Source organism: Pinus tabuliformis, chromosome J (genome assembly GCF_031772625.1).
Source record: "Pinus tabuliformis cultivar Carrire ecotype Pingquan chromosome J, CPIR1, whole genome shotgun sequence".
Lineage (NCBI taxonomy): Eukaryota > Viridiplantae > Streptophyta > Pinopsida > Pinales > Pinaceae > Pinus > Pinus tabuliformis.
This window is the reverse complement of record NC_142295.1, coordinates 1001076581-1001364938: the sequence shown is the minus strand read 5'-3', so window position 1 is coordinate 1001364938 and position 288358 is coordinate 1001076581. Positions and strand designations below refer to the sequence as shown.

The 288358-nt window shown below is 36.6% G+C and overlaps 2 protein-coding genes and 1 pseudogene across 2 annotated transcripts; 1 reads left to right on the top strand and 2 right to left on the bottom strand.

Moving 5' to 3' along the window:
* Nucleotides 1-5567: 5567 nt before the first annotated feature.
* LOC149230227 (uncharacterized) lies at nt 5568-6077 on the top strand. Its single transcript, XM_089381236.1, has one exon. It carries the CDS (start codon nt 5568-5570, stop codon nt 6075-6077), a length of 510 nt encoding a protein of 169 aa, XP_089237362.1.
* Nucleotides 6078-85509: 79432 nt separating this feature from the next.
* Nucleotides 85510-202867, bottom strand: LOC149230226 (transcription factor bHLH118-like). The gene is made up of 4 exons (XM_089376015.1): nt 202211-202867; nt 201454-201837; nt 201235-201369; nt 85510-85907 (listed from the first exon to the last, which is right to left on the bottom strand). The coding sequence occupies exons 1-3, from the start codon at nt 202619-202621 to the stop codon at nt 201238-201240; spliced, it is 927 nt and encodes a 308-aa protein (XP_089232141.1). The 5' UTR covers nt 202622-202867; the 3' UTR covers nt 85510-85907; nt 201235-201237.
* Nucleotides 202868-255210: 52343 nt separating this feature from the next.
* Nucleotides 255211-256188, bottom strand: LOC149230225 (bifunctional 15-cis-phytoene synthase, chromoplastic pseudogene; annotated as a pseudogene).
* Between the last annotated feature and the right edge of the window lie 32170 nt (nt 256189-288358).

The window sequence follows — 288358 nt, the reverse complement described above, 5'->3', positions numbered from 1 at the left end:
GTTCTCCGTTATCTAAACTCCAATTCTAAAATAGTTTGCCATGCACTCTATCTGCAGGGATGATGGATGCAGGTTTGAGGACTTCCAACTATTGTTAGGAGCATCTCATGATTCCCCTAGTTGTCTCTGTCGCTCAAGGGTTTCCAGGTAAGCTTTTCAGCGGCCTTGGTGTTAGTCCGACTGTATGGGAAACTCGGGTTCGACTAGCAGCTCTATACCTCAGTTTACAGGAGTCTGCTAGATGTTTTGCTTTCAGTTCTGAAGCTAAACGGGGCTCTATTGTCAAGTTACATGTTAATCTCTTTCCAGGCATTAGCCTTCTATTGTTCTAGAGTAGAGTGCTTTTTGTTTTTCCTCATCTAGCCGAGGGCTCCTTGTGGACCTGATTCTCAGGCCGTACCGGCATAATTTCCTCATGTTTTTGGTTCTGCGAGAGTTTCTCAGCTCTTTGGACTGAAACTGTTAATATTGTATTGATAAACTAAATTGGGGTTGAGGCCATATAAGTCTTTCTAGTATGCTATTTCGTTATTGTTAAGCTTGGAATTTGAATATGGTTCGCTTCTGTTTATCTTGGAATATGAATATGGTCCATTAGTGTGAGAATGATGATGCTTGTTTTTTCCTTGTTAGAAAACTATCGATACCCCTTTGCTCCGATAGTTCTGTATAGTTGTATGTGGTTAAAATTTTTGTGTGAACATCATAACGGGGTTTCACTTATTTTAAATGTTTAATGCCTTTTCAACTATGCGGCTCTGAGTTAGTAATAAGTTGGGGTTTACTTCTACGGACAGGGTATCTGTCTCTCTCCTTTTCCATTTGTATAGCGTAATGCTTTAATCAACTAACTCGGGAATTTAACCCTGTTAGTGTTTAACACTATGGGGTTTCATCTCAGCTTAGGGTTACGAAAAGGATCCTACAAAGATTTTAGTCTTGTCTATTAGTTCTTTCCTTTATTTGTGCTAGTCCAGTTCGGTTTGTATAGATGCACTTATACTTCTCTGTTACAATGTTATATCAGTTTTCTGGCTTAGCACTGTACTTCCCATTCTATGGAATTAACTCTTTTCCTTCATTGCTTGGTGCTTAGTTTCTTCAGTGTTTCTCTAAAGAACTTGGGCATGCCATCTCTAGTCAAATTTTGATTCCTAGTTCTTAATTTTACACAGTTCAACCAGTTCAATACAGACAATAATCCCATAGTTGGTATTTTCCAGAGTATAATTTAACCAGTACTGAACAGATAATAACCTTACCACTTAATGCTTTCAAGTAACGAGTAATAAATCTAGTTCTGTACAGTAATAATCCTACGTTTCATGTTTTTATGTAATAAAGTAACTCTAATCCTAATGTTAACATTTCCAACTATCTTTTCGAAGTTAAGAGCTTCAACTCTATCTTTCCATATACAAATATAAACACATAAATGAGTTTGTTCAGTAGATTAGTTCCAGGAGGGTACCACTTACCTAAATTGTCCAAGAAAGAAAAACTCCAATGGTAGAGATCACCTTCGTTATTTGTTGCCTTTCAACAACCTGACTGTGAGATTCGTCTTTCAAGACCAAATCTCCTCCCAACCTTGCTTGCAAGACCTCTTTCTTTTGTAAGTTCATCGCACACGGTGCTTATGCTATCTGGTCATCACCAGACTTAGCAATTTCGCCTTACCACCTGACATTTTAGCACAGTTTTTCCTCCCCTCACTCCCTTTTCTTTGGAGCATTTCAAAGTTAGGGGAGGTAGTGAGGGTTTTTTCCGGCCACTGCCTTTTCCAACTTCTTTCCATGAGAAGTTACAAAATTTTCTAATACTCAAATCATTTCCTATCTTCATTAATTAACAATATTAATCAACTCAAACAAATAATAACAATAATTATCCATTTTGTTCTTACTGTGGTAAAATAAAAAATATTTACAATTTTCCGGGGAAATTACACAATCATTCTAGGTTGTTTTGTTTTTTTCGAATAAATTATAATAGTGATAATATTCATATACTTCCTTTTGCTAACACTTTCATAGAGTAAGAACCTTTCTCTTTAGAATAATATTTTGAGTGCTGCATCTTGGCCCTTGCTTGGCCTTCCCTTGAGTTCCGCTCCCTGTGCATCCTGCAGACAGCGCGTGAGCCCGTACTCCGCCGCCCAGATCCTTGCGGATGTGTCTACGTGGGACTCTTCTCCACCCTACAGTCGGCCTGGCCATGGTGGTTTGAGCTGCCCTTGCTCGCTTCTGGCAGGCTCCCTTTTGGACTTGCGCTCATGGAGGTGCTGGGCACCCACCAGGTGCCTATTTCCCCTCCCCCTCCGCCGATCTCTTCAGCTGAGGCTTTCAGTAGGCTTTTGGAAGGACTCCCAAAGAAGAAGAATGTTGAAGCGGTGAAATCCGTCAAGAAACTAGATAATATTCCAGAGATCTCTTTCCCTCCGGAAACCCCGATTAAGGTTTCTCTGTCTCTATCTGAGTGAGCTCTCATCAGCCAGTTCACTGGTCTATGGCCATCCCCCAAATCCACAGAGAGTTGGGTCAAAAGAAATTGGATGTCGCTAATCAAAGAAAGTGTGACCTCTTACTTTCTGGGGCAAGGATTCTTCCTCTTTGAATTCACCTCAAAGGACGACAAAGATCTGATCTTTCAAAATGGTCCCTACTTCATGGGCCCCCATGGTTTGTACTTGAATAAATGGACTCCGGACTTTGATCCAGTAGTAGATGTACCCAAAGCTGTCTCGGTGTGGGTTAGGCTTCCAAATCTCCTAGTCCATTGCTGGAACTGGGATTCTTTGATGCACATTGGAAATGCCTTGGGAAAATTCATAGATCGAGCAAATAACAAGGACCAGTATGATTGTGATAGGATCTGCATTGAGGTAGATCTGGAGGTGGGACTTCTAGAGGCCATCAAAATCAAGGTAGGAAGCTAGACGCATGTGTAGAAACTAGACTATGAACAGTTGCCCTTCAAATGCCGGAAATGTCATGTTTATGGACACTTCGCCAGAAACTGCCCATCTGCCAATGAAGCTGTGCAAGGGAAGGAGGACAGCTGGAATCAAGTTAAATGATCCAAAATTTCTTCCAAGACCCAGAAGTCGGGAGGCACTAGTGGCAAAGGTCCTCATCAGGACCCTGCTCAGCAGATCCCGCCCAAGTCCGCCCCAGAGAACAGGTTCGATCCTCTTAGCTCTCAGCCAGAGGACACCCATGAAGTCGTAGTCCAAAAGCCAGTGTCCCCAGATAAAGGTATCCTGCCTATCTTTTCCAAGGACACGGGTGTTGCAGAAAGCTCAAAAGGAACCCCCGTTGAAGTTGAGGAGGAGGATCAAGAATCGGAAGACTCGGAGGAGGAAGGAGAAATAGGAGATTCCCAAACCTCTGTAAGGAGATCTACAAGAGGGCACAAAACAGATCGGGAGAAAAGAGAGCACGAAACGTACAAGGACAAATTACAGGGCAGCCAACCAACTCTGGAGAAGTTGTTAGCAAAAAAGCCGAAGATGGCAAGAAACCAGCACCAAGGCTCCAAGGGAGTCCAACAAAGCAAAGGTAAATAATGAAAATAATCTCCTGGAATTGTAGGGGTATGGGGAGCAAAATCAAAGAAGAGGCTATAAGAAATTTAATAAGAATAGAGGCCCCAGATATACTCCTTCTCCAGGAGACTAAGATGGAGGATTCAGAATTCCTCCATTCAAGTAAAAAACTTTGGAATAAGAGTAAAGCAACAACTGTCTCAGCCTGAGGAGCCTCTGGAGGGTTGGGTACTCTTTGGAATGATAGCAGATTTTTGCTAGTGTCTGAGACTTCAAATACCCACTGGTTGATGTTAAAGATGTAGCATCTAATTACTAAAGAAACTTTTTGCCTCTTCAATGTTTATGTGCCGGTTAATGCTGGAGAAAAAAAGTCCTACCGGGATTCAATAAGACACCAAGAAAATTTGGGCATCCTGGAAAACGTCATCATTGCAGGAGACCTAAACATCACGCCACACTCTTCAGAAAAGCAAGGAGGTTGCATTGTGTGAGATCCGGCAAGGGAATGGACAGAGGATCTCCTCCAAGATTGGGATTTGTTAGATATCAAGCCTGTCTCAGGTAAGCTCACATGGTCAAATAAAAGAATAGGCCTGGGACACATTACAACAAGGCTGGATAGATTCTTTGTGCAAAGCTCCTTTCTGTTGCTTGATTTAGACGCTAGTATGCATATTCTATCAAGTAGCACCTCTGATCACAAACCTATCAAGCTTGATCTCCGGGCTCACACTGATCTTGGCCCCATCCCCTTCAAGTTTAGCCCTTTGTGGATCAAGGAACCCAGCTTCTTGCAGATAGTCAAGGAAAGCTGGTCCCAGCCAATCAACGGATCTCCATTCTACATATGGGAAGAAAAACTTAGAAGATTGAAATCTGCCCTAAAGTGTTGGGCCAAAACTCTTCCTAACCCAACAGCTGAAAGGAAAAAGCTCCAAAGTTAGCTAGACACCCATCATTTGCTCTCAGAAGAGGTAGATGTGTCTAAAGAAACTCTAGATAAAGAGGTCCAACTCCAACAGCAATACCATAAAGCCTGCCTGGCCGAAGAGGAAACATGGAGGATTAAATCTCGCTGCCTCTAGCTCAAAGCAAGAGACAGAAATTCTTCATTTTTCCACAAGCAAGATCAAGCTAGAAAATGTTTCAACTCCATAGCTGAAATCAAAGAAGAATCTACCATCCACAAAGACTTTGCAAGCATCAAACAAGCAGCTTTTCTTCATTTCAAACATTTGTACAGCGAAGAGGTGAATGCGTCTCAGAGCTCTTGTCTACTGGATGGGGTTCCCTCTTCAATCTCTACTGGGATGAATCACCACCTAAAAGCCAAAGTCACAATGGACGAGGTCAAAAGCACTCTCTTTTCCATGGACCCAGATAAAGCCCCAGGTCCTGATGGTTTCTCCGCCAGATTTCTCCAAACCTGCTGGCACATCGTGGGAAAAGATCTCTATAAAATGGTCCAAAAATCGCAAGCCTGTCAGAAAATAGGAGGAAGTACAAATTCCTCGTTTCTTGCTCTCATTCCCAAGGGAGAGGGCACCAACTCCTTTAATAAATTTTGTCCCATCTCCCTTTGCAACACTGGTTACAAACTGATCACCAAAATAATTACTAACAAGCTGAAGCATATTCTCCCTAAAATCATTCCAGAGAACCAAGGGGGCTTCATCCATGGAAGACAGCTGGTGGACAACTTCATTTTAGTTCAAGAGGCAATCCTTTCAAGCTAGCAGCGCAAGGAAAAAGGTATGGCCATCAAACTGGATTTAGCAAATGCTTTTGATCATGTTAGACATAGCTTTATCTTGAATGTTTTGCAAAAAATTGGATTTGGGGAGAGCTTCACAAATTGGATCCGGGCTTGCATCTCGGAACCATGGATTGATCCTCTAGTCAACAGTAGAGCTGCTGGTTTCTTTAAAGCTTCAAGAGGACTGAGATAGGGCTGCCCCTATCTCCTCTCTTGTTTATTGTTCAAGCTTCTATTCTCAGTTTCCACTTAAATAAAAAAATGCAAGATCAGGAGATTTCAGGGATTTCCATTGCGAGGGGGGTCCAAAACATCAACCACGCCCTGTTTGCAGACAATACCCTGCTTCTTGGGGCTGCTTCGATCCACTCTGCCATCAGATTCAAAGAGGCTCTTGATGAGTTTTGTATGGAGTCTGGAAGTAATCTTAACAAAGGAAAGTGCCACACTTTCTGCTGGAATACAAAGCCCACTCTGCTTAATTCCATCACCAGATGCTTAGGATTTGTTGCCTCCTCAGAATGGACCTCGTTCAAGTATCTGGGGCTCCCTATATTTCTCAAGCGTGCCTATAGCAGGGATTGGCTTCCTCAGGTAGAAAAATTCAAGATCAAACTCCAGGCATGGGGATTTAACTGGCTAAATATGGCGGGCAAGTCAGTCCTTATCAAAGCCGTTCTCAGCAGTCTCCCATTATTTCAGTTCTTAGTGCTTCTAGCTCCAATTGGCATTCTTCAGAAAATGGACCAGCATATTCGAAATTTCTTTTAGAAGGGAGGTAAACAAAATGAGAGGAAAATCCCCCTTGTTAACTAGGAGACTGTCCTCAAGCCTCAGATGGAGGGAGGGCTTAACTTCAAGAAACTTCCCCTGTAGAACATTGATATGGGAGCCAAGCTCCTTTGGAGAATTATCGCGCCCAAGCCTGGCTGGGCTCAGCTAGCGCTTTGGAGAAAATACTTCAAAGGCGAACAAACTAGATGTCTGGATGGGCCTCTCCCCAAGGCGTTTCTCCATTTGCTAGTCTCTGCTCCAAAGCTGCCCCTTTGATCCGATCCAAGGCTTACTGGATCCTTGGAAATGGGAAAAAAATTAATATTTGGACCGATCACATCATGGACCACGATCCAATTGGTGACTGTCCATCCGTGAAGGCGCTGAGAGATTGGCTGACGGCTTCAGGAAAAAACATGCTGTGGGATATATCCTCGTGGGATGGGACGCATTGGGCTGGCTGGAGCTTGATCGACCTGCCTTCGGATCTCCTCCAGGACTCCATCCACCTCCGTGATTTGCTGAATGGGATTGCCCCCTCGCACATCCGCAGAAAAGACAGGCGTGGTTGGGGCACTCTTTCGGCAGGTTTCACAGTTGCCCAAGGATATGCGAAACTCGCCTTAATTCCAAATGTTCCTCCTGATCCGGCTCCATGGAAGGCTATTTGGGGCATCCCCTCGCTGCCCAAAATCGACATTTTCTGTTGGCTCCTATGCCACAGAAAAATTCTAACCGATGACAATCTACAGAGGCGTGGATTCTATGGCCCGTCCAGGTGTTCCCTGTGCAAAGAGTATGTAGAAGGTGCCACACACCTTGTCTTAAAATGCAGCTTCATCGTGCAGGTCTGGAGAGAGCTGATGGACCGTTGGAACCCCAAATTTGAGCTCCCTGCCGCCATAACTGATCTGTTCACTAATTGGTAGAACAACTATCCCGGTTCCCCCCCAAAAACAAAGTTATTAAAGTGGCTTGGTCTTCTCTTCTCAAAATTTGTTGCTGGCAGATCTGGCTAGAGCGAAACAACATAATTTTCAGAAGCATCCAGCATGATACCAAGGTGGTTGCAGCCAAGGTAAAGCTCCAGTTAAAAGAATGCCTGGGAGATCAAAAAGATGACTCGAATCTCAGTCAGCTAGACACTGATTGGGGGACCTCCTTGAACCTACAATTTCATCAAGCCATTAGAAGCATGTTCTCTCCCAAGGAATGGCAAATAAGGGGAAAAAATAAGGAGGATTTTCAAGTCTGGATCTCCAATCAAAAGGTGCACTCTCTCTTCTTTGATGGGGCAGCAAAAGGAAATCCTGGCAAAGCTGGGGCAGGAGGAACTGTTAAAAACACTAAAGGCATATCGATCCTCAACTTTACCTGGGGTCTAGGGATCAACTCCGGCTTTCAAGCTGAAGCATTGGCCCTCTATGAAGGTCTCAAGTCACTCTTAAAGCTAGAAATCAAGGAGGCAAATACTTTTGGGGACTCCCAAGTGATTATAAAACTCATGGTGACCAATTCTACTCCTCGGGACTTAAGACTAGCAAGGCTGATACATAGAATCAGAAGTTTGGCAAAGTTGTTCCAAAAACTAAATTACTTTCATGTTTTGAGAGATAACAACAAAGAAGCAGATCTTGAAGCTAATAAAGCTGCTCTTCTCTCTGCCGGGGCAATGATAAGAGACGGGGACGAAACATGGGATCCAATTCCATAACTCAACTCAGCTGATATGTTTTATTGTTTGATTTTAAATCAGTTTGTTTGTATATTCAAGCTTGGGCAAATTGCAGAAATCAACTACATTGCTGAACCCAATAAGAGCTGGAAGGGGAATACAAGCCCCACAGTACCTCAGAAGGTCGATTCTTTTTGGATCGGGCTCACCCCCATTGTAATCAGAAGTCTGGTATTTAGGCCATTCAATTAATACAATCCATAACCGTTCTTGTGAAAAAAAAAAGACTTTCATAAAGTAAAAGGTTCATATTTTTACAAACGCTTTTTAAGATTATATATATATATATATATATATATATATATATATATATATATATATATATATATATAATAAATAAATTTTGAAAAAATAAATTATAATAGTGGTAATATTCACCTACTTGCTTTTGCTAACACTTTGATAGAGTAAGAGGTTCATATTTTTAGAAATGGGTTTTAAGATTATATATATATATATATGGTTTTTTAATTTCAAGTGTATTTATTTTATATAAAAAGTTATGCTTGGCTAACTAGTTTTGAGTAAAATTGTTCTAATGTTTTTTATTTAAGTTTACGCTTTCTAAATGGACAAATATAAATGTATGATATTCAATGCTGAAAATGTTTAAAAAAAATTAAAAACATAATTACTTTATATACTATTTTACATTTCTCCATAATATTTTTTTCCCAATTATACAAAATTATTTTTACAATTCATAGTGTGACCTTATGTTGATTGTGATGATAATGGTGAGATATATATGAATATTAATTTATTAAACCTTTAAAAATAAATTGAAAAATAATTTATTTATTTTAATATTTAATAATTATAATGAATAGATTGTAATAATCCAATCTATATAATAAAAGTATTTAGTTTTTTATTATATTTACCAAGATTGAATATATAATTTTTAGTTCCATATCGACATTGATTTGATATTTATAAACAATTAATTTTAGTTTTTATTTAGAAAATATTTAAAGATGGAGGGAGAAAAGGTTAAACATATATAGAAGCAATTTATAATTTACAACTTCAAAATTGAAGAAAGTATATGTTATTTTCTTCATTTAAGCAAAGTTTTGTGGCATTTGAGAGAATCACTATGTCTATGTATCTAATGTATAATAAGAGGTTAAACAACATGAAGTACAAGAGATTTTATAGAATTGCTTCAAACTCTAAAAAAAAAAAAAATCTTCAACTTATGTTGGGATGTTATAAGGATTCCCAAATTACCAATCTTTGACGAGAAATTAGGAATAAAAGAAGAAATCATTTTGAAAAATGAGAATGTTATTAAAAATATTATTACTTCAAATTTTATGGAAAATTTATGTAGTGATAGGGTGTTAGAGGAGAAATAAAATTAAGGTATTATAAGGTGGTGGTCAAACCAAATCTAAAAAATCAAAACTATCTCTATGTCTAGAATATTGTAAAGATGAAGATAAGCATTATTAAAAGAATCACAATTTATTATGAGCTCCAAAGTGAAACTAATACTTCGTCAATCCCCAAAACCACTTAGAAAGAAAGAGTCCCCTTTAACACTAAGAAAGTCGCAGATGGAAAACTCTTTATCTTAACTCGTCCATTGCAAACTCAGATTGGATCAAAATTGAAAAAAATTTGTCACACCATCAATATTCTCCACCCTTTAGACGTAATATTAAAGAACTCCAAATCCTTTTTTGTGTAAAAATAAATCCTTGGAAAATTGGAAATAACATCTTATTCTTATAATTTTTAATAAGTCATTTTTCAATTTCAATAAGATAATTATCATCATCATCATCATAACCATCATCATAATCATATTAAATCAAAACGAAATATTTTATACATATTGTGTATGTTAAATTAAATGAAATATAATTGAACTTTGGTATTCATAAAATAATTATGGAAAAACTATAATAATTAATTAAATTACTATATTATGTTTTAATAAAAATTAAATTTATTGTAAAGATATTTATTTTAAATTTGGTCAATTATTATTATTATTCTTCCTTAGTTTTGTTTAAGTTTTTATTGCTACTCTCTCTAGCTTCACGAGTTTCATCTCTCATTGTTTCACTATTCAACACATTCAATTCACTTATATTATAATTTCTCCTTCTCCCTAGATTAATGGACCTACTTAGCTTGAAAGGTTCCTAACTTAGTCCTCTTTGTAAGCTCCTCACTTGGATTCCTCTCACTATTTCTTTTCTTTAACTATGGTTGGGTGTTAATTATTATCCATAAAGCATTACAAGGATATAATCATTGTAGTTATTCAAAGGACCATTTTAGACATGGAATAATAGGCCTAATAAATAATTTTTCAAAGATCCATTTTAGACGTGCAATAATAGATCAGAAAATGTAGACATTTTATTCCAGACATGCATATATACCAAAAAACCATGAAATCAATTCTTGATGTAGATAATTCCACTAGGTCTAGGACTACCTCTTACATACAAACTACAAGTATTTTTTTTGTTGGTTGATACATATTTTATTATTTTTGACCCACTAAGGTTTGAAACTAGAACCTCCGGGAACCAAAGTCGTTGCTATCAAGGAAATCACCTATCAGGCTACCTCACCTAGGCTTACAAATTGTAAATATTTACTATCACATAAAATCCTTGATGGGGAGGGTCCTCATTGCACATCATTCTAAGAACCTCACAAAGCTTGACTTTTCATCTTGACATTTCGTAGAAGTTCTCTTCTCTTCCAATTAAATTTCCTTTTATTTTGTAAAAAGGATTAACATATGTATATACATAAATAAATAAATGAGACTCAAACCCTTAATCTTCGTTCCTCAATTACTTAAACATTATGTGAATATCCACTATGTCTTTGTCACACTGATGTAAAGTCTCTCTTGTGATTAAAAATATGTTTTGCGTACCATGAGAGCACCATATTGAAGTCATAAAATAGTGACTCAAACATGCATATTGAATTCATCTTCAATTTTCCTTCTCTCCTTAGACTTCCCCAAACTTACATTGACATCCATTCTCTGTAGCAGACTTCACACCTTTTCCCAGCTATAAGACAATTTCACACTTCTTCCCAGCTACAAGAGATTTTTGCACTTCTTCCCAGCTACAAGAGATTTTCACATTTCTTCCCAGCTACAAGAGATTTCAAACTTGTGTGAGAGAATGATGCTTCAAATGAATTTGATGAGCTTGCTTTTATAGCCTTCTTGTGGGGTCGAATAATTTCCTTAGTTCAACTTGATCTTCTCTTAGGTCTTCATGGTGTGGAGTTTACATAATTCATATTTGACTCAATACTTAACCTTTTTACATGATTCAAAAGCCCAAGAAGGATCTCTTTAAATTTAAAATGACTCTATAAACTCAAAATAAATCCTAGAAGTCCTCAATGGACTTTGACCTAAAACATGTTGACCCAAGCATGAAACCCATACTTTAATATGTCACAATAATATAATAAAAATTATTTTCTTTACTATTTTAACAAGTACATTACATGATGACTCAAGTACATTATTGAAGACTGAACATAGTTACAATTTCCAACATTCCCTCTTAACTAAGGAGGTATTCATAATGTAAAAATACAACAAAAGATCTCAAACTATATGAACCATGAAGAACTTTAGGTACAAGAATTCTATGGGCTAGAGTCCTGAATAGGGAAATCTATCCAAATAGTCACTCAGAAATTTAGGCATTGCAATTCCATGGACTAGATTCCTGACCGAGGCAATATATCCATGTGGGACTGAGATGGACTCAATATTTCAACCCCTTTAAGTACCCTCGGGCTTAGTTTCTAACGATCAACCAAAAAATCTAGGTGTGTATCCAAAATAGAGCTCAATAACTAACACCATTTTTCCAACTTCGGGACCCAGACATCAACAAAAAATGTCAGTTAGATGTCTTCCTAGGAAATGCTTCACTCACAAAGCCTCAACGCCCCTTGATCTAGCAGATCAAGAATGACCAATATCTCCCAATCAAACTGAATGGTAACTGACATGCTATCAAATAATTTGAGAGATTCACTTGTTCAAACACAACCGTAATCAATAATATAATTTCATATGTACAAAATCAAGTACAAACCTCTGGGGTCTTTCAAAGAACTTTATGTCACTTCTCAACTTTTCATGGTAGGACTACCAACAAAATCTTAGAAGATTCCTTAATCATACACTCTTCCTACTTCCCATGTATCAACATATCCCCCAAATTTTTTTATTTAATCAACACCAAGCTATGCCCTCCCTCTCAACTAGGAAGCATTTCTTCATCTAGAATCCCTCTTAAACGTAGGGAGATATCTTCTATTGAGGCTTCCTCTTAATTCAGGGAGATCAAATTATTCTTTTCGTCATCAAAGAATATTTCATGGCTTCCAACCATTTCATCAGAGTTATTATCATTCTTATCATGCTTGTCACACTGAGCATATTCACTAAGTTGAAGATTATATACCTACACAACTTAAATAACAAGTACATCCAAATATATAGAAACATGAATTTAGCCATATCAGAATCATAAAAGCATTTCAAATTTATACATATCAAATACCCATACTTAATTTACAAACAACAGACATCTATTCTTCATCATCTTGCTAGGGACTTTATCATATACCCTAGACTACTTCATAACAACTTTTCATTCCATATAGGGTTTCAATGTTTCTTCCAAAGATATGACATACCTTACTTAAATATATAACCAACCTTAGAAAAATTTCACATGAATATAGATCTACAAGGCATCTAACAACCTGTTGTGCTATACAACAACCCCCCATTTCATAAACTTTTTACTTTAAAAACTATAATATGAAATGGGTCCCTTTTAGATTAAATTGTTATCAACTTATCATTCCTCAAAAGGTCCGAAAAGAAATAAAACATTATAAACCTTTTGAGAAAACATATAATCGGTCTTATAATAAAAAATGAATAATCGTTTATTATTGCGATAAAGCGATCGCAAGATTGCATATCGCATTGACAAAGGATGCATGACAAAAGACCCATTAGTTTTCCCCGATGCGACAAGCGCGAATAACTATCGGATATCGAGAAGGCAAGTGATCATAACAAAGGGCCCCTCTCTTTTCTCCAATGCGATATCGCTATCGGTGATTGGGGAGTGTAACATGCATGCATCTAAAGGCCCTCGTTTAAAAACTCCCGATGCGAATTGGCGATATCGCTATCGGCGATCGGGGATTCCGAAAGGACACCAATATAACAACTTAAGCATTCTCCCGATCGCCGATTGCGCTAAAGCTAGGCGCAGCTTTCAAAAAGGATTGATAAAGTCGGGATATATTATGGTTAATTAGTATTAAAGGTCTTTCTCTTCCCGATAGTGATTCACTTACACCCAACCGCCAAAACATCAAAGCCACGCTTAAATGAATTATTTGGCCAATAAACGATATGATGAGCATTTAAAGGATTGACAGGTTTTAACGGCCATTTAATGGAACAGTAAGGCCAAAATCTCTTCAGAGATTGTATCTACAGCCACCTTAAGTTAATCCTCCATTATTCATTAATTAATATATCTCGTTCATATTTGGTTTGCACCACCTATTCTCCACATTACATTCATTTTATCTCGTGCGCAAAGCTCCTCCGAAACAACAAATTCAGGCCAAATGGGGAAGAAATCTAAGAAATCTGGAATAGCTTTAGCTTCCATAGTAACAGGCAAAACATTGCCGATCCAGGACCAAGAAAAAAGGGATTGATCTTGGACACCACATGTATAGGACTTGGTAAAACTACTTGGCTGAGCATCTATAATCTGATTGAGGCCGAAGAGCCTCAGGTAACAACAGTGCAAGCCACAGCAGACCCGACCCGAAAGTCTGATGCTACTCTAAAGGATTTGGCCGACTCTTACCTGCATCGGATAGCGGACTGAGAGAAAATTCTTCCATATACGGATGTGGTAACATGGGCCATTAAGGAAATCCTAATTACAAACAAAACATTTTGCACCATCGATGGGAGAGTGTTCAGCTCATTTCAACCTGATGATTTGAGACAAATGTATCATTTTCCTACACCGTAGAAGAAGTACAACAAAGCATTTCTGGAGAAGTTCAGAAATGAAAATGACATTGAATTAGAACCTATACGGGATTGGAGACAAAACCCAGCAAAACACAAGCATGAGTCTTCGGGTAATTACTCTGTCGATTCCTTGTGTTCTCCTTATTGTTATGCCGGAGTAATGATGTGTAGGATTTGGGGGTTGCATGATTCCTCAAATTTCACTATAGAGATGGTACCTTTAATGGAAGCAGCATGCAATAGCGAAATAATGGATTGGGGGAATATACTGTCTGATAAGTTAGCAACAGTTGTTCTTGAATTCAGAAATAAATCCCGCGTTACTGAAAGGTTCATTCCTCCATTTTACTATAGTGCCTACATCTTGGATACTCTCTGTTTTAATTCCGAATTTCCTGTGCTGGGGTGGAGATGGACTCCACAGGACTCCATGCCCATTCATATATACCACCAGAAGTTGTTGAAATCCCACTATAAACACCACCTATATCAAGTTTGCAATGGATTTATGTTACCCATTCATTATGCCATTTTTGACAAACCTGCTCCTAGGATTTCCTCACAAGCAGAGATTGACTTGATAGCCATAGGGAGATGGTTCAGAGAAGAAAAATTCACATATGTAAGAGTTTTCGGCAGTCATGCCAAGCCTCATGTCCTCCCCTTATATACACCCGACAAACTGTTGGCCCGAGAGATAGCATACCATCTTACATCCGAAGGAGTTACACAGACTCTAAGGAATAAAAAGAAGCAGGTTTTGCCTCCTTTTCCTCTAAGGTGTGGCGTTTGCACTCTACATGACTACAAACATGCAGAGAAAGAAGCAGAAAAGGTTAATACACTAAATCTCGCCACTCTTCCTAACAGTGGATTTGATCCAGACAAAGTCGCTTATAATGCACTTGAACAGGCAAAACTCACTAAATTTGAACATAAAGATGATGAGTTTGATGACCTGTTCTCCTCGGCCGAGTCATTATTTCAGGTTCAAACGCTAGCCATAATGAGATATCACGATGACGGGTTAGTCGAATTTAACAGACTTAGAGAGCAGAGGTTGCAAACTTTGCCTCTAGATTTGTTAGCAACGGCCGATGACACAGCCAAGCGAGCCTGAACAGCAACTTACCAATGAACCTCCTACTACATCAAAAATTGCTAGAGAAATACAAACATGAAAGCAGGAGGAACTCCAGAGGAAAGAACAGGAGGAATTGCAGAGGAAAGAGCAGGAAGAAGCGCAAAGGAAAGAGCAGGAAGAAGAGCAGAGGAAAGAGCAGGAAGAAGCACAGAGGAAAGAGCAGGAGTAGAGCAGCACAGACGTGAATGTAGATGCCCAGATTGACCCAAAGTTGCTCCAGGAATGGCAACAATTCGATTCAATCATAAGCAATCTAGAAAGCTCAAAGGAAGCTGATACATCCAAAGCGGCTGATATACAGGATTCAACATTAAAAGAGGTTCCAAGTGGAAGAAGCGGCCCACCCCCTACTACAGACATAGAAATAATTCCTAAAGATCCTTCGGATCAGATCATTTTTCAAGTGGAGGTTATACCTCCATTGGATGTCTTTTACAGCCCAAAGCACAGGGCTATAGTAAAGCGACAGCGGAAAAGGAGAAGGATTGATCAACCTTCCCTATTACCTGAACAAATAGTGACAACCAACGTGGTTTGGAAGGAGGAGTTTGATCCTTTTGATGACCTAACAAAATTGTCCCAGTTTGCTGGAGCCTATTCGGCGGCCACCATGGACAAGGCATCAGAAGTGAGTAATCTATTAAGAGAAAAGGACCAGGCAATCGCTTCGCTACAAGCACAGCTATCGGAGGCACAAGTAGCTAATTTGCCAAAAACCTTAGAATCCCATAAAGAGATCCTATTTATGGAATGGGAGTCCCAGTTAATGAAGGCAGAGAGAGCAGTTTCTAGATGCCAATTAACCACAAGTAATTTGGTTGAATTAATTAATGATACTCTCTATCTATCTAATATGATCTCTCAATGTACACTAGGTAAATTACTATCAGCTAAAACATTGGAGAAGTCATGATATCAAGAGCTGGAAAAGAATGGGAGGTTGATCGCAGGTATTAAAAGTTTAACTTGGGACACCTATTGGTTGTTCCTAGTAAAACCATACAGCCAGAGAGCCGCCATCAAGTGCCTAACAGATGCAATCAGGTGTATCATTCCCGATATACAAGATGCCACCTATGTTGCTCAACTCAATTCTCATCTCAGCCACCCTCAAGAAGTGAAACCAATGCTAGCAATATGCCAACTGAGGTCGAAAGGCAAACAACCAGAATGATGAATCATGCTTCCGACTACCAGATTGCTATGAGGAAGATATTCCAGATCAATTTGTACCAATTAAGTAGCATTTTAATTTTATTGTTAGTTAGTTTTAATCAAGTATTTATAGACCCTTTCAATGCATTGGAAAGGTTCATAAGTTTTTGTATATGACTTAAACCTGAAGTTGCACTACTGTACTTCAGGTATATTTTTTATAAAGACTGGGCCAATTATTCCAACTTTGATAACGAAGCTTTTATGTGGATGTGCACTACTGCCTTTATTTAAAAGTATTTCTGAGTCGGAAGAATGAATTCAAATAGCGATTGATGTTGGGAATGATTTGCAGCTCATATGGTACTACTATCTATGTTTGAGTTCATTCTTTTTATGTGAATTGTTCTTTGATCGCTCTTGCTATTATCGGATATATGCATGTCTTTTTTAACAACATTCTTTATACTTTCCACTACTGGATGTTTACAGCATGCTTTTCTTTTAATCATACATGTATCGGTAATATAAAAGGATAAATGTAACAATGTTTTACTAATTACTTTGTTCAACTATTTGAACAAATCAATTATTATGTGAATGAATGTCTATGTTTATTGAGTAGAGTCATCTATATGCCTATCAATGAACAGAGATCATCAAGCGTTGCACTTAAAAGAATAGAAGCTTCCTGGGATAGAATAGTCATTTGTATTTTCACTTTTAGATTAGGTTATCCACTCATTATCATTTATTAGAAAACAAATCACTCATCTATCCCCTTTTTATTCATTATCGGGAAACTGGTCCCATTATATCCAGTCGGAGCCACCATCCCAAATGGAAAAGGAGCTGTATTAAGGTCCGGACTGGGTGGTTATCCCCCCATGTTGGTGCAATGATTTTCGGGGCATCAATGTTTTTGGCACTAGAAGGAGGGATAAACTATGAATGGCGAGCAAATCCAAATCTATAGACCATTATGAGAGTAAATCTCCCTCCACATCACCTCGTACTTCCCAATTGCATGTTGGTTCTCCAGTATCCAAGCGAGAAGAAGAGGAATCAACTACCACTGCTCAAACCTACAATACTCCAGAACGATTAAGTCCTGAGTCCCCTAAAGTTAAGTTACTCATCCATAAACTTCAAGGCTTCTTGATATCACCATAGAAATCTGAAGTATCTCAAAGTAGTGAGACTTTGCAATTCAACCTACCTCATCCTCTCACTAGACTTCAGAGCGGAAAACTCGGTATTGAACCTACTGAGCTGCCCTTACCTAAAAGGAAAAGGGCAAAAGAAGAACACTGAAGGATCTGACAGTGAAGCATTTTCATCCACATCCTCCATCTCATCTTCCCCAGTGCGAAGTCAACCATCCACTCCCTCATTACACATTGTTGTTCATCAGGGATTAGGAACTTCAACATCCCAACCGGCTCAATCCTCAATACCAATTCCCTCCCAAATATCTGGAATTTCACCAGCAATCTCATCCACTATTGGTGTTTCAATGGAGAACCCATGGAATAGACCTGGTGTGGTCAATATGCCTGCACCATTACATGCATTTCCTGATGCTCCTGAAAAATGGCTACCCAAGTTTAACCCAGATGATGGAATACAAGCTGAGGAACATATTAATAACTTCATGTTATCAGTTAATTTGAAAGGAGTAATAGAGGAAGATTTTGTCGTTAGGCTTTTCCCTTATACTTTGCAAGGATCAGCGGGATCCTGGTATTTTTCCCTGCCCTTTGGATCCATTACCAGTTGGAACAATTTTCAAGAATAGTTTCTCACTAAGTATGGTGATGATAGATCTTTAGCCACATTAATTAATTATCTCTCCAATCTTAGGATAGAGCATAGAGAACCGATTAAATAATTCAATAATAAACTCTTGAATAAGATCCCAACAGCCTCTAAAACAAGTGAGCAAATCAGAAGCGAATGGTATGTAACTGCCCTACTTGCCAATATAGCTATCTTCGTAGACAGGGCCGGAAAACCAACTTTAGCTGAAAACATGAAAGAAGCACTTGTTGTGGAGAAACGCATTAATGCTATAGAAATGAAAGCTACTCTTGAGGATAGAAAAATCCAAAAAAATTTCTTTCAAAGATGATTCAAAGAAGAAAACCCCTAAAGATCCATATGATATGGAGGGTATGCAAAAGGTCCTCAAGACTTTGTTAAATGAAATGGTTGAAATCAAAAAATAGGTAGCGGAAACCTCAACAAAAAGGCCCTTTAGAAATTTCAAGAGAACCGAATCAAAACCACCAAATGTTATATCTGATGCAGATTCAGATCCTGAAGAAGAAGAAGAAGAAGAGGAAACAATTTCACCAACTAATGAAGAAGAGGAAGTTGTTGAATGCCATGGAATGTGGGAGTTCATATTGCCTAGCTCCGATACAGAAAATGAACAAGAAGCTTTTCCTGTCACTACTAGGAGTAAAGGTGCCCCTGAACCTGTCCAGGCAAGTTCAAAGAAAAGAAGTGCAGGTGCTACTACTACAAAGGAAAAGGTATCCACAAAGAAACCAGCTGCAACAGTACCACAAAACCAACCTTTATCCTTAAATGTACCTTCAACATCTAAAACGTTGGTAGTATCAGATTCAATGGATTACAATATCATTGATGATATGAAGAAGACTAAGGCAAACATTACCATGTTTGAACTTAGCAAACTAAAACATCAACAGAAATTGCTTCTCAAGGAATTGAATGCTGCTCCTTCTTCACCTCTTCCCAGTGCTAAAGCTACAAATGATTCAAGTCAACCATCTTCTGGCAGGGTTGAAGCTATTGATACGATTCTGATTGGAGACAGATCAAATTCCCATACTCCTCCTTTCCTCTTAACCTATGAGATTTATAATCAAAATCTACACAATTGTTTGATTGACTCAGGGGCATCCTCTAATATAATGCCAGCTTCGGTTTGTTCCAAACTGAACATTGAGCCCCAAAAGTCCGCAATTCATATTCTGTAGTTAGATAGAACCAAAGTCCCGGTTTTAGGGGAAATTAACACTGTAATTATCAGGTTATCGGCTAATCCACGAGTAGTTCAAAGAATTGATATCTTAATTGCTGATATACCTAAATTTTATGGTTTACTTTTGAGTAGGGATTGGTTTGAGAAGCTCCATGGGTATATTTCTATCGATTGGTCCCATATGTGGCTACCCTACAAGGGAAAGCCAAATCAAATAAAAATCAATCGGGAGAAACACATGAACCATACTGTTACAAAATATGAACAGGAAAATCAACCAGTAGCATTTAATAACAACATCTTGGGGAATTGTTCATCTGAGTCATTCTTTGGCAACTTCATTGCCCAACCATCTCCTTTCTTAGTAAACAATTTTACATCTCAAATCGAAAATTATTCACAAACAGATAGATCAAGATGTTTTAACAATACTGAGGAAACTGTAAATAAAATTGTTGATAATTCTTTATTTTGGTCACTATATTTTGATGGGTCTAAGTCTAGCGAAGGCTCAGGAGCATGATGTATTTTGGTTAGCCCTCAAGGAGAACAAAAGACGCTGTCCTATAGGTTGGAGTTTGAATGCACGAATAATACAGTTGAGTACGAAGCCTTAGTTCAAGGACTATACAAAGCGATTGGCCTCAAGGTTCAATATTTGAAAGTGTTTGGTGATTCAGAAATTATTATTAAACAGGTGAGAAATATGATTCATTCTCTTTCTAGCCATCTCAAACATTATCAGTCACTGGTACAAGAACTCACCTCTCAATTTTTAGCATTCAATATTTCTTCCATCCCTATGTCTCAAAATTCAGCAGCTGACTTGCTAGCCAATGTTGCTTCCAAACTCCTACCCTCCGAAGATTATAGCCCAGATAGATTTTTAGTAGAGTTACTTTTTAGACCATCGATTCCTGACAATGTCACTAATTGGCAAGTATTCAATCACGATGAAGACATCCTACATTTTTTGACTTCCAACAAGTCCTACGATGATCAGATCATTGAGGAAAGCGAGCATGATATTCAGATGAAAGAAAAGCATGAGGAAAACTCAATACGAAAGCCTGTGGTTAAGCTTGAGGATCTTTACGATATTAAAGACAGGTTTAAACCAGTGATCAATGCAAAGCTCCAAAGTTCCACCTTAAGATTCGAATTGATAAATCTTGGCACTGACCAGAATCCTCAAAACATTAATTTGGGATTAGGACTTTCTGTGGAAGAAAAGATATTCATTAGATTATTAAGGAAAAATAAACATGTCTTCGCTTGGAAATATGACGATTTAAAAACATACGATGCATCTATCATCCAGCATACCATTCCAATGCTTTCCGAACAAAATCAAGTTCAAAAAAAGTTGAGGAAAATACATCCGAACTTAGAGAGTCAAATAAAATCAGAACTCAATAAACTCTTGAAAGCTAAGATTATTTTTCTCGTTCGGCACTCAAACTAGGTCTCCAATATGGTGCCTGTTAGGAAGAAAAATGGCGACATCAGGATTTGTATAGATTTTAGAAATCTGAATAAGGCAAGCCAAAAAGATAATTTCCCATTACGTACTATGGAGCAGATACTCCATTTAGTAGCAGGTTCTGAGTTAATGTCCTTTTTAGATGGCTTTTCAGGATATAACCAAATTTTGGTCCATCCTGATGACAGACTCAAAACTATCTTCAGAACGAAATGGGGAACTTATGCTTATCAGAAAATGCCTTTTGGACTTATTGATGCAGGAGCCACGTTCCAAAGAGCGATGGATATAGTTTTCAAAGGATTGATCAAAAAAACAGTAGTTGTCCACTTAGATGATATTACTGTATTTTCTAAGAAGAGATCCAATCATTTGCATGATTTAAATCAAATCTTTGAACGTTGCAGAAGGTATGGTATTTCACTCAATCCTAAAAAATCCTTCTTTGCTCTTAATCAAGGAAAGCTCTTGGGCTTTATTGTTTCCAAAGCTGGTATTTATATTGATCCAGATAGGATTAAAGAAATCTCTGAAATTCCTTTTCCTCATAATAAAAATTCCATGCAATCATTTTTAGGCCAAATTAATTTTGTCAAGATATTTGTTCCTGACTTTTCTCACATCATTTTACCATTACAAACTATGATTAAGAAAAATTTAGTGTTTAGATGGGGATCTGTAGAAAAAGAAGCATTTGATTCAATCAAACAATCAATAATCAATGCCCCGCTTTGAACACTCCTAATTTTTCTAATCATTTCACATTGTATACTATCACATCCAATTCATCTTATGCAGCAGTACTCACTCAGATTAATGATCACAACTCGTAAGCACCGATTTCATTTTATAGTTAGAACCTGCAGGGTGCTGAATTGAATTATTCCAAAGTTGAAAAACAAGCCTTTGCTGTGTATAAAGCTGTCAAACATTACAGACCCTTCCTTTTAAAAGACCATACAAAAGTTATAGTTCCTTTTTCTGCAGTAAGGCAATTACTAATCCAAAGGGAATTAGGTGAAAAAAGGGAAAACTGGGTTACATCACTTCAAGAATATGACTTGGAAATCAAGCCAGCAAAGATTATTAGAGGCCAAGGTTTTTGCAGGTTATTAGTAGGAGCATCCAACATTGAAGAACCAGGTGATACAGAACATTTTAAGAAATCAACCAGATAAGTATTACTGATTCTGAATCACAATATGCAGACTTGATCTTTTACTTGAAAAATGGATATGCATCGCCTAACCTGTCTTATAAAAACAAACAGGCCATTATATTAAAAGCAAAAAACTTCACAATCATTGATGATGTAATTTTTAGGCAAAATTATGATTCAATTTTATTAAGATGCCTAGAAAAACCTGAAGCAGAAAAGGTTTTGCAGGAACTACATGATGGACCAGCAGGATGACATTTTCGAGCTGACACAACAGCCCACAAAATCATTCATGCTGGATACTATTGGCCCACCTTGTTAAGAGATGCTCATGAATATGTAAAGAAATGCCAAGGTTGTCAAACTTCCAGTGGAAGACAAAGAAAGCCAGCTTTCCCTTTGCAACCAGTCAACATTGAACAACCATTTGAGCAATGGGGGTTGGACATCATTAGGGAAATCACTCCACATTCATCCAAACAACATAAGTATATCCTTACTGCCACTGATTACTTTACTAAGTGGGTTGAAGCATTCCTTTAAAAACAAAATATTCTGAGGAAATTATGGAATTCATAGATCAATTCATCATTACCAAGTTTGGTGTCCCAAATGCTCTTGTTTTCGATAATGCATCTTATTTCTCTGGAAATGATATGTTTGAGTTCGCTATTAAAAGAGGGTTTAAATTGAAATATTCTGCAAATTACTAGGGTAATGGTTTAGCAGAATCTACCAATAAAAATCTAGTTAAAATTATTAAGCGAACTATTGAACAGAATCATAAAAACTGGCACAAATCTTTAATATTCGCACTATGGGCTGATAGGATAACATAGAAGGCTTCCATAGGTTCTTCTCCATTCAATCTTGTATATGGGAAAGAAGTAGTGCTACCAACAAATCTTGTGCTTCCTTCTCTAGCCTTAGTTCAGTTTATTGAAGAAAACCCCTCTTCTTCTATTCAACTTAGACATGACCAAATCTTAAAATTAGAGGAAGAAAGAGAAAAAGCCAAAATTACTCATGAAAAACATTAGCAAATTATCAAGTCATCCTTTGATTCAACTTCATCCAGTTCAAAACAGTTGCAAGTTGGTGATCTAGTTCTGAAATGGGACAAATCCCATGAGGATAAAGGAAAACACACCAAGTTCCAGAAAATGTGGCTTGGACCATTTCAGATCTGTAAGAAGATAGGCCACTCGACATTCATATTACAAGATTTATTAGGTAAGAGAGATTCTCTTCCTATTAATGGCCTCATCTTAAATAAATTCTTCAATTGAGAAGGTAACCCCTTCTCCCTTTTTAGTTCAGTAGAATTTGTAGTTTGTAGGACCATTAGGAAATAAAGTTGTAAGGTATCTTCCATTGCCCTTTGTTGTACCGAAAATTTTCTCAAAGAAGTAGTTTTGATATTTACTTTTAAATAATAGAAGCCTTAAACAAAAGGGACAATTTCTAGGAAATTAGGTATATTCACATTCTGAAACCCCATTTCATTTTTTGTGAAATCTTCTCAAGATTTAGAAGTATTGTAAATCATTTTATGGTTTTCAAATTGGTCACAAAAAGGTTATCAATATCAAAATAGAAACTAATTCAACCTTAGCATCTTCAACTCTTACCCTGTCATCCATTCACTCTTAAGGAGAAAATTGTCCATCCCATTCATCAAAGTTTATGATTACTCAGAGTGTAATTCTAAAATATTTGATATAAAAGATAAGAGGTCTTATTACAAGCCTTCTTACCATGATGATTGGGAAATAGTTTAACCGACATGACCAACACTGCATACCAAAATAGGGCAATGGCTTATAATCATAAGACAAGAGGTCTCATCACGAGCCAGCTTGTTCGGTTAGATTACTACCAATGAGTGGCATTGTCAAACAGCTGGCCACCAAACTAAGACAATGGCTTTTTATCTTACAAAATAATAGAAAAGCAAAAAGAGATACAAAATATGAAAGCATGTTTTGAATTCATTCTTTTAATGATACTCTGAAATGGATGGGATAATGGACAGTAAAATGGCTAAGAGGTATCTCTGTCGAAACTATGAAAGTTTGCTGGCAGCAGAGGCTCTACCTATGAAAAAGGAGTCAATTAAAAAGGTTGAGTTGGAAAGGTTTTCTGTTTTATCATTATCAACCAATAGAGGCCAATTTAAAACTTAGAATGTATCTAATTTTAACGAGAGAAGAAATTAGCAAAAAAAAAAAAAATAGCTCTTATTTTATTTAGAATGTATGTATACAAGGTTATATTAGAATTTTCCTCTTTGATAAGATTCCTATTCAAAGAAAGTCTAATTATTTCAATATTTCTCAGAGATAACTGTTTCTCCCAGCGAATCACCAATTGTTGTGCTGTACAACAACCCCCCATCTCATAAAATTTTTACTTTCAAAATTATAATATGAAATGGGTCCCTTTTAGATTAAATTGGTATCAAGTTATCATTCCTCAAAAGGTTCGAAAAGAAATAAAACATTATAAACCTTTTGAGAAAACATATAATCGGTCTTATAATGAAAAATGAATAACCCTTTATTATTGCAAAAAAGCAATCGCAAGATCGCATATCGCAATGAAAAAGGATGCATGACAAAAGACCCATTGGTTTTCCCCGATACGACAAGCGCGAATAACTATCGGATATCGGGAAGGCAAGCGATCATAACAAAGGGCCCCTCTCTTTGCTCTGATGCGATATCGCTATCGGCGATTGGGGAGTGTAGCATGCATGCATCTAAAAGCCCTCGTTTAAAAACTCCTGATGCGAATTGGAGATATCGCTATTGGCGATCCCGAAAGGACACCAATATAACAACTTAAGCATTCTCCCGATCACCGATTGCGATAAAGCTAGGCGCATCTTTCAAAAAGGATTGATAAAGCCGGGATATATTATGGTTAATTAGTATTAAAGGCCTTTCTCTTCCCAATAGTGATTCACTTACGTCCAACCACCAAAACATCAAAGCCGTGCTTAAATGAATTATTCGGCCAATAAACGATATGATGAGCATTTAAAGGATTGACAGGTTTTAACAGCCATTTAATGTAACAGTAAGGCCAAAATCTCTTCAGAGATTGTATCCGCAACCACCTTAAGTTAATCCTCCATTATTCATTGATTAATATATCTCGTTCATATTTGGTTTGTGCCACCTATTCTCCGCATTACGTTCATTTTATCTCCTGTGCAGAGCTCCTCTGAAGCAGCAAATTCAAGCCAAATGGGGAAGAAATCTAAGAAATCTGGAACAGCTTCAGCTTCCGCAATAACAGGACAACACATTGCCGATCCGGGACCAAGCAAAAAGGGATTAATCTCGGACACCACATGTCTAGGACTCGGTAAAACTACTTGGCTGAGCATCTATAATCTGATTGAGGCTGAAGAGCCTCAGGTAACAACAGTGCAAGCCACAGCAGACCCGACCCGAAAGTCTGATGCTACTCTAAAGGGTTTGGCCGACTCTTACCTGCATCGGATATTAGCCCGAGAGCAAATTCTTCCATATATGGATGTGGTAAGATGGGCCATTAAGGAAATCCCAATTACAAACAGAACATTTTGCACCATCGACGGGAGAGTGTTCGGCTCGTTTCAACCTGATGATTTGAGACAAATGTATCATTTGCCTGCACCGGAGAAGAAGTACAACAAAGAATTTCTGGAGAAGTTCAGAAATGAAAATGACATTGAATCAGAACCTATACGGGATTGGAGACAAAACCCAGCGAAACACAAGCATGAGTCTTCGGTTAAGTACTCTATTGATTCCTTGTGTTCTCCTTATTGTTATGCCGGAGTAATGATGTGTAGGATTTGGGGGTTGCATGATTCCTCAAATTTCACTATAGAGATGCAACCTTTAATGGAAGCAGCATGCAATAGCGAAATAATGGATTGGTGGAATATACTGTCTCATAAGTTAGCAACAGCTATTCTTGAATTCAGAAATAAATCCCGCGTTACTGAAAGGTTCATCCCTCCATTTTACTATAGTGCCTACATCTTGGATAGTCTCTGTTTTAATTCCGAATTTTCTATCCTGCTGTGGAGATGGACTCCACAGGACCACATGCCCATTCATATATACCACTAGAAGTTGTGGAAAGCCCACTATAAACACCACCTATATCAAGTTTGCAATGGATTTATGTTATCCTTTCACTATGCCATTTTTGACAAACCTGCTTCTAGGATTTCCTCACAAGCAGAGATTGACTTGACAGCCATAGGGAGATGGTTCAGAGAAGAAAAATTTACATATGTAATAGTTTTCGATAGCCATGCCAAGCCTCATGTCCTCCCCTTATATACATCCGACAAACTATTGGCCCGAGAGATAGCATACCAACTTACATCCAAAGGAGTTACACAGACTCTAAGGAATAAAAAGAAGTAGGTTTGGCCTCCTTTTCCTCCAAGGTGTGGCGTTTACGCTCTGCATGACTAGAAACACGCAGAGAAAGAAGCAAAAAAGATTAATACACTGAATCTCGCCACTCTTCATAACGAGTGATTCGATCCAAACAAAGTCGCCTATAATGCACTTGAATAGGCAAAACTCACTAAATTTGAACATAAAGATGATGAGTTTGATGACTTGTTCTCCTCAGTCGAGTCATTATTTCAGGTTCAAACACTAGCCAGAATGAGATATCACGACGACGCGTTAGTCGAATTTAACAGACTTAAAGAGAAAATGTTGCAAAATCTGCCTCTATATTTGTTAGCAACGGCCCCAATGACACAGCCAAGCGAGCCTGAACATCGACTTACCAATGAACCTCCTGCTACATCAGAAATTGCTGGAGAAATCCAAACAAGAAAGCAGGAGGAGCTCCAGAGGAAAGAACAAGAGGAAGTGCGGAGGAAAGAGCAGGAAGAAGCACAGAGGAAAGAGAAGGAAGAAGCGCAGAGGAAAGAGCAGGAGCCGAGCAACACGGATGTGAATGTAGATGCCCAGATTGACCCAAAGTTTCTCCAGGAATGGCAGCAATTCGATTGAATCATAAGAAATCTAGAGAGCTCAAAGGAAGCCGATACATCCAAAGAGGCTGATGTACAGGATACAGCATCAAAAGAGGTTCCAAGTGGAACCAGTGGCCTACCCCCTACTATAGACATAGAAATAATTCCTAAAGATCCTTCGGATTAGATCATTTTGCAAGTGGAGGATATTCCTCCATCGGATGTCTTTTACAGCCCAAAGCACAGGGTTGTAGTAAAGCGACAGTGGAAAAGGAGAAGGATTGATCAACCTTCCCTATTCCCTGAACAAATAGTGACAGCCAATGTGGTTTGGAAGGAGGAGTTTGATCCTTCTTGTTATCACAAAATCATGCCCCTGATAGGCTGCTGATCAGGAAGACTTTGAGTAACTGTTTCAAACCAAACTTTTGGCTGAGGCTTAGCCTCCTCAGCCTGAGAGGGCTCTCTCAAAGGGTTAAAGATTTTGATTAAAGAATAAGATAGATGGCTAACTCTATGGTTTGTGATTGTATATGTTTATAGGTTGAAAGATGAAGGTTGGCTACCATTGGGCTATGGAGTCAAAGTATGTTCAGTACCACAGCAAGACCAGCTTAACATGAAGTCAGGGCATAGAGAGTTTTTATACATCAACAAAACAAAGATACAATGCAAGGAAACACAGTTTATAAATACATGAAGGAAGTTAGAGCATCATTGATGAATTCTAAGTAACATGTATTCATACCACTGCAAGTAAGTGAAAGAGGAAAGCCATGAGACAATAGGACATTAAAAACCCTCTTTGAATCCTGAGTAGTGAAGCCAAAACATTCTACCTATCATGGAAGTCAAGGCATTATAGAGTTCAAGTGCAGAAATGCAAATATAAAACAGTGAAACACAGTTAGTTTATCTATGAAGGAAGTCAGAGCATCATTGATGAATTCTGAGTATCATAAGTAAACCTCACTGCAATGTAAGTATTGGAAGATGCCATCAAAACAAGAACACACAAGAACTCTTCATGAATCTTGAGTTGTCTAAGTAGAAATTCTGCATTAGGTTAAAAATATACACAGTCTGCACATAGAGCAGCAGTTGAGCCAAAAAGTCTCCAACCCTTTGCTAATTCGACCTCTTGCTCTATATAAAGCATTTACAATTAGGATTCCATCATCCCTCCTCAAGAGAATTCGAATTTGCCATCAGTGACACCTATTCTAACCATAAAACAAACCATTAAATGTATTTGACACCTAACTAGTAGTCCTAGAGACCTAATACAACTAGGAGTGTAACTCCTTATTATGATTACAACAAACTTATCTAAACATTTAAAGCATTCTTTGACACCTAATACTCCATGAGGTCGAATTTGATGAAGCCTCCCACGTGGTCACCCAACTGCTGATGAGAAACCTTAGAATTTAGGGAACATGTTTCCCTGTTTTTAGGGTTAGATCCTTGAAAATTTCAGAACCTTTATCTCTTCATCCATGACACATTTTACGAAACTGAAGGAGGTTTTTGTAGCCCATGATGTCTAGAACAAAAACCTCTCCTGGTTTTTTAAAATATTTCTCCAGCTGTCCATAACCTGTCCTTGAAAAACACGTGGCAAACAGGGAAAAATCCGTTTTCTGAAATTAGGGTCTCAATGAAAGCTTCTTATCTCCCAACTGAAAACACATACGAATAAAGTGAGATAGGTTATTGTAGCTGGAAATGTTATGAAGAGAAACCTCCTTCAGAATTCCAAGATAGCCTTTCATGTGACCATAAACTGATTTTGAAAAACACTACTAAAACCAGTAGACAAAGCTTGACTTTCTGCAGTTTCGTAGCGCAAGTTTAACCATAAATTACTCCCACCTCAGAACGAATTTGAAGAAACGGAAAGAGGTTTTGTAGTGCATCATTTTAGGAAGAAAAGCCTCTTTCAATTTGGAAAATTAAGTTCTCAGCTGCTGAGGAAAGCTTTTAGAAATTGACTAGTAAAAGCAGAAAACAGAGTTTCTTTAGCTGAAACAGGCTGCTACAGGGGTTTCGCAGCGCGCTGCGAAAACACTGATTTCGTAGCGCAAAATAGGATTTTTACACTGTCTGCGCTACGAAAACGTGGATTCGTAGCTAGTTTCAAAATTTCTCCTTATCCTCCTCAAAGCTCTGTCTTTCTTCTTGACTGCTGGCTGCCTTGTTTCTGTCATTCTTGTACATTGGTGATGGTTGTACTGATGATGATATTTTCCTTTCTTTTGACATTTTCTCCTTTGAAATTTCTTTAGACAAAACAACTTGGAAGAAAATACCTTGCTTAATTGAGGAGCTGCCTTGCTTGAATTTGATGAAGATTTCTGCTCTCCTTTTCCTTTGAAATATTTTCAGTGATAACACTTCTGATGACCTAACAAAATTGTCCCAGTATGCTGGAGCCTATCGGCGGCCACCATGGACAAGGCATCAGAAGTGAGTAATCTGTTAAGAGAAAAGGACCATGCAATCGCTTTGCTACAAGCACAACTATCGGAGGCACAGGCAGCTAATTTGCCAAAAATCTTAGAATCCCATAAAGAGATCCTATTTATGGAATGGGAGTCCCAGTTAATGAAGGTAGAGAGAGCAGCTTCTAGATGCAAATTAACCACAAGTAATTTGGTTGAATTAATTAATGATACTCTCTATTTATCTAATATGATCTCTCAATGTACACCAGGTAAATTACTATCGGCTAAAACATTGGAGCAGTCATGTTATCAAGAGCTGGAAAAGAATGGGAGGTTGATCACAGGTATTAACAGTTTAACTTGGAACACCTATTGGTTGTTCCTAGTAAAACCATACAATGAGAGAGCCGCCCTCAAGTGCCTAACAGATGCAATCGGGTGTATCATTCTCGATATACAAGATGCCACCTATGCTGCTCAACTCAATTCTCGTCTCAGCCACCCTCAAGAAGTGGAACCAATGCTAGCAATATGCCAACTTAGGTCAAAAGGAAAACATCCAGAATGATGAATCATGTTGCCGACTGCTAGATTGCTATGAGGAAGATATTACAGATCAAGTTGTACCAATTAAGTAGCATTTTAATTTTATAGTTAGTTAGTTTTAATCAAGTATTTATAAACCCTTTCAATGCGTTAGAAAGGGTTGTAAGTTTTTGTATATGACTTAAACCTGAACTTGCACTACTGTACTTTAGGTATATTTTTTATAAAGACTGGGCCAATTATTCCAACTTTGATATCGAAGCTTTTATGTGGATGTGCACTACTTCCTTTATTTAAAAATATTTCTGAGTTGGAAGAAGGAATTCAAATAGCGATTGATTTTGGGAATGATTTGCAGCTCATATGGTACTACTATCTATGTCTGAGTTCATTATTTTTATGTGAATTATTGTTTGATCGTTCTTGCTATTATCGGATATATGCATGTGTTTTTTAACAACATTCTTTATACTTTCCAGTACTGGATGTTTACAGCATGCTTCTCTTTTAATCATACATGTATCGGTAATATAAAAGGATAAGTGTAACAATGTTTTATTAATTACTTTGTTCAACTATTTGAACAAAGCAATTATTATGTGAATGAATGTCTATGTTTATTGAGTAGAGTCATCTATATGCCTATCGATGAACAGAGATCATCAAGCGTTGCACTTAAAAGAATAGAAGCTTCCCGGGATAGAATAGTCATTTGTATTTTCGCTTTTAGATTAAGTCATCCACTCATTATCATTTATTAGAAAACCAATCACTCATCCATCCCCTTTTTATTCATTATTGGGAAACTGGTCCCATTATATCCAGTCGGAGCCACCATCCCAAACGGAAAAGGAGTTGTATTAAGGTCCGGACCGGGTGGTTATCCCCCGATGTTGGTGCAACTATTTTCGGGGCATCAACAGAACCTTTCAAAATTCATATGTTAGACTTCTCACTAGGGATTCATAAAAATTATAGATTTCATAGAAAATAATGAATCAAAGTTAATCGCAACTTAGTCAATAACTTGACCAGCTTCTATTAGGGTTAGTTGCAAACCATGGATTTCCAATCAATCATCAAATCCATCGAAAACTGAAAGTTCAACAATCTCTCACAAATCTCAAATTCTCATATTGTCAACATTCACTAGATATTTCTACTTCGACTAAGGTTCAACTCCAAAACCCTAGGATTCCATTTTCACAATTTCAACATTCTTACAAAAATCTCAAATCATCATATTTTAGAGATTTTACATTGACTAAGGTTCAAATCCAAAACCCTAGAATTCCATTTTCATAGTTTCAACAATACATAGATCTCATATTGTTACATTTCACACTAGACAATGTTACTACTAGGATTTAACTGTAAAACCCTAGATTTTCATTTTCAACAATCATTCAAAAGATTTCAAAGTTTTATATCACACATACTATATAATTTAACTTCACTAGGGTTTAGCTACAAAACCCTAGATTTCCAAACATCATCATCCTAGATTCTCAGACAAGAATTTCCATTGAATCCTAAGACTTATGGCCATCAATAACTAGGTCAACACATATATCTAGGAATTCACAATCATTCATAAGAATATCATATGTCCAACAATATTAATACATATGAGCTAGACTAGGCTAGGGTTTTGACCAAAAGGACATATCTATACATGCCTAGATTTCATCATCATGCAAATATATTTCATATCATGTGTTAGTCAAACCCAACTTCACAATCATTAATAAGATTTAGACATATAACAATATTGATTACACTAGGGTTTGATCTACGAAACACACATTTACCAATGAAATAATTTCTAAGACAATATAAGGGTCTTACTTACACATTCCACCAAACCCTAATGGACTAGGGTTTTAAAGTAGAAACATCAACAATCACAAAGACTTTAAAGGTTTGGGATTTTAGACCTTATCATTCAACCGTAACAAATGAGGATATCCTTAATCAGCTTAGGGTTTTGAAAATTCACATAAGCATACCCTTTGGTTATGGTTTTCCAGAACCTAATTAGGGTTCTACAAAATCAGTTAAGAATATGAGTGGGGTGGATAGATTTATCAAGTGATGAATCACCCAAAGCAAGAATCACTATGATTCAATATAGCTTAGACATAACAGTGTTAGTAATATATCATCAAATGAAAAATGATTTCAATCATTGTATTTAAAGCATACCTTTGCTCCTTGACCAACCTTGCATTGAGATATCCTATTTTATGCTTCATGCAGATGTTTTTCCTAATAAAGACAATAGAGGGATAATGGTGATTAGTATTTAATATAATCAAAACTAAATGAGTCCAGGAAAACGAAAAATAAAATTACATGAGATAATTATCTTAGGTAGTTGTTGGGGGCTCCCTCCAAAGCTTGAGGGATACCTACAAACTCATAAAAAAATAATACAAAAATGTATTTTCCAAAATAAGTTAAAAACATGTAAACTCTAAAACATATAAAACAAAATATCTAAAGCTAGTGGCAAAGGACTCTTGTAGTGTAAGTAACTAATGTTGGGTTCTTCGGGCTTGACATTCTTTGAGTATCCTTCTTCAGCAAAGTTGGCTTGATCCCTTCCTCACTTCGTATTCTTTGGATTCTCAGGACAATCACTCTTGTAGTGACCCTTCTTATGACATTGATAACACTCTATCTTAGACATGCCAACTTTCTTTGTTGGTACCTTCAATAAATTTCCTTTATGATGAGAAATGTATGCATTTTATAATCCTTCAGTATTGTTAATGATTGATATGCTTAGTTATTCTTGATTGAAGTTGGTCCATAATTATTCAAAGGTTGGAGCTACCTTCCAACTATTGAGTCCTCCAGCAAATGCACCCCAAGAGGGTGGAAATCCTAATAGAGCAGTGATCACAAGTTATTTGTCTAGACCAACCTCAATGATGGCCATGAGACCATCCCTGATTCTATCTATCTTCACAAAGAAGGTTGCCACAGTATCTTCTTTAGTCATCTTCATAGTTCTTAGCTCATTATTCAAACTTGCTACTAGCCCAATGTTCTTAATAGTAAATAGCTTCGATAAGTCTTGATACATTTCTTGAGAATGATTGATGTTAGGTATGAATGGGACAAGGTTTTCATTTATTCCTTCTACCATCAGAGTCATGACCACCACTTCTAATTCCCTGTATTTTCCTTTCTCGGCATCACTAGATTGCTCTATAGGCTTTTTTACATTTCCTTTTACCAAGTCCAGTACCTTGTTTCTTTTCAAGGATTAGGTCAATCCTTTTCTTCCAGGCCTAAAGTTAGAGGCTACTTCAAGTTTTTTTTCTCCCTTGATTGAGTTAGAAATATTTCTTGAATATAATAGACTCCTTCCCTTAGATAGTCCCTTGGAATGGTTCTTTGATCAAGTGCTTGAGACTTCCCTTCACTTTCTTATTCACCAAAGTTTTGATACCATGTTAGACAATAGAAAAGGAAGAAATATTTTCATTTTCTTGATAATTACTTGTGATGTTTCTTATTATTATGATTCTTTATGTCTTCTTTCTTTATTTCATCAAGGAATTACCAAAAGAAACAACACATAAAACAATAGACACCAGATGTAGGGACATGGCAGGGAAAAACCCCCTTCGAGGGGAAAACCCAATCAAGATAATTATTCCTTATAATAGTATTATTTGAGACTCTTCACCCTATACCAAGACAATACCATTCCTCCACACCAAGTCAGCCTCCCATAATTTCAACCTCTTTCTAACAACTTTGACTGGGCAACAACTTACAACAACTGGAAGCTTCCAATAGTACACAAAATTGGAAGACTTCAATCTCCCAATATATAGCTAAAAATAGAGAAAGAGAAACACCAAAATTTAGTTTTTTCTTCTCTCCTTACAATTACCCAAAATCACATTTAGTTTGGTTCTCTGGTAGTAGACTTCACACCTTTTCCCCACTATAAGACAATTTCACAGTTCTTCTCGACTACAAGATATTTTTTCACTTCTTCCTAGCTACAAGAGAATTCGAGCTTGTGTGAGATAATGATGCTCAAAATGAATTCAATGAGCTTTCTTTTATAGGCTTCTTGTGGGGTTGAATAGGTTCCTTAGTTCGACTTGATCTTCTCTTAAACCAACATGGTGTGGAGGTTATAGAATTCATCTTTGACTCAATACTTAACCTTTTTACATGATTCAAAGGATGAAGAAGGGTCTCTTTAAATGTAAAATGACTCTATAGGCTTAGAATAAATCTTAGAAGACCTCAATGGGGATTTTTACCTAAAACATGTTGACCCAAGAATGAAACCCATGCTTTAGTAAGTCGCAATAATAATAACTATTATTATTTTTATTATTCTTTTGACAATTACATTACATGATGATGCAAGTACATTATTTAAGACCGAACATAGTTACATTTTCCAACACCTACCACTTAGTGTACTCATTCTTCATTTTATTAAATTTTCCTTCATACAAGATGGTATGGAAACTATGCCTGGTCCAAATATTTTACTATGTCCATGAATACATTTGATCAAATGGGTGGATCAAATATACAATTATTTATTTGTGAACTCAAACGTCAAAGAATAGGATCAACCACGTATTAAGTTATATCTTATGTTTCTTAAAATATAGTTGAATGTTTATGTCATACTACTTAACAAATATTCTCATCATGAATCGATCCAACACCCTTCTGGTTACAAGTCAAATTTGTTACTGCTTGATCCCCTCCCCCAATTACATTTTGAATTCTTGGGTGGGACTTGGTTACATGTCTCACATGCAGCTCAACACTCCTTCTTATCAATGTGACAGGGTCATAGATATATGAATAAGATTAATTATATTGTTTGTACAACTCATATAGTTAAAAATTATTCTTTTTTTTAATGACTACCCTTCCTATCCTAGCATTCAATGTTGTCTTGGATCTCCGTAGATATAGATCTTTCTTCCATTGGGATAAGGTTTTTTGAGCATTACCATTCACAAGGGGTATGGTTTGATTTCTACGTTGTGATAAAGGCTTGGTTGCAATGATAGCTAAGTATGATTCATAATCTACCTGTGTGTTTGTGCTACTTAGGGTTTTACAAATTTATAATTTTTTCTAGTTTGTTATCAGATATGGGGGAAGAAATTCGACTTCAGGGTTTTCAATTTCTTTATTGATTAAAATATTTAGACTTCCATTTATTTTGGTTTGCATAGGTATTTTAGATAACTCAACAATATTACCCTCATGTCTTCCATTACTCAGGTTGATTAACCATGACTTTAGAGTTATATGTATATTTTAACAATCACATTTGTTCCTTTATCTAATGAAAGAGGATTTTCATGTATATAAATCTCTCAAAGTTTTTTAATTAAATTTAGTACATGGGTTTTCTAGTAGGATTACCTTCCTAGGCTTTGATGGAGTATCAAGACAATTTCCTTACTTGATCATGTGTAAGGTTACGAGCAAAAGTGAACTAGTCGAAGAAAACCATGTTGACTCTATGTTAGATCTTCTCATTGAAAGGAATCATTTATATAAGATATTGTACCATTTATTTTTATTTTCATGGATCTTTGTACGTTGAGTTTTTAACTTTATCTCAGGTTCTGGTTATTTATTTTATTTACACCAGATGAAATGGTTTTTTTCTTGTAATCCATTATTTCCTCAAAGATGCCAGCTTAACATTGTTACATTGAACTTTAATTGTTAAGAGAATTTTATTTTCTTACATACTTCCTTCCATGGTTTTATATTGAATACACTCTCTTTCAAAGAAACCCATAATGTCATAGTGTCAAGCTTGCAGTGGATGCATAGTTCCAACTAGGTATCCAAGAAAACTTTATTACTCTTCTTGACATGTTGATGCTTAGTTTTAAAATATTTGGGTCATTCCTTAGAATTCTAGTATAATTCTTTCAATAAACAAATCTTCCATTTTATATTTATAGGATAATAAAAACCCTTGTATATTGGGTTGCAAAACTTGAATATATTATCTCAAGAAAAGGGGTTTCTAGATTTCGTAAAAACAAGGATTTACAATTGAAAATTATTCTTATTTTTCTATTTATTTAAGAACTTATTATAATCTTGAACATGTTCTTAGAATTCCTAATTTCATAAACTTCAAACATGCCTTCTAAGAACATGGTTGCTTAAAAACTCTGAAGGTAAGTTTTTCCTGACAATTCTCTATAGGTCATAAAAATTATATGAGGGTATTAATAATAATCATTTATGATGACATTCTTCATCTCCAAACTTTAGCTCAGAGTTATTTAATTGTAGAACATTATATTTCCTTCTCTAGGTAAGAACCCCTTTTAATGGCTCTTTTCTTTCATAAGTGTTGGAAATAATACTAAGAGGGGGGGTGAATTAGTATTATCAAATTAATAAGTTTATTTTCAAAATAGATTTGTATACGCTACTTCAACTAAGTGAACTAGCATGTACACGCGACTGTACTTAAATCAACCGGCGTATATGTAGAGAACTTTTGATTTACCCAATTTATCATGCATTGTACTTTAACCACTATACCCGAGATTTATTAGATAGTGTGGTAAAAGTAGAATAAAGCATCACACATAAGCAAAGCACATGAAAACCAAGATATAAGGTGGAAACCTAATGTGGGTGAAAACCACCTGTTGTTGTCATCTCTGTCCTCTTTTAATAATAATAAGAAAATCTGTTTACAACATTGTACTAGTGGAGACTCATACTAGTACGAAGGCTTCTACCCGCAAAAGGTTGCTACCTTATCTCATTCTCCAGCTTCTATTGGAAGGGAGCTACAACCCCCTAGCTCTTGTACTAGCCAATATGTTTACTAGTACATAGATGCTAGTCTACAGAAAACTCCACTCTTCTACCAAGAACCATGTTTCATGAATTTTTAGACTAGATGCTCCTGGAACACAACACCTCAATCTGAAGGCCACATTTCATTCAATTTTCATATACCTCTCTTTCTTCATTCTGTGTAGATTGATCTGTAATTCTTTGTTGTTGACCTCCTGTACTGTGATCTTTCATCTGAGTGAGTTGCCATCAAGGAAAAAACCTATATCATAATGCCAACAATCTCCCCCTTTGGACTTGATGGCAACAACAACACCAAGTCACTCTTCCCCTTTGACATCAAGGGCAAAGGGTCATGCTCCTCTTGAGTACATGCTGAATTCTCTGATATGCTGAAATGTTAATTTTAGATATGCAATTTATTTAATTTTTATAGTTAGCAATCACATCAGCATTAAAGTAAACTACAGATAGAACATAAACATAAATCCTAGAAGACAAGCCAAGACAAGAGGACACAAGATGTGGCACTAGCCAGGGACAAACCCCACAATGTGGGGAAACCCTTGATCAATTATTCTTTATGTTATTTAAAGTTCAGTAGAGAAAGTGAGAGAAATAGTACATTTACAATAGAACTCAACACTTTGACTTTTGATATCTGCATGAGATCAATTGAAGACATATTGCTTCAACTGATTCTCTAAGGTGACTCCTTCACCTATCATAGTGCTGCCTCTCGATCATTTGTTGCACTTAATCGTGTGACACCATGTTGTACTGTCACATGTGTTGAACCTTGATGACTGAGTTGCTCCTACTCTCATCATCATGTTGCTCATTATTTATCATGCCCACTGTTTCATTCATCATCATACATCACTGCTTTGATGAGAGGATTATACACCATAACTGTTCGTCCTTATCATTTTCATTATGTCGAGACAGATCCCTTTTACAGGTATACCAAGGATCTCTTGACCATCATCAAAATCTATTTTGTTATGCCAAGACTGACTTCTAGCATAATCTTCATTCCGTAGAGAGAATAGTTTTATCATTATTGTTTATTGTGATATGGTAGCTACAAGTATGCCACTGAGGTTTCAATACAATTTCTTGAAACCCTCGTCACTGCTTCTCCTTGTACCCAGACTTCCAGTAATACATTAATCCGATTTCTCCTCACTGTGACTACGTATGGAATGAGAGCATCAAGATACCTTATATGCTGAGGTTGTTGTTCCTCAAGCACCTGAGTTGATGGTTGTTCCTAAAGCAAGGTGCAGTCAAACCCTTTACTAATGTGGAGATGATTGTGGCTCCTCTTCATGACAACGGTTCTCTCTGTGGCCATATGTCTTTCTCTTTATACATGTGATAACTGTGGTGCATATAAGAGTCTTCATGATAGTGAGTGAGTATCTTTATTAACTGCGTATAGACTGCATTTAGATGTCTTCGTGACTGCGTGGAAAGTGTCTTCATGACAGTGTATGAGGTCTCCATGTTGTGCGCATATATTGCTGTGTATGTACAAGTGCTTCCATGAACGTCTTGTTATAGCATGTCTCCCATTATAGCGTATGAATGTCTTCCCTTAATGCGGCTGGGTGTCTCCATTACATCGTATGAATTCCTTCCCATACAACAGCTAGGTGTTTCCACTACAGCGTATAAGCTAGGGCATCATCTGCTTGGCCCAATGTATCTTCTTGTGTGTCTCTCCTTCACCAAAAACCCAAGACATGGAGAGGAGGAGATCATATGAAGAGTGTGTCTCAAAATGATTTCAAGTCCTCTTCTATTTATACTAAAACGTGGATGATGAATAGACACGTCTATTGGGCTTCTGAGCCTACTCAAGTTGTTGGCCGACTTGACAATTTGTTTTATAACATAAATAAATTCATAACTTCATAAATACTTATCGGAATCAGATGATCTTTAGATCAATCCTACACCTCTCAATGAGAGTGATCCTATAAAAATATCAGCGTCCATAAATAAGATGACCCACATGGAGTTTGGCCCTAGTTGCCAATTTTAACATGAAATGTACTAATTGAGCTCTCGTGATTGAGTTCATGCTCCCCCTTAGCACAAGCAAAGTTTGAAAAAAGATTTTCTAAAACAATAACATGACTCTTTACATACATCACCAATGACCTTCCTATCATGAATGACTCATACATACATCCATCTCCCAACCAAGTGGGGATATACCAAATTTGACTCATCCACCCAACCAAGTGGGGATATACCAATTGTTTATACGTGATAGAAACAAGAAATATTACATCATCCATCCCATTTATAGTGGGGTTACAAATTAGGTCCTTTCATGACCTTTACATTAAATGATAAACATGACATTTATAATAAGGACAATTGATCTAAACAAGAGCATAATAGTCATCAGCAACTATCATACACCATATATGAGCTGCACCATCAACAACATCAAGATCAATGGCCTACATATTTCCATCATCAAAAGAGTCACCTGAATCAAAACAACTATGTGGATCTGTACCAGGATCTTCTAAGATAATGCCAACAATGCATTATTAGAAGCATATGCTCCACCTAAACTTATTCCAGATGTTCATTGTTAGATCTGATCATTGCATATATCAGTAAGAAATATCAAGGCATCATTGTCAATCAGATATACATCAAGTTACCAACAACTTTATGAGGACCAACATATTTCCACATGTTATCAGTAGATTGTAACCAACATCAAATAGAGCAAAAAATTGACTGAACCATATCAGACCCTTTTTCCTGAGTCTACCCCACTGCTTTTACTCAAACCAACATATACACAACTGTGCCCATAGAAACCTGTGTATGTACAAAACTACGCTTCATGAAACTCGCGTATAACAACCTTTCTATGAAAAATTGGATTTAATGGCGGGATGATGCAGCAACTACTCCCAGCTTTTGTCTGAGATATTCAAATGTCTCTCTGTGCAGTGGTTTAGTGAATATATCAACAACTTGTTCTTTGGAGGGAACATACTCCAATTTGTCCTTTTGTTCAATCACTTATTCACGTAGAAAATGATATTTGATGGGTATGTGCTTGGTCATGGAGTGGATGACTAGATTCTTTAAAATACTGATGGCACTTGTATTATCACATAGAATGGAGATGGGTGGAGTACATGTGATTTGAATGTCTTGCAATGTTTGTATCATCCAAAGTAGTTGTGTGCAGCAAGATGCAACACCCACATATTCTTCTTCAGCTGTAGATAATGCAATTGAACTTTGTTTCTTGTTGAACCAAGACACTAACCTAGAACCCATATAGAATTCACCACCACTAGTGCTTTTTCTATCATCAACACTTCTTGCCCAATTTGCAGCTATATATGCATGAAGAGTAAGATCTGTATCTCTAGGATACCATAAACCAAAGTTCTGTGTTCCTTGAAGATATTTGAAAACCCTTTTAACTGCTTGAAGGTGTGATTCCTTTGGATTTTCTTGGAATCTTCCAACTATTTCTACTACATCAATGATGTCAGGTCGGGTACTTGTTAGATAAAGAAGACTGCCAATCATGGATCTGTAAGTTGGTTGATGTACTGCTACTGATTCATCATTTGAGCTAAGACTGCATCCTGTTACCATTGGGGTACATGCAGGTTTAGAATCTTCCATGTCGTACCTTTTCAATATCTGTTTGAGATATTTGGTTTGTGAAAGAAAAATACCATCTTTACTTTGTTGAGCTTGTGGACCAAGAAAATAGGTAAGTTCACCAAGCAAGGACATTTCAAATTCTTGCTACATTACTGAAGCAAAATATTAACTCATGGATTCTTCATTGCTACCAAAAATGATATCATCAATATAAACAACAATTAGTAGCAATTTATCGGTGTCAATCTTTGTATATAGATTGCTATTTGCTAACCCTTTTGAAAACCCCTGTTGGTGTAGATATTTGTCAATGTTGTAATACCAGGCCCTCAGAGCCTGTTTTAGACCATAAAGAGCCTTTCTGACCATAGAGAGCCTTTCAAAGTCTGCATACAAGTTTTGCATCATTTCCAAGAATGAATCCTTTTGTTTGTTCAATATAGACTTCTTCTTCTAAATATCCATTAAGTAAAGTAGATTTTACATCCATTTGGTATACTTTGGATTTCTGAAAACTAGAAAGAGTAAGAAACATCCTTTTGGCTTCAAGTCTAGCAAGAGGTGCAAATGTTTCTTCAAACTATATACCTTCTTGTTGAGCATACCCTTTACAAACAAGTCTGGCCTTGTTTCTAACGACTTCTCCATTTCCATTCAGCTTATTTTTGAATATCCATTTAGTTCCTATGATATTTTTTATCATTAGGTCTAGGAACTAATTCCCAAGTATTATTCTTTTCAATTTGCTTAAGTTCTTCATTCATGGCCTTGACCCAACATTCATCTTTGCATGCTTCATTTACATTTTGAGGTTTAGTGGAGGATAGTAATGCTAGATAGCTTGAGGTTTCTGTAATAATTCTTCTTGTCTGTACACCTGCCTCTTTTTCCCATAAAATTTGAGTTTCTGGATGATTTTTCTTAACATACTTGGACAAAGTCTTTTCTTCTACCGTTTTCTCTTCTTCTAGTGCTTCATTGGTTTCTTCTTCAGAATCATTGTGATTTGATGTGGGAAAATAAACCCCATCTTCTTCACTGTCATAATCTTCAATTTTTATCTGTTTTGGATTTTTGCATGCTTCATCAAGTACAACATCAATACTTTCAACAATTTTTCCAAGTCTTTTATTATAAAACTTATATCCTTTACTTCGGGAAGAGTAACTAAGAAGAATACCTTCATCTGCTCTGGGCTCAAACTTATCAAGTTTTTCATCAATCCTTTTGACATAACATTTGCTTCCAAAAACTTTAAAATATTTTACAGTAGGAGTCTTACCATACCAAAGTTCATGTGGAGTTTGAGTGTTGTTTACCCGAACATTTGCTTGGTTGAGAATAGTTACGGCGCAAATGCAGCTTCATCCTAGAAGGTTGCAGGAGTTCCAGATTCATCTAACATAGCTCGAGCCATTCGTTGAACAACTTTGTTCATTCTTTCTACCACTCCATTTTGTTGTGGAGTCCTTGCAATGTAGAACTGCCTTTTTATTCCATGTTGTTCACAAAAGTCAAAGAATTCATCTGAGGTAAATTCCCCTCCTCGATCAGATATGAGGCATTTGATTTTGCGATCTGATTCATTTTCAGCCAAAGCATTGAAGGCTTTGAACTTTTCAAATGCTTCATCTTTATGCTTCAGAAGACCTATCCAACACATTCTAGAAAAGTCATCAATGAAAAAAATAAAGTATTCTTCTCCACGAGGTGACTTTTTCCTTGATGGTCCACATAAATCAGTATGAACAAGTTCAAGAGGCTTACTAGCTGACCCTTATTTTTCAATGAAGTGAGATTTGGTTTGCTTACCGAATTGACATGGTTTGCATATTGTATTTTGAGGAATGCTAATATCTGGAAGATCATGAACAACCTAGAGTCTACATGATTTTATTATTTGACAAAAGCTTAGATGTCCCAATCTTCTATGCCATAGGCAGTTTTCATCATTTTTGCTTAGATAGCACTGTTGTTGTCCTCTCTTGAGTATGTATAAGTTTTTTTGGGTTCTTGTACCTTTGATCATGATTTCTCCTATATGAAGCTCATGAACAACGCATCCGTTTGATCGAAACACCACTTCATTTCCTTGGTCACACATTTTACTGACACTCAATAGGTTATGCTTTAGACCATCTACATACATAACATTCCCAACTTTATACTTTTCTTTCAATAAAACATAGCCTTTACCATTTATGACAGTAGGAGTGTCATTTCCAAATGAGACATTCTTTTCCTTTTCTAAGGCATTATATGAGTGACGTTTTTCTTTGTCACCTGTCATGTGCTTTGAGCATCCACTGTCGATGTACCACTGATTTTCTTGTCCTTGCGCATACAAGGCTATACCACATCTTTCTATTTGAGGTTCTTTCCTTCTCCATATCTTGGGATTTAATGGAGTTTTCTCCTTTTGAGATGTTTGCCAAAATTTTCTCCTGCATTTAGATTCTTCATGTCCAAAGTTGTTACAGATTAAGCATTCTATTTCATTTTCAAGAAGAGAAAAGTTATTATAGGAACTTTTCTTGATCCCTATCACATTCCTTTAATTTCATGCTTTTCTAGTCATGATGGTTTTGTAAGCAACACATTGAGCGGCATTGTGTCCAAAATTATGACATGAGAAATATTGACCATTAAATAAGTGCTTGCGATTATCAAATGTATTGACCTGGTGATTGTAGTTTCTATTGATATTCATCTTTGAAGAAAATTGAGTATGATTTACCTGAGGTTGGTTGTGGCTTTTGTTCATTCTTGAAGCAAATTGAGCCTGATTTACTTGGTGATCTGCTTTATGCTATTGCTGACGATTGTCATATTGTTCACTGTTCTTTGCTGCATCACGATAGCTTTTAGGGGAGGTTGACGACTTCTGTGATTGAGATGCTTCTTCAGTATATCCAAGACCTATTTTTATCAGAGGAGAACGCTGCACTCTAAAAATTTCATCTAAGGTTTCTAATCCCTTAGCAAATCTAAGATTGAGAGATTTTGTTTTCTCCATATCCTTTCTTAGACCCACAGTTTCACATTCTAGTTTTTCATTATGTTTTTCTTTTTCAACAAGTTGGTATGTCAAGGTATCTATAATCATATTGTTTTCTTCTAAATAGATTTTGAGTTTAGAGATTTCTTTATGAAGTTCATCTTCTTCTAAAGCATCCCAAAAATTATCATCGTCATAAGCCATTAGAAGTCTATAGTCATTACTATTTTCATCTTCATCACTATTTGATAAACCATCGCTATCTTCATGAGTATAGTAACTCCTTTTACTTACACTTTGTTTTCTATCCCATTTTGTAGATTCCTTCCCTTTATGATATTTATCTTTATGAGGACATTTGGTAGCATAATGACCAACTGTACCACGGGCAAAACATTTGAAGGGAAGTTTACCTCTAAATCTTTTGGAACCCCGTTGAAGCTTCTTGACAATGTTTACTTCATCTTCTTCTTCTGAAATATGTCCTGAATCATTGAGTTCTTCCTTTCCTTTTGCTGAAGCTTTAAATGCAGCTTCTCTCATATTTGATGGGCCTCCTTTCCTGATCTTAAACATAGTGAAGATTCCGTGAAGCTGTGTCATAGTGATAGTCTGCAGATCCTGTTTTTCTTCTATGGCAGATACTTTTGATTCAAATTTAGCAGACAAGGATCTTAAAACTTTCTCAACTAAAGTAACTTCCTTTATATATTCACCCAGATTCTTCATACAATTGACAACCTCATCTATACGTAAGAAGTAACTAGCTATACTTTCATCATTGTCCATCTTAAGAGTTTCATATTGAATTCTGAGAGTTTGAATTTTAGCTTGTTTTACCCGAGTCTCCTTTGTAGCTCAAAACGATTTTGTCCCATATTTCTTTGGATGATTTGAGCTACATAACATTGACAAACTCTGATTGTGATAGACTTCCCAATAATGTATTGAAAGCCTTGGCATTGGTTTCATATTTCTTTTCACTTGCCATATCTGTAGGAATTGCTGATGGAAATGTATATCCTCCTTCCATGATTTCCCAAACATCCATCCCAAGTGATTGTAGATAGGTTTTGGTTCTTATCTTCCAAAAAACAAAGTTTCTCCCATCAAAGACTGGCGGTCTGATGGATCCCACGTTTTCTTGATTACTCATGATGATGGATCTCTCTTCAATCAATAAAGCTTCTCCTGAAGGACCTGCTCTGATACCAATTGTTGGAAATAATATTGAGAGGGGGCGTGAATCAGTATTATCAGATTAATAAGTTTATTTCCAAAACAGATTTGTATATGCTACTTCGGTTAAGTGAACTAGCATGTGCACACGACTGTACTTAAAGCAACCAACGTATATGTAGAGAACTTTTGATTTACCTAATTTATCATGCATTGAACTTTAACCAGTGCACCTGAGATTTATTACACAGTGTAGTAAAAGTAGAATAAAGCATCACACATAGGAAACACACATGAACACCAAGATATAAGGTGGAAACCTAATGTGGGTGAAAACCACCTGCTACTGTCATCTCTGTCTTCTTTTAATAATAATAATAAAATTTATTTACAACATTGTACTGGTGCAGACTCATACCAGTACACAGGCTTCTACTTGCAAAAGGTTGCTACCTTCTCTCATTTTCCATCTTCTACTGGAAGGGAGCTATAGCCCCCTAGCTCTTGTACTAGAAATTATGTTTACTAGTACGTAGGTGCCAGCCTATAGAAAACTCCACTCTTCTACCAGGGACCATGTTTCATGAATTTTCAGACTAGATACTCCTCGAACACAACAACTCAATCTGAAGGCCACATTTCATTCAATTTTCATACTGGACCCATCATAACTGCCATACAATCATCAAGTACATCTGCATCACTGAATCTGATTATTCATAACATTGTCACCAGAACACAATAACCAGAATCCAAACCAAAGACCAGAACTCTGTAATAGAAAACATAAATGACTGAAACATACTTTATAAGGTATACGCTACTTCCATGTGTCGAACCTGCGTGTATATGCACTTTTCTCAAAGCCAACCAACGTATACATCTGCAAATATTAATTCATAATTTTGTAGCTGTTACAGACTTTACTTATACCGAGATCATAATATTTATAGGAAACAAATGCATTAGTATTTAGATCTAGACTATACATGATCAAACCACATAATGATAATTCATTTCAAGCCTTAATGATCCAAAATGGATCTAAGATAGACTTCTAAGTCTAAAGTGTTCCTCACAGAGAAAAACGAAAGTGCAAGGATGCTTTTGGAAACAGTCCCATTGCATAGACCTTTCCGTTTTGAATCTACTACAACTTGAATGGACCAAAATGGACTTCGGATGATGAAGTTATCACAGAAAGAAGGTTGCCTTTGTCCTTTGAAAAGGAGGAAAATTCTTATGAAAATGGCCTAAAAGGCTCATTGAAGAAATCACATCAGAAAAATCCAAGGGAAGGACTTAACGCAAGGGTGGAAGGAACCTTGATCAACGATCTTTGATATATCCAGTCGGAGATAATCTACACCCGTTATCAGAACCCCAGGCAGAGCGATATGTGATTGAATCGGCGATCGGGGCAATCGACGATTAGAGGAGAAGAGGCATAGACCCCGCCGATGCGATATGCGAGGTGTGACATTGACTATCGATGGATCAGCAGATCGATGGTCGGCATAACCAAAGGGAAGACCCCTGGGTCGTTACGACAGCGATATTGTGACATGTGATAAAGTGATGGGCCGATGTGCGATTGCTCGTGGACCATTAGATCAGGTGTGCATATCAACGATCAGGATTCGATCGCGGTGATCGGCGGATCATCGATACAAAGGGTCGTTACATGCACCATGTAACTTGCGATAGCGATATGCTGATAAGGGCTAGAATCGATGGGTTTATAGACTCGATTTCATAAGTTTTGAAATCTAGGAATGCGAGATTTCTTTATATTTCCTGTGTATTGGATTTTTTTTTACCATTTCGCTATGCGATTGCGATAAGAAATATTTGGACGGACCCAATAGGTTTTCAGGAGTGATTAAATAATATTTGAAGTCCGATTAAATGCTCCATGAGGCGTTTTCCTGTGTATTTCTGTTATTTGGCTGTCATGGCCAGAGGAAGGAAAAACAATCAGGTTTCCCCACGTCGACGATTCCTTTCCATTATAAATGGATACTTGTGGTGAATAGTTGGGTTCTCCATGATGGAGGATTGTAACCAACGTGTTACAAATGCACAGAGCACACAATTACAGAGGAGGGTTGAGAGAGCACAGAGATTTTTGGAGTCACTTGGAGGCCGAGTGAACCAGAGAGCTCAATTGACAGGAGCAAAAATTTGCCGAGGTCGCTAGAAGGTTGCTGAGAGTCACTTGGAGGTCAAGCAAACTACAGAGGCATGCAGAGGCCGAGAGAAGCTCAAAGAGCTCAAGATTCGAAGAGCTAGAGCCAGAGCCAAGAACAACAAAGAGATAGAAGAAGGCATTCCAGAGACTGTGAAATAATTATGAGGGAGTTGGTGCAAGCTAGAGCAAGATCACTCAGAGCACTGATTGAAGGAATCTAGTCTAGAGAAGCCTAGATATGTATGTAGAAGTATGGATAGCCAGCGAGATAAGATGGTATTCTAAGCCCATTGTTTCTATGTAAACCAATGGAGTTGATTGTGGAGCTTGTAAAAGAATTGATGCCATAATCCCAAAGAACCTAGTTGAGTTGACTAGAACTCAAGGAGACATAGCCCAAGAGGTTTGGGTGCACTCCATATTATATTGCTGTTATGTGTGTTTGTTTATTTGCTACTTTACTTACTGTCACATGTATTTAAATATCAGCATAAGCAAGAGAACCTCAAGCACTTAACAGTTAAAGGCAAACTAAAAGCATACACCTATTTCAATCACTTTTTAATTACGCAATTGGTTAATCATAAGGTCTTGGGAATATATAATCTTTGGAAGTGGGATAGGTTCTTATAAGCATGACAAGAAGCCTTTAGTGCCCCATTTTCCGATCACTTAAGATCTCAAACCATCATTATATATTATCCTTCATCAACCGCTAAGGTTCATCCTTGGTTCAGATCAAGCACAACACCCTAAGCCAATAACCTATATACTAGATCTCACACTTCATCAGATATTCAATACTTTCACTCCTTGGCCTAATGATTCTCCTCCTTATATAGGTTTAGACCTTTCTCAATACCATGGATCAAAACCACTTAGGACCAATACCTTGGACCAAACACCTAGGGTCAATACCTCGGACCAAATACCTTGGACCAATACCATGGATCAAAATACCTTGGACCAAATACCATGGACCAAAAGATTAGTTTTCCAACATATACCTGCTTTTCCTTCTGTGAAAGTGTGTGTTTACATATATGCAACTTGTGTATAGTGAACCTATGTGTATACAGAGCTTGGTCAAGGTGAACCTGCGTATACCTCTCTTTCTTGATTCTGTGTAGACTGATATGTAATTCTTTGTTGTTAACCTCCTATACTATGATCTTTCATTTGAGTGAGTTGCCATCAAGGAAAACACATGTATCATAATGCCAACAATAAGTATTTATTTGATATGGAGAAAGATATTGCCCAATGAAGGCCATGAATGCTTCTGTACAAGTGATCATATTGTATTTTCGCATGCTCATTCTTGAGGATGATGTAACTTTAGAGATTCATTTTTTATTATCTTCATACTTTGTGTTTTGCACAATTTGTTCATTTAAATTATAAAGTGTGTTGTTGCAACTTGTTTTGGAGATGTTAATACTTGAAGGTATGTTTTACCTTTTATAATTATGATTCTTGAAATCTCAATTTATGAATATACACATTATTTAAGTACACTTATGAATGTGTATGTGTGTTTATTTATATTTGGTCTCTCTAACTCTTTTAACTTTATGACTATTTATTTATGGCCATGAGTGATAATGTATATGATTATTTCTTTTTATTCGATTTAGAATATATATCTTTTTAAATATAGACACCTCTTCTATCCTAAAATATCTCAGTTTACAATAATATTATCTCCATTAAAACATTCAACAAAAGACAATATCAAAACTTATTTTGAGTAAACTTTTTGTACCAAGGGGTAGCTGAAGAATACCTATACTAAAAAGTTTTGTAACTACTCTTTAGAATATTTTACATAACAAGTAGGTATTGCATATGGTTGGAAATTACTATGAAATTTATCCTATTGTATCATGTTAAACCTACTGACATCTTTTCTATTTAACTTATATGATGACTTGTAATAAAATCCATCTACAAAGTTATTTCTTTTTCCAATGGTCATAATACTTACCCAAAGCATCAAATATGTCAAAAATTCATGCATGTATGAGAATTACTTTATTTTCCCAATACCTCATACTTAGATACTTATTTTCATTTCTCTATTTGTTAAATACTTTTTTATTTAATTCTTTGTGAAAAAAACCACATATTTTTAATCAATAGTTGACACATAGTTAAAACAATATTAAAGAAATAAAAAAATATATATTTATTTCTTTGAACAATTAAAAATATAATAGGAATACCGTGAATGCGGGTGCTTATCCTACTAATTAAGGCGATGGGACAGGGGTGCGGCAAGGATGGATGACACCTGCCCGCCCAACACCACCTGGTTAATGACCAGATGCGACTTCAACAGAGGCAGGGGAGTTCATTTGGTTTCACGTATTGGGGCGCTGATATGCACAACCTGTACTCGGATCTTTCCATCACTTCCACATGCTTCAGCCTGAGTTGGGCTTTGGCTCCATTCAATGCAAAAGTAATGGCGGGGGCAATCCAAGGAGAGGCGGTTGATGTTAAATTCAGGCACGGCAATGGAGTCGTTTGGAAGCTCCTGGTGCATAGCTGGTCTAGCAAAGTCATGTTACAAGAGGCTGCTTGGTTATGCTTGGAAAATTCTGTGTCGTGCCCTCTGCCTGCTCCCAATTGGCTCTTCTTTCCTCCTTCAGAGTACCCTGGTGCTCTCTTTGTTCCTCATCCCATCATGGTTCGACAACGTTTGATTATTAGAAGGGGCAGCTTGCGGGGTGGAAGCTCTCGGCATCAAGTCAGGAGGTGAAGCACCTCGGGCTCTCCTTCTTCCTCGATGGAAAACCCACGCTATCCCAACACTAGAAGCGGCCATGGTAGAGCAAGCCTTCACTCTGCTCCCTTCCCTTTGCCCCAGCATCACTGCCCCCATACCACGCTATTCCACTTCCGAAGCACTCTCAATCAACCGATCATCACTGCAACCATTTCCATCTCCTTTTCTAAGGAAGTGGAACAGAGCATCCCGATGACCTTCCCCGGGGACGATAAGCACAGAGCGGGACCAAGTCAAAACAGAGTTAAACAAAATAGAAACAGAGACAAGGAAGACGAGCCTGAAGGGCACGGTGGGTAGCCCAAACGGAAAGGGAAGGAGGTTGTTGGGGACCTGCAAGAGGATTCAGCGCCACAACTTGCCATGCTAGCCATGGAGAGGCGCAAGATGGACGAGTCGGACACGCAGCTGGACGATGGTAGCAGAGAAGGCGAGAAATAAGAAAGGGGCCAAACTAAGCCAGAAAACCAAGATGATTGGAGCTGCCCGATAGTGGAGGAACCTGCCACGGAGGAGTTCATCACCAAAATCACCAATCTCAGGTGGCACTTCATCTGACTTTTGGTTTTTCCTCCTCTTTTTTGCCCACGCAGGAGCTCCAAGGAGGATGAATTGCTAGTTGTATGTGGGTTTATTAGCACTTTTCCGAAAACTATGGGAAATGTTCAGTGACGTCTTCTTTTTTGTAACTCTCGCACTATCAGACTGGTTTCCCCTCTGTTGGGGCAGTCCTAGATCTAGTTCTTTGGCAAGTTGAGATAGGTTGTATTCCTTCACAGTGAGAACCCCTCTTTAAATATCTTTTTATTTTCATTTAATAGATTAAAATTACTTAGCAAAAAAATATAATAGGAATAATTACATTCCTCCCAACCAATGAATTGTAGCTAAGGAAATCCCTCAAAGCATCAAGATTCTATTCTAGTAGAAAATTATCATTATTTGATGATATTCTTCCTCCTTTCTTCATCCTCATACTTTAGAAACATCATAATATTTAAATTTCTAACCTTTCATTTATTGTACCTCAGATTTTTCACAGGAATTCATTTCTTTATTCCACTCAACATTTCCTCTCACCCCTGCAATTTGTTTCTTTTGTTTCCCCCACCCACCATAAAATATTTCTCCAATTACATTAGCTCTTGTGGTTGATCATTATTCCTGGAATATTTTGGAGTTATGGAGGTTACAATTTTGAAAACTATCACCTAAAATTATCCACTACTTGGGAATCCAAACAACTTAACCAATTTCTTGACAATAGAGCTACATGACTACTCATGTTCTAGTTCCTATTACATTTCCAAATAAATTAATATTCTTTTAAAATAACACATAAATATTAATATTTTCCATTCATAATATTTAAATTTAGTCCTAGACCGATGACGAGTGCTTCTAATTTAAATATTTACATGTAACATAAAATCATAAAGTGTGATGAAAGTAATTGTAATAGGGGTATTACATTTCCCCTCCCATTATCTTTAACATTGTCTTTAGTGTTTCCTCTACATTCATCAGTTCAAAAAAAGTGAAGAAAATTATTCTTGCATTTTCTCTTCCATATCCTAGGTGGCCTCCTAAGGGCTAAAGTGCTTCCACTACACTTTTACCTGGATGGTGTATTGATTTGAGAGTAATGTTTCCCTCCTGCCTAAAATTTGTAGAGGTCGAACTTGGAGCTTACCTTCCAGCTCGACCTATGCCACATTTCGATTAATGGTATGAGTTGGACCATGAATACATTTCTTTAAAATTTGTACATTAAATACATTACATGCATTTGTATGGCCTGGTAGTGCTAGCTAGTAGGACACTAGTCCAAATATGTCTAGTATTTCAAATGTCCCAAAGAACCTCGCTGCTAACTTAACATAGATTCTTATCCTCAATGTGCTTCTATTTGGTTTGAATTTGATATAAGCATGTTCTCCATCATTGTATTCCATGAGAATAATTTTATGATCCACATAACTTTTTCTTTCCTATCCTGGGTTGTTTTTAAATTATACATTACCTTTTTAAGAACTTACTCCATATCTCTTAAGAGATCGAGTCCTAAAATGAATCCATCCTCTAGTTGACTACAACTTAATGGAGTATGGAATTTCCATTTATAAAGGACTTTAAAAGGACTCATCTTAAGAGATGTTTGATAACTATTATTATATGAAAATTCAACTAGATGTAAGTAATCCTCCCATTTAGTGGGTTGATCCATTACATATATGTGAAGCATGTCTTCCAAAATTTGGTTAGTTCTCTTATTTTTTCCATAAATTTTGGGATGGCAAGAAATGTTAAAGTTCAGTTGTGTACCTAATATAGTGAAAAAAGACTTCCAAAAGTTTTATTTGAATTTTGCATGTCTATTAGAAATGATTGTTCTTGGTATTCTGTGACATTTGAACATCTACTCCATAAATATCTCAGCTATGTGAACAACTTTGAATGTTGAGTACACTAGTGTAAAATGTGTTACCTTAATTTATCAACTACAACTAGGATAAAATCATGTTGTATTATAGTTCTAGGTAATCGTGAAATAAAATATAGGCAAATAATTTGCCATTTCCACTCAAGAATACGTAAGGGATTCAATAACCTTATAGGATGTTGGTGTTCCACCTTAACCTTTTGGCACTCTAAATATTTTTGCAAATACTCAAATCATTCTTCTTTCATCCTTGACTAATCAAATCCTTTTTTGAGTTCTATGATAAGTTTTTGATATAGACACATATTCATTAAAATTGGAAATATTTTATTACAAGGACATCACTAGAATTGATTTTTTTGGTTATTTTGAAATTCTAGATCCATTGTTTAATTCCAAATTTAATGAAATATATGTCTGAAAATTGATTGTTGTGATGTTCATTTAGGATCAATTGTTTAATTCTACGCACATTTGGGATATAGATTTTTTTTTGAAAGTCAACACACCATCACTATTCAGAGCATAATTTGATCCTTTTATTGGGCCAGCTTTCCTTATTACTTTTTCTTATATTTTTTATATTCCTGACCTTGTAAGGTTGTAGTCTTGACTTGTTCATTAAGGTCTATTCTAACATTTCTAGCAGAGATCACACATTTTTAATTTAGACTTCTGGTTGCACTTATTGTTATCAAATTTTATGACAACAAGATGTCATTGATGTCAAATGGGATGTATGATAAAGTGACAACATTTGATGACCTAAGAAACAACAAGATTATTTATGAAGTGATATGACATCTCATTATTTCACAAGGTCTGATCATATGAAGTTATTTATGGTTTAATTTATTTGAGTTTTTTATGAATCTATGAATCTTAAAATATCCTACAAATGACATGATTTCATAGATATCATCGATACCTTTGTAATGGTATATCATGCTCAGAAAAATTACTCTCGGATCTGAAGTTATGGCCAATTCAAGTTCTAGTATTAATTTGAGGGAGTAAAATTTAGGGTCAAAACCCAAAAAATGTAATGTGTTAAAGAATGTGCAAGTTTAGAGTAGATCCACCATTTGATAAGGTAATCAATAGCCATGGTAACGTTAAGTTGTGTACTAGTTAACGCTACTTATTAATGTGCATGTCTTGGCACACTTAACAATGCCCCTATTAGGCCAACGGCCATATGAACATGAAGATACTGAGATTTAATTAGTCCCATCAGACCAAACATATGATGACATGTGGTAATATTTTGTTTATGATGATGTGGACCTATCAATGAACGAGAAGTGTCACTCTTATATAGTCCACATGGCACCTCATCTAGATGAAATCAACATGATGACATTGCAACACTAGAGGCTGCCACATGGAATGATGATTTGAGATAGTTTGGTTGGTGAAAAGTTTGAAATAGGGTGATGCATGACATCCCTCACGGACTACCACATGGCTTGATGACATCATGATGATGTCATCAAGGAAAGAACCTGTGACCTTTAGGTCACAGTAGTATGGGCATGGTCACATGGTCATGTAGTTTCAAATATTCATCGGCTCCGTTCATATGGAATGGCCACATTAAACCATGTCACAAACTTTAATAAGATTTCCGTCACAATCCATTGGTCAGATAAACTAAAACTAGTGTTTGGATAGGGTCCCTAGGGTCAGTTTTGGGGTTAGTTAACCCAAATTTTGTATAAGTTTTTGTAAAAGATGTAAATTCTCCACGAAATATGGATGCACAGTGCGCAGGTAGATAGGAGTTAAACGGGTCTTAGCCCCTTATTTGGGTAAGAAAATAAGTTAGTTTTGAGACTCACCCATGGTCTGCGGACCATGGTATTGTATTAAAGAAAGCTATATATAGTTGAGTCATCTAGCGATTCTAAGAGGTAACTAATAGTGGTGAAGGCAAGATAGAGACTGTTTTGAACAAGTGCTAAGGTAGGAAGGCTATACTTCTTGTACTTAGCCAAAAGGGGAAGGCTCCTGCAATTGGGTGTGCAAGAGGCCTTGGTAAGTCCGTAGCTGAGTTCGCGGACCCCTGCAACTGAGTGCATAAGGTGAAAGAGTCTATAATCTGAATGATGAAGATGAATAAAAACTGAGTTTGAACAATTATCTTGCAATCTGAGCATTAATGTTGATTCTATTTATGTTATGATCTCTCACTTTATAAAATGTTTTCTATGCAATAATGAATAAATGTTGCGCGAAACTACTGAATCTATCTTATGTGTGCACGAATTAAGTAATTAACTATTTTCGTGAAGATAAGGGTTATTTCTGTTATGATCTTTGATGAATTGGATAGATCTGTGTGAAGGCAAATCTAGGTTTATTGATTGATGCACAAAAGTGGATAATTTGTCTGTTTAGGGTCTGCAAAGATTAATCGTAGACCTTCGCGAAGGTCTAGAAGCAATTTTAGTCAAGTTACTATATGAGACCATAGAAGACTACCGATCTGAGTGAAGGAAAATCTGAGCTATAAAAGCTTAAGAACCACTTATCACATGTCCCTCGATGCAGAAACCTAGTTCTAGCATCCCCTAATACTGCTTTAGGTGAGACTGTAGCCTGCACTATGCAGGTTGTTGTCGAAAGGGCTAGTAGTTAGGGTTATGTTGGTTTGCACGAATAACTCTGAACCTGGGTTAGGCCCCCTTAAGCCAACAAATGGTTTCATTGTAGGGACCGGGGTCTATCTGAGATATGTGTGATAAATGGTTTCCTATGAAGAAAGAGTCGGATAAGTGGATTGATCGAAAATCGCACGCATTCACGACTCAGGAGAATAGGAGCCCTAAATTGTCCAAGGAGCAGTGGTTGCAGATATTTTTGTACACAGACGAGACCGGCACGTTCTTTAATTTCTTCCCAGAAGAATTATACGAGTCATTATCTAAATTAGTTGATAGTCAAGGGATGTGGAGGCTCAAAGTCCCTACAGTGTGGACTGCTAAACTGGTGCGACATCTGGAAGCATCAAAAAGCAATATTGTGTGGGCTGTGGACCACTGGATTGATCGCACATTGGGAATCTTTGTGAATTATTTTGTGATCGATAGAAATATCAGTTATAGTGAAGCACAACGAAGGATATTTAAAGGATCGCGAGGTAAGTATTTGAAATCACCGAAGACTTGGATTAAAATGTTGTTACGTGAAAAGAGGGTTATGAAATTACCTTGATGTTTGGGGCTACATGAAGAAGTAGATTCTTTAGACAAAATGGAGGATCCAAACCAGAATATAGTCTGCTCATTGGACCCCCCTCAAGCGACGACGAAGGGACAATGCTGACTAGGCTGCAAAGTGCAGTTCAGTTAATCACGTAGGGTATTCCGAGGATACCTCACCCATCTACTCCACCATCACCTCCACCTATACCTCATACACCTATGCCTTCATTCTCTCCACCTCCGTTTCCACCAATCAACATGGCGAATGTGATAAAGATGCTGATATTTAAAGGAACACGGAACGAAGATCTAGAACAATTTTGGTTTTTCACAAGAGTTGTTTAGACAACAGAACATATCACAGACGATAATATTAAGAAAGTGCAGCGAGTTACATCCTTACATGATCGTGCATTAGCATGGTATATCAAGTATTTCACTGATAACCCCAACACGACGTTGGAAGAGACCTAGCTAGCTTTTAACAAGGAGTTCAGTAAGCGTAAGTCATAGGTGCAGTTGGTAATTGAATTTAAGGAAATTCAACAGAAGATAAATGAGACACCTTGGGATTTTGATAAGAGGTTGAAGTGCCTGATCAGGTAGGCCAATATGATAATCTCATATTCATAGCATCGTGATTGGTTTATAGCATCATTCTTTCCACATTTAAGAATACTTTTGTCAGAACAGAATATAGCAATGCAAGCGGAAGCCTTAGAGATCACGATGATGCTAGATGCCTTGCCTATACAAGACACAAATCTTGGGGTTCAATAGATTCATTCACAACTGGAAATCCTGCACTTGGAGTTGCAGAGCTTGAAGAAAGGAAAGGAAGCTCAGTTGGAGGTGCGCAATGAGGTCTGGTGTCTAAAGTGTAAGAGCCATGGACATGATAAGGACCATTGTCTAGTCTATAAGAACTATATTATAGGGGTGGGGATTGTCCCCCTTAAACCAGAAACTAACAGTGCGAAGAGCACGGGAGCTGCGCTATGGTGTGCTATCTTTCAGGTTATAGGACATCATGCTACTGATAACTTCCACTTATTGCAGAAGTTTGTACAGAACCCAGAACAGTTGTTTTGGAATTTCTGTAAGTCTGTAGGACATGATGAACGCCATTGTAATGTTATGATATGATGATGGATAGAACCCGTATCTATAAGATCCAGGAAAAGAATCAGCCTTAGGATCAATGCACAAGAGCAACATGCGGAGGATTCCAAGGCTGAGGATGAGGAAGGGGCGATGGACTAGGTCAAGGGCGTGGGCATATAATCTGCTATAACTATGGCAAAGAAGGGAACTTCGCATTAGATTGTACAAATCCCACACATCCCTCATGTCAGTATTGTCAACAGTTTGACCATGTCATAGAGGAATGTTTGGTCCTTATGGAAAAGCTGCAAGAAAAGAAGGTGCAACCCCAGTAGCCTAAGCAAAACATTCAGATGATGAGTGTTGGGTTGTGTTATATTCTTTCCACGACTAGCCCACATAGTTAACCAGCGGGTTTGAGGGGGGCTGGTGCCCCCGTTCGTTGTGTCGTGGGGGGGCTCATAGGGGGGCAGGTGGCCCCCCTCTACGGGGTCTAGAGCAGTGCTCTGGGAAATTTTTTTTTTGGACCCTATATTAGGTTGGGCTGACCTACCTATGGTTTTGTGCATGGTTTTCACACATGGTTTTGGACGCGATGGTTTTCGGTCCATGGTTTTGGAAACGATGGTTTTAGGTCCATGGTATTGGATGATTCAACATGTATTGATATGTACTGTAACATTGAAAAGAACATAACGAAAAATCAAGCTAGTAGTCCCGATTTTTGGATCCAGAGGAAAATCTATGTGTATATGTGTTTTATGTGTTATGCTCTTGCATTGTTTATTTTCTATTGTTAGAATTCATATGTAGGTAATTTATGTACCGGGTTAAAACCTACATTTGGTATTAGAGATGTTTTGGCTTCAAGGCGACGCCTTTGTTGTTGAGGGGCTTCACTGGCGAGCAGTGGAAAGATAGAGATAGAGAAATTTAATGGTCAGAGTTTTGAGTTATGGATACTCAAGTTCGAGGATCTGTTGGTGGATAAAGATCAGTGGATCGCAGTACATCCATGTACTAAACCAACGAGAATGTCCGATGAAGAATGGAAGAAGTTGGATCGAAAGGCAAAGAGCACAATACGATTATGTGTCACAGATTTAGTATTGTTGAATGTATCAGGGGAAGCTACAACTAAGGCTTTGTGGGACAAGTTAGGGACTCTGTACCAATCTAAGCCTTTGGTGAATAAATTGTTCCTATGGAAAAAGCTATATAACCTAAGGATGAAAGATGGCGACTCAGTGACAGAGCATCTGAACGCATTTAATACCATGGTAAGTCAATTATTATCTGTTGATATTAAAATTTCAGATGAAGATAAGTGCATCAGTTTGTTGTGTTCTCTACCAGATTCGTAGGATAGTCTAGTTATTGCAATAGGTAACAATGCAATTGCCTTGTAGTTTGATGAAATAGTCTCATCCTTGCTCATAGAGGAGATGAGACGGAAAAATATGGAGAGCCAGAATGGTGATGCCTTGGTTGTACGAGGACGGTCCCAGAACAGAAACAAAAATAAGTCATCGAGTGAGAGATTTAAATCTAGAAGGAGATCTAAATCTCCAGGAAAGCCTGTAAAGGTGGTTTGCCGGAAATGTGAAAAGGAAGGACACCACAAAAGGGATTGTAAATCTAAAGCCCCTGACAAAGGAAAGGGATCTGATGATGCTCCTTCTGCAGAGGTGAAAACCACCTCCGATGAAGGTGGGGATGTGTACTTGGCTTTTTCAAGTACACATGTAGATAATGAGGCATGGTTGATTGACTCAGGTGCATCCTTTCACTTCAATCCCCAAAGAGAGTGGTTCTGTGAGTATGAGAAATATGATGGTAGTGATGTCTTCTTGGGGGATGATAGGAAGGCTAGAATTGCTGGTCGCAGAAAAGTAAAGTTGAAGTTGCAAGGTGGAAGGGTTAGAACACTTCCAGGTGTTCTGGATATTCCTACATTGGCCAGAAATTTGATTTACATAAGCAAGCTGGATGATGTAGGTGTAAAAATAGTGTTCGAGAAGGATACCTGCAAGATGGTTCAGGGAGCATTGGTATTGATGCGGGGACCTTGAATTGGAACTCTGTACAAGCTTCAAGGTAGCATTGATGTTGATGGGTGCAACCGTTCTCTGGTTCCTGAAAGTGGAGCAGAAAATCTAGTGGTCTTTGGAGAGAATAACATGTTGTGGCATCAAAGGCTTGTACATATTGGAGAGAAGGGCCTTTGAATACTTCATGGTAAAGGTATGGTAGAAGGTACGAGTAATAGCTCTCTGGATTTTTATTTCTGTGAAAATTGTGTATATGGGAAGCAGAATCGGGTGAGTTTCCCCTCTTGTGGTAAGAAGGTGAAAAAAATATTAGAACTTGTGCATAGTGATGTGTTTAGACCTGTGAAGGTTCCATCACTGGATAATTCTACGTGCTATGTATCATTTATAGATGATTCTCAAGGAATACATGGATATATTTCCTTAGGAAGAAATCTGAAGTCTTTGATAGGTTTAAAGAAATTAAGGCTATGGTGGAAAACCAGATAGAGAAGAAGATAAATGTGTTGAGGACATATAACAGTGGAGAGTTTTGCAGTAAGAAATTTGAAGAATTCTATAAGAAGTGTGGTATCGCATGGCAAAAGACTACTCCATACACACCTGAGTAAAATGGAGTTGTAGAAAGAATGAACAAGACTTTGATGGAAAGGGCAAGAAACATGCTTAGTAGTGCCAGGTTAGGATAGGAATTCTGGGCAGAGGCGGTGGAGAGAGCATGTTACCTGGTCAATAGATCACCTTCATCAACGTTGGAGGATAAGACTCCACAAGAGGTATGGACTGGTAAGAAACCCTAACTTTCACATCTGAGGGTATTTGGATGTGATGCATATGTACATGTTCCAAAGGAGAAAAGAACCAAGTTGGATAGTAAATCTCAGGGAAAATTTTAAGAACCCCCCCTAAATTTATAAATATAATAAATGGGCGAATCTCCATGGTATATAGGAAAAATGGAAGGCGATTTTATCAATAATATAATATGTATATATAATTTTTTGGCGATCAATAATATAATATGTATATATAATTTTTTGGCAAATCTCTCACCAGGCATGGTGAATATTTTACTCAATTATAAAATCTTGTAAGATCTTGGCGAGTCTTTCACTAAATAATAAAACTTTGTAAAGTCCTAGTGAATCTTAGCATAGGCTACATGATGGTTTAATTCCCCCATTTAAATAGGCTACATTCCAGGTGAATACCATGGGTCAATACCATGTGCCATTTTGGTGAATACCATGGGTCAATACCATGTTCCATTTTTATTTTTATTAATTATAATATTAGGGTTAATAATGGTTTTTTGCATGGTATTAATAACAATCTAGTCCATGGTATTTGTCCCATAGTATTTTGGCCATAGGTTTCACCTAAATATAACGCATTTTTTGAGTGTTCGTAAATATAAGGTGACTTATGGAGTAAATATAAAAAAATGTTTTATTTGTTTACCATACCTCTCGTTTATTTATATTTTTATTAATTTACCATACCTCTTTTACAAATATGGTATTTGGCCCATAGGATTCACTTAAATAAAACCTCTTTCTTGAGCCTTCATAAATAGAACGAGGGTTATGGACTAAATATAAAAAGAGGTTTTATTTATTTACGATACGTCTAGTTTATTTATATTTTTATTTATTTACCATACCTTTTGAGTAAGTATAAAAAGACGTTTTATTTATTTACCATACCTCCACTTTACTTATATTTTTATTTGTTTACACCCTTACATGTATATAAGGTGACTTATGGAGTAAATATAAAAAATGTTTTATTTATTTACCATACCTCTCATTTATTTATATTTTTATTAATTAACCATACCTCTTTTATAAATATGGTATTTGGCCCATAGGATTCACTTAAATAAAACGTATTCTTGAAAATGGGCGAATGGAAGGTTGTAAGTCTTAATTTCAAGGGCTAAATTTACCTTTTTTACCCTCTCCCTTAAAATAAGGTGGGCTATTTGAGGTGATTTGTAAAAATGTACTATGATACAAAATATTCGCCCACTAAAAATTTAAAACCCCTTAATTTCGCCAAAGGGCGAAGATTCGCCCCTAAAATTATCCTTGGTAAATCTGAAAAGTGCATTTTTTTGGGTGTAAGGATGGTTTAAAGGGTTATAAGCTTTGGAACACGGTAACAAGGAAGGTTGTGTACAGTTGAGATGTGGTGTTCATAGAGGTGAAAGATGTTATTAAACATGAATTCCAACCAAAGGAACCTGAGAAGATAGATTTTGATCTTAAGGAGGAAGAATCAAACTCTACAACAGAAGAGGAATCAAAAGATGAAGAGCCACAAACTCCGAGTGTGAGAAGATTAGTTTGAGAAAGAAGGTAGCCAAAAGGGTATAGTCCATCTTCTTTCCATTCAAATTTTGCTTTATCTATTACTGATGATGATCCCAGAACTGTGAAGGAAGCAGTAGATTCAGAGGATGGCAAACTTTGGAAAGAGGCCATGGTCGATGAAATGGAATATTTGAACAAAAATGAGGCTCAAAATCTGGTGGAGTTGCCAGCAGGAAGGAAACCCATTGGTAGCAAATGGATGTTCAAGAAGAAGACAAATGCAGAAGGAAAGGTGGAGAAATACAAAGCTGAGTTGGTAGCAAAAGGTTATTCCCAGGTGGCGGGAATTGATTTTGGTGATATGTTTTCTCCTGTTGCCAAGGTAGCTTCTATTAGATTACTTTTATCTGTTGCTGCTACTTTTGATTTTGAGGTAGAACAAATCGATGTGAAGACAACATCTCTTCACAGGGATCTGGAAGAGGAGATCTACATGAAGCAACCTAAAGGCTTTGTGGTGAAGGGTAAGAAAGAACTGGTATGCAAGTTAAAGAAGCCTCTGTATCGGTTAAAATAGTCACCAAGGATGTGGTATCAGAAATTTGATACATTTGTACGGGGACTTGGCTTCACCAGAAGCAAAGCAGATCACTGTGTGTATTTTAAATTAATTTGTGATCTGTTATTTATCTGGTCTTGTATGTGGATGATATGTTGTTGGTTGGAAATGACAAAGAAATTATCCAGGATTGAAGACCCAATTGTCCTCCAAATTCGACATGAAAGATCTTGGTCATGCAAACCATATTTTGGACATGCAAATTAAAAGAGATCGAACAAAGAGGAAGCTCTGGTTAAACCAAAGGAAGTATCTCAAGACAATACTGCATAGGTTTAATATGCAGGATAGTAAACAGGTGAAGGTTCTTATTCCTGTAGGTGTGAAGTTATTTGCTGAATAGTGTCCCAAGACACAAGAAGAGGAAGAGGACATGTCTCGTGTTCCATATGCAAATTTAGTCGGTAGCCTGATGTATGCAATGGTTTGTACTAGACTAGACATTGCACATGTAGTGGGAGTATTGAGCAAGTTTATTTCAAAACTAGGGAATGAGCACCGGACAGCAGTGAAGTCAGTTTTCAAGTATTTACATGGCACTAGTGATTATGGTTTGTGCTACCAAGGAAGATTGGGATTGGACAAATTTTTGGATATTTGTGGCTTTGTTGATGTAGATTGGGCTGGAGATCTGGATTAGAGAAGACCTATAAGTGGGTATGTGTTTAACCTATGTGGAGGTGTAGCCAGTTGGATGAATAAGAAATAATCTACAGTGGCACTATCAACAACAAAGGCAGAATACACGGTAGCCACTCATGCAAGCAAGGAAGCAGTTTGGTTGCAGAGATTGTGTTCAAGTATGGGGTTAGTATGGGGACCTATAAGGATAGACTGTGACAGCCAAAGTGCAATTTTCTTGGCAAAGAACCCTTTTTCCATTCAAAGACAAAGCACATTGATGTTTAGTATCACTTTATGAGGGATATGATAGAAAACAAAAGGGTGTTGCTGGTAAAGGTGGACACTTTGAAGAATACTGCAGATGCATTGACAAAATTTGTGAGCTTTGAGAAATTCTCTTGGTGTAGAGAAACAATGGGTGTTGCAGGGTTGGATAAATGACTAAGCTCTCTTGTGGCCTCTTGTGAAAAGAAAACAACAAGTGGGAGAATGCTGGGTTGTGTTGTATTCTTTCCATGACTGGCCCATATAGTTAACCAGGGGGTTAGAGGGGCGGCAGAGGCCCCCCTTTGTTATGTCAATTATGCAGCGGGGGGATCACAAGGGGGGTGGAAGCCCCCCATGTCAGGGGGTTTGAGGGGGGATGCGTAGCCCCCCTCTACGGGGTCTTGGGCAATGGCCCAACAAATTTTTTTTTGGACTCTATATTAGGTTGGCTGAGCCTACCTATGGTTTTGTGCATGGTTTTCACACATGGTTTTGGATGCTATGGTTTTTGGTCCATGGTTTTGGACACGTTGGTTTTCAGTCCATGGTATTGGATGCTTCGACATGTATAAATATGTATTGTAACATTGAAAGGAACATAATGAAAAATCAAGCTGGTAGTCCCAGTTTTGGGATCCAGGGGAAATCTCTATGTATATGTGTTTTATGTGTTATGCTCTCACATTGTTTATTTTTTGTTGTTGGAATTTGTACGCAAGTAATTATTGTACGGTGTTAAAACCTACAATGAGGGTTGAGCCCTGCAAAATATATCAGAGCATAAATATTGTGTTGAGAAGTGGTATGACAACTGGTTTAGATAAAGGTAAGAAACTTGAGGAAGACAAATGGGTGCGCAAGGATGCTTAGAAGGAAGTAGAATTTGATCTTAATCATGCTAAAGAAACCTTCATGGAAGAAAAGAAGAACTTCATTGAGGCCTCCACCTCAAGAAGTCAGGAGAAATTTCCAGAGACTAGTGCGACGCAAGAGGTAGATCCTTCAATACTAGCTACTTTCATGAAAACTTGTATGAAGTTACTGCATGACCAGAAAGTAGTAGAAGGGTTGCAAGAGATAATAGACAAGTACACTAATAAGGAAAATAATCCTACTAAATAATGCATAGTAAGAAAGATTGGTAAGGATAGAACGTGAACGAGGTGCGAGATGAGGCTTACTGCACAGATAGGTGAATATGAAATGGACCAGGTAATCTTAGATCTGGGGTCTAATGTGAATGTCCTACCTAAGAAGACGTGGGAAATGATGGGAATACATGTGCTATAGTGGTCTCCTATTTAGATGCATATGAAAAATCAACATAATATTATTCCAATGGGGTGCTTATATGGTCTAAGGGTGGACATTGAGGGTGCCAGTGCACTGGCTGATTTGGAGGTTATTGAAATCATGGATAATAGTAACCCTTACCCTGTGCTATTAGGAATTTACTCGGCTATTGATATGAATGGAGTAATTAAATTGAAGAAGCGCAAGATGTCGTTTGAGAAGAAGTTGCTCACGGTTGTGGTCCTTCTAGACCCTGCAGAAGGAGCACGATATACTGAACTAGTTTGCGACTATGTAGAAAGTGACGATGATATGAACCAAATATACAAGATAACAAAGCAAGATGAGGATTGGATCAATCCTATAGCAGATGGATGAATTTTGTGGGACAAGGATAGTTCCTGTGCCTCAAATTCAAATGAAGAACTTGAACACTCATAGAATCAACTACATGAAGTATCTATGCTCCATTATAATATGATGACCAAATCATTGAGGTGCGTCTCAGCTGAGGTAATAAACCTTCTGCATTATAATGGTTTGAATGATGTGGAGCTATTTTTGGATGAATTTGAAAGGGAAGTACTGGAAGGGGATTGAATCCATGCATTGGAATTGGCACTACATGCTACGCCTACCCGTTGGTGGGGTATGCACAAGGAGAACTTTGCTGGATGCAAAGAATACAGGAGAATGATGAAGTTAAGATTTGGGTATGTTAATACTAGAATGAAAGAAAAATACAGTGGGAAGGATGATCCGCGCGACCATTTGGCATGATGGACTAAGGCCTAGGGAACAAAACCACAACTAGAATGGGTGCATATTTTCTATCATACATTAGATACGATCCCAATGAACTCGTATCTGGAGACATAACTTCACCATGGAATGACCGAATGGGACATTTTAAGGGAGATTTTTCTATTAAATTTCAGCTTCAAGGATGGGTTTGAGAGCATTGATGAGGCGCTACAAGAAATAAAAGTAGCTATGTTCTGAATGCTAAAGGAACCGATAGAGTGGACTCAACCATATTTTAGTACATAGCTGTGCGATGCACTGGAATGGTATAATGTGACTACTGAAGAAGACGATGATCCACATAATATTACCATTCCTAAAAATGAAGGACAACACAAATTTGAAGGACCAAAGGTGGTGAACCCAAATATATCAGTGCCTCTGAAAACTAGACAGGTAAACATTGGATCCGAAGAAGAACCTATTGGGACAAAGATACAGTTCATAAGGTAGCTAAGCTGTTGCGCGAGTACTAAGATTTATTTCCAACAAGGTTTTCATATTTGAAAGGGATTATCAAAGATTTAGGTGTTATGAAGATTACATTGAAGCCAGATGTGAAGCCTGTTATGTAGAGGCCTTATCGACTGAATCAAAAATATAAAGAGAAGGTGCACCAAGAATTGGATAAGATGCTGGATGTCGGTATTATTGAGCTAGTAGAAGAATCAGATTGGGTAAGACCAATGGTGGTCCAAGAAAAGAAACAGAAAGGTGAAATCCGCATATGCGTAGACCTACAGAAGTTGAATGATGCTTGTGTGCATGATCCGTTTCCAACACCGTTTACTGATGAAGTGTTAGAGAATGTTGGCAGATAGGAGGCATATTCATTTACTGATGGGTTTTCGGGATATAACCAAATAAATATTGCACGAGAATATAGAAGGAATACAACCTCCATAACTAAGTGGGGTTGCTTCCAATATACAATTATTCCATTCAAATTGAGGAACGCACATGCAACCTTTTCCTAGGTGTTGTGGTGAAAACACAACCCCCCCCATTATTGACTTCCTCAACTTAAATAATGGGGACCCTTTCTATAAAAATTTTGGCTAAACACCTTTTTGGATTTTTATTTAGTTGATTGCCCTACGCTTTTGTTAATTTTTCATTTTCTTTGGATTCTTCTTTTGATTGCTTTGTTAAAATTGATTTTTTATAAACTTCCCATTGATGCTTGTTTCGCCTCATTTGGTCAACTAGTTCATAAATGTCACTCCTTTGAAGTCTCATCATTTATCTAGCTTGGGTTAAAAATGCATAAAATGTACAATATTGCATTTTGTAAATAAATTAGTTCAATAATGCATTCATTCTAAATATTAATCCCTAGTGAGTTTTTACTAACATTTTTTCATCTTTACTTATACAGCCAAATCATTAAGCGACGAGATTTTAGAAATTTACTTCAATTTCCAAATTTATTACTAATCTCGAAAATCTAGAACATCGAAGTGGTTGTAGTTTATTTTTAATTTTTTTTACTTTTATTAATAGTGACTGTAGTTTATAAAATAATCCTCATAAAATAAAATCAAAATAAAAATTGATTTTTAATATTAAATCTTAAATTAATTATTATTTAGAATATAATTAATTTAATTAAATTAAAATTTAACATATATAAAATATATATAAAATAAAAATTTCGCAATCGGAGGATCGCATGGAGACTTTTCAATCACATAGGAGCTTTTGCATTATAACAAGTTTTAAGAACCCCGATACACACCATACCCCAATGCCGATTACCAATTTGATTTACATTAGATCGGGGATTTTGCATTGTAATAAGTTTAAAACCCTGATAGCCATCTCCTGATCCGATTTGCCGATAAGCGTAAGGGGAAAGGAACATTAACTTAATATTCGTTTTAAGTTTCGACTCACTCATAAATAGAAGTCATGGAACATATATTAAAAAACACTAACAATATAAGTTTTGTTTTAAAATGTTTAAAGCAACACTCATTCATTCGTTGAAAGGTAAGTTAGTTAGGAATGAGTAAAGTAAAGTAGGTTGGTATATTTTAGTTTAGTTTAAATATTTAATATTTAATTAATAAATTTTAAATTAATCAGATTAATTAATTTATAACATTTAATTAATTTGATTATATTAAAATTTAAAATATCATTTAAATTAATATTAATTAGTTATTGATTAGATTAAATTTTTTTATAAATAGTTTATTATAGATTAATAAATAATTTATTAATTAAATAGTTTAATTCATAATTAATAATTAATTTAGAATTAATTATTAATTAGAATTCTAATTTAGGATTAGATTTTTAATTAAAAATTATGATTTTTAGCCTAGCAACAAAATTTCCAGATTTATGCCAGATATGACTCATCAACTTTGGAAGCTCATAGAATGAGTTTTACTCGGCCAAATGAGGCCCATGACAGCTCATTGGAAAGATAAAATCAAGGAGAACATTTCTGAGGAGGTTTCATTAACAGATTTGGTCATTTATTGGGTCAAAAATCAGGCAGAAGATCAAGCTCTTAATTTCTAAAAACAAAATCAATTTTCTGAGTTATTTTCTGCATTTTCATTTGTCTAAGCCTCTTCTATTTGTAGATCCATTCGTCAATAATATCCTTGGCCAATTAAATCATCTCAAGCATCAAAGAGAAAGCTTAGATTTTATTTTGAATTATTTATTTAAATAGAATTTGATTGGATTTGATTTAAATGACAGCAATGCCATTTTGATTTTATTGTTGCATTTTAATTTATTTTTGATTTCTTCTTGCAGGAAAACAATAGAAGAGATATGGAAAAAAGGATTTCAATCAATGAGAATGCTCCAACAATTAAAGATTGGAATTTTGAACAAATAAAATTGTATTTGGCATATTTCTCTTCAACAAATTCTCCTCTCCAAAATTCCTTTGCAAATAATATAAATAATAGATTGCAGAATGTAATTAGGGGCTGCTCTCCTCTGCAATTCTAGACTTCTAAAAGCACTATTGTAATAGGAATTTAGAGTTGTAGGAGAGAGGAGGGAAAATCTCAGATCTGGGGATTATTGAGGATTTTCCCTTTGCATCTTGAATTATACATATAGGGCAAAGTTTGCACTATTGTGGCTTTAGCTTTGAAAGTAGAAGTTCAAGCAATGTAAAGAGCTGTTGGAGACCAGGGACAGAGAAATGGATGCAATAAATTGGTATTTCTAATACTACTGTTTCAAATATCAGTTTTATTTTTAAGGTGACAGGGATGTGTCATTTTATTCATGTTTGTGCACTATTGTCAATATGGGTAATTTGTCTCAATCTTGTTATTATGTATCTCTTTTTTTATGGATTAATTTCTCATTTTTGAGTAACTACCTACTCAAAAATCTGTCTTATAAAATTGATTTATTGAATGGTAATGTGTTGTGAACTGTTTCCACATATCATTATTCAATTATTAGATTTACTGATTTGATAATTAATAGCATTTTTGTGAACTACTTCCTGAATGTTGTTGGTTCATTATTTTAGTTAAGAGGTCTCAATAGGATGTGTTTTGGTAACCATAATATTAGTTAATTGAACTACTTCATTAACTTGATATTCATTATAAACAAGACATATTTAAATCCCAATACTTTAATTATCTTGCTCTTAGTTGGGTTAGATCTATATCTGCCTAATTAAGATAGGATTTAGATTTGTTTCTTTTACTTGCATCATAGAATAAGCTTTCATTTAGAGTAAATTCTACATTCTTTTAAGTCCTCTTCTCGAAGAGGCAAAACTTTAGTTGTGGCTTGGCTGAACCCAAATCAGCTTAACGGTCATTCTCTTGCCTGATCAACAAGAAGAATTGATCTGATATCCCTGTCTATTGGTAGTTAAAGATATATAATAAACCAATAGCGATAGGGAGAAGGTAATTGGACCTAGTTAAACCAGTCGGAGCCACCACACCAAACGGAAAAGGAGCTGCTTTAAGGTCTGGATTGGGTGGTTATCCCCCATTGTTGTTGCAGCGATTTTCGAGGCATCAACATTGTTGGCGCTAGAAGGAGGGCCTGCGATTTTGTCTATTGGAGTCTTTTCAATTTTAATATTTTATTTATTGTGATGGCTCCTCTTAAACTTCCAATTTGGAGTTGTATCCATGGACGTGCATCTTCCAATACTCCACCCGAAGTGGTAAGACTCTTGTCTCAGGTAAAATTCAATGGTAAGAGAAATTCTTCTGCTTTTAATCATGTCTTCAATTTATTCAAAATGTTTCAAATTATGATTTTCAAGGAATTGATGAAGGCATCCTATGCAGAATATTTACTCTCACATTTGTGGAAAAAGCCAAAAACTGGTGTAAAACTCTTCCAGTTGCCTCAATCCATAGCTGGGATCAATTTGTTTCAATTTTCATTTGTAAATTTGACGGCTATGATTATGAACAGGTATGTGATGCAATTGAATATCTACGAAGGTTTGAAAATGAGTCTGTTAATGATTTTAATATTTGATTTCATTTCAATTGTTTAAAATTTAAAGTTGAAGATAAACCTACGGAAGAAGAATCACTAGATTGGTTTAAATATATTTGTTCTCTTCCCTCCATTCCCAATCCATATGAAATTATTTCAAGTTTTGTTTCATCCCCTTCTAATATAAATAAGAATTCCAACATGGATGTGCAAATAAATTGTGATGAAGTGGTTTCACAAAGCTTGGAAAATATTTCTATTCAAATGCAAGAAGACAACAACAACAATTTTGGAGAAAGAGCTGCCTTGGAATCTGAAAATTATTCTGCGGTCAATTCAGAAAATCAGATCACAAATCAACAAGTACAAGCAGAAATCAAAGTAAATAATAACACGCAACTTGCTGTACAAATTTCTGAATTTTTCCATGATGAGAAAATGCTGAAATCGGAGCAGCAAAGAAGCCTTCTTCAAGAAAGCATGAGTACACAAAGGAATGATTTAGAATCTGAAATTTACAATGAGCATAATGCACAAGAGTTCTCAAACAGAGATAGTTTTAAATGCATTGTTTCAGGTTCACATTTTTCCCTTTATCCTGATATTTTTAATGATGGTAATTTTTCCCCTCTTGGTATTAGTGATATTTCTGAAATTAAAGAGGATGATTTAAATGAATTACCAATAAAATTTTATCAAGATAAAGAAACAATTAATGATCATTATTTTGCCATTAATGAGAATGAAAGTTTTATTCTTCCTTATTTTAATGTATTGGATGAGATAGCAGGGAATTCTAGAGAATATTGTGAAATCATTTATGATAATGAGGATGTTGATTTCTATTCTTCTCAAGAGAATCCTCATGAGAAAATTCAAATAACATCTATGAATGAAGAACATTTCAATTTAGAAATTATTCCAACCTATCCTCATTTTAGAGTAGCAAATTATCTTCATGATTTCACCATTCAAGAAAACATTCCAATTTATGATTCATACCATGATCAAGCTCTCATTCCTACTCATAATCATAATTTATTTTCTAATTCACAAGCTGGAATTCAAAATTACTCAAATTCTATAATTCTGACCAATCCTTGTGAAAATGAAATTATTTCAAAACGATCCCAATTGTGCTGTAACATTAGTTGTACAAATAGTGATTTCATTTAATTTTTGTTTCCTCACTTATTTTTATAAAATCAGATTTATTTTTTGATTTTATTTTTCATATTTTTTATAATTTACGCTGCCATATTGAGCACTCTACTATCAGGCATTCAATTGATGCATTGCCCCGTTGGAAAATTGAAGTTTTATATTATAATCAAGAGCATGAAAATCCATTTCAATTTCAATTTCAATCAATGCTAATGTTTTATCAAAAGCTTCTATCTTCTCAAAGGCAATATCAACAAGAGAATGTATTTTTAGAAATCTGCCAGCAATCCAATTTAATTAATATTTTTCCATTTCATTTGAAAGATTTCCATCCATTTTTCATTAATTCATTTGGAAAATATTTGGAAATTTTTCCCTCAAAGAAGATTGTTAATAATTTAACATTTGTATATAACACTAACGATTTTTTCCAAGCCTTTCAATTTAAAACCTCATCTTCACAATCTGGCTTGTTATCTCTTCCTTTGATCATTTCCCAATCCTTAATAGAAATCCATCCAGATTTCTATGATCCAATTGATCTTCAATTGGAAAGGAAATTTCAAGAGAAAGAGATTTTAATTAAGTTTCTAACAATAACTGTACATTCTGATTTCATATTTATTTTCCTTAGTTTAGTTAGATTTGTATTTTTATTACTAACATTTGAACTGTACATACATGCAGGAATTAAAATGAGAAAATGGTTACACTGAAAATATGACTATACCTAGTCATTTTCATGTATATGGTTAGAATAGGAGCAAAATTAATTTAGTTAGTTTGTTTTATGTAGTTAATTTATTTTCAACAATTCTATAGATATAAATAAAAGAAAGCAATCAGCCCTTCTCATTCATGTTCAGTGAAAACATTTTCTTCCTATCAGAAAGTTTTTTTTTTTTTTCCTTTTTAAAATTTCTTACAACAATGCCTCTACCCATGAATACATCTCTGCGTATTTCGAATAATGTATTGACAGAATATACACCTGGCACACATTTAAATTTGTGTTGATATTTTTCTACAATTAGTGGCTTTATCCCATTCTAATCTTTAGTTTATTATTTGATGCTGCAATACACATCATATTCATTTAATAAGGCCTAATTCAACAGTCGCTATAACAATACAGATTCTTCTCAAAATTATTCATAATAAGCGGAGGTAATAAATTGTTGTTTCAATTCAAAAGGGAAGCCTATTTTTATATTTATTCTTGGTAAATTTTCTGTTTTATGAACATGAATAATTGATTTCATTCAGCATAATTGGCCACTCTAATTTAGGATAAATAATGAGATGATTTTGAACAAAGTTAAAATTTTAATCGAAGGAAGGATTTGAAGATTTATGAGGTAAAATCTGCAGACAATTTCCTTCTAGATACACATTTACAAGTTCGTTCTCATCTCTTATTAGTTTCTATTTTTCTCGGTTTATTTTTTATTCATGTTCTGTTTTATTTGCAGGTTTTTATTTCTTTTCAAAAACATAAAGTAAGCAGTAAACCCATTTCAAATTTGCAACAGGTTCAGGGAAATTTTACTTTTGATTCATTAAATTTAAGCATATTTTTTTAACGTTGCTTTTATTCACTTAGAAAACCCAATTGAAATTTCAAGGAACATCATAAGACCATTCTCATCATAAGATTTCATCGGAAGTAGTTCTTAGCATTTCTTTTGATAACAAATTGTTCATAAAAGACCTCCGATGTATTATCTTACTCATATGCCATATTGAATTTCACATATTGGAGCTTTGCAGTTGAAGTATACGTCCATTATCGTGAATCACTGATCTCTGATAATCGACTTTACCGATATTGCAATGACCACATAATTCCGGACCCGATATGAAATTCAAATCAAGTTTAAAAAAATATCGCGTTCGTTTAATCACAATAATGGAAGGAGCATAACTTTAAAAGGGCCGATGTCTTGGATCCAATATGTTATTAAAATCCCATCATAAAAAGTTATTGGGTCCACTCTTCATCGCATATCGGCATCACAAGAAATATATTGTGTTACACCGGATGCTTAAGTTTGCCAATCGCCGATTAGTTATGATATCCATCGCATCGCCCATATTGCAATTGCTTCATCACATTTTTATGGCCATATCACTATTCCAAATTTGCAATGCACAATGTGCAATGTGCAAAATACAAATCGCGAGATGTGATGTGCGATATAAGAATTACAACATGACTGTCTCTGATTCGCAATATAACAGCTCTTCAATAGTGTGATCACTACATCTCATCGCACATATTTTCTTCGCATGATCCCATATCTGCAATTTGATATTTCAACAACCGATGCAATAGCTGTCAATGCATTCCTTTGAGCCATTAACATTTAATCGATATATGGCATAGCAACAAAGGTGAAGTCTTGCAAATTAAACTTGAAGCATGGTGAAGAAACATGTTATGTGAATCATCCAATACGGCGATGTGTTATTTTAAAAGCGAGCTTGGGTAACCACTATGGGAAAGAATCAATTGATGACAAATTTGCAGCATACAAAAACCATTTCAATTTCTCATACATTTTAGTTTTAAATATATAATTCCATAATTAAAAATGGAATTCAAGGCCTCTCTATCTTCATATTTAAATTTTATTATCTTGGATTTGGTTTTGATTCTAGACAATTTATAAAATCATGGAGTTTATATGAAACTTATAATATTTTGAGAAACATTCGTTACTGCAAATTCTCATTCTCATTTCTAATGCATTTCTTTTAATTTCAATTCCCTTGAGCACTAAGCATTCCATTTTTACATTTTACTGCTTGCTTTAGTGTAAATAAAATAAATAATGATTTTGGGTTATAGGATTTTGGTTAGTTTGACTTCTTCATGTTTTTAATGATAATTAAAATAAGAAGTCAGCTAGTTTGGAGAAACTGATACATTTCAGGTAAGATCAAAAGAAATTATCCAATGGTAAGATTCATGTACCCACTTTCATTAATTTCCATTTTGTTACTTTAGTTTCAGTTTTATTTTTCTGATATATAAATTTGTTTTGCAGCTCTTCATAAAAGCTTCCAATTCTCTACCGGATCATATTTTCGAAGTCCACACTCTTCTCCTGGCTTAATTTCAAGAAGCAGTGATAATCCTCATTGAAACAGCCACACTAGGATGTTTCTGAACCTTTAGTTTGTTTCTTTAAGCATTCCTTTTATTAGAAAGTGATTAAGATGATGCTTTGAAACAAGAAGATTGATATCAGACAAAAAGTTTTCATTATGACTGAATTTTATCGTCACTGCTATCCAAAAAGCCTAAAATACTTACAACCCTGCAAGGTATGATTTTCATAAATCTCAACATAAGAAAGATTGATTACACGATTATTTTCTTTTTCTTCATATTGTTGAGACATTGGTATAAACATTCTTGTTTGAGTTTATCTTTTGAAACTTGGATTTTCCTTTCAACTTTTAAAAAATTTCTTCAATTTTGTTTTGTTTGCTGATTCCTTTTTCCACTTTAGCATAAGAATTCTTTTCTTTTGGTTTTCAATTTTTATTTTGGTGACTTTGCCGTGATTTATATGGAAGGCCTATTTGTTACCTAACAATGGTCAGCATACATAAAGAAAAATAGTTAATAGTCACCTATTAGCTTTCTCTTAATTCTCTTGGTAAAGTTTGATTTTCTTATTATAATGGTAGACATACTTAAGGAAGAGATTACCAATTTAGAGAAGTTGACAAAGTATTATAAAATCTGAAAAAATATTTTTTCATCGAATTGTAATCATCTTGAGATTTCAAGATTTAATTAAGATCTTTCAAAGTTTTATTATCATTCAAGAAAAATGATTTATAACCAAGTAAAGATACTTTACAGCAAAGCACCTTTAACTCTGAAATTGTCATTCTTAACTCTTAAGGAGTCAATGATTCTCCCTGTCCCAAAGAGTCTTATTTTTCTAGAGCATAATCCAGAAATATATTTAAACTTAAAAGATAAGAGGTCTCATCACGAGCCTGCTTACCATGATCATAGGGGAAAAATAGGCTGACATTACCAACACTGCTAAACAAACCAGGGTAATAGCTTATGATTGCAAACAATTATAAGACAAGGGGTCTCATCATGAGCCAACTTGTTTAGTCTAATTGTAACCAGTGAATGGCATTGTCAACTATCTGGCTACCAAACCAGGGCAATGGCTTTTAGGAACAAAACAATAAAAAATAAAATAAAAAAATAAACATATATAGATGGATTTATCTCTAGATCAATAATTCTTATATAGTTGGGATTCTGAATTAGTTATGATTAAAAGGTAACCCTGTCGAGACTATAGATGTTTGCTGGCAGCAGTGGCTCTACTTGTAACAAATGAGTATATTTTAAAGGCTAAGCTGTAAAGTGACCCCTGCTTTACATCTGCAACTAATTAAAGACTTATATGGAGTTTTGAAATATTTTAACTTATGAGAAATTTTAAGAAAATTTACAGTTAGATGATTCTGGCTTTTATTCAGATTAATGGACCTAGTCAAACATTTCAATCCTAATTCTCTCTTCTTTAATTATTTTTACTTTAATTTTAGGAAAATCCCATTCATATCAAAGAGAGATAACTGGTTCTTCTCCCGTGTGTCGCCATTTTTATGGTGAAAACACAACCCCCCCATTATTGACTTGCTCAACTTAAATAATGGGGACCTTTTCTATAAAAATTTTGGCTAAACATCTTTTTGGATTTTTATTTAGTTGATTGCCCTACGCTTTTGTTAATTTTTTCATTTTCTTTGGATTCTTGTTTTGATTGCTTTGTTAAACTCGATTTTTTATAAGCTTCCCATTGACACTTGTTTCACCTTATTTGGTCAACTGGTTCATAAATGGCACTCCTTTGAAGTCTCATCATTTATCTAGCTTGGGTTAAAAATGCATAAAATGTACAATATTGCATTTTGTAAATAAATTAGTTCAATAACGCATTAATCCCTAGTGATTTTTTACTAACATTTTTTCATCTTTACTTATATAGCCAAATCATTAAGCAACGAGATTATAGAAATTTACTTCAATTTCCAAATTTATTACTAATCTCGAAAATGCAGAACATATAAGTGGTTGTAGTTTATTTTTATTTTATTTTTACTTTTATTAAAAGTGGCTATAGTTTATAAAATAATCCTCATAAAATAAAATCAAAATAAAAATTGATTTTTAATATTAAATCTTAAATTAATTAAATTAATTATTATTTAAAATATAATTAATTTAATTAAATTAAAATTTAACATATAAATATATATATATATATAAAATCGCAATCGGAGGATCGCATCGGGACTTTTGAATCACATCGGAGCTTTTGCATTATAACAACTCTTAAGAACCATGATACACACCATACCCCGATGTCTATTGCCAATTTGCTTTACATCGAATTGGGGATTTTGCATTGTAATAAGTTTAAAACCCCGATAGCCATCTCCCGATCCGATTTGCCGATAAGCATAAGGGAAAAGGAGCATTAACTTAATATTCGTTTTAAGTTTCGACTCACTCATAAATAAAAGTCATGGAACATATATTAAAAAGCACTAACAATATAAGTTTTGTTTTAAAATGTTTAAAGCAACACTCATTCATTCGTTGAAAGGTAAGTTAGTTAGGAATGAGTAAAGTAAGGTAGGTTGGTATATTTTAGTTTAGCTTAAAATATTTAATATTTAATTAATAAATTTTAAATTAATCAAATTAATTAATTTATAACATTTAATTAATTTTATTAAATTAAAATTTAAAATATCATTTAAATTAATATTAATTAGTTTTTGATTAGATTAATTTTTTTATAAATAGTCTATTATATATTAATAAATAATTTATTAATTAAATAGTTTAATTTATAATTAATAATTAATTTAGAACTAATTATTAATTAGAATTCTAATTTAAGATTAGATTTTTAATTAAAAATTATGATTTTTAGCCCAGCAATAGAATTTCCACATTTATGCCAGATATGAGTCATCAACTTTGGAAGCTTATAGAATGAGTTTTACTCGGCCAAATGAGGTCGAGGACAGCTCACTGGAAAGATAAAATCAGGGAGAACATTTCTGAGGAGGTTTCATTAACAACTTTGGTCATTTATTGGGTCGAAAATCAGGCAGAAGATCAAGCTCCGAATTTCTGAAAACAAAATCAATTTTCTGAGTTATTTTCTGCATTTTTATTTGTCTAAGCCTCTTCTATTTGCAGAGCCATTCGTCAATAATATCCTTGGCCAATTAAATCATCTCAGGCATCAAAGAGAAAGCCTAGATTTTATTTTCGATTATTTATTTAAATAGAATTTGATTGGATTTGATTTAAATACTAGCAATGCCATTTTGATTTTGTTGTTGCATTTCAATTTATTTTGATTTCTTCTTACAGGAAAACAGTAGAAGAGATATGGAAAAAAGGATTTCAATCAATGAGAATGCTCCAACAATTAAAGATTGGAATTTTGAACAAATAAAATTGTATTTGGCAGATTTCTCTTCAACAAATTCTCTTCTCCAAAATTCCTTTGCAAATAATATAAATAATAGATTGCAGAATGTAATTAGGGGCTTCTCTCCTCTGCAATTCTAGACTTCTAAAAGCACTATTGTAATAGGAATTTAGAGTTGTAGGAGAGAGGAGAGAAAATCTCAGATTTGGGGATTATTAAGGATTTTCCCTTTGTATCTTGAATTATACATGAAGGGCAAAGTTTGCACTATTGTGGCTTTAGCTTTGAAAGTAGAAGTTCAAGAAATGTAAAGAGCTGTTGGAGACCAGGGACAGAGAAATGGATGCAATAAAGTGGTATTTCTAATACTACTGTTTCAAATATCAGTTTTATTTTTATGGTGATAGGGATGTGTCATTTTGTTCATGTTTGTGCACTATTGCCAATATGGGTAATTTGTCTCAATCTTATTATTATGTATCTCTGTTTTTATGGATTAATTTCTCATTTTTGAGTAACGACTTACTTAGAAATCTCTCTTATAAAACTGATTTATTGAATGGTAATGTGTTGTGAATTATTTCCACATATCATTATTCAATTATTGGATTTACTGATTTGATAATTAATATCATTTTTGTGAACTGATTCTTTAATGTTATTGGTTAATTATTTCAGTTAAGAGGTCTCAACAGGATGTGTTTTGGTAACCATAATATCAGTTAATTGAACTACTTCATTAACTTGATATTCATTATAAACAAGACATATTTAAATCTCAATACTTTAATTATCTTTCTCTTAGTTGGGTTAGATCTATATCTGTCTAATTAAGATAGGATTTAAGTTAGTTTCTTTTACTTGAATCATAAAATAAGATTGCATTTAGAGTAGATTCTACATTCTTTTAAGTCCTCTTCTCGAAGAGGCAAAACTTTAGTTGTGGCTTGGTTGAACCCAAATCAGCTTAAGGGTCATTCTCTTGCTTGATCAGCAAGAAGAATTGATCTGATATCCCTGTCTATTGGTAGTTAAAGATATATAATAAACCAATAGCAATAGGGAGAAGGTAATTGGACCTAGTTAAACCAGTCGGAGCCACCACACCAAACGGAAAAGGAGCTGCTTTAAGGTCTGGACCGGGTGGTTATCCCCCATTGTTGTTGCAGTGATTTTCGAGGCATCAACACTGGGTAGTGATCACGGTGTTCAAAGAGTTTATCCATAAGTTCTTGGTAGTATATTTTGATGATTGGAATGTGTTTGGGTTAGTGAAGTGCCATGTTGCGAGTCTGTACCTAATGTTGGATACATGTTGAAGGTATCAGATCGCGTTGAAATTAAAGAAACGCATATTCTGTGTGCCCTTTGGGATTTTTCTCGACCATGTTGTATGTAAGCAGGGATTAATGGTGGGCCCTCTGAATATCACTATCATTGTGAATTTGAAGGCTTCTCGGAAGGTAAAACAACTGTTCATGACATTGGGGCACAATGGGTATTACAAGAATTTTATCAAAGCATATGCTCAGATAATCGAGCCCATGGAGAAATTGTTAAAGAAAGATGCGATGTTTTGCTGGGATGAAGAATGTCTAGTCAATTTAACGTCTTAAATTGCTCTACATAAATTATCAATCTGGGTATTGTAAACTGATAAAGTGTGTTGTACCATATCTGCTTAGTTAACCTTTTTCTTACTTCGTTGTTTTATAGTTTACTTGGTTTTTGGGGTTTTGTTCTTGTTGGTTTCCTAAAGTGTTTAATGCAAATAGAAATCCTATTCTAAGGTCTTAAGAATACTTTTAAAGGTCAAGTATGGATGTAGATTTCAAGACAAGGTTTATGTCCCTTATAGTAACTTCCAAAACTTAGCACTTCAAAAGATCTCAAAACATGCTATTGATAAAATCAACACTTGAGCAAAAGTGTAAATATGCAGCTACTTAAATAAAAAAAAGATGAAATACTGATCATGAAATCATTGTCTCTACTGCCCATTTAATTACAGAAATAAAATATAAACTATTGCACTCGAACAAACCAAAAATTGGAGACTAATGAAAGTAAGATCAATTTACTTCACTTATAATCTGATAGCTCGCCAAGTAGCTTTTCTAGGTTAAGCCATGGCTCTGGAGATAACGTCAATAACATGAAGAACCTGGTATATAAATTACCTACTTGCAAATGAAAGTAAAATCAAGTCACTTCACTTATAATCCGATAGCTTGCCAGGTAGCTTTTCAGGGTTAAGCCATGGCTCTGCAGATAACGTCCAATAACATGAAGAACCTGATGTCCAATCGCAGAGATGAAAGTAAAATCAAATCACTTCACTCATAATCCGATAGCTCACCAAGTAGCTTTTCGAGGTTAAGCCATGGCTCTGGAGATAACGTCAAATGACATGAAGAATTTGATATCTAAACTAACTAACAACAGCAAATAAATAAAACTGAAATCAAAGCATAATTGAAATTGAAAAGCTTAAGAGAAAGTTCAGCAGAAAGGCAAATCTCATGTCACTATTTGATGCAAAAACATGTAAATAAAAACTAATCTACAATCTACCGGTTGAACATACTTGCATGAATTAAAATTGCATGAATGGAAAATCTAAACTATCAAACTTGAAAGAAATAAAATGACATACATGAATGAAATCAAAGCAAAATTACAAAATAAAATCTACTCTACCTTACATTCTAATATGCTCGATGACATCTACTTCACATCTCCTTCCATGTTGAGAACACCAAAGCTTTATTCAAATTCTTCAAAATTACAAACTACAACAAAGCTCTCCAAAGCTTTCCAAAGCCATCAAGGAAGAACTACAAACTCCAAGTTAAAGAACTATAAGCCAAGCTAAGCTAAGACTAACAAGCTAACAAACGAAGGAGAGAGATCTCCTATTTATACAAAAAGATGAGAAGCCATCTCATTAATGAGAGTCCATGAATCTCTCCCTCTACCTCTAGAGTCCTAATCAAAATAGGAACTGATAAGACACATGTCTTCTTAGAGTTTCAATACAATTAGGAGATGTGACACATATCTTCATGATCCCATGATTCTTTCCACTCAAATTCGAATTTGGCCTTAGAGTGCCACATAAAGGTCTTCTAGAAGCCTCCTTTTGACCTACACATATCAACAATCTTAACCCATTTGTTAGGTATATGCATATGCACATTATTTTCTAATTTTTAACCACAAATTCACTTAAAAAGGCTTAGAATTAATAAAGTTTGGAAAAACATAAATGTGGCCGAATGATAATGAAAGTGGGATGAATGTAGTGACATATTAGTGAAATGGAGGTGAAATGGAGGTGATATAATGGACATAATAGTGAAAGTGTAATGGAAATGAATGAAATTTTCAAGACTCAATATACCCCCCAACTGATGTTATTGCATGTCCTCATGCAATATATATTACATTAACTCTTTTGATCCTTGAGCTTTGGCTTAACTTTGCATGATATCATTTGAGAACTTCATATTTCTGCAAAGTGTTTTACTTGAATAACAACATGGTTGGTTCTTGTGTTACAACCATTTTTCTTTTTTTGCATTCTATTTTGATCTTTGAACTTTGCATAATGATATTTTGATTATTGTTACAAAGTATATCTTTATTGGATTGTATGATGGTTGGTTCTTGTGTGACAACCATGATTTTGTTTGTATCCAATTTATCCTTTAAGCACTTTTTGAAAAGCCATTGTATGCTCATAATAACAATGTAATAGTTAATATATGTTGGAAGTATGTGGGCTCCTGAGTATGATATAGACAATGGAAAGATATGAAGATGAATATATCCCCCCTCCACAACTGATGGTATTGGCAATTTTATGAAATGAGGAAGAGAAATGTTTTTCCAACAATTATTATTCTAGCTGTTTATGGAATTCCATGGTCAAAAGTTAGAAAATGACGTACCTTAAATTACCCTTTGGAATGGATGAGTTGTATGTGTGGTGGCTGCAAAATTCTGGTCATATTCTTCTTCAAATGGCTAAATAATAAGAGTCATGGATAAAGAGTCAAGATGACTTTATATTGCTTCTACTAAAACTTGTTGAATCTGTGCAAAAATGTTGAAAATAATAGTCTTCATGTCTTCCAAATTCATTGGCACAATTCCTACTATGTGAAAAAAAAAAAAAATTGATGCCAAACATAGCAGGAAATTGTTGACTTAGTGGCCATTAATGAATGCCACTAGTCAACACGAGAACTCTCACCATTGATGACAATGAGAGTCAAGATGCCTAAACATATCTTGCTAGGTACGAATAGTTTTGCTGATGTCGAGTCACCTAGAAGATCTGATGAAGAAGGGACATTAATATATTCCCATTGTTTGTTAGCATGAGAACTTGCCATTAAGGCATGCAAGCCTCAAGGTGTCTTTGCAAGGAACTTAGACTCAAAGGACTATGGACTCAATAATTTACATTGAAGTAGGGCTTATTTGCGAAATGAAAATGATAGAAAATGGAAGATGAAAATGGAAGATGGAAGTGGAGAGCAGAAATGGTAATGGGCAATAAGCATGTGAATGAGCCTCTTGCTTTTATTTGTGGGATATGAATGGACAAAAAGAAATGGAAAGTGTATGTGAATGTAAATAGAAAATATGAAGTGAAATGAGGTTAATGGTCTATTATGAGGTATGGATGTGATGGAGACAACAGTATCTGAAATTTTTTCAAGTGTTTGGATCTGGTTTTGCATCAACATATTTCCTCTTTGTTGTTGATCATCCTCTTATGAAACAAATTGGTCTCTCAGAGAGACACCATTCTCTTGTAGTCATTTGTCCTTCCTCCTGAAACTTGCAAAAAAAACTAATACTTCCTCTGCAATGAAATGTAAGATTATCAAAGGAGAGGGGTGATCAATCTCTTTAGTTATGATATTTACACACAAAACTAAGAATTTGTATTAATGAAACAAGTTCTCATAGGAAAAATCAAAAGAATTTATACATGCTTTGGAATTGGTACTCCAAGTTGAATGTTGCTTCTTTTCAGCAATTTATTTCATTATTTACCATTTCAAACTCTAATGATGGATTTCTCATTGTGTAGATCTTGTTGAGATCTTTCCAATGATACTAGAATCATCAAAATTTGATTTTGTATGAGAAAGTTAGGTTGATTTTAACAATGAGGCTTTTCAGCTGCAAATTGATGTTTAGCTGCAGAATTGGACTTTGGCTGCGGAATGTGCATAGTTTCTGTAGCTAAAAATCTTGAATAAAAATTTAGCCATTCATATTTCATCATCAATCCAAAATTAATCAATACCTCCAGAAAAGTGAGAAAATAACTTATTCATTTCATTGATTCCAATTTTTTTTCTTGACATGTGGCGACTTAGTGATAACACACACCCTGACTTCCCTTCGACCGGGGTCTTTTTCATCGACTTGGATGGAATGAATAGGACACCATCCATGTACTAACATTTTTCCATCTACCCATGTGGTTTTTTTCATCTCTTGACACCTATAACCTATAGAAGTATAAAAATGGCTGCGGAATTGCCAGTTAGCTACAGAATCAGGCTGCATTCCATAGCTAAAATATAGTCTCAAGACTACTGATTAAAGGAATTCTAGAAATTGGATTCAGCTGTATACTAACTGTTGATTTGTTCAAATTTCTTACAGTATACTACCACCAAACTGCAGCAAAGCTCCCCACATCCTTAAGGATATCTGAAGTATATTTTTGTCATTTATTATGATGTCAAATACTCGCTGCTCAGGAGCTTTAATGGTTGGAACAATCTCGGTGAGGTGAAACCAAAGCATATAATCCAACCTAGTTGTAAGTACAGTTTGATAAAGATGAAGTGGAAAATAGTCATGAGTTTGATTAGTGTTTTTCATGGGATTACGAGTTGACAGAGATCGTTTCATTGCAGAGTTTTGGCTGAAAGTATAGTTAGATTGTCAGGCACGTCACAATAAAATCAAACATGTACACAGAACTTGTCAATGAAGACAAGGTCCACGAGTACCAACTCCTGTGCCACTGTTTTAGTGAGTACAATTCCAGGTAACCTACAAGAACGAAAGAACATAGGAATAGTCATTAAATGGGTGCAATGGAGAAGCATCGTGTTCAATTGGGATACGTCTCTAAATAGGTGTGAGAGTCAAGTGCAAGCTTATTAAAGATGGGAGGAATTAAGGGCAGGAGATGTGGTGGAGTAAGGTTAGATGCTAGCACATAGTTGATTCCTAAATCAGAATTCCCTTGCCGAATTAAATCACAGCCTGTTCATTAATTAAAATCCGTTTTTCTTCACGCGACAGGCAAAAAGAGGCTTCAGAGAACCAAGAAATTCTCTCAAACTGCCACGAATTTCTTAAAATGATTTTTGGGTTATCTAACTGACCCTACTGTCGAAAAAAACCCAGTTTTCATTTTTCCAAATTCACCTCTGTTTGGCTAGATCATGTAGTTGAAGTTTGACATTTTTTAGTGTTTTGCGTTTTTCCTGAATTAACATTTTTACTGTTCTGCATTTTTATGAATTGTTGTATTCGGCCTTCTGGTTTGATTTTCTACGTAATTGCCTTAGTTGTGCTTGTCACTAATGGTGATCCACCTTCACGGAGAGGGCGTGAACGGTCCACAAATTGATTATACTGACGGTCAAAAAAAAAAAAAACGAATGCACAGAGATAAAAGAACAATACACACATCATGTTGTGTATTGAGGAGAAGATGGATGATAAGCACTACTGCTTCTCTATCTCATTTCAAATCATGTGATGTTCAACTATCGTTGATTATGATGCGCATGAGGCTGTTGGATTTGTTTTTCAATTTTTAGCACAGAGAAATAGCCTCTGTTGCTTCATCGATGACTGGATTAAGATCAGAATAAACAACAGAAACAATTGTTGCAGCATAAAGGTCCTGCATCTTCCCTAATATCAGTAGCAACTCCCTGCCTGGGCTGCTACTGCTGAGAGTCATGCAAACATCTAGAGGAGGCTATTGCAGGTTTTTTTTTTTAAATGTTTTTGCAGGTTTGTTTTAAGGCCAAAGCTTGAACAGGGATGCAGATTTCTATTAAGGTGACAATGAAAGCTAGGATTGAAGATAGCCATAGATTGTTTTCTCTTTTTTTATTCTTCGAAATTGTGAAATTTTATAAGAATGATTAATGATTTTCAATTTTAGGCAGCACAGAGTTTAAGGTAAAATATACTAAAGCAAGACTTTGATTGAGGTCTTAAGTTGATTTTTTATCAATCTGGGCTGGGTGACTAGGATAGGATCCATGTCGGGACAATTCCAGAGATGCTCATGTGGTTAGTTTCTTCATTGGATGCCTGTAACCTGCTAAACCTTGAAATTAGTTGTAGAATTCACCGTTAGCTGCGGAATCAGGCTGCATTCCGCAACTAAGTTGCAAAATCTTATTAAAACAGGACAGAGTGTTTTGAGGACCATAAGAAATTATAACCAGTCAATCTTGGACAGCTGAACCTATCAAAGAAGTTGGGTTTCATTATTATTATTATTATTATTATTATTTATTTATTTATTTATTTTTTATTGAATCAATTGAAATGATGAAGTTTTATTTTGTCTACTCCTTTTTTTTTTTTTTAACATAACAATTCTTTTTCTGATCTTCTAGATCACACAAAGTGCAGGAGGAGAGCATACTGAAGAATTATTCATTATTATTTTTCTTTTATAACAATTCTTCTTTTGATCCTCTAGATCACACAAACTGCAGGAGGAGAGCATACTCAAGAATTATTAAAAAAAAATTAGATGTAAGAGATAAGGTCTCCTAATTACACTTCCTCGGAAACGGTGCCAAAATGTCTAGTCAATTTAATGTCTTAACTTGCTCTACATAAATTATCAATCGGGGTATCGTAAACTGATGAAGTGTGGTGCACCATATGTGATTATTTAACCTTTTTCTTACTTCATTGTTTTATAGTTTATGTTGTTTTTGGGGTTTTGTTCTTGTTGGTTGCCTAAAGTGTTTAATGCAAATGGAAATCCTATTCTAAGGTCTTAAGAATACTTTTAAAGATCAAGTATGGATGTAGATTTCAAGACAAGGTTTATGTCCCTTATAATAACTTCCAAAACTTAGCACTTCAAAAGATCTCAAAACATGCTATTGATAAAATCAATACTTGAACAAAAGTGTAAATATGCAGCTATTTAAATCAAACAAAAGATGAAATATTGACCATGAAATCAATGTCTCTGCTGCCTATCTAATTACAGAAATAAAATCTAAACTATTGCACTCGAACAAACCAAAAATTGCAAACTAATGAAAGTAAGATCAATTTACTTCACTTATAATCCTATAGCTCGCCAGGTAGCTTTTCCGGGTTAAGCCATGGCTTCGGAGATAACGTCAATAACTTGAAGAATTGATATCTAAATTAGCTACTTGAAAATGAAAGTAAAATCAAGTCACTTCACTGATAATCCAATACCTTGCCAAGTAGCTTTTCGGGTTTAAGCCATGGCTCTAGAGATAACACCAATAACATGAAGAACCTAGTATCTAAATTACCTACTTGAAAATGAAAGTAAAATCAAGTCACTTCACTTATAATCTGATAGCTCGCCAAGTAGCATTTCGGGGTTATGCCATGGCTCTAGTGATAACATCAATAACATGAAGAACCTGATATCTAATTATAGAGATGAAAGTAAAATCAAATCACTTCACTCATAATCTGATAGCTCGCCAAGTAGCTTTTCGGGGTTAAGCCATGGCTCTGGAGATAACGTCAAATGACATGAAGAATTTTATATCTAAACTAACTAACAACAGCAAATAAATAACACTGAAATCAAAACATAATTGAAATTGAAAAGCTTAAGAAAAAGTTCAGCAGAGATGAAAATCTCATGTCACTATTTGATGCAAAAACATGTAAAGAAAAAGTAATCTACAATCAACCAGTTGAACACACTTGCACGAATTAAAATTGCATGAATGGAAAATCTAAACTATCAAACTTGAAAGAAATAAAATGACATACATGAATGAAATCAAAACAAAATTACAAAATAAAATCTACTCTACCTTACATTCTAATATGCTCCATGACATCTACTTCACATCTCCTTCCATGTTGAGAACATCAAAGCTTTATTCAAATTCTTCAAAATTACAAAGTACAACAAAGCACTCCAAAGCTTTCCAAAGCCATCAAGGAAGAACTACAAACTCCAAGTTAAAGAACTATAAGCTAAGCTAAGCTAAGACTAACAAGCTAAAAAATGAAGGAGGGAGATTTCCTATTTATACAAAAAGATGAGAAGCCATCTCATTAATGAGAGTCCATGAATCTCTCCCTCTACCTCTAGAGTCCTAATAAAAATAGGAACTGATAAGACACATGTCTTCTTAGATTTTCAATACAATTAGGAGATGTGACACATATCCTCATGATCCCATGATTCTTTCCACTCAAATTCGAATTTGGCCTTAGAGTGCCACATAAAGGTCTTCTAGAAGCCTCCTTTTGACCTACACATGTCAACAATATCAACCCATTTGTTAGGTATAAGCATATGCACATTATTTTCTAATTTTTAACCACAAATTCACTTAAAAAGGCTTAGAATTAATAAAGTTTGGAAAAACATAAATGTGGCCCAATGATAATGAAAGTGGGATGAATGTAGTGACATAGTAGTGAAATGGAGGTGAAATGGAGGTGATATAATGGAAATAATAGTGAAAGTGTAATGGAAATGAATGACATTTTCAAGACTCAACAAAGACTATCAGTGTCGTTTAGATGTCTTGAAGGAGAAAATGGTGACAATGCCTATTTTGGTATTTCTTGAATGGAAGAAGGAGTTCCATGTGCATGTAGATGTCTCTTGCATTGCGCTAGGAGCAGTATTAACACAGGTAGGTGAGGGAGAGATTGGTCATCAAATATCTACAGAGCACAAAGGGCTTGCGATGGTCTACGTGTTGTAGAATTTTAGGCATTAACTGTTGGGTGGACACTTTAAAATGTATACAAATCACTCCGCACTGAAGTACCTGGTCAATAAGCCTGTGTTGGGGGGGGAGATATGCCGATGGTTACTATTGTTCTAGGAATATGACTTTGAAGTAATTATGAAGCTTGGAAGGCTGAATGCAGGTCCAGACCATCTATGAAGGATTTGAATAGGTGAGGAACCAAGTAGTTTGGAGGAAGGACTATAGGACACACAACTCTTTGTGGTGCGCATTGCAGATGATCATTTTTCTAATATCATTCAATTTTTAACAACAAGCATACCTTCAAAAGGTTACTTTACCTAGAAAAGAAGGATTTAGTAGTTCGCATTACAGCTTTTTTAATGATTGCAGGTCATTTGTATAAGATGGAATGGATTAGATACTGTGAAGCTATGTTCAAGAGTTTGAATGTGCTAGGATCTTATATGAAGCCCATGGATCAATGGCAGGAGGTCACTATGCAGGGAAAGCAACTGCACAAAAGATTTTGCGCTTTGGGTTATGGTTGCCAACGTTACCCAAGGATTCTAAGGCATACTGCAAGGCATGCGATGCTTGCCAAAGGACGAGGAAGCATTCACGAAGGGATGTATTACCTCTAAATCCTCAAGTTTCATTGAAAGTATTTGATAAATAGGCTATTGACTTTATAGGTCCAATCAAAACACCAGGAAAGAAGACGGGTGCATGGTACATCATTACTGCAATAGAGTACTTAACCAGGTGGGTAGAAGTGTAGCTAATGAAGGATTGTACAGTGACCATTGCTACAAATTTTTTGTTTGAATATGTCTTAATGAGGTTTGGATGCCCTAATATTTTCATGAGTGATAGGGGTATACATTTTTTGAATGAAACGATCAGCGCGATGCTGGAAGAATTCCACATTTAGCATCAGAACAGCATGTCCTATTACCCATAGGCAAATGGTATGATGGAAGCTTTTAACAAGATTTTGGAGCATGCATTGATGAAGGTATGCAACGAGCAGAGGAATTACTGGGACATGTGTGTACCTACTGTGTTATGGGCTTATGGGACAACTACAAGAAGTTGATAGGCCAAACACCATTTAAGTTGGTCAATGGAATTGAAGCAGTAATGCCTATGGAATATATTGTGCCAAGTTTACATATTACAACATTGACAAAGATGGCAGATCACGAGACCTTGGAGGAACGACTTGCACAAATCGTGGAGAAGAAGACTATTTCCTCATGGGATTTCACCAACAAGTGCAAAAGGAGTGCGAGAAGGCATGACATAATTGACATATTAAGTTGTGCACATTCAAGGTGGATGATTTAGTGTTGTTGTATGACAACAAGTTCATGAAATTTCCAAGAAAGTTTCAAATGGTTGGGGCCATATGTTATTAAGGAGATCACGAATAGTGGCATAGTTCAGTGCGCAAAGGTGAATGGGGAACCATTCCCTGGAAAAGTGAACGGAAGTAGGCTGAAGCTATACACAGGGGATCCCACCCTTGCGCAATGACTATATGGAAGAGGGATAAACTTAGTAACCTACGTAACTACAAGGGATTATGAAACTATAAACTATGCTACTCGACTAAGTGAAGAATGTGGCAGTGGGGCTATGGGATGGATGACAGGAGTTGACAGGCGAAGCTACGCTGGATGAGCTATGCCATGCAGATGGGTCCAAAAGTAGTTGTTGGAGTTACTATTCATAATTTGATGGCCAAAAATTAGTTAAGAGGAATGGGTAAGCGCTATTTACGATGAATATCTTTGGAGATCTGCTGCCAAAGATGCATTTATGATCCGAATTTGGGGGGAATGGTCGGATTTGAATTCAAAACCTTCTATAAATTGAGCCTTTTGGTCCGCCGAAGAACACTTTCCATTCTAAGAGTTGTTTGAGCACTTTGCTGTTTGAAGCTATGAGTCATCAATTATAGGAGAAATTCATAACATGCCCCTCATTTGAAAATTATTCCACAAAAGCTTGAGAGATGTTCATAGAATTAATGACTGCTACAAACCCTACAGAATTCGTAAGCTCTAAAGCTGTCATTTTTTATGCATGGGGTCCTGAGACCTCAAGTATGGAAGCTACAACCCCTATGCCTACAATGACGAGGTCGGCTAGGCTAAAGAAACATGCTGCCAAAGAAGAATAGAAGAAGTTGATGCTAGTGAGACAGTCGTCGAGGAAGAACCTAGAGCCGTGACAGAAGGAGAAGAAAGATAAAAAGCCAGAGAAAGTGGTTGATTTGGAGAAGGAAGAATACCAAGGTGTAGACGAATTAGATGCCAAAGAAGTCAAGCCTATCTCACGACTCCATGCATATATCTTTTAGTGGAAGGGAAAAACCAAAGTTACCAAGGACTCAGATTCTAGGAAATTTACGGTTTCGACATCCCATGTTGCATGAATAGGTGGAATTTGAAGTCACAACACTAGCGTGCATTCGAGTGCTACAAATGGAGGATTGCGACCTCATGAACCACAAGAGGTTCCCACATTTGGTGACCAACAAATATATGACAGAGATATAATCTGAAGAGACTGGGGTTACACGGTTGGAACCTCTAAGACCAGGCAATAACTCCTCTTCAAATCAATTCATTTATTCATTCAAGTTGATCTTTATTATATACATGAGGGAGAGACTGTTCACTTCATCTCCCGGTGTCTATTCATAATTATTATTATTTATTTATATTAGTTACTTATTCACCCAATCCTGATGATTAGGTGTCAACATTCCTCCCTTTAATCTGAAGGGACGTTGGTGAGCCCAAGCATCATTCTGAATCGTTCAAGCTTTTCTCTTCCAAGCGCTTTGGTGAAGATGTCTGCAATTTTCTCATTAGTGGAACAATGGTGGAGATGGATTGTTTTGGCCTCAACATGATGTTGAATTAGATGATATTTAGTATTGATGTGCTTTGTTTGATCATGGAACTTTGGGTTCTTGGCCAACTTTATTGCCGAGGTATTGTCAATCATGAGTGGAGTCAATTGTTCTTATTTTACCTACAAATCTTCAAGAATTTTCCTGAGCCACACAATTTCTTTTGTTTCCTCAGCTGCTGCCACATATTCTTCTTCTGTTGTGAAGTCTGCTAGAACTGATTGTTTGCGTGATCTCTAGGAGATAGCTCCTGATCCAAGACTCATAGCATAACCTGAAGTAGATACCCAAGGTTCTTTTTCTCCATTGAAGTCTAAATCAGAGTATCCAATCAAGCTGAAGTCGTCCACCTATGTATACTTGATTCCAAAGTCTTGAGTTCCCTTCAAGTACCTTAGAACTCTTTTTGCAATAGACCAATGTCCCTCACAAGGCTTTTGCATAAACTTGGAGAGGATTCCAACAGCAAACGAAATGTCTAGTCTGGTAGTAGTTAGGTAGTTGAGACTTCCTACAAGCTGTCTATACTTTGTTGCATCCTCAAATTCCTTTCGTTCAATGGATGTGAGGTTTAATTTTTGTTCCATTGGAGTAGTAAGAGGATTTCATTTTGTCATGCCAAACTTGTTCAATAGATCTCCAATGTACTTCTTTTGGGAAAGGGATATGGACTTCGGATGTTGAGTTACTTCAATACCATGATAGTAATTAACATAGCCCAAATCAATCATTGCAAAACCTTTCTTCAATTCCTTCTTTATGGATGCAATGTAGCTTTCATTGTTCCCTGTCATCAAAAGATCATCTACATATACCACAAGATATAAAACTATTTTGCCAACTTTCTTGACAAATAAAGTTGCATCATCAAGATCATAATGTTTGAAATTGAGTTTCAGAAGATGCTCAGTTAGTTTTTCATACCAGGCTCGCGGTGCTTGTTTGAGGCCATACAAGGATTTCACAAGTTTGCATACTTTATGTTCATGTCTTTTCACAAAAAATCCTTGAGGGTGGGACATAAAAACATTCTCTTTTAGATCTCTATTCAAGAAAGCATTTTTTACATCCATTTGATGGACTTTCCAACCATTTTGAGCTGCTAGGGCAAAGAGTGTCCGAATGGTAGCCCATTTTGTTGTGGGGGAAAAAGTATCCTCATAATAAACCCCTTCCTTCTGTGAAAAACCTTTTGCCACAAGCCTGGCTTTGTGCTTGTCAAGTGAGCCATCATCTTTATGTTTGTTTTTGTAGACGGAGGATCAACCGGCTTCCAAGTGCCATTCTTTATCAGGGAATCATACTCTTTTTGCATCGCTTCTTTCCATTCATCATGAGAAGCAGCGTCTTTGAAGGAAGTTGGTTCGAAATCTATAGACAAATTCAATTCACAATCATAAGAAACATCCATATCAACAAGTGAATCAGAGTTAACTACATCACCTCCATTTTGCCAGTTTGAATTTCTAGTTCCTGTCTTTCCAACCTCATCAGGATGAACACATTCAAGTTTCTTTATCAACCACTTTGGGGGACCTTTCTCAGATGTTCTAGGCTGCTCCATTGATTGAATTGGGACTGAATGAAGATTAAGTCTCCCAATTCTATCAATCACATCACTTAAAGCATCATCCATTGTTGGAGTTTCATGCGGGGGAGAGAGTTATTTAGAAGAAGATTCCACATGTTGATCTAGTATGGGAATCCCCCCTTCAAGATGTGGAATCTGATTATCAAATTCTTGAAATGATTTTGCATTTGAAAATCTATCCAAGCGATCAAGTTGCCGCTCAACAACATTGTCAGTTTTGGATGATTCAAGAAAGATTACATCTCTTGATACAACAAACTTTCTATTGACTTCATCATAGAGACGGTAGGCTTTGGAGGTGTTTAAACACCCCAGGAAGATACACTTACAACTTCTTGCACCAAGTTTGTTTCTATGTACATTTGGTATCAAGGCATAACAGGTGAATCCAAAGACCCTGAGATGCTTTACCCAAGGAACCTACCCATACCACATTTCATATGGAGTCTTGTTTCTAATAGCATTAGATAGACATCTATTCTTTATATATACAACACATAGAACTGCATCAGCCAAAAACATCAACTTTACATTTTTGAAAAACATCATGGAGTGCACCATATTTAAGATTGTCCTATTCATTCTTTTAGCTACATCATTCTGTTGGGGATTATAAGGCACAGTTGTTTGATGTTTGATCCCATGTTGGCGAAGATAGTTTTCAAATTCATTTTAAGTGTATTCGTTTCCATTATCAGTGCGAATAGAGCCAATATGAGATTGTGCATCATTTTCAATCCATTTATGAAAGTTCTTGAATGTTTGAAAAGCATCAGATTTGTTCTTCAATAAGTAAACCCAACACATTCTAGTGTAGTCATCAATAAATGTCATCATATATTTATTTCCATTTGTTGAAGGAACAAGCATTGGACCACATAAATTTGAATGAATGAGTTCAATTTTTCTATGTTCTCTTGAATGTGAACCATGAAAAGACTATTTTCTATGCTTTCCTAGAATGCAAGCATCACATTACTTAAGTTTCCTAGGAATTGTAGGAAAACCAGTAACACCACTTTTCTTCAACAAGTGGAGGTTTTCATAGTTCAAATGTCCAAATCTAGCATGCCATAATAAACTTGATGGAAGTGTAACTTCTTCATAATGAGAATTGTATGAGAAATTTTGTGCACGAGCAGAGGTACCTTGTAGCTTGAGAAGCCTTTCTTCTTCTATTCCCCTCATGACAAGTGAGTGGTCAGATGATTTTCTCACCTCAAGCTTGGCATTAAACATATGAATGGAGTGACCTTGTTGGCAGATGTGGACCAAGAACAACAAGTTTTTCTTCAGCTGTGGGAGATATAGAACATGATGCAGAAGGAAGTCTGGAAAACCAGGCAATTTATCCTGATTATGCCAAGCCCTGATGGCTTGATTTTTGATTGGTCTGAAAAGTATACTACTCCATCAACATTTTCAGTAAATTCTTCAAAAAAAACTTTTCTATGAGTCATGTGGCAAGTTTCTCCTAAATCAAGCAACCAATCATTTTTCTAAGAAATAAGTGAAGCATTAAATAAATCTTCATTTACTCCGATATTACATTGTGCCACAACATAATGAGTGGATTCAGGTGCTTTACCTTTATCTGTGTCATTAGTTTTACCTTTGGGTTGGTTTCTTTGCTGCTCAGTTTTGTCCCAAGGTAATTTGCATGTAGAGGCATCATGTGATCCATTTCTTTTGCAGCGTATGCAATGCAAATCTCCCTTTTCTCCTTAAGAGTGTCTGACCCCCCTGCCTCTGAAATATCTTCCTCTTCCTCTTCGACCACCTCTTCCTCTGGAAGAATCTTGAGCAAGATTCTTTTCTTTATGAGAAAGGCACACAGCCTCTTCAGAAGATTCAGGGGCTGTCTTCTTTCCAGAAGCTTTCTCTTTTTCGGCAAATTTTTTCACAAGCGAGTCAAAGGTAATATCTTTGAGATTCCATTTGCTTGCAATGACTCAAGATAATTGGAGTAAGTAGGATAAAGTTCCTTGAGAAAAGCAATAAGAGGAATATCCAATTCAACCTTAGTGGCTTTGATATCATGCATTATAGATTTTAATTTAAATGCAAGAGCAAGAGGATCATTATTTTGTAATTCAAGAGTGAAGAGTTTAATCGTGAGTTGAAGAACTTCAAGTGCAGAATGTGAGTCATAGAGTTATTTCAGCTTTTGTAAGGCTTCGAAAGTAGTTGAAAACAGCGAAATATGGTGACTCACCTCTTCACTTATAGATGCTGCAATTAATGCATAGGCTCTATTGTTCTTGTTTTCCCAAATGGCGATCTCTTTGTCTGAGGTAGGTTGTTCTAGCTCTTTGTCTTCATCTCCAATACACACTCCTTTCCACAACTCATTGAAAATGAGGGTGTGTTTTATCATCTGCGACCACTCAGGATAGTTCTCCTTGCTAGTGAGAACTATTCCCACAATAGATATGATTGAATGCATACTGTGAAAAAAATACTTCTGCTTTTGATGGAAAAAAAATGCATTATAGTAGAAATATTCTGAATTCTTATGAAAACCAAGAAACAAGCTGCACGGATATTCTAATGCTTTTTTTGGAAAAAAATGAATAATATCATGTCAAACAACCAAGTTCCAATCCATTTGGAGCACAACCAACATTTAGGCAGACCAACACTACAACAAATAATGATCTATTTATCCTATCAACTTTCTGATTATCCTCTACCATTAACTGAATTCCATTTTATGTGCAGATTAGCAGTTCAATGTTTGGCACCATGTTTTTTTTTTGTTCTTTACAGTATAGAATTATACACTAACAACATTCTAATATGTATTAAAACATATTGCAAAAGCAGCGAGAGTCAATCGCTTGCGAAAAACAAAAGGTTGTCTACAAAGTAGATGGATGCATCAACATTGGGCTCAAATTTCCATGGAGCCACACCTCTACACTATGCTTCCGATGGTATACATTCAGCGTGGTGATGGACGAATTACTTGAGCGTGGCACTGACATTGATGCATGGACCAAGGGTGGCACATGTCGCTGGAAGTTCAAGCACCAAGAGATCAACTATGGGCAATAGTAGAGCCCTCAAGGATCAACAATCAGGTATGCCTCGTTCATTATCCCCAGTATCAAGTCCTTCCACACGAAATCAACAATATTCTAAAGAGATTCTTAATAGTATGAAGAATAGCCACCCAAGTTGTTCTACAACAAAAATTCACAGGAAGAAGCCTGAAATTGATGGAAATCAAGACAATCAAGGTCTTCAAAATCTTCAAGATAGGTAGCCAAGCGAATTGGATCAGAAACAGAAAGTCGATCACCCTGTATTCAGATAAGAGCTAAAGCAGGTCATCTTATGCAAATAGATACAATGAGTGAAAGTAGCAGAGATGTGGTTGTAGATCACTGCCCTGAAACACTAGCGTTTACAACAGATTAAGGTTCTGGTCCGATATGGTGTGGGTTGATATCCCACTCTCAACATAGCATATGTTGGAGGAACATCAAGATACCAGGAGAAACAACATATGGTGGGTGGGGAAAGAGTAGCAGCGTATGGAGGGAGGCCAAGGTCAATTCATATACCACTACAACGGAAACATCAACTGCACCAGATTTTAAAACGCATATGGCAGAGGGTGCAGATTTCAAAACATATATGACACTGCCTAGAGTAGGCTTTAGGAAACCAGGCAGAATATAGGCAGGAAACTTACACTAGGAGTTACACAAAAGCTAATTTCGGGAGCTAGCTCTGATAACATGTCAGACCAGGTAGTAACTCCTCTTCAAATAATTCATTTATTCATTCAGGTTGATCTTTATTATATATATGAGGGAGAGGCTGTTCACTTCATCTACAAGTGTCTTTTCATATTTCTTATTATTTATTTACATTAGTTACTTATTCACCCAATCCTAATGATTAGGTGTCCGAGGTGTTGAGGAGGCGGGGTTGTTGCACATGCTCTGTGTGTCGCATTTTCATAGGTCGACTATCAACACGGTGTGAGTGCGTTAGCTCCTCAAGATGGTACATGATGGGTGTCTATCGTTGGGGGAGCCCATCCTAATCACCAACATGTTAATCCATTAGATAATGAAGCTGCCTTACAAAGGAGTGGACCATGCCAAGGAGTTTGGAGGGAAAAGTGGCGAAAAAGAATTAGCAAATAAGATGAAGGCCGAATATGGGCGTGTTAAGAAGTTGCACAGATATTCTATCTGCTATATTCAAGACCAGGTCATGCATTCACCGCCCAGATTCTTACAGGAAAAATCATGAGGAAATGTCGCACGGACAAAGTTCCACTGTCAGTAGTATCACTAGTAGCCTAATGCACGAAGGGACTTCAATACAATTAGGCAAAGTATTTATGCAAGGAGTTCCTTGCAAACTACCGTGAAGCTTAGGAATAGAGAAATTCATTCCCCTATGGTGGATTTTGTTGTCTATTCTTTTAGTAGCTTGGATATTGCTGGAGGACAGTCAGTTTCCCTCGCAGACGTAAGATTTATCTGAGGAAGTGAGGTTCGCTTCACAGTGGGCAAAAAAGGATCAGGAAAGGATCAAGGAATTGAAATTTTTTTGGATCTTGAAGGAGATGGACCTTCGAATGGTTATCATTCAGAGGCCAAGGTTGTCCCCACACTTGTTCGATTGATAGCCTTCGAGTTCAAGTCTTCCATAATGTGTTAATTAGAGTGAGAAAGGACCGAAAGCACCTATGCCATAAGTTGCCATATTTGGTATCTGAGATGGACATGCAGGAGATCATGGGGAGTTAGCCAATAGAGTGGCATGAACCCATGGAGCTTTGTGTAGGTACAAGAGAAGATGTAGAGAGATCTGTTGCATAGTCGACTAGTGCGCATAAGCATAAGGAAGAAACTCAAAAGGCCGCATGAGCTTTGGCTAAGCAGAAGAAGAAGCAAGTTGTTGTTAAGATAGCTACGGAGTAGGAACACGCTAAGAGAGCGTGTTGCAAAGGAATAGGTTGAGAAAGAATGTCTGGACATAGAGGAAGTTGAAAGATTGGCTTCGCGGCACACAGATGAGTAGGAACTTTCAGGGTAGGAAGGAGGCGGTGGAGAGGAGCAGAGCACTCCCTTCCCCTTGAAGAGGCGCGAATAGGAGCAGACTGGTGGGAAACGAAAAAGCATAAGTATGATAAGCAGATGTGCATTGACTCAATGGTGCTTATAGAAGTCAATCTTGATGAGATCAATGAAAAGGTTGGAGACACAATAACTGAGTTGTTGTAGTAGTTTGAGTAACAATATTGTAGATGCTGGGGAACTTCCAAAAGGAACTGCATGAGTTGCAGATCTAGACTGGTAGGATCTAGGCGAGCGTCGGGCAAGTGAGTGGGGTGCAAGCGAGTCTGACACAAGGAAGTGGAACAATCATAGAGTTGGAACAGACTCTGGACCTTGGAGTCATACCATTGCCAGAAGGGTCCATTCACATAGAGTCAGATGAGGATTGTGCTATGGTTAATACAGTGAAGGACATGCGAGTGAATTTGGCCATGTTGCCACTTCGAAATCTCCACGCGTTGCATCAAGGGGTTTCAGATGAGATGAGGATCAAAGAGCAGCGCTCCCTCACAATCATAAGTGAGTTTAAAGTCAACAATGAACAGATGTTCGCAGAGAAAGCACAGGCACTGAAGGCAAAGGAGGAGATGTAGACATGAAGTTAGAGCTTGTAGACAGTGATAGAGTAGGCCTACAAGAGAGTGCTAGAATTAAACATCCAGGAGGATGCTGAAGCAGCGAAAAAAGAAAGGAAATTGGCTACTACGGTATGCACATCAAAGGATGAAGTTGGTAGGGTTACTTTTGATTTCCAAATGAAGATATCATAGCTGTAGTTGAAGTTGTAGCCAACAGCTCCGCTAGAGGTTCAGGAAAAACATGGAGGAGCAATCAAGGAGAATATGAGCACATTAGATATCGCAATCACAGAATGTGCAATGATGTTCGACCAAGCAATGGAATTATGGAAAAATTTGCAGGAGGATATGAATTTGCAGAGGTTGAACACTGATGTCAGAGAGACACAGTGGAAGTATGATGAGGTCCAAGTGAATGTGTACACTTTGGTTCTAGCACAACACCGCGCGAAGTTACAGGATGGAGCAACTGCAAGCACAAACAAAAGAATTGCAGAGGGAAGAGGTCCTTCTAAAACTAGGTTACAACCATGGCTAGAGGAAGCTTTCCAGCTTACTCTATCACTTCAGGAAAAGCTAAAAGTGCTATAGAAGACACAGAGGAAAATGCACCTAGTAGTGGAAGGCTCGACAATGGAGAAGTTAGTAGAATAAGAGTAGCAAGCCTCAGCATAGGGCGCTACTAAAGTTATAGTATTACAGGTCAAGTTAGGTGGTCTCCATAGTAAGATCGAGGAGCCAACTGAGTGACTCGAGGGTGAGTCATGATATTTATGTTGGGGTCCTATTGGGATAAGGTCCCTAGGGTTAGTTTTGGGGTTAGTTAACCCAAATTTTGTATAATTTTTTGTAAAAGATGTAAATTCTCCATGGAATGTGGATGTAGAGCGTGTAGGTAGATATGAGTCAAAGGGGTCTTAGCCCCTTGTTTGGGTAAGTAAATAGGTCAGTTTTGAGACTCACCCATGGTCCATGGACCATGGTATTGTATTGAAGAAAGCTATATATAGTTGAGTCATAGTGAGTCTAAGAGGTAACTAATAGTGGCGAAGGCAAGATAGAGATTGTTTTGGATAGGTGCTAAGGCAAGAAGGATCTACTTCCTGTACTTATACGAAAGGGGAAGGCTCCTACAGTTGGGTGCACAGGAGGCCTTGATAAGTCCGCAACTGAGTGCATGAACCCCTGCAGCTGAGTGCATAGGGAGAAAGAGTCTGTAATCTAAACGTTGAAGATGAATAAAGACTGATTTTGAAGAATTCTCTTGCAATCTGAGAATTAATGTTGATTCTGTTTACGTTATGTTCTGTCACTTTATAAAATGTTTTCTATGGAATAATGAATAAACGCTATGTGAAACTATTGATTCTATCTTATTTGTGCATGACTTAAGTAATTAACTATTTTCATGAAGATAAGGGTTATTTCTGTTATGATCTCTGATGAATTGGATAGATTTACGTGAAGGCGGATTTAGGTTTATTAATTAATGCACGAAAGTGGATAATTTTCCTATTTACGGTCCACAAAGATTGATCGTAGACCTTCGCAAAGGTCTAGAAGCCATTTTACTTGAGTTACTATATCAGACAATAGAAGACTACCGATCTGCACGAAGGATGATCTTAGCTGTAAGAGCTTAAGAACCACTTATCGCATGTCCCTGGATGCAAAAACCCTGTTATAGAGTCCCCCAATACTACTTCAGGTGAGACAACAACTTGCGCTGTGCAGGTTGTTGCTGAAAGGGCCGGCAGTTATGGTTTTGTTGGTTGGTGCAAACAACTCTGAACCTAGTTCAGGTCCCCCTTAAGCCAACAACTAGTTTCACTAGCACTCAGGGTTTTACCCATAGTGGATGATACCACCAAAAAAATGTATATATACAGACCACTCTCATCTCCCAGCACAATCATTCAAACAAAAAGTGTGAATCAACCAAGTCTATGAATAGAATTCGAATTGTTCTAAGGTGCGAAGTATTTGTATTGGTTCTTTTTCCAAAAAAAAAAAATTCTACAAAGTGTTTATTCACTGTAAGGTTTGTCATTCCAGATTATTGGTGGAATTATACTTGCTTCATTTTGGTGGTCTGATTTTGTTTGAACATTGATAATATAACTCATTGTTATGGCATAACTGGTGCCTATATTTGAAACCCTTTGGCAATAGTTGTTTCTAATGCTACAGTTGGTGGAAGTATTACAACAATCTCATTTGGAATCTCGATAGAGTTAGCCATATGATATGATCTATTGGAGCTAAATGGGAAGAGTAGTGGCTCATTGGTAGGAATTAATGGAATACAAGGGTGGTACACAACCTCGACTCCATTGGAGCAATAGTACTAAAATTAAAATAAAGGTGGGCAGAAAGCTTAACAAGCCCCAACATATAGTAGATCTAGTAAGTGACTAGGAATGTAAAGCTGAGGTCATGGGTTTGATCTCCTTTTTATTGGCAAGTCTAATTTTTTTATTTTATTTTATATTTACTATTATTTTGTCACTTCTTTAACAATTACTGGTGGTTGGTGGCAAGTCTAATTTTTTTATTTTATTTTATATTTACTATTATTTTGTCACTTCTTTAACAATTACTGGTGGTTGGTGGTAGAATCTATTATAATATTGAAAGGTTCCCATAAAAGGCCTTTATTTAGAAAATTTAAGTTAATATAATGTTTTATATCGTTATTATATATTTCTAGGGTCAATATTGGTCCAAATTTAATTATGAAAGAAGATTGGTGATAAGAATGAAAGATGAATACAAACATAATGGTTTGATTCTCTTTTGAATCTTATTTCATTATCAAAATCTCTTATATGTGATTTGAGGGTCTATGGGCATGTTTCATTTGTCTTGGATACATGATGAAAAAAATATCCAAAAAAGGATTTGAGAGACAAGATTAATGAACTTTTTGAAGTAGATTATTGGAAACAAGTTGAAATCCAATAGCAGTGATTGTTATAAATTTCATGGTAGTGTTATAGACATTTTTTTGCCTTACAGCATTGAGCATGAAATGTCCATAATCTAAGGGATCCAAAGTCCCTAAACATGTTGTTCCTACCCCTAGAGGAACAAGGCTAACAAACCACAGCAATTCACAAAAGTTCTCCACCTGAAACTGCTCAAAAAACAAGTCATTTCAGGATCATGTCAACTGCTCCATTGACCATCTGCGCTGAATGTCAGTGGCTCCACTGTCTACCTGCGTTGAATGTCAACTCCAACACTAGCTACCTGCACTGAGCAAGTTTGGACAAGTGGCAGACTCATTCCTCAAGGTGTCAATGCTCAGGAAGCTTCTAAAATGACACTTGCCTCAGGGAATTCGACTGGTGATGAGTAAGAGGTTCCAAATCTCCAAGTGGAAGCAAGAACCTCCAAGTGGACTCAAGAACTGAGAGAGGGAGAGGACACTAGTCAGATCTCAAGCTGACTCATCCTCTCTCCAAAATAACTATATATAGATCTCTCCTCCATGAGATCTAGAGGCTGGAATTTTATAATTGCAAAGAAATGTTGTTGGTTTGAGACTAGAGTCATTGGGTGCTTAATGCTTTGAAGGGGCTGAAGATAGGAATTCCATTTGCTGGGAAGGAGATGCTGGATTGGAGCCCTCTGGGTTGTAGCTCTTCCTGAACCTTGTTATTCATCAATAAAGCTATCTTGGTTTCTCCTATATGCTGATGTATTTTGATGTATAAATGTATTAGTGTATTTGGTTTATTTCTAATCCTAAACTAGTTATGAATGTGAACATCTATCTTTGTGTAGTGTTCTTCTCTTGCCTCAAGTAGTTGTTCTCTTGTCGCAAGTAGCTGTTCTCTTGTGATCTTGCAGGAAGTTGTGGCTGGATAAGCAAGAAGGCAAGTAGCTGTAAACACCCAAAGAGAAGGGAGATTGGATCGAGGGACAAACGGAAGACACCGGTAAGTCTATTGATCTCTCTTCTTTCCCATTTCATAAAGGAAGAAACCAGTGTAGCTGTACTCATTTGTTGCTAAGGCACTATCACACCTTAGGTGGATAGGATCGTCCTACATAGGCATTTTTCCCCACAACAAATTGGCGACTCCGCTGGGGAAAATTTGTATAGTCATTTTGTTTGTGTTTCTATCATTTGTTTACATCATAGACTTGACAGCAACAGTCGAACTGCATCTTTCCCGGATGCAAAGTAGAAAGTTGCTGCTTTGATCCAATTGCTAGACTTGTCTATGATATAAAAAATGGATCGACAAATGATTTGATGATCCTTGTGATAGATATTAGTAGCTTTCAAAGCATCCCTTTGATTATACCTTGCTTGTGTTTCTGATTTGGCCTGAAACTGTTGATTTTTGAGCAATTTGTGACCCAGAACCCAGGAGAAACGAGAGTTTCTCCTTCAGCACAACTGCTGTGAAGGAAGTCTGCATTTCAACGCAGGTCCCGTGAAGGCTACCTGCGCTGAATGTCAAGTCCTCAGTGTTGAGGTTGCGCTGAACCAGTTTGGCCTTGTGCAGCTGGGGTTCTCTGCTCTCTGTTGCCCTGTTTTGATCTCTGTTTTTTGCAGCCTTTAACCAGCATAGATACCAGTCAGATAACTCCTTTTCTTTGCTTAGATTCCGCCTCCTTTTGTACAAAAATACTGTGAGTGTTTTTATGTGTTTGTGGCATCATTTACAGTTTTCCTTTGCATGAGTAAAATAGTCATCATGTAGCCTTTGATTCAGATCTGATTGATTGTGATCTTAGAAGAGAGTTCATTGGCTGTTTGCAGATTGATTATATATTTACTTTTGCTTATTGGTTTGAATTTGTCTCTTTTAAGTGTCAAAACAAGTCTTTATTTCGAAAATCGTTAAGTGTTGTAATCTCTTCTATCTTCTCTGATTTCGAAAAAGCTGAACTTGTTTGTATTGATCATTTAAAAGCAAATTCAAAGTTGTACAAAAAGCTTTCTTTGTAGGCATCAATACTAAGAAAGCGGAAAAAAAACACCTGCATTGTGCATTTTGCATTTGATAGTTTGCATGTTGGATTTAGGAAAAGTGCATTAGAGTGTGCTGATTGCTCTTTGAGAAAAGATGGTGTCTTTCTTTTCCCTTAGTATCTAGGATTTTCAAAGTTGGAAAGATAAAAAGCTTGCTTATCATCTTTAGACTGCATTTAGGAATTTGTATCATACATCTCGTGGTGAACCTTGAAAGGCAAACTTTAAAAAGATGAAGCTAAAATAAATTGAATGAACTTAACAACGCTTTGTAACATAACGCACAACATAGAGGTCTAGGCTAGAGACGTGTTTTGGCATTGTTAAGCCTAGTGACTGTCGATCTCGTGGAAGGTGGGTGATTCCTCCTGAGGGACGATAGCGCTAGTACGGATTGTGCTCCCGCGTACCGTCGTGTATATATTGGGAGACCCCTATAGGCATATATCCTTTATCCTTAGGAAGCCATGTCGGCCGCCCTACTGATCGCAATGCAGTGAACACAGCATTCACGAAGATCGACTACCCGTACCCTAAAAAGTATTCTGCGGTTTTGCGAAAAGTTTGGCACACCCTCTGCCTAGAACTCCAGAGAAGTTCCTTTTGGCCTTTTTCAGACTCTATAATAGAAAAAGTCCATTCGAGCATTTGTCACTTCGGGCTCGTTAAAACATCGAAGGAGACTAGAATCATCTTTAGCTTTTTCTCGACTCTTTAAAAGTGAAAAAGCAAGTTGTGTCTAAAAGCGTCTAAAAAAGTTCATTTAATTCGGAAACACACTTTCCCCTTTTGTATTTTGGTTGATCGAGTAATCTGAAATCGTGGAAGAAAGTCAATTGAAACCCCATCGTTCACGGACGCTTACGAGTCAACCGTCTTTGTCTCCGGAATTGAAAACAGTACGGACAAAGCGAACTCGTTTAACCGGTTCAAAATCTCCTATCAAAGTTAGAACAAGTGTTCCAACCACATCTGAGATTCCGGTTACTCCAAACATTTCTGGAAACCCTACCTCTATAGAAGAAGTTCAACAGCCACAGAGGGACAGTAACACTGATCCTAGTCTGGGGGCAAATACTTGTGCTACTGAACCAGTTCCATTTGTAACCGGTTCAGAGAGTCTTGCTCCTCAAACAACTGTCGCTGTCGATTCAACCCCTTCTTCGGCACCAGAAATATTTTACGGACCTAACGCTCTTCCTCTTCCACCGGGTTTGATTGTGATAGAGGAAATTGCAGAGGATCCGCAAGCAAGTACTCCAACCCATTTTGGAGTCGGGGTCACTCTATTTCCTTCATCAGAAGTTAATCCACCACAAGTGGAAGTTCCTGTAGAATCGCTAGGAAATCTATTGGATAGACTCAAAATGTTTGAACAACCGTCAACATCTAGGACTGTGTCGAACGAAACAGCGACAGCAGAAGCCCCTGCCGTCACTCCGACAATGTTTGCCGGCATACCAGCTGTCCCGACTAGCTCACAACTGCTAGAAGGAGTCCACCAAGGGACTATTTCGACAGTGTGGTCTGTTCCAGTTTGTTCATCCGGAATAATATCCGGCAACTCTTATGTTGAGACTCGCCAGCTTGATCCATTTGGAGGTCAATTTGGGCAATCCAGTCCCCAAGGACAAACAATCCCCTTGAGTTCCGGATTGCTACCGTATGGGGGGCAGTATGCCCTTTCATTACCCCCTCCGGGAGGGTATCCATACGGGAGTTCACAACAGTATTCAGGTTATACTGGAATTACATCGAGTGGTTGGGTACCTATGCTACCTCAACAATCGAGGGTTGTATATTCTATGCAACAATGTGTACCTATGTCGAACATCCCGACCACACCGGCTATTGTAACAGTGTCGCAGGTTCAAGCGATGCCTGTTGTATGTCAACCTCAGATTTCTCAGGTTGTAATGCAACAGCCCCTTGACCCTGGGTCACAACCACAATCGCCAACTGGTGGGGCGACATAGGTCCAATCGGGTACAATTACCCCACACCTTGGTCCAACAGTTAGTGTAGCACAACAGAACATGGCTTCACAACCATGGCTTGTGCAATACCAACAACCACAATTCCAGCAAGTGTACCAAGGTTCTGAGCAACAGATCTTTGCGAAGAGTGGACAACCGTATATTCAAAACGGTCAAAACCAACCGCCTTACGGTGGTCAAGTCCACCAACCGTATCAATCATACCAGCACCGATTACATTATGCTGGTATGCAAAGGCCCACTGCTCAGGCGATTCCATCGTACCCTGGTTATGCTTCACCTAACCTGAATCAACAGTTACCATTCGTGGCAACTTTAGAGTTACTCGATTTACACCGGTTAACCAACGATCCAATTGCTTACGCCCCTTGGTGGCCAGCGATTCCTCACAAACTTCCATCTGACATTCCTAAATTCAATGGAAATTCAGGTGAAGACCCATCGAATCACGTGATGAATTTTCATCTGTGGTGTTCATCAAACACCCTAAATGATGATTCGATAAGGCTTCACCTTTTCCAGAGGATGTTAACGGGTCCGGCGGCAAAATGGTATATTGAGTTACCTAGAGCCTCGTTCGACAATTTTAGCTCCCTAGCCACGACTTTCTTAACCCATTTTCAATTACCGATAAGGTATGAAACGGGAACAGAAATATTAACCAAATTCAAGTAGACAACTGCCACTCATATATCCGATCATATACATGAATGGCGTCGTCGTCGTAGGATGGTGAAAACATATGTTCCCGATCAGCTGTTAGTTGAATGGTTTATAAAGTCGTTACTCCCTGCTATAACAGAAGATGTGGCAAAGGGGGGAGTCGTAACAGAGGAGCAAGTTATTGCTCGTGCACAATATCTAGACTTAGTTTATACTCAGTCTGGCATGTTCTACGACAAAATACCTGACGCCCCTAGACCGGAATTCTCAATTCCTCCTCCTCCTAAATCCAATAGTGACTCTCATGCCGGCGATGGCGTGATTGGCACGGCAAACGCAAAATCGACAAAGGCTTCGTCTAAGAAAGCCCGTAAGAATTCGGATCAAAATGCAAAATATGAAATTCTTGCTTCGGAAGTAAATGCCGTATCAGCAGATAAAGGCAAAGAAACCAATCAACCAGGAAGCAAGAAGAAGCAAAACAAAGGGAAGAAGAAGAAACAGGGTGAGTCATCTCCTGGAAAAACTTCTTCAAACCCTCCTAGGAAAGGGAAACCAAAAATTCCATGCATGATATGTGACGAGGATCATTGGACAGCCGATTGTCCATACAAAGCTGAGCTTAGAAGGTTCTTCAAAAGTTCGCAAACCTCAGCTGTGTTAACTGATCCGTTCCCAAACCCAGGTCAAAATCTGGTTGATAGTGGAAATGCTTCCCCGTCGCAAGTGCTTATGTTGTCGGTTTCAAAACAGCAGAATGATGCTTTGATTTCGACAAGGAACAAAGATTACGGGAATTCGCAGCTGTCGAACGACAAAGGTAAAGATCAACCAAGTAGTTCGACAACAACTTCGACAGAAGTTGTACCACCCATCATTGCTGAATTAACAATAAAACCGCCAAAGGGAGTAGTACACAAGTCGACATTTAATCCTTGCGCCAGAGCGGCACAGCATTATAACATAGTGGAAGATTTGGCCCAATCGCCATCCGCTATGTCGACTCTTGAAGTACTACAAAATTTCCCGTCCCAAAGGTAGGCTTTGTTATTGGCTATTGGTGGGGTTGATCCTAAGGATTCCAATCTTTTATCCTTTGACCACAAAGGATACGATCCTTAGTTACCAGCTCAACTAGCTTTCCTTATTCAAGTGAAAGCCCTCAACAAAACTGTTCACCGAACAATTATTGACGAGGGGGCATCTACATGTATTATGTTGATGAGTTGCTGGAAAACTTTAGGATCTCCAACCTTGTCGCGATCTTCGACGACATTAAAAGCTTTCGACGGAAGGACTTATACCCCGTACGGTATCCTTAATAACTTGAAGGTTGAACTGGGAGGAAAAACAGTAGAAATAGATGTTGAAGTTATCGATGGGAATCTTGACTACAACATCCTACTGGGAAGACCATGGATCTATGCCATGGTTGCTGTTGTGTCGACTTATTTTAGGAAGATCGCATTCTCGTTTGAAGGAGGGATTACGATCGTCGACCAACAAAAATTCCTCCCTAATGGTTCACAAGTTACAGGAAGCATTCCCATGATCCATGGAAGCAACCATTCGCTTCAAGACATCGGAGTAGGCCTACTAAAAGACCCCACATTAATGGGAACTTTCGCACTTCCACCTCCATTCTATATAGGGGAAGTAGCATTCGTAAGAGCCTGCAACATGATATCTTCCACGAAGATCTCAGAAGACGATGTCGAAATGGATCATGCAATGGTTATGCCCCCAAGCCCTATAGAAATATTGTAGCAATCAATGTTTCGAGCATGGGAGGCGAACCCAATTCAACGCTCATCAAGCGTTTGGGTAGATAGGTCTAGAGAATATGGTACCCCATTAGATCCTTGGTCAAAAGTACATGGGACTGACGAAGGAATTCTACAATCAATGTTGATTAAGGGAGCACCATGGAATGATTGCCACCATCGTTCCCTTCTTCCGGAATATGAAGAAAATACTCAACAAGACCTTTATCACCCCTTAGTTTTTGAATTCCTATCAAATATTGTAAATACGGTGGATTCCAAGCAAAACTTATCCAATATTGAAGAGACTATAGCCATAAATATCTCGACTAAAACAAATGTTGTAGAGAATATTTATGTCGGCAAAGGTTGTTCCCCTTCAGAACTGGAAATATATAACGCTCTTTTTCGCGAATTCAGAGATGTCTTTGCTTGGTCATATGATGAAATGCCAGGCATTGACTCGAGTATCGTTGAACATGAAATTAAAATGTATCCTGATGTCAAACTAGTAAGACAACGGCTTCGGCAGGTGCACCCCAAGAAAGCCGCTGCCATTAAAGCAGAAGTTGAAAAGATCCTCCATGCTGGTTTCATCTACCCGGTTCCTCTAACCGATTGGGTATCGAATATTGTCCCTGTTATGAAGAAACAAGGGACAATAAGAGTGTGTGTCGATTATAGGGATGTAAACCAAGCTTGTCCAAAGGACAACTACCCTACACCCTTCATCGACCAGATAATTGATGAATGCGCCGGATGTGAAATCTTTTCATTTATGGATGGATTTTCCGGGTATAATCAAATAAATATCCGCCCACAGGACCAGTCAAAGACTGCATTCATCTGTCCGTGGGGCACATTCGCTTATCGAAAATTACCCTTTGGTTTAAGGAACGCAGGGGCGACGTTTCAGAGGGCAATGAATTATGCCTTCCATGACATCAAGAACATCGTTCAACCTTATCTCGATGACCTTCCAGCTCATTCGCGAAAGCGGACTGATCATCCGCAGCATTTAAGAGCGATATTTCTACGTTGCCGACACTACAAGATAAGACTCAATCCGCACAAATGTGTGTTTTGCGTCGGTTCTGGTCGTTTACTTGGCTTTGTAGTCTCTAAGGATGGGATTCAGGTCGACCCTTGTAAGGTTCAGGCAATCATTAATTTGCCTCCACCGTCAAATTTGCTTCAGATTCAGAAACTCCAAGGGAAAGCAAACTTTCTGAGGAGGTTCATTCCGAATTACGCAGAACTTGCTAAAGGTTATACTCGTCTTCTGAAAAATGATGTACCTTTCGTCTGGGACCAGGTGGCGCAAGCTTCCTTTGATGCTCTGAAAGATTCTCTAGTAAAAGCATCATTAATGTATGCCCCGTACTATCAAAGAGATTTTAACCTGTATCTGGCTGCAGCGGATACAACCATTGCGATGGTTTTAGTTCAAGAAGTCGATGGAATTGAACATCCCATATATTATTTAAGTAAAAACTTGAATGATACAGAAATAAAATATTCTTATGTTGAAAAGCTAGCACTCGCTACTGTTCAAGCGATACAAAGATTTCGACATTATGTCCTCTTCCGGAAAACTACCAATTCCGTCAGATTGCAACCCCATGACTTATATATTGTCGCGACAGTTGCTGGGGGGAAAATATTCAAAATGGATAGCCATCCTTCAAGAGTTTGATCTGGAATTTGTAAAATCCAAATCAAAGAAAGCTTTAGTTTTCGCAGAATTATTGTGCGATCTCCCATCGTCGTCCACACGATGAAACATCAGAAGAGTCAATCGTGGACGAAAGTTTGTTTCTGATATCTGCAAGCGATGAGTGGTATGGGGATATAATAATTTATCTCCAAACCCAAAAATTCAGGCCTGACACCTCTCACTCAGAACAGAAACGTATACGATACCAAGTGAAAGACTACATGATCGTCGGTGATACACTTTACCGACGGGGTATCGATACAGTTCTGAGGAGGTGTCTCACCCATGTAGAGGCCGAAAAAGCCCTGAATGAGTGTCATTCAGGCGCGTGTGGGGGGCATCAATCTGGATATGCTACAGCATAGAAAATCTTACGAGCAGGATACTTCTGGCCAACCATGTTCAAAGATTGCATAACTGCGGTCAGAAGTTGCCATGCTTGTCAAATTTTCAATAGCAAAACCAGAAGACCACCCGTACCTTTACAGCCCATAGTTGCTGTTGGGCCTTTCACCAAGTGGGGCATCAATTTCATGCAATGTAACCCCACCTCGACCGGGGGGCATGGGTATATTATAGTCGCTGTTGACTATTTTACCAAATGGGCCGAGGCGATGCCTACATTAGACAACACTGGTGAAACAACTGCCCTTTTCTTTTTCAATCATGTAGTCGCCAGGTTCGGTGTACCACAGGCTATAGTTACAGATCATGGATTGCATTTTCGCAATCACATGATGGTCGAATTAGCTGCCAAGCTAGGGCTATCTCACGACAGCTCTACCCCATATTATCCGCAAGCCAACGGACAAGTTGAAGCAATCAACAAGGTCCTAAAGCGTATGTTGCAAAGGATGATCGAGGTTCACAAAAGAAGGTGGCACCTAATCCTGTACTCAGCCTTGTGGGCTTACCGAACATCGGTAAAGAACGCGACCGGGTTCACACCTTTCCAACTGGTGTATGGCCTGGAAACAGTCTTGCCAATCCAGTGTGAAATTTCGTCGCTTAAACTCGCAATTGATCTCCTCCCCGGAACGTCGGAAGAAGAGGCTCGTTCCTTGGAATTAATCCAATTGGATGAAACCCATCGTGATGACGCTTTGGCTAACGAAGCCCATAAGAAACGAGTCAAGGCGCAGTTCGACAAAAATGTCAAACCCCGTGTCTTCTCAGAAGGTGACTTAGTCTTGCTTTATGACCAAGAATCCGATAAATTGGGAGCAGGTAAATTTAACTCCTTATGGATGGGCCCCTATATTATTAAACGAGTGTTAGCAAAAGGAGCCTACGAGTTAATGGATTGTGACGGAATTCCACTGGTGCAGCCCCGTAATGGGTTGTACCTCAAGCGTTACTATGCTTAAATAGTAACCTGTATGCTTTTGTTGTATTTTGTTTTCGCTAAAGTGTTTGTTTTGGTTGAATGATCCACCTTTTTACATTTATTGCAGATGTCAAACCTTCTAGAGACATGTGTTGGATATGCCGACGGAGCGAGTCGTAGTTCGCGGAACCTATCCTCCGCAGCCTGGGCCATTTTTGATCCAAGCGGCGAGTTAGTAAGTTTCAGAGGTGTATGTATTGGGCAATCAACGAATAACATCGCTGAGTATAGCGCGTTGATAGAACTACTCTCTGATGCCATCACCCGTGGCATACGCCGACTAATTGTTAGGCGAGACTCACAGCTCGTAATACTACAACTCAATGGTATATATTCCGTTCGCAATCCAGCTATTTATCGCATGTTCCTAAGGGTTAAGATTTTGGAAAGACAATTTGATTCAATTCAATACCAGCATATTTCCAGAAACTCGAACACATTAACCAAATCATTAGCAAACTATGTGTTAGATAGACATTTGCGACATTTATAAAAAGAGACACATCATCAATGATTGTACATATGGACCATATAACTCAACCAGAATAAAACTCGAAAATCAAAATATATATAAGCTGTTTATCATTCATACATAATGTTCTGTAACCAAGACAAAATCGGTCATATGACCTGAAAACTCAAAAGTGCTAGGGGGCACCCTAGTCTAGTGACGCTCATGATAGCACGTCACGGCCTGTGCAATCATGCGCAAGAGACGAGTCCATCGTCTAGGCACACCAGTAGTATGCCGCTGCAACTGTAAAGGTAACTCATCAATCCTCACATCGGGAATGCCAAGAGTAAGGCTCTCAACCTGCTCCTGCACAGCTGTAAGGGTCTCGGCTACATCAAGGTCACGGAGAATAACTCTCCCAGCAGCCTCCCCTGCTGTGGCAGCAACTGGCGCTCTCGGGCGAACTGCTGGACGAACAGGACCAACATCTGCATGCACACATGAGTTTGATTAAAGTCTTGATAGAATAAAGCACAAGGACATTATGAATAAGAACAGTAAACAGTAATATGGTCGAAGATTTTACCAATAGCGCCCCACTGTTCGCCATCCGGCAGTACCAAGTCCGGATCACCTCGGAAATCCATACCAACATATGGATACTCAGAATAGACCATCTCTTGACGCTCGAACCACCTGAAGAAGGTATCAGTGAAAGAAATCTGAGATTGACCAGCATGCCTAGACATGTGATCAACCCATCTCTGCATGCGTGGCTCGGTAGGAGAAGGCAAGTCGAGTGCAATATACTGAGGCTGCATCAGTGGTATTTTCTCCAAGGCAAAGGCAGTCAGAATAGAACCAAATCCAAAGTTCTTCAGCTTCCCGTCCTTTACCTTGTTCAACTGACTTTTCATCTGAAGAAGTACTGCATCACACCAGTTGAATACTTTCGGTTGGAGACACTCCAAGGTGTGCTGCACATAAGATCTGTTGGCAACATGTAGAGATGCGCTACCGGCCATCCTACCAATAGTATACAGAATGGACCTGAGAGACCTGTCAGTAATCTCACGGATAACAACCTTGCCATCTCTGCTCGGCTGGGACCCCTCCCTGCAATACTGGCGGACATAATCTCTCACAGAATCATTCCCTCTGGCCGAACCTGACAAAGAAATGGGAGCACCCCGCCTCGACAAACCAGTCAAGAAGTAAATGTCTACCACGGTCAAAGGGATGGATTTGCTCCTGATCTGAAATACTTGGTTAATAGGATCCCAAGCATCAAGCATATAATGCAGTAAAGAGATCTGTGCTCTCATACTAGAGATACGGAAGAACTTCAGCAGGCCACAACTCCGCAGCGCGTTCACCGTGACAGGGTCATGGAGGGCAATCATATCCTCCTCTTAATGTTCTCGTTCTCACCATGTGAGGGTCATTTTGCTCAAAAATCCCTGCAAAACAAACAAGAGAAAGAGTAAGCTCCTCGATTTGATGAGAAACTAGCAAAATTTCATCAAAAACTGTGCAATAGAACTGCTTTTCTGTGATCAACGCAATTTGCAAGTGTCCTACCTGCGTTGAAGGTCAAACTGCCTTAAGGCAGCTTGACATTCAACGCAGGTTTCGAATGGACTGCCTGCGCTGATGGCAGAGCGCCCTAGCAAAACCCCAGGGGCTCATGGGAACAGGAAAACAGGCACAGAATGGAAAAAGAAACCATGAAAAGAAAGAGCTAGAGTTTAGCTCCTACCTGGTCCAGACGGCGCCGAAAATCGTCCGCAGAATCTCCCGGAATCAGCTGGTGAAAATCAAGGGGGAAGAGGCACCTCCAAAGCTCCAACAAACCAAGTTCAAATGAAATGGTAAAATGAGAGGTAAAAACACCTTTTAATTGCTTTTTACGTAGTTCAAAGCGAAATATTAGGGTTATATTCTCATTTCCATGCAAATGTTATTCATTTCTAACTAGTTTGATGCAGCAATTGAGGATACAGTACTATCTTTGAAAAGGGCAAAGCTAGTCATGGTAAAAATCAAAATTTGACCATACAATTATCGAGCAGTTTTAGCATAAAGTTCATGCTCGTTAAAAAATAAACGCAAGATCCGAGCAGTTTTAACGCGGACTTCATGCTCGTTAAAAAATAAACATAAGCAATGAGCAAGTGTTTCCACCAGCGTTTAAGCTCATTTTAAAATAAAAAATGAACCTATCCCGGTAAATAACTACTGTGAATGTAATATCATCAGCCATTAAACCCTTGGTCGTGTTTGCACCATCACCTCCACTTTTCATTTGGCCGATCGTTCACCTCCATATGATTGTTTACCCATTTTGAGGAATAGCTGCGAAGAGTGATTTCACCTAGCCATCCTTGTGACACTGCCGTGATTGGAAAATTCCAACCTATACCTGGAATCTGCTGCTATCCCTGTTTATCACTCGTTCCTCAGAAGACGAGTCTTCTTTAAGCTCTTTTCAACTGACTCGTAAAATATGAAAAGATTGCCGAGTTTTGGCCTTCCAGCTCGTTAAAGTGACCGGAAGAGCTATCCCTCCTCTAGATTTTAATCTTTTTGGACCTGAGGGATTATTACACAAAAAGATCGAGCGCTTGTTTTATTCGGCTCGTTAAAACTATCGAAAACTCATCCCTTCTGTATTGTTTTATACTTTTTCGGACTTAAGGGATTAGATGACGAAAAAGGAATTTTGGAGCTGACTTTATGTACCTTTTCAGACTCTCTAAAAATGAAAAGGACCGAGTTATCCTTGTCGTTAGACTCGTTAAAATCATTAATTAGAGACAAACTTGTCTTTAGACGAGAACGAGTTTCACTATCGCTAGGCTCATTAAAACATAGCGATGGGCTTGCCCGAAGGGCAGGTTATAGAACAAGCATATGTTATCCTCCTCAAGCTTGACAAAAATAAAGAGGTACGGGTCAGCAATGACTGGGGAAAAATTGGGAGAAAATAAAGGAAACTTTGATGGTAGCAAGTCGCTCTTGAACATGACACTTTTCCTCCGTACCACAATCGGGTTGGGTTGTCTCATTCACAGGTCACATCACCATGGTCTCGCCATACCATCCATATTTTGGGTAATGCTACCGATCCATCGCATCAGTGTCGCCATATGTTCAAGACAAGTCGTTCAGAAAGAGTCAACCGTGTCCCATCCACTGCCATACATTATCCTTCATCCATTCATGACCGCCACCCTGAATCATTTATCACAGATCGTTTTCACCTCCATTAAAATCATTAGCTCCGTTCCGTGTCACTGATGTGGGATTCATTAAGGCCCTCCTATGACCGATCGCTTCTTGTCGACGTCAGCTCATTATCCAAGAAGTTGATCTAGGAACACCCCCTTCAGTACTTTGAAGCTTGCATGCCACAATGGCAAGTTTCTCACTTCCGGCGACAGGTATACATCAATGACCTTCAACCGGAAGATTTTGCGTGGTGTTTGACGCCAAGTCCTTTATTCACACCACGTGAATTGTACTGCAGTACCTTGAGGGTCATTATCATTATCGGTGATTCCTCTCGCGCTTGTTAACGGTTTACATCATTGACCGGTAATCAAGCAATGTCTTTCCATGTTCGACTTCAGAACAATTCTCACATGGATCGACTTGTACTTAGAGTGAAGATCGAACGAGTTTGAAGACCCCGGATCTAGTTTCATCCATCCGGGCTGCGATATATATTCAGGAAAGATAAAGACATTGACATGTACATCATTGCAGCAGATAATCATCCTACTCAAAGGATGATAATTTCGATGAAATTATCAGTCTATCATCAGAGGATTGTCTGTTCTATGTACAAAAAAATGAATTTATAAAGCTGAGCATGGGAATGCCTGCCTCAGCTAGATCATGAAAGCAGTATCAAAAATAATGTATTGTATTGTATTGTATTACAGGTCTCCTCCTAGCATTGGATGAACTTCGGATCCCCCTGATAAAGCATTTCGCCCGATAAACAGCCTCATACTTTAAGGGGCAACTGTTATAGACATTTTTGTGCCTTACATCATTGAGCATGAAATGTCCATAATCTAAGGGATCCAAAGTCCCTAAACATGTTGTTCCTACCCCTAGAGGAACAAGGCTAACAAACCACAGCAATTCACAAAAGTTCTCCACCTGAAACTGCTCAAAAAACAAGTCAATTCAGGATCATGTCAACTGCTCCATTGACCATCTGCGCTGAATGCCAGTGGCTCCACTGTCTACCTGCGTTGAATGTCAACTCCAACACTAGCTACCTGCGTTGAGCGAGTTTGGACAAGTGGCAGACTCATTCCTCAAGGTGTCAATGCTCAGGAATCTTACAAAATGACACTTGCCTCAGGGAATTCTACTAGTGATGAGTAAGAGGTTCCAAATCTCCAAGTGGAAGCAAGAACCTCCAAGTGGACTCAAGAACTGAGAGAGGGAGAGGACACTAGTCAGATCTCAAGCTCACTCATCCTCTCTCCAAAATAACTATATATAGATCTCTCCTCCATGAGATCTAGAGGCTGGAATTTTATTATTGCAAAGAATTGTTGTTGGTTTGAGACTGGAGTCATTGGGTGCTTAATGCTTTGAAGGGGCTGAAGATAGGAATTCCATTTGCTGGGAAGGAGATGCTGGATTGGATCCCTCTGGGTTGTATCTCTTCCTGAACCTTGTTATTCATCAATAAAGCTATCTTGTTTTCTCCTATATGCTGATGTATTTTGATGTATAAATGTATTAGTGTATTTGGTTTATTTCTAATCCTAAACTAGTTATGAATGTGAACATCTGTCTTTGTGTAGTGTTCTTCTCTTGTCTCAAGTAGCTATTCTCTTGTCGCAAGTGGCTGTTCTCTTGTGATCTTGCAGGAAGTTTTGGCTGGATAAGCAAGAAGGCAAGTAGCTGTGAACACCCAAAGAGAAGGGAGATTGGATCGAGGGACAAACGGAAGACACCAGTAAGTCTATTGATCTCTCTTCTTTCACATTTCATAAACGAAGAAACCAGTGTAGCTGTACTCGTTTGTTGCTAAGGCACTGTCACACCTTAGGTGGATAGGATCGTCCTGCATAGGCATTTTTCCCCACAACAGGTAGCATATGGTTGTAGGTTGTGATTGTAGTGACAATGATTATGGCAATGAAAATGTTTGAAACTTTAGTGATAGTGATGGTGGTGGTGACAATTTTTTCATTTTGAGATGATGGTATAGGTTGTGATGATCAATGTATACTATAGATTATTATAGTCCTTTTAACTCAGTGATCTATGATGATAATGGATCTTAATTCAGAAATGAGATGAAATAGAGGTCCACACAAAAATTGAAGAATGAGGTGAATTCCTCCACTGAGGCTGGAGCCTACTCATTTTCAAGGTTAGAGCCTCAATCATGTTCTAGCGTACAATGAGTGGTTTCTTGCATCTTACGAGGTTAGTTCATTAATCAAGTTATATGTTACCATAAGTGGAATCTTGCATTTATTGGGGTTAGTTTGCATCCATGGGTCGGAGCCTACAAATTGATGTAATGAATTAAATATAAATAAGAAGAATATTGGTGGTTTTCTCCCATATGGGTTTCCACCTAGAAAAAATCATGTGCCTCTTTGTGATGTGATGGCTTATTATGTTGTTGATAGCTTCTTGATATGTTACTAGTATGATGCATTGTTATAATTGAGGATGTAATGATTATGGTTCATAGATTTATGATTGTATGGTTAAGAAAGGTTGTGAAATTGTAAATTTTACCTCACACTGATTCACCACCCCTTCTCAATGTGACCTTTGGGTCAATAAGTGTTATTAGATAAGGTTAACTTCATAACAACTAACTACTAGAACATTGAAGATCAAGGAGAAATGGACAAAAATAGAGCTATGGGGAAGACCCCTATGTTTGATGGAACTAATTATGCATTTTGGAAGATAAGGATGGAGAAATATATCATATCACTGGGAGAATAAAATTGGTAGATCGTAAACACCTATTATAATGTTCTAAATGTCATTCCAATAGATGCAACAGAGAAGGAAGTTCACACATATAATGTAAAAGCTATGAATGTTATCTTAAGTGACATGACTGAGTCAAAATTCATTAAATTAATGTAATGCGAGTCAAATCATGAGGTATGTAATAAACTCCAAACTTATTATGAAGGGGATACCAAAGTTAAAGAATTCATATTAAAATCTCTTGGGAGACAATTCTAAAGCTTGAAGATGGAAGAAGATGAAGACATTGCCTCATATTTCGTTTGAGTAGAAAATATAGTCAACTCGATTGCTTGTATCGATCAAGAAGTCTCGTATAGATATGTTTGTAAAAAAGTTATTGATATCACTTCAATCAAGATTCAATCCTAAAGTATCAACCCTTAACGAATTAGCAGAAGTAGAGAAGATGTTCATGGATCAAATACATAGAAATATCTCCGCATATGAGTTAAGAATCAAGGAAGAAGAATCAAGAGTCAAGGAAGAAAAATTCAAGGGAACAAAAGAATAGAGGAAATAAAAATATCAATAAGACTCTAATTCTAATGAATAAGAATCCAAGTTCTTATGAAAACTCAAGGGAGGAATTGAAAAGATCAAAGGTAAGATTCCTTTAAAAGAATTTGAATGTGGAAGAATTTGTCATTATGCATCCAAATGTCATAATTCTTAGATAAATGATAGTGATGATGGATCAATATTAAAACCCAAGTATGAAAAGAAGAAGCATGCAGGTAAGATAAATTACTTTTACACAAAGGAACAAAGTGATAGTAGAAGTAATGAAAGTGTAACTGATGAAGAAATGAGTGAAATATTGTTCATTGCAGAGGCTAAAAAACCTCAAGAAAAAGTTCATTAGGAGGGATAATTAAATGTGCATCGGAGGAAATAAGGATTCTAAGAAAGAAAGGAAGTCAATTGTTGCAACAACTTCAATATCCAAGTCTAAATGAAGACATCATTCTTGCTCTAAAAGTTGAATTAGAAGAAGAAAAAATATTACAGGAGCATCTAAATAGTTAAATGAGAAGGATAAAATATGTGAATTATTGGAAGAGGAAGTTATCCTATTAAGAGAAGTGTTGGATGAGTGTTGGCCCTCACAATTTTTATGACTCCCTTATCCTATTTCTTAGTTTTAATATTGTTTTCTTGTCTTTTTCTTGTATTTATGATATATTAACATGTATAACATAGGTTTTAGAAGGAATTAATTTACTCTTGCAATTTCACCTTTTTGATGAAATATTTTGATTGCAAAAGCATTATTTTCTTATGATTGAATTGTTATTATGAACGGGGGTTTGCAACAGTTAAAATGTGATGATATTTCCTTATTTGTTCATGCTAAAATTGGATAACATGATGCTCTCTTAGCCAACTATAGCAAAAAGCGAGCCTGATTCTTATTTGAGGAAAATTGTCTGGGAAAACACCCTTGATTATCTCATTTGGGAGATATTAGGATTCATTTGTAACTAAAAATGAGCATCCTCAGAAGCTTTCAATTCTCAAGATTTCTCTTTGTTAAAATATTAAAATATTCATAGGATTTCTCTTTGTTAAAAGATTTACTTTTTTTATATTTCATGACTATGGTATAGAGATGGGGATTTATGTCTTGAAAAAGAGATTTTTGGATGTAATATTTTTGTATACATTTGATAAACTCACTCAAGCAATGTAATCGATTTTTCAAAATATAATGCAAGCTTCTGTTTTCGAGAGTTAATTTGCTATTCTAATTTCTCCGTCAAGGTAGTCTGACTCTAGTAGTTCGAGCCTGCTCTTGGATGAGGTGTTGTCTTTATTTGTATCATTAGATTTTCATTTTATCTTTTTATTTCAACTATTTATCTATTATATTATTTACAAATTGAGTACTTTATTTTGAGTAGGTATAATATCGGTAGTTGTAATATTTATTTGAAGGGGTTTCTCTTTGGACAAGTCAATTTACAATTACTTTTGCTTTACTGTTCTTACTTGAAGGTTTTCTGTTAGGTCGCTGATGTTTTTGCACTATTTTAGTTTCTTTTCCTTTTATTTGTTCCTTTCTATTGCATAGAGTATAGTTTCCTAGTGTTGTTCCTTCAATTTTGTGATTGTTGTTTCTTAAGTAGAACCTTGGCATTCAATAGATTTCCTTACTATTTATTGTAAACAATAATTATAATTCATTTTTTCTGAATGATTTCTAGAAGATATAGTTTTGCTGAGAGATAGATTTTTTGAATGTGTTTTTTATGTTAGGAGTTGATTATTTCATCATAGTTGCTTTACTTGTTGTTAGATAATTAGTTACTGTTAGTTTTAGCACTATCTCTTGTATGTATGTTGTAGACAACCTTGAAATAACTAGACAAAACCTTGGGTTCGAAAATTAATATGTGGTATTTTGTTGCTTATTTAGAACAATTAATTGTCTCAACATTTTAGTGTTGTTTCCATGGATGTTGTCAAAAGAGAGTTCCATTATATTTAGTTCTATATATGAATCTCTAAAGGTTGGATATTGAAGGCGAAATCTAGGAACCTGTGCATGCACATTGGTAAACAGAAACTTATGGTGGTGTTTTCCCTAAGTTGTTAGATTTAAGCTATTTAGTATGCATGACTAGAAATAACATTAGGGGTGAGAACCAGGTAAGAATAGATCAAATATCCACTTCAAAAAGAACTAAAATCCGGGGTCAAGTTGGCCTTGGGTGAGTGACCTTTATAGAAAAATCATTTGAAGGGGAGAATCTCAAGCCTTGGTAGGTCCCCTGACTATATCGAAGAAGGGCTCTATTATTATTAACCCTCCAGTTGTAGAATCTTCTGTTGTAGTTAATGCTGAGTTTCATGACAAAATCATGGGATTTGGGCATAAATTTCAAGATTTACCTAGCATTCATCTCGATCCTTTTAGAAAGAGTGAGGGGAACTGTTGGAATTTAAAGGAGGGGAGAGACGAGGTGAGTGATGTGCATCCTCAACGTCCTAAGAAGGAACTTCCTATGACACACATTGTGAAAGTAGGAATCAAAATTAATGATTCGAGTAGTACTATAAGACATAGACTAGGTTTAGGATCTTGCCACTATACGAGTCTCTTTCAGTTAGTACCTCCTGATTTTGGCATTCTTGAAGGATACTGAAATATTTTTTACCAAATGGAAAGGTAGGTATCAGGCACACAAAATTTGACCATAGAATACCCTAAATCAATCCGTAAGCTAATGCACCTATGAAGGCTATTCCACTTCACTTCCAAATTTTCATGGGATGGTCTTTGAAGACCCAAATGCATTCCTATTTGAATTTGACATTCTATATTAAGGATATGATTATTCTACTGACCTCTAGAAACTAAATCTATTTACTTCCACTATAAGGGAGAAAAACTGCAGTTTTTCATGGGATTAGGTGGCGGTACTATTAACTCATGGGACCACATGAAACGAGCCTTCCTTACTAAATATCAAGATTATTGTTCATCATGAGACTTGAAGGAAGAAATACAAAAATGGTATTTAAGGAAGATGAAACCTTAGAGGAATATATTGATAGGTTCCAATATAAGTTGCAAATATCAACGTACAACACTCTACCTAAAGAAGTACTGAACACTTCCCTAATTAGAGAAATGAAGGACGAATGGATAGAAACACTTAACCTAATGGGGTAGGGTGATATTTCGAAATACGAATATGATGATATTGTGAAATTTTGTATGATGTGCTCATGTGGGAGTACACAGACTAAGTTTGGGATTCGTGATCCACTCAGTAGAACCAATAGAACTGCAGACACAGGAGTCACATTTGAAGAAATTTGTAATCTAATATAAAATTTTAAAATTGATATACTAAGCACACTGAATACACAATTGGATGTATTTTAGGTAAATGAAAAGTAGGTTGAAGAAGAACAAGCATTGGAAATATTCTGTCCTCATTGTCGATAAAAGCATGGCCATAATGAGTGCCTACTAGATACAATCAAAATTTATGCTATCTATACCAAAGATCACTCAAGCAATCATTGTATCTCTATCCCTAGGTTGAATAACTTATTTAAAGAAGTCTTGGAAGGGCTAGAACCTACATTTTTCATGGAACATCGATGACAGTGGAAAAATCACCCAATATCTATGGTTCAGGACCCGTCCATGCTTTTCTCTAGAAAATATAGTGAACAATAGTTTCCTGGATCAACTTGAAAGGGTCGATAACATTCCGATATTGCATGTCATCTCTAGCCATATCCCCCATGACCTTGGTAAAATTAGTTGTTTCCTATACCTTCTTAGTTGAGCCAAAAATATTTTGCATCCCCATGGAAAAATTCGCAGAGTAATATGTATCCTTTCCAATGGTCAAACAAACCCACTCAGGGGCTAATGTGGTCCCAAAAATGGAAGCGTCCCTATGGACACATAAATCCATCAGCAAGAATGTTGCCTCACAACCACTCTTATAGCCATTAAAACCACCACTTCAGTTACCCCTAAACACCCCAACTCCATTACGCCCTCAACTAGTTGCACAGCCAAATCCAAATCCAAACAATTGGTCTATGAAACTTTTAGAAATTATTGATACTTCTAGATGTTGTCCTCCATCCTTTCAATGTAATGAAATCCACTTAAGATTTGGGTGGACCATTTTTCCACGGGACCCCCCAAGGAACTTAGAGCAACCAGAAGATGAAAATTTTCTTAAAGAGTAGCATCAGTCTGAAAACCCCCCTTCTATTGTAATTATCATTGTTACAGAATCACCCAATAACTGACTAAGAATCAAGAATCCAATAAAATTTTAGATGTTTCTCCTTCGTTTCCATAAATATTGGCTATAGTAAGACCATCCACATATCCTAAATTTGATCTTGTAGGGGAGCTACAAAGTTTATGTATTAAAATTCCCCTTCTCCAAGGTATCAGAGATATACCTATCTATGTTAAGACCATCAAAGAACTATGTTTCATGAAACTTGGAAGAAAATCAATGGACCCTCCTATATATAGTCCATGTCCTTGGGAAACTTTCTAATCTCATTTTGGTAAAGAAGATACCCATCAAATATGATTATCCTGGAAACTCAGTGGTCACCATTCATATTTAGGGACTTAGATTTCCAAATACTTTAGTGGACTTAGGAGTTGCTATATAAATCATAACACTTGAACCTATTCCCTCCTTGGAATAACTACATTAAAACCAACACTAGCCATGATGGAGTTATCTAACGGATCTTTGGTAAATCTAGAAGGAACCCTCCATGATATTATCATCTCTATGGATTCGTGGGAGTATATAATATATTTTTTGGTTCTTAACCCTAGAAATAAGATAGAAGGACACCATCTCATATTGGGCAGGTCGTGGCTTGCCACTGTGAATGTGTACAATAGGTGTTGAAATGGATGTATGACTATTTCTAAAGGAACTACCATCAAGAAACTTATTCTATACCCACCTGCTAAACCCATCATGTCATCTGACAATCTTAAGTGGTTTCCTCCCTAGTACGAATAAGTAAGGCTACATTCTCCCTTATCATTGATAAAGCCCTTATTTTCAAGATATGGACTGAGGATGATACAATCAATGGTTTCATTAGCTAGCCCTCCAATGTAGGATATCCAACATGCCAAATGTTGAAATGCATGGTCGATAATGAAGCGTAGGGTGATCCACTGAAGGAGTTAAATAATGATCATATACCTATAATTGTACTCCATAACAATATCCTTATTGAGATTGAACCAGGAAAAATGTTGAATATTAATGCCGCTCTTGATGACCTCCAGTGTGAGAAACTAATCCAAATCCTTAAAAAATACAACTAAGATGCCCAAGCTATTCGTCAACTGCAAAGGAGATTGAATCCACATCTTAGAGACATAGTGAAGCAATAACTCCAGAAATTGCTTGATGTCAACTTTATATATCCTATATCTGAAAGCTAATGGGTTTCCCCATTGGAGGTAGTCCCTAAAAATAATTGAAAATCGATGATTTTGATATATTATAGAGAACTAAACAAAGCCACATAAAAAGATCATTTTCCTCTCTCATTTGTAGACCAAGTCCTTTATACGCTGATTGGGAGGAGATACATTTCCTTCCCATATGGTTTTAGTGGATAAAATCAAATTCAGATGGATCCTAAGGGTCAAGATAAAACTAAGTTCACCTTTCCATGGGGAAAATTTGCATACAAATTTTTACCATTTGAGCTGTGTAATGCACCAACCACTTTTTAGAGGGCAGTTTTGAGTATATTTTTTTATTTAACCAATGATGGAATTGAGATTTATATGGATGATTTTAATCCTTATGGTAATGAATTTGATGAAGCTTTAGATAATTTAGACAAGGTTCTTGTACGTTGTATAGCTATTAGACTATGGCTCAACAATGAGAAATTCCATATGTTGATGACAGAAGGTGTAGTCCTGGGACACTTTATTTCTACTGTAGGTATTCAAGTATATCTACATAAAATTGAGGTAATACTTAAACTACCTATTCTTCATACACTAATAGAGTTACATAGATTCCTTGGTTATGCTGGGTATTGTCGTTGTTTCATAGCACATTTTTCAAAAATTGCAACACTATTGTATGCATTAACTAGACATGTGGAATTCAAATGGACTAATAAGTGTGATATTTCTTTTGCAAAGTTGAAGAAAATAGTCTCAACAACACCTGTGCTATGGGGACCAGACTGGAGACTTCTATTTTTTATATATTTATACACATATATCACGATGATGGGGCAGTTCTGGGATAGAAAGAGGATAAGAAACCTTATGCAATTTATTATATCAGCAAAAACTTAACACCTACAAAATTAAACTACACTTTGACAGAAAACGAATTTCTGGTTGTTCTCTATGTTATAAACTAATTACATTATTATATAAAATTTTATCCAATTTCATTATACATTGATCATTCTTCTATTTTATATTTATCCAATAAACCTATTACCAATGGCACTGGTTATTGTTGTTAAATGAATTTTACATCACTATAAAAGACTGACCTTGAAAAGAGAACCATGTTGCAGATTTCCTATCAAGGATTCCACCTACAACCAATTCTTCACCAGTTGAAGATTGATTCCCAGATGAACATTTGTTCATTTTGAGTGTCAAAACATTGTTGTACATTGATGTTGCAAATTATTTGGCGGCTGGAAAACTGGCATCACATCTGTCACCCTAGGAAAAGAAGCACATTATTCAGTGTAGCACTTGATTGTCATGGATAAATAATTATATCTTGCATCAAAGTGTAGATATCCAAGTTCGTAGATGCATTAGAGAGGATGAGATCTATGATATCATTACGGCCTTCCATAATTAACCTTATGGAGGACATTTTTCTTACCGTAGGACTGGGCATAAAGTATTTCATATGGGTTATTTTTGGCCTTCGATATTCAAATATGCTAAGGAATATGTCCAGAGTTGTGATAACTATTAATGGTTGGGTCATCCCATTCAGATCGATGAAATGCCCCTCCAGCCACAACTTGCATTGGAACATTTCAAGAGATGGGCGATGGGACTTTATAGGTCCCATTAGTCCATCGCCAAACCAAAAATCATAAATTCTAGTCTACATAGATTATGTAACAAAATGGGTGGACGAAGTAGTCATTGCAAGAGCCACATAAGAGGTAGTAATCAAATTTCCATTTGAATTGTTTTTCTAATATGGGTTGCCTCTAGACCTTGTAAGTAATGAAGGATCATGGCCATAAAATCTCTACCACTTTGTAAAAGTATCATGTCAAACATAAAGTCACTTCTACTTACCATCCAAAATAAAATGGTCAAGTGGGAAGAACAAATAAAGTCTTGGAAGGGATCCTAACCAATATAATGTCAACAAATCACCAAGAATGGGCCTCTAAATGCTCTATATCCATGTGGGCTTATCGAATGACTTGGTGCAATATTACTGGATTTTAACCTTATCAACTTGTCTTTGTTAAGGAGACTATTTTTCCGATCGAATTTGAGGTTAAGACTCTTAGAAATTCTAAGGAAGTCATCCTTGACCTTTCAGAAGCACAAAAATAAATCCTCCAACAACTCAATGAAATAGATGAAATGTTCCTTGCTACTCTCCAATGCACAACTATAGTTCAACAACACAAAGCTAAGTGGAATTATCATTTGATTAAAAAGAAGAACTTTTGGAAAGGGTATTTGGTGATGTTATATGATTCTAGATTTCGAGACTTTCCAGGTAAGCTTCAAATGAGATGGTTGTGTCCTTATGAAGTCAACGAGGTTTATGATACTTGGACAATATTCCTTACTTCAATCGATGACTCTGGCATTTCTTTCCTCGTTAATGGTCATGGAGTTTGTTTGTACCACCAACCACATACAACGGAGTCCTTCCTTCATGAAATTGAAAATGATGCAAAACTGCAGGTTTTAAGACGATTGACAAAATATCCCCATGGCCATGATCAGGTCAAATTTCTCTGAAAGCCCATTATTTCTATGTACGTAATGTAAATAGTCTTTATTTTCTTATGATGTGTATATTTTATTTATTTTGAGAAACATCATGAACAGTTTTTTTAAAACATTACTACTATGATTATTAAAATTGTTGTGTCTAAGTCATAATGTTGTTTCTTCAGTTGTTGTTTCCTTAGTCACAACACCATAATCACATTTGTTTTTTCCTCAGTCACAAAATCGTGATCACAATTGTTGTTTTCTTAGTCACAACAATATCATGACAGTTGTTGTCTTGTTAGTCACATCATCACAATTGTTGTTTCCTTAGCCAGAACTGTCATTTCCTTAGATGTGGCTATTGTTTCCTTAGATACGGTTTTTGTTGATGGTTTGTTTGTCAATATCTTTTTTCTCTTGGGATAAGGAACACTTCAAATCATTTTCAATATGATGGTTGGATAGATGGTTTGTTTAGTACTTATCACATCAGAATTTACTTTTAAAAGGAGAACTTTTTTAAGGGTGATTTTATTAAATGGATTCTTGAATCTCCTAAAATCCTTAATTCCTAAATCCCTGTTCTTGTAAGAAATTCATAAAATTACCCATCATAAATTTCTTCTATCATCACTTAAGGAGCCATCTCTCACTCCAATTTTTAAAACAATTCTATGTTTCTTTTAAAGAAAATAATTTTTCAAAATAAGATTATCTAGTTAACAAGTATTTAGTCTAAGACTTTTAACGCCATCCCTAGCTCTTAAGGAGATGACGTTCCACCCCATATGTTAAGTAATCTTTTATGATTAACAAAAACCATAATAGAGAAAAATAATAAAAATAAAAACTCAATGGGGGATAGGAGGTCTCATCACGAGCCAACCTACCATGATCATAGGATCTAGTGAAGTGACATTACCACTTCTAGTCACCAAGTAGTGTAATGGCCTTTGGCCTTAGGGCCAAAGGACAAGAGGTCTCATGACGAGTTGACTTGTTCAATTTATTGGTTCATGTGAATGACATTGTTATTAACTGGTTATCATGCCAAAACAATGACCTTTTGCATACATTTAATAAAATCAAAATAAACTTATAAGTTATGAATTTATTTCTAGTAGATGGGATACTGACATCTCAAAGGGTTAAAAGGAATCCTCGTTGAGGCTATGGATGTTTGCTGGCAGTAGTAGACATGCATGTGGTATTGAAGCTGATTCAAATACTACAATCTAGTTATCTATATTGACTCCATAAAATCAATAATCAACAAATGAAAGTCATTATATTTGTTAAAACATGCTATGGAGTATTATTAAAATAACCCTTATAAACTGATGATTTGGATTGTTAATGAGAACTGATCATAATTCTAGAAATCAAGGATAGTGACTATAAGGACATTCAAAAACCAAACATTTATATCAACTTTATTTATTAACTCCTATATTTTTCCTCCATGTGATACTCCTTGATCAAACATAGTTTCCAACCATTCATTATTTCTAAATCTCCTCATGCATTTATTCCTTTTTACATTATTGTATTGGTTATCATAATGATTTTGGTCATTATTGGACCTTATGATTGATCATTAATCTAACACTTGCTTCGCATGTTACAAATATTTCTCATCCTCCACCACCATTTTTGATAGTTGTCCTCCCATTCTTAATTAATATGGATTTATCCTCTAATCATGATAAAATAATTTCAACTCATCAAAATTGGTCGACGCCATTGGATGACCCTAAAAATTTATTGGGGGTTGAGAAAGTATCATTTCAAGTTATGTTCATTGAACTCCCAAGAAGGCATTGTTACATGTTATGTTCACTAACTCCCATATTTTGTGCAACATTGCTATCTATGAACTCCATTGTTTACATTTGAAAATCATTCCCTGTGGAACAAATATTATGGAGGTCATTTTGTACGCCATGAACCAACCCAATTGCAATCTACAGAGGAGGCACATAGTATTCTTAATTGGGTAGGATGGATAGGTTATTATGAACGATTGCAAGGATTTGATAATGAAGTTGCACTCAAATTCATGCAGAATGTGAATGAAAACAAAACAATGGTAAGGAATGTGCAGATGGTAAGGAATGTGTAGATAGAGGTGAGAGAAGAAATAATAAAAGAGGTAGCAAACCTATCATTAGAAGGGGAGAAGTGGTACAAAGTGCACACCTCGCTACAAAATGCATCCTTTCAATTTTCAAACCCTAGAGAAGAATTAGTCAAGAATGGGAAAGGGAATAACCGCAGTTCGCTTCTAGGCCTTTAGAAAGAGTTAGCAGGAACTATTCAATTGTACATCACTTGTGATGAAAGGTATGATGTAGTGTGATTTCATTGTCCTAAGTTAATGGAATTTTTGAGACAAAAGGTAGTCTTGAAGCTTCGTTATTTTTTGCAATCCCCGTTGCATGAAAATGTTGGTAGATCAAGAAAGTATAAAGACAAAGTTTTATTTGTTAGCCATGATGGGCTCATGTAATTTCCAGCTATGAGGAGTTTGAATCAAATTCAACAGAGTTGGGATGGATTTATAGGAAACCTTACGGGTGAACAAAAAATTCCGTTAAAAGGTGAAGCAATTGTTGGGACATCCAAAAATATTTTAGTTGATAATGAGCATGCAGGAAGAGACAATGAGACTAACCAAAACAAAACCTTAATGACAGGAGATGCTTCATAAGAAGTAATGCAACTTAAAAATACAACTCCTCAGAAACTTAGTTGAGCAGAGAAGCAAGTAGAATCCTTTTTGGCCTCTTTGCCCAAAAAGAGGAGAAGATAAGCCAGACTAGTTAAAATTCAATAGGGACAAAGTTCCTCAAACCCCCCTGAGCAGTCAACAACAAAAAAATAACTTAAGAACTGTCTTATGAGGAATAGACACAACTAAGAACCCATGAAGAGAACCTAGCTCAAGATTCATCAGTCCTAATTCTCTAGATACAACTCCTTCTGTTGAGTCCATGGCCACCATTATTCTAAAGTTTTCTAATTATTCTGAAGTTGTTTCTACTCAAGAAAATTGTGAGGATTCCATTGCCACTCTATCAGAACCCTCTTCTCTAGAAGATAGAACTCCATAATTTCCTTCTGAAGAACTGATTGATGAGATCCAAAAACTTGATGTTGTGCCTTCAAGCAGACCTCAGATTGAACCTCTTGTCATCGATTTCTTGGAACCTATCCTTGACAGAGTTCCAATGGAAGTTGATAATTCACCCATCGAACCTCCAATGGGTGATTCTACCCAAAATACTAATGTTTAAAATTATGAAGTAACAACCTTTGTTTCCCCTCCTCTTTCTTGAACAATCCAAGCTAGACACTTTTCTTGAAGAACTATAGGTACCAAAGATGTGAAGGATAAAGTAAAAGGAAAACTTCTTAAGGAATTCATTATACTAAGGAGAGAAAATGACAAATTAGAGAGGAAAGGGTTGCAGACTGGTGGGTAGTTTAACGAGGGTCATGGAAAGAAAGTTGTAGAACAACTTGGAATTGATGATAGGAAGAAAGAAGCCCATAATGTTGAAACTCAAACTAATTTCATACTTGTCTCTATTGAAGCAGGTGTTCAAATTGATTTTGTCCTTATTTCTATTAAAGTAGGAACCCAAACTGATTTTGCATCTATTTTTATTGAAGAATAGGTTCATATTGATCCTCCACCTATTTTTACTGAAGTTGAGACTTAAATCGATCCTGTACCTATTTTTATTGAGAAAGGAGCACAAACATATGTGATACCTCCTTATACCCAGTTTATTGAAGATGCTACAATAAAATTACTAAATAAAACCATGGCATAAGATAAAGAGACCATAGCTAGATATTGAAGGGAAGTAGTGCCTTAGAGAGAATATTAGAAACTGCTCCAACATTTCTAGGCATTGCTAATGACAAAGGATAAATTACATCCAAAATTAAGAGCTGACAAAATGAAAATCCAGACCTTGAAGGATCATATTTGTAAGATCAAAGAACATAGAGATGAAATTTGTTATATTTATTCATATACCTTAACATGTAGATCTCCAACATGAAATTAAGATTTATTTCTACTTGAAAAATAGTGTTGCTCAAAGATAAGGCTATACAATGTGGCCAATTATATGAATTCAATAATGTGCTATATTTCATCACTATTTTTCATAAGAAAGATGAGAAAACAAAGTATCTCTTGTGTGAACTCTACATGCACAAATTTCTTTTGGAAGAACTTGTAAATTATAACATTGTCCCATTCAATGGAGATGTCCAATTCCAGGACTTTATATCGTTTTTATTAAATCAGATAAAGTGGGAGAAATCCTATCACACTTTTTAGCGAAGAGAACATAACATTGATCTTTGGGTTAGGGGTGAGCCATGAAATCCCTTTGCTACATTTCTCTGTCATAATTCCTTTATATAGAAGCACGATGTTTCTCCCTCACTTGGTAAAATTGATAACAAGGTATTACACTCAAGGTGGGAACAACTGAAGGAATATGAGATGAAGCTATTTGCGGAGCCAAGGTGAGATGACAAGTGTCATCTATAGAAATAAAAAAACAGGGGACCTTTTAGCTTATATAATATTTAGCAATATATTTCTAAAGTGAAAGATTATGTTAACATTGTGATGGAAGATAAGATCAAATGGATGGGGTGTAGGTACAAATTTCTAATGATTTGGTGTCCTCAGCCTTACTACAAGTCTAATTATGAATTTTCAGAGGAAATTAAGTATGTGGCTTTCAAGGAAATCAAAAGTAGGAGTGGATTCAGGCTTAGAGGATTAAAAATCTATTGTTGTAGATTTGACTTGTAATTATAATAAACTTGTGAATGTGCTATAATAATAACACAATAAATGATAAAATATTTTAGGTATTTATTAATATAAAAACCCTCGAGGTAGGGCAACACCATAAAACTACTGCTTTAAGGATGGATAACACTCCTCAAACCATATGCTTGACAATACAACAATACTTGACATGTCTCAATGGAGAGTCTCTAGCCTCTATATAGGCTTCATACATACAATACCACGGGTAATTATCATAGCTCTCTGAATACCATACATCCATTACAATGGGATTATCACATTATTCCCTAACTACTTGTGGCCCCTTTCATACTGTGGGTAAACCACTTTATTGATTAAATATGACCCATTTATTTATCATCCTTACCTTATTACATCATATTATTTCCCTGGGTACCTTCCTTTGTACCCCATATTGTTCCCCACACGTATACTACATTCCACCCCCCTTAAGCACGTTTCCTCCCTGAAACATGAGAAGAATAGAAATAATAAGATCTAATCATAATATTAGTTTATTGGTATCATGCACTTGCATCTAGCCATCCAAGACAAAGGTGAATACTTGATTTAGATATTTCCTTGCCCACTTGAGATGGAAACTAGTTCTTGTGGTGCCCATGTGGAGATGAGTTGTGGGTATCTTACCCTTCCTATTTGTGTGTCTTTGAGTTTCCCTTGTCCTAGATGCTGATTTTGTGCCATCTTATGGTTTATTGTATTGTTGAGTGGTGCAGGTTGTGATATGTTGAAACCTTGATTGTTGGTGTTGTTGTCTTCAATTCCTAACCTAATGGAGCATGAGTGGTATCAGGTTCCTTTTGTAGTACCTTCTTTGGTTTATTTTCTTCCATTATTACTTCCACCATAGAATCCTCATATGAGGTGTCAGTACCTGTAGAGTTTTCTACTTAGGCCTCCTTTGACTCTACCTATTTACTGATTGGAATATCCTATAATGTAATTTTATTGTTCTTATACTAGAGCTTGAGGAATTTCTTTTGCACATTAATATTAATAGTACCAACAGATTTCATCCAAGGGTATCCCAAAACAACATCTAAATCATCCACATATAAATCATAACAATCATAATCCCACACATACTTATCCATAGAAATCTTCAAATATTATAAATTTGAACATAATCATCATCAACTTGTGTGTGTTCAATATGCTTTATTGGGATTTGCAATTTTTTTTCCAAATGAACATTGATAAAAATATGCTTGCAACTAGGATTGATAGACACAATGATATTCTCTTTTTGAATATTTCCATGAATGTGTAATATGGAAATATTAGTACAAAAATAGCCTTTATGGCTCTTATTGTCCTTCTTCCTGGAATGCGACCACTTGTTCAAAAGGAACTTTTTAACCTTTTCATCGGAAAGTGTCCCTATTTGATCCTAGTTAAGTGACTTCCACCATATGGAAGCCGCATCCTTGAAATCCTCCCATGATCCATATACCAAAGTTATTAGGCATTGTGAATTCTTATATGTTAGGTATTCTTAAATCGTAGGACCATCCTCTTTTCCTGTAAAAAATAACCTTCTAGAATGCATAAAATAGAGTGAGGGTTTTAAATAAATCATTTACTTTGGGTGCAAAATTAAAATGGGAACAACTCAGTCAATATAGCTTAGAATCCTTATTATAGCCTATTTTTCAGTAATGAAATGAACACTATGTAATTTCCCATGTGTTTCGAATCGTGATCTGGGCACCCTAGGAACTCAGATTGACACTCCAACTATTCGATGTCACAAACATTTCTGAAAAAAATAGTTGATTCTAAATCAACAATATCTCCCTCTTTCAGACTTTGATTCGACCATTTTTTATTTTTAAATTGGGTGATTTTTTGAGAGAAGCTTATATATGCAAATATTTTCCTAAAACTATGTACAAGAATTTGCAAAAAAATTACTGGAGAGTAGCCGTCCATGAATTTTTGTCAGAACAATTTCTACAAAACAACTGATGTAAATCAGCGATATCTCCTCCATTTTGACTTTGATTTATATGATTTTTTTTACAATGGGGTTTTTTTTTCACAAGGAATTCAAATATATGATTTTGTTTCGAAAATGGTGACCCAAAAATTTGATATCTTATCTTCAAACTCACCGCCCACTATTTTCCCCAAATAATTTTTGCAAAAAAGGGAAAATAAAATTCTCCCCGCTTTGCCCAAGAGAGAGCTATGATACCCCTTATAGTAGATTTGACCTTCAATTATAACAAACTTGTGAATATGCCAAAAGGATAAAAAAATAAATGATAAAAAACTTTCAGCTCTTTATTAATATCAAAACCCTTGAGGTAGGGCAACACCATACAACTACTCCTTAAGGAAGGAGAACACTCCTCAAGCCATATGCTTGACAATAGAATAATACTTGACATGTTTCAATAAAGACTCTCTAGCCTCTATATAGGCTTCATACATACAATACCATTGGTCTCTCAATACCATACATCCATTACAATGGGCTTATCACATTATTCCCTAACTACTTGTGGTCCCTTGCATAATGTGGGTTAACCACATTATTTATAACTATGTCTCATTTATTTAAAATACTTATATTATTACATCATATTATTCCCTTGGGTACCTACCTCTAATTCCCTTGGGTACCTCCCTTTGTACCCCATATTATCCCCCTGAGGTATACTGCACCTATGAATCCTACTCCTTAACTACTTTACATGTTAATTATTTATTTGCATGAGGAAACACAAAAATGTTAGTTTGGGGGTGATGTTGAGAAATGGAAACAAGAAATTCTAGTTTAATTTGTCCTTGAATTAAACTGTGAATTAAATTCGAATTCTATTCTCATAGCAACATAAAATAGTTAAATTAAGTTTATTAAGCTTACTTAACATAGGAAATTCACGTTGGAAGTCTTTTGGAAGTCATGTATATGTTCTCCCTACTTTTTAGGAGTCTAGTGTGAGTTAATTGTGAGTTGTAAAATAGAAGACTTAGTTCCATGAGTCAATTAAGTTAAAATAGTTCTCAAACTGATTGAGAGAACTAATAGTGAGTTAACAGTCAGTGGTGACACTAATGAACTCCACCAATACTACTCTATTTAACTAAATATTTACTCATCAGAAACTCATGCATGTCGATCTAAGAAAGACCCAGTTGAGACTAGAGTGCAAGGATAAATTATTATTTCTTTTAGATTTTTCTAAGTTGCACCGATAGTGTGCATTCAGGAACTGATCCTTGAGGGATTGTGTTATTTTTAGAGGATTTATTTTCATTTAAATACAAGCTATCTTTCATAGGAATTACACATTTGGAATAGAGACTTGGAGAGCTTATGAAGATGTTAATCTTTGGCCTTGATCTTGCTTATGAGGTGGAGATTGAGTTTTTTGAGTGATGGGATTGTTCTAGAGAGAACAAGCATTTTAATTTCATCTCGATTTTCCGGATTAATACAAAACAGATAGTGGGGTTTTGAGCCGTGGCTTTCGTCAGATATTCATTGTGCTATGTGCCTTTGATTCCCTTCCTCTATTGATTATTGTTTGCTCGATGTTTGTGGGCTTCCACTGTAAAGAGTAGAAGTAGATTCTTGTCTCTTATTTTAGTAGATTACATGAGCTTATGAATCTACATGATTTTCTACATGGTATCAGAGCAAGATTGTTTTTTGGGACGAGAGTTTGCAGAGAAGTTCTGTGCAAAATTTTTAGAAAAAAAAATGCAGATTTGGATTCCATGGGAAAGGATACCCAAATTCAAAAAAACAATTGGCTGAATCAGAGTTCGGATGAGAGAGATATCGTTGATTTAAAATTAGCTCTCTAGAGGAGATTTCAAAATTTTGAGTTTTTGGGTTATAGGTGAAAGTCGAATTTGCATACATACTTCAGGATTGGTAGATGGCGTTCCATGGGTTGAAGCTTGAGTATGCCTTGGAAGGCAGCTCGAATTTTATAGCTTGGAGGGAAATGATGGAGGTCGTGCTAGAAGATAATGGCTTGAAGGAATTCGTTGATCAAGAAGTCCCCAATCTAGGAGCTATGGACGCATAGAACTTGGAAGAATGGAAGAAGTGGGTGGCAAAGGCAAGGCGGATAATCCTTGAGGGAGTTCAAGATCACATTGTCTCGAGTCTCCATGGCAAGGAAACTATCCATGCTATGTGGAAAACATTGACAAACTTGTATGAGAGTAGCAGTGATCAAAAGAATTTGGCATTGAAGGATAAACTTCGTAAAATCAAGATGGAGAAGGGCGAGAAGATTCTGTTATGAACCAACTCAAGAAAAAGATAGAAAAGATAGATCCACGCCTTAGAATTCAGCCTCTTCGAGGGGGCAACCTCCTTTACATTACATAAATGAACAATTCTTGGATGATTCAAATGACAAAACCTCCTTTCTATATATAGGAGTCTAAGGAGTCACAATATAACCCAGCCGACCTAACAATAATAATATAAAGCCACAAAAATAACAATAGAGGGATTCTATGGGGCACAGTAATAACAATATGGGGACAATAGGGGCACAACAATATAATAAGGGATACAACTACAATAGTAATGGGGTAATCACTAGTATTATAGGGACCCAACATGCCCCTCTCCTTCAAAAAAAATTTGTCCTCAATGCTTGAGTAGTTTTGGATGCTTCTGTATAAAATTCTCATCCTCCCATGTGGAATCTTCAACGGATAAGTTCTTCCACTTGATATGATACTCCGAAATTGATTGATTTCGTAGTTGTCGAGTTCTTGTTTCTGTGACTGCTTCTGGTTCCAATATAATTTTTCCTTCCACGTCAAGTTTTGGAAATATTGTTTGAACTGGGAGCTTGTTGCCTATAACCTTCTTTAAACATGAAACATGGAAAACTGGGTGCAATCGAGAAGCTGCAGGAAGCTCCAATTTGTATGCCATAGTACCAATCTTTTGCAACACCTTGTACGGATCATAATACTTTGGTGATAATTTATTATCCTTCTTAGCTTTCTTGAGGGACATTTGCTTATATGGTTGTAGCTGTAGGAATACCCAATCACCTACATCAAAAATTATTTCGTTGTGATGTTGATCTGCCTGTTGTTTCATTCTATTAAGTGCTAACAAGAGGTTATCCTTTAAGAGTTGGAGGACTTGTTGTTGATGTTCGATGTGATGTTCCACTGCTTGAACCTTATAATTTTCTCTTAAATATGATGTGATGGATGGTGGCTAATATCCATAAAGTGCCATAAATGGGGTCATTTTTGTTTATGTATGGAAGGAAGTGTTATACCACCATTCAGCCAGAGGCAACCATTTGACCCATTGTGTCTGTTTATCAGATACAAAGCATCGAAGATATCCTTCCAAACATTTGTTTACTATCTCAATTTTCCCATTAGATTGAGGATGATAAGATGAGCTATGAGCTAACTGAGTACCAAGACAAGAAAATAATTCTATCCAAAAATTTCCAGTGATAATGGGATCTCTGTCACTTACAATAATCTTTGGGTTTCCATGTAGCTTTTGAATTGTTTCCATAAATGCAGAACAAACTGTACTGGCTTTAAATGGATGTGATAATGCACAAAAGTGTGCATACTTGGTAAGTCTGTCAACTACCACCATGATGACACTCTTTCCCTCAGACTTGGGTAAACATGTGATAAAATCCATTGAAAACTCCTCCCAACGTTGGCTTGGAATGGATAAAGGTTGTAATAGACCCGGTGTCTTAATTGTTTCAACTTTATTTTGTTGGCAAACCAAACATTCCGCCACAAAATTTTGAATATCTTATTTAAGGCCATCCCAAAGAAATTCCTTCTTAACCATGTGGTAAGTTTTTAAAAATCCTGAGTGCCCTCCTAAGGGAGAAGTGTGCAATTCCATAAGAATATTTTATTTTAGTTGGGAATTATTACAGAGGTATAAGCGATCTTTGTACCATAACGAATCATTTTACCAGCTAAATGTATTAGACATACTGGAATCTTGTTGTAACTTTCGAATAAGTGCCCACACTTCTTCGTCATTCTTCCATTCCTCCCTTGCTTTGTTTATCCTATCTGGTTGGATAATAGAAATGGCGCACAACAATGCTTCCACATCCTCATCCTTTCTTGAGAGTGCATCTGCCTCCACATTTTTCTTCCCTTTTTTGTAGATGATTTCAAAGTCATAACCCAACATCTTTGTGACCCACTTTTTTTGCTCTTCAGAGGATAATCTTTGTTCTAAAAAGTATTTAAGGCTATCATGATCTGTTTTTACCTTGAAGTGTCTTCCCATTAGGTAGGGTCACCATTTCTTAAGTGCATGGAGTATTTCCAACATTTCCTTCTCATAAATAGCTTTGTGTAAAAACTTTCCCTTGATTGGATGACTTTCAAAAGAAATGGATCTTTCATCTTGCGTTAAAACAACAGCAATTCCATTTCTTGAAGCATCACATTCCACATAAAGGTTTTTGTGAAGTCTGGTGTAGCTAAGACCGGTGGTTGGCACATTTCCTCTTTAAGATTTTTGAAGGCCTTTGTTACTGCTGGAGTCCATGAAAATGCATCTTTCTTCAATAATGTTGTTAGAGGTGCTGCTATTCTCCCATAATTCTTAACAAACTTGCGATAATACCCTATCAACCTGAGAAATCCTCGTAGATGCTTTATGGATGTGGAGATTTTCCATTCCTTAATGGCTTTAATTTTGCTAGGGTCTACCTTAATGCCTTCATGAGATACAATATGACCCAGATATTCCACCTCTTGTACTCCAAAGAAACATTTGGATCTTTTTGCATATAATTGTTTCTCTTCTAATAGTTGTAGCACCTTGTCAAAATGTTCAACATGATCCTTCCAAGAGTTGTTGTAGATTAGTATATCATCAAAAAATACTAACATAAATTTTCTAAGGAATTGTTTGAAAATGGAATTCATCAAACCTTGAAATATTGGAGGTGCATTGGTAAGGCCAAAAGGCATGACCAAAAATTCATAATGACCCTCATGAGTTCTAAATGTTGTTTTCGGAATGTCTTCAGTCTTCATTCTGATTTGATGATATCCTGAACGAAGATCCAACTTGGTGAAGTAAATTGATCCATGCAATTCATCTAGTAATTCATCAATGACAGGAATGGGAAACTTATCTTTAATAGTGAGCTTGTTGAGCTCCCTATAATCCGGACACATGCGCGATGATCCATCCTTCTTGTGCACCAATACTACTGGAGCAGAGAAAGAACTTTGACTCGGTTGAATTATACTATCCTCTAGCATTTCTGCAACCATAAGTTCACTTTCACTCTTTTGGGCATAGGGATATCTGTATGGCCTGATGTTTGGAGGAACACTTCCCAGAATCAGATGGATAGCATGATCATGATCACAAATAGGTGGGAGACCTTTGGGAGTCTCAAATACCTTGGAATGATTGCCCAAGACTTTTTGGAGATCTAGAGAAATAGATGATTCCAATGTGGAAACATCTAGCGAACATAATTGTGCAATTACACCTCTTTGTTCCTTTTTTAGAAGCTTTGTCATACTGTTAGAGCTGATTATATTTCCCAGTTTCCCTACAATACCCCTTAATTCAACTTCCTTTCTTTCCACAAAAAATTTCATGAAAAGTTCTTGAAAATTAAAAGCTATTCTACCCAAGGATTGTAGCCATTGGACTCCTAGTACAACATTAGCACCTCCCATTGGAATGGAAAGCATTGGGCTAATCAATACATATTCTCCCATGGATAGCTTGATATTATGGCACTTTCCTGAGCAATTTATTGTTCCTCCATTTGCAACCATCACTTGACACTCTGGTGCTGGATATAAGAAGTATTTCAGTTCTTTTGCTACCTTACAATGAATAAAACTGTGGGTACTTCCTGAATCAATCAACACTATTACCTTTTTCTTCTTGATTTGTCCTTCTATCTTGATGGTTTGAGGAGTGGTAATTCCCACCAACGTATTACAAGATATGGTTGGATTCATTTCTTCTTTATCTAGGCTTTGTTCCTGGAGTATATCCTCTTATTTTGACCTTTCTTGCTCCTTTTCTTCTTCCTCTTCACAATCTATGTAGAATAATTTCTTCTCAGCACGCTTATGACCTTTAGTGTATTTGCTATCATAACTGTAACAAATCCCTTTTGCTCTTTTTTCTTCCAATTTTTGTGGTGTCAACCTTAGAGGTTGTGGAAGACTAGGGGCAACAACACTTCCATCTTTATAGTTGTGAGTGGTATGCTTCCTGGTTGCCATAATTTTGCTTTCCATTTTTCTTGCTAACCTGAATTCCTTCTCTAATGAATCAGGTTCCCAAAGGTGAACATCATGTTGGATATTATCCTCTAAATTCCCTATGAACACATCAATCATATGCTCCTATGGAATATTTTTTACCCTTATGTTCAATTTTTGGAACTCCTCAATGTGCTCCATTAGTGAACCCTTTTGTTTGAGACTTATCAATTGGCTAACAAAAGTGTTTCTTTTTCTATCCTCATAATGTGCTGTCAATTATTCTGTAAAAATTTCCCAAGTGATAATTTGTTTACAAGAGAAAAGCCATTGATACCATACAAAGTAATTTGGTTCCAAATATAAAGTTGCAACACATACCTTTTGTGTGTTTTGCACATTATTGAGATCAAAAAATTGCTCCATATGTAATATCCATGTTGCGGGATCCTTGCCATCAAACTTCCTCATATAAATTTTTGGAATATGGTGGGTCTTTGATCCCACATTAGAGTCTATGAAATCATGATTAAAATTTCTTTTGTTAGCATCATGAGTTTCCTTTACTACCTTTTCACCATTAGTAAGTATTTCTTGTAGAAAATTTGTCAAATCTGTCTTCTAATCTGCCATGTCTCTCTTTAGATCTATCTTCCAATCATCAACCTTAGCTTCCATGCCTTTTATATTAGATTCCACGCCATTTATCTTAGCTTTTGTTAGCTTTTGTGAGAGTGAAATTTGTTGCACTTGGTCTTGTAATTTTGATATATCATGTAGCATTTCTTCCTCTTCTTCATGAGTGATGCTAGGGCTTTCAAGTTCCTTACTAGGTGTTTGCATTTTCTTTCTTTAGGGCATCAGTTATAGATAAAAATGCTCTACTATGCCCTTTGAATTCCTTCAAAATAATTTTTCAAACCAAGTTTAAGCAAAAATTTAAAAAAATCTACACACCTTTTTTCACTTTGTAGGAGCTCGATATTGACTCTGATGTCTCTCGGTAATTTTGGATTATATAGTTTTGAAATTTCAACTTGTTGTATCCCTCTGTCTCCTCTTTCTAATGCCACTAGTCGGATCCCAATTGGATTCTCCAAGGAAGAGTTATGTGAAATCTCCCACAGTGACCTGATTATAGACTAGTTCAGTAGAGCGAAATTGTACGACATGCCACGTGTCCTTGTTTCGACCTTTGGCTCCGAAAAAGCTGTACAAGAAACTACAGTTTGTCCTCTTTCTATACCTTCTGATGAAATTTCAATCCGATGCTCAGAGAGAAAGTTATGATGATTTTCCCCGGGTCACCTGTTTGGAATGTAATTCAGGAGTCTGTAAAAAGACCAACTTCCTCGATCATATCTTCGCAAATATAGCACAAAAAGATCTGAAATTCGGACCTGAGATTCAGCGCGATGTCTTCTCAAATGGGTTATTTTTTTTATCTTCTGAAACATCATAGAAAAATGTTATAGCGAAAATGCCACAATGACCTGTTTGGAGCAGCGAAACCCTAGAATCCAAAGCTCTAATTCCAAATGTTATGAACCAGCTCAAGAAAAAGATAGAAAAGGTAGATCCACGCTTTAGAATTTAGCCCCTTTGAGGGGGAAAACTCCTTTACATTACATAAATGAACAATTCTTGGATGATTCAAATGACAAAACCTCCTTTCTATATATAGGAGTCTAAGGAGTCACAATATAACCTAGCCAACCTAACAATAATAATATAAAGCCACAAAAATAAGAATAGAGGGCTTCTATGGGACATAGTAATAAAAATATGGGGACAATAGGGGCACAAGAATATGAATAAGGGATACAACTATAATAGTAATGGGGTAATCACTAGTATTATAGGGACCCAATAGATTCCAAAGTACTTGACCAATTTCACTCAATGTTGGGATGAACTTGGAAGTGTTGGAATCATAGTTTCTGAGGAGGATATGGTGAGCCCTTCTCTCCTTGGACATTCAAAGAGTTGGCATAGTTATCAGGAATCTATCAATGGTTGAGAGAACCTGCCAGATTGGGAATGACTATGGTCGTATTTGATGCAGGATGAGATCAGGAAGAACACTAGGGATGGCTCTTCATCAAAGATTGATGATGAAGAGAAATGTGCCTTAGCGATTAAGGCAAGGAAGGGGAAAGGTAAAATTTATCATTCCAAATCAAATTCTTATCATGGAGGTAAGAAGAATGACATGATAAAAGTTAAATGCTTTCATTGTCACAAGATGGGTCACTTTGCTATAAATGTTCCACTGAAGAAGTCCAAGGAGAAGTCCTCAGGAGGAGCAGCGAGTGAGGCTTTGGCCTCCCAATTCGAATTGCACTTTTCCCTCATTGCATGCATGGTGTCTTCAATGATGGGAAGTGTCTAGTACTTAGATAGTGGAGCTTCTTTCCACATGACTAGTGACAAAGAGTTATTTAGTGAACTAGAGGAGAAAGATCTCAGGATGCATATCGAGATGGGTGATGATGGTAAATATAGTGTTACTTGTGTGGGCACTATTACTTTTCAGATGGAGCATGTGGCTCCACTCACCTTAAAGAATGTTATGCATGTACCTTGACTGACGAAGAACTTGGTATCCATTTCCCTGCTTGAGGATAGAGGCTATGATGTAATATTTTCGAAAGGAAAGGCATTCCTTTGACACATAGCCATGGGTCAAGTAAAGAAGATAGGTATTTGAGTTCAAAATCTCTATAAGATAGAGGTAGAGGATTGTGTTGCTTTGAGTTCAAAAGTGGAAAAGATGTTGAGCCAAGACATCAGCGAGTTGTGGCATAGGCGATTGGACCACTTGCATCATGGGGCTTTGAAGATATTGCAGCAATTCTCTATTGATCTTCCCAAAGGTACACTTGAGCAAGTTGATACATGCAAAGGTTGTACTTTGGGAAAATACACCAAGTCTTCCTTTGGAGATAGAGATAGTCGAGCATATTCTATTCTGGAGAGAGTCCATTCAGATGTGTGTGGACCATTCTCGATAGTATCCACCACCAAACACAGGTATTATGTTATATTTGTAGATTCCTATTGTCATAAATGATGGATATTTTTCATGCAGAGAAAGGATTAGACATTCACAAAGTTTTGTGAATTCAGAGCATTGGTCGAGAAAGAGTCAGGCAAGAAGGCTAAAGCTCTACAGAGTGATAACGTTGGAGAATATGTCTCCAATGAGTTTAAGAACTTCTTTGCAGTGGAAGGGATTAAATGAGAGTTGACGACACTTCATAACCCTCAATAGAATGGGGTTACCGAGAGGAAGAACAGGAGCATTGTAGGGGCATCAAGGGTGATGTTGCATGATCAGGGCCTACCACTACACTTGTCGACTAAGGCATGCATTAGAATGGTTTATGTTCATAATCATAGCCCACATCAGATACTTGAGAGTAAACCACAACAGGAAGCTTATTCATGTAAGAGGCCAGATGTTGGTCACTTCAGGATTTTTGGGTCATCTATTTATCGCCATGTGACCAAAGATGCACGGAAGAAGCTTGAGCCAACAATAGAGATGGGGATCTTTGTGGGGTACGCTGATAATCCCCACAACTATTGGGTGTACAGGTAAACCAGTCTGATGACAGTGGTTCTCAGGGATGTCAAGTTTGATGAGGAGAAGGCCATGCGAGTATCCCTTGAGAGGGAGCTTGCGCTACATGTGGATGAGGATATTTTAGCTCCTAAGGTTGAAGGGCCTCAGATTGATGTGGAGCAGCCACATGCAGAGGTTCAGAGAGTGAATACATCCACTCAAGTAGATTCTTCCAGAGAGGGAAGAAATCACACTAGAGAGGCTGAGAGATTGTTGGATGATGCACAGGAGAATGTGGGGGGCACCCTCTTATCAATGTAGATAGAGGAGGTCACTAGAGAGGTACAATGGATACATGGCACTTATGGGGTGCATGTGTTGTGATAGAGCCATCTTCCTTTCAGGAAGCAGTGCAACAAACAGTTTGGGTTGATGTGATGGTGGAGGAGTATGACTCCATAGCTTGAAACAGTGTTTGGGATGTGGTCTCGAGACCAGAGGACAAGTTAGTTGTGAGCTATCGTTGCCTTTACAAGGTAAAGTAAGCTGCAGATGGTAGTGTGGAGAAGCATAAGGCCATATTTTTGGCCCATGGCTTTTAACATGTAGAGGGGATTGATTATGATGAGACCTTTGCTCCTATTGCAACATAGTCATTTATCATATCTATTTTGGCACTATCTACACAGATGGATGTGAATACTGCCTTCCTCAATGGCATGATTGAGGAAGAGGTGTACATAGAGTAACCTGAACATTTCCAAACCTTGGACCATGAGTCGCATGTGTGCCAACTCAAGAGAGAGTTATATGGGCTGAAGCAAGCAGCCCATGCTTGGTACACTAGGATAGATAGCTACTTCACTAGGTTGGGTTTCATGAAGAGTAAAGTAGATGCAAACCTGTATCACATAGTGGTGGAAGGTAAGCAGTTGATCATTGTACTTTATGTAGATGATTTCATACTGACAGGTGATGAAAAGCTCATCAAATCTTGCAAGGAGGACCTTGCAAGGGAGTTTGAGATGAAGGACATGGGGCTCATGCATTACTTTCTTGGCATGGATGTATGGCAATTAGATGGGGAGTTTTTTTGTTTCTCAAGGCAAGTATGCCAATGAGAAACTCAGGAGATTCTGCATGGACAGCAATAAAGCCATGGAGACTCCTCTAGTTGGTAACTGGAGGAAGGAGGATGGTACTTCAGGAGAAGTAGTGGAAGCTACTATTTACAAGAAGCTTGTGAGTTCATTCATGTATTTGGTGAAGACATGACCATATATTTGTTATGCAGTTAACTAGCTTAGTCAAGTGATGGTTAGGCCTACCAAGATGTATTGGAAGGCGACAAAGCATGTAGTGAGATACCTGAGAGGCACTACTTAGTTTGGGTTGTGGTACAGACGGACAGAGGGAGTGAAGCTTCAAGGCTTCACCAATGCAGATTGGGCAAGGAGTCTATCTGAAGGGAAAATCACATTAGGAGAGATCTTTAATATTGGGTCAATGAAAATTTCTTGGTATAGGAGGAAACAGATATCGGTTGCACTCTGTTCAGCAGAGGCAGACTACATGGATGCAAGTCAGGCGACATGTGAGACTATCTCGATGAGGAAGCTATTGGTTGGTTTGTTTGGTCAGCAAATGGATTCGATAGTGATTTATTGTGATAATTAGAGTTGTATCAAACTCTCTGAAAATCCAGTATTTTATGATCGGTCGAAGCATATTGATATTCAGTATCATCATCTCAGAGATTGTGTATTGAGGCGGATCGTGTTGTTAGATTACATTCCCACAGAGGAGAAAGATGTTGACATCTTGACAAAGGCATTGTCAAGATGTAAATTCGAGTTTCAGAGAGACAGGATCAGGGTAATTGATAATCCATTTCTTGTTTAGAGGGAGTGTTGATAAATGGAAACAAGAAATTCTAGTTTAATTTGTCCTTGAATTAAACTATGAATTAAATTTGAATTCTATTCTCATAGCAAAATAAAATAGTTAAATTAAGTTTATTAAACTTTCTTAACATAGGAAAATTGAGTTCGAAGTCTTTTTGAAGTCATGTATATGTTCTCCCTACTTTGTAGGAGACCATTGTGAGTTGTAAAATAGAAGACTCGGTTTCATGAGTTAGTTCAGTTAAATTAGTTCTCAAACTGATTGAGAGAACTAATAGTGAGTTATCAGTCACTGGAAACACTAATGAACTCCACCAGTTCTACTCTAGTTGACTGAATATTTACTCATCAGAAACTCATGCATGTTGATCTAAGAAAGACCCAGTTGAGACTAGAGTGCAAGGACAGTGTACTATTTGTTTTATATTTTTTTGAGTTGCATTGATATTGCATGCATTTAGGAACTGATCCTTGAGGGATTGCGTTATTTTTAGGGGCTTTATTTTACTTTAAATACAAGCTATCCTTCATAGGAATTACACATTTGGAATATAGACTTGGAGAGCTTGTGAAGAGGCTAAGATTTGGCCTTGATCTTGCTTATGAGTTGAAGATTGAATTTGCTGAGTACTAGGATCTTTCTAGAGAGAACAAGCATTGTAATTTCATCTTGATTTTCCAAATTAATACAAAATATATATTGGGGTTTTGAGTTGTGGCTTTCCCCGGATATTTATTGTGTTATGTGCCTCTAATTCCCTTTCTCTATTGATTATTGTTTGCTCTACCTTTATGGGCTTCTACTGTAAGGAGTAGAAGTAGATTCTTGTATCTTGTTTTAGTAGATTACATGAGCTTGTGAATCTATAAGATTTTCTACATGTTGGGCCTCACAATTATCATGGTTCCCTTATCCTATTTCTTAGCTTTAATTATTTTTTCTTGTATTTATGATATATTAACCTGTATAACATAGGTATTAGAAGTAATTAATTTATTCTTACTATTTTTCCTTTCTAATGAACTATTTTGATTACAAAAGTGTTATTTTGTTATGATTGAATTGTTACTATGAATAGGGGTTTTGCGACAACTGAAACACAATATTGTTTCCTGATTTGTTTGTGGTAAAATAAGATAACGTGATGTTGTCTCAGCCAACTATATCAGAAAGCAAGCCCAATTCTTATATGAGAAAAATTGTTTGGGACAAAGCCCTTGATTCTCTCATCTAGGAAATATTAAGACTCTTTTGTAACTCAAAATGAGGGTCTTGAGAATCTTTAGATTCTAAGGATTTCTCATTGTTAGAATATTTAATTTTTTTTTTTTATCTTTCGGGACTGGGGTATAAAGATGGGGACTTATTTCCTCAAAGAGATATTTTTGGATGTAATATTTCTGTATACATTTGATAAACTCAATGAAGCGTTGTAATCGTTCTTTCAAAATATAATGAAAGTTTATGTTGTTGAGAAGTAATTTACTATTTTGATTTCTCCTACGAGGTAGTATGATTAAGTTTGTTTAGACCCACTTTTGGATGAGGTGTTGTGACTTCATTTGTATCATTAGCTTTTCATTTCATCTTTTTATGTCAACCATCTATCTATTAGGTTAATTACAAATCAAGTACTTTATTTCGATTAGGGATAATATTGGTAGTTGTAATATTGATTTGTAGGGCTTGCTCTTTACATAAGTCAATTTACAATTGTTTCTTCTTTACTGTTGTTCCCTGAAGATTATCTCTAGATTATTGATATTTACGCACAAGTTTAATTTATTTTCCTGCTACTTTTTATTTTCTATTCCACAAAGTATAGTTTGCTAGTGTTTTTCCTTCAATTCTATGATTGTTGTTTCTTAAGTAGCACACTAGCATTCGATAGATTTCCTTGTTGTTTCTTGTAAACATTAATTAGAATTTGATCTTTCTGAATGATTTCTAGAAGATATAGTTTTCCTGAGATATAGATATTTTGAATGTGTGTTTTATGTTAGGACTTGAATTTTTCATGATAGTTATTTTCCTTGTTGTTAAAGAATTAATCACTGTTAGTCTCACCACTATCTCATGCATATAATTTGCAGACAACCTTGAAATAACCAAACGGAACCTCGGGTTGAAAATTAATGTGGTAGTTAGTTGCTTCTTTAGAAGAATTAATTGTATCAACAATTATCTCAACTCAAAGTTCCAAAAAGAGACTAAATAATTATATTACATTCTTAGCATGTGGAGGTCCTCATAGATTAAGACAAGTCTTGACAAATTAATGTGGTAGTTAGTTGCTTCTCTAGAAGAATTAATTGTATCAGCAATTATCTCAACTCAAAGTTCGAAAAAGAGACTAAATCGTTATATTACATTCTCAGCATATGGAGGTCCTCATAGATTAAGACAAGTCTTGGGTATCAAGAATGTGAGGCATCGAAAAAAATGATCCCCCAATCTCATCAACTGAAAGTCATCCCAAGAAGATTGATTATACATCTATAAAATCTCATGGAAACTCACTTGAAAATCAAAAGCAACTAGTACACCAAGCCAAGTATGTTCACATTAATGAGATTCATGGAAAATATGGAAAGGAGAAGAATACAAGGAATCAAAATGAAGAGAAAGGATCCATAAGTAGAAATAATTTAGGGAAAATTATGAATATGGCTCATCACAAAGTATTCATAAGAAACATTGGAACACATGTTGGTAATGAAAAAAAGAGGAAGGCTCATGCAATAGTAGAACAATAAGGACACATGGCTCCTTCAAGAAGTAATTTCAAAATACAAAGATCTCAATTTATGCCTAGGTATCAAAGTAAGATCTTTTGTTATTATTTCTCATGTACAAAATTTGGACACAAAGCACATTATTGTAGATCCTATGATGTGGTATAATATAAAGAATATGATCAAGTACCTAGATGGAGAGATAAGGACCAAATCAAAAGAATGACTCAATCATTTCCACAAGTGTTGAATCCTGATGTTAAATGTCACATTTGTCACAATTAAGGTCATATAGCATGAGATTGCAAACTAAACTCTAGATGGAAAAATATCAACATTGGTATATGGGAAAGAGGTCATAGAGGACCTCGATTAGGTTTCATTCCTGATAAAGCTTATTCAAGATAACTATTTATCAAATCAAAGCTTAAAGAAGAATACATTTACAAGGGAAATATGTAGACTATGATTTGATGATGATATCTTATATGTAAAAGTAGAGTAAGCATATGCCAAGTACCTATAGATGAATTAAAGAGCATGATCTTAAGGGGAGTACAAGTCTAGTATGAACAACAATGGATGAATGGTCTCAAGGGTAGTACAAGTCTAGTATGAACAACAATGGATGAATAGTCTCAAGGGGAGTACAAGAACAAGAAAAAATGGAATAATGATATGAGAACAAGAATCATAACTATGGTCTTCGGGGGGGCTAGTATATCAATATGAAGGAAGCATGGCTCAGTCAGGTCCACGAGATCATCTAGGAACCGATACTCATGCAAGATCATCAACATGGCACTTTTCAATAAATATGTGTAACCCTTTTCTATTGATTTCAAAGGGGAATAAAATACATTAGACATTCATGTAAACATTAACATTGACATAAGAAGGTCATATTTGAATAGGGAGAGACTCCGAAAATTGTACTTGCAAAGAGAAATTTCATATAAAGAGTTTTTGACTTTTTTAGCATTAAATGCCCATCAATGTTTGATGGTGTTGCCATCAATGAAAAGGGGGGAGATTGTTGCACTTAGTGATTTCATTGATGACAAAAAGATGTCAATTATGTTAGAGGGGATGTATGAGGCAACAACAATAGTTGATGACCCAAGAATAAGCGAGATTCTTTATGAAGTGATATAACAACTAGATCCTTCACAAGGTCTCATCACATGAAGATATGGGTTCTTGAAGTTATTTGAGTTTTTGATGAGGTTATTATTCTCAAAAGGTGATACAAGTAACACTATTTGTAGATATTTTTGATATCTTTTCAATGGTATATAGGTCTTATAAAATCCCTTTCCATATGCGAAATTATGCCCAATTGAAGTTTCAATATTAATTAAGGGAATATGATTTAGGGCCGAAAACCACAAAATTTGATGTGTTAAACAATGCTAAAGTTAAGAGAAGATCCATTATTTGATAGATCAATTAACATCCATGGGCATACAATTTTTTTCACTACTTAACTTCAATAAATGACATTAATGTCATGGATCAATCAAAGATGCTTCTGATAGGTCAATGACCAAATGGACATGAAGATACACAATTTTAATTAGTCCCATTGAACCAACAAGATGATGACACATGGTAGTATCTTGATTTATTATAATGTGGACCTATCGGTGAATGACATGTGTCACTATCCCATAGTTAGCATGATACCTCAAGTAGATGAAATCAACATAATGACTTGGAAACACTAGAGGCTACCACATGGCATGGTGATTTGACACACTTTGGTTGGTGAAAAATATGAAATAGGGTGACAAATGGCACCCATGAAGGGATACCATGTGTCTTGATGATGTCATGATGACATCATCAAGGAAACAACCGGTGATCCTTGGGTCTTGGTCATATGGTAAAAATCACATCATCATGGACTTACAGATATTCATCAATCATGGTCATATGGAATGGCCACATGGAACCATGGAAACAAATTTAACAAGCTTTGCATCACGATATGTTGGTCAACCGGTTACAAAGAGAGGTTTCATGGGTGCTAAGGGTTAAGCCCATAAGGATTTGGATCACCAACCAAATATATATATATATATACACACCAATATAGGTCCTAACATAATAATTCAAACAAAAATTGCAAATATCCAACCAAGTATGTGGATAAAATTTGAATATTTCTTAGGTGCGAAGGATTTGTATTGGTTTTGGTCCCGAATGAAGTTTTTGCTATGATGTATTTATTCACCGAAAGTTTTACTATTCCAATTTCTTAGTGGAGGTATGGTTATATTATTTTTGTGTTTGATCTAGTTTCAATGTTGACAAAATAACTCGTTGTTATGGCTTAATTGGTTCCTATGCTTATAACCCTTTGGCAGTGGTCGAGTATAATGCTACAATTGAAGGAAGTATTATGGTGATCTTCTTTGGATAGAGATAGCCATAATATATTATCTATCAGAGTTGCATGGCCATGGTAGTGGCTAGTTGGTAGGGGTCAATGGAATACAATTGGTGTCATGTCAGATTGGCATAAGGATAGTCCATGGTGGTGGTGCACATCCTCAGCTCCATTGGAGCTGTAGTAATGAAAGTAAAAGAAAGGAAGGTGCATCACTTAATAGGACACAGTGTATAATAGATCTGGTAGGTGATGAGGATTGTAAAATCGAGGTTACGAGTTCAATCTCCTTTCATTGATAGGTCTGAATATTATTTATTTTATATTTACTATTATTTTGTCGCTTCTTTAACGATTAACAATGGCCAATGCCGAATTATGATAAAATATTGAAAGGAACCCAAAAAATGTCTTTATGTAGAATATTTAAGTTAATATAAAGTTTCATATGGTTATTTTGGATTTATGTGGTCAATATTTGTCCAAATTTGATTCCTGAAGAGGCTATACAATCAATGATCAAAGATGAATGCAACCAAAGGGGCTTGTTGTTTCTCTTCCTCTTGTTTGATGATCAAAATATCTTGTATGTGCTTTGAGGGTTTATGGACGTGTTTTACTTTTCTTGCATACATGATGGAAAAGAAATACAAGAAAGGGTTTGCATGACCAAATTAATGAACTAATTGAAGCAAAAGTATGGGAAACAATTTTACCACTGGTACTAGTTGTAGGTTTTGTTGCAGTGCCAAAGATAGTTTCTACAGGTTATAATTATAGTGATTATGGTTATCATAATGTCTGTAGGTTGTAGTGACACTGATGGTGGCAGTGATAGTTTGTGTAAGTTGGTATCATGGCATAGGTTGTGACGATGACATCATATTACATGTTATGATATTCATTTTAAATAATTGATATATAATTATAATGGTTCCAGTTTGAAAATGAGATGAAACAGCGGTCCACAAGGAAGTTGATCAAGGAGGTGAGTACCTCCATTGAGGTTGATACATCAATAAAGTTGGAGCCTAGAGTAGGTTGGACCTTTCTCATTCTTGAGGTTTGATCCTACTCATTATCGAGGTTGGAGTCTGAATCAAGTTGTATCATATAGTGAGTAGTTTCTTGCATCTTTTGAAGTTGGTGCCTCAATCAATTTGTAGCCTACCCCAAGTGGAAACTTGCATTTCTTGAGAGTAGTTTTCTCTAGTAGGTTAGATCCTATAAATTTATGTAATGAATTAAATATAAAGAAAAATAAGATTAGTGGATTTCTCCCATATGGGTTTCCATGTAAAAATAACATCTGTCTCTTTGTGATGTGATGGCTTCTTATGTTTCTGATAGCTTCTTGATATGTTATTAATATGATGATGCATTGGTATAGTTGATGATGTAAGGCTTATGATTAATAGCTTTATGGTTGTATGTTTAAGAAACGTTATGAAATTGTAAATTTGACCTCACATTGATGTACCCCACCCCCTCAAAGCGTGACCTTTGGGCCAACACTTCTACTCAATTCATTTGTAATTTTGTTTTCCTTTCCCTTGATGTGTTTGGTTTGAAAATCAAATTCACTAAGCAAATCCATCCAACTTATTTGTCTTGCATTTAAATCTAGTTTACTAAAGAAATACTTCAACCTGATATGATTAGTTACCTATGTGAATTTATTTCCAAAACACTAGTGCTGCCACATTTTCAAAGCATGAATTAATAACGTTAATTCTAGGTCATACACAGCATAATTATTTTCATGCTCCTTTATATTCTTAGATTCATAAGCTATAACATAGTTATCTTTCATTAATATTCCACCTAATCATAAACAAGCATCTATACACATTATTTAATATTTATTGGGATATAAAATCTTAGATATGGGAGCTATAACTAATAAATATTTTAGTAGTTTAAAAATTTCATGACACTTTTTGGTTTGGATAAATTTTACTTGTTTCATTTGTAAAGATGTTATAGGGTAGGCTAGCTTAGAAAATCCTTTAATGAGCCTATGGTACTATTATTTAATTCCCATAAATTTTCTGGTGTCAGCTACATATTTAGGAATAGGCCAATTAAGAATTTCTCTTATCTTTTCAAGGTCTACTAGAATTCCCTATTTTGATATTACATGCCCCAAATACTAAATCTGATATTGATAAAAATTACACTTACTAAATTTGGAACATAGATGATGCTTTTTGAGTGTTTGCAATAATATTATTAAGTGTTTTTCATTTCTTTCTAGTGTTTCAGAGTAAACCAGAATGTCATCAATGAATATCAACACAAATTTCTCTAAGTATTAGTTGAAAACACTACTCATTAGCAACATAAAAGTGGTTGGGGAATTTGTGAGTTCGAAAGGAAGAAAAAATAACTAATCAATAATTTCCATATATGGTTCTAAAATTAGTCTTATGTATATCCTCATCTTTTATTATTATTTGGTGGTAACTAGATCTCAAGTTTGTCTTAGGGAAAAATGTTTCTCCCCTTACCTAATCAAATACATCATTAATTCTATGTATTGGGTATTTATTTTTTATTATCAACTTATTTAACTGTCTATAATCAATACATAACCTAAGTGTCCCATACTACTTCCTTACAAAATGTGTCGGTGATCACCAAGGTGAGACACTTCATCTGATATATCCCTTATCCAACAATTTCTTAAGTTGCATCTTTAACTCAACTAACTATAGTACACTCATTATACAAGGTTCCCTTGACAGTAGTGTTACTCTAGGTACTAATTCAATGGTAAAATTAATATCTCTTTTTAGTGGTGTTAGGGTCCTATAATTTTTATAGGATTGCTTGATTATAGCTTATTCATTATTATGTTTGAGATGTTGTAAATAATATTTCATCCTACAAATTATTTCCAAAGCTACAACAAGTACTAAGATTTGAGGAGATTTGTTGCATGACAATATTTGGATTTGATCAAACTACAAGTATTTTCATCAGAAAGAGCTCAGAAGCATCTTTCCAATGGTATATCCTGCACTCAAATGCGACACTTGGATTGAAAGATAGGCCAAAATGAAGATTTTACTTCAAAAGCAGATAAAGGGTCAGGGACTATTTCTTCTACAGTTTTAAATTGTATTTGCATTTATCCTTGATTAAAAAATCATTCCCCCCCTTTTATGAACGTGCAATATGATTTTAAACCTAAGTTGGGACCCTCAAAGCGCCACCCCATTTTCACAGACTCCTATTCATTCATAACTTTACCCGTAATCCATTATCCCCCTATTATCATAATAATTCCCAAACTCTAGTTGTGTTCCCTTTTGTATATTTTAATATCATAGACCATGTCAAAAGTCCATTTTTGATATATAACTATTCCATATATTAAAAATTCCCAAACATAAAACCTGCACTACCCCCGATGCGATAAACCAGAATCCACTCCCAAATGCAAAATGGCATAAAACGCAATCTAATAAAATGTCAGGTCTTCCCTATTCAATCCCACATGTAATACATATCCCCCTCCCAATGTGATTGCGATATGGCGAAAGCCCCTGGATAGATGTGATATATTATATGGTGAATTTAAAAGGTTTTCGAGTCTGGCTCTACGGAGGATCCCATAAATATAAACAGAGCCTCTCCCATTGCAACTGTGACATGATACAAGCTCTTCTCAGATGCGATTCATTATATATTATCTTTAAAACAGCCTTCAGCTCTGCTCCCTTGGAAAAGAACTGCAAAATGTACTGTATAAGCCTCGCCCCTGCTACGATTGCAATAAGAAAAAGGGCCACATGTTAAAAAACCCTTCATCTCTCAATGGCCAGATCAAATCCACCCATATCAATGGTAGAGGAAGGCTTAATACCCTTCTGAGCTCCATTTCAAATTATTCAGGGGGCGTCCGAACTCTATGCTCTGTGTCATCCTCTCCATACTTCGGATTCCCCCTCTCATACATCATTGTAGTACCCCCCCCTTCGAAATGCAGATTCCTTTGAATTTTCAAACCCGACTCCACCTCCACTTCATCTCCCAACCTCCATCCACAATGCACCAACTTATCCATACATGTCAACTATCACAAAAGTATATATGTTTCCCCCAATCCCCAACTGCCATGTCACCCTTCATGATATCGATTTGTGATTCGAAAGAATCGGCCCCCCTTTGTTGTGGTTATATTATTATTAAATATCATTTCCCATTACTATTAATTCCCTAATTTCCAAATAATTTATAAACAACAAAAATTAAATTATTGTAAAACGGAAAATGGTTAAAATTGAAATAGTAGAAAAAACAAAAGCAAATGGATAGAGGACATCGAGGACACTTTTAACATCTTTTTAGCAGTAGAAAATGGGCAAAGGACGACGAGGACACTTTCAACACATTTTTAGTAGCACCAAAAGGATAGATGAAAGCAAGATAACCAACATCGCATATTCAACATAAAAATCATCAAAGAAAATGCAATGAAAAGGCAACAAAACACATATGCCAACATGACAAACAAGATCACTCATTTAAAGGCCTAGTCACTACCAAAACGCCCATAAACAACATCAACACTCAGTCGACTAATGTTTTTTAAACATTTTAGTCTATTTTTATACTTTTTGTAATAATATAGTGAATTCTGTTTGAAGATATTTGTATAGATATTCGTAACAAATCTTGATATTTCAAATCAAGATATTTTGTAATAGACTTATAAATGCTTCATCATTTGAATTAAGAGTGGTTGAGATTTTTACAGAAGAAAGCTATTGTATATTTTTCAAGCCTCAATGGGTTGATCAGTAATAAAAAGGACATTCTTCAATGGATTCATGTGTTGGATTATTTGGTGAAGTGCTTCTCTCACTGTTGATGTGTTTATTCCTTGGTTTCCATAATTATGTGTTCTTAAATCTAAATTATTTTACAGAAAGTTGGTGAACAAAATTTGTTGAAAAACACACTGATTTTGGCTGTAGATAATTTCAATGTTTTCTTCTGATATCATGTTAGATAATTCTTAACCACTCTTTAACTTCAATTGAACCTATATCTTTTCCTCTACTACACTTCACTTAAATCTAAGGGATCCAGTTAGTTCAGCTACCTTGCCCTGTGAAACTCCTTTGAAAATCTGAGATAGATCCCTGCTAAGTTTGTAGACTCCATTAACCAATGACTCTTCCCTTGTTATTCCAACAAAACCAATTCATAAATCAAACTCCCAACCCTCCTAGCTAGCTTAATATCTAAATACAACAAAGTTAAATCAAACAAATAGAGCCCTATCTAAAGTTGGTAGGGCTAGATCCCAACATCCAAAGTGGTTTGTGGTTACCTTGGTGATTTTCTTCTACAACCTTGGAAAATTACAGAGTGCTAACAAGTGGTAATCCAAAAATTTTATCTAGGAAAAACCTTTGAATTCCTACGCCACTTTAATGTCATCCAAAGTCTTTTCTTTTTTTTTCCCGAGTTAAAAATTCCACTTGTATTATAAAGAGTTAAAACCCCCCATATTGCACATAATTTTAACTGCAAGGATGATATCTATCTTGTAGAGATTGATTGGGTATGCCTCTAATATTTTGTTTCGCCCCTTCGTGATTGGTACAAGTAACAGTCTTTTTCAGGTAGTTAATACTTTCTTTATATGTTTTTATAAAAAAATTCTCCAAATTGATTTCTTAATTCCCAAGGATTTATTTTCTAAGTCATGCAACACTTGTACACTCAAACTAGTTTACAACTGCTATCACATTTCCTTCTCATTTCCACTTCAGCTGAGGAACTCAAATTCCTTACATGCACTAGATATTTTGGGCTTATTGATCAGTTAATTGATATATCTTCGAGTTAGACTATTACTCCACAACTGACCTTCAGCTGACTATTTCAATAGTTAGAGGTTAGTTAGCTGAATACAACTAAAAATAACTGAAGTGGATTACTAAAATTTAGCAATCACACATGCATAATTGAACTCCAAACCCTCCCAATCAAATTTACTAAGGTAAGTGAGTGACAAGATCCATGCCACACTAGTTAACTGCCTCCAAGTTGTCCTGCGGATGTGTGAATTCGATTTACTCAATTTGACTAAGGCTAAAGAAAAATTGAGCCTTTCTTGCTACATTTTTTTAAATACTCCCTCTTAGCTATAAAGGAGGTTTTCACCACCCCTATCTTGTACCTGTGCAATTAAAATTTACCACTTGATAATTCATTTTTCAATATTTCACCATCTTTCTCCTCAGTTGGAATGTATTGTAGCAACATAATTCGCCTCTTTACACAGTCCCGCAAATGATGATACCATATATCAATGTGCTTGGACATGTCATGAAATACTAGATTATCATAGGTCTTAATGAAACTTTGATTATCACAATATATCATTGTCAGATCCATATCCTAACTGAAAATCCCACAAGTATTTTCCTCATCCATATGGCCTCACATGTTTCTTGACTTGAAACCATGTATTCAGCCTTTGTTGACCTAAGTTCCATACAACTTTGCTTCCTGTTGTACTAGGAAATAGTTGCAGACCCAACACTGAAGATAACGCCTCTAAGGTACTTTTCTTGCCTGATGGATTCCCTGGCCAATCTGCATTGGTGAAGCCTTGGAGCATCACTCCCTTTGTCCTTTTATACCATAATCCATACTCTATAGTGCCTATGAGGTATCATAACACATGCTTTGTTTCCTTCCAATACAACATGGTAGCCCTCACCATAACTTGACTTAATTGGTTTACTACATAGAACATGTCAGGTATTGTGTTCACATGATACCTCAAAGACCCCAAAATCTTCCTGTAAATGGTAGCATCAACATCTTCAACTGAGGTGGCATTCTCCTTGCTCTAGTTTGTATCTAGAGGTGTGTCCATGAGCTTATAACTCTCCATGTGAAATATCTAAAGTATTTCAGATGCATACTTCCCGTAACACATAAAAAATTCACTATCACCTTGCCATACTTCTAGCCCAAGGGAATAATGCATGAGGCCCATTTTTTTCATCTCAAATTCCCTTGTAAGATCCTCTTTCCAAGAGTGGATCAATTTCTCATCACTTGTCAATATTAAATCATCAACATACAAAACAAGAATAAGCAGCTTACCACCTACCAAAACGTGATATAGGTTCGCATATACTTCACTTTTGGTGAAGCCTAATCCATTTAGATAGCTCTCAATCCAAGTGTACCACGCTCAGGTTTCCTGATTGAGACCATACAATTCTCTCTTGAGTCTACACACATGCGATTCTCAATCATATGTCTCAAATCCTTCTGGTTTCTCTATGTAAATTTCCTCCTCAACGACATCGTTGAGAAAGGTAGTCTTCACATCCATCTGGTGGATTTTCCACCCCATCTATGCAACCAAATATAGAAATGATCTGATTGAGTAATATCCTCCAACTAGTGCAAATGTTTTGTCATAGTCCACTCCCTCTATCTAAGAGAATCCTTCGTTTAGAAATATGGCCTTGTACTTCCTGATGCTATCGCCAGCTGCATGCTTCACTTTGTAGATCCATATTGAAATAACCACTAATTTCCATTCTAGTCTTGGCACCACCTCCCACACATTGTTCTTCATGATGGATTCATATTCTTCCACCATGGAGACAACCCAAACAAGTTGAGAAACTTCTTCCTAAATTGAGGAATACTTTGTTTCAATGAGCTTCATCATGAGAGCCATGTATCTAGTGTACCTATTAGGTGACCACCTCCTCCTAGGCCATGATGTGGGGGTTCCCACATTCTCCCTTGCATCCTACAGTAATTTATCAACTTATTTGGTTCTCTTTCTCCCCTCTCTGGAAGCTTTTGTTTAAGTGGGTGCCTCCACTTTGCCTCTTGTCTACTCCATTGCATGTGATTGTGCCACAATCTCTTGAATCTCATCTCGAGGCTCTTCCTCTGGAGCTAGAAGCTCCTTCTTAGGTGGGATACTTAGCTCTCATTCTAGAGAGCATCTCATAAGATTCTCCTCATCGAACTTGATATCTCTCCTCACAGCTGTTATCCTCGGTGAAGGAAGATACACCTGGTAATTGTGTGGAGTTTTGATGTATCCTACAAAAAATGCCAACTCTGTTATAGGCTCAAGTTTCTTCCTCAAAACCTTGGAGACATGGAAATAAACTAAAGCTCAAAAAATTCTGAAATGAAATACAATAGGAATTCTACGAGAGAAAGCCTCCTTCGGTGTGATCATGCCAAGTATTCTATGAGGACTCTGGTTCTATAGGTAGACTGTGGTGTTGAATACTTCTTCCTATAGATGCAATCACAACCCTTGATCATGAAACATAGCCCTTGTTTCTCCAACTATGCTCATGATCTGTTATGAAACCAGCTCACAAAAAGATAGAAAAGAGAGATCCACGCCTTAGAATTCAGCCTCTTCGAGGGGGCAACCTCCTTTACATTACATAAATGAACAATTCTTGGATGATACAAATGACAAAACCTCCTTTCTATATATAGGAGTCTAAGGAGTCACAATATAATCCAGCCGACCTAACAATAATAATATAAAGCCACAAAAATAATAATAGAGGGATTCTATGGGGCACAGAAATAACAATATGGGGTAATAGGGGCACAACAATATAAATAAGGGGTATAACTACAATAGTAATGGGGTAATCACTAGTATTATAGGGACCCAACATGCCCCTCCTTCAAAAAAGTGTTGTCCTCAACGCTTGAGCAGTTCTGGATACTTCTGCATAAAATTCTCATCCTCCCATGTGGAATCTTCAGCGGATAAGTTCTTCCACTTGATAAGATACTCTGAAATTGATCGATTTCGTAGCTGTCGAGTTCTTGTTTCTGTGACTGCTTCCGGTTCCAATATAATTTTTCCTTCCTCGTCAAGTTCTGGCAATATTGTTTGAACTGGGAGCTTGTCGCCTATAACCTTCTTTAAACATGAAACATGGAAAACTGGGTGCAATCGAGAAGCTGCAGGAAGCTCCAATTTGTATGCCATAGTACCAATCTTTTCCAACACCTTGTACGGACCATAATACTTTGGTGATAATTTATTATCCTTCTTAGCTTGCTTTAGGGACATTTGCTTATATGGTTGTAGCCGTAGGAATACCCAATCACCTACATCAAAACTTCTTTCACTGCGATGTTGATCTGCCTGTTGTTTCATTCTATTTTGTGCCAACACGAGGTTATCCTTTAAGAGTTGGAGGACTTGTTGTTGATGTTCGATGTGATGTTCCACTGCTTGAACCTTAGAATTTTCTCTTAAATATGATGTGATGGATGGTGGTTGATACCCATAAAGTGCCATAAATGGGGTCATTTTTGTTGCTGTATGGAAGGAAGTGTTATACCACCATTCAGCCAGAGGCAACCATTTGACCCATTGTGTCTGTTTATCAGATACAAAGCAACGAAGATATCCTTCCAAACATTTGTTTACTATCTCAGTTTGCCCATCAGATTGAGGATGATAAGATGAGCTATGAGCTAACTGAGTACCAAGACAAGAAAATAATTCTGTCCAAAAATTTCCAGTGAAAATGGGATCTCTGTCACTTACAATAATCTTTGGGTTTCCATGTAGCTTTTGAACTGTTTCCATAAATGCAGTAGAAACTGTACTGGCTTTAAATGGATGTGATAATGCACAAAAGTGTGCATACTTGGTAAGTCTGTCAACTACCACCATGATGACACTCTTTCCCTCAGACTTGGGTAAACCTGTGATAAAATCCATTGAAACCTCCTCCCAACGTTGGCTTGGAATGGATAAAGGTTGTAATAGACCCGGTGTCTTAATTGTTTCAACTTTATTTTGTTGGCAAACCAAACATTCCGCCACAAACTTTTGAATATCTGATTTAAGGCCATCCCAAAAAAATTCCTTCTTAACCCTGTGGTAAGTTTTTAAAAATCCTGAGTGCCCTCCTAAGGGAGAAGTGTGCAATTCCATAAGAATCTTTTGTTTTAGCTGGGAATTCTTACAGAGGTATAAGCGATCTTTGTACCATAACGAATCATTTTTCCAGCTAAATGTATCAGAAGTACTGGAATCTTGTTGTAGCTTTCGAATAAGTGCCCACACTTCTTCGTCATTCTTCCATTCCTCCTTTGCTTCGTTTATCCAATCTGGTTGGATAATAGAAATGGCACACAACAATGCTTCCACATCCTCATCCTTTCTTGAGAGTGCATCTGCCACCACATTTTGCTTCCCTTTTTTGTAGATGATTTCAAAGTCATAACCCAACATCTTTGTGACCCACTTTTGTTGCTCTTCAGAGGATAATCTTTGTTCTAAAAAGTATTTAAGGCTATCATGATCCGTTTTTACCTTGAAGTGTCTTCCCATTAGGTAGGGTCGCCATTTCTTAAGTGCATGGAGTATTGCCAACATTTCCTTCTCATAAATAGCTTTGCTTAAAAACTTTCCCTTGATTGGACGACTTTCAAAAGCAATGGGTCTTTCATCTTGCATTAGAACAGCACCAATTCCATTTCCTGAAGCATCACATTCCACAATAAAGGTTTTTGTGAAGTCCGGTGTAGCTAAGACCGGTGCTTGGCACATTGCCTCTTTAAGATGTTCAAAGGCCTTTGTTGCTTCCGGAGTCCATGAAAATGAATCTTTCTTCAATAATGTTGTTAGAGGTGCTGCTATTCTCCCATAATTCTTAACAAACTTGCGATAATACCCTGTCAACCCAAGAAATCCTCGCAGATGCTTTATGGATGTGGGGATTTTCCATTCCTTAATGGCTTTAATTTTGCTAGGGTCTACCTTAACTCCTTCATGAGATACAATATGACCCAAATATTCCACCTCCTGGACTCCAAAGAAACATTTGGATCTTTTTGCATATAATTGTTTCTCCTCCAATAGTTGTAGCACCTTGTCAACATGTTCAACATGATCCTTCCAAGACTTGCTGTAGATTAGTATATCATCAAAAAATACTAACACAAATTTTCTAAGGAATGGTTTGAAAATTGAATTCATCAAACCTTGAAATGTTGAAGGTGCATTGGTAAGGCCAAAAGGCATGACCAAAAATTCATAATGACCCTCATGAGTTCTAAATGCCGTTTTCGGAATGTCTTCAATCTTCATTCTGATTTGATGATATCCCGAACGAAGATCCAACTTGGTGAAGTAAATTGATCCATGCAATTCATCCAGTAATTCATCAATGACAGGAATGGGGAACTTATCTTTAATAGTGAGCTTGTTGAGCTCCCTATAATCTGGACACATGCGCCATGATCCATCCTTCTTGTGCACCAATACTACTGGAGCTGAGAAAGAACTTTGACTCGGTTGAATTATACCAGCCTCTAGCATTTCTGCAACCATACGTTCAATTTCACTTTTTTGGACATATGGATATCTGTACGGCCTGATGTTTGGAGGAACACTTCCTGGAATCAGATGAATAGCATGATCATGATCACGCATAGGTGGGAGACCTTTGGGAGTCTCAAATACCTTGGAATGATTGTCCAGGACTTTTTGGAGATCTGGAGAAATAGATGATTCCAATGTGGAAACATCTAGCGAACATAATTGTGCAATTACACCTCTTTGCTCCTTTTTTAGAAGCTTTGTCATGCCATTAGAGCTGATTATCTTTCCTGGTTTCCCTGCAATACCCCTTAATTCAACTTCCTTTCCTTCCACAGAAAATTTCATGAAAAGTTCTTGAAAATTAAAAGCTATTGTACCCAAGGATTGTAGCCATTGGACTCCTAGTACAACATCAGCACCTCCCATTGGAATGGAAAGCATTGGGCTAGTCAATACATATTCTCCCATGGATAGCTTGATATTATGGCACTTTCCAGAACAATTTATTGTTCCTCCATTTGCAATCATCACTTGACACTCTGGTGCTGGATATAGGAAGCAATTCAATTCTTTTGCTACCCTACAATGAATAAAATTGTGGGTGCTTCCTGAATCAATCAACACTATTACCTTTTTCTTCTTGATTTGTCCTTCTATCTTGATGGTTTGAGGAGTGGTAATTCCCGCCAATGCATTACAAGATATGGTCGGATTTATTTGTTCTTCATCTAGGCTTTGTTCCTGGAATATATCCTCTTCTTTTGACCTTTCTTGCTCCTTTTCTTCTTCCTCTTCACAATCTATGTAGAATAATTTCTTCTCAGCACACTTATGACCTTTTGTGTATTTGCTATCACAATTGTAACAAAGCCCTTTTGCTCTTTTTTCTTCCAATTGTTGTGGTGTCAACCTTGTAGGTTGTGGAAGACTATGGGCAACAACACTTCCGTCTTTATAGTTGTGAATGGTATGCTTCCTAGTTGCCATAATTTTGCTTTCCATTTTTCTTGCTAACCTGAATGCCTTCTCTAATGAATCAGGTTCCCAAAGGCGCACATCATGTTGGATATTATCCTTTAAAGACCCTATGAACACATCAATCCTATGCTCCTCTGGAATATCTTTTACCCTTATGTTCAATTTTTGGAACTCCTCAATGTGCTCCATTATTGAACCCTTTTGTTTGAGACTTATCAATTGGCTAAAAAAAGTGTTGCTTTTTGTATCCTCATAATGTGCTATCAATTCTTCCGTAAAAATTGCCCAAGTGATAAATTGTTTACGAGAACAAAGCCATTGATACCATACAAACTGATTTGGTTCCAAATATAAAGTTTCCATACGTACCTTTTGTGTGTTTTGCACATTATTGAGATCGAAGAATTGCTCCATCTGTAATATCCATGTGGCGGGATCCTTGCCATCAAACTTCCTCATATCGATTTTTGGAACATGGTGAGTCTTCGATCCAACATTAGAGTCTATGGAATCATGATTAACATTTCTTTTGTTCTCATCATGAGTTTCCTTTACTACTCTTTCACCCTTAGTGACCATTTCTTGTAGCAACTTATCCATCTTATCATCCATGCCATCAATTTTAGCGTCCATGCCATTCACCTTAGCTTCCATGCCATCCATATTAGCTTCTACACCTTTCTTTAAACCATCCATCTTAGCTTCTACATCTTTCCTTAAACCATCCATTTTAGATTCTGTTGCTTTTTGTGCAAGTGACACTTGTTGCACTTGTTCTTGTAATTTTGATATATCATGTAGCATTTCTTCCTCTTCTTCATGAGTCATGCTAGAGCTTTCAGGTTCCTTACTAGGTGTTTGCATTTTCTTTCCTCGGGGCATCAGTTACCGATAATAATTCTCTACTATGCCCTTTGAATTCCTTCAAAATAAATTTTCAAACCAAGCTTAAGAAAAAATTAAAGAAAATCTACACACCTTTTTTCACTTTGTAGGAGCTCGATATTGCCTCTGATGTATCTCTGTACTTTCTAATCATCTAGTTCTGAATTTGTGACCTGTAGTAGCCCTCTGTGTCCTCTTTCCAATGCCACAAGTCTGACCCAAATTGGATTCTCCAAGGAAGAGTTATGCGAAATCTCCCACAGTGACTTGATTATAGACTAGTTCAGTAGAGACAATTTGTACGATGTGCCAAGTGTCACTGTTTCAACCTTTGACTCTGAAAAATATATAAACGAAAACTACAGTCCGTCCTCTTTTTGTAACTTCTTACGAAATTTCAATCCGATGCTCAGAAAGAAAGTTATGATGATTTTTCCCAGGTCACCTGTTTTGAGTGTAATTCAGGAGTCTGCAAAAAGACCAACTTCCTCAGATCATATCTCCGAAAATATCGCGCGAAAAACTCTGAAATTCGGACCCAAGTTTCAGCGCGATTTCTTCTCAAATGGGTTTTTTTTTCGACTTCTGAAACGTCACAGAAAAAAATTTATAGCGAAAATTCCACGATGACCTGTTTGGAGCAGCGAAACCCTAGAATCCAAAGCTCTGATACCAAATGTTATGAAACCAGCTCACAAAAAGATAGAAAAGAGAGATCCACGCCTTAGAATTCAGCCTCTTCGAGGGGGCAACCTCCTTTACATTATATAAATGAACAATTCTTGGATGATACAAATGACAAAACCTCCTTTCTATATATAGGAGTCTAAGGAGTCACAATATAATCCAGCCGACCTAACAATAATAATATAAAGCCACAAAAATAATAATAGAGGGATTCTATGGGGCACAATAATATAAATAGGGGGTATAACTACAATAGTAATGGGGTAATCACTAGTATTATAGGGACCCAACATGATCTTCCTTTAGCTACCCCATTCTGATGTGGTTTATGGGGTGTTATATGTTCCCTTCGAATACCTTCTTTTGTACATAAATTCTTGAAGTCACGTGAAAAGAATTCACCTCCATTGTCGCTCTTGATAGCCATCACCTTCTTTTGGGTCTCCTTCTCAACCAATGTCTTGAATTCAACACATTTTGAGAAAAAATTATCTTTCTTACACATGAAGAAGATCCGTCATTTTCTAGAGAAATCATCAATAAAAATAACATAGTCTTTGTGTTTTGTAGTGGAAGCTATAGAAAAGGGTCCAAACATAAAAGTGTAATGACTCCAATATTTCATATGCTCTACTATCTAGGCCATTGAAAGTTGATTGGCATATTTCCCCAATGTGCATCCCCTGCAGATATCCTGCTGGTCAAGAGAGCCTTTAGGGAGACTGATGGTAATTTTTTGCATGATTTTTAAGATACCATGGTGTATATGACCCAATCTCTTATGCTAGAGTTCTCCAACATCTTGACTTGGCACTTTTTCTACCTTGTTTCTCAATGTAGTGAAATCCTCCAAACCCTAATTTGGTTCACTTATCTGGTAGTTGTGTGTCTCATAAAGACTTTCCCTTTATTTAAAATAACATCATAGCCACGATCATCCAATATTGCTACAAAGACCAGGTTCTTCTTCAACCTAGGTACAAACATAACATCTTTGAGGAGAAGAGGTGAGTTTTTCTTCCTCTAAAAGGTGATAATACCAATTCTTGTAGCATTGTACATACCATCATCCCAATTTTAATATGAATATGGAGATACTTGTCGTCCAAGCTATTGAAAGACTCCTTACACCTTGCCATATGGAACGAGCAACCAAAATCAAGGTATCACACACTCCCCATAACAATGTTGGTCATGCATGCTATTAAGGTGAAGTCTAACTCAAATTGTGAAGCCAACACTTAACCTCTTGCTCCTCCTAAATTCTTCTTAGTAGACTTCTTGTGGAGACATTTTTTTGCATAATGCTCAAATTCATGGCAGTGGAAGAATTTTATCTTGCTCCTTTTTTTCTTATTGCAATTATTTTTGCTAGATTTAGCTTTTCTCTCAATCTTCTTTCCTTTTCCCTTGTTCCCATTTCCAACCAAGGTGAAATTTTGTTCATCCTCATCTCTAGATGATATTTTGTCTCTGATTTTTCTCTTGAACTCTTCTTGAACTAAATGAGACCACAACCTTTCCCAATTTGGTAATTTCTCCCTTCCATTCAAAAAGTCCTGGTAGTTGTGCCAGGATTTTGGAAGGCCTAGAAGAGCTAAGCTCAAAGATTCATCTTTTGCAACATTCACCCCAACCTATCAAAGCTCATCATGAACTTGAGTAAACCTGGAGAGATATTGTGGAATAGTATCATTCTTCTACATTTTGATGTTTCAAATTTAGTCTTTCACGACCAATGTTCTATGGTCATTTTTATTTTCAAATAGTTTAGTAAGTTTCTTCCACATGGAAAATTGTGTCTCTTTTCCATGGATATTTGAGACCACATTGTGTCTCACACCTTCTAGAAGAATTCTCCTGGCCTTCAGAACATCCTTCTTCCATTCGGGCCAATTGTTGTGCATCAGACTGTTGGGGTTTTGCAATGTCAATTTTAACTTATTCTAACACACCATAATCATCAAGTGCTACTTCCATTCTATCCTTCTAGACTATGAAATTTGAGCTACCTTCCAGGGCATACTCCAATCTGAGGCCGTTGAAAGACATTTTTCTGATCCTGAAGAAAAATTTCCGCACTGAGGTTGCCAAATTAAAAATCCCAAGAGACAAGTTAGAAATAGTGGTTCTAATGTGATTTATGGCTCTGATACCATGTATATATTTGATACAAATTGCAACTTCTCAAAATTCAAACTGAAAAACAAGAGACATAATTCTACTATACTGATCTGCGGAATGGAAGCCATAATTTATAACAACATGCATAGACTTGAAATAATAAAAACAAAAAATACATAGTGATTTCTAAGGGGAACCAACTAGGAGAATCCACTCAAGCCTCTTTGCATAAATCAGTTGAATAGATAAACAATTACAATTTCTAGCTCCATCTCTGAGCTTAACCTGCAAAAGAATAATTATTCTCTCTGCTCAATGAGAAACTCTGGCCACCACTTAGTGAATTATTTTCTCACCAATCCTCCTATTTTCTTGTACAAATCCTAACAAAATTAGCCCCTAAAAATATGAATTTCCTCCAAATTGATTACGCAATTCCCAAGGATTTATCTTCTAACTCATGCAACCCCTGTACACTCAAACTAGTTTACAACTGTTCTTACACTTCTTTGTCATCTCTACTTCAACTAACTAAGTCGAATTCCTTGCATGCATTATCTATTTTGGGTTGATTGATCAGTTAACTGACAAATCTCTGAGTTAGAATATTTCCCCACAACACAATTGGCATTCAACTGACTCTATCATTACTTAGAGGTTAGTTAAATGAATACAACTGAAAATAATTGAAATGGATTACTAAAATTTAGCAATCACACATGCATAACTAAACTCCAAGACCTCTAACTAGAATTTATTGAGCTAAATCAGTGACAAGATCCATGTCACACTAGTTAATTTCCTCCAAGTTGTCCTGCAGATGTGGAAATTAGATCTACTCAATTTGCCTAAGGCTAAAGTCAAATTAAGCATTTCTTGCTACATTTTTCTCAACATGTTGTAACCTATAGTTGTGATACTACATGTAATGTACCTCTAAATTGCACACTAAAAACAAAATTCTTACCCTAACTAAATTCTAATTTTGGGATATGGTTAAAGGTTGTGTTCATAATTCACAATGAGTTAAAATTCCCAATAATACATTCTTAATTTTTTTTATCAATAAAATGGTCATAGAAGTTCTCTTTCCTTTTAGTTATTTCCTTTTATTTTCTAGTAAGGATTAAGATGTGCATATACAAAAAGAAAGGAATGAGACTCAAACCCTTAACCTTGGTTTGTCAATTACTTAAATACTCTGTGATTATCCACTATGTCTCTATCACTCTGATGTAAAGTATTTGTTGCAATTAAAAATATGTTATGGGTGCTAGGAGATCACCATATTTATGTCATCTTATGGCTACTCGAACTGAATACCTTACTACAACTTATCATACTCATTCTGTATGTTATCCATTGTTCCTTCATACAACATGGTATGGAAAATATGCCTGATTCACAGATTTTACAAATTCCTTGAATAAAATTTATTGAAGGGGTGGATTAAATATACATTGCTTTATTTGTGATGTCAAACATCAAACACTAGGATAAACCACATATTAAGTTATATCTTATGTTTCTTAGACTATAGTTGCAGGTTTATGTCATACTGCTTCTTAAAATTATTCCTGTCATGAATCAAACCAACACCCTTCTAGTTACAAGTAAAATGTGTGATCACTCTAACCCACTCACCCAATTACATTTGAATTCTTGGTAGGTGGGACCTAGTTATGTGTCTCGCATGAACCTCAAACCCTCGTCCTATCCATGTGATAGGGTCATAGATGGATGGCTTGGATTAATTGTAATGTTTGCACGACTCAAATGGTTCAAGCTTCTTCTTTGTTGAATGATTACCCTTCCCATCCTGGCATTTTATATTGCCTTGAATCTTCATAGATAAAGAGCTTTCTGGTGTATGACTAGGGTTTTCTAGAAATTGTCATTCATTGAGGATATGGTTTCTTTTCTACCTTCAAATAGATCCAGGGCTATAAAAATAGGTAACTGCGTTTTATAGACTATTGTGTGTTTATATTATTGAGAGTTTTACAGATTTGTAATTTTTTCCTTTTAATGAGATGTGGGGGTAAGAAATTCCACTAGAAGTTTTCCAATGTGTCTATTAATAAAAATATTATAATTGTTGTATTGTTTGGTTGTTGCAAGTATTTTAGATAACTCAATGTTACCCTGATGTTTTCCATTACTCAGGTTGATTAACCATGGCTTTAGGGTTATATGTATATTTTGATTGTTGCATTCACTCCTCTATTTGATGAAAGAGGGTTTTCTTATACATTATTCTCTTAGATTTTTTTTAAAATTAAATTAAATACAAGTGTTTTACTATACGATTACCTTCCACAGTTTTAATGGAAGGGTTTTATTACTCAATCACTTGTAGGGTTACGAGGAAAAGAGCACTAGTTGAAGCAAACCCTTGGATTCTCTATGTTAGATATTGTCATCGACAGAGACCATTTCTATCAAGTATTGTGCATTTTATTTTTTTTTTCGTGGATCTTTGTCCCTTGAGTTTTTAAATTTATCTTGGGTTTTAATTATTTATTTTATTTAGTCTAGATGAAAGGATTTATTTCCTGTAACCACTTCTTTCCTTGTGTTTGTCAAATTAACATTGCTACATTAAAATTTGATTGTTAAGATAATTTCATTTCCTTATATGTTTTACTTTCAGGGTTTTAGATTGAAGACACTCTCTTTAGGGTCATAGTGTAAATCTTGTGGTGGATGTAGAATTCCAACCACATATTAAACCAAACTTTACTACTCTTATTGATGCTTAGGTTTAGAATCTTCGGGTCATTCCTGAGTGTTCTAGCATAATTTATCTTATCAAAACAATATCCCTTTTTAGATTTTACAGGGTAATAAAAACCCATGTATATTGGTCTCATAACCCCAATATACTATCTCGAGAAAAGGAGTTTCTAGATTTCGTAAATGCAGGGATTTATAATTTAAAATTTCTTCTTCTTTTTTTACTTATGAAGTGATTACAACCTCGAGCATATTCTTAAAATTCCTAATTTCATAAATTTCCAAATGGTCTTTTGAGAATACGACTTCTCAAAAACCATGAACAACAAATCTCTTGTTATAGAATTTATTCATTGGCTATCAAAAGTATATGAGGATACTAATAGCAACCCTTTACTTTGAAAGGTTTGATCTCGATACTTCAACTCAAAATTATTTCAACGTAGACCATTATAATTCCTTCTCCAGGTAAGAACCCACTTTAATGATTCTTTTCTTTCATAGGTATTTAATTGATATGGAGAAATATATCGACCAATGATGGGCATGACTTCTTCTATACAACTTATTGCATAGGATTTTCACATGCTCATTCTTCAGTATGATATAAGTTCAAGGATTCAATTTCTCTTATCTTGATTCTTTGTGTTTTAAACAATCTGTTCATTTTCACTCTAGGGCATGTTGATGTAACTTGTTTTTGGACATCTTCATAATCCATAGTACTTTGTACCTTTTACAATTAGGATTCCTAAACCCTCGATTTATGAATATACATATTTTAAGTTAATTTATGAATGTGTTCCTCTGTTTATTTATATTTGGTCTTTGTAACTTGTTAACTTCATGAATATTTCTTTATGGTTTTCAATTAGAGTATATACGAATTTTCCCTTTAATTGATCCAATTTTTTATTTTTATTTTAAATATAGGTACTTCCTCTAACTTGAGATACCTCAGTTACCAATAATATTATCTCCATTATAAAAACACTCATCTAAAAAAAAAATCAGAATTTCTTCTAATTAAAATTTGTGCGGAAATGGGTAGTTGTAGAATACCTTTGCCAATAAGTTTTGCAACTACTCCTAAGAATATTTTACATAACATGTAGGTGTTACGTGCACTAGGAAATTACTACTGAAGCTATCCTTTCATAATATGTTAAACCTATACAATTTTTTTCTATTTAACATGAATGAAAACTTGTAATAAAATCCATATACAAAGTTATTTCTTTTTCCATTGTTCATAATACTTAAACAAAGTAGCAATATATGTGAAAAAATCAAGCATTTATCAGAATTACTTCATCTCCCCAATGTGGCATGCTTATCTACTTACTTTCATTACTCTATTCTCTAAATACTGAGTTATTTATTAAAGCTTTGTTCAAACTACAACATATTTTTAATCACTATCTAATACTTTCTTAAAACTGTCTTAAAGGGATTACAAAAATCTAAATAGTTATTTTACCACTTGAAACTATAATAGGAACAATCATGTTCATCCCATCCAACAAATTGCAACTAAGGCAATCCCCCTGTTCCTCAGGCTTCTCTACTACTAAAAAATTATCATTATTTGCTGATGTTCTTCCTCCTATTTTCAACTTCAAACTATTTCAATGCCTCACGTTTCATTTCCTATACCTAGGATTTTTCACATGAATTCATTTGTTTATTCCCATCATGATTTCCTTTATCTCTAGTAATATGATGCCTTTGTTTTCCCCACCCAATATAACATATTTCTCTGGTTACACTATCTCTTGCTGGCGATCACTCTTCCTAGAATCTTTTGGATTTATGTAGTTTAAAGTTTTGACAACTATCACCTCAACTTGTCCACTATTTGGGAATCCAACCAGCTTAACCAATTTCATGATAAGAGAGTAGCTTGACTACTCACATGTTGGTTCCCATTTTATTTACAAATAAAAAAATATTTTATTTATAATAAAAAATAAATATTTACACCTCTCATTCAGAATATTTAAATTTAATATTGGCCCCACAGTTAGTGTTTCTGACTTAAACTTTTACAAGTAACATAAAATCATAAAGTTTAGTAAATGTAATTTCAATAGTGGTATTACACTAGTAATTTGCAACAAAACTTTTACTTTAATGTTAATATAATAGGATATTCATAGTCTAAGGAATGAAGGTAATAAACACTTGTTAGGAGAGTTCAATGCTCAAATCAGAACTAACCAAGTTATTATTATAAGTAATGACTCTAACCCTAATCGTCTTTGGCTAGAAGAGGACTTTAGTTTAGCTAGTAAATTCAAAAGAAACTATGAAGACACGACCGATAATTTATTTGGTAGTGAACTAGTCAAGTTATGTATTTCCAAAGACCTTATAATTTGTAATTCCATTAAGAAGTTTCCAAACTCCAAGTAGATGAATTGCATTCATAGGATTGGTAGTGGTGTCACAAATTATGTGATATTTGATATCCCTATTTTCAACCGTATTGTAAAGTTCTACCTCTTAAATAACCATGAGCCTAATTCTAATCATATACCTTTAAACCTAAATTTAAACTTTAAAATACACACAAATACATGTAAGAGGAATGTGAGAGTGAAATGAACCTTTAAAAAAAAAAAAGTAAAATTCATCTCTTCTTCAAAGATTCAAATATGGATTTACAACTCTTAACTTATAATGATAACATTGAACACCTTTATTACAATTTGACTACAACCCTTTACACTACCATTAGAAATTTCTTTTTCAACGTGTCTTATAAAAATAATAGAAGAACTATTAACCCTTGATATAATAATGATTGTAAAATTGCTAGAAAAATAATTAGGGAGGTGTTGACGGGCTGGAAATCTGCTAATCAAGGGGATCTCCTTGATTTTAAGTCCTAGCTAGACCTCACAATGTTTGGTGTAGGAGTCCCATCCCATATGATGTCCTAGTTTCCATTTACCTAGAGATATTCCTTGGCTTTGGAGGTCAACACATGAGAGTGTTACAGTGGTATCCTTAAATAACAAGGTACATGTGCCTGGTGAGTACGTAATGTATCTCATGTCTCGGTTCTCTTACTACAAAGGGGGAGAGTAAAGTGAGACTCTAAGTGAGAGGTAGTGGTACCACCTAAGAAGAGATGCATGTGAACCAAAAAGGTATGTCTAGTAGCCAGCGGAATAGTTCACAATGGAAGTAGAAATCGTTAAAACCGAGGTGAAAGGGACAACACGTACACCACCCATTAGAGTAATCCACATGGATGTGGCGGTCGTATGGCCTCTCAAGTATCTCGTAGAGTATTCCATAAGGATGTGACAATGATGATAGATAATACACCAAGGTTGTCTGTCTAGTATCCTGCGGAGTAGTCCATAGGGATCAGACAATGGTGATAAGAATTATAACACATCTTCAACAATGTAAGTACTAAAACAACCAAAGTACAACTATCTTAGTACATGTTAATAAAACATGCACTAAAAATGTTTCAAGCGTATTCTTACGAACATCTGAATTAAGAAAAAGTCCCAAGACACATTTGTACACCATACATCACTAGTCCGAGTAGTGGGACATTGGAGCAAATCCTCTCTCGTCAAAGAACATACAAACTCTCGAAGCTGTGTGGGAGGAGCCAAGGTGAAAATTCATTTTCTCATATAATGAGGCGGTATATATAACCAAGGGTGATGCTTGACCATTCTGACTCTTGGACTACCCTCATGACCGTTCAACTTCCTATGACTTTTCAACTGACATGACTCTTCAACTTCTTGTGTGCATCCATTAGACTTTTACTTTACATTACATTTAGTTACAAAAAATATGGCCCATAGTGGTGACATGGCCTTGACAACTCATGACACAACTTTACATGACATTGCTGACATGTATTGGCTCTTTGTGGTGTGCATGTCAAGATGTTGCGCTGCTAAGTGATGGATGTACTCTTAGGTGTGTTTTGTCTTCTCCTCTGCATGGCTTGATGTTGCAGGGTCTTCAATGGTCTTGGTCTTGCAAGATGGTCTTGGTATTTCAAGATGATTGTTGGAATATACTAAGAGGGGGGGGTGTGGGTGAATCAATATTTCTTAGCAATTTGCACTTTTAAATATTTCCAAAGCATTAGTTAAAATTCAATTATCATTAATGTTTATGCAGTAACAACAATGAATAAAAGAACACAAGAGGCACAAAAATTTTAGGTGAAAAACCCCCTCTGGGTCAAAAACCATTGAATGCTTTTCTAATAATTCTTTAATCTTCAACTCCAATTGAAAAGAAAGCTCCAACTTCCTAGAATCTAGAAAAACATTTTTCTCGAGCTCCCACTGGATGGGCGCTCCAATGCCCGAGATTCTTCAGTAGTCAACTGAACAGATGCCCCAACACCCAATGAGCTATTACTCACCCTAGCACCACCCTACCACCCTAAATTATTCATAGGCTTGAACTTGTTGGTGACTTCATGCACCAGCCTAGCACCACCCTACCATCCTATAGAAGAATGGGCTCCCATACTAGGGAAAATGGTCCACTTTACAATGATATAGAATGGTGTAGAAGAAGAAGACACACTAGACCATAGCCCCAACTATGACACAACCACCTAATGATGATCCTAGACCTCCTGACACTTCCTCTTCAACTCTTGGTTGATAGACATTTGTACAGCTTTTACAATGATGCTTTTACAATGACTTTGTACAATGATACTTTTACAATGATTGTATGCAGTGCTTCCCACTTGAAAAATTCATGTGGTGAACTTCTTGTTGTTGTTTTGCACCTTGATTGCTACTCTTGTAATGCTACCATTTCTCACTCTTCAAAACACTAGATTATGCATTGAGTATTCTCTTGATGAATATATAATACCTACAAAATGTCTTCAAATAAATACCCATGACATGATAATGGCAAAACTTACCTCATCCTACAAAACATATGTCAATGCTAAACAAAAACAACAAATTATAATACAAAGAAACTAATGCAATTAAGTGATGAACAAGGATATACAGAAGATACTTACATGTAGCTTACCTTTGCTACATCATTTTGTTGTACCTTGCTCTTTGTTGCCCTAGAAAGTCTGGTCCTTTGCACCCCTTGATAACACTTGATCTAGCTTTTCTTACCTTCTAAGAGCATGATATTTAATCTGATGTATCTCTATGATTTTAGATCTCGAACATGTGATATTCGGTCCTGTAGAAGCCCTCTGAGTCTTATTTCCAATGCCATGGGTCTGACCCGATTTGGACTCTTTAAGGCAAAGTTATATCCAATCTCTCATAGTGACCTAATTATGGACTAGTTCAGTAGAGCGAACTTGTACGACGTACCACATGTCATTGTTTCCTCCTTCGGCTCTGAAATTGATACATTGAAAACTGCAGTCCATGCATTGTCTACCACGTTTTACAAAATTCCACTCCTATTCTCTTAGAGAGAGTTATGATGATTTTCCCAAGGTCACTTCTTTGAGATGAAATTCAGCAGCCTGCAAAAACCCTAACTTCCAAAGATCATATCTTTGAAAATATAGAGAACCAAGATCTGAAATTTGGTCATGACGTTAATCAGGGTTGTGAATCAAATGGGTTTTAATTTCAAAATCTAAGACTTCGTAGAAATGAAGTTATAGCGAAAATTCCACGATCACTACTTTTGGAGAATTTATGAGATTTATGTTTATAGAGTTCAGAGGGGCTTCTATAGAGAATGTTGGAGGGATTTTAGGAGCTTAAAAAATTATTAATTATTGACTATTCAATGACCACAACCAATTATGAGTGCATGCCACAATCCCATAGGGCTTTAGCCCACTAACTTGGGTTACTAACTTCAAACATGAATATCTCTCAAACCGTGAAGAATTACTTGGCATGCCATATATCAACGGAAACATCTCGACGAGTAGAATCTATCTAGAAGATCCTTGACTCAAAATAGAGTAAGCTTTCAAGTCAAAAATCACTTTCAAAATTAGGGTAGCCCCTGATGCTGCTTGGGTTGACATCAATGACAACCTCAGATCATCTTTAGATCAACAATCTCCCGCTTTGGCATTGATGGCAACACAAGTACTCCCCCTGTAATCAGGGAACCTCTTCCTACTACCTTCTATCCCCCTTTGAAATCAATGGCAAAGGGTAACTCCCCCTGACACACAACCATCGTGCGGACCTATACACACTTCCACTACCCCTTTATTTTTTGAATAAGGAAAATCTAATGAGAACTTGGGAGAATCCCAAGCTTCTGGCCAAGATATTCAAATGCTTCACGAGGTAAAGGTTTAGTGAATATATCAGTGATTTGTTCTTTTGTACCAACATATTCGAGTTTGATATTCTTTTCAGCAACTTCTTCTCTAACAAGATGATATTTTATCGGAATGTCTATTGTTTCTAAATGCATGACAGGATTTTTGGAGATGCTAATGGCACTGGTGTTATCACAGAAGATGGGAATAGGCTCACTGAATTGTACTTGTAGATATTGCAAAGTTTGTTTCATCTAAAGGACTTGAGTACAATAAGTTGTCAGTGCAACATATTTTGCTTCCACTGTAGATAATGAGATTGAGGTTTTCTTTTTGCTCAACCATAATACGGGACAACCACCTAGATAGAATGCTTCTCCACTAGTACTTTTACGATAATCAATGCTTCCTGCCCAATCTGCATCTGTAAAGGCTTGAATAATGAGATTGTTTCCCTTGGGATACCACAAGACATATTCTATTGTGCCCTTTATATATCGAATAATTCTTTTGACGACAATAATATGTGATTATTTTGGTGCTGCTTGGAATCTTGCTACTTGTCCAACTGCTTGCATAACATCTAGTCAGGAGGCTATTACATATAGAGGAATACCAATCATAGATCTATACAACCTCTGATCCACATCCTTAGATGAGTTGTGTATGCTTAATTTGCAACCTGTTACCATCAGAGTAAGGACGAGTTTTCAATCTTCCATTTTGAATTTCTTGAGAATTTCCTTAATGTACTTGGCTTGACATATAAATATTCCTTTCTCTTGCTGAGATATTTGGAGCCCTAAGAAGTATGTCAACTCACCAAGTAAATACATCTCGAACTCACTTTTCATCTTTGTAGCAAAGTTCTTACTTAGTCTGTCATCATTGCTACCAAAGATTATATCATCCACATATACCTCAATGATTGTTAAATTATCCTTACCTATCTGTATGTAAAGATTGCTATCAACAATACCTTTCTTGAACCCTTGTTGACGTAGATATCCATCAAGATGAGCATACCATGCTCTGGGAGCCTGCTTGAGACCATACAAAGCCTTTTTCAACATGCAAACATAGTCTTCTTTTTCTGATAGTAGAAAACCTTCAAGTTGTTTGATGTAAACTTCTTCTTCTAATTCTCCACTTAGAAATTCTAACTTAACATCCATTTGGTAGACTTTTATTTTTCTTCAGCATTTATAGGCGAGAAACATCCAGATGGCTTCCATTATGGCAACTGGTGCAAATGTTTCGTCCAAATCAATTCCTTCCACTTGTGCATAGCCTTTGCAAATCAATCTTTCTTTTTTTCTGGTAACCTATCCATCTTCATTCAATTTGTTCCAGAACACCCATTTAGTCCCAATGACATTTTTATCTTTTGGTCATGGAACTAATTCCCAGGTGTTATTCTTCTCGATTTGATCCATTTCTTCATTCATAGCTGCTACCCAATGGTCATTCTGGCTGGCTTCCTCAAAACTACTAGGCTCAAAGATTGGTAGAAAAGCAATGTGAGCCTGTTGTGATGAACAAATTTGTCAACCTTTTCTTGTTCCGATTCCTTCATTGATGTCACCAATGATTTTATTTGATGGATTGTTCTTTTGAATCCATTCTTTTGATCTCTTTGGAGGATCTTGTTGTTGTTGTTCATGTATATCTTGTTGATCATTATTTACTTCTTCCTGGTTGAGAGTTGCTCCTTGTTCTAGAATTTTCTCTGTGTGTTTTTCAACCTCTGTCTCAAGTTTCAAAGATTCTAGATCCTCATCATTATTCCTTAGAACACTATCTTCATCAAATGTAACATTTATGCTCTCCACTATATGTTTTCATCTTAGGTTATAGCATTTATAGGCCTTTCTTTTGCATGAGTAACCAACAAATATACCTTCATTAACACGCGATTCAAAAGTACCCAACTTTTGATCTTCTCTGTTGATATAACATTTTCTTCCCAAGATTTTGAAATATTTTACATTAGTTGGTTTTCCTATCCATAATTCATATGGGGTCTTATTGTAATCATTTTTGAGAAGACTTCTATCGATAATGAAGACTGCCATATCAATTGCTTGAACTCAGAATTTTTCATCCAATTTTGAGTCCTTCAACATTGTTCTACCCATTTCCTGTACGGTTTTTTTCTTTCTTTCAGAAACTCCATTTTGTTGAGGTGTTCGTGCTCTTGAAAATTGTATTTTTATTCCATTTTCATCACAGTATTGCTGAAATAATTTGGAAGTGAATTCTCCGCCATTATCTGATCTTAGACACTTTATTTTTAAATCAGTTTCATTTTTTACCAACTCCTTGTAGACCTTAAAGCGCTCAAATGCTTCAAATTTTTCTTTAGGAAACTGGCAGCTATCATCCTAGTATAGTCATCTATCATTAACATGAAATATAATTCTCCATCTAAGCCTTTTGTTCCCATAGGACCACATAGATAAGTATGTATCAATTCCAATGGATGTGATGCAAAGTGTTCTTTTGTTCTAAATCCACATTTTGTCTACTTTCCGTGCCAATAGGCCTCACATACTATGTTGGAAGGTTTTGAGATTTTCGGTATTTCTCATACTGCTTCCTTTAATCTTATCCTGACAAGATTGTCAAAGTTTATGTGACCCATTCATTTGCGCCATAACCAGCTTTCATCTTCTTTAGCTAGTATACATGCTTTAGTTTCTTCATCGAGAACATATATGTCACTTGGAGATCGACTTGTTGTAGTGAGCTATGGACACAATTTTACCATACCTGCCTTTCTTGATTTCACATTTTGTGGAGTTGAATAGCATTGTGTGTCCTTGATCACACATTTGTCCAACAATGAGTAGATTGTGATTCAGGTTTTCAACCAATAGAACATTCTTGGCTAGAGCATCTTTTCTTCCGAGACTGATGGTACCTGATCATATAACATTTGAAGATCCATCATTTCCAAAGGACACGGTTCCATCCTTCTTCTCTTTCCGAGATACAAATTTCTTTCTATCTCCGGTCATATGTGTTGAGAAACTGCTATCAACATACCACACATCTTTGTTGTTTTGAGCCTTGAGAGTGAGAGCACAATTATCAGTGTTCTTCTTCTTCCATGTTCATTCATTCTATGGCTTTGAAGATTCTTCTGAAGGATTTTCAAGTTTGCAATCTCTGGCTATGTGTCCAAAGTTTCGACATTTGTAACATTCAATATTACTATTAAATGTTCAAATGTATTGATGTTTCATTGAGCCCTAGGAGGTTCATATTTGATAGATCTCCTGGAATTGTATTGGTTCCTAGGGTACGTGCGACATTCTACAACTTTATGACCAAATTTTCAACATGAATAACAATAGCCATGAAAAATATGTTGGTACCTGGATGGAAATCTTCATCGGGGAATTGTCTTCCAAGGTTGTTCTTGCGAATCTTGTCAAATGAAATCTACATGCCTGTCAGATCTCATAGGTTCATTGTATTTTGTTGTAGAAGGTACGCCTTCTTCTTCTTTGTAACCGAGGCCAGTTTTGTCATTGTAAGATCGTTGATTGTTGATGAGTTCTCTCAATGCCCTTGAGCTGTTGGCACAATTTTGGACAATTTTTCCCTTCTTCGCTTCCTTACGCAGTGAGTCTACTTCAGCTTCTAATGATTCCCTTTCTTAGTTGCTTTCTTCCAACTTCTTTTAAAGTGACTCTTCAATACATTTGTGTTCTTCAACTTCAATTTTGAGACCTTAAACTTGTTCTTCAAGGGTGTTGGAATGGATCTTCTCAGCCTTGAGCTCTTTTAAAAGATTGATTTCCTCATAAAATTCTTCTATGGTCAAGCCTTATTCTTCATTGTTTGATGGAACTTGTTTATTATGCTTGGCCATAAACAATACTCTCTCATTGACTTCTTCTTCATTGTCATTGTCTTCATCGGATGATGAGCTATCTTCTTTAGAGAGAAAGTTCCTTTTGAATCCTTTCTTCTTGCCTGCTTGTTGAATTTCTTAAAGCCTTCCTCTCCTTTTGAGTTTCCAGCACTTCTGTTTGGACATTTTGCTGTGAAATTCCCAAGCTCACCACAACAGAAACATATCAATGGAAGTTTACCTTTGAATTTTCCCTTACCAATTTTTAGTTTTCTCGTAAAGTAAGCATATTCTCCATCTGAAAACCTTCTTCATCATCTTCCTTTTTTTCACACTTGCAGGTCCAAGTGTAGGTATTTTCCTTTGAAGGTTGTTTCTCCTTATTGGTTGTCTTAGATGCAGCAAATGTAGTTTCTAGATGTGAAGTATCCTCTTCTTCATCAAGTCTCATTTCATATGCTATGAGAACTCCATGTAATTCCTCTTTTCTGAGTTTTTCCAGATTTGGATTGTATTCTAAGACCGATAACTTTGGGTTGAATCTTACTGGTAGCGTTCTATGAATCTTGCATGTAATAGTCTTCTCGTCAATAGACTCTCCCAATCCTTCCAGAGTGTTGGTTATTTCATCAACTTGTTGGAAGTATGCAGCAATGTCGTCATATTCTTTCATTCTGAGTTGCTCAAATTTTTCTCTGTAGATTTGAAGCTTTGCTTTTTTGACATTTGAGTCACTTTCATATATATTCTCAAGCTTGTCCCATACATTTTTCACAGTTTTACAACCCAACACCTTATGATAAGTAGATTTAATAAGTCCACTGATAATAATATTCTTTTCTTTTGCATCATTTACCAAATTCTTCTTACCTTGTTCATCCGTGGTTGGTGTAAAGCCATTTTGAACAGTGTCCAATACTTCCTAAGCTTATGCCAAGAGATAGACCTCCATTCTTCCTTTCTAGAGTGCATAATTAATTTCATTGAATAGAGGTACACCATTCTTGGTATGCTCCATGATCTCCTTCCTCTTGCTAAACTTCTATTGAAAGAACCAAGCTCTGATACCAATTGTTGGAAAATACTGGGGGCGGGTGGTGAATCAGTATTCCTTATCAATTAGCACTTTTAAATATTTTCAGAGCATTAGTTTATCTTCAATTATCATTAATGTTTATGCAATAACAACAATGAATAGAAGAACACAAGTGGCACACAAATTTTAGGTGGAAAACCCCCTCTGGGTCAAAAGCCAACGAATGCTTTTCTAATAATTCTTTAATCTTCAACTCCAATTGAAAAGAAAGCTGCAACTTTGTAGAATATAGAAAATAATTCTTCTCGAACTCCCACTGGATGGACGCTCTAATGCCCGAGATTCTTCACTAGTCAACTGAATGGATGCCCCAACACCCAATGAGCTACAACTCACCCTAGCACCACACTACCACCCTAAAGTTTTCAAAGGCTTGAACCTATTGGTGACTTCATGCACCAGCCTAGCACCACCTTACCATCCTATAGAAGAATAAAATAAGAATGCATTCTCATACCAGGGAAAATGGTCCACTTTACAATGATATAGAATGATGTAGAAGAAGAAGACACACTAGACCATAACCCCAACTAGGACACAACCACCTAGTGATGATCCTAGACCTCTCGACACTTCCCCTTCAACTCTTGGTAGATAAACACTTGTACAACTTTTACAATGATGCTTTTACAATGAATCTGTACAATGATACTTTTACAATGATTGTATGCAGTGCTTCCCACTTGAAGACTTCATGTTGTGAACTTCTTGTTGTTGTTATCCACCTTGATCACTGCACTTGTCATGCTACCCTTTCTCACTCTTCAGAAAATTATATTATTCATTAAGTATTCTCTTCATGAATATATAATACCTGCAAAAAGTCTTCAAATAAATACCCATGACATGATAATAGCAAAACTTACCTCATCCTGTAGAACATATGTCAGTGCTAAACAAAAACAACAAATTAGAATACAAAGAAACTAATGAAATTAAGAGATGAACATGCATATACAAAATATACTTACCTATAGCTTACCTCTGCTGCATCATTTTGCTGCACCTTGCTCTTTGCTACCCTAGAAAGTCTGGTCCTTTGCACCCCTTGAAAACACTTGATCTAGTTTTTCTTGCCTTCTAGGAGCACGATATTTAATCTGATGTATCTCTACGATTTCAGATCCCCAACATGTGATATTCTATCTTGTAGAATCCCTCCGAGTCTTCTTTCCAATGCCAAAGGTCTGGCCCAATTTGGACTTTTCAAGACAAAGTTATGCCCAATCTCTCACAATGACCTAATTATGGACTAGTTTAGTAGAGCGAACTTGTACGACGTACCATGTGTCACTGTTTCCTCCTTCGGCTTTGAAATTGATATACAGAACACTACAATCCCTACACTTTCTGCCAAGGTTTACAGAATTCCGATCCTCTTCTCTGAGAGAGAGTTACGACGCTTTTCCCAAGGTCACTTCTTTGAGATGAAATTCGGCAACCTGCAAAAACCCTAACTTCCAAAGATCATATCTCTACAAATATAGTGAACCAAGATCTGAAATTTGGTCACAACATTCATCAAGATTGCAAATCAAAGGGGTTTTAATTTTAGAATCTAAGACTTCGCAGAAATGAAGTTATAGTGAAAATTCCATGATCACTACTTTTGGAGGATATATTAGATTTCTTTTTATAAAGTTGAGAGGGGCTTCTATAGAGAATGTTGGAGGGATTTTAGGAACTTAAAAAATTATTAATTATTGACTATTCAATGAGAAAAGCCAATTATGAGTGCCATGCCACAACCCCATATGGTTTTAGCCACTAACTAGGGTTACTAACTTCAAACATGAATAGCTCTCAAACCGTGAAGAATTACTTGGCATGCCATATATCAACAGAAACATCTCAATGAGTAGAATCTATTTGGAAGATCACTGACTCAAAATAGAGTAAGTTTTCAAGTCAAAATTCCCTTGAAAGATTAGGGTAGCCCTTGGTGCTATTTGGGTTGACATCAATGAAAACCTCAGATCATCTTTAGATCAACATACATCACTAGTCCCAATAGTGGGACATTGGAGCCACTCCTCGCTCCTCAAAGAACATACAAACTCTCAAAGCTATGTGGGAGGAGCCAAGGTGAAAATTCATTTGCTCATATAATGAGGTGGTATATATAACCAAGGATGATGCTTGACCATTGTTACTCTTCGACTACCCTCATGACCGTTCTACTTCCTATGACTTTTCAACTGACATGACTCTCCAACTTCTTGTGTGCATCCATTAGACTTTAACTTTACATTACATTCAGTTACAACAAATATGGCCCATAGTGGTGATGTGGCCTTGACAACTCATGATACAACTTTACATGACATTGCTGACATGTATTAGCTCTTTGTGGTGTGCATGTCAATCTGTTGTGTTGCTAAGTGATGGATGTACTCTGAGGTGTGCTTTGTCTTCTCCTCTACATGGCTTGATGTTGTGGGGTCTTCAATGGTCTTGGCCTTGCGAGATGGTTCAATGAATGTGTTCCTTTCAATTACTTCTTGATGTGATTTTTATGTCTGTCCAGTTGCAAGCAAGTCTTCAAGCATGTGTGCTCCTTCTTCATCCCGTTCATTGTCTGACCATGATCTATCAGTGTAGTTATTCCTGAAATTCACTCATTATGGGACGACATAAAATCCTAAACATCCTAGCCTACAATCTTAAATTATTTTCCATGCTCAGGAGACAGGGAGGGAGAATAAGTCACTGAGATTGCTTAGAGCATAGCTTAGGCTGGGATGAGGAACTTTGGGGCAATGTCTTCAATGTCGGAGAAAACTGCGACGTGGCCACTAGGAGGTAGAATTACGTAGTGAAGGACACCAGTGGTAGCTACAAGGTGGGACCTTAAGGGGCACTTCTATGCAATTTCTGGAGGGAAGAAAAGATAGGGATGGAGAGGACCAGCTCATCAGTTCTGTGCAATTTTGAGAGGGAAGATAGGACAAGGAAACAGGGTTCTAGTTGGGAAGCTCTACGTAATTTCCTGGGTGAAGACAAGGCAGAGCAACAGAGGAATAGTTGGGAAATTTTGTGCAATTTCCAGATGGAAGACAGGACAAGGAAACAGGGGATCCTTTGGGCAGCTCTATGCAATTTCCTGGGGGAAGACAAATCATAGTAGTAGAGGAACAACTGGGAAGTTCTCTACAGTTTTAGAGATCATCGAGTCCTGATTGTGGGAGGTCACTGGGAGGAATCTCTATGCAATTTATGAGAGAAGTGCAAGCCAAGGTCTTTGTGCAATGTGGCATTCCAGTAGGTAGGAAGGAGGCTTGATAAATGTGCTTGGTAAATCCATAGTTTAGATGGGCTATGAGACAATTTTTGCACAGTTCTGGGAATGAAGACAACTTCTCATTGTTGGGATTGCACAGTGCAACAAGCCCAGAGGAAAAACTCAAGAATTGTGCAGTTCCAGGACATAGAGCAGCACCACTGAGGGCTGAGACTATGCATTGCAGCTCAGTCAGGGTTCGATGAAGTGGAGTTGGTCCATTGAGATATTTTCAAGAAATTGGCTAAGTGTTAAATGTGAGTGAACTCATGAAGAGTTGACATTGTGATCACACACATAGCATACTTCAATAACATGACACCAATGACCATCGGGACAACATAGCAAAGTATGACCCTCTGTGGGACTATCTAAAGGTGAAAGTGATAAGTGTGACACTTAGGATGGACCTTCGAATGACAGTAACAACACTCAGATGATAGTGCTTAAAACTTTATGTGTGAGCACGACCGGTGTTCACATAGCTAGGAAAACCCAAACACATAAAGAAAAACCTTCGAAATCATGAGAAAAAGATCCTAAGCATGGCAAAGAAATGAACATGTCAAAAGATGACAGTTGGTTAAGCAAGAAAAAAAGGAAGGAAGAAACATAGAGGAAACACATGGGATGACCTTTAGTTCTTGCAACTATGCATGTCATTAAAGAAAAAATGATATGACCATGATAAGCAGTCCTTCAAACTACACTAAGAGATGTGTTTCAAAATATGTTCTTTGTTTTCCATACCTACCCTCCAAAGGGTTATGAATCTGGTAGAGTCTTGATGCAGTTGTGATTTTCTATCATAACTTGAGTTCCTTGGTTTGCTTATATTTATCCTTGGGAGTCATCTAACATGTCATACTTCTTTGTGATCACTGAAAGACACATATTTGCAATTTCATTAGGCAGTGACTACTGTTGGGATGATACCTTGGGAGGATACCTCAACACAGTTTCAAGATGGAAGGCATACTGGGCAACTGAGGGATAACACTGCATATTTTTGAGATGCAAGACACCGCTACGGGATGAGGTCGTTTTCAGATATCTCTGTGCATTTTTTAGATGCAAGGTAGACTGGGAAGCTAGGGGATGACACTACATAGTTTCTAAATAGAGTGGCTTCCGGATGAGAGAAGGACACTAGAGGAAACCACTATGCAATTTTGGATGCTAAGGGAGGTTGGGGCCTCTACGCATTATGCAGTTACAGCAGGTAAGCCGAAAATATTGAGGGTTGCATATGTGAAGTGTGTTGTTTTGGAAAGCTGGATGAGGCTATGTTGTTAGGGAAACTCTAGAATTTGGCTATGTATGGGATCAGTGGAACTGATGTGAACAGTGGTATAACTCAACTACAATCACACACTTGGACACTTAGTGATGAAACACAGACAACCAAAAGGTGTAAAAACATACTTCTCTTGATGGAACAAACTTTGTGATAACAATGCATGAAGTGAGTGCGAGATGTGTCTATGTGATGAGAACAACTTATTTCACATAGATTCCCCTTTGAAGAAAAACACACTTCCCTTTGCATGACAAATGATAAACCCCATGCCCAAAGATGACACATACTCTATAAGATAAGTGTGAATGACTCTTAAGATCAAGGAGGGGAGCTTGAGATCATCAGGTTATCAAATAAGTGACTCATGAATGATTTATTGCAGGATCCATAGTTTCCTCCCAAACTTGAGTACATGCCAAAATTTTGGAGGGTGTTGTAGCCACTACAACACTTGGCAAAAAACTGGTTGAATTCCAACTTCGTTGTCTTGGTTTGTTCGATGTAGGGCTTTCATCCATCATTGAGTATTGATTCATCATGTAGATTACTTCGTCTTCCCCAATAACCCCATGGACAAACATGGTTTTCCTTGTACCAACTTAGTTGAACACAACACAAGATTCAACGAGATCATAGTGTTTTGAATGGGGAAGGGTATTTTAGCTCGCAAGCTTAAGATTTTGTTGAGGCCTCGAAAATCGCTGCCACAACAAAGGGGAAACCACCCGGTCCGGACCTTAGTGCAGCTCCTTTTCCGTTTGGAATAGTGGTTCCGACTGGGGATAATGGGACCAGTTTCCCAAGAATTATAAGTGAACGGGATGGATGAGTGACTTATGACATAAGATGGTAATAAGCGGACAGCTAAACTATAAACAAAATGTAATAACTATAATCGGATCCCGGGATTTATCACTTCGCAAAGCGTAGCGTTTGATGATCTGTGCTTTAAGGCAGGCATGTAGATGACTCTAACACTTTAAGCATAGATGTTTAAAACCATTTAAACATTGCTCTGCATAATTAGTTATGCAGAGCGATTAGAGCGAATTACTACACTTAATCATTCATATCATTGATACATACATGGGTGAAAGAGATAACAAATCATCAAAACATTCAATAGTGAAACGAAATGAAGATTTGTCGTTATATCGCATACATGCATTCAACAATAGCAAAGATAATAACACAGTAATTCATATAATAAGAAAGAACACAGATACAGATAATAGTACCATGTAAGCTGCTCGATCAATCCAGTATATTAATCACTATGTCGCAGTCCTTCCTTCAAATCAGAAAGCATTCCAAACAACAGACAGTCGTGCGCAATTGTGTAAAACAGCCTTCTAATCAAAATTCAGAACCGTTGGTCAAGTTTCACAAAATAATATAGACTGAAGCACAATAGTGCAAACTTCAGCCTTTTAAGTCTATTACAAAATTTTACGACCCCTTCCAAAACAATGAAAGGGTCTATAAATACTATACTAATCTAAATATCTAAACAACTGAAAAGCTATTAAATTGGCATCAATAAATGTTTGTTCCATCTTTCTTGGCAATCTGGCAGTTGGCGGCAATGCTTCATTCGGTGGGTTCTTTGTCTTTACTCCTTAGCTGACATATCGCCAGCATTGGCTCTACTTCTGGTGGAGTGCTGAGACGCGAAGTTAGCTGGGCATCATATGTAGCATCTTGAATGTCGGGGATCAAGCATCCGAGGGCATCTGTTAAACACTTGAGAGCAGACCTTTGAGTATGTGGCTTGATTAGAAAGAGCCAATATGCATCAGAGGTTAAAGTATTTACTCCGGTAATTAACTTCCTCTGTTCCTCCAAGTCATGATAACTTGATTCTTCAAGCATACCTGCTGTTGTTATGCTTCCAGGTGTGCACTTGGAGATCATGTTTGCCAAATAAAGTGTATCATTGACTAGGTCGATCATATTGCTGGCAATTATTTTACACCTGGAAGCCGCCCTTTCTGCTTTCATTACCTGAGTGTTCCATTCCGTGAAGAGGATGTCTTTGTACGCTTCATGGATTCGGGACAAATTCGCCGCTTTCCCTTCGTCAGTGTCTTGCCACTCAGTATAATCGGATATGGCTTCTTCGGCCTGATCTAGCTCATTCCTGGCCTTCTCTATTTGCTCACACACTGTTGTAGATATTTCGCATAATGGCTCAGCCTTAGCAAGTTGTTGACATAGAAGTCTGATCTGAGACAGTAATGCGCCATTTATTTGGGTTGCTTCTGCTCTGAAAACTTTCACATTCTGTGTGCTCTTGATACCTTCGAGCTGTGCTGATAGTTGAGCTATTCGCTCATCTTTCGATTTCATCATCAGCTCATTTGATGCTTTCAACTGTGACAATGCCTCCGACAATTCTTTTGCCTTCTGAGTTTCACTTTGGTCTATCCTTTGTCTTTCAATTTGCAGTTGCTGGGTTAACAAATTGTTTTCTTGCTGTTGCGCCAGCAACTGCTCTTCCACCTGTGCTGCTTTGTTTTTCGCTTCAATTACCTCTGCCTGTAATGCATATATTTCATGGTCCTTAGTCTTCAACAGAAGACTTACCTCCGATGCTTTGTCGATAGTTGCTGCAGAATAAGCTCCCGCGAATTGCGACAGCTTTGTTAGATCATCGGAGGGATCCAAATCCTCCTTCCAGACCATATTGCCCGTGACTGTTTGCTCAGGAAAGATAGAAGGTTGATCAAGCCTTCGTCTTTTCTTAGAGCGCTTGATAACGGCTCTATGCTTTGGGCTGTAGAAAACATCCAGGGGAGGAATTTCTTCCACCTGGAGAACAATTTGATCGGAAGGGTCCTTATTGATTATCTCGACATCCTGTGAAATGGGTGGGTCGCTGGTTCCTCCTAGAACCTGAGAAGAAGTGGTATCAGGCGCATCGCTTGTTTTAGAGGAGCCTTTGTCTTTGGAGCCTTCGTTACCACTGATAATGGAATCGAATTGGTTCCATTGTTTAATCAATTCAGGATCGATGGAGGTTTGCTTATGTTGCTCTGTATGGGCTTTGCTTCGTTCTTTTTCTTGTTCTAACTTCTGCTGCTCTTCAAGTGCTTTTCGCTGTTGCTCCTCTTGCGTTTTTCGCTGCTGCTCCTCCAATTCCTTTTTCTGCCTATCTGCTAGTTCTTTCTTCAGTTTTTCTTCTTCCTTCTTCTTCCTCTGCTCTTCTTCCTTCTTTGCCTTTTGCTGCCTTTCTATCTGCTCCTTTTTCTGCCTCTCTGCTTGCTCTTTTCTTTGCTTCTCAGCCTGCAGCTTCTTCTGCCGTTCCTCCTGTTGTTTATCCTGTTCTTTAGTTGTGACAGGAGGTGGATGTATCTGTTGCCGACCAGGCTCGCTTGAGGAAGACGCTGGAGTTGTGGATAATAAATCTAGAGGCAGAGTTTGCAACCTCTCCTCCCTAAGTTTATTAAACTCAGTCAACGCCTCGTCATTGTATTTCATTTTGGCAAGCTGTTTGGCTTGGCTTATTGACTCGGTACCTGCGAACAGGTCATCAAACATATCCTCTTGATGATCAATTTTTGTTAATTTTGCTTGTTCAAGGGCAAAGTAGGCATTTTGCTTTGGATCATAGAGTCTGTTTGGGATAGTGGCCAGGGATAAAGTTTGGATTTTTGTCGCTTCTTTTTCCGCATGCTTGTAATTAAGCAAAGTAAAAACCCCAATTCTTAAAGGAAAAGGGGGCCAACCTTTCTTCTTCTCCTCTTTGAGAGTTTGTGTGACACTCTCAGCCATAATCTGGTAGCAGATTTCCCGGGCTAACAGCTTGTCTGGGATATACAAAGGGAGGACATGTGGCCTAGCCTTACTCCCAAAAACTCTGATATAGGTGAAATACTCTTCCCCGAACCAACTCGCTATGGCTGGTAAGTCAAAAGAAGCTTCATAGGAAATTCTGGGAATGGGTTTGTCATAGATAGAATAGTAAATGGGCACCATGAAACCATTACAAATTTGGTACAAATGATCCTTGTAATAGGACTTCCACAATTTCTGATGGTATAAATGAATGGGTGTTGGATCTTGGGTGGTCCATCTCCAACCGAGGACAGGAAACTCAGAATTAAAACACAGGGTATCCATAATGTAAGCAGTATAATAAAATGGCGGGATTTTCCTTTCGGTGACTTTAGTTTTGTGTCTAAATTCACGAACAGCTACGACCAACTTATCAGAAAGAATAGTGGCCCAATCCATAATTATACTATTGATAGCCGCTTCCATTAAGGGAACCATGTCAATCTCAATATTAACGGAGTCATGTAATCCCCACAATCTACACATCATAATCCCCGCATAGCAATAGGGAGAAGCCAAAGAAACGTTGGAGTACTTACCCGAACTTTCATGCTTGTGTTTGGCTGGGTTCTGCCTCCAATCTCGGAGGGGTTCAGATGGTGATTCATTTTCTTTTGCGAATCTCTCCACGAAGGCTCTGTTATAGACTAGCTCCGGTTCAGGCAGATGATACATTCGCCTCAGGTCATCAGGCTTGAATGACCCGAAAATCCTTCCATCCATTGTATGAAAAGTTCTATCAGTGATGGGGATTTCTTCAATTGCCCAGCGCACCACATCTGTGTAAGGGAGCACCTGCTCTCTGGCCGCTATTCTGTGTAAAAAGGAGTCGGCCAAGTCTTTGAGCGTTGCATCAGACTTCCTTAGTACATCTACACTAGCCGTTCTCACTGTCACTTGTGGTTGCTCGGCCTCCAACAGATTATATGTGCCCTGCCATGTGGTCCTAGCAAGACCAGCGCACGTAGTGTCCGAGATTAGGCCTTTCTTCGAAATTGTAGCAGCTTGACCTGCAACAGGTGTTGTAGTGGAACCAGAACTCCTCTTATTTTTCTTCCCCATCATATTCAGGCTTTTCTCCACAAACGAACTCTACACAAATGCAAGAGAAATCGTAACACGAGAAATAATGAAGACAAAGCATAATGTGAAAGATATATATCACTTGAAGTGTGGCGATATTAATTTTCAAGAAGTGGCTTCGGATCCAATCACTGGTATGAGATCGCATATGCATTAATGGTGTTTTTAGGGCCTGCTACTCATTAAATGACCATTACACTGTTATTCGGTTGAATGACCTCCTAACGCGTGCAACAGATATGATAATGCCTTAGACGCAAGTATTCATTTAAACGAAGGGGCAAAGTTATTAAATATGCATGCATTACCTTATCCCTGCTTTAACGGCATCTTGAAATCTGCGCTTTATCAACCGGATTTAAATATAACTTTAAGGCTTAAAGCAATCACTTTTTGAAAATGTCGATTACCGATGAACAATGTCGCATCGCATCGGGGAAAGAGTTACATTATCGCTTGAAAGTAGTCCCAGCGAACGCCGATAGCGATATCGCATCGGGCTAGCATGTGAACACATTACCAGATGCATATTAAGAGATTTGCCGACTTCCGATAGCGATATCGCATCGCATCAGGGAAAGACGTGAGTGCCTTATGAGAGTGCATGGGATACTGCCGACGGCCGATAGCGATATCGCATCGGGATGCAAGATATGTGCTCTTTTGTGTATGCATGGGATACCGCCGATCGCCGATAGCGATATTGCATCGGCAAAGACCAAAGTGCCATTTAAATGCGTCTCTTTTGGTATTTCGATATGCGATCTTGCGATCGCTTTATCGCAATAACCAAAGATTGTTTTATTTTGGAAACATTGTTATTCGAAAAAAAAGGCTTTAATTCACAAAGACATTTGATTATCATACCTTTTTCGAACAAATTCCTTGATACCAATTAATTTTTTAAAAGGGACCCATTTCATATAATTGATTGTTATGAATAGAGATGATACGAAATGGGGGGTTGTTGTAGGGCACAACAGATTTTTAGAGTATAGCTTTTCATCTCTGGTGTTGCTCCTCTCCCATCAGGTCTAAAGAATACCCCAATAGAGTCATGTAGGAACACAAGCGTTTCTCCACTACTAGCGAGCCTGGACAGTACCCCGGTGGAGTTTCCTACTTCACCTCTCTATCCAGGAAGCCTTTCTCTTCTTTTTCCTTTGTTATTTTTAAAAGAGAAATGTGCATGAGCACTTATTTAGTTTTGGGGTGGAAGAGGGATCCCAACATATTCAGAGCATGAGAGGTTGTTCCTTCATAGAAGCATGTAAATTCTTCTAATTCAAGTTTTCTTGTTTAGATTCCCCCCCTCTCCATTTCTACTAGTTGGATAAGCTTGAACACACGAAAGCAGAAAACTGAGTTCATGCATGAGGTTTTCCAGACTGGACATAGGTTCATGGTTGAACCGAATCTCTCCTCATAGCTAGATCATATTTTCCCTCAAGAATTCATCAGCCAAAAATTACAACCAAACACAAGGAAGATGGACACGGGCCTGGCCAAGGGCTAGAGTGTCATAGGACTCTTTGAACATCAACCACATACAGATTCAGAAGCTAGAAGGTAGGTCCAGGTACAATACTTATTCGCATAGTGAAAAAAAAGGAAAACTCAACATGGAAGGGAAAAATAAGACGAGAGGAAAGGAGTACACAAAAAGTAAACAAAACTAGAAGACAAGAATGAAAAATGGCCAAAGAAAATAGGATGTAAAACCAAAATAAGAAAACCTTGATAGACTAGGAGTGAAAGATGAGTGCAAGGAAGGGAAAACTGAGATGCAACTAATCCTACTCCTATCCTAATAGCTAAACAGTTAGGGTTAAGTGAAATGAAATTTCCAGTGAAGCCACCATTGCCGCTCCCAACCTACATCCACAAAGATACGAAGAATTAAAACACATAAAAAGTAGTGTGCAATAAAAAATATAAAAACATGAAACAATTTCACATGGGAAGGAAGGTCTTGCCTGTGGGAACAAAGACATGTCAAAACCACCCAAAACACATGCTTACCTCTCTAATGGATACCAATTTCTAGCAAACCTCAAAATATTCTTATGGGTGCATCCTCATCTGCATCGAGCTTCTCAGCAAGCGCGAGGAAGGATTGAAGCTTGTTTCCTACAACATGGATTTCTAAGTAATATTTTTCTAGCCATTCAATGACATAATTGTTGTTTGGACAACCTCGTGATTTATGAAAGGGTGAATTTTTTATTTCACATAAGGATCACGATGGGAATCTCGTAAGAAAAAATTAATATGATCATTCTCAATAGTCATGCCAAGACAATGAGGACCTGCCATCAACGCAGGCTAAAGTGCCTCACCTGCTTGACATAAATCTAAGGAGGAAGATACTAAACAATGAATATTAGAGTGCATGAAGCAATTTTCATCAGACATGCTAATGGAAAAATGATAGGCCAAGTGACAGTCACCCAAGAAACAGGAATGATGAGATGAGCTAGTTAAGACGTTAGATTCCTAGTTTGAAATGAACAAAAAAAAAATCATTCGAACAATATTACAAATGCTCTGAACAATGGAACCAAGTTCACCGTGAGCTAGACATGATAGCCCACCTTTCTGTAATTGGTGAAGAATTGCGCAGACATCATAGTCATCAGAAGAATTTAAAAGAGATGCTAGCACTGTGAATGCATGATACCAGTTGGGGTGGGGTGAATAGAGAGGAACTTGATTCATGTGATAGCTTGTGCATTCATCATCACCCAGGGAGATTTCTGGTGTGATGAGCAAACATTTTTGTAGTAGAAGATTCTTAAGAAGATCGAGGAGCTGATTAGGAAAGGTGAAATTCGATAAGTATGATTGCGGGTAAAGATAGTCTTTGAGATGATCAACTTCACAATTCCATGATTTCATGAGAGATAAACATTCCCAAATCAAGTTTGACATGAGAGATTTCCATGAAGCCAGATGTGCTATAATAGATTCACGGATTCACCCATAAGTGAAATTTCGAAAATTTTAAAGATCACACCCGGAATACACACTTTTTTTTACATAGGAATCCACATCGACTAAAACCATGTAGATAGATGAGTTGTGCATGAGAAACAATATTTGATTTGGTTTGAGGGGCCTACTAGAGTCACGAAGTCCTGACATAACCATCAATGGAATTTGAAGTGCCTCGATTCCCTGGTACATCCCAAAACTTTCTAGAATTGCATAATCATATTTTGAAGCTTGAAACATATCATGCAAGGATTGAGGATGGTTGTTGTTGTTGATTTCAACACTTCTCTTCAAATGGTATCCATCTCTGTCATGAGTTTCAACAACAATCATATTTCTCAATTGAAGAGGCTCTTTTAATGGTACATCCCAAGATAAATGAATTGGTGAGCTCGCATGAGGAAGATCATTTGACAAGTTGTCTTCATGCAACATAAGATATGATGAGGGGTGGGAAGGGTCCTATTTGATTAGAATGTTTTGTCACAGATAGCTCATTGCCTTGTGTCAATTGAGGAGATAGCTCATCAGATGAAGAAGCAAGAGAACATGGAGTATCTCTTCCGCATGTGGATGTATTACGAATGGTAGGACACAAGGAAGAGTGAGGTGAAGAGGATGTTTCGATATGGACGTCTTCTTTGATCGGAGCACATTCTAGACCTGCGTCAGAGTCTTCATGAGAAAATGAAAGATCACATGATGTGCTTGGGCATTTTTCAGAGCATATGGAAGCATGGGAATGACGACTTCCCAAGACTAGGGGTTGATAAAAAAAAAATGTACAGGATGTTCCACCAAGATAAGAAGATTGAGAATCATTCAAGAATGGAAGCTCACTGTTTTGATGCTCATAATTTTGAAACAGAGAGGGAAGATTGATAGTGTCCTCACCTTCTTTCTCCTCTGCCTGTGTAATGTCACTACCTTGTGCCTGATCGCAATTTGAGACAACAACTTGAGAATCAAGAGAATGTGAACAACTGGATGGTGGAGCAGATTGATCAAGTAAGTCATGGTACATGGAGTCATGGCTTGTAGATGATGGAGGATGACAGATATGAAGATTAGATTCGAGACTTGAGTTATGAATGGTAGCATCCTCTTGCAAAATGGAGGAGTGAGTCTTTCCTATAGGCTTTCTGAGCCAATCCATAACTTCCTCCATAGAAGCAGGTGACAGATGAGAAGATGGGTTGGGGACATGTTGCGTAGATTTCTCAACTTCATAATCACCACAAGGGGGCACCCACATCGGGACCAGAAAAGGAGGAGGACAAGGAAAAAATGGGGTGGTGGGTTCCTCCTCTGTAACTTGAGGTGCCTCATAATCCGCAAAAGTTGGGGAAGCAGAAACATCAGGAGGTTCAGGTTCAACGTATGAAGAGACAAGAACGAAGCACTCAAACTCTTGTTTCAATAAATCCCAGTTAAAATCTTCTTCCAGAATTTCATAGAAAAGGTAAAGGAATCGTTCATAAATTCTCAATTGATTCGTTAGGATCCATTCTTAAGAGATTGATACTTCCACAAACATATTTGTAGTTATACTTACCAAAGGCTTGATGGAGCTCCCTGAGGAAAGGGTGAATGGAATAAATGGAAGTAGGTGGCAAGGTATGACACCACTAATTAGCATGACCTTTAAGGGTGAGGAAGAAAAGCATGCATGCAAACTCTTCATTATCGATTTTGTAAGGTTCGCAAAATTGAAGAAAATCATAAATGTCTTTGGTTATGGACATTTTTTCCTCACCATCAAACCTTAACTTTGACAAGTGATCGAGAAGCTCATCGGGGGGAATTAATCAAGGGAAAAATTAGAGAAACACCCCAGGAGTATGATTTGTGTATGATACATTTTAGATCAGAGACTCAAACCATATGCGATGATCTCAACTTGTGTCTACAAGGATGTGACAATGGTGATATCCAATACACAAACATGGTTTATCTAGTATCCCACGGAGTAGTCCAGAGGGATGAGACAATGGCAATAAGCAATACAACACATCTTCAACAATGTAAGTACTAAAACAACCAAAGTAATTCAAATATCTTAGTACAAGTTAAGTAGACGTGGATTACAAATGTTTAAATAGTACTCTTACAAAAATCTACAAAACATGCCTGAAAACGTGTTAACCCTAACATGCTTCTGAATTAAGGGAAATTCGCAAGACACATATGTACACCATACATCATTAGTCCTAGTAGTGGGACAGTGGAGCCACTCCTCTCTCCTCAAAGAACAAGCTACATACTCTTAATGTTATGTGGGAGGAGCCAAGTTGAAATGACGTTTTCTCATACAACAAGGGAGTATATATAACCAAGGGTGATGCTTGACCCTTGTGACCCTTGGACTACTCTAATGATCGTTCAACTTCATAAGAATTTTCCACTGACATGACTCTTCAAATTATTGTGTGCATCCATTGGACTTTCACTTTACATTACATTCATTTACAACAGATATATTCCATAGTGGTGATGTGGCCTTGATAACTCATGACACAACTTGACATGACATTGTTGACATGTACTAGATGGTCGTGGTGTCCATGTCAAGTTGTTGTGCTGCTAAGTGATGTATGTACTCTTGGGTGTGCTTTGTCTTCTCCTCCACATGGCTTGATGTTGTGGGGTCTTCAATGGTGTTGGCCTTACAATATGGTTCAATGCATGTGTTCCTTTCACTTGCTACTTGATTTTCTTTGTACATCCATCCAACTGCAAGCAAGTCTTCAAGCATGTGCACTCCTTCTTCACCCTGTTCATCATCTCACCATGATCTATGAGTGTACCCGTTCCTGCAATTCACTCATGATAGAATGACATCAAATCTAAAACCTCCTAGCCTAGCATGATGCACTATTTTTCATGTTCAAGTGATAGGGAGGGAGGACAAGTCACTGAGACTACAGAGATCACAACTCAGGCTGGGATGAGGAACTCTAGGGAGCGGTCTTCGCTATCGGAAAAAATGTGCAGTGACCATTAGGAGGCATAATTGAATAGTGAAGGAAATCAATGGAAGCTATAAGTTGGGACGCTAAGGGCCACTTCTACACAATTTCTGGAGGGAAGAAAAGATAGGGCTATAGAGGACCAGCTGGGCAGTTTTGCACAATTTACAGAGGGAAGAGAGGACAAGGTAGCAGGGGACCACTTGAGTAGCTCTACGCAATTTCTATATGGAAGACATGAAAAGGAAGAAGGGAAACAATTAGGTAGCTCTGTGTAGTTTCCCAGGGGAAGACAAGGCAGAGCAGCAAAAGAACAACTGTGCAGTTTCTCGCAGTATAGAGAGAGCTGAGTTCCAAATGAGGGAGGTCACTGGGAGGACATATTTATGTAGTTTCTGAGAGAAGTGTAGGCCCAGGTATCTATGAAATGTGATGTTCTAGTAGGAAATAAGGAGGCTTGATGATTGTGCTTTGGAAATGCGTAGTTCAGATAGGTTGTGAGGTAGTTTCTCTGCAGTTCTAGGAAGGAAGACAACCTCTCATTCATGGGATTACACAGTGCAATTGGCCTAGTGGAAAACCTCAAGCACTGCATAGTTCTAGGAGATAGAGCAACACCAATGAGGGTTAAGGTTGTGCAGTGCAGCTCAAGCAGGGTCCGGTGAACTGGAGTTGATCCATCGAGATATTTTCAAGAAATTGGCTAAGTGTGAAAGGTCAGTGAACTCATGAAGTCTCAACATTGCAATCACACACTTAGCATACTTCGAAAACATGATGTTGTTGACCACCGAGACAACATAGCAAAGCATGACCCTCTGTGGGATTGTCTAGAGGTGATGGTGAGAAGTGCGACACTATGGACCTTTGGATAACCATGATGACACTTGCACGATAGTGCTTACAACTTTTTGTGTGAGTACGACTAGTGTTCACATAGCTAGGACAACCCAAACACAGAAATACAAACCTTAAAAATCAAGAAAACAAGATCACAATCAAGGACAAGAAATCAACATGTCAAAAGACGACATTAGGTTAAGCAAGCAAGAAAGGAAGAAAGACACATATAGGAAATACAGGGAATTACTTTCAGTTCTTGCAACTATGCATGTCATTGAAGACATAATGATATGACCATGATAAGTAGTCCTTCAAGCTACACTAAGAGACGTGTTTAATAAGATGTGCTTTGTTTTCTTACCTACCCTCTAAAGGGTTATGCATCTGACGAAGTCTTCATGCGGTCCCAATCTTCTATCATAACTTGAGTTCCTTGGTCTTCTTATCTTTCTCCTCAGCTCCTTGAGAGTCATCTAACATGTCATCTTTCTTTGTGCTCACTGAGAGACACATGTTCATAGTTTCATCGGGCAATCACTGATGCTGGGATGAGACCCTGGGAGGATACCTCTGCGCAGTTTCAGGATGGAAGGCAGACTAGACAGTGAGGAATAACACTGAGCAGTTTTGGGATGTAAGACACTGTTGCGGGATGAGGTCTTGGGAGGACACCTCTCCACATTTTCTCCACAGTTTCTGGATGCAAGGCAAACTGGGAAGTTGGGGGACAACATTGCGCAGTTTCTGAAGACAGTGGCTTTCTACTGAGGGAAGGACACTGGAGGAAACCACTGTGTAGTTCCAACAGGCAAGGGGAAAATCTTGAGGGTTGCAGATGTGAAGTGTGCAGTTCGGGAAAGCTAGATGAGGCTAAGATGCTAGGGAAACTCTAGAATTTGGCTAAGTATGGGATCCATGGAACTGATGTGAAAAGTGATAGAACTCAACTATGATCACACACTTGAACAGTTTGTGATGCAACATATACCATCTAGAATGTGTAAAAACATACTTCACTTGATGTAACAATATTTGTGACAATAGTGTGTAGAATGAGTGCGAGAGATGTCTATGTGATGAGAACAACTCATTTCACAAAGATTCCCCTTTGAAGAACAACACACTTCCCTTTGCATGACAAACGATAATCCCATGCCCAAAGATGACAAATATTGTATAATATAAGCGTGAACGACTCTTAAGATCAAGGAGGGGAGCTTGAGATCATATTATTACCAAATAAGTGACTCAGGAATGATTCATTACAATATCCACATTAGACTCTGAAATTTGAGTACATGCAAAAATTTTGGAGGGTGTTGCAGCTGCTACAACAGGAGGCTCCCAATGAAATCACAAAACTTGATCAAATAAATATGTAAAAAGATCTTATTAAAAGGAAGAAAAGGTACTATATAAATAGGAACCAAGATCATCTAATACACCTTTCTAAAGTTTATCACATAAAGTTTTGGCGAAGAATTATAATTCGTAAAAAAAAAATAAAGTGCTTTGATTCCCTTAAAGAACCAAGATATATACCTTCAAAAACCTTTATGGATCCCATGATTCCATGGGAACCATTTTGAACACTCCTATAGAGGAGGATATATTGTCTTTGGAAGATGTTGACTTTGGATGTTAAGCATCTCATTAAAGAGAAATCTAGGGATATTTAAGGTTTCCAAGTTCAAATTTTTAAAATGGGAGGGTTTTTCATCATCACTCACATACACGAACTCTTCAATTTTGTAGTAAATCAAGGCTTCCCTTAGCCTTGGACACAAAGCCTTATTATGCATATATTTAAAAGTGGGGATAAAAACATTCACTCTAATTATATGACTATTATGATTAGCTACATTTTATCCAAGATATATGGAATTATTTTGGAAAAGAATACTATCCTTTGGTGTGAAATCCATGGTAAATGTGCTAAAAGGAAACATGGGTTTACGAGAAATCAGTCAAATATTGACCATATTGTTACACATGGGATCATTGCAAAGGAATTCCATAATAATAAAATTCATATATTTTGTTATTTTGTTGAATTTAAAGAAACTTTTGACACCATTCCTAAGGAAAAGGTATCGAAGAGGCTAGAAGAGATAATGGTTCCTCTTGAATTGAGGGTTGTTGTGATTAGGCTATACAATAATTTTATTTCCAAGATTAGGAACACCAAGGGTTGGTCGGAGGAAATCAAATGCAATATCAGAGTCAAGCAAGGGTGCCCCTTATCCCCTAATATTTTTGGCATATACATTGATATGTTAGAAGAGTGTTTGGAAGATGTAGTGTGTGATGGCCCCACACTTATTGTTATGGTCATAACCCTTCTCCATTACGCTAACAATATTTTTCTTTTGGCAAGAATCCAAGACGATCTCAACAAGAAACTAAGAATATTGCAATAATTCTACTTCAAGATGGGTATGAATGTCAATACTCATAAGATAAAAGTCATGATAATTAAATCCAAATAGATCACCTATGATAATTTCATTTATGACGATATCTACTTGGATAAAGCTCCTTTAGAAAAATATCTAGGAATCAACATCCATCATCAACTCAATTGGAATTATAGCATTAATAAAGAATAAATGGAGGATGGAAAACATACTATGGTCTTAAAAACAAATGTAAGTATGTAGATCTTTGGATTTAGAATTAAGAAAAACTCCTCTTTGAGACTCTTCTGACCAATGGATGTGTGTTTTGGGGTTGGAGTATATCTAGGGAGTCGTGGAGGAAGATTGAGTAGATCCAAAAACAATTTATAAACTACAACCTCAAGATTAAAGCAAATACTCCCTATCTTGACCTATTGATTGGAGCTATATTTTTGCCCATTCAAAGCATGGCTATGACTATGTGTCTCATGTATAAGAAGAAGTAATTCAACATGTAAGCCAAGAGGTTTCCTAAAATTTCTTCTAATTCTAGCCAAAACCCCCTAATTTATCTCAAGTAGTGATGACTAGTGTTGGATAAACCATTGGGGGATTAAGGAGGAGATCATATTGCCGAATACAGATAATATTAAACACATTATTACTTCCAAATTTAAGGATAAGTTGTGGGTCATAAAGAGCTAGAGGGGAAAAGGAAACTAGGATATTATAAGGAGGTGATCAATCTCAAACTTGAAAAATAGAATTATCTATCTTTCTTTGTTAGTGTCAAGAAGAAAATGAACACTACAAAGCTAAGAAATCATTCTCATGTGCTTCAAACTAAAACTGGTCCTCGAAATGCCATGGGATGAAATGGCCTATCACATAGGAAGTACTAAGGGGGTTGAAAATGAAAATAACTTTTTCTTGGATTTTTGAGCTTTTACTCACATCATTTCTAAATTTTGAAGTATTTTTTATAGTAACAACCTTCTTGAATTGTTAAGTCAACATAACTATGGTGATTTGGGACACTTCTCTCACTTATTTTTTAGCATATCTCATTTAATATCTTACCTTCTTAAGGTCTGATAGACAATATTGTTCTTAGTTGACATTAGTCTTCATCATCATCATCATCATCATCAATATGTTTATGAATAGAGGAGTTACATTCCAAGTTAGTAATAGTTTTTGTTTATCGTACTCTCAAATAGTGAATATTATTTAGAATCTAACCATTTGTACTCACAATCTAAAAATTTACTGGTCTAATTTCCCAAGTGACAAAACGAATAGCTAGTATTATAGTATTATTTGTGTATATCAAATATTTTGAATGTAATATGAATGGCCTAATCTTACAAAAGAAACTATTATTTCAAACTAAGAATTTGGAAATCAATATAATCTGAAAAAAAATATGAGATCTACCTATATATGTCTAGTGATTGATTTTGATAGGAAAACACTAAGAATTAGTTTTACATACACTGTTTTTTACGTCGAATTTTACCTATCGAATTGACAAAATAAATGTTAAATTACTTATCCCACTTTATGACTTGACAATAAGAAGAGATGGGGTGTTTAATACTTCCTTAGTGCCCTTTGATCTGATTTTATATTTAGACAATGCATACACAGTGAGTTGGAGGTGTATGTTCTAATGGATGAGTCCACCTAGTTTTTGGTTGGGCTGCAATGATGACCTGCGTGCCACCAGAATGTTTGGTATTATATTTGGTGCCTTTTTAATCTCTAGGCGAGGGGAGTATGATTTTTGTTTAGCCATTTGTGATGAAAATGGAGGACTTTGACATTTCTTTGTGGATATGTCATTATTTTTTTTAAACAAACGGTCAAAGGGGTTCATATCCAATGGTATTTTCGAGCAATTGAAATATTTATTTCAATAGGCTTGCTCAAAACTGGGTCCTGGATATAAATACGCCCAATGGAGAAGCATAATAATTTTTAATTGAGCACCCTTCTTCCCAACGTGAGTGAAAAAATAAAACACTTCAAGTGAAACATAATACTCTTACTCGGCCTTTGAATATTTTCATTTGTGCTATATTTTTTAATGGAGAAGCCATGCTCTTTTAGAACCTATGATAATGGGGTGTATTCTAAATCCATTTCTTTTCTGTCTATTCATTCTTCCCTCTAGTGGTGTTGCTCCAATTTTGCAGGCAAAGTTGGGACATTATGATACGTTTCAAATTTTTATTAAAATATTCACTGGAAAATCTTCGTCTTTCTAAATGAGTAACACAAATTTGATTTCTTCTCTAAAATAGTCGATTGATACAAAATCGAGAATATCAATAGTATCACAATTTCTGCAACTTAGTGGGAAGATAATACAAAACTCTATTCAATTTAAAGACTACACAATTACAAATCCATGATTCCAAACTTAAGGTTATGTGGGGGTGCTCTTAGTACCAGAACAACAAATGAGAATCCATTGTCATTTAAGAAAGCAGTAAAAGGAAATCCCTCATCCCTAACAGATCTGATTAAAAAGATTCTAGATCCTTATATAGTGGACAAAATGGAACAAGCTCCCTAATGGAGTTCAATGTCTTTGAGGTATCTTCCTTTTTATTTTCTCTTAAGTCTAAGGAAATTATCTACAGATTTAATGGCTATTGGCCTAAAAAAGAAGCATTATTTCATTAGTTTTTCACTACTTGGACACCTAATTGTGACATTTATCTTTGTTCTAAAATATTATTCAAAATTTAATTTGAAACTCAGAAGGATTTTAATTTTGTGCAAAATGAAGGACCATGGTTTTGAGGTAGAGCTATTTTATTTATCACCTCATTGTTCTCGGGTTTTGATGCCACAACTATGGTGGTAACAACCATGCCAGTATGGGTAAGGCTTCCAAACATTCCTCTTCCTTTCTCACATCATAAATTTCTTGAAGACTCTGGAAACACACTTGGTAAATTTTTAAAAAATGGATCTCGAAAGAATAGAGAATGACCTCTTCACCTTCCTTCGCCATATTTTGTGTGGAAATAAACCTCCAAAAGGGTTTACCATATCACATAACTTTGAAACATAAATATTTTCAATGGAACCAAGTTCTAGATTATGAGAATACGATATTCTATAGCCTAGTATGTTGTGAAATGGTTCATCTACAAAACACATGTCCAATGGCTAAGAAGACTCCAAAAAGAAAAAAAGGATAGTCAAATAGGCCAAAAGGATAGAATTTTTCTAAGTCACCACCTTCAAATGATTAAGAGGAAGGAAAAAAAGATACTCAGCAGGTTCAATCAAATGAAAAAATGGATTGGGGCATACAGGGATAGATAGGGACTATTACCTTTCATTAGAAGGATTCCACACAGGTTTTGTCAAATCACTAGATAAACATGACATAAAAAGAAGATGGCATGAAAGGCACTAAATGTGTCCACATTTTACAGAGCTCAAGTTGAGACAAAGCACCAAAGGCATTTATGGGTGGCTTAGCTTTGGTTCTAGTGGATCTCAAAGCTGGGCATTTGCAATGGGTCCAAAAAAATAAAGAGGAGCCGAAGACAAGTGATCTCTATTCTACTTGATCTTCCCCTTGTATTTGTACTTTCACTTCTTGTAGGTTTTCTATCTTTTTGTTTTCTTTTCATGGCTTTTGGAAATTTTTATTCTAAATGCTTTAAGCATATGTAATGACAATTTTTAGCATGTAAGGATCTTGACATAACGTTGATGAATGCACATGTTTCTGCACATGTTTCTAGTGTGTATATACAAAATGTATTTTCGCTTCAAATATATGCATGAAAATAAAATAAATATAAATTTATGTATAAGATTTTTTTTTATAATTTTATAATAATAATGTTTATATATGAATATTTGTAATATTATTTTTCAAAATATTTATATTATAATTAATTAGAAACACTATGATTAAGAAAATGTCTTTCCTCTTATAAAATCCTAGAATCAAATTTAGAAAGATATAAAATATAAAATATTTTTATCTTTATAGACAAAAAAATCCTTATTACATAAATAAAATATAATATAAAATTATATTACTATTATTATTAATTAATATGTTAAAGAAGTACATGGATAGTTCAACTAGTGATTGCTTGTTGATATTAATATAATTTAAATATTGGTGACAGGGCTTTGGATTGACGGTGAATGGGTGTACTTTTAAGGCACTCCTTGGGATAGGTCCCGGTGATGGTGAATGGGTGTACTTTTAAAGCACTCCTTGGGATAAGTCACCGGTTCCAATTCCCCGTGGGTGCTTAGGTAGTATTATATACAAATATATATATATATATAAATAAATATTAATTGTAAGTTATTTATTTAGTTCAAGGATAAATTGAAAAATAAATTCTGTACTTCTTTATTAATAAAATATCAAATATCCTAATTTTCACATTTTCCTTTGAAATTTGAATTAATAAAAACTGGTTGTACCTACCTATATCATTTATTCTATAATATTAATTACTAAATTGATAAAAACTAGTACCTACATAAATTATCTCTTCTATAATATTAATTATAGAAATATTTAATGAAAATAACACAAATTTACAATGCTATACCTGCTACACTCAATACTGAAGGCAGTTCAATTTCTTAGGTGAGCTACTTTATGCAATTCTATTCATAAAAATCAATGCAATCATCGATAGAGCACTCACTAAAATCATGAATATCTAACTTCCATGGAAGAAAATGATGTATTTATAACAGATAAACAGTTGAGTTTATTGTTGGTATAAGCTGGTCAAACCTTTCAGTCCCCATTTGTGCGCAATAAACATTTGTCTCGAGCTTCAAGAGATCCGAGGTTGGCCTGGTTGTCCGATACCAAATGCCAAAGCTTCTCAGAGAGGTCGTCCACGTTAAAGCAGTCAATATCAGACACCTGCAGCAGCGTAGAAATATCAATGTTTAGATTCGGGTAAAGCAGAAAGGGAATCATAGTGTTCCAGTGAGAATGGAAAAATACCTTGTTATGTATGGTATGAAACACTGCGTTATCTATGGAAGAAGACGTAGCGTTCAAAACTTCAACCCCACATTCTTCCAACGTCCTTAGAAGATCGGGGTAGACAATCTGATCATGGAACACGTTAACGGCGACCTTAACACTGGAGTGGGATGAATCTATTTTCATAGAAGGGACTTTCCCGTCCGATCCTTGAAACCGCGGCTGTCTACTGCGAAATTTCTGGTTAGATGAGGATTGAATGCCCGCGAAGGGAGCTTCTTCTTTTCTATTTAAAGAGACCTTCATTCGGTCTCTTTTTCTTGAGAGATCTTCGATTTTTTGCTTTAGATGACGAATATAATTAACAGCTCCAAGCAATTGGTCTGACTCTGCACGTTTCCCCTGCACAACAAGATGCGAAGTTGCCGACTCATAAAACTGAAGCAAATAAGATTGAAAAAGAGAGGAAAAAAAAAACAAAAACAAAAACCCTAATAGGTACTTCGAAATTTGATGCCTCTAAAGCAGAAAAACCTAAATACAAAGTGAAAAAAAACGTACCCTAAGATTTTCTTGTGATGTTGACACTCATAAAACTGAAGCAAAGAAGATGAAAGAGGAGAAAAGAACCCTAATAAATACTTTGAAAGCTGATGCCTCTAAAGCAGAAAACCTAAATACAAAGTGAAGAAAACGATGAAAAAGGAGACAAAAACCCTAATAAATACTTTGAAAGTTGACAGAAAACCCTAAATACAAATTGAAGAAAACGTACCCTAAGATTTTCTTCTGGAAGTAACGCTCTCAGCCTCGAATAGAGCGTTTTCATCTCCTTCCGCCTCTGTTTTTCAATCAAACTGTGGTTCCACCTTTTATCTGTCTGAGCGGTGTGTGATAATGTATCCCGAGAAGGACCATGAATTGCGGGATCGGAATTGCAGAATGCCCTCATTAGAGAAGGATTAATATCCGAATGGTCATGATAGTTGACTGGGGTTTCAAATATGCAGCTGTTGATGAAATTGGAACTTTGGGCATGGAGGTTATTATAAGATGGGGGATCTGCAAGCGGTTCGGTCGATTGTAGCAGACTAGAACGAGATACACCCTCTGTAACATCGAACAACATGTTTATGCCATCGTTACAGGAGTGGTATATTGGCTGGAACCCTGAAGGAATACTCATATTTATGGTTAGAACTCAGATGGATGTTGCAATTTACAAAGCGTGGGAGTTGTTGTAAAGCTAAGAAATCTTTGTCAACGATTTAGAGACAGAGTGGGTCTGTTATCTTCTGTAACAAGATTAGGGTTTGATTGCTTCGATCTTACGAACGTAGGAACAAGATCTCGAATCCTCATAAACAACTCGGGAACCCCCTACCAGACTTGCAGTTCGCCGAAATTCTTGTCAGATATCGGATACCAAATCTTCAAACCAAGCAACTTTTTCTAAGCTGTAGACGACCCCACAAATAACAATAATTGGCGATACTGTATCTTAAGCGGATTAATAAAATACAACTAGTGTACACTTTAATTTTAAAGTTTAAAGTTAGAATGGTTTAAAAAAATAATCAACCATATTTGTTGGTTCCAACAGTTTTTGTCAAAAAAATTTCTCATGTGATTTTTATTTAAAAAATTTGTTTAATTCATTATGGATCACAGAAGCTTGAATACAGAAAATATAAAGATATAATACTCTATTTTAAATATCCATCTATCTATTATGAGTTTAGAAAGATTTAATTTTTCTATTAGTAAACCTTATAAGTTGATATTATTTAATTGTTTTGTATAATTATTTAATTCTTATTTTTATTTTCAAATTTTTTTATTTTAATTAAAATAAATAAAAATTTAAATTTAATAACAAAATGTACAACCTTAAACATCATATTAAACGGTAAAATAGACCTATAAACTTAATAAATATATTGTGACATATACCAAAATATTAGTATTCTGGTAATAATATAGCGTAGCTCAGTTGTTATAACTTACAATCATTGGTAAAACAGCCATCTGCAAGGAAAAAAAATCCCAGGCTTCCTGGAAAACAGTCGCGGTTAACCTTTTACATTTTCTTAAAGTTGTTCCTTATATCAAGGATAAATAAGGGACATGTATGGTGTAAATCATTCCCATTATAATTATTAAAAAATAATTTAGGTAAACAATTCAACACTATAATTATTATTTAAATATATAAAGATTAGACAGGATAAAATAGAGAAAAATCTAAAGCTAAATTGAAGGTTTTGTGATACATGATGAATTAAAGCTATCAAATTTATTATATTAACATTTTTTTAAGTATAATTAATGATAATTTAATTAAAATTTAATGAAAATTATTTAAATTATTAAATTTTGAAACGTAAAATTGTTTAGATATTGTGTTTTCATATATATATATATATATATATATATATAATTATTATTTTAAACAAATTCTTTTTAATATAATTAATAATAATTTAATCAAAATTTAATGATAATTATTTAAATTATTAATTAGAAATTTTTACAAAATATTCTTTATTTTGACATTAAAATTTAAATATATATTAAAATATAAAAGTATAGCAAATAAAATTAAAGAAAAAATGTTGATTAGAACATAATTCTATATTTATTATGAAGAAGATGTTGAGGACGTTTTTAAATGATATTTTATTTTCTTTAACAGTTGGATAGGCTAGGTGACATCATCTAAATATCAATATCAAGTCACAGAAACTATGAATGAATAATTATTTAGCATACATTAATTAAATGCTAAGTGAAAATCTTCTTATGTAGAGTAGAAATTAGCTAATAACTAATATCTATGCATGATATATTTAGAAATGAATTAGTATAAAATCAAAATGTTAAAAAAAATTATTAACAAAATTTCAATAAAAATTTATATGTTTATTATTGCTTTATATAGTTTTTTATTTATTATAATCTGGACCATAATGTTTATAATTTAAAATTTAAAATTCTTAATTATCTCTAATTTGAATATCTCTCAACATAGATTGATATGCTGAAAAATACCACATTAAAATTACTCAAATTATTTTAATACATATATATAGTTTCCTTAATATATACGAATTCAAAAAAAAATTCTATAAATCATTTATCATGATTTTCTAGTGTTTCAATAACATGCAATATTGATTCTTAATAAAGTGTTATTATGCTTTTAATTTATGCATTGAATATAAGCTATGATATTTGAAAAAAATCATATAGAGATAAGAAATTATTAATTCCATTAAATATTAGTTTTTTTCTTAAGTTTTTAATATATCACTTTCAAAAGCTTCTATCTCGAAAATTTGACACCACATAACAATAGATGGTAAAATACTCAAACTTAAAATTTTCCAAAAAATAACTTGTTTATATCACTAAGCATAAAATACAAATAATTCCTACACAAAATGTTACTAAATTCATATAAGTGTACTTTATTAATGTCATCCTGTCTTTAAAAGATTAAGAGGTAACAAAATCAATTCTTAAAAGATAAGCAAATCAAGAGTGCACTACATTTAAAAACAATTTTCTCCCAACTTTGTGATCATTGTAATTAATAAATCACATGTTATTAAGAAGAAAAGCCTTTTTTCACACATATATGATCACTGTAATTAATAAACAATGAAAAACAAACATATATTTTAGCTTTACCCCACATTATTGAGGAAAAAGAATGTTTTTGGTAAATTTCCTTACCTATATACCAACCATTATAACAAGCTAAATTATTAAAATAAGACTTTCATAACAAAACTACATGTATTAAAAATAGTAGCAAAAGATACTAATTTGGAAGACAACAAAGGTTAATATCTCTTGAAGTCCACAATGAATATGTAACAACTTCTAGTTGATTTTCCATGTAAATAAAATAAAACCAAGATAATGGGACACGTATTTCAAGCTGAATGATGTTGGGCAAAACATTATAGTGGACATTACTTGTGGATTAATAATGGCTATGGAAATTGACAAAGGAATTTGCAAAGGTAAAGAGGAAATAACTGACACTTTAATTATAAAAATAAAGGAAAATAGGAGAAAAAGAAGGTGAAGAGGTACAAATTTAAATGCAAGGGAAATTAGAGGAAAATGAAGGAAGATGAAGAAAAAAAGAGACCTTAATGATAAAAAGGCATTAGAGAATTAGTTCATAGCTTTTGCTCAGCTTTTGGTCATTAAAACTTTTCTTACTTCAGTTTTCATCTCTCTCATTTCATTCTCTCATTCTCTCATAATCTTGCACACTTAGAGCATTCTTGGAGCATGCCTAGATAATTATAGTATTCACTTGGATTAGAGAAAGAAAGAAAATGAAAGTAAGGGAGCACAAGGAGACAATTGGATCAATAGCTACAACAGGCCTACCTTGTAGGTAATGGGTTGCAAGTGTGATTTCCTTCTTGATTTTTGGATGCATGGTATATGCATGTGGTTCCTTGGTTATGTGTTGTCGGTGGCATAGATATTTGCCTCGATTGATAGTGGTTTTAGCCTTGCCTTTCCATTTCCAGGATAGCCAAGGTGTTGTGGGTTTCCCACTTATTTTCCTCATTGGTGCTTAGGTTCCCTATGGATATGTGTTGGGACAAACACTTTGGAATCCTTGGAATAGTTTGGGTTGAGATACTGGTTCCTAGAGTCGTAGGATGGGACAAACGATCTAGAGCCCATGGTGGGCTGAGTTACTGGTTCCTAGAGCCACGACTAGAAAAACTCTCTAGAGCCCTTGAAAGTTGTGGGTCGAGTTAATAGTTCCTAGAGCCCTTAATATCTTGGGTAAATACTGATCTTAATGTTAGTGATTTATGGACCGTATAGGTGAGATCACTGTGGTTCAGGGTTAAGGAGGTTTGGCCTTTAGAAGTCCGGGTATGGTTTTGTTTTGGTTTAACCCATGATATCCCACATTCATTCTTGAAATATGGCATGAGGGTGATTGGATGAAAGATAAATTTGGTTTAACCCAATTTATGGTCGAGTGGTACGTGGAAGTCCCTGACTTGGTTGGCATTTTCATATGTTAATATGACATATTTTCCTAATATGATGAATGAGCATTTGTGGTGATTATTTTGGTCATTTTATGGTTGATTTTCCATGGTTTACATTATGTTAATATATTGTTTATATGTTGGTTATGTGATGTACTCTAGGGAAAATTTTAAGGATGGAAAATTATCTTGAAGTTTAGAAACATTAACGAATCTTGTTAGTCCCTAATATGAAAACTATAAAATGTTTATTGATACATTTATAAAATTATTCAAATTTATAATGATTCTATACATACTTTCTATATAATGTTGGAGATTTTAAAGGTAAAATAATCTTATATTGTAAATTTTAGGTGAATAATTTTTTATAAAAAATGGAAATTGACGAATATTTTTTTTTGGAAAAATATTGGAAAACTAGCCCACTTGAGAATATTAGCCCCTAAAATTTTCCATGTTGTGCTATATCTATGGCTGTTGACATGTTTTGATAATTTATTGAATGGTTGATGAATCCATGGGCTAACAAGTGTTATTGCAACTAGCTAGAGAGGGCTTGGAGCCTTCTTGATGATTCTTAGATGAAATTCAAAAGTTTATGATCATATATGCATTCATGACTTGTATCTCACACTTTTACCATATGTTTGAAGAAATGTCTGATGTGTACTAGGAAGTCTAGGGAAAGTTCCTGCTTCAAGTTTGAATTTTTGGTATTGTTGTCATGTTAGTTATGATTCTCGAAGGTTACAGGGAGTTCTGGATAGTGCTCTGGAGGCTAGTTTGTAAAATTGGCTTAGAGCAAAAAACTAGATTTTTTAGGTCATACCACATGGAGACTCGCTTATGAGTGTGGTTGGAGGCTCATAAACACATATGTGTTGTGTTTTGCATGTAATTGGGGGTTAATATTGTGAAAATGTTGTTCCAACTCACGATCTAGTCATCAGGGGTTATGGATTCACTCCTTCGTGATCTAGTGTTCCTGGGAGATGTTTGTAAGTTATCAATGTGTCTGTCCCACTTACATAACTATAACATGAAGGTTAGGTCATGTCATGGTAACACTCATCTCATATTTATAGTGGTGAGCTTGTGAATTTGGGTAAATGTGGGAGGGAACATTACAGGGTGGTATCAGAGCTTCTAGGTTCAAACACTCGCACTCGATGGGATATATGTGAATATTATGCATGCATGACAGTCCTACACATGAAGTGTAGTAGCTATGGTTGTCATGTATATAGTCAGTGTTATAGTTTGTGTTATCATGCATGATGTGAGATGTTGATTGACTAACTGAGCAGCAAGGAGATGATTGTTCTCATGATTTAGCAGACATGTTGAGAACTCTGAAGGCAAAGATCAGAAGTTGCAAGACAAACAGATAACGGGCTAATTGAGTCACAGGAAAGGATTTCCATAGCTTATAAAAACCAAACAAAGGTTAATTCAGTGATCCTTCATAGCTTATCAAATTTGCAGATATTGGGACAACCAAGAATCAGTCATGGACATGAAGAAAGGACTATTGGGGCATATGTTAGTAGGTGTGATAGAAGTTGGACAAGGATGACACAGTCAGAGGCAACAGGTGGTTGGATACACCTGACCTAAGAGGTAGTGCTTATGGGTTGTATTCTAGTTATCATTTAGAGAGACATCATGGTCATCACCACCATCATCATTATAGGAGGACTGAGAAGCAATACTTTCCAGATGAGTTCAAGAAATTAAAACCTCATACATTTAATGGAGTGATGAAGAAACCAAAAGATGCAAAAATCATGCCTACTTGGGATGACGAAGTTCTTCAAATTCCATGATTATACAGAGAATATGAAATCCAAGATAGTTATTTTGATTCTCAAGGGAAAAGAAAATATCTGGTGGGAATATGTGAAGCATGTCAAAGGCACCAGGACAGAGGAGTTGAGTTGGCATAAGTTTAAAAGGGTTGTCAAAAAGAAGAGGTTTTCAGAGGGATATTATGATGGAAAGGCTAAATATTTATATGAGCTTAAGACGAGTTATATGATAGATTAATAGTATATGACCAAGTTTCTAGAATTGGTGAGGTATGTGCCATATATTAAGGATGAGAACACAAATGTGTAAAGGTTCATCAGCGGGTTTCCCTTAGCATTTAAAGATCAGATTGAGTATGATGAGCCTCGGCCATTGGAGGAATTCATTGGGAAGTTGAAGAATTGTTATGAGAAGTCTAAGAGTAAGTCTGAGCCTAAGAAAGATTGGAAAGGTAATGATAAGACTAAAGGAAAGTGGGGTAAGAAAAGAGGAATACCTCAGGATGAAAGTGATAAGGAGAATTTAGCACCTTATAAGAAGTTCAACGTAATTGAGAGAGGACATGGGTTTCAACATGAATAACAAACTAAGGGAGATGGAAGGAAGCCTACGTAGTGTTGGACTTGTGGTGGAGAGCATTGTAGGAGAGATTTCCCATTCTACAACGGTGGCATACCTCATATTTATAGTGCTCATAAGGCACAAATAATTGGAGATGTTGGGCAGAGTATTCCTCGGATTTATGCAACAATGGATAATAGACGGACTGATAATGAGCCATCAATTATAAAGATGGAAGGTAAGCTTTATGATCAAGTTGATGCCATTTTCATTGAGCCTTGATCTAACTATAGCAATATCAGTTCTGATTTGGTGGATAAGTGTTTCTTGAATAAAGAAGTGCACGCATAATCTTGGTTGGTGCAGTTGGCTACAGGGACCATGAGAAGAGCTCATCATTGCGGAGGTATTGTGCATTTGAGTTGAATGGTGTGCCTACATAAACACATCTAAATGTGCTTCCTTTGGGATCATAAAATATGATTTTGGGTATGGACTAGTTGTTCATTTAGAGGACTGAGCTAAATTTCTATGACAAGGCTATTGAATGCCTAGATGATGATGGACAAAAGAGAATCCTATAGGGAAAGAAGAATCCCACATCAATAAGAATGGTTACAACCATGCAAGCTAACCACAGTTGCAGAAAAGGGTCTATATTATTTGGAAGACATGTTTCCAGTGATAAGGGGAAGGATGTTGAGGATGATGAAGTCTTGAAGAAGTATCATGTTTTGTAGCAGTTTCAGGATGTGTTTCGAGCAGAGAATTCATAGTTGCCACCTCATAGAAAAGTGGACTTCTCTATTGAGTTGGTACTAGGAGAAACACTAGTATCAAAGGCACCTTACATGATGAACACTCCAGAGTTGGCGGAATTCAAGTCATAGCTTAAGGAAATGCTTGATAAGGGATATATAAGGCCAAGTGTGTCACCTTGTGGTGCACTAGTGTTTTTTGTGAAGAACAAAGATGTTACTCTGAGATTGTGCATTAATTAAAGGAAATTGAAAAAGGTGTCTATCAAGAATAGATATTCATTGTTGCAGATTGAAGGTTTATGTAACAACCCTGGTGAAAATTCCATGTAATAAAAGCTAAAAATAATAAAGGTTTATGTAACAACCCTGGTGAAAATTCCATGTAATAAAAGCTAAAAATAATAACCATGGTTGATAGGAAACTTATTCCAAGATGAATGTTGGGCAAAGACATCCTAGGGGGTGTTAATTTGGTTTATTATGGCTAAGGAAATTGGCAATGATAATGGCTAAGGCTTTGGAAAGGAAAAATGACATTTTTGGCACATTTATTTATGAAAATAATGGAAATTAGGAGAAAATTAAGGTGGAAGGTCAAGGCTGCATGTGAGGAGGAAAATGAAGGAAAATAATGGAAAACAAAGAAAATAGAGGCATCATTAATAAAAAGGCTTATGAGGATTAGTTGGTAACCTTTTGTCAACTCAGTTTTGGAGCTCTCTCATTATTCTCTCTCTTGATCTCTCACTCTTGGACACTTAGAGGTTTATTGGAGCACTTTGACATTGGAGAAAGAAAGGCAATGAAGGCAAGTGGAAGCAAAGATCAAGCAGGGAAATATAGGATCAAGTAGCTACAACATGATTCTTTGTAGGTATTGATTTGCATGTGTATTTTACTTGCTAGATTTGGCATGCATGGTGTTGCATGTGGTAGTTTTCTATCATGTCATGGGTTTTTCCAAGTGTGACAGCGTTTTCAGCATATCCTTTCCATTTCCTGATAGCCTTCATGAGATGGGTTCTCATACTTTAGCTGAGCCAGATTGTCAGATGGATTCGAAGCTGAGTATGGTGGATTTCTAAAAGCATAAACACATGGCCTAGTGGTCCTTGAACCAGACTGTGGATCACGATAAAGCCACTAGCCTATTGACCCCTGAGCCAGACTGTGGGTTGTGATACAATGAGGATTATGTGCTTCCGTGGGCCTAGTAATCCTTACTGGTGAAGGTTGGGACACACGGTAAAGCCAAGAGGTGGATAGCTCTCCGTGAGGCCTAGTATTCCTGGGATGGGATGTATTGGAAATATTATAGAGTGGGTCTCAGTGTAGGGCCTAGAGATCTCTAGATCAGATTTGTTGGGTGTGTGTTATATTCTTTCCATGACTAGCCCTAGTAGCGAAGTTGGGGGCTTAGAGGGGGGGCATCCAACCCGCTTTTGTTGTGTTGGGTGTAGTGGGCGGGCAGTAGTCCCCCTCTACGGTGTCTAGGGCAACACCCCAGGGAAATTTTTTTTGGACCCTATATTAGGTGGGCGAAGCTACCTATGGTTTTGTGCATGGTTTTCAAACATGGTTTTGGGCATGATGGTTTTATTCCCATGGTATTTTGTAGATCCAGTGAAGGGAACTATAGTTATGTTCTAATCCAGGGTTAGTGGAGTGGGATTTATGGATGCTTCAACATGTATATATATGTATTTTTACATTGAAAGAAATATAATGAAAAATCAATTTGATAGTCACAGTTTTGGGATCCATAGGAAAATATTTGTGTATATATGTTTTATGTTTTATTCTCTTGCCATTGTTTATTTTCTGTTTCTAGAATTCATATGCAGGTAATTTCTTTACAGGGTTAAAACCTACATTTGCTATCAGATTTTTTTCGGCTTCAAGGGGATAACTTTTCTACTGAGTGGTTTTTCTTAGGCCTATGGTAGACCCCATTCAGTGGGAGATCTATGGGATCAATTCTTGTGGTGAAAGAAGGTCACTAGCAGTGGGAAGATAGAGATCAAGAAATTTAATGGTTAGAGTTTTGAGTTATGGAAACTAATGATGGAGGATCTGCTAGTGGATAAAGATTACTGGATTACGGTAGATCTGGGTATTAAACCAGCAACAATGCCAGTTGAAGACTGGCCAAAGTTCGATCAGAAGGCAAAGAGCACAATATGGTTGTGTATCTCAAGTTTAGTATCTCTACCTGTGTAATGTCACTACCTGGTGGCTAATCGAAATTTGAGGTAGTAGCTTGAGAATCAAGAGAATGTGAACAACTCGCTGGTGGAGCAAATTGATCAAGCAAGTCATGGTACATGGAGTCATGGCTTGTAGATGATGGAGGATGGCAGATATGAAGATTAGATTCGAGACTTGAGTTATGAATGGTGACGTCCTCTTGCGGAATGGAGGAGTGAGTCTTTTCTATAGCCTTTCTAAGCCATTCCGGAACTTCGTCCATAGAAGTGGGTCACAAATGAGAAGATGGGTTGGGGACATGTTGTGTAGATTTCTCAACTTCGTAATCACCATAAGGGGGCACCCACATCGGGACAAGTAAAGGAGGAGGGCAAGGAATAAATGGGGTGGTGGGTTCCTCCTCTGCAATCTGAGGTGCCTCATGATCCATAGAAGTTGGGGAAGCGAAAACATCAGGAGGTTCAGGTTCACCATATGAAGAGACAAGAACCAAGCACTCAAACTCTTGTTTCAATAAATCCCAGTTAAAATCTTCTTCTGGAATTTCATAGAAAAGGTGAAGGAATAGATGGAAGTAGGTGGCAAGGTATGACACCATTGATTAGCATGACCTTCAAAGGTGAGGAAGAAAAGCATGCATGCAAACTCTTCATTATCGATTTCGTAAGGTTTGCAAAATTGACGAAAATCATAAATGTGTTTGGTTATGTACATTCTGTCCTCACCATCAAACCTTAACTTTGACAAGTGATCGAGAAGCTCATCGGGGGGAATTGATCAAGGGAAAAATTAGAGAAACACCTCGGGAGTATGATTTGTGTATGAGATATTTTAGATAAGAGACTCAAATGAGATGCAATGAACTCAACTTGTGTCCACAAGGATGTCACAATGGTGATAGCCAATACACAAACATAGTTTATCTAGCATCCTGCGGAGTAGTCCACAGAGATGATACAATGGTGATAAGCAATAAAACAAATCTTCAACAATGTAAGTACTAATACAACCAAATTATTTCAACTATCTTGGTATAGGTTAAGTAGACGTGGATTACAAATGTTTAAAGAGTACTCTTACAAAAATCTACAAAACATGCTTGAAAACGTGTTGACCTTAACAGGCTTCTGAATTAAGCAAAAGTTCCAAGACACATATGTACACCATACATCACTAGTCCTAGTAGTGGGACAGTGGAGCCACTCCTTACTCCTCAAATATCAAACTATATACTCTCAATGTTATGTGGGAGGAGCCAAGTTGAAAAGACATTTGCTGATACAACGAGGGAGTATATATAACCAAGGGCGATGCTTGACCCTTGTGACTCTTGTACTACTCCCATGACCATTCAACTTCATATGAATTTTCCACTGACATGACTCTTCAAATTATTGTGTTCATCCATTGGACTTTCACTTTACATTACATTCATTTACAACAGATATGGCCCATAGTGGTGATGTGGCCTTGATAACTCATGAAAAACTTGACATGACACTGTTGACATGTACTAGCTGGTCGTGGTGTCCATGTCAAGTTGTTGTGCTGCTAAGTGATGTATGTACTCCTGGGTGTGCTTTGTCTTCTCCACATGACTTGATGTTGTGGGGTCTTCAATGGTGTTGGCATTACAAGATGGTTTAATGCATGTGTTCCTTTCGCTTGCTGCTTGATTTTCTTTATAAGTCCATCGAGCTGCAAGCAATTCTTCAAGCATGTGCACTCCTTCACCCCATTCATCATCTCACCATGATCTATGAGTGTACCTATTCCTGCAATTCACTCATGACAGGACGACATCAAATCTAAAACCTCCTAGCCTAGCATGATGCACTATTTTCCATATTTAGGTGACAGGTAGGGAGGACAAGTCACTGAGACTGCAGAGAGCACAACTCAGGCTGGGATGAGGAACTCTAGGGAACAGTCTTCACTATTCGGGAAAACTATGTAGTGACCACTAGGAGGCATAATTGCGTAGTGAAGGAAATCAATGGCAGTTGTAAGGTGGGACCTTAAGGGCCACTTCTGCACAGTTTCTGGAGGGAAGACAAACAGGTCTATAGAGGACTAGCTAGGCAGTTTTTCACAATTTATAGAGGGAAGAGAGGACAAGGTAGCAAGGAACCACTTGAGTAGCTCTACGTAATTTCCCAGGGGAAGACAACGTAGAGCAGTATAGGAAGACTTGGGTAGTTCTACACAATTTCTAGATGGAAGACACGACAAGGAAGAAGGGGACCAATTAGGCATCTTTGTGTAATTTCCTAGGGGAAGAAAAGGCAAAGCAGCAAAAGAACAACTGGGCAGTTCTGTGCAGTGTAGAGAGAACTGAGTCCCACATGAGGGAGGTCATTAGGAGGACATATTTACGTAGTTTCTGAGAGAAGTGTAGGCCCAAGTCTCTATGAAATACGATGTTATAGTAGGAAATAAGGAGGCTTGATGATTGTGATTTGGAAATGCGTAGTTCAGATAGGTTGTGAGGAAGTTTCTATGTAGTTCTAGGAAGGAAGACAACCTCTCATTCATGGGATTACACAGTGAAACTGGCCCAGAGGACAGCCTTAAGCAACACCACTGAGGGCTAAGACTGTGCAGTGCAGCTCAATCGGGATTTGGTGAAGTCGAGTTGATCCATCAAGATATTTTCAAGAAATTGGCTAAGTGTGAAAGGTGACTGAAATCATGAAGTCTTGACACTACGATCACACACTTAGCATACTTCGACAACATGATGCCACTGACCACTAAGACAACATAGAAAATCATGACACTCTATGGGATTGTTTAGAGTTGAAAGTGACAAGTGCGACACTTGGGATGGACCTTTGGATAACCATGACGACACTTGCACGATAGTGCTTACAACTTTGTGTGTGAGTACGACCAGTGTTCACATAGCTAGGACAACGCAAACACACAAGGACAAACCTTCAAAATCACATCAACAAGATCACAAGAAAGGAAAAGAAATCAACATGTCGAAAGATGACATTTGGTTAAGAAAGCAGAAAAGGAAGCAAGACACATATGGGAAATACATGGAATTACTTTCAGTTCTTGCAACTATGCATGTCATTGAAGACATAATGATATGATCATGATAAGTAGTCCTTCAAGCTACACTAAGAGACGTGTTTCATAAGATGTGCTTTGTTTTCCTTACCTACCTTCTAAAGGGTTATCCATCAGATGGAGTCTTCATGTGGTCCCAATATTCTATCATAAGTTGAGTTCCATGGTCTTATTATCTTTCTCCTCAATTCCTTGAGAGTCATCTAACATGTCATCCTTCTTTGCGCTCACTGAGAGACACATGTTCATAGTTTCATCAGGCAATGATTGCTGCTAGGATGAGACCCTGGGAGGATACCTCTATACAGTTTCAGGATGGAAGGAACACTAGACAGTGAGGGATAACAATGAGCAGTTTTGGGATGCAAGAGACTGTTGCGGGATGAGGTCTTCGGAGGACACCTCTCCACCATTTCTGGATGCAAGGAAGACTAGGAAGTTGGGGTACAACACTGCGTAGTTTCTGAAGACAGTGGCTTTTGGCTGAGGGAAGGACATTAGAGGAAACCACTATGCAGTTCCAGTAGGTAAGGGGAAAATCTTGAGGGTTGTATATGTGAATTGTGCAGTTCGGGAAAGCTAGATGAGGCTACGTTGCTAGGGAAACTCCAGAATTTGGCTAAGTATGGGATTCGTGGAACTGATGTGAAAAGTGATAAAACTCGACTATGATCACACACTTGAATGCTTCGTGACGCAACATAGACCATATAGAATATGTAAAAACATACTTCACTTGATGTAACAATATTTGTGACAACAGTGTGTGCAATGAGTGCAAGAGATGTCTATGTGATGAGAACAACTCATTTCACAAAGATTCCCCTTTGAAGAAACACACACTTCCCTTTGCATGACAAACGATAATCCCCATGCCCAAAGATGAAAAATATTGTATAATATAAGCGTGAACGACTCTTAAGATGAAGGAGAGGAGCTTGAGATCATATTCTTACCAAATAAGTGACTCAAGAATGATTGGTTACAGTATCCACAGTAGGCTCCGAAATTTGAGTACATGCCAAAATTTTGGAGGGTGTTGCAACGGCTACAATAGGAGGCTCCCAATGAAATCAAAAAACTTGATCAAATAAATATGTAAACATAACTTATTAAAAGGAAGAAAAGGTATTATATAAATAGGAATCAAGATCATCTAATACACCTTTCTAAAGTTGATGCCACAAAGTTTTGGTGAAGAATTATAATTCGTAAAAAAAAAAAAATGCTTCAATTCCCTTAAAGAACCAAGATATATATCTTCAAAAACCTTTATGGATCCCATCATTCCATGGGAACCATTTTGAACACTCCTATAGAGGAGGATATATTGTCTTTGGAAGATGTTGATTTTGGATGTTAAGCATCTCATTAAAGAGAGAACTAGGGATATTTAAGGTTTCCAAGTTCAAACTTTTAAAATGGGAGGGTTTGTCATCATCACTCACATACACGAACTCTTCAATTTTGTAGTGAATCAAGACTTCCTTTAGCCTTGGACACAAAGCCTTATTATGCATATATTTAAAAGTGGGGATAAAAACATTCCCTGTAATTATAGGACTATTATGATTAGCTACATTTTATCCAAGCTATATGGAATTATTTTGGAAAAGAATACTATCCTTTGGTGTGAAATCCATGCTAAAAGTGCTAAAAGGAAACATGGGTTTACGAGAAATCAGTCAAATGTCGACCATATTGTTACACATAAGATCATTGCAAAGGAATTCCATAATAATAAAATTCATATATTTTGTTATTTTGTTGAATTTAAAAAAAGAATTGACACCATTCCTAAGGAAAAGGTATCGAAGAGGCTAGAAGAGATAATGGTTCCTCTTGAATTGAGGGTTGTTGTGACTAGGCTATACAATAATTTTATCTCCAAGATTACGACCACCAAGGGTTGGTTAGAGGAAATTAAATGCAATATCAGAGTCAAGCAAGGGTGTCCCTTATCCCCTACTATTTTTTGCATATACATTGATATGTTAGAAGAGTGTTTGGAAGATGTAGTGTGTGATGGCCCCACACTTATTGGTATGGTCACAACCCTTCTCCGTTATGCTAACAACATTTTTCTTTTGGCAAGAATTCATCACGATCTCAACAAGAAACTAAGAATATTGCAATAATTCTACTTCAATATGGCTATGAATGTCAATACTGATAAGATAAAAGTCATGATAATTAAATCCTAATAGATCACCTATGATAATTTCATTATGACAATATCTACTTGGATAAAGCTCCTTTAGAAAAATATCCAAGAATCAACATATATCATCAACTCAATTGGAATTATAGCATTAAGAAAGAATAAATGGAGTATGGAAAACATACTATGGTCTTAAAAACAATTGTAAGTATATAGATCTTTGGATTTAGAATTTAAAAAAATCCTCTTTGAGACTCTTCTCACCAATGGATGTGAGTTTTGGGGTTAGAGTATATCTAGAGAGTCGTGGAGGAAGATTGAGTAGATCCAAAAACAATTTATAAACTACAACCTCAAGGGAAATACTCCCTATCCTGACCTATTGGTTGAAGCTATATTTTCACCCATTCAAAGCATGGCTATGACTATGTGTCTCAAGTATAAGAAGAAGTAATTCAACATGTAAGCCAAGAGGTTTCCTAAAATTTCTTCTAATTCTAGACAAAACCCCCTCCTTTATCTCAAGTATTGATGACTAGTGTTGGATAAACTATTGGGGGATTAAGGAGGAGATCATATTGCTGAATAAGGATAATATTAAACACATTATTACTTCCAAATTTAAGGATAAGTTGTGGGTGATAAAGAGCTAGAGGGGAAAGGAAACTAGGATATTATAAGGAGGTGATCAATCCCAAACTTGAAAACTAGAATTATCTATCTTTATTTGTTAGTTTCAAGAAGAAAATGAACATTACTAAGCTAAGAAATAATTCTCATGTGCTTCAAACTAAAACTGGGCCTTGAAATCCCATGGGATGAAATAGCCTATCACATATGAAGTACCAAGAGGGTTGAAAATGAAAAGAATTTTTTCTTGGATTTTTGAGCTTTTACTCACATCATTTCTAAAATTTGAAATATTTTTTATAATAAGAACCTTCTTGAATTGTTAAGTCAACAGAACTATGGTGATTTGGGACACTTCTCTCACTTATTTTTTAGCATAGAAATAAAATGTTAAAGAATCTCATTTAATATCTTACCTTCTTAAGGTCTGATAAACAATATTGTTCTTAGTTGACATTAGTCTTCATCGTCATCATCATCAATATGTTTATGAATAGATACACTACTTTCTAAGTTAGTAATAGTTTTTGTTTATCATACTCTCAAATAGTGAATATTATTTGGAATCTAACCATTTGTACTCACAATCTAAAACTTTACTGTTTTAATTTCCCAAGTGACAAAACTAATAGTTAGTATTATAGTATTATTTGTGTATATCAATTATTTTGAATGTAATATGAATGGCCTAATCTTACAAAAGAAACTATTATTTCAAACTAAGAATTTGGAAATCAGTATAATCTGAATCAAATATGAGATCTACCTATATATGTCTAGTGATTGATTTTGATAGGAAATCACTAAGAATCAGTTTTACATACACTGTGTTTTACCTCGAATTTTACCTACGTAGATTTACAAAATAAATGTTAAATTACTTATCCCACTTTATGACTTGACAATAAGAAGAGATGGGGTGTTTAATACTTCCTTAGTCCCCTTTGATCTGATTGTATATTTAGACAATGCATACACAATGAGTTGGAGGTGTATGTTCCAATGGATGAGTCCACCTAGTTTTTTGTTGGGCTGATGACCCGCGCGCCACGAAAATGTTTGGTATTATATTTGCTGCCTTTTTAATCTCTAGGAAAGGGGAGCATGATTTCGTTTTAGCCATTTGTGATGAAAATGGAGGACTTTGACATTTCTTTGTGGATATGTCATTATTTTTTTAAGACAAAGGGTCAAAGGGTTTCATATCCAATGGTCCTTTTGAGCAATTGGAATATTTATCTAAATAGGCTCGCTCAAAACTAGGTCCTGGATATAAATACGCCCAATGCAGAAGTATAATAATTTTTAATGGAGCACCCTTCTTCCCAACGTGAGTGAAAAAATAAAACACTTTAGGTAAAACATAATACTCTTACTCTGCCTTTGAATATTTTCGTTTGTGCTATCTTTTTTAATGCAGAAGCCATGCTCCTTTAGAACCTATGATAATGGGGTGTATTCTAAATCCATTTCCTTTTTGTCTATTCATTCCTCCCACTAGTGGTGTTGCTCCGATTTTGCAGGCAAAGTTGGGACATTATGATACATTTTGGATTTTTATTAAGATCTTCACTGGAAAATCTTCGTCTTTCTAGATGAGTAACACAAATTTTATTTTTTCTCTAAAATAGTCAGTTGATATGAAATTGGGAATATCAATAGTATCACAATGTTTGCAACTTAGTGGGAAGATAATACAAGACTCTATTTAGTTTAAAGACTACACAATTACAAATCCATGATTCTGAACTTAAGGTTATGTGGGGGTGCTCTTGGTACCATAACAACAAATGAGAATCCATTGTCATTTAAGAAAGTAGTGAAAGGAAATCCCTCATCCCCAACCGATTTGATTCAAAAGATTCTGGGTCCTTATATAGTGGACAAAATGGAACGAGCTCCCTCAATGGAGTTCAATGTCTTTGAGATGTCTTCTTTTTTATTTTCTCTTAAGTCTAAGGAAATTATCCATAGATTTAATGGCTATTGGCCTAAAACTAAAGCATTATTTCATTAGGTTTTCATTACTTGGACATTTGATTGTGATGTTTATCATTGTTCTAAAAGATTATTCATAATTTAATTTGAAACTCGAAAGGATTTTTATTTTGTACAAAATGAAGGACCATGGTTTTCATGTAGAGCTATTTTATCTATCACCCTATGGTTTTCGAGTTCTGATGCCACAACTATGTTGGTCACAACCATGCAAGTATGGGTAAGGCTTCCAAAACTTCCTCTTCCTTTCTCACATCACAAATTTCTTGAAGACTTTGGAAACACACTTGGTAAATTTAAAAAAAAATGGATCTAGAAAGAATAGAGAGCAACGTCTTCACCTTCCTTTGCCATATTTTGTGTGGAAATAGACCTCCAAAAGGAGTTACCATATCACATAACTTTGAAACATAAATATTTTCAATGGGACCAAGTTCTATCTTATGAGAATACGATATTATATTGCCTAGTATGTTGTCAAATGGTTCATCTACAAAACACATGTCCAATGGCTAAGAAGACTCCAAAAAGAGAAAAAGGATAGTCAAATAAGCCAAAAGGATAGAATTTTTCTAAGTCTCCACCTTCAAATGATTAAGAGGAAGGAAACAAAGATACTCAACAGGTTCAATCAAATGAAAAAATGGATGGGGTCAAAAAGGGATAGATAGGGACCATTACCTTTCATTAGAAGGATTCCATACCGGGTTGTCCTCAGGCTTTGTCAGATCACTAGATAAACATGACATACAAAGAGGATGGCATGAAAGGCACTAAATGTGTCCACATTTTAGAGAGCTTAGATTGAGACAAAGCACCAAAGGCATTTATGGGTGGCTTGGCTTTGGTTCTAGTGGCTTTGGTTCTAGTGGATCTCAAAGTTGGGGATTAGCAACTGGTCCAAAAAAATAAAGAGGAGACAAAGAGAAGTGATCTCTATTCTACTTGATCTTCCCCTTGTATTTGTACTTTCACTTCTTGTAGGTTTTCTAGTTTTTTTGTTTTCTTTTCATGGCTTTTGGAAACTTTTATTCTGAATGCTTTAAAGTATATGTAATGACAATTTTTGCCATATAAGGATTTTGACATATCTTGAATGCACATGTTTCTAGTGTGTATATACAAAATGTATTTTGGCTTCAATATATCAATGAAAATACAAATTTCTTTTATCACAAAAAATTATTTAAAATATAAATAATTTATTAAAATTTCATAATAATATTTAAAACAAAGTAAATAAAAATTTATGGATAGGAAAAGTTTTGATAATTTTATAATAATAATGTTTATATATATATAACATTATTTTTCAAAATATTTATATTATAATTAGTTAAAAACACTATGGTTAAGAACATATCCTTTTTTCTATAAAATCATAAATTAAATTTAAAAAAAAATATAAAATATATATATTTAAATTATTTCTATCATTATAAACAAAAAAATCTTTATTCATAAATAAAATATAATATTAAATTATATTACTATTATTATTAATTAATATGTTCACCAAGTACAAGGTTATTATAAGATGGGGATCTGCAAGCGGTTCGGTCGATTGTAGCAGACTAGAACGAGATACACCCTCTGTAACATCGAAAAACATGTTTATGCCGTCGTTACAGGAGTGGTATATTGGCTGGAACCCTGAAGGAATACTCATATTTATGGTTAAAACTCAGATGGATGTTGCAATTTACAAAGCGTGGGAGTTGTTGTAAAGCTAAGAAATCTTTGCCAGCGATTTAGAGACAGAGTGGGACCGTTATCTTCTGTAACAAGATTAGGGTTTTGATTGCTTCGATCTTACGTTATGAACGTAGGAACAAGATCTCGAATCCTCATAAACAACTCGGGAACGGACTACCAGACTTGCAGTTCGCCGAAATTCTTGTCATATACCTACCGTATACCAAATCTTCAAACCATGCCACTTTATCTAACCTGTAAACGACCCCACAAATAACAATAATTGGCGATACTGTATCTTAAGCGCATTAATAAAATACAACTAGGTGTACACTTTAATGATTTAATGGAATAAAGTTTAAAGTTATGATGGGTTAGAAAGAATAATGAATTACATTTGTTGGTTTGAAGAGTTTTATCAAAAAAATTTCGATGTGATTTTTACTTAAAGAATTTGTTTAATTCATTATGGATCACAGAAACTTGAATACAGAAAATATAAAAATATAATATTCTATTTTAAATATTCATCTAATATACATTTAGAAAGATTTAATTTTTTTATTAGTAAATTTTTTTATAAATTAATATTATTTAATTTTTTTTTATAATTATTTATTTTTATTTTTATTTTTAGATATTTTTTTTATTTTGATTAAAATAAATAAAAATTTAAACTTAATAAAAAAATGTACCACCTTAAACATCATATTAAACTGTAAAATAGACCTATAAACTTAATAAATATATGGTGACATATACCAAAATATTATTATTCAATAATCATATAGCGTAGCTCAGTTGTTATAACTTACAATCATTGGTAAAACAGCCATCTGTAAGTAAAAAAATACCAGGCTTCCTGGAAAACAGTCGCGGTTAACCTTTTCCATTTTCTTAAAGTTGTTCCTTATATCAAGGATAAATAAGGGACATGTATGGTGTAAATCATTCTCATTATAATTATTAAAAAATACATTAGGTAAATAATTCAACACTATAATTATTATTTAAATATATAAAGATTAGACAGGATAAAATAGAGAAAAATGTAAAGGTAAATTCAAGATTCTGTGATGCAGGATGAATTAAAGCTCTCAAAATTATTATATTAAACAAATTTTTTTTAAGTATAATTATGATAATTTAATGAAAATTATTTAAATTATTAAATTTTAAAATGTAAAACTGTCTAGATATCGTGTTGTCCAGATATTGTGTTTTCATATATATATGAAAAATTTATTATTTTAAGCAAATTTTTTTAATATAATTAATGATAATTTAATTAAAATTTAATCATAATTATTTAAATTATTAATTTTGAAATTTTTACAAAATATTCTTTATTTTGACATTAAAATTTATTTTAAAATATAAAAGTATAGCAAATAAAATTAAAGAAAAAATGTTCATTAGAACATATTTTTATATTTATTATGAAAAAGGTGTTGAGAACGTTTTTAAATGATATTTATTTTCTTTAACAATTGGATAGACTAGGTGACATCATATAAATATCAATATCAAGTCAGAGAAACCATGAATAAATAGTTATTTAGCATAATAATTTAAATCTTAAGTGAAAATCTTCTTATGTAGAGTAAAAATTAGCTAATAACTAATATCTATGGACGGTGTATTTAGAAATGAATTAGTATAAAATCAAAATGTTAAAAAATTTTATTAACAAAATTTCAATAAAAATTTATATGTTTATTATTGCTTTATATAGTTTTTTATTTACTATAATCTCGACCATAATGTTTATAATTTAAAATTCTTAAATTCTTAATTATCTTTAATTTGAATATCTGTGAACATAGATTGATATGCTAAAAAATACCACATTAAAATGACTCAAATTATTTTAATACATATATATAGTTTCCTTAATATATAAGAATTCAAAGAAATTTCTATAATTTTTTCTATCATGATTTTCCAGTATTTCAATAACATGCAATATCTATTCTTAATAAAGTGTTATTATGCTTTTAATTTGTAAATTGAATATAAGATATGATATTTGAAAAAAATCATATAGAAATAAAATATTATTAATTCCATTAAATATTAGTTTTTCTTAATTTTTTAATATATTACTTTCAAAAGCTTCTATCCCAACAATTTGACATCACATAACAATAAATGGTAAAATACTCAAACTTCAAAAAGTCCAAAAAATAACTTGTTTATATCACTAAAGCATAAAATACAAATAATTCCTACACAAAATATTACTAAATTCATATAAGTGTACTTTATTAATGCCTCCCTGATTTTAAAAGATTAAGAAGTAACAAAATCAATTCTTAAAAAATAAGAAAATCAAGAGTGCACTACATTTAAAAACAATTTTCTCCCAACTTTGTGATCATTGTAATTAATAAATCACATGTTATTAAGAAGAAAATCGTTTTTTCACACATATATGATCACCGTAATTAATAAATCAATGAAAAACAAACATATTTTTTAGCTTTACTCCACATTATTGAGGAAAAAAGAATGTTCTTGGTAAATTTCCTTACCTATATACCGACCATTATAACAAGCTAAATTATTAAAATAAGACTTTCATAACAAAATTACATGTTTTAAAAATATTAGCAAAAGATATTAATTTGCAAGACAACAAACGTTAATATCTCTTGAAGTCCACAATGAATATGTAACAACTTCTGGTTGATTTTCCATGTAAATAAAATAAAACCAAGGTAATGGGACACATATTTCAAGCTGAATGATGTTGGGTAAAACATTATAGTAGACATTACTTGTGGATTAATAATGGCTATGGAAATTGAAAAAGGCATTTGCAAAGGTAAAGAGGAAATAATTGTCATTTTAATTATAAAAATAAAGAAAAATAGGAGAAAAGGAAGGTGAAGAGGCACAAATTTGCATGCAAGGGAAATTATTGGAAAATGAAGGAAGATGAGGAAAAAATGAGACCTTAATGATAAAAAGGCATCAGAGAATGAGTTCACAGCTTTTGCTCAGCTTTTGGTCATTAAAACTTTTCTTACTTCAGTTTTTAGCTGTCTCATTTCATTCTCTCATTCTCTCATAATCTTGCACACTTAGAGCATTCTTGGAGCATGCCTAGATAATTATAGTATTCGCTTGGATTAGAGAAAGAATGAAAATAAAAGTAAGGGAGCACGAGGAGACAATTGGATCAACAGCTACAATAGGCCTACCTTGTACGTAATGGGTTGCATGCATGATTTCCTTGTTGATTTTTGGATGCATGGTATATGCATGTGGTTACTTGGTTATGTGTTGTCGTTGGCATAGATATTTACCTCAATTGATATTGGTTTCAGCCTTGCCTTTCCATTTCCAAGATAGCCATGGTGTTGTGGGTTTCCCACTTGTTTTCCTCCTTGGTGCTTAGGTTCCCTATGGATATGTGTTGGAACAAAAACTCTGGAATCCTTGGAGCAGTTTGGGTTGAGATACTACTTCCTAGGGTCGTAGGATGGGGCAAACAATCTAGAGCCCATGGTGGGTTGAGTTACTAGTTCCTAGAGCCACGACTAGAAAAAACACTCTAGAGCCCTTGAAGTTTGTGGGATGAGTTACTAGTTCCTAGAGCCCTTAATATCTTGGGTAAAGAATGATCTTAATGTTAGTGATTTATGGACTGTATAGGTGAGATAACTATGGTTCAGGGTTAAGGAGGTTTGGCCTTTAGAAGTCCTGGTATGGTTTTGTTTTCGTTTAACCCAGGATATCCCACATTCATGCTTGAAATATGGCATGATGGTGATTGGATGAAAGATAAATTTGGTTTAACCCAATTTATGGTTAGGTGGTACGTGGAAATCCCTGACTTGGTTGGCATTTTCATATGTTAATATGACATATTTTCCTAATATGATGAATGAGAATTTGTGGTGAATATTTTGGTCATATTGTGGTTGATTTTCCATGGTTTACATTATGTTAATATATTGTTTATATGTTGGTTATATGATGTACTCTATGGAAAATTTTAAGGATGCAAAATTATCTTGAAGTTTACAAACATTATCGAATCTTGCTAGTCCCTAATATGAAAACTATAAAATGTTTATTGATACGTTTATAGAATTATTCAAATTTATAATGATTTTATACATACTTTCTATATAATGTTGGCAATTTTAAAGGTAAAATAATTCTATATTGTAAATTTTAGGTGAATACATTTTTATAAAAAATGGAAATTGACGAATCTTCCTTTCTTGGAAAAATCATGGAAAATTAGACCACTTGTGAATATTAGCCCCTAAAATTTTCCATGATGTGCTCTATCTATGGCTATTGACATGTTTTGATAATTTATTGAATGGTTGATGAATCCATGGGCTAACAAGTGTTATTGCAACTAGCTAGAGAGGGCTTCGAGCCTTATTGATGATTCTTAGATGAAATTCAAAAGTTTATGATCATATATGCATTCATGACTTGTATCTCACACGTTCACCATATGTTTGAAGAAATGTCTCATGTGTACCAGGAAGTCTAGGGAAAGTTCTTGCTTCAAGTTTGAATTTTTGGTATTGTTGTCATGTTAGTTATGATTCTCGAAAGTTATAAGGAGTTCTAGATAGTGTTCTGGAGGTTAGTTTGTAAAATTGGCTTAGAGCACAAAACTAGATTTTTTAGGTCATACCGCATGGAGACTCACTTATGAGTGTGGTTGCAGGCTCATAAATGCATATGTGTTGTGTTTTTCATGTAATTGGGGGTTAATATTGTGAAAATGCAGTTCCAACTCAGGATCTAGTCATCAGGGGTTGTGGATTCACTCCTTCGTGATCTACTGTTCCTGGGAGATGTTTGTAAGTTATCGGTGCGTTGGTCCCACTTACATAACTAGAACATGAAGGTAACACACATCTCATATTTAAAGTGGTGACCTTGTGAATTTGGCTAAATGTGGAAGGGGACATTACAGGGTGGTATCAGAGCTTCTAGGTTCAAACACTTGCACTTGATGAGATATATGTGAATATTATGCATGCATGTCAATCCTACACATGAATTGTAGTAGATATGGTTATCATGTATATAGTGAGTGTTATAGTTTGTGTTATCATGCATGATGTGAGATGTTGATTGATTGATGGAATTATGTATATATGTTTTGTTAATCTGGATTGATTTGTGTAGATGAGATAACCTCGCCTAAAATTCATAGAGGTATGATTTTTCTTGTTTATATTTGGTTTGTCTAACATGGCATGTTTGCAGGAAGATAGAAGATCAGAGATGATGAGAAAAATGGTGGACTACAGTTCACGTGACTCTCCTTACTAATCAACTGAGGAGCAAGGATATGAGTATTCTCATGATTTAGCAAACCTGTTGAGAATTCTAAAGGAAAATATTAGAAGTTGCAAGACAGACAGATAACAGGCTAATTGAGTCACAGGAAAGGATTTCCATAGCTTAGAAAAACCAAGCAAAGGTTAATGCAGTGATCCTTTAGAGCTTATCAAATTTGCAGAGATTAGGACAACCAAGAATCAGTCATGGACGTGAAGAAAGGACTAATGGGGCATATGTTAGTAGGTCTCAATCAGGATACAGGTTGGACAAGGATGACACAGTCAGAGGCAACAGGTGCTTGGATACACCTAACATAAGAGGTAGTTATGGGTTGTATTCTAGTTATCATTCAAAGAGACATCATGGTCATAAACCATCATCATTATAGGAGGAGTGAGAAGCAATACTTTCCAGATGAGTTCAAGAAATTGAAGCCTCATACATTTAATGGAGAGATGAAGAAACCAGAAGATGCAAAAGCATGTCTACTTGGGATGACGATGTTCTTCAAATTCCATGATTATTCAGAGAATATGAAAGCCAGGATAACTATTTTGAGTCTCAAGGGAAAAGAAAATATCTGGTGGGAATATGTGAAGCATTTCAAAGGCACCAAGATAGAGGATTTGAGTTGGCATAAGTTTAAAAGGCTTGTCAGAAAGAAGAGATTTTTGGAGGGATATTATGATGGAAAGGCTAAAGATTTATATGAGCTTAAGACGGGTTATATGATAGGTGAAAAGTATATGACTAAGTCTCTAGAATTGGTGAGGTATGTGCCATATATTAAGGATGAGAACACAAATGTGTAAAGGTTTATCAGTGGGTTTCCCTAAGCATTTAAAGATTAGACTGAGTATGATGAGCCTCAGTCATTGGAGGAATTCATTGGGAAGTTGAAGCATTGTTATGAGAAGTCTAAGAGTAAGTTTGAGCCTAAGCAAGATTGGAAACGTAGTGATAAGACTAAAGGAAAGTTGGGCAAGAAAAGAGAATACCTCAAGACGAAGGTGATAAGGAGAATATAGCACCTTATAAGAAGTTCAATGTAATTGAGAGAGGACATGGGTCTCAACCTGAATAACAAATTAAGGGAGATGGAAGGAAGCCTATGCAGTGTTGGACTTGTGGGGGAGAGCATCATAGGAGAGATTTATCATTGTACAATTGTGGCATACCTCATATTTATAATGCTCATAAGGCACAAATAATTAGAGATGTTGAGCAGAGTATTCCTCGGATTTATGCAGCAATGGATAACAGACAGGCTAATAATGACCCATCAATTATAAAGATGGAAGGTAAGCTTTATGATCAAGTTGTTGCCATTTTCATTGAGCCTCGATCTAGCTATATTAATATCAGTTCTAATTTGGTGGATAAGTGTTTCTTGAACAAAGAAGTGCATGCATAATCTTGGTTAGTGTAGTTGGCTACAGGGACCAAGAGAAGAGTTCATCATTTGTGAGCTATTGTGCATTTGAGTTGAATGGTGTGACTACATAAACACATCTAAATGTGCTTCCTTTGGGATCATAAAATATGATTTTGGGTATGGACTAGTTGTCCATTTAGAGGACTAAGCTAAATTTCTATGACAAGGCTATTGAGTGCTTAGATGACGATGGAGAGAAGAGAATCCTATAGGGAAAGAAGAATCCCACATCAATAAGAATGGTTACAACCATGCAAGCTAACCACAATTGTAGAAAGGGATCTATATTATTTGCAACACATGTTTCTAGTGATAAGGGGAAGGATGTTCAGGATGAGGAAGTCTTGAAAAAGTATCATGTTTTGTAGCAGTTTCAGGATGTGTTTCGAGCAGAGATTTCATAGTTTCCACCTCATAGAGAAGTGGAATTTTCTATTCAATTGGTACTAGGAGAAACACTAGTACCAAAGGAACCTTACATGATGAACACTCCAGAGTTAGTGGAATTCAAGTCATAGCTTAAAGAAATGATTGATAAGGGATATATAAGGCCAAGTGTGTCACGTTGTGGTGCACTAGTGTTTCTTGTGAAGAATAAAGATGTTAATCTAAGATTGTGCATTAATTAAAGGAAATTGAAAAAAGGTGTCTATCAAGAATAGATATTCATTGTTGTAGATTGAAGGTTTATGTAACAACCCTGGTGAAAATTCCATGTAATAAAAGTTAAAAATAATAACCATGGTTGATAGGAAACTTATACCAAGATGAATGTTGGGCAAGACATCCTAGGGGGTGTTAATTTGGTTTATTATGACTAAGGAAATTGGCAATGACAATGGCTAAGGCTTTGGAAAGGAAAAATGACATTTTCGGCACATTTATTTATGAAAATAATGGAAATTAGGAGAAAATTAAGGTGAAAGGTCACAAGCTACATGTAAGGAGGAAAATGAAGGAAAATAATGGAAAAAAAAAAAAATAGAGGCATCATTCATAAAAAGGCTTATGAACATTAGTTGGTAGCCTTTTGTCAGCTCAGTTTTGGAGCTCTATCATTATTCTCTCTGTCTCTCTCTCTCACTCTTGGACACTTAGAGGTTTTTTGGAGCAATTTGGCATTGGAGAAAGAAAGGAAAAGAAGGCAAGCGGAAGCAAAGATCAAGTAGGGAAATACAGGATCAAGCATCTACAACATGATTCTTTGTAGGTATTGATTTGCACGCATATTTTACTTACTAGATTTGGCATGCATGGTGTTGCATGTGGTAGTTTTCTATCATGGCATTAGTTGTTCTAGGTGTGATAGTGTTTTCAACCTAGCCTTTCCATTTCCTGATAGCCTTGATGAGATGGGTTCTCATACTTCAGTTGAGCTAGATTGTCAAATGGATTCGAAGCTAAGTAGGGTGGATTTTTGAAATGATAAATGCATGGCCTAGTGGTCCTTGAACCAGACTGTGGATCACGATAAAGCCACTGGCCTATTGACCCCTGAGCTAGATTGTGGGTTACGATACAATCAAGATTATTTGCTTCGGTGGGCCTAGTAATCATTACTGGTGAATATTGGGATATATGGTAAAGCCAAGAGGTGGATTGCTCTCTGTCAAGCCTAGTAGTCCATGGATGGGATGTACTATAAATCCTATAGAGTGGGTCACTATAGGGCCTAGTGATCCCTAGATCAGACCTTTTGGGTGTGTGTTATATTCTTTCCATGACTAGCCCTAGTAGTGAAGTCGGGGGCTTAGAGGGGGGCCATCGAGCCCCCCTTTCATTGTGTTGGGTGCAGTGGGGGGGTGGTAGTCCCCCTCTACGGGGTTTGGGGAAACACCCCAGGGAAATTTGTTTTGGACCCTACATTAGGTGGGCGAACCTACCCATGGTTTTTTGCATGGTTTTCAAACATGGTTTTAGGCATGATGGTTTTATTCCCATGGTATTTTATAGATCTAGTGAAGGGAACTATAGTTATGTTCTAATCCAGGGTTAATGGAGTGGGGTTTATGGATGCTTCAACATGTATATATATGTATTTTTACATTGAAAGAAATACAATGAAAAATCAATTTGATAGTCCCAGTTTTGGGATCCACAGGAAAATCTTTGTGTATATCTATTTTATGTTTTATTCTCTCGCCATTGTTTATTTTCTGTTTCTAGAATTCGCATGCAGGTAATTTCTTTATGGGGTTAAAACCTACATTTGCTATCAGAGTCTCTTCAGCTTCAAGGGGATGCCTTTGCTACTGAGTGGTTTTTATTAGGCCTATGGTAGACCCCGTTCAGTGGGAGATCTATGGGATCGATTCTTGTGATGAAAGAAGATGACGAGAAGTGGAAAGATAGAGATCGAGAAATTTAATGGTTAGAGTTTTGAGTTATGGAAACTCATGATGGAGGATCTGCTGGTGGATAAATATCAATGGATTGCGGTAGATCTGGGTACTAAACCAATGACAATGTCAGCTGAAGACTGGCCAAAGTTCGATCGGAATACAAAGAGAACAATATGGTTGTTTATCTCAGATTTAGTATTGTTGAATGTATTAGGGGAAGCTTCAATGAAGGCTTTATGGGACAAGTTAGTGACTTTCTACCAATCTAAGTCTTTGGTGAATAAACTGTTCTTATGGAAAAAACCTATATAACTAGAGGATGAATGATGGAGACTCTATGACAAAGCATCTGAACGTATTTAATATTGTTTTAAGCCAGTTATTATCTGTTGATATAATAATTTTAGATGAATATAAGTGCATCATTTTGTTGTGTTCACTGTGATATTCGTGGGATAGTCTAGTTGTTGCAATAGGTAGCAATGTGACTGCCTTGCAGTTTGATGAAATAGTTTCATCCTTACTATTAGAGGAGATGAAACGGAAAAATATGGAGGGCTAGAATGGTGATTCCTTCTTTTTACGAGGACAGTCCTAGGACATTAAAAAAAATTCTCTAGTGGGAGATCTAAATCTTCAAGAAAGCATGTAAATGTGTGCTGGAAATGCAGAAAGGAAGGGCACTTCAAAAAGGAATGTAGATCTAAAGCTCCTAAGAAAGAAAAGGGATATGGTGGTTCTCCTTCTGCATAGGTGAAAACCAACTTGGCTGAAGGTGGGGATGTGTACTTGGCTTCTTCTACAATTACACATGTAGATCATGAGGAATGGTTGATTGACTCAGGTGCATCCTTTCACTTCACTCCCCACAAGGAGTGGTTCTACGAGTATGATAAATATGATGGTGGTGATATCTTCTTAGGGGATGACATGAATCCTAGAATCATTGGTCATGGAAAAGTAAAGTTGAAATTACAAGGTGAAAGGATTAGAACACTTTCGGTTGTTTTGCATATTCCTGCATTGGCCAGAAATCTGTTTTCTATATGCAAGCTAGATGATGCAGGTGTAAAAATAGTGTTTGATAAAGATACCTACAAGATGGTTTGAGGAGCACTAGTATTGATGCAGGTGTTCAGATTGGAACTCTGCCCAAGCTTCAGGGTAGCATTTTTATTCATGGGTGCAATAGTGCTATGGTTCTTGAAAGTGGAGTAGATAATCTACTGGTCTCTGGAGAAAAGTCCATGTTATGGCATCAAAGGCTTGGACATATTGGAGATAAGGTCCTTCAAATACTTCATGGTAATGGTATGGTAGAAGGTATGTCAAATTCCTCTCTAGATTTTGATTTCTATGAAAATTGTGTATATGAGAAGCGGAATCAAGTGATTTTTCCCTCTAGTGCTAAGAGGGTGAAACAAATATTAGAGCTTGTGCACAATGATGTGTTTGGACCTATGTTGGTTCCATCACTAGGTAATTCTATGTACTATGTATCATTTATAGATGACTTCTCAAGGAATACATGGATATATTTCCTTAAGAAGAAATCTGAATTCTTTAACAAGTTTAAAGAATTTAAGGCTCTATTGGAAAAATAGACAATGAAGAAGATAAAGGTGCTAAGGACAGATAATGGTGGAGAATTTTGCAAGAAGGAATTTTAGGAGTTCTATAGGAAGTATGGTATAGCATGGAAAAATACTACTCCATACACACCTCAGCAAAATGGAATTACTGAAAGAACAAACAGGACGTTGATGGAAAAGGAAAGAAGGATGCTCACGTTGAAGGAAAAAGCAAGAAGCATGTTCAATGGTGCTGGGTTAGGACAAGAATTGTGGGTAGAGGCAATGGAAATTGCATGTTACTTGGTTAAAAAATCACCTTAATTAGTGTTGGAGGATAAGACTCCACAAGAGGTGTGGACTGGTAAGAAAACCTCTCTTTCAAATATGAGGGTATTTAGCTATGATGCATATGTACATGTTCTAAAGGAGAAAAAAACCAAGTTGGATGGCAAATATGAAAGGTGCATCTTTATTAGGTATAAGGACGGTTTGAAAGGTTATAAGATTTGAAACCTAGAAAAAAGGAAGGTTGTGTACAATCGAGATGTGGTGTTTAGAGAGGTGAAATATGTTATTAAACATGAGGTCCTACCAAAGGAACTTGAGAAGATAGAGTTTGAGCTAAAGGAGGAAGAATCAAAATCTACACCAAAAGAGGAATCAGAATATGAAAAGCCACAAACTCTAGCCATGAGAAGATCAGTTTGAGAAAGAAGGCACCCAAAAAGGTATAGTCCATCTGTTTTCTATTCAGATTTTTCTTTATCTATTACTGATGATGATCTGAGAACTGTCTGGGAGGCAGTAGATTCAAAGGATGGAAAACGTCGGAAAGAGACCATGGTTGATGAAATGGCTTCTTTGCACAAAAATGAGGCTTGGGATCTAGTGGAGTTTCAGCCGGAAGGAAACCCATTGGCAGCAAATGGGTGTTTAAGAAGAAGATGAATGCATAAGGAAAGGTGGAGAAACATAAAGCTTGGTTGGTAGCACAAGGTTTTTCCGAGATGTTGAGAATCAATTTTGGTGATATTTTTTCTCATGTTGACAAGGTAGCTTCTATTATATTACTTTTATTTGTTGTTGTTTCTTTTGATTTTGAGATAGAATAGATGGATGTGAAGACAACATTCCTTCATGGGGTTCTGAAAGAAGAGATCTACATGAAGCAACTTGAAGGATTTGTGGTGAAGGGTAAGAAAGATTTGGTATGCAGGTTAAAAAAGTCTTTGTATGGGTTAAAAGAATCACTAAGGATGTGATATAGAAAATTTGACACATTTATATGGGGACTTGGATTTAGCAGAAGAAAAGTAGATCACTATGTGTATTTTAAATTAATTGGTGACCATGTTATTTATTTGGTCTTGTATGTGGATGATATGTTGCTGATTAGAAATAGCAAATAAATTATCTAGGAAATGAAGACCCATTCTCCTCCAAATTCGACCTCAAATATCTTCGTGCTGCAAACTATATGTTGGGCATGGAAATTAAATGACATCGGGCAAAGAGGAAGCTCTGGCTAAACCAGAGGAAGTAAGTCGATACAATATTGGAGAGGTTTAATATGAAATATAGTAAACTAGTGAAGGTTCCTATTCATGTAGGTGTAAAGTTATCTGCTGAACATTGTCCCAAGACATAAAAAGAGGAAGAGGACATGTCCCGCATTCCATTCGCAAGTGCAGTCAATAGCCTGATGTATGCAATGGTTTGTACTAGACCATACAATGCACATGTAGTGGGAGTATTGATCAGGTTTATGTCAAAACCAGGGAAGGAGCATTGGACAACAGTGAAGTAGGTTTTTAGGTATTTGTGTGGCACTATTGATTATGGTTTTTGCTACCAAGGAAGGCTAGGATTGGAGAAAGTTTTGGACATATGTGGATTTGTTGGTGTAGACCAGGCTAGAGATTTGGATCATAGAATATCTACAAGTGTGTATGTGTCTAACCTATTTGGAGGTGCAGTTAGTTGGATGAGTAAGAGACAGTCTATAGTGGGACTTTCAACAACAGAGGCATAATACATGGCAGCCACTCATGCAAGCAAGGAAGTAATTTGGTTGCAAAGATTATGTACAAGTATGGGGTTAGTACAAGTTTCTATAAGGATAGACTGTGACAACCAAAGTGTAATTTTCTTGGCAAAGAACCCTTCTTATCATTCAAAGACAAGGCACATTGATGTTGAATATCACTTTGTGAGGGATATGGTTGAGGGAAAAAAGGTGTTAATGGTAAAGGTGGACACTTTTAACAATACTACATATGCTTTGAAAAAGTTTGTGAGCACTGATAAGTTCTACTGGTGTAGAGAAAAAATGGGCATTGCAGGGTTGGATTAGTGGCTAAGCTCTATTGTGGCCCTCTGTGGAAAGGAAACAACAAGTGGGAGAATGTTTGGTATGTGCTATATTCTTTCCATGACTAGCCCCACTAGTAAAGCCAGGAGGTTAGAGGGGGGGTGACCAAAGCCCCCTATGTTGCACCGGGCACAGCAGTGGGTGAAATCACCCCTCTATGGGGTCTAGGGCAATGCCTTGGGGAAATTTTTTTGGACCCTATATTAGGTGGGAGAACCTACCTATGGTTTTGTGCATGGTTTTCACACATGGTTTTGGGCATGATGGTTTTCTGCCCATGGTATTTTGTAGATACAGTCAAGGGAAATATGATTATGTTCTAACCCGGGGTTAATGGATTTGGGTTTATGGATGCTTCGACATGTATATATATGTATTGTAATATTGAAAGGAATATAATAAAAAATTAATCTGGTAGTCCCAATTTTTGGATCCAGGGGAAAATATCTTATGTTTTATGCTCTCACTATTGTTTATTTTATTTTTTTAGAACTCGTATGCAGGTAATTTATTTATGGGGTTAAAACCTACAGGAGTGGATTACAGTAGAAACTGAGAGACTAGGAGGTACTCAAATTCCTCACGGTGTAGATGGAGAAATTCAGTGGCATCCATGATTATTTGGTTCTTTTATGTTGGTTATGAGTCCCACATTCATGCCTGGAATATGGCATAGGGGTGGTTGGATGAAGAGAGATTTGGCTCAGACAATATATGGTTGGGTGGAATGTTGTAGTCCCATCTCCAGTTGGTTTTTCCATTCGTTAATGAGAAATTAATTCCCTTGCTTTTCATGTGTAAATATATTGGTTTATATGTGGATTTTATGGCTGACATATTTGTGTTATTTATGTTGTTATTATGTTGGTTATATGTATGTTTGGGACAACAACTATGTATGGCTCTCAATATGTTTTTTACTTGTAAATGAATGGATAATGTATCTATGATCTAATAGATGATAATGCAGTGAATGAAATGAGGGAATAGATTCTCAGATAAGTATGAGATCCCTATGCTTAATTATGTTGTTTACAACTATAGATTACATGTTTGTGATATGTTTGATGAAATACCTATCATGGCTATTAGGGGTTTGGTTAAGGGCTTGTTTAAATAATTGCTTCTACTTCATTGTTTCCTGGTTATTTTACTTCTCTTAAGATATCATTCCATTTTGGGCAGTGACTTGGGCTTTGGGCTGAGAAAAGTGGCTCAAATCCTGGGGAGACTTGCATAGAACTAGAAAAATTGGTCCTTGCATGCTGGCCTGTAGGCCTGTGAGAGCGTCTAGAGACCCCTAGACGTTGGCATGTGAAGAACGTGAGAACATTGAGATGAAAAGTGATCCGAAGTTTTAGTGGGACCCAAGGGAAATTTTCTTGAAGTGTTGGCATGATTCTCAAGGGCCCTATAGCTGATGTGGAAGGTTTGTTTGTTTTGTTTCCATTGATTCGATTCCCTTAAGGTCACATAGGAGTTGAATCCAACCATAGTATCCTCTCATCAGATGTTTACCCCGGTTGTCCAGTTACTTAGGTAGATGTGGGTGGAGGGTGTTATAGAGTGTTATCAGAGCATGGTTCACCCCTCAGACTAGACATGCTATGTGTTAGTCATGTATGCATGTTAGTTGCATTTGTGTCTCTTACACTTTGATTCCATGTGCTTGTTGCATTTGCATAAGGTTGATCATGGTTCTAGTAATGTCACCATCTAGAAGTTCATGTTTTTATTGTGGAGTGCATCGTCATGAGTGTATGACTGGTTACATGTTGTTATATGTCACTTACATGTATCATTTGGTATGCTTGGTTTCTTTCTTGTATGTTTGGTTACATTCTTGTATGATTGCTTACATGTATCATTGTTGTAGGTTTGGTTACAATTATTGTTCACTTATGCTTGATTACATGCATTCATGCATATCTGTGGTTGATTATGCATTGCGTATGCATGTACAATGGTGTAATGGTTGTTGTTGTCATGCATGAGTTCATGGTAGGTGTAGTCGATATGATCATGCATTGATGATTGGACTATAACTAGAATGATATTTATGTATTGATGCATTTATTTGTATATGTATATACGCTCTTATGATTATGTTATACATGTATGACACTGATTTGGATTATCTCGTAGATGAGGTAACCTCCCCAAACTATAGTAAGTTACATTGGTTGTTTGATTTTCTTTATCTAACATATTATGCCTTTCAGGAAAAGGTTAAAATGAATAGCAAGATGGTAGACTAAAAAGACTCTCCCTATGAATCAGATGAGTAGCATGGTATTGGGAACTCTTCTGATTTGGCAGTTACACTAAGAATCTTAAAGGAAGAAATAAGGAGTTGTAAGGAAGATAATGGCATAATCATGCAGGCACAAGAGAAACAAGTAGAGTAAATGCACTGATACTTTAGAGTCTATCATATTTGTAATGACAAGGGCCACTTTGGATCATACATGGACAAGAGGACATAACTGATGGGGCATATGGAAGTAGGTATTCTAGTAGACATAGGTTAGATATATCTAACACGGTGAGAGATGGCATGTTGTTGGACACATCGAATAGGAGGGGTGATGAGTACAATTACTATTCTAGTTTTGGTTCTGACAGACATTTTGATCATCATCGTTTTCATCCTTATAGGAGGAGTGATAGGGAATACTTTCCAGATGATTTTAGGAAATCAAATCCACCTACTTTGGATGTATATGTGAAGAAGGTGAAAGATGAAGAGGCTTCGATGAAAAAATTCTTTGAGTTGCATGAGTACATAGATAACATGAAGGCCAAAATCGATATCTTCAGCTTGAAAGGTAAAGTAGACATATGTTGGGAAGACATGAAGTGGGTCAGAGACATCAAGATGGATGATTTGAGTTGGCGTGAGTTTAAGAGGCTTTTTAGGAAGAAGTACCTCTTGTAAAGGTACTATGACAGTAAGGCCAAAGAATTCTATGAGCTAAAGATGGGGCCAATGACAGATGATATTGTCCAGAGAATCATGGTGGTAGGCCTAATATATATAGTGCATAGGAGGCGCAGACTGTTGGGGATGTGGGGCAAAATATTTCTCATATTTATGCACTCGTGGACAATAGGCACGCAGAGCACCAAACATCTATCATTGAGATAGATGGTAAGCTTTTTGATCAAGTTATTTCTATTTTGATTGACCCTAGATGTAATTATAGCTATGTTAGTCCTTGCTTGGGGGATAAGTGTGGTTTGAGTAAGGAATTTCATGAAAAACATTGTTTAGTGCAGTTGGCTATAGGTACAAAGAAGTGAGTTCACAATTGGGTAAGAGCTTGTGCATTTGATTTAAATGGTATGCCTATCGCATCACATTTGAATGTATTACCATTGGGATCATACAATATGTTGCTGGGCGTGGATTGGTTGTACATTCATAGAACCAAGGTAGACTATTATGACAAAGGCATTGAGTGTGTTGATGACAATGGGGAACCAAGAGTCTTATAGGGTAAGAAGAAAGCCACATCAGTTAGGATGGTGACGACTATGCATGCAAATCATAGTCGTAGGAAATGGTGTATGTTATTTGTAATGCACATTTCTAATGACAAGGGTAAGGAAGTTTAGGAGCATATGTGTTGAGCAGGTACCCAGTTCTACAGCAGTTTCAGGATGTATTTCCTGAGTACATTACATAGTTTCCACCACACAGGGAGATAGAATTTTCTATTGAGTTAGTGCCATGGGAAACTTCAACATCAAAAGAACCTTATAGGATGAGTACACCTAAGTTGGTAGAGTTGAAGCTACATTTGAAGGAAAGGTTGGGCAAAGGATACATTAGGCCAAGTATATTTCCATGGGGTGAACTAGTATTGTTTGTGAAGAAGAAAGATGGAAATATCAGATTATGCATTGACTACACGTAGTTGAACAAAGTGAATATTAAGAATAAGTACCCATTACCAAGGATTGATCTTGTTCGATTAGCTGAAGGGAGTGGCAGTGTTCTCGAAGATTGAACTGAGATCTAGATATCATCAGGTATGGATCAAAGAGGAGGACATTTACAAGATAACTTTCCAAACTAGGTATGGGCATTATGAGTTTATTGTAGTTCCATTTGATTTGAAAAATGCTCCTGCTACATTTATGTGCTTGATGAATAGTGTGTTGCATTTGTATTTCGATAAGTTTTTTATTGTGTTCATTGATGACATATTGGTATATTATAAAAATGAGGAAGAGCACATCGAGCATTTAGTAGCAGTATTGAGGTTGTTTAGAGAGCATCAGTTGTATGCTAAGCTCAACAAGTGCAGTTTCTTGTAGACTGAGGTACATTATTTGGGGCATGTTGTCTCCAAGGATGGAATTGTAGTAGACCCAGAGAAGATAAGGGCCATCCTGGAGTGGGTAGCTCCTAAGAGTGTGGATGAGGTGAGATCTTTCATGGGGCTGACATGTTATTACAGGAGGTTCATTAGGAACTTCTCATAGATTTCTTATCCTATCACATCATTGCAAAGGAAAAGTAAGAAGTTATAATGGAAAAAGGAGTGTGAGGCTATTTTTTAGCAGCTTGAGTTGTTGACACATGCACTAGTGATACAAATTGCAGATACAGAAAAGGAGTTTGTAGTATGCATAGATGATTGAAAGAGAGGACTTGGTGGAGTCCTTATGTATGATGGATAGGCGGTGTGTTATGAGTCATGAAAAATGAATGAGCACGAGAAGAACTACCTGACACATGATCTTGAGTTAGTAGTGGTCATACATGTATTAAAGATGTGGAGGCACTATCTTCTTGGTAGGAGGTTTGTACTGATGAGTGATCATATTGGGTTGAGGTATTGATTTGACTAACAAAATTTGAATGTTCGATAGGCTAGATAGTTGGCCACAATTAGTGAGTTTGACTTCGAGACCAGGTACATCAAAGGAAAAGAGAACAATGTGGCAGATGCTCTTAGTAGGCGAGTATAAGTAGATCACTTAGAAACTATGAGCTCCAGTAGGACAAACTTACAGGATAGGATCTCACAAGTAGGTTGGTAGGATGTCAAATATATGGAGATTGTACACAGGTTGCAACATATTAAAGATATAGGTTATAGTATAGGTACAGGCATAGGTGACAATATAGGTACATGTATAGGTACATGTGCAGGTGCATAGGATATGGACTATCGTCTCATGATAGATGGATTGGTCATATTTAGGAACATGATATTTGTGCGAGATCGTAGTGAGATCAAGAAGGTTATCTTGAGAGAGTTTCATGCAAAACCATATTCAGGTCACATAGGTTATGAGAAGACACTGACATTAGTGAAGAGATTTTACTATTGGTTGAACCTGAAGAGGGGTGTAGCAGAGTTTATGGCTAGGTGTTTTGATTGTCAGCATGTGAAGGTAGAGTGTGGGCACCCAGGTGGACTGCTACAACTGATTTCGATTCCAGAGTGGAAATGGGAGGTCATTTCCAGGGATTTCAGCATAGGTTTGCTAAGAATAGTGAGACAACATGATTCCATCATGGTTGTTTTTTACAGGTTAACAAAGGTTGCACACTTAATTCTAGTGAAGTCTAAATTTTCAACTAGTGATGTAGCATAGGTATTCATCAAAGATGTCATCATATCACATGGTGTTTTGAAGGATATTGTGTCAGACAGGGATGTGAAGTTCTCTTCCAAGTTTTGGAAGGAGTTATTTGTAAGCTTGGGCACAAAGTTGGCCTTCAGTACAACTTATCATCCAAAGATATATGGACAGACAAAGAGGGTCAATAGGATATTGGAGGACATGTTTAGGATGTATGTGATGCATCAACAATGGAACTGGGAGGAGTATCTTCTCTTGGTTTAATTCACATACAACAACTGTTATCAGGAATCATTGAGGATGATACATTTTGAGGCATTGTATGGATAAAGTTTTAAAACTCCCATCAGCTAGATTGATCCAGTTAACAGAGTGTTGATTGGAACAGATCTATTGGAAAACATGGAGCAGGAAATGCAAGTCATAACGAAGAATCTAAAGGCAACAAAAGATAGGAAGAAGAGATATGCATATCAGAATAGGTTGGTCAAGGAGTTCCAGGTTGAGTAACAGGTGTACTTTTGCATCAAACTGAAGAAGAGTTCCTTACAGATTGGATCATGTGCCAAGATGGCACCATGGTTCTGTGGACCCTTCAATATCATTGAGAGGATTGGGCCAATTTCCTATCAACTTGCACTGCCTCTAATAGTGAAAGTCCATGATGTTTTTCATGTGTCATTTCTTATGAAGTATGTTAAAGATGTCGATCATGTGAATGACTAGTCTGTATTGCAAAAGGAACTAGTTGGATAATTCTAGTTGAAGCCTCAGTGTATATTGCAGAAAAAGGTGCTCATGCTCCTGAACCTAGCAATCAAGAAATTTAAGGTCCAATGGAAGAACTTTGGGGCCGATGAAGCTACATGGGAGATGGCAGATTAGATGCAGGCTATGTATCCTTCTTTTTTTTCCAGTTGACACAAAGAAGTTTTGGTATGCTATTTTGGTATGTTTTGTTGATTTTGGTATATTTTCATATGTATATGGGTGTAAATACTACCATGAGATATGTTATAAAGCTCTAATAAGTGGTATGGGTGTCATGTCATGATGGTGTTATGTTGTTATGTTTTCATGCTAGTTTACTTCTTAGCAGGTTCATCATTGTAAATAATGCATCGAGCAAAGTTATAAAGATCCATTAGTAGTATATTTTTCTTATAGTAGTTTTGTGGTTATAGGTGTTGTTGAACGCCGAGGATGGTGTTTCCCTGAAGGGTAGGGTTTTGTAACGTCCCTGGTGAAAATTCGATGTAATAAAAGTTAATAAAAGTTAAAAATAATAACCATGTTTATGGGACACTTATTCCAAGCTGAATGTTGGGCAAAACATCCTACGGGGTGTTCATTTGGTTTATTATGGATAAGGAAATTGGCAAAGGAAATGGCTAAGGCTTTGGAAATGAAAAATGGCATTTTTGGGACATTTATTTATGAAAATAAAGGAAATTATGAGAAAAATAAGGTGAAATGTCACATGTTTCATGTGAGGAGGAAAATGAAGGAAATAATGGAAAACGATGAAAATAGAGGTCTCATTCATAAAAAGGCTTCTGAGGATCAGTTGGTAACCTTTTGTCATCTTAGTTTTGGAGCTCTCTCAATATTCTCTCTCTCTCTCTCTCTCTCTCTCTCTCTCTCTCTCTCTTGGGCACTTAACGTTTTCTTGGAGCACTTTGGCATTGGAGAAAGAAAGGGAAATAAGGCAAAGAAGGCAAGAAGAAGCAAGGATCAAGCAGGGAAAGCCAGGATCAGATAGCTACAGTAGGATTCTTTGTAGGTATCAATTTACATGTGTATTTTCCTTGCTATATTTGGCATGCATGATGTTTCATCTGTTTGTTTTTTTTCATGGCATGGGTTTTCCTAGGCTTGATAGTGTTTTCATCCTATCCTTGTCATTTCCTGATAACCTTGATGAGATGGGCTATCATACTTCGGTTGACCTGGATTGCTGGATGGATTCGAAGCTGAGTGGGGTGGATATCCAAAATGATAAACACATGGCCTAATGGTCACTGAACTAGATTGTGGATCATGGTAAAGCTACTGGCCTAATGACCCCTGAGTGAGACTGTGGATTGCAGTAAATCCAAGATTGTGTGCCTCAGTGGGCTTAGGAATCCTTGCCAGTGAATGACGGGATAGGTAAAGCTAAGAGGTCGATTTCTCTCCATTGGACCTATTATTCCTATGATGGGATGTATGTTAAATTTTGGAGAGTGGGTCTCAGGGTAGGGCCTAGTGATCCCTGGATTGGACTGTGGATTACAATAAAGCATGAGAGACTAGGAGGCACTCAAATTCCTCACAGTGTAGGTGGAGAACTCTAGTAACATCCATGCTTGTTTGGTTCTTTTATATTGGTTATGATTCCAACATTCATAATTGGAATATGGAACCAGGGTGATTTGGTGAAGAGAGATTTGGCAAAGCCAATATATGGTCGAGTGGAACATGGTAGTCCCACCTCTGGTTGGTTTTTGCATTCATTAATGAGAAATTCATTCCCTTGGTTTTAATCTGAAAATGTACTGGTTTATATGTGGATTTTATGGCTACTATATTTATGGTATCTATATTGTTACTATGTTGGTTATATGTATGTTTTGGGGAAACGTCTATTCTCAGTATGTTTTTTACGTGTAAATGAATGGACAATGTATCTATGACTTAACATACAATAATGCTACAAATGACATGAGGGAACAATGGTTCCCAAGAATTCTCAGATAAGTATGAGATCCATATGCTTAATTCTATTGTTTACACTTGTATATTACATGTTTACGATATGTTTGACGAAATACATGTCATGGCTAGTAGGGGTCTGGTTAAGGGCTTGTTTAAATAATTACTTCTACTTCATTGTTTCCTTATTATTTTAATGCTCTTAAGATATCATTCCAATCTCGGAAGCGACCTGGGCTCTGGGCCAGGAAAAGTGGCTCAAATCCTGGGGATGCTGGCACATAACTAGATAAATTAGTCCCTGAACACTCGCATGTAGGCATATGAGAGCGTCAAGAGGATAAGTGATCAAAATTTTAAGTGGGACCTAGGGGAAAGCTGCTTGAGGTGTTGGCATGGTTCTCAGGGGTCCTATAGCTATTGTGGAAGGTTTTTGTGTTGGGTTTCCATCAATTCCATTTCCTTAAGGTCACATCGGTCAAATCAAACCACAGTAGCCTCTTGTCACATGTTTACCTTGGTTGGTCTGTTACTTGGGTATATGTGGGAGGAGGGTGTTACATTTTATTTAATAATTTTAAGGGGGCACGATTGTTCTCAAATATTGAATTGAAATTAGGATATTGTAATGCCCCACTTAAATCTTATCCTACAAATTTTGTTAATTTTTACATTATCTGAAAATATTGAGAAATATTGGTCTAATATAAAATTTATGATTTCCATTATTGAAATTCCCCACTTACCTTCTCAAATTGAATATTAGGTAGAATATGGTCTTCTTCCATTATTTCAAATAGTATATGTATTCATCTCACATTCCCTAATGTACCTTCACATTTACTAAGGAGAAGACATGGTCCTCTCCATGTAATTACATCTCACATTCCCCAATGTACCCTCACATTTACTTGGGAGAAGGCATGGTCCTCTCCAACTCATTATCAATATATATATTCATTTCACATTCCCCAATGTACTCTCACATTTACGAAGGAGAATACATGGTCCTCTCCATGTAATTACATCTCACATTTCCCAATGTACCCTCACATTTACTTGGGAGAAGACATAATCCTCTCCATTTAACTATCAATATATATATTCATCTCACATTCCCAAATGTACTTTTCAGAATTATTTGGGAAAAGACATGGTCCTTTCCCATTAAATTCCCAATTTTATATTCATGTCACATTTCCAAATGTACTCCCAACTTTACTAGGGAGAAGAGAAGTCAACTGTAAGGATGGATGAGAAGTTAATGACATTAATGAGAGGTGGTTGAGAGGGAGAAGGGAAGGAGGCTATAAAAAGGGAATGGGGAAGGGGGAAAGGGGGATGTTGGGTCTTGCACATGATTGTGGTAGTTGGTTGTGATTGTTTGGACTTGTGTTTTTGGAGACTTTAGGAACATGTGGAGGTTTCTTGGGTTGTTGAGAGGAGGGAAGTATTGTTATCTTGGTCTGGATCATTCATCTTGGACACACACACTACATCTGGTTGGACTTGGGCTCAGAGGACTAGGGAACCTGTGGAGGTTTCTTGGGCTATGGATTGTTTCCTAGTCAGCTGGGAGGTAAATCTAGTTGGGTCCGTCAAGAGGAACGTTCAACAGGAGTAGCAGGACAAAGGTATCTCCATCAGCCACCGGTACATTTATTCCTCCGTAGACTACTCTTGTAAATTTTATCAGAATGAAATATTAACCTTAGTTTATGCTGATTAGAATGGAATGATAAAATTGTATTTGTTCAAAAGCCATGTAAGTAAGTAAGTTATTGCCTCTGAACGCATTTAATTTCAGAAGAAAGTAGATTTGCTAGCAGACCCTAGGGTAGGCCTCTTACACATGGTATCAGAGCTTTGGTTCAAAATCTGGACCCAAAACCCACTAAACCCAAATTCCGCTAGAAAGAACTTGTAACCCTCATAAGGATTTGTAATGCTAATATATATATAAAAATTTGGTTTTAGATTGAAAATGATACATTAACTTTTACCTCTGTTAAAGAAACCAAAGACTAAAATGGTTTCGCTTAATAGCCATTTGATCATTCTTATGCCATCGGTACAACACTATCTTTAATGCAAAACCACTGCAAAAGAGAGCAAGATCACAAACACAAATCCATGCTTCAAACATGAGATTGCTTTGGTCTTTTAGGAATGCTAAAGTCGATTACAATTTTTATGACTCAATGTCAGAGGAAGAAGCTGATCTAGTTCCATCATAGAGTCAAGGCCATTAACATTTATTCTAACACCAAGATAACTGATATTATGCCTGAATTCGGTTATAGAAAGAGTTCTTATGGAAGCGACACTGGGCAACGCAACGAAACACTGGAGTCTGCTTTGTATACCTAGTTGGTTGCTTGAATTTGAGGCTAGGGTGGATGCAGCCCTAGCCAGAAAGAAGACTGACATCCAGGAAGCCCTCAGAAAAAAAAATTTCCCTCCCTTCAACGTCGCCTTTTCTGCAACGCCGGACAGAGCGAGGTCCTGCCTTCGAATCCCGCTAAATCTCTGATTCTGTCCCTGTCGTTGTCATTGGGGCAATGAAACGAAGCTTCTCATCTGTTGTATTATTGTTGATTTCACACTTCGAATGCCTCTGAGTGAATGAAGTAAGCGAAGTTGTTAATTAATTAAGCCCGCTAGCAATGGACCATGACCCTTCCAATTGCAGTGGTAAGCGTGTCTGAAATTTGTTTTGCATGTTTTCTTTGTTTTTCAGTCTTAATAATATATTTCTATCTTTGATGCTCTTAACGTAGCATTTTTTCTTTCATATTTTTAGTTTAACGACAGTAATCCCCTCCCCGGGCATGTTATGTTAAGGCAATCTCTGTTAATCTTGTGAAATAACAGTATACTGACTAAAATTTGCCCTGGAATCATGTTAGAAATGGAACGGCTGTCTGTATCTTGGAATTAAGCTTCCTGTACTGGACTAGGGTTTCAGAAAGGAGAGCTGGAGAATTTTATTTCCAGAAATCTGTATTTCTCGCAATTCCTTTGAAACAATAGCTCCCGTGTGAAGTTTATGATGCTATTTTATTTTTATTTTTTCTAATTAATTAAATTAATTAATTTTATATGGAAAAGAATTTGATGGTTAGAGACCATGGCGGACAATCTCCTTTGGCGTTTATTACCGGTTTTCTGCACGTGAAATTTTACGAACCCTGGATTGAAGCCTTGCGTAGAATTATGTTTGGAAGTTGTGTAACTTAGGGCGATAAGATATCAAGAGGCTTCTCACTGATTCCCGCTATAAATTCTGTTAAAATGGTTTTTATCTTTATTTTTACATATTTGTAGAAAGTATGAACTTCTTAGGGTGTATCACAACTTTGCACTTACTGGTGCAATGCAAAAGCACTATAACTTATCTTGATTGTTAAATTATAATGTAAATTTTACAGCTATCTAACGAACTTATGTGCAAAACAACACTTTATTCATCATATTCTGTCGGATAAGCGATTCTTCTAATTAATTTGCAGCAAAGGGGCATCTGCCAGTATGTTTTTGTTTTGACGAAATGTTTCTGATTGTCACTGCAGCAAGCATGCCCTTCCCCATTCTAGTAGTATTACAATGCAATGTAGTTCGCTTACAACACTTGAAAGAATCCCTTCTACTGAGATGCCACAAGTGTGGGTAACTATTATGCCATTGTCATCCATGACTTGCACTGGTCCATCTGCATGAAAATGCCCTCTTGCACGGGCAAGACAGCTTGTGAAGAGGGAAGCATGTCTTTTGGGGGGTTTTTGAACTTTGGTGAGGGTAAATACCCTTGCTCTACCATTGAATCAGGGCATTTTTAGTAAACCATTATACTATAACTTGCAAGTATTTTGATTTTTAACATTGTTGAACTTACTAAACTATATATAACAGCATGCAACTAGCCCCCAGCTGAATATGCTTCTAGTAATCAACAACAAAATGTTTGCCATGCTGGCAAATGGCCCAACTTTCATGATTCAGGGTACATTTTAGTACCTATGAGCAGCAGTATTACCGCCCCCCACGTTAAATATAGAGATGCTTCTTTTTAAGTACAGCGTACATTTTTCTCTTGATATGAAAATCAACTTTGGGTTGGCTATCTTGAAAATTAACTTGGATAAGAGAAGAGGCTTCCTTGAAAAAAAAAATTATCTGCTCGTACTCAGGAAGGATGAAAAGCATATGATTTGAGGAAATAATTGTTATAGTTATGATCTTTTATATCCCAGAAGCTTTCTCAGCATCTCTATCCTCCGCAGTCCAACCACTTAGAGCACAAGATAAGATTGTCAGGAAATAGTCATGTTGGCCATGTTTGCTATGAGGTTTTAGTGGATGTTCCTTTCCCAAGGAAATGAGTGCATTTTGGCTAATATTGAGAAGCACAAGGACATTGATGCATGCGATGAAGCAAATTGTGGTGCAACTAAAAGATTCATGAGCATCGTCACAAAAGATCATGTTATCTAGGCTTTAGTCAATCTCCTGTGGAGTTTATAAATGCTTAGATAGCCTCACAGAGCAGGGATTTAAAGCTTGTTGCTGGGGAAGCAAGCCAGAATGCTAAGAAGGATGGCAGGCCTGACTTCTACAATCAACCATGGGTTGAAGATGCAATCATTCATATCTCAACCACAAGCCAGCAACAGGGAATGAACCTCCTGGAACTATGTATGAGCTTGATTCTTGAGATTTGGAAGGGAAGAGCTTATAGAACTTGGAGCCAACAATATGTTTCTTTTCCAGTGTGTCAAATGAGCATAGTGACTTTTAATAGTAGTTATATGCATTCCAATCATCAGTGAAATCGATGAGGTAAGAAGTCTACAGGAGTTTAGATAGTTAAGAAAATATCAATTAAATAATATTTGTTTTATTTCTCCTCTAGAAATAAGAAAAATTTTTAAATAATGAGTATGTCGGGAGATATAAATAGTAACATAACTTGAGTACAGCCACTACTGCGAAAGTAGGAATTTCACGTGTCTACAGTCTTCTTCAAAAGGAGCCGTAAATCTAGAAACAAATTTCTTTTATTATTGACACATAAGTATGATTCTGGGAGCTTGGAGAATTCATCGCTTCCATTCCTTATTTAGTGCACAGAGGATACCAATTATTAATTATTTAATAAAGGAAAATCATGGGAATGGGTATTAGATTCCAATTTCATTTATTTATTTTTTAAATATATACCATGTAAGATTTGAAAATTTTATTTTTCTATTGCCACTAAATATGCACTGTACAGTCACCAATATCACCAGTTCCCTCATCCTTCTATCCTAATTTTCCTATTTTTTCATCATGTGCAAAGAAAAGGGATATGTCTTCAAATTTTTCAGCCTTAACATTCAATTTACAATTTTCAAGACCAACATTTTCTGACCTGGACATCAATTCAAGTTGATGTAATTTTGATGAGACCATGTATTACCATACATCTGTTTTGTAGGGCTGTGAGTCACACATTTTGTTTCTAATGTTGTCCCTCCAACAGGTTGCAAACCTGCCTGCTCAACTAGGTTTGTTCCTCTGAAATTGACCAGATCATGATGAAAATCATCCTCTACGTGTCCAATTTGTTGTAACTTTATTTCTTTAGAGAAAGTTTCATCCCAGTGATCAATATTATCACCTTGTTTAAATTATGTGCATGAATTTTGGACTTTAAGAAATGCCATCAACTTCATTACATTCACTTCCATTTTCAGGTATAAAGGAAATTTATCACCATATTGTATATTGATGACACCTCCGGGTGAAAAATGTAGTTGTGCATCACATATAATCTATTCACATGTAATCTATTAATAAGATCTGACTTTGGAGCACACAGCTCATTTTCAAAGCTAATATTCTTGGTAGAATATTCACTTTTGGTGGCAGCACCATCTTGCTCAAATCCTGTATACAAATGTTCCTTGGACTAATTTTCATGGATGCTATCATTACTAGAACATAGGTGTATGTATATTTTACAATCTTCATAGATGGGACTGCCCTCGAAGTACACCATATATAACCTTGGATTCAGCTAGAAAATATTTTCAAACCCTTCAAATCTTTTATCAAATTCTAGATCTCTTTCAATGGTAGTTTCATTCATTTGGTCATCAACATTGTCCTTATCAAACTCTAATAACAAACCTTGCTTGCAAGTAACAAGTAAATCAAGCCAAATCATTGTGGCTCTATCGTGGACTGACATTATCATCTAAGGTTGTCAAGAATATACTAGCAAACAAAATTGTCAATTTCAAGGCTTAAAACAGTAACAAAATAATGCAAAAATCCCTTGAGAACAATGTCTACCCTATTGCTTATCCTAGTCCTCTACAAGGTGAAATTCGAGAGTAATCTGCACCATTTACTTCTATTACAATATCTGAAAAGGCTATGATCATATGCTGGTTTGAAATTTAGGTTACTTATTGATTTTGAAACCTTGAAATTAATACTTCAAGTGACCAAAACAAATGCCTCCATATATGTAAGTGTTAAATTTTGGTATGTTCTATGCTAAGAGCAATTTACTTCAAATTTCTTATAAGCCCAATATCAATATCCATATTAACAATCACATTAGCATGATAATAAAATGCAGATAGAACATAAACATAAACAGCAATGTAGTAAATGTCCTCAAGACAGTTACACAAACATCACCAATGCATTATTATGTGACTACAAGAACTCGTCTTAATGCTAGCACCCAATCTGCATATGAAATTAGCCCTACGTAGATCCAATTTAAGTTTGAGGGCATACTTCTTCGACACACAACCTCACCTTATGATTGTGGTTCTTATTCCTTGCAGTCAGTCTTTAACTCAAACCTGGAACAATCTCTATCACTGTGCTGTCACCTACAACAATCTGATCATTATTCTTTGATGCTTTTTTGTTGTGCTAAGGTCCCTCTGGCTGTAGCTAGGGTCTCTCCTTTTATGGCTGTGGAATAGTGACTACCTTTTGCTGCATGTCTGGCTTCTCTTGACAGCATCTAAGCTTCCTTTTGACTGTGGCTAGGGCTGCCTTTTGGCTGCATTTTAGGGTCTCCTTTAGCTGCGTTTTAGGGCTCTCTTGACAGCAGAATAGGCCCTCCCTTTAAGTGTGGATTAAGGCTCTTCTTAGCCTGCGGCTAGGGCACATTTGGACTGTGTATAAAAGCCTCTCTTCACCATGGCTTAATCTCCTTTAGGATAGCGTATAGAAGCTCCTCTTGACTGCTGATTAAATCCTACCCTTGTTGCATATAACAGCCTCCTCTTGCTGCATGTAAAAGCCTCCTCTTGCTGCATACAAAACCACCTTAGATCTGTGGCTGGTCATTTGGAATTAGGATGCCAAGTAGTTGGGTTGTCAATTTGTGATTGGTAAAAGATGCTATCATTATAAACTTGAGCAGGGATGAAGTTATTTAGGAGAAAATTCATCTCCCTAGGTAGCCCTTGTTTGATATGTTTAAAACTTTATTGATTCATTTGCCTTACAAATTCGAAATGTTCATGTTTGTTTTTTTATTTTTTATTTTTATTTCTCCCTAAATGAATGAAAAGTTTATAATGAAACTAATAGAGAAACACCTTTTGATCTGTAATGAAACTTTGGATGTGAATCGTTTGCTGGTAAACATCTATAAATTAATTTTACTATTATAAAAAGTTTTCATTGTATTATTTCAACTATCACTGGGAGGTTTGCCAAAAAGTCTAGAAGAACTTGTGGTTCAACTTCAATTTTTTATTTTTGTACTAAATTGTTTTGGATTAAGTGCAATTAATTAGATATTTTGAAGGGATGTTGATGTTTTATGATTTTTGCAGCTAAAGGGAGAAGAATACACAAAATTCTTGGTTAAAGTTTTATTTTCTTGTCAATTGGATAGCACTAACTTTAATTTTGTAGTATTTTTCACTGCGGCATTGAAAGTTTTGTCATATTTGCCACTACCCTATTCAATTCTCAGTAGTTTCCAACTTATTCCAACTCCATTAAGGGATGTTGTTTATGACTATGTTTCCAATCGTTGTTATGATTAGTTTGGAAAATCTACAGAGTGCATTATACCAGATAATGAGGTGCTGGACCGATTCATAGATAGATATGAAATGTTAGAGAGGCAAAGAACCAAGTTGTAAGATAGTTCAAGGAACAAGGACTACAATATGGAAATACACAACTAATCAATATGAGCCAAATCTATCATGAGTTCCGTTAAGGCTTGTGATTTTGGATTTGTATTTTTGAAAATTTAACTACTCTATTTCTTTTCTCTTATAAATGTAGCTTTTTGTTTCTTTTTGCAACTAAACATTACAACATAAATAAACATTGAATTCATTTAAGACTTCTACGTGGAGACTTACTGAACAAAATTTTAAGGTATGGTTTGTTTGAGTTTTTCTTGAAATTAGAGTCAGAGTGGTTAGGATCATTATTATTGGCATCAAACAGAAATTAGTTTCTTAGCTTTCGTTTATAACTTTTATGTCTTGCCCAAAGGCATCTGCATTGTATTTTTCAATTCTTGGGTTGGTTCCACGTCAGTGCAAGAAAACGTGCACGTTAACTGCATTCGTGTTGCCAATGCAAGTATGTCTTATGAACCTTTAAAGTGGGCCAATATTTTGCTTGCTTTTAACATAATATTTTTTATAAATTTCTTACGAGAATAGAATGAGAGCCTCTTTATAAATGTTTCAGATCTCTCACTTTTCAATTTTCTTTCATAAATATCCTCATTTTGAATTTTCCATTAAATTTGTATGTTCTAGGATTCTTCTTTATTTTTGTGACTCAGTAATAATTTTGACTCACACTAGTGGTCCCTTGGTTATCAGAAGTCATGGCAACATGAGTATTTACACAATACAAATGCTTTTGGACTGGGTTGTACCTGGAATTTTTTTTTTAACATCTTAGTTTTGTTAGAAAGTTAGCTGGTCACCTCTTCAGTCTTGAATCAAGCTGACTGCATATTTGGATCTCTTCAAAAATTACATGTGAAGGTAGCGAGAATTTATATTATCCTACCTATTTTTTAGGCTAATTTGTATGAATAACTGGTCATCCTCAAAACTGTTTGCAAGAGCATAGCCTAAGACCACATAATCTTGCTTGGGATTACCTACATAGTCCCTTTTATCATCCTTTATAAAAAGGGAGAAAGTTATCCATAACAGTACTTGGGTTAACATAACATCTGGATCTCATAGGCACATCCACCTCCAAACCCTCAACGACATTCTTTACTATTTTTCAAAAGCATTTCTCTTTTGCGTAGAGTTAGAAGCAATCAAACTAAGAAAGGAATAAGGTAGTAGGTGACCGAGTCAAGATATTGCCTAGCATCCATAGACTTGAGATTGAGCTATTCATATTCACTAAGGTATTAAATAAATTACATGCATGAAACTTATACTAGCACCTTCTAGTGGAATTGATAGTGCGCTAATCTGTTGCTTTCCATTATTTCGGTTTTGGTACCAACTTATAGCATATTTAGGTTCAAATGCTATTTTCCATGACAGATAGTTGAATCTATTTCAACTCTAATTGATTTGAAGAGTTCCACAAGGATGTCACATGAGCATATATGATGCCTATTTTGACATAGATAGCTACCTATGTTAAGGTTTTATTTTGCAGTTCCATGTTATATATTTATGAACATTGTGTAATATAGATGCATTTGGTTGAACATGTGAAACTACTTAGGCTGGATTTTGACGATGGAAATATTTGATGTGTGACTTACTTGGTGATGACTTATCTAGTACATGACTTATCATAGCTATTGTTTTTCATGTATGGCTTAAGTGGATATGAACTATCTAATGAATGACGTATTGAGATTATGATTGTTTCCAGTACGAACTACAAAATTGACATGTGGATACTAGACTTAATAGTGTGATGATTATATGTCTTGTTGTTATATAAATGCATGAATGAGAGCTAACCTAGAGGGGGAAAGAACTATATCATAGCCGAGAGCTACACTTCCATTGAGGGAAGGTCGAGACATCTCATGGGGAAGGTATAATGCACATTTTTCTATTACATTTTGTATCTACTTGATATGCACTCTTATGACATGAGTAAAATGCAAATGACAGGTGGCAAAACGACCTGATTGGATTATTCGATGACAAGTCCAACTAGCTCTGTAGTGTGGTCCGTATTAGGGTATTGACCCTAGCTCTACAGGAGCGGTGGAGGGATTTCCCACTGTGTATCCTCCGAAACCTGGAATCGTGGGAGGACAGTGGTGGACACACTCCCCTAGACATATGATGACAATTGTCAGTTGCCTGCTAGGGAAGTTAGGTCGATGTATTCGACGCTTCCACCATCTCGGTTTTATCAGTGGTTAGTATGGCTGTTGCCACTGATAAAGCAGCAAAGGATGGATAGGGTGGGAACGGAAGTAGGCCAGGATGGATAGCAGGATATAGATCAGTTGGAGACTCTTGATGGGAAGTAATGTCATTGTCGAACTTATCAGATTTTATTTCTATGACTCTCTTTGGTTGCTATGCTTTCAAACTCCTTGCATCTTTTCATTCTAACTTCGGGACGAAGTTTTCTGAAGGAGGGGTGTATGTAATGCCCCACTTAAATCTTATCCTGCAAATCTTGTTAATCTTTACATTATCTGAAAATATTGAGAAATATTGGTCTAATATAAAATTCATGAATCCATTATTCAAATTCCCCACTTACCTTCTCAAATTGAATATTAGGTAGAATATGTTCTTCTTCCATTATTTCAAATAATATATGTATTCATCTCACATTCCCCAATATATGTATTCATCTCACATTCCCCAATGTACCTTCACATTTACTAAGGAGAAGACATTGTCCTCTCCACGTAATTACATATCACATTCCCCAATGTACCCTCACATTTTCTAAGGAGAAGACATGGTCCTCTCCATGTAATTACATCTCACATTTCCCAATGTACCCTCACATTTACTTGGGAGAAGACATAGTCCTCTCCATTTAATTATCAATATATATATATATTCATCTCACATTCCCAAACATACTTTTCAAATTTACTTGGGAGAAGACATGGTCCTTTCCCATTAAATTCCCAATTTTATATTCATGTCACATTTCCAAATGTACTCCTAGCTTTACTAGGGAGAAGAGAAGTCAACTGTAAGGATGGATGAGAAGTTAATGACATTAATGAGAGGTGGTTGAGAGGGAGAAGGGAAGGAGGGTATAAAAAGGGAAGGGCGAAGGGAGAAAGGGGGATGTTGGGTCTTGCATATGATTGTGGTAGTTGGCTGTGATTGTTTGGACTTGTTGTGTTTTTGGAGACTTTAGGAACCTATGGACGTTTCTTGGGTTGTTGAGAGGAGGGAAGTATTGATATCTTGGTCTGTATCATTCATCTTGGACACACACAGTACATCTGGTTGGACTTGGGCTCTGAGGGCTAGGGAGCCCGTGGAGGTTTCCTGGGCTAGGGATTATTTCCTAGTTGGCTGGGAGGTAAATCCAGTTGGGTCTGTCAAGAGGAACGTTCAACAGGAGTAGTAGGACAAAGGTATCTCCATCAGCCACCGGTACAAGTATTTCTCCATAGACTACTCTTGTAAATTTTATCAGAATGAAATATTCACCTTAGTTTATGTTGATTAAAATGGAATGATAAAATTGTATTTGTCTAAAAGCCATGTAAGTAAGTAAGTTATCGCCTCTGAACGCATTTAATTTCAGAAGAAAGTAGATCTGCTAGTAGACCCTAGGTTAGGTCTCTTACAGATATCATTAGGTGCACATAAAAGAAGAAGGTATTTACAAGACCACATTCCATACCAAGTATGGGCATTATGAGTTTGTGGTGATTCATTTGATCTTATTAATCCTCCAACCACTTTCATGTGTTTGATAAATAGTGTGTTTCACCCTTATCTGGACAAGTTTTTGATGGTGTTATTTGATGATATATTGATATATTTTAAGAATGAGGAAGAGCATGTAGAGAACTTGGAAATAGTGTTGATATTGTTGAGAGAGCATCAATTATATACCAAGATTATAAAGTGCAGTTTCTTTTAGACTCAGATTCATTACTTAGGACATGTTGTTTCCAAGGAAGGTATACCAGTGGATCTAGAAAATATTAAAGCTATCATATAGTGGCTAACTCCTAGAAATATGGATGAGGTGAGATCATTCATGCGACTAACATGTTATTATAGGAGGTTCATCAAGAACTTCTCACGAACTGCATATCCTCTTACATCTTTATAGAGAAAAGGATAGAATTTTGAATGGAATGAGGAGTGCACAACTTGTTGGAAAAAATGATGAACGGATTAAGACCCTAGGTTCAAGTGCAGGGTTCATCAAAATATCCACCATAGTCTAGCTTAGCACGAACATTTTCACCCTATTTAGGATGAATAAGGCATCTCACCTGAGGTGCACTGTGACCTTACTTGGTTAAGAGCTCATCTTGAGGAAGGTATATCCTGCAATGATGAGAATATTCTCCAACATCTCGCACTATGTTTGCATGTTGATTTTCAATTCTGAAAGCTAATGCAACACTATAAACATCTTTTGTTGTCGCATGTGAGTCTTGTGAAATACCCATTGTAGGAACACTCATCAACCCAATTTTTCTAGCCACATAATAGCAATAAAGATAAAGCTCATCAAAGTTCTTGTAATGTGACTTCCTCAAGTCCATCCTCACCCCTAAATCATATCTCTAAATGGCTTGATATCAAGAGGAAACTTTGAAACTATATCTAATAAAGTTGTGTCTAGGATATCATAAGGATGACCATTAAAGAGGTCCTCTGGCCTCTATTCTCATCGATCTAGATCCATTGGTGGCATGTGCGAAGCATTAGGACCGTCAACAAGTTCATCAGTCCTCCTACACCACACATAAATTTCCCAAATAGCCCTTCGCCTCTCTGGTGTCATAAGTAGTGTTCCCAAGTAAAAAGTTTTTGCATATACCACACAGACTTCACCACAACATTCATAGGCATCCTCAAGTACTTGAAAAAGTCCCAGGAGGAACCAAATCTGATTTCACATCTAACAACCCATTATCACCAACCTTTGCTTCTTTGCTCACCATGGTAGCTTGCTTCAGCACAACCTCATAGACCTTTTGCTCTGATGATAACATCAGTTTCTATGAATTCCCATCTATTCTTAAACTACATAGTTCTTGAAAACCATTAAGCCCACTAACTTTATCTGATGTGGGCTTTGAACTGGATACCTCCAAGGCAGCTTTAGCACAAAATCTCTCAGTGGGTTTCCTTGCTAAACTGAATTTTTTGTTTATGTTTATTCCTACAATTCTAGATGCCAAATGCCCACCATGGTTATGAAGTTCACAGGAGCTCAAGTCCTTCGCACTGACACTCACCCAGACCAATGAAACTGGCATTTTTCAAGACTTGGACTGGAAATTTCTATAAAACACAGGAAACACAATGTTGCTTTGCAATTATTCAAAGTTAAGTAATGATCCACATAAAATTTTCCTCAGCCCACATCTAAATACTTATACTCTGACACAACGAACATGAATTCAAAAATAGTAGAATGATGTGAAGTCTGCCATTCTTCCTCCAATTGCCTATGGGTGGCACACTTTGTATACTTTTTCTGCATGTACATTGAACGTAGACTTGGTACAACATAGCCCTCAGAATAAATAGGCTAACACAACAAATTTTCTTAACCATTTTCCATGTTTCTTGTTGGATTTTAAATTTTCAGCTCGGGATCAATCTTCTACATTTGGGTGACGTATCATGGATAATTTTGTTGCTTAAGTGGCCACTGTGGAAGGAAATTTAATTATTCAGTGTTGGAAGTTTCAATCTCTTAATATCTTCAAATCTTTCTTCTTTAGCCTTTACAAGATCATGAATAAACAACTACTCTTTAAAAATTGTATCTAGATTTATAGGTATTCCTACATGCCTGCCATATTAATCATTTGCCTTTCAAATACAACCATTAATTGTCTTTTTTTATTAAGAAGCTAGAAACAAGGCTTTTGTTTAGTTGTTGTTCCCATGAATGAGAGATGGTGTTTTTCCCATCTATCTTGGGGAGTTAGAAGCTAGAACTAGAATATTGTGTCGTGGCTGGAACAGTTCTATGGTACGAGATTCTTCATAAGGAGTTTTAATTTCCAGTTAAATAGCCAACAAGGAAAAAAAACATAGCATGTCCCTATTGCTATTTAAATATAAAGAACTTTGAGATCTGAAATATTGCTCTTGTGACAAACTCCTGGTCCAAAAGCTTTTTGGTTTGGCATTTTGTCCTAGTTGCAGAAGTTTGACATTTCTTGTTAGACACATAGTCAGGGCACGCTTCCCAAGTCATTGAGAAAATGAGGGCACATAATAATGACAGAGTTAAGATTAAGCACTAGCAATGAGTTTCATGGACTCAAAATGGTAAACAAAAGATCAATGACCAGTACAAAGTTTAAAGAGAAATAGATCGCTCAAAAGTATTTTTAACTACAGAACTTCTTTAAAATTTGTCCAAGACCAACTAATTACCCATTGGCGAAGGACATAAGGGAAGATTCACCAAATGATAACCAAGTCTCAAAAAATGATCCAAGCCTAATGAAGCATTCATAACATGAGATTTCTTGAACAACACTTGCAGTACCTTTAATACAAAATAAGGGGGACATTCCATAGGTCTCATGATTTGTTTCCCTCATTTCTTTATTGTTTACAACTGTAGACCTAAAATAACAGCAAAAACAATTATCCCCCATCAAAACTAAGAAAAAAGAAGAACACTCCACCTACAAATGTCAAGCAAAAGATCTGGCATCCGTTTAAGAATGATTCAGGCCAGCAGGTTACACCTTCCTTTTGGCAAGACTTCTGACCTAATCAAGAATTTAGAAAAAAAAACCTTGCACCATCCATACAGTTCAAAATCTATGCTCCTTGTGAATTAATTGGGGACATTCATACCCTACTCATCCACCTATTGTACGCCCATACCATTGCTGGAACTTTCCATCGTGTTCCAATATTTTTGCAAAAAGGGATTATTGCCAAGAAGAGAAGAGAATTTCAAGACATTCCAACAAATTTCCAAGACAAGTGAATGCAGCGACGAGGAAATTCGTCTAGGGAATGTGTGGAGACACCCCCAAAATTTTAGGAAATGTCGTGGTCCCTGACATAGGGGATCCTATCCAAAATCCTATATATATATATATATATATATATATATATATATATATATATGAAACAATGACAAGTCACACCCATGAGCGTTTCTTCCATTGAATTCCTCATCCCATAAATGTAGGAAACATGGGGGCACATGCCCCTCATCTGAGGAAGCACATCCCTGTGTAACACTAGATATCGGAACCTCATGGTTGAGCATGAACAAAGAGACTAGGCAATTTAGGAATATATAATTCCTATTCCTTTGCCAGAATTAACCATATATAGCCAAGGTCTACTACTCCAAACATCTCATAGGAGAATTGAAACATAGACTCCCTTGAATGCACTGGAGCATGAGAGGGTGGACTTCCCAAGAGACTGCACAACAAAGAAGGTGAGCTCCTTATCTTAAATCATGTTAGCTTAAGAGGGAGGAATTCATGGATGAATGGAGGTTGGGTAAGATGGCTAGAGTTTCACTGAAAGCAATTGTGGTAGCTCTCTGATCCTGTCTTCATTATGAGTGCTGTGAGTTGCATTAAGTGAGAGTTGGAGCACAATTGATCCATCTTCCCCTTGCACTCTCATAGCCCAGCTTGCAAGTGGCCTTTAAAATGGATGCCTGTGATGGCAGGTGAATTTCTCATTTGTAGCTAGTTTGGTGGTCAACTTCTAAGAAAATATTAGTGTCTATCCCTGTTACAGTGTCCACATTTTTGTTTTTATTTTTTAATTTTATAAAAATATGAATGTAAAGTTAATAGAGATTGGTAGTCTAAGGCAAATCGTTTCATATGCATTTGGGTAAATATAGGGTATGAAAATGAAGGAATGGATGCATGAGAATCAATAGTAATGTCATTCTCTATTTAATTTATTTCAATTTTATAATCCTCTCCATTCAATTCCATGAATGTTGTTGTTTGTGTTAAAAAAGGATGAATAGATAAAAACCTCTGTAAGTTGCATATGTACATGAATTCTAGTTGGTTACCATCTAGAATTTGTTTACGCATTGGTAAACTTCATTTTACTTTGCATCTAAACTCTAATTTGTATAAAAGCCAAATGGTTTTTGTGCGTTCATTTTTGTGAAATACTTCTATTTGTATTGGAGATTTATAATTCTACAATTATGTTTAGTAATCAAAATTATGTTTGCCCATACCTTTTTTTAAGAGAATTTCCCTCTATAACTGAAATGTAATGAGAGTAGTCATGTAGAGGTATTCAAGGGCAAGGATAGGTTGTATCATTTTTCCCTTGATGTCTCTATGAATTCCTAAAAAAAAAAACAAAACCCTCTCAGCAACTGTGGTGAATAAAGTGATGAAAAATTGTCAATTTGGAGGAACTAATAACTCTCACATAACAGAGGCATTGGTGTGTCCACAGATGATTTCCTCAGAGTAGCCTATGACAGTCTAGGATCTTGGGGATGAGAACAATATTGGAACATAGAAGAGACAACCACCTAAGAGTCGATGAAATGTTATCCAGCTATGTTCTTCTCATCGTATCACTGTTTTGGAGGATTGAATAAATGGAATTTGGTTCTGTGCATGTTTACAAATGATAAAATTACATGAAATGAATTATATAAAGAAAATCCCCAACTTGTAAATTTTAGTTAAATAGGTCATTTACTATAAGTTTTTTTTATATAAAAGTATTGGAATGGAATTAAGATAATTTTCATTAATTACCCAGCAATTATGTCCCCTTTTCTCTAGGCAACAAGTACAACTTGGTAATCTTTTCAAAACAAACTGTCATATTTATAGCCATTATGGCAATGGTCCAGGAAAGAACAACTTCAAATACTAATTTATAGATTCCAATTTTCATTCCTTTGTTAGTTGGAGGTTGTACATTGAAATAATTATCATATTCATACATGTCCTAAATTTACAATTAGTGCTCTGAAATTTCCAACTAGATCTTGACACCTACCTTGACTCATCACAAGGAATCCATTTCTAGTACTGATGATCATCTATTCCTGTGATGGCCATTGCTCTTGCTGAAATTGACAGACAGACTCCTCCAGTAGCCTTGTCCAGCCAAACTTCCTTGGTACCATTGTTGAGTGAAATGGGTATGCACAGAAGAGCATATATCTCTTTCTTCGATAGACAAAGGATCTTTGAAATGGGAAATTCAGAGAGAAGCTCTTGATAACACACAGGTATTTTTTTTGCATATCTTGTTACCAAAGGTGCTTATATAAGTGACTATCAATTAACATCTTCTTTATACTAAGCTTTCAATTGAAGGATTATTTTATGGAGCTTAATGCTTTTATTGAGGGAAGTCATGGTTTGTGCTTACATTCTCCTTGACACTTCCCTCATGACATTGTTGATCACCTCTGGTGAGTGTTGAGGTGTCTTAAGGAAAGTTGCTCTTATGCGCACTTACCCAGTGTCATTGCCCTCGAAATCACATAACCATGGGGGTTGTTACTATGATTTATTATTGACATGGAAAATTTTAGGGGCTAATATTAGCAGATGGGCTAATTTTTCATGTTTTTTCCAAAAAAAATATTATATATATTTTTCTTGAAACTAATTTGCCCAAATTTTATAGGATAAATTATTTTGCATTAAAAATTGCCAAAATTTTATAGAGACTATCACCAAAACTTTATAAAGCCTATATAAAATCATTGTAAAATTGAATGTTTTCAAAAAAATATCACCAAACATTTTACAATTTTCATATTAGGGATTATTAGGATTCACCAAGGTTTTTAAACTTTAAAAGAAATTTCCATCCTTAAAATTTTCCCTGATTATTGATATCCCATGTTAGATAATGCACATTATATCCTTGGTTGGCATCATGATTTGTTGTTTGGAGGCTTGCATCTAGCACATATGGTGTTTGAAATGTGATTGAGAGCCTTACATAACATTGCTCAAACATTTTATTTACCCTTAGCACATTTATGATGAGGGATATCCATCAGCTAAGAGTTTCCTTAAATATTGTTGGTTAATTATTGCACCTTGACATAGTGAATTAATTGTTGGGAATTTTTGCATGTGTTCATAGGGTTTCACTTGGATTATTATTTCATGATTTTGATTGGTGAACCTTGAAGTAGTACACCCACCCTTTGTTGTATAATTGATGTCCGTTTTTGTGGATGTCTTGATGACATGGAAAAGTGGTTGTGGTTTGTTAGAAGAATGCCAATGGATATTTATAGTTTGGATATGATGTCGCATGTTGTGAGTAGTTATTTTCTTGATAGAGGAAATCACTCCCCTTATTTGGTATCTTCTCATACATTTGGAGGCATTCAAACCTTGCTTGGGTGGTCTTCTACATTGACACCCGTGGTTTTGGTCACTTGGTATGTAATTTTCAAATTGTTTCATATAGTTTCTTTTGGTTTGGGAATATCATTTATTACTATATTGGAGAGTGTCCTAGCCTCATTACACAATCTCTTAGGGTGAACTATTTATCATATTCCTTGTAGGAGAGGTGTTGGTAAATGTGCATTTAACCACTTTGGCACATTGATTAAGGACACCCCACTTATTTGAGGAGGTTATAACAACTTTATGGACAATTGTGGCACATGCTTCTATGGGATTACTATTTATGTCCAATTTGGTTGATCCTGGGAGATAATTCTCTAACATTTTTATACTATTTCCATTTGGAGGAGTTACGTTGTTTGTCTACAAGACTCTAATTACCTTGGCATATTCTTTGAATTCACTCCACTTGAAAAGGTGGTCATGACAATTATTTGCAAATATTTTTTTTTATGGGCTACTCTTGAAGGATGAGTTTCTCTCTTCTTGGAGAAACAACCTTAACATCTTCTATTTTGGCCATATATTTGGTATCCCTAGGTGACTAAATACCTTGTCTAAGAGACTGGTCTCACTTTGGCATGAGTATTTATAGGATAAGTTATCTAGCTACATGGGTTACCCCCAAAGATAATTTTGATAGGGGCTCTCGCTTTACATATACATTTTGGACAAGTATGTGGTTAGTGTTGGGGACTTAGTTAGACATTAGCACTACATATTGTCTATCAATAAATGGAAAGACTAAAAGAGAAAAGTAGGTTATAGAAGATATTCTTATAATGTATGTCATGGATAATTAGACTCAGTGGGAAGAGTACTTACCATTGGTAGAGTTTTCCTATAATAACAATTACCACAATTCAATTAGGATGCCTCCTTATCAAGCTCTCTATGGGAGGCCATGCAAGACACCATTGAGTCGACGAAAGGATGGAAGACATAGTAATAGTCATGATAAGATTGTTTGAAAACTGGAGGAATAGGTAAGATCAATTCAATGAAGTTTAAAGGAAGCACCAGACAGGAAAAAGAGTTATGTTGATGCACACAGTACCAATCGAAGTTTTAATGTGGGGGACCGAGTTTTTATTTTTAGTTTTTAGTTATTCCTAACACTATTCAGTTTGAGAAAGGTATGAAGTTACCACCTCGATTTATAGGACCTTTTAGAATCAAAGAGAAAATTGGACCAGTGTCCTATTGTCTTGTGCTATAACCCCACTTGCATAAAACTCATGATGTTTTTATGTATTTGTCCTACAACATTACGTTTTTTATGAATCCCACAAACTTGACTGGAGGGAATTATAGGTCTCAAAAGTAGGAACCATAATGATCAAACCAATATGCATATTATACCATAGGGATCGATAGCTCAGGCATCACTTGATGGACCAAGTTAAGATATAATGGGACAAGTAAAACCCAAGATCTGCTACCCAGGAGGACGCAAATACTATATGTCGCAATTACGCCTCACTTTTGACCATTTATGATGTCCATTTTGACTTAAATACCTACCTATGCTAAGGCTCTATTTGCAGTTCCATGTTATTTATTTATGAACGCTGTGTAATATTGATGCATTTAGTTGGACAAGTGAAACTACTTATATAAATCATTAGAAAGATTAGGTATTGATGATTCAAATATTTGACATATGACCTAATGTATGACTTAATTGGTTATGATTTGTCTAGTGCGTGACTTATCAAAGTTATTTTTGTTTCATGTATGGCTTAAGTGGATATGGTTTATCTAATGAATGACTTGGTGAGATTATGATTTATCTAATGAAAGATTTATTTCCAGTATGAACTACAAAATTGACACGTGGATAATAGACTTAATAATATGATGTTTAAGATCATGTATCTATATCTATTTTGTTGTTATATATATGCATGGATGAGAACTAACCTGCAAACTGGAAAGAACTATATGATAAGCAATATCTACTTTTTCATTGGGGAAGGTCGAGACATCTAATGAGGAATGGTATGATGTACATTTTTCTATTACATTTAGTATCTACTTTATATGCACTCTTATGACATGGGTAAAATGTAAATGGTATGTGACAAGACTAACTGAATGGATTATTCGATGACAAGTATCCAACCAGCGCTATAGTGTGGTCCATATTAGGGTGTTGACCCTAGTTGTAAGGAGGGGTGGAGGTATTTCCCATCGTGTAACCTCCAAACCTAGAATCGTGGGAGGGCAGTGAGGGACATGCTTCCCTAGACATGTGATGATGATTGCCAGTTGCCTTCTGGGGAATTTAGGTCAATATAGTCGACGCTTCTACCATATTGGTTTTATCAGTGGTTAGATTGGTATAGCCAATGCCATAGTATATAATAGCAGAGGATGGATAGGGTGGGAATTTAAGAAGGTTAGGAAGGATAGGAGGATATATATTAGTTGGAGACTCTTGATGGGAAGTGGTATCATTGCCTGACTTATGAAATTTTACTACCATAACTCTCTCTATTTTGTTATGCCTTATTGTCAATCTACTTTCGAACTCCTTGTATCTTTTTCACTCTAACTTCGAGATGAAGTTTTTTGAAGGAGGGGTGTATGTAATGCCCTACATAATCTTATCATGCAAATTTTATTAGTGTTTAAATTAACTGAAAATATTGACATATAATTATCATGAAATATTGGTATATACCTACATTTGTGAAATTTTAATTTTATTTACTGATATAAATTTTATTATTGTTATTATTCAATTCCGAACTTGTCTTCTAAAAATTAATTTTGGATAGGATATGGTCTCCTTCCATTTATTCCAAATTAAATATCCATATCCCAAGGTGTCTTCTCAAAATATACTTGGGAGAAGATATGGTCTTCTCCAATTAATTTCCAAATTAAATATTCATATCTTATCCCCGAAATGTCATCTCAAATCTACTTGAACAAGATTTGTTAAGAAAAGTCAAGGATACTAAATGAAAGGATGAGGGGGTAGTCATGACATTAATGATAGGTGGTTGAGGTGGATGGGAGGAAGAGACATAAAAGGGGAAGGATAAGGAGAGGAGAGGGGGATCCTTGGTCTTGGTTTTGGTTTTGTTTTGGTTTTGGAGGATTTTGATTTGTAGGAGGGATGTGGAGAAAGAGGAGGGATATCAAACTTGGATCTGGAGAGTTCTTGTTAAACTTGGACACACTACATCTGGTTGGACTTGGGCTCGGAGGGCTAGCGAACCTGTGGAGGTTCCTTGGGCTAGGAAATACTTCCTAGTTTGCTGGGAGGTAAATTCAATCAGCTAGTCAAGAGGAGCATCCCAACAGAGTCAAGAGCTCAGGAGCATCTCAACTAAGCTATTGGAATAGGTATTCCTCCATTTATTGATTACTTATGTAAATTCTTGCAATGAAATTATCACTTATATAGTTTGTGGTAAATAAATTTTAATGGTACATTATCATCAAATAAATGTTTAGATAGAAATAAGTTATTTACCATCTTATTGTGTTTAAAATTAGAGAAATTTGGTGTTTAGTTAGATGACCCTAGGAGGGGACCTCACAAAATTTCTCAATGAATCTCCTATAATAGCCCGCATGTCCCAGGAATCCTCTTACTTCCCTTTGTGTTTTTGGTGCAGGAAGACGCAAGATAACTTCTATTTTGGCCGAGTCTACCTGGATACCTTTTTCGGAAACCAAATGTCTAAGGACTACTCGTGCTTTGCACATTAATATACACTTTTTATCACTTAAAGCAAGGTGAGCCTCTTGACAATGTAAAATCACTTTTTCTAAGTTTTTGAGGGCTTCCTGGAATGAGTTACCAAACACTGAAAAATCATCCATATAGATCTCAACACAATCGAGATCAGAAAAATGGCCAGCAAAACCCTTTGAAAGGTGGTTGGGGCATTACATAGCCCAAAGAGAAGAACTCGGTAAGAAAATGTGCCCCATGGACATGTAAAGGTGGTCTTATCTTGATCTACAGGTGTGATCTAAATTTGGTTGTATTTACTGAAGCCATCTAAAAATGAAAAGTACTTTTTACGAGCAAGGTTATCTAGCACGTAATCAAAAAAAGGAAGGGGAAACTGAACCTTGAGAGTGACTTTATTAAGTTCTCGATAATCAATCCAGATGCACCATCTCCCATCCTTTTTCAAGACTATTACCAGTGGGGAGACCCACTAGCTATCAGATATAGGATATATAAAGTTAGCATCTAATAGTTTCTGTAATTCTTCTTTCACAACATCTCTTAGTGCATGATTCATGCACCTTTGGGGTTCACGAACAAGTCAGGCTCCCTTCTGAATATAAATATGGTGAGTACAGGTTTCAGTAGGTATGCCTTTCATGTCCTCATAACTCCATGCAAAGGCATCAAGGTGATCACACAACAAATCAACAAGCTGCTCTCGTTGGGATGAGTCCAGGTCTGAACTATTATGTAAGGATTTTCCTGGACTAATTTCAACAAAAGTAGTCTCGGGCTCAACAATGCAGGAAGATGCTACTAAGACTGGAAATGAGGAGGGTTGAGAATCAAAAAAATTTTAAAATCTAGACTAAAGATTTGACGAAACATGTCAGAATTGGGCATTTTGTCCAAATTATTGAAGAAATCTTGTAATTCACCTTCCTGAGTAGACTCTGTATAATGGTGGATCAAAGAAACAGGTTGAGTCTCCTCATCAATGTTGTCATAATCTAACCACAAAGTGTCCTTGATCTCCTGAATAGATCTAGCAGGCGGGTATAAGGTGAATTTTTTCCTAGAGTCTCCATGTGAAATATACATATCACTAGAGTGGCATCCAATGTAAGCATCGACATTGGCAAGCCATGGTCTCCACAGAATCAAGGGATGTCCACCCACAGGTTTTTTGGCTAAAGGATAATAAAGTCTGCTGGGTTTTCCCAAGATTCTATGGAGACAACCACATCATCCACTACACCTTTTGGCTTGATTTTTGATCTATTTGCAAGTTCAAGCACAGTAGGGGTATGACAAATATGGACCAACACAAGTTGATCCATGGTTTGCCTCGTCATGACATTGATGGCCACACCCAAGTCTATTAACACATTGGGGACAAGGATACCACCTATTTGAATAGAGACAACTGGGTTTCCAAGATCGGTATACTTTTCCATTTGTGCACATCCTGTCATTAAATCGGCTGCTCGACCAAAAAATTGAATGTTCTGAGGTTCTTCTCTTTTCCTCCCTGGATTTTTAAGATAGAGTTCGCTAAAGATCATTGTGTAGATGGGGGTCTCTCTAATATCTTGAAGCAAAGGTACCCTTACACAAATATTCCTCAACTCAGAAGCTAGACTGGACTTAGGGTCACTCCTCTACGTAACTACCCTCTCTGGGTAGGGAGGCCGGTTCGAAGAAGATGGTAACTCTGATGGTGCAGGAATGGGCTAAATGGTGTCATTATTCTTTGAATGATTAGGAGTTTCTTCCTCATTTTTCTCCTCAATGATCACCATGGGTTGTTTTTGTTTCTCTTGTTTATTTACCCTTCTCGATCTCAATTAAAGCTCATGTATCCCAACTAGCAAGTTTTGTTGAATAGGAGAAGGGGGTGGTTGAATAGAACAAATCAATTACACTACCTTATTATTAGGATTTGGTACTGGTTGAGCAGGCAGTTGTGGTGGTCGAAAAGATTGTGGTAAAGGTAATGGTGGCATTGGTTAACTTTGTTTAGATAGGGGAGGAAAGGATGGTTGTGACATATGGTGAGGTGCATATGTAGGAGGATACGATGACATCTGTGCAGGCTAGGACTATTGTGAATGGTTTGACCCTCTCCATCCTTGTTGCCAAGATTGAGGGGGTTTCTCATACTAATAATGGTTCCCATGTTACCAAGGTTGAGAGTGTTGATTGTTATGATAGGAATATAGATGTGAATTATGACCAAAAAGATGTGGTGGAGGTTCGGGAACCATACCTGCACCTACCCAAGGCTAATTTCTTCGTTCTCCCATAGCATGTAATGGTTCAGGTTCAGAATGCTCCCCTATAAATACATATTTTAAACTTGGTATTGAGGGGCATTTCTCCATGGCATGGTTCTCTACACAAATTACACATTTTAAATCAGCAGGACATTCTCTTAAAAGGTGATTTTCCCTACATTTAGGACAAAAAGTACACAAATACTCTTATTCATCTAAAAATTTATGTTGAATTTTTAAAGAGTCTATTTGCTTGCTAACAGTATTAATTATATCAATTTTCATGTTGTTCATTTTGTTCTCCAAACCAATAATCATAACATTTGTAGATCCAAGTTTACTAGTTTTATTTTGATTTCCTCTATTGGATCTAGATTGATTCCTTGAAAATTTCCTGCACAAGTCACAAATTTGATCAAAATATTTCTGAGAAATATCCCCTTGTCCTAAAAAATTAAAATTATGTCTAGAATCTTCAATAAATCCACGTAAGAACAAGTTCCTAATATTACTTAAGTCAAACTTTTGTTTCGACCTATGGAGGATGTATAAAAATCTTTCTAAGTAATTTACCAAGCTCTCATCATCACCTTGCACAATGGTAAAGATCTCATCCTACATTTCTCTAATTTTACAATGTTCTTGGTTTTTAGTCAAAAATACCCTCTTCATTTGGTCCCAAGAAGTTATAGTTCTCTCTCTGAGTCCCATGAACCAACGCAAGGCTCAGTCCTTGAGAGTGGCAAGGAATAACTTTAATTTATGGGCATCTGAAGAGTAATCATAGCTTCTACATAGGATGTCAAACTCAAAAAGAAAAGAATCAGGATCTTTGTGCACCTTACCATAGAAATGAGGGAGAGACGATAGCGGAATGTACTTCATATGAGTAATTGTTTCAGGACCCATTATTGGAAATCCAAAGGTGGATTCTTCATCAATTACCTAATTCTCACCAGTCCCCTCAGCATGATCCTTATGCCCTACCATTGTTGTTCCCTTGATCAAACCACTATCGTTAAAGTGATAAGGTTGACTATGGTTCAAATCGGTCCCTGGAGCACCACTAGTTTCATTCTTTCCTCTCTTGGGTTGTGTCACACCTGAACCACTATTTCCAGAATCCAAGTTGACAACTCCTGCGTGATGAGTTTGTTTTTGTTTGAACTTTGTTCCTGCAAAAGAAGGTCCAATATGAGAAAACGTTTCAGATTTATCAGTGTTCCCTTGACCCTTATTGGGCTTCGGTCCTCTACCCCTTTTAGGCATTCATCTTAAAATAAAAAATAAAAAACCAAAAAATGACAAAACTTTTAAATTTACAAAAAATGAATCTTAAATCAAATGCTACAAATGAATGAATACTTCGGCACTATGAAATCCTTCAACAATAGAAGCACACTATAGGAAAAATAAAAGCAGACTCACCCCTACTACAAAAGAAAGAAAACAAGAAATTTCTTACGAATCTTTAGAAATGCCTCCCTAGAAACGGCGCCAAAATGTTGGGCGCAAGAATTGCAATTAAGCAAGCTCCTTTCAACACTTAATTTGTCAACCCAGGGTTTCATACACTTTGAGGCGTAGCACAGGAAATGCCAATAAATGATATGAACCTTCTCTAACTATATTCCTACTTAAATCACAAATTTACATAATCAAAAAGAATGATGAGCAAGCAACATGTGATACTCAAAGAATTTCTGGTGCAGGAATAAATGAAAAGTACTTTCGTAGAAATTGAAATGGATTCCTAATTCATTGTGAAAAATATTAACTAATGAAATGACCCTTTATATTTATCTTCAGTGAGACAATGTGATAAATAAGTTATTCAGTGTATTTGTCTTATTTAAAGATATTCTTTCCTGCACTAAACTGTTATTATTGTACTACAACAATGTTCTTGTACCAAAACGTTGTGCCTGCATTGGAATGAGGTTTATATATTAGAAATATGTTTTGTGCTTGTATTGAAGTTCTAACTTTCATGCAGGAGTTCTAAGTCTCTGAGCTAGAACACTCTGATCCTGTACTGTATCTAAGGTTCGTGCACCAGATAATCAATATTTCTTCACTCAGTTTCTAGATTACTTTCAAAAAATAAAATGCGCATTAAGTGAAATAGAGTGAAAATCAAGCATTATTTTGAAAGTAAATTCTCACAAGCATAAACATGCTTCAACCAAACTTAGATTCTAGATAGGAAATGATTTTCGAGAGTTAAAGTAGACCTTTCATTAAAACAGAAAACTCTTCTATATAATTACGAAAATCATCTAGTTGTGTGGATCAGGCTATTCCGAAGATAGTTGTGCATGTAATTTAGATATTCCTTTTAATGTTTTAACTCAGAGGGTTCATTCAATAATTAATCATGAAATTCAATCCTTTCTTCGAAAGTGTTCAATGCAAGCACAAATATGTAAGTTATTATAGCATTTATTCCATATTCATCACAGCATAATTAAATCTTAAGTGAAACCTCAGATATTAATAATTCCCTTATTTTAGAAACAAACATTAATCTTGTAGGAAGGAATAAAGGACTCTTGCGGAAAAAAGGAGTAAAAGACTTTCGAAACTGAACCAATGAAATCAACTTGCAGAATCAGAAATGAACTAGTATAGGTAGCATGCTTGGACAGGCAGCGTCCTTGTACTAATCTTGCAGAAATGAAATCAATCATTAAAAGGAAATCTTATGTAAATTGAAATCAAATACTTCTAATCCTGCACACCACGGCTCTGTAACATAATAACTATAAATGAAATCAAACGTGTAACTTGTGAGAAACATCAAAGTAATAATGAATTCACGCCTACACTCTAAAATAAATTAACATACCTTTAAATAAAGTGAGATAGAGATGGGTTGGATGGGCCCTGGCTAACCAGCTCGTTTCCCTTTTAAGAAATCGAGAAATGCATTCAGTTAAATATTCATCCATAGAAAATTTTAGGGGCGAATGTTCGCCCTTTGGCAAAATTAAGGGGTTTTAAATTTTTAGTGGGCGAATATTTTGTATCATAGTACATTTTTACAAATCACCTCAAATAGCCCACCTTATTTTAAGGGAGAGGGTAAAAAAGGTAAATTTAGCCCTTGAAATTATGAGTTACAACCTTCGATTCGCCCATTTTCAAGAATAGGTTTTATTTAAGTGAATCCTATGGGCCAAAGGCCCAAATACCATATTTATAAAAGAGGTATGGTAAATTAATAAAAATATAAATAAATGAGAGGTATGGTAAATAAATAAAACATTTTTTATATTTACTCCATAAGTTACCTTATATACATGCAAGGGTGTAAACAAATAAAAATGTAAGTAAAGTGGAGGTATGGTAAATAAATAAAACGTCTTTTTATACTTACTCAAAAGGTATGGTAAATAAATAAAAATATAAATAAACTAGACACGTGGTAAATAAATAAAACCTCTTTTTATATTTAGTCCATAACCCTCCTTCTATTTATGAAGGCTCAAGAAAGAGGCTTTATTTAAGTGAATCCAATGGGCCAAATACCATATTTATAAAAGAGGTATGGTAAATTAATAAAAATATAAATAAACGAGAGGTATGGTAAACAAATAAAACATTTTTTTATATTTACTCCATAAGTCACCTTATATTTACGAACACTCAAAAAATGCGTTATATTTAAGTGAAACCTATGGGCAAAATACTATGGGACAAATACCATGGAATAGATTGTTATTAATACCGTGCAAAAAAACATTATTAACCCCAATATTAGTATTAATAAAAATAAAAATGGCACATCTTATTGACCCATGGTATTCACCTGGAATGTAGCCTATTTAAATGGGGGAATTAAACCAGCATAGATCCATCTTTACTCTAGATCTATGAGGTATCAAATATCGTGATATGAAAACTAGCATGGAGTGAAAAAATATTTGATCCGATAAAGAGTAAAAATGGATGTTGTAATTTAATGTATGTTAAACATTTTAGCTTGGTTAAAATAAAAAATAAAATTAAAATCAACTATTAATTTTATTAATTTTTATAAATTACTAATAGTAATTTTTAAGCTCCAGGTTTATGATAACCCATGGTATTGACCCATGGTAATACCATGGTATTCATGTGAGCATAGACTATTTAAAGGGGAAATTCTATCATGTTAGATCCATCTTAATTCTGGGTCTACCAAGTGCTTAGAGGGATAAATAGATTTCATCCCCCTAAGAGTGGTAGATGTGGAGTTAAGATAGATATAGGTTGGTTTTTCTGATAATGAAGATATTAAATAGACTTAGGAAATTATATTGTAAAAACATCTTAATGTGAATGGTTAAAGCATAGACATTGGACAAGTATATTTATATACTTCTGTTTTAAACTGAAACAAATCTAGAGCTAAAAGGAATGGATTGATTGCACTAGTCATCCTTCTATAACTTTCCAACATATGTTGGAGTAAACAAATTGTAATTTGGGTAATTTTTCTAATTGCAAATAGGAACATACTTGTGTATTGGCAGGGTGGTTACGAGGTCCACAGAAGTGATAAATTTGAATTTTTCTTGGTTTTATATATAGTATTAGGTTTTTTCTCATGCTTTCTGTGAATGGAATAGGTGAATTTTATCCTACACCCACTAGGTTATCGATATGTAATTTCGAAAATTTTGATTTCAAAAGATATTTTAAAGAAATGCAATGATTTCATTTGTGTATTCAATAAACACAAGATTTTATAATTGAGTAAAATATTCGCCATGCCTGGTGAGAGATTCGCCAAAAAATTATATATACATATCATATTATTGATAAAATTGCCTTCCATTTTTCCTATATACCATGGAGATTCGCCCATTTATTATACATGTAAATTTGGGGGGGGTTCTTAAAATTTTCCCTGAATTCATCACAATGCAAACAGAAAATGAAACTGCATACTGGCGCATTCCTTTATATTAGTTTCAAAAGCAAAAACACATCTTGGATCTGCAATCCAGCCCAGAGAGGTGATAGTCCAAAATAACTACAGTCTCTTAACAAAATTTCACAATAACATCTCTCCATAATTCCTATCATAATTTTACATTATATACAAGCCTTTATGTTATAGACATTTTTGTGCCTTACAGCTATAAGCATGAAATGTCCATAATCCAAGGGATCCAAAGTCCCTAAAGATGTTGTTACAGCTCCTAAAGGAACAAGGTCAACCAATGACAGCTTCTCCCAGAAGTTCTCCACCAAAAACCACTCAGAAACAGTCAATTCAGGATCAATTCGGATGCTCTACTAGCTGCCTGCGTTACAAAGCACCCAAATGCACTGGCTAGGTGCGTTGCAACGCACTTGGATGCACTACCAGGGTGCGCTGAGCGGGAAATGACAAATGGCAAGCTCATTCAACGAGGTGGAAAGACCATGGAAGCTTCCAGAATCTTCTCCAATGACACTTGCCTCAATGAATTCGACTAGTGATGAGTAAGAGGCTCTCAACCTCCAAGTGGAAGCAAGAACTGACAGAGAGAAGCCACAAGTCAAAACATAAGCTGACTCATCCTCTCTGCTTACATCTATATATGGATCCCTCATCCCAGAGATCCGGAGGCTGGAATTTTGTACTTTGCAGAGAATTGTTGTTGGTTTGAGATTGAGATTAGTACATTGGGTGATTTATGCTTTGTTGGAGGAGAGGAAGGGATTCCTTTGCTGGGAGGTAGATGCTGGATCGGAACTCACTTGGTTGTATCTCCTCTTGGACTTTCTTATTCTATCAATAAACTATTTGAGTTTCTCCTACATGTTGTGTATCAATGATGTTTTGTTATACTTACATGTTTAGCTTAATCTGATCTTGAGCTTTTTATGAATGTATATCTGTATCTTTGTGTAGTTTCTCTCTCTTGTGATCTTGCAGGAATTCGGTGAAGCTGGGCCGGTGAGGGAGCAGGGAGCTGGGAGCTACTGAAGAGAGGAGTAATTTGGATCAACAAACTAGCGGAAGACACAGGTTAGTTACATCCTTTCTCCTCATTTACATTCCATAAAGAAGAATACTCAATTAGTTTTCCTTGTTTGTTGCTAAGGCACTATCACACCTTAGAGTGGGATAGGGGCATTCCGAATAGATACTTTTCCCAACAACAAATTGGCGACTCCGCTGGGGATCGTATCTAGTTAGTCTATTTGTGTTTCTATTGTTGTTCTTCTCATAAACTTAGGAGTGTTGAATCGAACTGCATTTGCCATTTACAAATGCAAAGTAGAGATCTGCTACTCTAGTCCATTCAATGGGCCTGTTTTTATGATCTGAACAGCTGATCCACAAGTGCTCTAACAGCCCTTTGTGATAGATCTTAGTCCTCCTTTAAATCATCCTCCTAATTGTACCTAATTGATAGCTTTTATCCGGCCAAAAAATGTAGATTAAACTGCAAAACCGTGACCCAAAACCCAGAGACAATTCTCGTTTCTGCTTCAGCGCAGGCTCTGTGAAGAGGTTCTGCATTTCAACGCAGGTCCCAAGAGGGCTACCTGCGCTGAAGTTCAGTTTCTCTGTGCTGGGGGTGCGCTGATCAGCCTTTGCCTTGTGCAGCTGTGGTTCCCTGCTTCCTTTTGCTCAGTTTTCCCTTTGTTTTTGCAGCCTGTTATCAGTGTGTGTACCTATCTGAAACCCCTTTTCTTTGCCTCAATTCCACCTCAGTTGTATAAAGAAACTATATTTGTTCTTTGTGTATTTGTTACATCATTTGCAGTTTCCCAATACAAAAGTAAACTATTCATACTGTCGCCCTTAGATCTAGACCTGTCGTAAGTGTCGTTTTGATCTTAGGAGTGAGTTTGTTTGCTGTTCACAGTTGATTAGGCATTTAGTTTTGTCTTTTGGTTTGAATTTATGTATTTCTAGTGTTGAAACAAGTGTTTACTTCAAAATCATAAAGTGTCGTAATCGTCTTTTTGAGTTCAAAAAGAAACTTGTTTGTGTTTTCACTTGAAATCGAATTCAAATTTGTACAACAACTTTCTTTTTAGGCATCAATATTAAGAAAGAGAAAACAAATACATGCATATGTGCATTTGCATTTTGACAGTTTGCATGCTTTGATTTAGGAAAAGTGCATTTACAGTGTGCTCTATGCTCTTTGAGAAAAGATTGTGTCTTTCTTTTCCCCTTGTAGCTAGGATTTTCATTGTTGAAAAGAGATAAATGCTTGCTTATCATCTTTAGACTGCATTTAGGAATTGTATCATACATCTCGTGGTGATCCAAAATGGCAAACTTCTAAGAAAGATCAACCTAAAATAAATTGAATGAACTTAACAACGCTTTGTAACTTAACGCACAACATAGAGGTCTAGGCTAGAGACGTGTTCCGGCGTCATAAAACCTGGTGACTGTCGATCTCGCTGATGGTTGGGTGGTTCCTCCTGAGAGACGATAAGCGCCAGTACGGATTGTGCTCCCACGTACCGTTGAGTATATATTGGGAGACCCCTATAGGCATAAAACCTTTATCCATAGGAAGCCGTGTCAGCCGCCCTACTGATTGCAATGCACTGAACACAGCATTCAGGAAGATTGACCTCCCGTACCTTAAAAAGTATTCTGCGGTTTTGCGAAAAGTTTGGCACACCCTCTACCTGGAACTCCATAGCAGTTCCTTTTGGCCTTTTTCAGACTCTATAATGCAAAAATTCCATCCGAGCATTTGTGACTTCGGGCTCATTAAAACATCGAAGGAGACTAGAGTCATCTTTTTCTTTTTCTCGACTCTTTAAAATTGAAAAAGCAAGTTGTGTCCAAGCGTCGTTAAAATTTATTTTAAACGGAATATGCATACCCTTTTTCCTGCCTTGATCTTTAGGTTGAGAAAATGGAGCCCACCAACCAAGGAATTCCCCTTGGTGGAAATCCTAGTCCCTTCTCCTCTTGGGGAGATGTTGGTGCGCCCCATATGGCCACATTGTCGCTTCCAGGACTGACAATTGGCTTGCCGGTCTAGCTCTTCTCAACCAATGTCGTTCAGAACACCACTATTCTTGAATAGTCGAATCAGCAGTTAGACCAGTACAGAGTTACCCACCAGCCTTCTACTTCCTCTAATTCTTCCTCTCCTCCTTCCTCTTCGCTTGACGGGACTAGTAAAGATAAAAACCAAGTTCCTAAGGAGAAGAAGGAAAAGAAGAAGAAAGAGAAGAAGAAGAAGGAGCCAAAAGCGACTGGGGGCAAACGAGTGGTGTCTAATGAAAATCCACACACAGCACTGACTAGGCCTAAATCGCCATGTGTCATATGCAAGGGAGACCACTTTCACAGAGATTGTCCCTGCATCCCTCAGATACTAAGGGACTGGTCTCCCCGTTTGCACAATCCGGTGGCATCAACCTCTGATAGCCATGTTGAATGCACACCGTCAACTAGCGAAAGTGAAGTCCCTGGACAAAAAGGGAGAGCTAGATCTCCTTGTAGACTGTGCGAAGGCAACCACACCATCCACCGTTGTCCCTTCTTAGACGAAGCAAAAAGAGTTTTGGATGATCGTCCGGTTTCACCGTTACGACTTCCTCCTGGATATAAAAAACTCTTGCCGAGTCCTTCGTTAGTTGAAAATCCAGCTGGCCCGCTCAAGTGGTCAGCTGAAGCGCTAGTCATTGAAGATGAACCAGCTGAATCCATACCTGACGAAAGTCAAAAGGTCGAGGCGGCAGTTGACCCGGTCTTGCCTTCAGAGGTTTTATCTTCGAATGATATAGTCACTGAGGAGAACAAGGATGACACCATCCAAATTCTCTTCATCAACACAGACTCCGACGAGCATGGGGGCAATTCCCCCATTCCTTTATCGCAGGAAGGAAGTTCGTCAGAGCGATACCCGGCCGTCTACTCGGTCCCACCACCAAGCAACCTAGTTGTTTCCTTTGACTGGAACCAACTAGGCAGACCCCATTTTCCAGCAAGCATACCATTTAGAATTATCGTCCAAATATACAGAAGGGTCATGGCTGGCACCATCATTGATGAGGGGGCATCTGTGAGTATCCTTTCCTCTATTGCTTGGAAAGCGCTTGGTTCGCCAGCGCTTTTTCCTGAAATGAGAAACCTGACAGGCTTTGATAAAGGAACCAGTCGACCTTTAGGGATCCTCCCCAATGTGCCCATAACATTGAAAGGGAAGACCGTTCAAATGAACGTGATGGTCGTTCAAGGACCCTTGGATTATAACCTACTCCTTGGACGAGACTATATATATTGCATGGGAGCCATCGTCTCCTCACTCTTTAGAGTAATGTGTTTTCCGCACGAAGGAAGAGTGGTCAAGCTCGTGGACCAGCTTTCATTTCCCGGATCATGCATCGCAAATAGTCATATACCATCCCTAAATGGTCTCTTCATGCAAGAAATGTCTCAACCCACGGTCCGTCCTCCCGATGAGCGCGAGTAATTCGGAGGGATATGACTGGAACCCAGGGGGCATGCGTCCTGGTCTGCTTCGGCAGGAAAACTTTGGGTATAGGGTAGGTTTCCGTGGGAGAATATGACTAGTCCGTACCCCATCCGTGATTGGAAGAGGGGTTGTTCTAGAATAAGATTCTTTTGTCAAAGTTATGTGTTTGGCGCTCATTGTCACTCACCTTTGTTTATCTCGGTAGACATCACCAAAGAAGTGTTTTGTTTGAAAGAGTAATGGAACAATCTTTGGGTAACCTGAAAGAGGTAGGCCTCTCTCGCTAAAACAATTGTTTTGGCGGAAGTGAAGTAGAGGTAACCTTGAAACTCTGTTTTATACCTAGGGGCATGCAAACCTTTTGGAGTGCAAGCAAAGAGCGATTATTTATCTGTTTTTTGGGTTAGTCGTTTCCTAACTTGCATAAAGAAAGGATGCGGGGCATAGCTTTGTAAGGCGCAAGCTCCATAAAAAATGGAATCTTACATGAGACATTCTTATCATATGACTGGATTATCGAGCAGTTTTAGCGCATAGTTCATGCTCGTTAAAAAATAAACATAAGATCGAGCAAGTGTTTCAATCCGCGTTTAAGCTCGTTAAAAAATGAACTACCCTCCGGTAAATAACCACCGTGAATGTAACATTATCAGCCATTAAAGCCTTGGTCGTGTTTGCACCGTCACCTCCACTTTTCCATTGGCTGATCATTCACCTCCATTTGATTGTTTACCCATTTTGAGGAACAGCTGTGAAGAGTGATTTCACTAGCCATCCCTGTGACACTGTCGTGCTTGGAAAATTCCAACCCTTACCTGGAATCAGTTGCTACCCATTTTATCACTCGTTCCTCAAAAGACGAGTCTCCTTTAAGCTCTTTTCATTTGACTCGTAAAATATGAAAAGATTGCCGAGTTTTGGCCTTCCAGCTCGTTAAAGTGACCGGAAGTGCTATCCCTCCTCTAGATTTTAATCTTTTTGGACCTGAGGGATTATTGCACAAAAAGATCGAGCGCTTGTTTTGTTCGGCTCGCTAAAACTATCGAAAATTCATCCCTTCTGTATTGTTTTATGATTTTTTGGACTTAAGGGATTAGATGACAAAAAAGGACTTTTGGAGTTAACTTTACGTACCTTTTCAGACTCTCTGAAAATGAAAAGGACCGAGTTATCTTTGTCGTTAGACTCGTTAAAAAGATTAATAGCGACAAACTTGTCTTTAGACGAGAACGAGTTTCACTATCGCTAGGCTCGTTAAAACATAGTGATGGGTTTGCCCGAAGGGAAAATTATAGAACAAGCATATGTTATCCTCCTCAAGCTTGACAAAAATAAAGAGGTACTGGTAAGCAATGACTGGGGAAAAATTGGGAAGAAACTCAAAGAACTTTTATTGGTAGCAAGTCGCTCTTGAACATGACACTTCCGCTCCGTGCCTGAGTCGGGTTGGGTTGTTTCATTCACCGGTCACATCACCATGTTCTCGCCATACCATCCACCTTTGGGGTAAATGCTACCAATCCATCACATAAGTGTCGCCGATATGTTCAAGAGAAGTCATCCAGAGAAGTCAACCGTGTCCCATCCACTACCATACATTATCCTTCATTCTTTCATGACCGCCACCCTGAACCATATATCATCAGATCGTTTTCACCTCCATCAAAATCATTTGCTCCGTTCCGTGTCACTGATGTGGGATACATCAAGGCCCTCCTTTGACGGATCGCTTCTTGTCGACATCAGCTCATTATCCAAGAAGTTGATCCAGGAACACCCCCTTCAGTACTTTGAAGCTTGCATGCCTCAATGGCAAGTTTCTCACTTCCGGCGACAGGTATACATCAATGACCTTCGACCAAAAGATTTTGCGTGGTGTTCGATGCCAAGTCCTTTATTCACACCACGTGAATTTTACTGCAGTACCTTGAGGGTCATTATCACTATCGGTGATTCCTCTCGCGCTTGTTAACAGTTTACATCATTGACTGGTAATCAAGCGATGTCTTTCCATGTTCGACTTCAAAACATTTCTCACATGGATCGACTTGTACTTAGAGTGAAGATCGGACGAGATTGAAGACCCCGGATCTAGTTTCATCCATGCAGGCTGCGATATGTATTCAGGAAAAATAAAGACATTGACATGTACAGCATTGCAGAACAGATAATCATCCTGCCAAAAGGATGATGATTTCATCACAATCATCAGTCTACCATCAGACGATTGTCTGTCCTATGTACATAAAATGAATTTATAAAGCTGAGAATGGGAATGCCCGCCTCATCTAGATCATGAAAACAGTATGAAAAATAATGTATTGTATTGTATCTTATTACAGGTCTCCTCCCAGCATTGAATGAACTTCGGATCCTCCTAATAAAGCATTTCACCCGATAAACGGCCTCATACTTTAGGGGGCAACTGTTATAGACATTTTTGTGCCTTACAGCTATAAGCATGAAATGTCCATAATCCAAGTGGTCCAAAGTCCCTAAAGATGTTGTTACAGCTCCTAAAGGAACAAGGTCAACCAATGACAGCTTCTCCCAGAAGTTCTCCACCAAAAACCACTCAGAAACAGTCAATTCAGGATCAATTCAAATGCTCTACTAGCTGCCTGCGTTGCAAAGCACCCAAATGCACTGGCTAGGTGCGTTGCAACGCACTTGGATGCACTACCAAGGTGCGTTGAGTGGGAAATGATAAATGGCAAGCTCATTCAACGAGGTGGAAAGACCATGGAAGCTTCCAGAATCTTCTCCAATGACACTTGCCTCAATGAATTCGACTAGTGATGAGTAAGAGGCTCTCAACCTCCAAGTGGAAGAAAGAATTGACAGAGAGAAGCCACAAGTAAAAACATAAGCTAACTCATCCTCTCTGCTTACATCTATATATGGATCCCTCATCCCAGAGATCCGGAGGCTGGAATTTTGTACTTTGCAGAGAATTGCTGTTGGTTTGAGATTGAGATTAGTACATTGGGTGATTTATGCTTTGTTGGAGGAGAGGAAGGGATTCCTTTGCTGGGAGGTAGATGCTGGATCGGAACTCACTTGGTTGTATCTCCTCTTGGACTTTCTTATTCTATCAATAAACTATTTGAGTTTCTCCTACATGTTGTGTATCAATGATGTTTTGTTATACTTACATGTTTAGCTTAATATGATCTTGAGCTTTTTATGAATGTATATCTGTATCTTTGTGTAGTTTCTCTCTCTTGTGATCTTGCAGGAATCCGGTGAAGCTGGGCCGGTGAGGGAGCAGGGAGCTGGGAGCTACTGAAGAGAGGAGTAATTTGGATCAACAAACTAGCGGAAGACACAGGTTAGTTACATCCTTTCTCCTCATTTACATTCCATAAAGAAGAATACTCAATTAGTTTTCCTTGTTTGTTGCTAAGACACTATCACACCTTAGAGTGGGATAGGGGCATTCCGAATGGATACTTTTCCCAACAACACTTTAGGCCTATGGCCATAACAAAATCACAATAATATCTTAACTAACCCTTTCAGTTGTTTACAAAATGCTAATATAACGTATCTGGCTGAGGTCATGATCTTCATCCGTTGATTTCTCTCCCACTCTGAGCCCAACTTGAGGTCAACTAATCCTTTACCAAAGATATACATTGGTTGGTGAGCTGTAACAGGAGTGTAGGAATCCTCCAACTAGTGCAGGAATCCTATAAATGAGTTGTCACAAGAGTGCAAGTATCTGCCAATTGCCGCAGGAATCCTACCTGCACTCGACCATACTATCACAATGATTAATACATTTTATTATCAAATACTTTATGAAAGACAAATATTGGTTGCAAGGATAATTAAAGGTATAAAATCCATAAATAAATAATTAAGTCCATGAAAAACCTTTAAATATGAAAATACAAAGAGGGTGCATGAATGTGCATGATTTTAGAGAAAAGTACAGGAATGAATAGGTTCTTAGGTTAAAATAGAGGTTTGGGTCATGTGTCTAGAGTAGGATAGAGGTTAAAAAATAGGACAATTTAGCCTACCAATACTTTACATGTATTTTTATGCTCTAGTGCTCCTTTAGGGAGGCCTGCAGTTATCTGCTACATAATCTTCAAAGTGCCATGATGCAAATGGCCAAGTATTCTATGCCAAAGTTCATCAACATCGAGGCTCTACACCTTCTCCGCTTTTTTCCTCAATACAACACAATCCACCACATCTAAGCTGTACAGGTTCTTCACACGAACCTTGATCTTATTCACCTATCCCATAACTATGTGTCTCAAGAATTCATTTCCTTTGCCAAAGACCACATCAGAACAACGATCTTCCAAAACTGCAATAGAGATGATATTTTTTTTTTGGCCCAACACAAACATGACATCCTTGAGCCTAAGAGAGGAGCTTCGCTCCCTCTCAAAAGTGACTATACCAATAGTGGTCATGTTGTACCTTCCATCATCCCCCGTCTCAATGTGCATTTAGAAGTATTTTTCCTCGAGGTCACTGAAGTATTCTCTATTCCCCATTATATGAAACGAGTGTTGTTGGGAAAAGTATCCAATATGGAATGACCCTATCCCACTCTAAGGGTGATAGTACCTCAGCAACAATCAAAGCAAAGCTATTTGAGATTACTTCTTTATGAGATGTAAAAGAGGGGAGAAAGAGATCCACTAACCGATGTCTTTCGCTAGTGATTGATCCAATCTTCTCTCTTTGTTGCTTGCTCTCAGCTCCTTGCTCTTTCACTGGCCCAGCTACAACAAGATCCTACAAAATGGAAAGAGAGGGAAACTACAAGAAGAATACATTCATAATTGATTCAAGGATTAGAATAAATCAAATACACAAGTATAGCAACACATCATTGAGACACATGTATATAGAAGAACCTCAAATGCTTTATTAATGGAAGAAGTAAAGTTGAGCAAGTGATACAACCATAAGAGGCCCAATCCAGCATCACCTCCCAGCAAAAAGAAATCTCCTCTTCACCTCCTTCAAAGCAAATCACCCAATAGTTCTAAACTCAAACCAACAGCACTTCCTTACCTTCACAAGATTCCAGCCTCCCTAGACCTCATGAGAGAGCTCTATATATAGGAGTTTTGGAGAAAGGATGAGTCAGCTTGAAGCTGGCATGAAGCTGATTAGTGTCCTCTCTCACTTCAGTTATTCTTCAGTTCTTGAGTCCACTTGGAGGTTCTTTCTTCCACTTGGAGATCTAGACCCTCTTACTCATCATCAGTCGAATTCCCTGATCCAAGTGTCATTTTGGAAGCTTCCTGGGCATTGACACCTTGAGGAATGACTGTGCCACATGTCCCAACTCGCCCAGCGCAGGTAGCCTTCTTTGCAGTTGACATTCAGCGCAGGTAGACAGTGGAGCAGTTGACATTCAGCGCAGATGCTCAGTGGAGCAGTTGACATGATCCAGAATTGCCTTGTTTTTGAGTGTTTTCAGGTGGAGAACTTTTATTCAGTGCTGTGGTTTGCTGACCTTTTTCCTCTAGGGGTAGGAACAACATGTTTAGGGACTTTGGATCCCTTAGATTATGGACATTTCATGCTTCATGCTGTAAGGCACAAAAATGTCTATAACAGTTGCCCCCTAAAGCATGAGGTCGTTTATCGGGTGAAATGCTTTATCAGGAGGATCCGAAGTTCATTCAATCGCTGAGAGGTGACCTGTAATAAGATACAATACAATACATTATTCTTCATTCTGCTTTCATGATCTAGCTGAGGCGGGCATTCCCATGCTCAGCTTTATAAATTCATTTTGGTACATAGAACAGACGATCGTCTGATGGTAGACTGATAATTCTCTGCTGAAATTATCATCCTTTGAGTAGGATGATCATCTGCTTCAATGATGTACATGTCAAATGTCTTTATATTTCCTGAATATATATCGCAGCTCGGATGGATGAAACTAGATCCGTGGTCTCCAAACTCGTTCGATCTTCACTCTAAGTACAAGTCGATCCATGTGAGAATTGCGCTGAAGTCGAACATGGAAAGACATCGCTTGATTACCAGTCAATGATGTAAACCATTAACAAGCGCGAGAGGAATCACCGATAATGATAATGACCCTCAAGGTACTGCAGTACAATTCACGTGGTGTGAATAAAGGACTTGGCGTCGAACACCACGCAAAATCTTTCGGTCGAAGGTCATTGATGTATACCTGTCGCCGGAAGTGAGAAACTTGCCATTGAGGCATGCAAGCTTCAAAGTACTGAGGGGGTTGTTCCTAGATCAACTTCTTGGATAATGTGCTGAAGTCGACAAGAAGCGATCCGTCAAAGGAGGGCCTTAATGAATCCCACATCAGTGACACGGAACGGAGCTAATGATTTTAATGGAGGCGAAAACAATCTGTGACATATGATTCAGGGTGGCGATCATGGATGGATGAAGGATAATGTATGGCAGTGGATGGGACACGGTTGACTCTTTCTGAACAACATCTCTTGAACATATAATGACACTGATGCGATGGATCGATAGCATTACCCCAAATGTGGATGGTTTGGCGAGACCATGGTGATGAGACCGGTGAATGAAACAACCCAACCCGATGTGGTACGGAGGAAAAGTGTCATGTTCAAGAGCGACTTGCTACCATTAAAGCTTTGAGGTTCTCCCAATTTTTCCCCAGTCATTTCTGACCAGTACCTCTTTATTTTTGTCAAGCTTGAGGAGGATAACATATGCTTGTTCTATAACCTGCCCTTCGGGTAAGCCCATCGCTATGTTTTAACAAGCCTAGCGATAGGGAAACTCGTTCTCGTCTAAAGACAAGTTTGTCACTATTTAATCATTTTAACGAGTCTAACGACAAGGAAAACTCGATCCTTTTCATTTTTAGAGAGTCTGAAAAGGTACAGAAAGTTAACTCCAAAATTCCTTTTTCGTCATCTAATCCCTTAAGTCCGAAAAAGTATAAAACAATACAGAAGGGATGAGTTTTCGATAATTTTAACGAGCCGAATAAAACAAGCGCTCGACCTTTTTGTGCAATAATCCCTCAGGTCCAAAAAGATTAAAATCTAGAGGAGGGATAGCTCTTCCGGTCTTTTAACGAGCTGGAAGGCCAAAACTCGGCAAACTTTTCATATTTTACGAGTCAGTTGAAAAGAGCTCAAAGAAGACTCGTCTTTTGAGGAACGAGTGATAAACAGGGATAGCAACAGATTCCAGGTACAGGTTGGAATTTTCCAATCACGGCAGTGTCACAAGGATGGCTAGGTGAAATCACTCTTCGCAGCTGTTCCTCAAAATGGGTAAACAATCATATGGAGGTGAACGATCGGCCAAATGAAAGTGAAGGTGGTAGGTGCACATACGACCAAGGCTTTTATGGCTGATAAATTTACGATCACAGTGGTTATTTACCGGTACTGGGTTCATTTTTTAAAGAGCTCGAATGCGCCAAAACACTGCTCAATCTTATGTTTATTTTTTAACGAGCATGAACTATGTGCTAAAACTGCTCGGATCTTCGCTTTTCTATTTTTTAACGAGCATAAATTCCGCGGTAAAACTGCTCGATCTTGCGTTTATTTTTTAACGAGCATGAACTTTATGCTAAAACTGCTCGATATACCAGTCATAAGATAAGAAATGTCTCCTGTGAGATCTCTATTTTTTATGGAGCTTCATCTCACTGAGCTTTGCTCCGCTCCTTTCTTTATGCAAGTTTGGAAACGACTAATCCAAAAAACAGATAAATAACCGCTCTTTGCTTGCACTCCGAAAGGGTTGCATGCCCCCAGGTATAAAATACAATTTCAAGGCTGCCCCTCCTCCTTCCCACCTCTGCTTTTCTTTGGGTGTTCACAGCTACTTGTCGTCTTGCCAGTCTAACTTTTAACAGATCTTTCGCAAGATCGCAAGAGAACAGCTACTTGCGATAAGAGAGCAGCTACTTGCGACAAGAGAAGAACACTACTCAAAGACAAAAAATTAGTGTTATTGAGGGAGGCTTGCCTCTTTCTGGTTACCCGAAGATTGTTTCGTTAACTTCTTCAAACAAAAACATTTCCTCGGCACTGTCTACCGAAATAGACAAGGGTGAATGACTCTTGTCAAACATGTAACTTTGACAAAAGAATCCTATTCCAGAACAACCCCTCTTCCTCTATGGATGGGGTACGGACTAGTCATATTCTCTCACGGAAATTCTATCTTATACCCAAGGTTTTCTCTGCCCAAAGCAGACCAGGATGCATGCCCCTGGGTTCCAGTCCCATCTTTCCGAATCACTCGCACTCATCGGGGAGAAGGACTGGGGGTGGAGACATTTCTTGATTGAATAGACCATTCAGGGTTGGTATGTGACTATTTGCGATGCGTGATCCCGGAAATGAAAGTTGGTCTACGAGCTTGACCATTCTTCCTTCGTGTGGAAAACACATTACTCTAAAGAGTGAGGAGACTATTGCTCCCATGCAATATATATAGTCTCGTCCAAGGAGTAGGTTATAATCCAAGGGTCCTTGAACGACCATCACGTTCATTTGAACGGCCTTCCCTTTCAATGTAATAGGCACATTGGGGAGGATCCCTAATGGTCGACTGGTTCCTTTATCGAAACCCGAGAGATTTCTTATCTCAGGCAAAAGCGTCGGGGAACCCAGTGCTTTCCAAGCAATAGAGGAAAGGATACTCACAGATGCCCCTTCATCGATGATAGTTCCAGCCATTACCATTCTGTATATTTGGACCATGATTCTGAATGGTATACTGGCTGGCAACCGGGGTCTGCCTAGTTGGTTCCAATCAAAGGACACAACCAGGTTGCTTGGTGGTGGGACCGAATACACGGCCGGATATGACCCTGACGATGTTCCTTCCTGCGATAAAGGAATGGGCGCATTGCCCTGATGCTCGTCAGAGTCTGTGTTGGTGAAAAGAATCTGGATGGTGTCATCCTTATTCTCTTCAGTGAGGGTGTCATTTGAAGATGAATCTTCAGTGACGGTGTCATTTGAAGATGAAACTTCTGAAGGGAGAACCGGGTCAACTGCCGTATCGACCTTTGGACTTTCGTCCGGTCTGGATTCAGTAGGTTCATTTTCAATGACTGACGCTTCAGCTGACCACTTGAGCGGGCCAGCTGTATTCTCAACCAACGAAGGACTTGGCACGAGTTTTTTGTATCCAGGAGGAAATCTCATCGGTGAAACCGGGCGATCTTCCAAAACTCTCTTCGCTTCGTCTAAGAAGGGACAACGGTGGATGGCGTGATCGCCTTCACACAGTCTGCAGGGGGATCTTGCTCCCCCTCTTTGTCTTGAAGCTTCACTTTCGCTGGTTGACGGTAAGCATTCAACATGGCTATCAGAGGTTGATGCTCCCGAACTGTGCAAACGAGGGGACCAGTCCCTTAGTATCCGGGGAATACAGGGACAATCTCTATGGAAGTGGTCTCCTCTACATATGACACATGGCGATTTAGGCCCGGTCTGTGCTGTGTGTGGATTTTTGTCAGATGTCTTTTGCTTGCCCCCAGTCGCCTTAGGCTCCTTCTTCTTCTTCTCTCTCTTCTTCTTCTCCTTCTTCTCCATGGTAGCTTGGCTTTTTCCGGCTCTACCTTGCGAAGATGAAGGATTGGAGGAAGAGTTATAGGAAGTAGAAGGCTGGTGGGCAGCTCTAGACTGATCTAACTGTTGACTCGACTGTTCAGGAACCATGGTGTTCTGAACTACATTGGTTGAGAATAGCCAAATTGGCAGGCCAATTGTCAGTCCTGGAAGCGACAATGTGGCCATGTGGGGCACACCAACTTCTCCCCAAGAGGAGAAAGGACTAGGATTTCCATCATGGGGAATTCCTTGGTTGGGGCGTTCCATGTTCTCAACCTACAGATCAACGCAGGAATAGAAGGTGATTATGTTCCGTTTAAAATAAATTTTATAACGACGCTTTAGACACAACTTGCTTTTTCAGTTTTTAAGAGTCGAGAAAAAGCTAAAGATGACTCTAGTCTCCTTTGATGCTTTAACGAGCCCGAAGTGACAAATGATCGGATGGACTTTTTCAGTTATAGAGTTTGAAAAAGGCCAAAAGAAACTACTCTGGAGATCTAGGCAGAGGGTGTGCCAAACTTTTCGCAAAACCACAGAATACGTTTTACGGTACGGGTGGTCGATCTTCGTGAATGCTGTGTTCACTGCATTGCGATCAGTAGGGCGGCCGACACGGCTTCCTATGGATAAAGGCTTTGTTCCTATAGGGGTCTCCCAATATATACGCGACGGTACGTGGGAGCACAAGTCCGTATTGATACTTATCGCTTCACCGTGGAGGAATCACCCAACCACTCAACGCTAAGATATCACGTTTAACGACGCCGGAACACGTCTCTAGCTTAGACCTCTATGTGTTTGTGTTATGTTTCAAAGCGTTGTTATGTAAATTCAATTCATTTTAATGTTGATCTTGTTTAGCAGTTTGCCTTTATGGATCACCATGAGATGTATAATACAACTTCCTAAATGCAGTCTAAGATGATAAGCAAGCTTTTCAATCTTTCAACTTATGAAAATCTTAACTACTGAGGGAAAAGAAAGACATCATCTTTTCACACAGATCATAGAGCACACACTAATGCACTTTTCCTAAATCAACATACAAGCTGTCAAAATGCACATGCACAATGAAGGTATTTCTTTTCTCTTTCTTAATGTTGATGTATTACAAAAAGAAAGCTGTTGTATAACTTTGAATTCAATTTCAAGTGAAAGCAAACAAGCTTTTGTCCAAAATCAAAAGACACCTTAAGATTTACTTGTTTCAACACTAGAAATACATAAATTCAAACCATATGACGAAAGCAAAAGCTCAATCAGCTATGAACAGCAAACAAACTAACTCTTAAGATCAAAACGACACTTATCACAGGTCTAGATCTAAGAGGTCACGGCAAGACTAGTTCACTTTCGTTATGGGAAACTGCAAATGATGTAAGAAATACACAAAGAACAAATACAGTTTCTTTATACAACCGAGGCGGAATAGTGGCAAAGAAAAGTGGTTTCAGATAGGTACATTGACTGATAACAGGCTGCAAAAACAGGGATGAAAACAGGGCAACAAACAGCAGGGAACCCCAGTTGCACAAGGCAAAACTGGTTCAACGCAGGTAGTACACTGTCAGTTTGACATTCAGCGTAGGTAGCCCCTTCGGGACCTTCGATGAAATGCAGACTGCCTTCACAGTGCCTGCAATGAACAGAGAAACTCTCGTTTCTCTTGGTTTCCGGGTTAAAGATTGCTCAAAAATCCACAGTTTTTGGCCAAATCAAAAGCTATCAATCAAGTACACACTAAAGGGTAATTAGGAGGATGAAAAGCTATCACTAAGAGCTATTCAGAGTCCTTGTTGATCAGCTCTTCAAATCATAAACATGCCCAGAAACTGAGCTAGAGTAGCTGCCCTCTACTTTGCATTTGAAAGATCCAAATGCAGTTCGATTCGGTACTCCCTGTGTTTATGAAATGAATAGCAAAAAACACAAACAACCAATAAGATACGTTCCCCAGCGGAGTCGCCAATTTGTTGTTGGGAAAAGTATCCAATACGGAATGACCCTATCCCACTCTAAGGGTGATAGTACCTCAGCAACAATCAAAGCAAAGCTATT

What these genes read in the sequence shown, in the direction of transcription:
- LOC149230227 (XM_089381236.1), top strand. Translation starts at nt 5,568, where the DNA reads ATGCAAGATCAGGAGATTTCAGGGATTTCCATTGCGAGGGGGGTCCAA.
- LOC149230226 (XM_089376015.1), bottom strand. Translation starts at nt 202,621, where the DNA reads ATGAGTATTCCTTCAGGGTTCCAGCCAATATACCACTCCTGTAACGAT. An exon ending in TTCCAGAAGAAAATCTTAGG is followed by an intron (nt 201,838 to 202,210) that starts GTACGTTTTCTT and finishes CTTGTTGTGCAG; the next exon opens with GGGAAACGTGCAGAGTCAGA. An exon ending in TTCATACCATACATAACAAG is followed by an intron (nt 201,370 to 201,453) that starts GTATTTTTCCAT and finishes ACGCTGCTGCAG; the next exon opens with GTGTCTGATATTGACTGCTT.